General features: G+C 37.1%; 1 protein-coding gene across 1 annotated transcript; it reads left to right on the top strand.

Annotated features, from left to right (window-relative positions):
- Positions 1 to 102,365: 102,365 nt before the first annotated feature.
- Positions 102,366 to 239,380, top strand: LOC131875703 (rRNA biogenesis protein rrp36-like). Its single transcript, XM_059220324.1, has 5 exons — positions 102,366 to 102,663; positions 237,827 to 237,885; positions 237,979 to 238,318; positions 238,559 to 238,647; positions 239,018 to 239,380. Exons 1-5 carry the CDS (start codon positions 102,366 to 102,368, stop codon positions 239,378 to 239,380), a joined length of 1,149 nt encoding a protein of 382 aa, XP_059076307.1.
- Positions 239,381 to 288,358: the final 48,978 nt, after the last annotated feature.

Raw genomic sequence — 288,358 nt, 5'->3', positions numbered from 1 at the left:
CTTACTCTACTGAGTTCTTCAAGTGCATTCACAAGCTCACTTTCAAGATCAAATTATGCTTCATCTTCTTCTTCTCCTTCATTATCACTGCCAAACACTTCTTGCTAGTACAGGTGATCTGCATGATCATTCTCAGATGACTACCTCTCATCTTTTGATTCTTGAGCCATGAAGAGGTGGGTTCCTTCATCATCATTGCTGCAGCTACTAGCAGATCTGCCTTCATCATCTGCAGATACATGAGATGCATTTCTTATTTTATCTTCACAAATTGGTTCTACAGTAGTAGGCTCATTTCCATAGAGCTTCTTCAATCTATCCCATAAGCTTTTTGCAAATCTACATCTTTCCACCTGAGAGGAGACATCATCTGTTAGCCCACAGAGTATAGCCTTCATTGCTGCTTCATTGCACTAGTTTCTTCTTTCTGCATATGAATTGGTGGGAGGACTGGCATTGCTAGGACATCCATTAACAACAAACATCCTCACATCAAACCCTAGAGAGGATAGGTATTCTTCCATTCTACAACTCCAAATGGAATAGTTGGAATCATCAAAAACTAGAGTAGGGATTAACACTAAACAAACCATTGTGTCCTTAAGCCAAAATCTACCAAACCTGGAGAAATATTGTCTGACTGGGAACCTAGGCTCTGATACCAATTGCTAGATACAATGCACCACTGAGAGGGGGGTGAATCAGTGGTTCTCAATATTTTCCCTTTAACTATCCTATGTGTGTAGACTAGTTACAAGATCTGATAGGGAGGCTACCTAGTTTGCTATCAATTAAATTTCTTGATGGTTTGCTTCTATCCCTTCGTAGGTTCCAAGTCTACCCCTCTAGACTTCTAAGTGCTTCCCTACTAGTATTTTCTCACCACACTCGATACAAGCTCATAAAGAAGCTTGTTCTCCATGCTCCTAGATTCTGTCACTATGTTTGCAAAGGTGTAGGACTACCCTTGCTTACTCATAGTCTGTAAAGTCATCATCTTGTCTGATTTTGCAATCAGAATTCTACACCAGTCCTCCCCTACACTTACTCCTTTACGGTCACTAAAACCTAGCTGGACTTCTTCCAAGATCGCCTAGGCTTAGTATGCAGAAATGGCAATGACCATTTACTGGTTTCCTCTTACTGGTACTCTACTCTTACTATAAATTTTTGGCTCTTCCTAAAGAACTCCAATGGTCATGGGGATCCCATGGTGGAGGTTCAAGATAGAGCCATATTTACATTGTGAATTCAAAACAAAGAAACAAACAACAAAAGGAAGCTTTAATTAAAGAACTATAATCAAACTTAACGAAAACAAGATAGTACAACACTCAGCGATAGAAAACTAGAAAATAGACTTGTATGTATTTCTCTTATGTTTGCTATAGTATCCAGCCAATCCAACATCTTACAATTAGTCTTTTATAGCTCATCCATCCATCGTGAAAAACAAACAATTACAAACTAGAGAAAACAGTTTCATAACAGGTCATCCACGTAGCCTCAGAACCTAGCTTCCGATGTCCGTTGGTGACTTGCAAAGTTCGCACTTTTCCATCAGGTGATCGGGGTAACCAAAACACACCTTTGCCGATGGCTGATAACCATGTCCACCACTCGCACTTTTCCATCGGGTGTCGAGATAGCAATAAATCCCTTCGTCTGATGGTCGATGCTTTCCTCCACTTCTTGGGCATTTCCATCAGGTCATCGGGACCCCTCCAAACATGTTGGCCTGATGGCCAATGTCTCCAATTTCTACCTCCTTTGCTTGTGCCTTGTCATCGGGTCATCGGGGTAACATTGAAGCATTCCTTCTGATGGCCAATGACTATCACCTCGGCTAGCACTTTCATATTGGGTCCACGGGATAGCTACCAAAACATGTCTTCCATGTTTTCCATCAGGTCATCGGGAAGACTTCAAAACCTGACTTCCGATGACCGACAAAAACTTTCCATGCTCTGCACTTCTTATCGGTTCATTGGTGTAAGATTAAATAGCTCCTTCTGATACCCAATGGCTCCACTCCATGCCTATACTCTCTCATCGGGTCATTGGGGTAACTTAAAACTACTCCCGTCGATACCCGACAATAAAAATCATAGCATTGACAACTTATCGGGTCATAGGGGTAAGTGTGAACCACTCCTACCAATACCTGATACAACCACTCCATAATCTGGTGACCTCATTGGGGTAAGACTTGTTGATCAGGGCAGGTCTTGCTGATAAAGAAAATTTCAAAAACTACAATTAAACAACCATACAAATGCACTAGAGCTAGTCCTTATGTATTTACATGACCATTGGAAGGTCTCACAAGACAAAATTGGTTAAGGGCATTTCAACCCTTAGGTGTTCCTGCACCATACTCCTCCCAAAACAAAGAAGTCAAGTCACTACACTTGGTAGCAAGGAAAGATCAATTCTTGACTTAAAAAAGTCTTATTCTGGGACCCCGGTCACTTCAGAATTAGGTTTATGCATCCATTTGACCAAATGTTCCATGTAGACCTATTGTCTATTCTTCATGAGAATGTGGGAATCCAACACTTTCTCAGCCTAAGGCATGGAAGAAGAAAGTAAGGGCAGGTCGGCAAGTGGTTGTTGAACATCTGAAACTCATGCATCCTCCTTGGGAAGTTGTCCCTTGTAGACAGCCAAATCTGCGACATTGAAAATGGGAGACAAAGCAATATTAGATGGCAAATCAATCTTATAGGCATTAGAGACATACTTGGGTAAAAATTTACATGGGCCTATCTCCTCATTTGTAGCTTGCTGAGAACCCCTTTCTCAAGTCAAGCCTTGTTCAAATGTATCATCACCAAGTCTCCAACTGAAAAATTACACATCTCTACATGTGGCATCAACTTTGGCTTTTACTTTTTGTGAAGAATCCTGTAGAGCTCGTCGGACTTGGTCATGAACCTCCTTAATGGATTAAGTGACATCATCAGCTTGACCACTTTTCTGTGACATATTACCAAGATTTTGTAATTCCATAACACCTCGTGGGTGCATACCATACACTATCTCAAAAAGACTCTTCCCAGTAAACCTATTGATACTATCATTGTACGAAAACTCTGCCTAGTGAAGAACCTGATCCCAACTCTGTCCATACTCTTTTGTCAAATGCCTTAAAAGGTTTCCAAGTGTTCTATTGACCACCTCTATTTGACCATCTGTTTGGGGATGATAGGCTGAACCAAAAGACAAATTAGTTCCCAGTCTTTTCAAAAGAGTTTTCCAAAAATGTCCAAGGAATTTGACATCTCTATCTGAAACAATATTAACTGGAAAACCATGGATTCTAATAACCTCTTTGAAAAACAAGTGTGTAATGTGACTAGCATCATGAGTAGTTTTGCAAGGAACAAAATGTGCCATTTTGCTAAATCTTTCAACAACAACAAAAATGCTATCACAACCAAGCTTAGTTTTGGGTAATCCAACCACAAAATCCATACTGACACATTGCCATGGCCTTGTAGGGATAGGTAATTGCTGATATAGACCAGCATTAGTAGTTGTACCTTTAACTTTCTGACAAACCATACACTGCTCAACATACCTTCTGATATCCCTCTGCATTCTGGGCCAATAATAGAACCTTTGAACAAGTTCCAATGTCTTATGAAGGCCAAAATGACCACTCAAACATCCATTGTGCTTTTCTTGGATCAAATTTTCCCTCATCGATCCTTTGGGAACACAGTTGTCCACCTTTAAACAACAAACCATTCTGCAAAGTAAAGTCAACATATTCACTATGAAAGTGATTTTGAACTTCTTGACAAACCTTGTAAATGGCTACAAAATCTTCATCATTGGGGTACAAATCCTTGAAGTAATCAACTCCAATACTCTGAATCTGCACTTCTTGCACTGTTAGTAGCCTTCTACTCAAAGCATCTGCTACTTTATTACACTGTCCTTTCTTATGCTTAATAGAAAAAGCATATGACTGCAAATACTCAACTTATCTTATGAATTCAGAAAACTTAAAGCTTGATTATCTGTGTAAACAACAAACTCCTTAGGTAACAAGTAGTGCCTCCACTTCCTAAGAGCTTGGACAAGAGCATACAGCTCAAGATCATAGCATGAATACTTCTTCTTGGCATCATTGAGCTTCTCACTAAAGAAAGCTATAGGTCTATTCTCTTGACTCAAAACAACACCAACTGCTATATTACTTGCATCACATTCAATTGTGAACAACTTATCAAAACTAGGAAGAATGAGTACTGGTTGTGTAGCTACCTTTTGTTTCAAAATTTCAAACCCTTTGTTAGCTACATTAGTCCACTAACACTTAGTTTCAACTCCTTCTTTGATGGTATCCAGCATGGGTGCACAAATCTCACTGAACCCTTTGATAAACTCCTATAGAATTGTGCCAAACCATGAAAACTTCTTACTACACTTGTTGTCTTTGGTGTTGGCCAATTTGTGATGGCTTCCACCTTTGATGTGTTCATCTTCAAATCTCCTCCTGAAACTACAAATCCAAGATAGACAAGTTCCCACTTCATAAACTCACACTTCTCCAAGTTTATTGTTAGTTGCTCATCATACAATTTTTGCAATACAATACTAAGATGCTCTAGATATTACTCTTTAATTCAACTGAAAATCAAGATGCCATCTAAGTATACAAAAACAAATTTACCAATAAAATCTTTCAGCGCTTCATTCATGAGTCTCATGAATGTACTAGGAGCATGTCATGCCCAAAATTTTGGGCAAAACCAGAACAAATTTTTTTTTTTTTAAAGCATCCTAATAAAACTAATTAAGCTAAATTAAATATGCAATAATTAAGTCTTGTCTTAACTATGATTTAACTCTAGAAATTAAAAGAGTTGTTTACTAAATCTAATCTAATTAACTTAATCAAGCGTGCGAAAATAAAATAAATGTAGAAAATAACTCTCCAAAAGAATCATTACTATTTCATTAATTAATAAATTAATTCAAACAGTAATCCGCAACTAAATTGACAAGGGATATTAATACTCTCAAATAATCTTTTAAATGCTCCAAGAATTAATTAAATTAATTCTAGCACTTAGATTATTAAAATTTAATAATCAATTGGGCAATAAATATAATGCGCCTAAAATCTGACTAAAGGGTTAAGTAAATTCATAATATAAATTGCTTTATAAAAATTAAATTTTGAAAGCCAAAATTAAGGTGGAACTAAAATTAATCCCCTATGGCTAAATATTACATTAGACTCTCATTAATACTTATTAATAAAAATTAAACCAAAAAGATATCAACTTAAACATCTCATACATAACTGGCATCCCTTTTGCATGCTCTGCTTAAGCTGCATTGCGAAAATCATATGAAGAGACACGAGTCTCTGAATCCCAATGATTACTATGGGAGAACCATGATCATCCTCACAATTGATCTCTTTTTGGCAACAATCCATCTTGGCTCTGTGGGCGTAAAGCCAATCCATGCCAAGTATGATGCCATAAGATTTGAGTGGTGTAACTCTAAGGTCTACTAGGGTGGTGGTATTACCAATCTAGAGCTGACATCTCCTAACCTCTGATTTCACTAACACTCTAGCCCCTAAACCTAACTCCACTTCCCAACTGACACCTTTCCTAATTGCCACTAGCCCACAACGCTCCACAACTAATGGAGATATAAAGGAGTCAACAACTCTTGAATCAAACAATATGAATACACTGCTACCATTGATCATACCTGCAGCCTCAATAACTGTGGCCTAGTGCTCTACCTGGAAGTTTTCAACCACTATGAAGACTCTATGGGACTTTCCCATATCCCTAACTGTAGGCTCTAATGTTGCCATCCTTTGACTGCCTACCATCTAACCTTGCGGACACTCTCTTGCCATGTGCCCCATGGCTCTACATGTGAAATAGGCACCGCGTACCTGAAACTGTATGCCCTAAGGCCTAGAGAAAGACTGTCCACCTGTCCTACTCGAACCACTGTACCCACCCTTGGAGGACTGCTGACTCCACGGCGGAGGTGTGTAAGGAACCTAGGGTCATTGATCCCACCTCGGACCCTGTGACTGCCACTGCTTGGACTTTAAGCCCTGCTGACTTTACGGAGGCTTCTACCTCTGATTCTGCTGTGACTGCTGTGGAGGAGGGGGTTTGGAAAACCCTGATGTATGTCTACTATTACCCTTCCAATGGGGTTTCTGAAACCCATAAGTCTGGGGTATAGGGTTTCAGTTTTGGAATCGATACCTCATGTCCTGTGGCCTGACATGAATTTCCTCTGCTATCAAGGCCTTCTCTACGGCAACCTGAAGGCTTTCTGGAGCTTCCATCCCCACCAGTCCTGCTATCCCGATATTTAGTCCCCTGATAAAGCAGTTGACGAGAAGCTTCTCATCCTTCAGGTAATCCACATATGGTAAGAGCTCAAAGAACTTGTTCTCATACTAGGTCACTGAGAGACCCTTCTGCTGGAGGTCATGGAACTCATCGATCCTATGCTTCCTGTAGTGCTCTAACAAGTATCTCTCCTTGAACCTCTTTATAAAGATCTCCCATGTCATGGTGTCTGCAACGAGGCCACACTTGTATTCCTCCTATTTCCACCATGTGGAGGTCATTCCTCTCAAAAGGTGAACTGCTACTCGTGCCTTAAGATTCCTCTCATAGGAGCGCAATGCAAAGTACTTATCTAGGCTCAAAAGCCAAGCTTCAGCTTCTACCCTGTCGATAGATACCCCAAAAAATGGTGGCTGGAGGTGCAAAACCTCTCTGATTAGATCCCCTGTATCACGTTGTGATCTCTCATAATACACTGGTGTTGCTACTGGAGGTGGTCTGGGTAGGTGAATGGACTTAGGCTCATGCTCAGCCTGACACTCTAAGGAATTAGGAGGTGGACTCCTACTCCGTTCCCTAATCATTGATCTATGACTCCCTAAGTTTTGATTTTCTACCTAATGGTCAACTGCGGGGAGCCTATCCTATACTATCCCAATTAGGTTCTGAAGCACTAATAAGATGTCTCAGTTTGGGTCAATAGGTCATTCGAGAGGAGCTATTGCGTTCCTTTCTGGAACCGATTCCTCCCTGTCGACATCTTCATGTGCCATGCGTGCACGCCTAGGACCCCTACTGCGCTTGCGAGCTTGTTGCGTAGTTGGAGGTATCCTTATGAGAAAATAAAATAAAATGAAATAAATAAATAATTTTGGAGAAAATTTAATTAATTAAATAATTAAAGAGAAATTTAATGGAGAAAGGTTCCTAGTGTTGGAAACCTTGCTCTGGTACCAAAATGTCATGCCCAAACTTTTTGGGCAAAAATGGAACAACAATTTTTATTTTTTTTAAAGCATCCTAATAAAACTAATTAAGCTAAATTAAATATACAATAATTAAGTCTTGTCTTAACTATGATTTAACTCTGGAAATTAAAAGAGTTGTTTACTAAAGCTAATCTAATTAACTTAATCAATTGTGCAAAAATAAATTAAATGCGGAAAATAACTCTCCAAAAGAATCCTTACTATTTGATTAATTAATAAATTAATTCAAACAGTAATCCGCAACTAAATTGACAAGGGATATTAATACTCTCAAATAATCTTTTAAATGCTCCAAGAATTAAATTAATTAATTCTAGCACTTAGATTATTAAAATTTAATAATCAATTGGGCAATAAATATAATGCGCCTAAAATCCGACTAAAGGGTTAAGTAAATTCATAATATAAATTGCTCTATAAAAATTAAATTTCGAAAGTGAAAATTAAGGTGGAACTAAAATTAATCCGCTATGGCTAAATATTACAATAGACTCTCATTAATACTTATTAATAAAAATTAAACCAAAAAGATTTCAACACACACACACACACACACACACACACACACACACACACACACACATATATATATATGAAATCATGGAATTAATTGACTATAACCATATAAAGCCAAAAATAAAGCCAAAAATAAGAAAATGGGGATACCCTATTCAAAATTTGAATAGGGTTTTCCCCCCTTTCAACTTATCTAGCATAAAAAAATATACCCAAACCTAAACTAAAAGTTTATAAAGACAACTACCATACTCTCCTTTCTAAACTAACTCATGAATACCCTAACCCGAAATCCGGGTTAGGGTTTTGTGTTATGCAGCAGGGTAGGTCTGTTCATGGTGGAGGCATAACACATAGACGCCGCAAAGAAAGAAAACAACATGGTAAATATTTCAAATAGTTCATTTCTTCAATAAAAATAAACATCAATCTATTTAGCAAATATTGGATTTATTTTTATTTTATTTTTACTTTAAGATATACAAGGCATATAAAATTAATAGTTTTCTTTTTCATGATTAAATCTTTATTTACTAAACACATAAGGCAGATTATAATATATTAGGTTAAATGCATTTCTTTTCATTTTTATTGCCACATAGTTAACTATAGGAAACGATTAATTTTACTACCTTTATTTTCTCCAATTTTTTTTGAATAAATGACAGAAATAAATAAAATACAACAGCATTAATATAGTCTAGAAATCACTTAAAAACATTACCCTCATGTAAAATGCATTTTTATTATTCATACTAAAAGCTATTTATCTCTATTTTGCATTTGGAAATAAATAAATAGAACTACATGTTTATTTCTCTCTACTATCATTCATGCTTTACTACTTCATTTATTTTCATTATTTTTCCAATATGCTTAAAAAGATAGAAGGGACTTTTATTTCCAAAAACATAAATACAACAAATATTAATTCAAGAACTATAGAAAGCTTATTCCATATATATATTTCATTTCTTTCTTGCAATAACAAACTTAATAAAAGAATGCATTTCATTTTAAATAAACCATGGTATAAAGAATGATTTTATTTCAACATAGTAATTTTTAAAAAAGGGTGAATACCCAACTTAGCCTCTCATTCTCCTAAATGAGGGCCTCAAAAATAAATACACTCTTAATATATATAAATTCATAATATAAATTGCTCTATAAAAATTAAATTTCGAAAGCCAAAATTAAGGTAGAACTAAAATTAATCCCCTATGGCTAAATATTACAATAGACTCTCATTAATACTTATTAATAAAAATTAAACCAAAAAGATTTCAACTTAAAGATCTCATACATATATTTATATACCTATATGTTTTATATCTCACACACACACACACACACACACACACACACACACACACACATATACTTAAACTAAATCTATACTATTAATCCAAATTTATACTTACACATCTATATATATATATGAAATCATGGAATTAATTGACTATAGCCATATAAAGCCAAAAATAAGAAAATGGGGATACCCTATTCAAAATTTGAATAGGGTTTTTCCCCCTTTCAAACTATCTAGCATAAAAAAATATACCCAAACCTAAACTAAAATTTTATAAAGACAACTACCATATTCTCCTTTCTAAACTAACTCACGAATACCCTAACCCGAAATCCAGGTTAGGGTTTCATGTTATGCAGTAGGGTAGGTCTGGGGGGATGATATCAGAGGCTGATGATGATATCACAGGCGAAAGGAATTTTATCGTAGGGGGGGATGATATCACAAGATGCCACTAACGGAGACCGTAGGGTTGCGCCCCCACAACAGTGCCTTGGAAGCCACTGCAGCTTGTGCCCTGCAGTGATTTTGCGGCGTCCCTGCAGGACACGGCCCGCAGTGGTGGCCAAGGCTACCTCTGTGGGTTGCAGTCGTAGTAGCACTGCAACACCTCTATGGCCCCGAGCCACCCGAGGGCCTCTTGCTTGGACCTTGGGCTTCGCGGGACTCTCGGGGTAGGATTAACAAATTTGTTTTTTTATATGAGTTATATATAAATATTTATATATATATATACATTAAATCATATATATATATATATATATATATATAGGTGAAAAATATGCAGCATTAAAAATAATTATGAGAGTAAAATAAAACAACATGATAAATATTTCAAATAGTTCATTTCTTCAATAAAAATAAACATCAATCTATTTAGCAAATATTGGATTTATTTTAATTTTATTTTTACTTTAAGATATACAAGGCATATAAAATTAATAGTTTTCTTTTTCATGATTAAATCTTTATTTACTAAACACATAAAGGAGATTATAATATATTAGGTTAAATGTATTTCTTTTCATTTTTATTGCCACATAGTTAACTATAGGAAAAGATTAATTTTTCTACCTTTATTTTCTGCATTTTTTTTTGAATAAATGCCAAAAATAAATAAAATACAACAACACTAATATAGTCTAGAAATCACTTAAAAACATTACCCTCATGTAAAATGCATTTTTATTATTCATACTAAAAGCTATTTATCTCTATGTTTATTTCCCTCTACTATCATTCATGCTTTACTACTTCGTTTATTTCCATTATTTTTCCAATATGGTTAAAAAGATAGAAGGACTTTTATATCCAAAAACATAAATCTAACAAATATTAATTCAAGAACTATAGAAAGCTTATTCACTAAATATATTTCATTTCTTTCTTGCAATAACAAACTTAATAAAAGAATGTATTTCATTTTAAATAAACCATGGTATAAAGAATGCTTTTATTTCAACATAGTAATTTTTATAAAAGGGTGAATACCCAACTTAGCCTCTCGTTCTCCTAAATGAGGGCCTCAAAAATAAATACACTCTTATTTTTTTGCAACTAAAACATTAATAAGTGTAGCATCTCCTACCTTTTCTTTTCTTCCACTTTTACAAGCAAACCTGCAATACAAGTCTTAAGGTTGTGACCATGGAGGCTCACCTCCCAACCTAGGCTTACTAGAAGCCACCCTCGAGCTTGGAAAACCAAGACCTAGATGGGTTACACTCAAGCAATAAACAAACAAACATGGAAAACTCACAACAAACACATTCCCATCCCAAGGCTAAACATCATCACATAATGCGATTTTTACATGGGTGGAAGTGGACTAAGTACCTTGAGGAGAAACTGCAAAATAGTAGAACACAAGGCCATCACAAGGCAACCAAGAGCACATCACAAGTTCCAAACTTGTCCCAACATCCTTATGACCCCCAAGGCATACAACCATAATATCTCCCCTTATGACCCCCAAATGCATAAACAATAACTATGCAGCAAGGGTTATAAAAATCCCTTGGGACCACTCTCTTCCAAAGAGTGCCTCTCACTCTAAGGCTGTCATACAACCCTCCACCCCAAGGCCACTCTACCCTCCAAAGGGTGAGTTCGCCTTGAATACTCCCAAAACACAAATAAAATGCTTAACCAAAACAAGTGAAAGATCACATATATTTCTTCACAAATAAAACACAAAGGAAGAAAACAACTAAACTCAAGCAATCTTTCAAAGAAAAATTACAACATACAAAGAAAGAGGTTAAACCAACCTTAAATTTGCCAAGGGTTTACAAGGGATAGTTTGAAGTAGAGCTGCTCAAATCCACACTTCTTTTCTTTCAACACTTAGCCAAAATTCTTATACTATACTTTTCAAAACTTCAAGATCTAGTCTCCAAAGATGGAGAGTGGGTGATTACCATCCTAAGTCTCTAACCCTTGCCTAAGAAGGCTTCTCTCACTCTTTTCAACCTCTTGGATAGAGTGAGAGATCACATTGGTTGGTCTTCCCAACCTCTTATAGGTTACTAAAACTGGAAACTGAAAAGGTAAGAGAAAGTGGGGAAGAGAAACTGACACAAGAAAGGAAGGTTATCTAACCTAGGAGGAATTCTCCAAGTTGGATTTTCGTTCATCTTGGGAAAATAAATTTTTGAGGTGACTAAACAGTCACATGGGAGTGGTCACATACTTAAAAATGCCCCTTACCCATAGGTATACCCTATGGACCTTTGGAAAATCCCCTAAACTAACCCTAGGAGTCCCTTTGACCCCTTAGAAACCCATCTGAAGTTAACCTACGGGTCAAACCTGAGTTGACCACTCCAAAGACTCTCTAGCCAAAGCAAATTTGGGACCACACTCAAATATTTGGAAAAAGTATTTGGTTGAAATAATCTCCCTCCAAGAGACATGTCAAAATCAAAACACTATTCAGCACATGTGTCAAGTGACACAATAAAATACATTACTTAATTACACATGGAAATTGTCTCTTGTTGGATTAAACAAATAAATAAATACAATTTAACACACATGCAAACATTTACGTTTATGAATAAAATACGATACATACGAGGTGTTGTCTTTCCAAATAGATAACCCCTGGTTTTACGAACGTACAAAGGTCTAGGCTTGATTCTCCATAATGTTTCCATGGTCACATGGATAATTTTCCTGCACATCTCAATTACACATTAGTAATTCCCAAATAACCTCATATAATTTTAAACATATAAATAAGAATACAAATCAATCACTCTGCATACAATTGCCATCATACAAATCAATTTTCCCATAAATCCAATGCAATCCATAAAGCAATTTCACTTAACGACATTATCATAATCCTCATAAATTTCAACCATTCATAAGACATGCATCATATTTCTAACATCATAATAGTGTCCTGCAAATCAAATAAATGACATACACCATCTCAATGTTATCCTATCTTGGAATCATATAAAATTCTATATCCATAAAGCATAGAAATGAAGCATCAATATATCAATGTTATCCAATCTTGGGATCATATAAAGTTCTATATCCATAATGCATATAAATAAGGCATCCATAATAGTTCTAACATGAAAATAACTGATATGCTAGGACTGGTTGGGGTAGGACCTCACAACCTCCCCCTCTAGGCATGAACTTCCTCTTGGAGTTCATCAAAAAGATGGGGGTACTGTGATCTCATGTGTGTTGCATTCTCCAATGAAGTTGTAACCTCGTCATAGAAATCCCACTAGACCCTAACCTGGTCCATCTCTCGACCTTGAAGGGCCAGCATCCGGCGAGCCAAAATGCGAATGGGCTCCAAAGCTAGCTGCCCATCTGACTCCACCTGCAAGGCATCCCAATCTAAAATATGAGACTCATCATAGATATACTTCCTCAAAAATGATACATGAAACACATCGTGGATGCGTGACAGGCTAGGTGGCAATGCTAAATGATAGGCAACTGGTCCCATCCTCTCAAGGATCTCAAATGGTCCTACAAAGTGAGGTGCAATTTTAGAACCCTTTCCGTAATGGATTGGACTCTTATACGGTCACACTCTCAAGAAGACTCTCCACGCAAGTAGCTATGATCTATCCTCTTCACATCTGCATATTTCTTTTGTCTATCTTGGGCCTCTCTAAGACGCTACCTAATCAGATCCACCTACTACTCCATATCCTGAACTATCTTAGGACCAATAGCAACTCTATCCTCTATGTGGTCCCAACTCAACGGTGTTCTACAAGGCCTACCATCTAATGCCTGAAAGGGTGGCATCCCCAAAGAAGTGTGATGCCCATTGTTATAGGCAAACTCTACCAAGGGAAGGTACTCTTACCATCTGGTTTGGTGATCCATGACATGCATGTGAAGCATATCCTCTAACATTTGGTTAACCCTCTTTGTGTGTTCGTCCATTTTCGAGTGATAGGTTGTACTGAAATTGAGCTTGGTGCCCATACCTGCCTGTAATGCCTTCCAAAAGGAAGAAGTGAAGAGGGAATCCCTATCGGAAATAATCTTGCGTGGAACTCCATGAAGTCTGACAATGTCTCGCAAGAACACCTGTGCCACTGCTGGTGCTGTGAAGGTAGTTTGAACAGGTGAGAAGTGGGCCACTTTGGTCAACTTGTCAACTGTCACCAAGATAGCATCATGGCGACAGGATGACATGGGAAGACCAATGATGAAATCCATGGATATAGTATCCCACTTCCACTCTGGTATAGCATGAGACTGGAGCAACACACCTAGATGGTGGTGCTTCGCCTTGACTCTCTAGCACTCAAGACATCGGGTTACTAACTCAACAATAAGTTGCCGCATTCCTGGCCAATGATATAACTATCTCAAGTCAGCATGCATCTTCTTAACTTCGGGATGTGCTACATAAGGAGCTCTATAAGCCTCCATCACAATGAACTCTTGCAAACCCTTGGAAGAAGGTACATAGATGCGCCCTCTATGGTGTAATAGTCCATCAAACTCTAAGGAATAATCAACATACTTCCCCTCTAGGGTCTCCTAAGATCGAATCACTTAACAAACCGCTAAATACCATCCATCCTCTGGTAACTACTGCAATATACGATCTCTCAAATCTATGCCCATGATATAGAGTATACCTCATGACATCTCCTACTCAAGGCATCTGCAACTACGTTTTCTTTCCCCTTGATGTAGTGAATGTAAAAATCATATTCCCATAAGAACTCCATCCATCTCCTCTGACGAGCATTAAGATTTGGCTTATTGAATATGTATTGAAGGCTCTGATGGTTTGAATGAAGCTCAAAATGATGACCCAAAAGGAAGTGTCTTCACCTCACAAGTGCATGCACTACTACTACAAGCTCAAGGTCATGAATAGGGTAGTTAATCTCATGAGTCTTAAGTTTTGTAGATTGAAAAGCTATAGCTCTGCCATCCTGCATGAGGACTGCTCCTAAACCCTCTAGGGAGCATCTATGCAAACCATGAAGTCAGATGAGGGATCTGGCACTATAAGGATGGGTGCACTAGTAAGTGCTTTTTTGAGTTCCTGAAAGGCCCTCTCACACTTCTCTATGCACTCTAATTTCTTCCCTTTATGCTAAAGAGAAGTAATCGAATGTGCGACTCTAGAGAATCCCTCAATGAAGCTTCAGTAATAACCTGCTAAGCCCATGAAGCTCCTGACCTCTATCACACTAGTTGGCGGTGGCCAATCCATAATAGCTCTGATCTTTGATGGGTCAACTAAGATCCCATCACATAATATAACATGCCCAAGGTACTTGACCTCTGAACTAAAGAAAGCACACTTTGACAAATTACCATACAACTGATTGTCCCTCAAACACTGGAAAACCTGCCTCAAGTGCTCCTCATGCTCCTTCCCATTCTGATAATATATCAATATGTCATCGAGGAACACAATAACAAAATGGTCAAGGAATGTGCGGAATACCCCATTCATGAGGTTGATGAAAATAGCTAGAGCATTCGTAAGACTGAATGGAACCACGGTGAACTCATAATGGCCATATCTAGTGCGAAATGCGGTCTTGTGGATATCGCTCTCCACTATCCTCAACTAATGGTACCCTAACTTCATATCTATTTTGGAAAATACTTTGGTACCCTGAAGTTGGTCGAATAAATCATCAATCCTGGGCAAAGGGTATCGATTCTTGATGATTATGTTGTTCAACTCATGGTAATCCATGCATAACTGAAGAGATCCATCTTTCTTCTTCACAAAGATTACTGGTGCACCCCAAGGGGATACGCTAGGATGAATGTGACCCCTCTCTAGAAGTTGCTCAATCTGCATCTCAATTACACATTAGTAGTTCCCAAATAACCTCATATAATTATAAACATATAAATAAAAATACAAACCAATCACTCTGCATACAACTGCCATCATACAAATCAATTTTCCCATAAATCCAATGCAATCCATATAAAGCAATTTCACTTAATGATATTATCATAATCCTCATAAATTTCAACCATTCATAAGACATGTATCATATTTCTAACATCATAATAAAGTCATCCAAATCAAATAAATGGCATACACCATCTCAATGTTATCCTATCTTCGAATCATATAAAATTCTATATCCATAAAGCATAGAAATGAAGCATCAATATATCAATGTTATCCAATCCTCGGATCATATAAAGTTCTATATCCATAATGCATAGAAATAAAGCATCCATAATAGTTCTAACATGGAAATAACTGATATACTAGGATGGGTCGGGGTAGGGCCTCACAGAGCATTACTAAGACCAAATGGCATAACAAGCCACTTATAAAGTTCTTCATTGGTTTTGAAGGTTGTTTTCCATTCATCACCTTCTTTTATCCTGATCTGGTGGTATCCACTCTTGAGATCAATCTTAGTGAAGTACTTTGCACCTCCCAAGCAATCCATTAAGCCTTCAATTCTTGGGATAGGAAATCTATAGCTGATAGTGATTCTATTTATGGCTCTTGAATCTGTACATAGCCTCCATGTTCCTCCTTTCTTGGGTGCTAACATTGTAGGTATGACACAAGGACTTATGCTCTTCTTTATCAACCCTTGGTCCAATAATTCTTGGACTTGTCTAGCCACTTCCTTGTTCTGTTCAGGAGTCATCTTATAGGCTTCTTTGTTGGGTAATGATGCTCCTGGAATAAAATCAATCTAATGGCTTATGGCTCTAATGGGAGGTAGGGTTGTTGGTGCTCCATCACTTATGATCATTTTGAAGTTGTTTAGTATCTGTTGTACTTCATGAGGTATTTGAGCCTTCTTTTCTTGGTTTGCTTCCTTTGGGTTCACTATAAGAGAAAACCCCACTCCTTCTCCTTCTTTGAGAGTGTTAATGAACTTTTTTTCACCCACCAATAACACATTTGGGCTTTTAGTTTTGCTGCTCTCTCCTTCATCACTTAGGGACTGAATATGGTATGTAACTCCATCCTTTTGAAAAGAATAAGACTTCTTCTCTCCATTATGAATGGCTTTTTTGTCAAAATGCCATGGTCTACAAAGAAGTAGATGGCAAGCATCCATAGGTAGGATGTCACACAAGACTTTATCCTTATAACTACCTATGTTGAGCTCAACCCATGTTTGTTTGTTCACTACCACATGCTGCTCCTTGTTGAGCCAAGTGACCCTATATGGATTACTATGTGGGATTATAATCAACTTCAGTTTACTTATTGCTTCCTCTGAAATAATGTTGTTAGTAGATCCTAAGTCTATCACCACTCTACAAATGTCACCAAGGACCTTGCATTTGATTCCAAACAAAGCTCTTCTTTGATTGGCTCCTTAATCAAGGCTCTTCTCATCATTAAATTTTCTCCATCTTCAGGAGCTAAACTCACATCTTGTGTCTTTCTTCTTTCTGCATCTTCTTGTGCATATGTCTCTCTTCTTTCACTTCCTTGAGAAGAAGAGGATTTCTCTGGACATCTATAGGTAGGGTGACCCAACTTTTGGAAATTGTAACACTTCATGGTGGAGAAGTAGGACCCTCTTCCTAGTGCACTAGATCTACCTCTTCCTGGGTTGCTAGATGATCCCCTTCCTCTATAGCTGCTCTTTCTATGTGAATCCTCACTTTTCTCTATAAGTTTGGACTCTCCTTGTGACCTTTAATATGTTCCTCTTCCACCAAAACTGCCTCTTTGGCCTCTACCATCTTTTCCTCTGCGTCTTCCTCTATTGCTTTGTTCTTTCTTGTCTTAACTATTTTCCTGCACCTTCAGTGCCAATTGATAGAACTCAACTCCTCTTGAATATTACATCTCAAGCCATTCAAGTATCTGGCTACCTTGATGCTCTAATCCTCTACCACCTTGGATCTCAGACACAACTTTTGAAATTCCTCAATATAGCTACTTACATCCAAGTCTTTTTTCCTCAAGTTTTGTCTCCTCTTGTGCAACTGGATTTCATAATCTTTAGGGATGTAGGCCTCTTTCACCTTGGATAACATGCCCCTCCAAGTAGCTATGGGGTTCTTGCCCTCTTTTTTCCTCTCTTCTTGGATAAACTTACACCAAGTCAAAGCTACCCCTCTCAATCTAGACTTGTCCACCTTCACCTTTTGTACCTCACTGATTCCATCACATTCAAAGTGATTCTCCAATCCCTCTATCCATTCCAGGACTACCTCTGGCTCCATTTTTCCACAAAAAGTGGCACTCCTTCTAGGGATTTTCCTCCTAAGGCTTTAATTGCTTTAAGGAAAAGTTCTTCATGTAGAATAGGGTCTAGTTTAGCTATCCTATCCTCTTCTACAAATTCTTTTCCTTTCCCCTCATTGACCTTGATTGTCACTTTCTCAGTTTTGTCTTCAACTACATCTAGTTTTCTCTCCAACTGTAGAAATCTTTCTTTCAGGAGTCTATTCTCTTCCTCTTGATCTTCTACCTTCTTTGCTAACTCTGCAATAGTCACCATTCTGAGACTATTTTCTGCTACTGATTCAGTATCTATAATCAACTACTTTCTTCCCAAGTCTAAACTTGCTCTGATACCAATATGATAGGGAGGCTACCTAGTTTTCTATCAATTATATTTCTTGATGGTTTGCTTCTATCCCTTCCCAGGTTCCAAGTCTACCCCTCTAGACTTCTAGGTGCTTCCCTACTAGTATTTGCTCACCACACTCAATACAAGCTCATAAAGAAACTTGTTCTCCATGCTCCTAGATTATGTCATTATGTTTGGAGAGGTGTAAGACTACCCCTTCTTACTTGCAGTCTGCAAATTCATCATCCTATCTGATTTTGCAATCACACTTCTACACCAGTCCTCCCCTGCACTTACTCCTTTACGGTCACTGAAACCTAGCTGAACTTCTTCCAAGCTCACCTAGGCTTAGTATGCAGAAATGGCGATGGCCATTCCTTGGTTTCCTCTTACTGCTACTCTACTCTTTCTATACATTTTTGGCTCTTCCTAAAGAACTCCAATGGCCATGTGGATTCCATAGTGGAGGTTCAAGACAGAGCCATATTTACACAGTGAATTCAAACCAAAGAAAGAAATAACAGAAAACAAGCTTTAACTACAAAACTATAATGAAACTTAACAAAAAGAAGATAGTACAACACTCAGTGATAGAAAACCAGAAAATGGACTTGTATGTATTTCTCTTGTGTTTCCTATAGTAGCCAACCAATCCAACACCTTACAATTAGTCTTTTATAGCTCATCCATCCATCGTGAAACACAGATGGTTCGAAACTAGAGAAAACAATTTCATAATGGGTCATTGGCATAGCCTTAGAACTTGGCTTCTGATGCCCGTTAGTGACTTGCAAAGTTCGCACTTTTCCATCGGGTGATCGGGGTAACCAGAATACACCTTTTTCGATAGCTGATAACCATGTCCACCACTCGCACTTTTCCATCAGGCATCGGGATAGCAATAAATCCCTTCGTTTGATGGCCGATGCTTTCCTCCGCTTCCTAGGCATTTCCATCGGGTCATTAAGACCCCTCCAAACATGTTGGCCCAATGGTCGATGTTGGGGTAACACTGAAGCGTTCCTTCCGATGGCCAATGACTATCACCTTGGCTAGTACTTTCTTATCGGGTCTGCGGGATAGCTACCAAAACATGTCTTCTACGTTTTCCATCGAGTCATCGGGAAGACTTAAAAACCTAACTTCCAATGGCTAATGACAACTTTCTGCACTCTGCACTGCTTATCAGGTCATCGATGTAACATTAAATATCTCCTTCCGATACCCGATGGCTCCACTCCACGCCTATGCTTTTTCATCGGGTCGTCGGGGTAACTTGAAACTACTCCCGCTGATACCTGACAACAAATCTGAGCATTGATGGCTTATCGGGTCATCGTGGTAAGTGTGAACCACTCCTACCAATACTTGATACAACCATTCCATATTCTGGTGACCTCATCGGGGTAAGACTTGCCGATTGGGGTAGGTCTTGCCAATAAGGAAAATTTCAAAAACTGCAATTAAATAACCATACAAATGGACTAGAGCCAGTCCTTATGTATTTACATGACCATTGGAAGGTCTCACAAGCCAAAATTGGTTAAGGGCATTTCAACCCTTAGGTTCTCTTGCACCAAGATCTAACTCAATACAGACTTATCGGTTAGTGGGGAGACTTATCGATTAGTGGGGAGACTAATCACAAATGCATTCACACATAAAGGAACATCATATAACACTAGCATATATGAGGAAAACCCAAGATGGGAAAAACCTTGGTGATGAATATTGCTGGAGTCTACTACTCCAATCTAGCCTCACAATGAATCCCTAATTACAATGTTTAGGGAACCAACCCAAGGAGCACCAACCCTTGATTTAAAGAACCAAACCGAGGAGCTACAACCCATGCACCGATCTCCACCTCAGTGAATACAAAACATAATCATTTAGAAGTTAATAGCCTTGTTACAAATGGATTTTTTAACTCTTAATCAAGACTCTCTACTAGATCTTCTATCCAGTTCACTGCTTGTTCTCTATTTCTCTCACCCTCTCATTGCTACAACCTTATCTCCTACTGCAACCTTATCGGTTCAGCCTTTTCTCTTTCTCTATCGGTTCTCTCTGATGGTTGACTCTTCTCTCAACTGCTCTGTTGTTCTCCACTAGTTCTATCTTCTGTCGGTTCCTTCTTGCCTACTCTACACTCTTCTACAACTCTTCTCTACTGATTTGGTCACCACCAGTATATTTCTCTCACAGACTCACTAGTAGACTACTGGTTCCTCAACATTGTTGGTTCATCCTCTCAACCCGATTCTCACTTGCACACACTCAGTCTCTTTTCAAATACTCATTGAGTACCTGACTGATTTTCTCTCACATGCAGAAGCAACACTCTCTCCTTCAATAGCCTCATCCATCAATTTTTGCTTGCCTATTTATAAACTTGTTTCCCTGCTATAAGCCAATTCAAATGTCAGGCAGTTATGGTTTCTTCTGATCACGAGGCACATAAAATCCAATCACATCTCAATCAATCTGAGCTCCAAGACAACTATCTCCACATCACCACCATTAATGTCTCTTTCAATACATGTTTGCTAAACTTAGCAAACACAACCCTATATGTCGATCTACATCTATCAAACACCATAAATATCTCATATGTTTCCTTTGACAAGCGAGCACAAAGATCGGATCATCCTTCCTTGATCCTCTCACCAAACCGTTCCTTCAATCTGCAAGATCAATCCTTTCTGGATTTCTGCTTTTTTCTTCATCTAGAGCAAAAATCCTCTGCTTTTCTTCCTCAAACCTCATAGTAAACATTTAATGTTGACCAACCACCAGCTACCTCATCAACACGACACTTCACCAACCTCTATGAGCTTGCCACTTTAACTCCACATAGCATCCTTTGTCGGTATCCACTTCAGCAAATATCTCTTTGTTAGCTCAGACAGGATCACCAACCAAACACTCAACTGATCCTTCTTTTCTACTGGTTCAATAACCCTGTCAGTATCTCACACTTTACCAGTTACCCTTCATGTCTGCACTTTGCTGATCTGCCAATGGAACCCCTTAACTGGTCACTAGACATGTCTATCCATAGCATGCGCATTCTCATCAACTAGGAGCACATCACTTAGCCTCTTTGCTTCCTTACCGGTTCTCATGTTCACCGATAGCCATCCTAATGGCACCATGTCATCAACCTTCAACTGATTCCATCTAAGGCATCTACATACCGGTTGCATACTCTCTCTATAGCTGCTCCACTTTGCCCTCTTCATCATCAAACCAGACGCTATCTCAGCCCATTTCTCAAGTTGACAAACTCATCAATTCTTTACTCTTCCTTTTCTATCCCAGTGGCATAACATGCCTTCTATGTCGGTCCAGTGCATATCCCTGATTTAATGCACTTGAGGCATCCCTTTGATTTACCAGTAGATCCAATGTGATCCTTCAAACACCTGCCTTTACCTATTCTTCCTTATCTCACATAATTATGATGCACACTATGCATAATAGGAGATAACCTCCACTTACTAGTGGGAGTGGATCCTTGTCATCTGCATCTTGCAATGCACTCTTGTGGTTTCCTTGTTTGTATACTGGTCATATGCTTGTCACTTGGAAACCACTCACTTGGTTGATTTGTCTTCTTTATGTCAACACATCACTTACCAGTTGACATGCTTTCCTTACCAGTGACAGATTGTACCGATAACCTCCCCATCTCTTTCACACAAGTCAAACACCGACTTGTATACCTATGACTCCAAAGGTCATTCTACTGAATGACATTCACTCCCTTACCTTACCGGTGCACTGCAATAGAAGGTGATATCAAAGATATCACATCCTTTAAGCATTCATGATAGTGCTGCCAATACATCTCGTATACTAGTAGCCCTTCTATATCGGTGGACATCAATGCCAACAAAAACCACATGGGTAATTCCCATGGATATGAAGTAGATAAAGATCTACTCATTGCCTGTGCTAACCATGTATTAGGCCAATTAGTAGATGCTACTACTAAAAGGTTTGGAACCTACAAGGAGAAATTACTAAAAGTGCATTCTGAATTATACAAATCCGTGATTGCAAAGAAAATAAGAAAAGAGGTACATGCCTTTGCTGAGCAGGCCGGATTCACAAAAGAATAGATAGTTGCAGAAAGAGCCAAATATGAGGCTCAACAAGGTGGAACTTCTAGTGTACCAACCGATACCCCCACCGGTAAGACCAAAGAAGCCAAAGCAGTTGAGAAGAAGAAAGCTGAAGAAACTAAGGTGAAGCCTGTTGAATCTCAAAGAGGGAAACCCTCTAAACTACAATTCCAAAGGAAAGGTAAAACTGTTGAACCTCTTGTTGTGCTTGCCCAAACCACAAAAAGAAAGAAGGAGAAAGCTCACAAGCTAGTGACAGATATTGAGGAAACGAAATCAAAAGAAGATAAGAAAGCACTAAGGGCGAGCGCTAAGAAGTAGAAGACTACTCGAATAGGTAAAGAAGCTACAAAATTATTGATACTTAAAGATTCTTTCACTAGAATGATTAGAATCATTAAGGAGTATGGTATTTACAAAGGTTTAAACATACTGTTTACTCATTTGTCTAAAAGTCAACGAAGGGAGATTGAAGATGCAGTCATCTTCAATATGAACAAGTATAGCAAAGCACTCATTGAGCTAGAAGGGCAAATTCTAGACACTTTTTATAATATTATTGATGCAAGATGGAAAGCCACCATTAGACAGGATAAAGAATTTATTGATTAACCTGCAAGTGGAAGCTAGTGAGGAAGAAATAGAAGATGCATGAGTACATGCAAAATCTTTTCTTAGATCCAAGAAAAAATTGACTAGAATTTTGATAGGTGATACTGAATCAGTCCAAAAGGGGACTTAAATTTGGATAAAGAAATCTTTAGGTCTCATCCCTAGAGAAGAAGAAAAAGATGAAGAAGATAAGGATGATACACCTAATAAGTTAAAGGGAGAATATTTTCCTGAGGGTGTTAAGCCTACAGATTTAGACCTGGATAATAAGTACTTGTATGATGACCCTGTTGATACTAAGCCTATCGATATACGAGATGATGATGACACTGGTAATGAAGTTACTAATGACACAGATAATGGTGACAATACCAGAGATAATGTTGTGAACACTACTGACAGTGTAGATGTTTTTGAAGTTGATGTACAAATGGATGATTCCCAAGAGCACCAACAAGATGTAAATAATGAAGGTGAGAAGAAAACTAATAAGAGCTCAAGTGAGCAACCTGTGAATGCTCAATCCATAGGAACACAAACTCCACTGGTAAATGCAATTGTAGATACAAATGTAAATGATGCTATTAATGGTAGCTAGAAGGATATGGCTGAGGAAAAGAAGGCAGAGGAGGCACTAGCTACTAAACAAATTGTGAAAATGCAACCACCATCAGTAAAGCTACATCATGTTGAAAGTCAACTACCACCAATCACTACATCAACACAGAAGGAACAAATAGAGACAGGGAAAGAGAAAACAGAGGAAGAAAAGACAGAGAAAAAGGAGAAGATGGATAATAAGGATCAAGAGAAGAAGAAGAAGAAGAAGAAAAACTTGATCAATGATGATGATGATGAGGACTCCGTGAGTATTAAAGTTCCTATAGATATGGACAATCTGAGTTCTTCTGAGTTAATGGAAATTTCTACCACTATGCAATCCTGTGCACACAAGAAGAGGTTGAAAGAGTAGAAATGAGAAGCAGAGACCATTCAAACTGATGTTGAATTTTTCTCAAGTCTCCGACTGGAGACACATACAAAACATTTGGCTACCCCTATTGCCAAACTTGGACAGTTAGTTGTTGATGCCAATGAACAACTAAAATCACTTGAAGAGGCAACTCATGCTTCAGCAGAAAAAGATTACAGGAAGAGAAGGGGAGAACAATTAATTTCAGAAATTGATAAAGGTAAGGTTGCTTTAACAGTGAACAAAGATCTTTTGATAACTGGAATAGAAACTGAATGTAAAATTTTGGCCACTATATCCAGAGTATCATTATTTTATTCCGACTTAAAGAAAAAGAGAGAAGATATAGAGAAGGAAATAGAAAGGTTAAGTGAAGAATACATACTGGTACAGGGCTCCACTTTAGCTTTAGGTAAATCTATTGATGCCTTACAACACATATTAGAAATTTATGATTTTGAACAGGTGAAGCAGATAAGATCCTTGAAGGACTTGAAGAATTAGTTAATTCTAAAAGTGGAGATTCTACAGAGAGCATACAAGGAATCTGAAGCAATCTTGGCTACCCCAAAGATGAGCACTATTGATGCTATGGAAGACTTAGCTGCACAAATTTTGACACATGTTGAAATCACTAAGACACTATTAGAAATATGGGACAATGACCTTAAGAAGTTAAAGTTTCATTTCGGTGAAATTTTCTTGAGAATTGCATTGTAAAGACCTTACAACTTTTATCTCTATATATGTAGTTTTGGATGACAATTTTGATGTAATGTATGTATTTTACTTTTTTATTTGGCATTATTGTCATAGGGAGAGTAGAAATTGTTAACAGTGTAGTGAAAATTTTGTATATAATATTAAGGGGGAGTAATGATTTCATTTTTGTAATGGAATGTAATTGCTAAGGGGGGGTGTATGTCATGAAGTCACTTTTTGTGTTGCACACTTAGTTGACAAAATTTTTCCTAAGTGTTGCCATAAATGCCAAAGGGGGAGATTGTTGGAATTTGATCATTTTGTCAATCGGTAATGTAATGTAATGTTTTGATGCAACCGATACTTGTATGTAGATGAAAAGAGATTAGATTGATGTATGATGGCTATTCTACATGTTGTCATTGATGGCAACTATATTTTCTTGTCATCTATATTATATAGTGCAACAGGTAAAGGTTAACCAGTAAGTAGAGGCAATTCCATCAGAACCGGTAAAATGACTGACAAAGTCTCACACCGACAATCGGTACATGAAATCCATGAAGGATGAAGGAATGCGGTTTTGCAGCAACATTGAAGATTATCAGATGAGGATATTTTCTTGACCGCACGATCATATTTGATTAGATTAATGAGATTTGATCAACTAGGCAGAGATCAAGAAACACAATTAACTGGTAGTGATAAAAATCACTCAAATCGGTAAAACGACATAGAATTGGATTTGTTATGTTTGTGGCTGACATAACTAAAGCGTACAATGCAAGATTGTCTAGATGCATTGAACCTAGGGAATTATAATAAGGTTCTAGCCAACCTTATGATAATTTTAATTGTGTGATGAGGTATGGAAGGATATATACATGAGCTTGATAGTGTGATGTGTGATGAGTGAATTTTGTATTTCTAATTGTGCAAAGATTAGAGGGGTTGAGAGATGAAGTCTTTTTGATGTTGTAATGTTCTGAAGTGGATCTTATGAGACACGGAAGGTGTTATACTAAGATCATTTGTATTTGTTGTCTTCCTAATAGTTGTAGTAAGAAATTCCTCTTACAAGGTCACTCCTAACAGGGTGCAGTCAGATCCAGTTCTGATCATTAAATCCTCTAAACAGGTGACACATTAACTTGTGTTTGCAAATCCCAGTAACTTGGGTACCTCCTAACAAAGCTGGTCCTCACAGGTCTTTTTGTAAAGCTCTTAACTAGGTTTAGACACTTCTAACAGGGTGTGCCCCTAATTGAGTGTTGTAGACCTTAACCGGTCAGATCTCAATACTGTAGATAGTGGGTACTAACTCCCACTGTGGTTTTTCGCATTTGGGTTTTCCATGTATAAGCTCTTGTTTCATGTGGTTTATGATTTATGTGGTGATTGCATACTTGGTGTTATTTCTTCAATACCTATTGAGTTTTAAGTTGGTTAAAATGATATTCAGTTTTGTATTGTTTGTAGTATCACTGATTCACCCCCCCTCTTAGTGCCTTATAAGTTCATCAAGAGCAAACAGTTTTAGTGATTTTTTTGTTGTTCTTGCTTTGTGTGTTTGATGAGATTTCAGTGGCAAAACCGTGCAGTGGTTAGGAGATAGGTAACTGACTCAGATTGGATGACCCGGTAGTACCGACATAAAGATGACTTGGTTAAACTACTTTAGGACATTTAGATTGATCAGTCGGTTGCCCTAAGACTATGACATTGATCGATTTCAAGCCATGAGGGTTCTAAGAAGAACTAAGGTGTCACAAAAGCAACTAAAGGATATGTACAAGCTAAAGCAAAGATATAGGAAAGCAAGAAATAAAGTAGGAAATGCTAGATTTATGTGGATAGATGGAGCACTTTAGTACAAGAGGCATCTGTTTACAAGGTTTTCACCTTCTTGGCAGAGATTCTTTTTTTTTGTTTGTTTAGGACTTTTTAGCTATAGAATTTCTTCAGGTGGATTGTGGTGATTAGTTCACAGAGTTGTTCTCCTTCCAGTGTTCATAGTTGGTAAGCGCTAGAGCCAAAAACTACGGTAACAATGTAGGGACCCAACCAGATGGGTTCAAACTTCCCTTTTTGTTCCCGATACTGTTGATTTTTAGGATTCTCTCTCAAAACAAGGTCACCAACCTAAAATTCTTTGTGTCAAACTTTTTTCTTATAGCCTCTAAACATTCTCTTCTAGTAAGCTCTTAGATGATCGAACGCCACTTGCCAACATTCATCCAACAGCTTGAGTTCTTGCAATCTAGATATTTTGTGATCTTCATCAGTGATAAGACCTTGCAAAGAAACTCTCAAAGAAGGAATTTCAACCTCAATAGGAAAGACTGCTTCGGCCACATACACCAAAGAAAAAGGTGTAGCCCCAGTAGGTGTTATGATGCTTGTTCTATAAGCCCATAGCATCGGATTGAGCTGCAGGTGCCAATCCTTTCCAGATTTGTTGATTGCTCTATGCAGGATGGTCAACAGAGTTTTGTTAGATGCTTCAGCCTATCCATTACCTTAACTGTAGTATATGGAAGACCAATGTTGTTTGATTTTGAACTGCCCCCCATTGTCAATTACAATTGAGGAGGGGATTCCATACCTGTAAATGATGTAGTTAAGAATAAGCATAGCCACTTGTTGGTTGGTTGTTTTGATTAGCAGAATTGCTTCAACTTACTTAGTGAACTATTCAGTGGTAGTTATGATAAACTTTGTCCATTGGATGATGAAGGATTTATTTGGCCAATGAGGTCAAACACCCATTATTAAAAAGGCTAAGGTGTGATAAAAGGTATGAGCTCCCTTGCTAAAGCATGTATAGATTGCCATGCAGCTGGCATTTTTTACAAGTTTCAGCAAATTTTACAGCATCTTTTTCCATATTTGGCCAATAGTATCCAACCCTTAGTAGTTTCTGAGCTAGAGTTAGACCATTTGAGTGGGATCCACAAATACCTTCATGGACTTCAGATAACACACATTGAAACTCTTAAAGTTCTAGACACCTAAGTACCATCTAAACCTCACCTATATATATCATTAGCGATGATCATACCGTGAAGCATTACATATCAGGTTTCTTTTCTCATTGCAAGTAAGGTTATTAGAATATTCTGCAATATTGTTGGTACAAGGAAAGAGGATCTTGTACACCTTTGGAATTGAGTATCTCTGAGGAGTGATAAAAAGGATCCCAGCACCAGAACCTTGTTGAGTAAAAGATATGTCAAAGAACATTTTCCAAGATCACTGAGTAAGATGCATTATGGATTCATCTAGAAATTCTATGTTCAGAGGTTGATTATCTTCAAGCGAAGCACCAACAAGTTGATCCACAATGACTTGTCCTTTTATAGATTTGTGTTTTACATACTCAATGTCAAATTTTGTGAGTATTATAACCCATTTATCCAATCTCCCTATGAATGTTGCTTTGCTTAGAAGATATTTTAGAGGATCAATCTTAGCAACCAATTTGATGGAATGTGCCAACATGTAATGTCTAAATTTTTGTGAAGCGAAGACCACTACCAAACAAGCTTTCTCAATGATAGTGTAGTTCATCTCATAGGACACCAATGTCCTACTGATATAGTATATAGCTCATTCCATGTTGTTCTCATTTTATTGAGACAAAAGTGCCCCCAGTGATTTGTCAGTAGCTGATACATAGAGAATCAAAAGTTTGCCTTGAACCAGTAGCATCAAAATAGGTGGATTGGAAAGATATTCCTTGATCTGTTTAAGGTGGTGTTCACATTCTTCATCCCCATTGTATGTAACTCCTTTCCGTAATGCTTTTGTGAATGGTTGAGCCTTATTTGCTAGCTGAGAAATGAAGTGTCTTATTGATTGGAGCCACCCTTGTAGAGTTCTCATTTGACTTACATTCTTTGGAGGTGGCATTTCTATTATAGCTTTAACTTTTTCTAGATCAACTTCAATCCCTTTTGCTAAAACAATGTATCTTGGTAGTTTTCCAGATGTAACTCCGAATGCACATTTCTTAGGATTTAGTCTGAGTTTAAACTTTTCCATTCTGTCTAAGATTAGACCAAATTTTGAGAGATGTGTCAATCTTTTCATAGATTTGACTAGGGTATCATCAACATAGTATTCCATGTTTTTGTGCATCATGTCATGAAATATTGTAGTTACATCTCTTTGATAGGTAGCACCTACATTGTTTAAGCCAAAGGGCATGACATTCTAGCAGAAAGTTCCCCAAGCACATGCGAACGCTGTTTTCTCTTGATCTTCAGGTGCAATTTTGATTTGGTTGTAGCTGGAAAAGCCATCCACTAGAGAGTACATTTCATAACCAATAGTCATGTCCTATATCATGTCAATATTATGCAATGGAAAATCATCTTTTGGACATGCCTTGTTTAAGTCTCTGAAGTCTGTGTAGACATGGATTGATTTATTAGGTTTTGAAATAAGGACAATGTTGGGTATCCACTCAACATAATCAATTGCTCAGATGTATCCTTCTTTAAGTAATTTATCTAGCTCATCTTTAACAAGCAATGCAACATGAGGATGCATTTTTTGGATTTTTTGTTTAACAATTTTGACTCCAGGAGAAATAGAAAGATGATGCATTATGAGGTCAAAATCTAGACCTAACATATCAAAATATGTCCATGTGAAGTTGATCTTTTTCTCTATGAAGAAAATCAGTAAACTCTTTCAATTTTTCTGCTGATAGGGATTGAGCCACATGTATTACATGTTGAATTTCCTCTGTTCCAATGTTCACTAGTTGTTCTTGGGTTCAATCAGTATTGATGATCACTCTTGAAAGTGATTAGGCATAATATCGAACATCTCACCTCTAGGTGCCTTAGGGAGGTTTGCACCATCAGATACACCTTTTATTTTTACCTTTTTTTGGTTTTGATACCGCTACAATGTGGTTTTCGCCATCACAACACTTATTTTTCTTCTTTTGATATTTGAGACTAAGATACTTGACATCCACTTCTATCATGTTCACACTTTGTTCATTGATGGAAGAGTGCATGGGTTCAACTACATTAAGGTAACATGCTAAGGCATAGTTGTTGAAAAAAGTAGGGATATCCATGGGTTGGTCTTTTAGAGTACGGTCAATAAGCTCAAGGTATACTAGGGATAAAGATTCGACTGGTTGAAGGAAATTCACAGTATTGTCATCACAACCTTGGACCGTCAAGTTGAATTCTAGAAGACTACCTTGCATTAGCCTCTTGAGACCGGGAAGAGTCATAACATGATTATCAAAGCCTATGTTAGCGTTTAGAGAATCTAACCCAACAGACCTACCACTAGACCCTTCTCCTACTTTAGACTAGACTACATATTGTGGTTCAACAACAATAGCTTATTCAGATAGAGTTTCAATATTCATGACAAAGTAGTAATAGTTTGGTGTTGAATAGGTAATATCATAGATGGAGCTCATTTCAGGTTGATCAAAGTTAGAAGATGAAGCATCTAACTCCTCTTCAAGGGACTCAATAAAAGCATGTATGGTATCAAAATGAACATATTTTATGCTGCAAGTTCCTTCTTGTTTTGGTTTAGTGATAACCTATAGTTGACATGCCTATTCACATAGCCTTGGTGACTTTGCAAGTTTTTGTCTTCTTTCCCATTCAGCTTCTTCTAGAATGATGATCGGTCCTACTTGACTAGCCTCCAGTTCTTCAGTTGTGTTCCCATACCTGATTTGTTTTGTCTCATTAGATGGAGATATAGCAGGTGAGTGATTTTCATGTGCTTTCTCTTTTCTTAGTTTTTGCCCATAAGCTTTGTGTCTTTTTAGTCTAACTTCCTCTAGTTCTTGTTGTATCTTCATGTGTGCTATTTGTTGTGAATCATCTATAGTATCATTGGATTCTTCAAGATTTTCTTTAGTAGATGCATCTGATATAGGGTTTAGACCTCATTCATACTCATTTGAGCATGTTTCTGAATCTTCTTCTGGCATCATTCCCGTATATGTGACAGGAATGTTTAATGGTGTAAACATTTCTTTGATTCTTTCCACCTGTTTTCTAATTTCTTCTGGAATTTCTACTTCTAGTATTTTTGCTGCTAGTACCTTTGGAACTTGGTTATAAGCTTCTTCTTCTTCTCTTTTGATCACCAACTCTTCTTGTTCTTTCTCATATTCTTCCTGAGTTTGTTGTTTGTTTACTTCCTCTGGTGTTTGATGTGGCTGATAGGATTGTCTCTTTTGACTTGATGGTTTATCTAAATGGTACCCATGTCTAGTTTTGTACTATGTAGACTTGGTTTTTAGCTTGATGGGTTCAGTAATTCCTTTATGACATTTTCCCAAAGGACCTGTACCTGAATACCCCATGCATCGGATTATCTGATAGCCTTTACCATATTGTTCAGGGGAAATTTCACAACGTTGCATTTCTCTATCTTCATTTTCCCCTCTATAAAGCCATTCTAGAATAGCTACCTCTTGTTTTTCATTTGCAAAGGAAGTAGAGAATTGCACAAAAGTACCATCATAGATGACGTTTGCAGGTGAAGTTTGTGGTTTCATAGCTTCAGATGGTTTTCCAAATTGTCTAGGTGGTGGGGGAAGGGACATCAGTGAAAGTACAGGTTCTATCTTGTATCCACCCATGCTCTTTTTCAATCTTATCAAAAATGGAAGAAAGATATGATCTTATCCTTAAGTCAAACTAGAACCCCAACACTTGATATTCCTATTATTCTTCAAGATGAGGTTCTTCCCCTCATGGATAGAACTAATCTCCCTCCTAAGGAAGATCATCAACCTATACCTATGAATGTGACTTTACCTTCTCCTATGGAGAACAACAATATTCTTCCTAAGTTTAGACCTATACCTTCTACTCATGATGGACCTGGTCTCCTTCCTACACCTAATATTCCTACTTTTGATGGTACAGTTCTACCTCCTTCCTCTTATCAAGAGAAGAGGCCTGCTTCTCCTCTTGTTCAACCAAAAAGACCTCAATCTAAACCTTCCACTATCAAGGAGAGAAACATTCATACTTTTTCAAGTGTTCCTCCTCCTTCTCACCCTTCCACTAAGACTCTACAAAATTGTTATGCAAGAGAACACCGATGAAGACATCATGTTTGAGCTCATGAAGCTATCCCTCAAAATACTCAATCTCCTTAGACTCCAATAGTTGACATGATTCCCTTTTCTCCCAAGAAATATGTTCAACCTCCATCTCCAAATCATAAGTTTCACAACATGTAATGGTTTTACTCCTATTTGTGTTCTTGCTCCTCTTTCTCTAAACTTTGATGAAGAAATGGGTAAATTTTTTTTTTATAATGGCAATACAACTCCTAATGCTTTTGATAGTGAGTATGAATATGTTGATGTGGACAAGCATTTATTACATGAATTTTCACAAACCTTAATCCTAGCTCCTAGAATCGAACAAAGTTACTTACAACATGGGCATAGTCCTTGTTTGCATCTTGTGATAGCTCCATTTGTTGTGCTCAATGTCGCTCCTCTGGCATGTTGCTTGCCTTCCTAAAATAGTGATTAGCAAGATCGAGAGGCGGATGTCATGCTAGATTAGCAATATTAGCACTATAGATCTTCTTTTTTTCTCCTTTCTTTCTCTTTTGTGACCATTCTTCTATGTGTATCCATGTTCTTCTATTGTTCCCTTAATGTCTACTTGGGGATGATGCAAAGCATTGAGATCTTTTCTTGGTCTCTTTCATGTTGACTCAAAATACATCCTCTCTTCCCTTTCTTCTAAGGTAGTGTCCTTCTTTGGGGAATAACTATTATTATATGCACATATACATACATGATATATATGAGTTATCATACAACATATTGACCCCGAGGAAAGCAAAACTACCTCATGTTTTGTGTTCATTATCCTTGGGTTTATTCCTTGATAGAGGGCTAAATCCTTGCGATAACGTGCTCCCTCCCTTCTCTTTCCCTTGGATGTATCCTACCTTAAATAAATCACTCCTGATAAGGTGCATGTGATTTTTTTAATGTGGGGGCATACACTCTGCTCATATTTTCCTTTTTGATACTTAGAATTACTTAGTTAACCTTGTTTTTCTTTGTAATCTTTGGTATCCTTTCTTTCATGACTCATAGTGAAGGGAACTTTGGTACTTGCAATCATGGTTCTCCCCTTCTTGATCTTCCCTTTTACTTTGTCAATCAAAGTCATAAGATCCTAATTCCACTGGGGGCTTGGCTCATCTTGCTTCCTTGACATGGTAAAAGTCTTTCAATCTTGTTTCCTTGTACTTTACCGGCAATATTGGTGTACGCTCACACTTCTGCTAAAGTGGGGGCTAAATGTAGTGTCATAAAATTACAACCCTCAAAATGTTTTGACTACATTAGGGTCCTCACGCATGCAAGATCGAATCATCTAGCCTAATCAAAGCCTGGAGACTTCTCAACCCTCAGAATCAGCTTCTTTCTTAGCCTCTGCATCACCCTCCCCACACTCTTCCTTGGAGAAAGGGGTAGGACAGGGGCATAGTGCCTCTATCCTCCCTAGGATAGGGGTGTGGTGCCCTTTTCCACCCAAGAAAGGGGCCTGGTTCCCTTGTCCTCCCAGGATAGGGGTATGGTGCGCCTATCCCTGCCCTATTTTGGGGTAGGACCCTTCCTAGGGTTGCATTGTAGGTTGTGTAGTGAGCATGATGTTGGTATTATGCATATGTTGCATTGTTTTTGTCATTGATCTCAACACTTATCCTTCTGGAGATCTTTGGTTATGTTCACCGGTAAGTTTAGTGACTTATGCATAGTCACTAGTATTTGGTTCACTGGTAGGTTATATTGTTCACCGGCATTGAGGATGACTTGGTATCATCTAGAGATGACTTGGTTATGTCAAAGACATGGTTTGGACACTTGGTTTTGGAGATTTGGTTATTGGTCTAATCGGGTTTGACATATTTATTGTTACTAGCAAATTGGTCTAGGTTATGGACTGACACATGTTATCTATTCTAGATCACCACATCACGTTATGGAGATGTTTTAATCAAATAATATTTTTGTTGAGCCGACATGATGCATCACATCTTGACTTACTTGTAATAGATTTTATTGTATTATTCTTAGTAAGCCGACCTACACATTTAGTCTTAGGTTTTGGTATATGTGTAAGATCTCAATTGTGAGATTGAAATAGTGGTATAAAATAAGGTATTGTAAGGTTGTGATATTTGGTATATGCGAATATAAGAAGAGCTACTCACGTAGACATCATTTGAAGATTCAAGAAAGGTTTGCAGAAGACAATCAGAGCTTAACCGGTACTGAATCCAACATTGGAGATGCTACTTTGAGCAGTACATTATCATTGGATTTAATCATCCAATTGTAGTCAATATGACTCCTATTTTGTGAATGAGTAGTAAGCTCTAGGCTGTTGGTCTTTCTGCATGTGCGGACCCCATTTGTAAACACATACTATCTACAGTAGTATGATCTGATTGTGGGTAAGGTTTCCCACTGTGGTTTTTCCCCTTATAGGATTTCCACATACAAATCTCTATGTTATATGTTGTGGATATTTTTTCTCTTTCTATTTTATGAATTAAGTTTCACCAGTATTAATATTGACTATTAATTTGCTTATCGGCATCAAGTTTGGTTAAGTTGTATTTGGGTTGAAATTATTAGACAACTGATTCACCACCCCCCCCCCCCCCCTCTCAGTTGCCTATGGGTCTTGACACAGGAAAACTCTCTCGATGTTAGCCTATGCCAAAAATCAAATTCAGTAACATGAATTTAAGGGGCATTTCTCCTATAATTTGCAGAGGTTGAAGTTTGATAAGTTGGATGAGTGGGAAGTTTACATGTGATCAAGCATTCAAGAGAATTCAAGTATTCTTTTCTAGCATTGAGCATTCCTAAGTCTCCCTTCAAGGCTAGGTGTTGCATTCAAGTCAAGGATTTAACCATTGAAGAGGAGATTGATTTCAACATTCAATTCCACACAAGAAATTCTATCAACATTTCTATCACAACCTCCCTTGAGGTGATTTACAATTAAGTATTTCATTTGCAAATACTTGCAAGTACTTTCTTTTATTACTTGGTTAATTCCAAAACTGGGGTCTGACCTAAAGGAAAACCCCTAATCCCAACCCATTTTCCTCTCTTTTCTATGTGTAGGTTGTAGGTGCACAGCTGTACTTTCATATTCGAGCTCCATTTGCAGAGGCGGAAAAACCCTTTTCATTTCACAAATTTTTCGGAGGACCATGTACATTCCTACCACGGTCTAAGCAACTTTTCCTTAAATTCTTAGGGTGACTTTGTCTTGACATATTACTACCAGATATAGGTGCACAACTTCATCCCATACTCTAATCTCAAGTTATGATCAGTTCTTTGTCACTTTTGCACTACATAATTCAATTGATTCCTTTCCATTTCAAATAAGGAAGAGGGGATCAGCTTATCATTCCCATTTCATTCGGAATTCAATATTTATCCTTGAAGGTTGAATCTATTGAATTTTCCTCTCCTCTTCCAATGTAACTAGGTGAAAAGTGTTTGAAGGGAAATCCATAGTGAAACTCTCATCTCTCCTTGGAGGGAAAGAGTAGTTTCCTCTTGATCTTTCATTCACATTTCACCATATTACATTAACAAAGTAATTCAGTAACCAATAATCATAAAATAATATGATAGTAAGTAGAAATGATTCCACTACAAGAACATACACCATAACACACAGATTTATACATGGAAAACCTCAAAGAAGAAAAACCAAAGTGGGATTGGTGACCCACAATATCTATCCACTATCCAAATGAATAAATATTATAATAGGGGCCTGCACATGCAAGAAGGCCAATAGCCTAGAGTATACTGCTCATCACAAAAGGAGCCTCACTGATTACAAACACCAAATACTAGTTTACAAACAAAAATTTGAACTTAGAGAATGCATCTGCTATGATAGATGAGTTTCGATTCAAGCACTATTTGTACCGGTTTTCATTGTGTCCTCCTTTACCAATAACTTACTCTGCATCCCAAACCTTTAAACCAATAACCAAGACTGACTAAAGAATATTATATTCACATTTAGTCAATTCAATATTGCTCGCACAATATCATATTACTATATATTCCTTCTCTCTGTATATATCTCCAAAATAACCTAACCGGACTGACTTAAATACCCTTCCCAAACATAAACGTGAATGTCATATCTTGGCTTACAATGATATTACAATTTATTTACATGTCAGCCTAGACAAAAATAAATACATTAAACTTCATGACCGATGCTGCTGATTGTCACCGTGTAGACCTGTTGGATCAATCTCCTATGTTGGCCTCATATACTGGTTCCTAGTTTGTCGGTTTCCCTTGTTTGTCGAATGACTTGAATGTCGATTGTCGAATCATGAATATCGGTGAGTACTGGTTAAGTGTCCAACCCAAAATGATTTGAAAAATAATTTCTGAAGTGTTGTCCTGGTTCCTCCCAAAACTAACCATTCTCCCCCTAAGCTATACATTACTTTTTATGTCCCTTAATATTTTTCACAACAACCACTCCCCCTTTGACATCAATGACAAAGGCTGGGGAAAACGAATGAAAGAATGAAATCAAAATGTGTTTACCGGATCTAGATGTATTTGAATATATCCAGGTAAGCACCCTTCAAAAATCCTATGTAAGAATCCCAACTAGTTTTTAATGTTCCCAAAATAGACACAAACCCATTAAGAATGTATGTATGAAATTATTCTTCAGTTAGGTATGTCGGTGTACATTTATTCATTAATTCTAAACTTTCTTGCTTATGAAGTAACAAAGTATTCAACCGGGGACTTACCAATCCTCTCAATTCCCTAACTTGCCAGATTAACCTGTCCATATCTTTCTCCAAGGCTGATATCTCAAATTCTATAACCAAAATTTGACCATCAATAGCGCTGGTCAATGACTGAGTACCATCAAAATTGTTAGCCATATGTTCCAACCGGGCTTTCGTCACTTTTATTTTTACCTCCAAGTTAGCTATAAGTTTATCAGTGTTGATATAAGACCTATATATACAATTGCACTTATTAAGAGCCTCATCAATCTTTGTTAGTTGCTCTATCATCTTCACCTTGTCTGATATGATCATAGTGTCACAGATGACCTTCCTAGCTGCATTGTATCTCTCTATTAACTGTACTTTTGATATGTTTTGAGGATTTTGAAACTCTTTTGCAATGTGTTAAATCCAACTCTTAAGCTTACGAGAGGGGCTAGCTTCCAGACTAGTGTATCTTGGAACTAGCTACTGCAGAACCGGAATGGCCTGCTCAATGATTTGCTTGTCTTTTGTTCCTTCATTAACTTCTAAGCTGCAACATACATCAATTCAAAATTGCTCAATTTCTCAACATTCCTCTTGTCCAAAATAAACTTGACCAGATGAGCCAAGTGCCAACAATGAATTACTAGACTCTCGAACCTATTGACTGGCACCGGTGGCTTCACAACTTGGTGCAGTAACCTACTCAACCTTAACCTCTTCTGTATGTACACTTGTTGTCAAAGGTTCAATATCCTCAAATTGTTTATTTTATGTATCTACATCAATAACCTCTACATCTGGGATGTTCTATTCCAATGTACCCTGCTTATCATGCACAACTTCAGTGTTAACTACCGATTTCTCTACATTATGTACAGGTGATACTGTCGGAGGAATATCCTCTATTAGTTAATGTTCCAAAACCGGTGAATCCAAACCTAATATAACTTTCCCTTTACCATCAACTTAGATATCTTGAATATCAGACTTAGGAGAAATACCAATGGAGTAAAGAAATCGAGTTTATCTACAAATAATTTTACCCATGCCTCATGGGTCTCCTTAACTATTTCATTTACTCTACCTACCATTAGACTCATGTGCTGGTGTCTACTCTGAAAAATTGTTTTATTTGCATATTTCAGACACTGTTGCAACTCCTCATCAGTTATTGTACCACAAACACTCAATAAATCATGCATCTTTATATTTTTATCCTCTTGATCTGCAAACAATCTCCTAGCATCTAGCTTATTGTACAAATCTCCTAGTATTTGATTTTCAATCTCAAGTAATGCCTTCTTATATATATCTAGGTATAACAAAATTTCTTCCTCAATCTCCATTTGATCCTTATCATCCATATGTATATAGTAATGTTGGATATTACTCCAAATTCCATCTTTAGTTATTGGATCTATTAATTCAGCAACTAAGAGAGGAGGAATGACTTCAATACTCTTACCGGATTCGAGAGCCATATCTATATCTGATTTCTTCTTGTCAAGAGTAGAAGTAGACTCTTTAATCGGTTTCCTCTTCTCTGTAGGTTTCCTCTCCTTCAAAATTTTCTTTGGGGCTGTCGGAGGAGTGACCTTCACTTTTTGTTTCTTTCCTTCCTCAGGCTTCTTCCTCTATATCCTGATGTATGTCTTAGGAATATTTGAGGGCACAACATGAACATCAGAACTAGATTCAATAGGGGCAATATAAGTTTCCAGTTTCTTCCTCTTCAATACACCCTTACCAGTAGTTGCTACCGGTAGAGTCTGAACTACTGTCGAACATGACCCGTCTGCTAGTCCAATGATCTATTTGATTTTAGAGGACATTTTCTCCACAGCTTCAACAACCTTCTTGATTTTTCCTTCCCTCTTCTTCTTGCTAAAACCTATTTGAACTTTGGATTCCTTTTTTTTGTTGTCCCAAAGGTTTTCTCATATTCATCAAACAGGGCATCAATAAGACTCTTGGTGTATAAGTCCATGATTTTAGCATCAACCTTATAGCCCATCTCAGTGATCCAAATCTTTCATGGTTGCATTGCCTCCATCAATGTTTCATCCTTCTTCACCATAAAGCAAATTTATGTAGAGTACTTATCAACAATATACGTAGGCACTCTCTCTCTCTCTTCTTCATTGTCTTATGAAAAGATTTGAAATAACCCCATAAAATGAAGTCTCTCTCCTTGTCGTGCCCCAAGCCTCTTATAGAATCTTTTATTTATTTCCCTACCGACATATCAAATTCCCATTGTGTTTTACTAATTCCTGGTAACTCATCTAGAAAGAAAAGCATCAAGAAAACAACAAGGTTGCCATACCCAAAAACACCTTTCTTCTTACCCTTAATCTTCCCTAGGTTTAAAATAAGCTCTTCACACATCCATTTACAGAGATCATACCTATAGTTTTCTTTAACCATCTAATGAGCACAATAGATGCATTAACTAGAAACAAAGTTCAATCAATTTGATTGGGTTACCTTGTAACCGATGATCATAATTGCAAATTGAACAACTTTGTCTCTGATAGTTCTTATCCTCATTGATCGATTGTCAAAATTTGCACCAGTTAACTTCTCCACCTCATTGTTAGATATTTTCTTCTTTCCGGGAGTCTGACCAGTCTAGGGTAAACTAGTGATTGCATGAATAGCCTCCTTGGTGATTTTGTAAGGTCGGTCTAGCCAAATGAATTCCCCGTGGACACAGCTCAACACATACTAGATCATTTGATCTTCAAATTCCGGCATCTCCAAAATGTCTATAAAACCCTGATCCTTCAGAATTTGGAATTCCGGTTTCATCGATCCCTTCCTATCTAGCAGATTTTTCATGTACATTATTTTGATTTTAGCAGAGCCTAAATCCTCTAGAGTGCAGTGGATATATGCATGAACATCTTCAATATACAGAATTCCATCTGGAACCCTAGAAAATGCATTGACTAAATCATCAACCTTCACAATATAAGGGCATTGCTTGAAAATCAGGCATGGGCGATCCTTTATGTCAACAACAACAAGGGTATCCAAAGCTATCGGAGTGGGAGCTGATCTAGAAGCCATTGCAAATAAAAGATAGCTCAGAAACTGATAAAATACCTCACAACCTTCATCAGTGAAAGCTCTTGATAATCCTCTCTAAATGCATTGAAATTCACTTGAAAATTCTCTAGATCACCTTGAATCACCTTGAACTCACTCTTCTTCACTCTGAATATTGTGTAATTAGGAATGAAACAACATTTCCCTCTTATTCTATGAAAAACCCTAATTTCACATTGACATAAATGTATGCCAGCTTAGCATACCATATTCAAAATCCATAAGCTCGGTACCGGATAACCTTCAAACTAACTTCTCCAAGATCTAAAACAAGCTTTCAGACTACTACCAAGGGTAATGCAAGATCTATCATTAATTTCCCTCCCCTTAAAGATAATACCTTAGTTACCGGATGAGTTTCCTGCCAGTGCAGGAACATTCTTTTATGTCGGTTGAGTAACTGGGTTGTTTGTCTCTGTCGATTGATCTTCAGATCTCCTATCCCATTTCTTCTCATTCTCTTTTTGAATATCATCAACCTTTTTTTTCCTTTCTCATCATTTCTTACCAGATTGTTCTTGCTTCTGCAGAATTTAGCAATAAGTCCTATTTTGTTGCATACATAGCAAGTGAAATTATTTTTTTGAATTGCTTTATTGTATCCTTGATCATTCGTTGATCTATGTTAGTGAACAGATTTGTCCTCCTAAAAAACCTTCACAAATGACTCCTAGATGCCCAAAAGTTGGAAAACAAATTGGAACTAAGACAGTTGAGTCACTTGCAATGGAGATGTGCAAGTGCTCTCTAAATTTTGATGAGAAGGTACAGCTCCCTTCGTTTGATTTGCAAGGAATTAAATATGAGTTATGTCTTTCACCAGAAGACACAAAGGCACTTTAACATCCACCCATCACCATGGTGTGAATGCAAATTTTGGTTTTAAAACTTAAAAGAAAAGATTAAACAAACAATGCAAATCCCATTTATTCGATCTTCTAACTAAAAGATAACAAAGGGAAGATTTTAAACATAATTTTCAGGTAGATGCACGAATGAAATTCAAAGCTTTCATCATCACCATTCTCACAAATAGATTGCATAGGTCTGTATAAAAAGAGGACTGAAACAACACAAATATTGGCTCAATCAGAAGGAAAAATATCTTAAATTCAAAGCTTTACATATATTTCCTCCTTTTCTCTCAACACAAAATAAACAGATCAAAGTCCCTATTACCCCTGTACACCCAAAATAATGTCTGAAAATATTAATACTCTCTTCCTTTGCCCTGTTACAATTCAGAAAATAGAAAATTATTGCCCTTTCCTATAGCACACAGACTGCCAAAAAAAGAACCCTCTTTTTCCCTTTCTTTTACATATTTATCTTTTCTTTTTCTCTCGGTGAGACACTTTCGGTTCCAAAAACTAAATCTTGGCATATAATATGCTGATAGCTGGATATAATAATTGTCTTCACTCTTTCACCTCTTTCATATTCGATATACATTATTTAAACACTTTCTTGGATTCAATATAATATTTATCATAATGTTTTAATCTAAAAACACTATAACTTAAAATATATGTTTTATGAATTATTTATGGGCTCCATCATTGCAAATATAAGTTGTGCCTTGTTAATATTTGAAAACAAGAAACTCAGTTGACGTTGGTCACCTTGGACAGACTCGCACTCAGTCAACCATATCTTTTGAAGAACACGTAATTTGGTTAATCGCTCTAGTGGAACCATGCGCAACTTTCCTGTGCACAACATATCCAAAAATGAGAACAATCCAACAGTGGAAGGAAAATATATTCTCCCCAAGACATGATGGTTGTTCTATCACAAAAATAAAAAAATGTTCTTTGTTCTAGACTTGTATTTTTTCAAGTGTATCTTGCAGACCAGATTGAATTTCCACAATTCCTTTGGTGAGAACTTATAAAAATAGGTTTCATAAAACATATCCAAATTCTAGCATGATCCAATGATTGAAGTGAGAGAAATACCCCTTGCACAGAGACTGATTTTGCTATCTCAAAAAATTTGTATTTACAGGTTACATTGAAAATTATAAACATTCTTCGGTTCAACTCTTGCACAATCCTCTAGGAAAAATAATCAATTGCTGCCTAAATAAATGGTGAATCAAAATTCCTCTTCCAAACTTTGTTGGTTGACCAAATGTATCCACTGATTAGATCTCTTAAACATTAAAAAATTGACTTGATATTGTTTGCAGTGCAAGAGCTATGTGTGTCTTGGCAACTCCAAGATTTCATTTATCTGTACAAGCAAACTGGAAAAAAAAACTATTGGTAGATCAGCAACATAACAATATGGGCTAAATCTAAATTCATTATAATATCACCACATCCCATAGTTGAAAAATGTGACATCTATGAAGAAGAAGGCATGATAAAATGTTAAACATCTGTGTGAGCCATAGTTTTTTTCTTTCTTGATATTAAATGGGGTGGCTTTATTTGCAACTGAGTGTCTTGCTATTCATCCAAATGAAAGTCTCTTTCCTGTTCAAACTCAATTTTCCTGATAATCTTTACAACTAACGGTGCTAGTGGTATATGGTAAACCTTGTGCTTTGAACTCTTACACTTAGGGAACTGCTCGAGAACTGCTTGAACCTTTGGAACCTGTTGAACAACTCTGAACCATTTTGAACCTGATTGAACTTTTGAACTTGATTGAATTGAGTGAACCTTATTGAACTAGTTCAAGGAGGTTCAATGGTTCAGAGAGTTTTAAAGACGTTCTTTTTCACTTAACTAGAATTTAACACAGAACTTCAAAGGGCAAAAGTCAATGGAGACATGATACACAACTAGAGGGGCCTAACTTAAAACATTTCAATTGGGTGGACCGCAAGTGGGCCAAAAACTGGCTCTATCTGGGTGCTGCTTTTTTTTATACAAAATGCGGAGAACTTTCAGAATCTCTAGTTGAGAACAGTGCCTAGCACCATTAGGCAATAGAGTCAAGGAGAAACAGAGCACAAGGAGCTACTTGCAGGTAGCAGAAGGGAGCAGGCAAAACACACACCAACACCAAAACACCTAAAGCTACAACAAAACAAAAATTATTTACAAGGAATAGGGTAAACTGCCCATATCTTAAGAGAAGCATGTAGTTGCTCAAGTGAAACCATTTATCGGTTGAGAGAAGTACCCACCGGTTCGGAAAAGTGGCTGAAATGTGAAGAGCATCATTCCCATTAGATAGCTTGCAGCCACTATGATAGAAGACCTAATAATAATATATTGTGAAAGCTTTCTTAATAACACAGTAGGTCTAAGGAGACACTCTGCTTTATAAACTTCTGGCTGTAATGTGTTAGCATCACATTGAATAGGCTGATTTGTATTAAATTGTTATTTGAAACTGAATTTGAGTCCTTTGAATATTCACTCTCAAAGGATGTATTAAAAACACCATCTTCAAAGCAAAAGGATTCCATCATGGGAGGAATAACAAATACTTCATTTTTACAATCAAACTTAAATACCTCCATTTCAGTTTGAGTGTATGATGTTTGAATGGGGGAAAATAAGTTCTTCTTAGTTTGTGCTTCAATACCTTCATGAGTCTCCAATGATTTGGGCTGCAAAAATTCATCATTATCTTGCATGCGATCAAATTGAAAAGATTCAAATTATGTCTGCTCATTAAGATGAGAAATATTCCCTACTTTATCACCAATACACATTCTTGTCCATGTTGATATTTCATGTTTTCCTGATCAAGACCACTTGTAGGAATCACATTAGAAGCTTCAAATGTAAAAGAAATATCTTCCAGTAGTCTTTCATCTAATTTTTCATTACCAAACTTTTGCTTAACGGGAGATGCATTTACACATGATATTAAATTTTTTGATTTTAAATTGTGATCATTTCCACCTTCAAAAGAATCATCCTCCTCGACATGTAAATGATAGATGCCTGCAATACTATGAGAGCTATTTTCAGCCATAAGACATGCACGGAAATCTTCATCATTAAAGGCTGTTAGATTATGGTGATATGAGATGGGTGATGTTGATTTTGCTGCCTTCAATACGAGTTTCCTTTGCTAAAGCTTTTCTATGGGTTTCAAATTCTGATTATGAAAACAAATTTCTGATTGTGGCATCTCCACACCGCACTTATTAATGCACTTCATTCCACTCAAAAACATATCATCATCAACCTTAATAGCCTCTTTTTATGCATCTTCCAAGTTTTGCAATTTATTACATATCAACAAGAATTTAATCTCAGTTTGTAATGCAGCAATAAAAACACTTAGCTGATTACTTTCATTTGGTTGGCAAGCTTGAGGAATATTACCAGCACACCTATTAAACCTATCAACAAAATATTTCATTGATTCATCCTTTTTCATCTGAATTTGAAAGAAATTCAACAACAATTTGTATGTGTCAACCACAAGCAGAAATCTTCCAAGAAATTTTACCTTTAAATCATTCCAGCCAGTAATGCATCCCTCTTTCAAATTTTGAAACCATTCAGCAGTATCTTTGACAAGGCTTTCAACAAATAGCCTGACAAACACATCCTCTTCTTGTACTCCGAGAATCCCACATGCAACAATAACTGCTTTAATATGATCATCTGGGTCTTGAGTTCTATCTCCAAAAAACTTTGGAAGATATTTGCCTGATCGTTTAGGTAGGGCTGAATATTGTGGCAAAGCAAAAGGTCCAATTTGAGCCCCCCATGGTTGAGTTGCAACCAAAGCGATTATATACTGGAATTCTTTTAGTAAAGATTTTTAAATTGAAACACAGAGTCACCAATCTCTTTATACAGAGAGATATTTCAAAGTTTGGAGAAATAAAAGAACCAAATCCCCAACAAAGTCGCCAAAAAACTGTTAGTTCTAGTTTGTTTTCCAACTTTTGGGCATCTAGGAGTCATTTGTGAAGGTTTTCCAGGAGGACAAATTTGTTCACTAACAACCTACATTGATTAGCCATATGTCCAAACTTTCCACATGCATGACATTTCAAATTCATTCTACAATCTTCTGTCCTATGACCATATTTATTACAATTTGAACACTAACATGGAATCGCATTATTGTCTTGATTTGCTCTATTTTTGCAATGTCTTGCCATATGACCAAATTTATTGCAAACAAAACATCTACCATTGAATTTATGTGTATTGGGTTGCCTTACCAGTCATTTCTGGTTCCGATTGATAGGTGGGTTCTCCTTCTGATCGATTGCCTCAACTTCATTTACAGTACCAGAGCTTTCTCCATGCTCAAATCCAAGACCTCTAGTTCTCCCTTGCATCTTTGATCCTTCAATAGCTCATCAAGCTTTGCAGAACTATCCTTAAACTTATCTTTTTATTCATTTACAGTATCCAGATCTCCTCTTAGGATTGTTATCAATCTTTCCAACTCCTGCTCATTATTTTGTGTTTTCACCAACTCAATTCTCAACATATCATTCTCATGTGCCAACCTAATGCACTCCTCAAATCTTTCTTTTAGAGATTTGCCAATATTTTTTGCATTCTTCTTCTAGTTTTCACAATCCTTGGACATCCTCATAGTTAGGGCTACTATTCTCCTAACTCAGCTTCTGGCATTGTTCTTAAGGGCATTCTTTTCTTCATCATCCTGATTGTGTAAAAGTTCCTTCCTTCTAGCTTGAGAAGATGACAGCCTCTCCTTTAGGATAAAAATGAATTCCTTTGTAGAGTTCAACTCATCTTGCAAATTCAAGTTCTTCATCCTTTCAACATCATAATATTCAAGTGCTACTTCAAGTTGTTTCTCCATACTCATCTCCATGGATTCTGGATTCATGATCTTCCTTAAGCTGTTAGACTTGCTCCAAGGTGTCAGGCTCTGATACCAATTGTTGGAATCCGAGAACATTGGGGGGTGAATCAATGTTCTACTAGTGAGATTAATTTTAACCATATTAACAAAGTAATTTAGTAGCTAGTAGCCATAAAAGAATATGTCGGTAAGTAGAAATGATACCACCACAAGAAAATACACCATAACACAGAGATTTATATGTGGAAAACCTCACAGAGCTAAAACCATGGTGGGATTGGTAACCCACAATATCTATCCACTGGAAAAATGAAAAAATATTACAATAGGGGCCTACACATGTAGGAAGGCCAATAGCCTAGAGCGCATTGCTCATCACAAAAGGAGCCTCACTAACTACAAACACCAAATACTAGTTTACAAACAAAATTTTGAACTCAGAGAATGCATCTACTATACTGGATGAGCTATGGTTCAAGCATTGTTTGTATTTGTTTTCACTATGTCCTTTATCGGTAACTTACTTCACATCCCAAACCTCTAAACCAATAACCAAGACTGACCACAGAATATTATATTCCCATTTAGTCGGTCAATATTGCTCGCACAATATTATACCACTATATATTCCTTCTCTCTGTATATATATCTCCAAAATAACCTAACCAGATTGACTTAAATACCCTTCCCAAACATAAACATGAATGCCTTATGTTGGCTTACAATGATATTACAGTTTATTTACATGTCGGACTAGACAAAAATAAATAGATTAAACTTCGTGACTGATGCCACTAATTGTCGTTGTGTAGATCTGCCAGATCAATCTCCTGTGTCAGCCTCATATATCGGTTCCTAGTTTTCCAGTTTCCCTTGTCTGCTAGATGACTTGAATGTCAGTTGAAGAATCATGAATACCAATGAGTATTGGTTAAGTTTCCAACCTAGAATGATGTGTGTTGCTATCAATGACAACACAACTAAACCGGATGAGTGTCAATTGCCAGCAATAGGTTCACTGAATGTTACACCATTATCTTTCAAAGTCTTCTTCATCCATAAAATCTATGTGCAACATGAGGATGCTATAATTTATTCTACTTCAGCTATAGATAAAGAGATAGAATATTGCTTCTTACTTGACCAAGCCACTAAGTGGGAGCCTAGAAAGAATGCTCCACTACTTGTAATTTTCCTGTCATCAACATTTATAGCCCAATATGCATTAGTATAAGTTGTTAGAGTAAAATTTGAACTTCTAGGGTACCATAAACCAAATTCCTCTATTCATTTTAGGTATCTAAATTTTCTTTTCACTACCACAACATGAGACTCTTTTAGTTCTTGCTAAAATTTGGCTACCAAACAAACTGCATATATGTTATTCAGTCTTATAGTTGTCAAATACAAAAGTCCTCCAATCATTGATTTGTAATGACTTGCATCTTCTTTAGGAGACTTATCATATTTTGTCAACTTTCATTCAGTGGTCATAGGTGTACACACCAATTTGGAGTTCTCTAACCCAAACTTCTTCAACAATTCATTGATGTATTTAGACTAAGAATGAAAATTCATTTATCATTCTGATTAACTTACAAAAAAAGAAAGAAAGTTAACTCACCAATCATGGACATCCCAAATTCCTTTTACATCTCATTATCAAATCTTCTACACATTCCTTCATTGCCTCCAAAGATTATACCATCAACATACACTACAACAATTAGGATTTTACCTTGATCGGTTTTGAAATATAAATTGTTGTCAGCTAAACCCTTCTAAAAACCTTGATCAATCAAGTACTTATCTAACCTTCCATACCAAGCTCTAGGGCTTGTTTCATTCCATATAGTGTCTTCTTCAATCTGCAAACAATGTTCGGATCATCTTTCAACTTGAATCCTTCTGGTTGTTCAATATAAACTTCTTCTTTCAGTTCCCCATTCAAAAATGTTGATTTCACATCCATCTAATAAACCTTGAAATCCTTAAAAGATGCAAAAGTCAAAAACATCTTGATTGCTTCCATCTGAGAAACCAAGGCATGTGTCTCATCAAAATCAATGCCTCCAATCTGAGTATAACCTTTGCAAACCAACCTTGGTTTATTTCTCACAACCTTTCCATCTTCATCCAGCTTGTTTCAAAATACCCACTTTGTTCCAATTGCATTCTTGTCTTCCATCCTATTAACTAATTCCCATGTCTAATTCCTCTCAATCTGATCTAGTTCTTCTTTCATTTCCTTCATCCAATTCTAATCATTGTAAGCTTCTTCTACTATTTTTGGTTTAGTCTCTGAAAGAAAACATAACAGAACTTGTTCTTGAGATGCTTTGCTTCTTATGGTGATTCTTTTGTTCTTGTCTCCAATAATATGATCCACTGAGTGCTTCTTTTGAACATATCTTGGCGTCTTAGATGTTGATGTCAAAGCTTCCTGAGCTTCCTTTTCTTCTTCTCCTTCTCTGATCTTCTCTTGTCAATTTATTTCATCCAGTTCATCAGACTCATATCCTGCCAATTTTTCAGATGCTTTAGAAGTGTTTTCATCAACCTTTATATTTGCACTTTCAACAATCTTGTTTAGCCTTTTGTTGTAAAATTGATATACCTTGATCCTTGTAGAATATCCTAGAAATATGCCTTCATCGGCTCTACTGTCAAAATTTCCAAGATTATCCTCATCTCTTTGGATGTAGCACTTACTTCCAAATATCTTTGAATATTTCACTATTGGAGTTCTACCATGCCATATCTCATAGGATGTCTTCCCATGTCTTTTCTGGTATAGAATTTTGGTAAGAGTGTATACTATAGTAATAATTGCTTCTCTCCAATATGTTTCTAGGAGATCTTTTCCTTTGATTATTGTTCTGGTTGCTTCCTAAATTGTTCAGTTCTTCCTTTCTACTACACCATTATGTTGAGGTGTTCTTGGGGCAGATAACTATCTTTTAATACTATGTTTCTCATAGAAATTGTTAAACTCATCAGAAGTAAATTCTCCTCCTCTATCAGACCTCAAGCACTTAATCTTTTTATCAACTTTATTTTTAAATTTAGCCTTGAATATTTTTAATCTCTCTAAATCTTATGAATTTTCTCTCAAACATGCAATCCATGATATTGTAGAGTAATCATCAATTGAAAACATGAAATACCTCTCACCTTGTATGATCCTTATTCTAGTTGGAGCACATAGGTTTGTATGCACTAAATCCAACAATCTAGTGAACGAATGCTCCTTTTCTCTCTAAGTTTCTCTTGTTTATTTTCCAACTTGACATTCTTTGCACATGTTATCCATTTTGTTCAACTTCAGTAAATCTCTTACTGCACTAGATGAACCAATCTTCACTAGGTTGTCAAAATTGATATGACACATTCTCTGCTGCTAGAGCTAGCTATCATTGATCTGAGATAACAAAAAATGCTTTTTAGCTCCTTCTAGAAGATACATGTTTTTGTCATTCTTTTTTCCTACTACAATAATAATTTTGGATCTTTTCTGGATCTCACAACCATCATCTTAAAAGACAACATTGTAACCATTTTCGCACATTTGTCCAACACTCAAAAGATTATGATGCAAACCCTTCACATAGTAAACATTGTCAACATTATGCTTTCCATCAAAAGAAATGGAACCAATTCCCACAATTTGTGTTATTTGATCATCTCCAAACCTAACAATACCACCATCATACTTATCAAGTTTCACAAACTTACTCTTGTCACCAGTCATATGATTTGAACATCCACTATCAATCGGCCATTCATTTTTATCTCTTATAGCATGTAAAGCAATAGCAACAGTCCTAGGGATATCAATTTTAGGAACATCTCTTTCTACCAAAAATAAGCAATCACCATCTTCATAGTATGATTCATCATCTAAAATGCCATCATCATCTTTGACATAATAGGCTCTCTTATTGAATTTTCCTTTATTTTCTCTATATTTTTGTCTTGAATTATTTTTCGGACACCTAGTAGCAATATGACCAATCTTTCCACATCTCAAGCATTTACGAGGTAACATACCTTTATACTTGTCGGTGCCTTTCTTCAATTTCCTCATGAATTTCACTTCCATCTCATCTAAAATTACATCTTCTAGATCTTCCTCCAGTGCTTTAAATGCAGATTTAGTATTAGGGTTGTCTATTTCCAAACTTCCTTATCTCAAATGTTGATAGAGTTCCACACAGCTGCTCTCTAGTAAATTTATTTGGATCATAGTTTTCTTCAATAGCCAATATCTTGTCACTGTAACTTTCCAGTAGGGACATAAATATATTCTCAATTATATCCTCATTTGATAAAGTTTTGCAAAGCTCTCTGATTTCATTTATTGCACTATCAACCTTCTAAAAATTGCTAGTTATGTCCTCTCCTCCTTCCATTTTCAAATTTTTATATGTGTGCTTAGTTGTTAGCTTCTTTGATAGTTTCACTCTATCATTCCCTTCATAGATATCTCTCATTTTTTCCCAAACCTCATAAGAAGTATTCAATGAAATAACCTGTTATCACTATTTAAAAAGTGGGTATTCTTTTCCCATAATTGGCTAAGTTTATGAAAATTTTGAGTCTGGTATGGCCTTGTTACTTCTAAATTCTTTGGGTCAAAATAAGGGTTTAGGGTTTAAGTCTTAAATCGCTCCTGTGTCTGAGAAAAACCCTTATAATTCTATTTCCATGATACTTTATTCACTTAAAGGAGGGTCCGTTGGTCGTGAAAAGTGTCCCCCCCCCTTCTTTAAGTTTTTCCTAGGCGGGTTTATCAGCGCATTATCCTTCTATGTCTTTCCTAAAGTTTTAATTTCTTAATCAGGCTCCTAAAAGGTGAGTAGGTTCCTTTTGATCTAAAGGTGCACATGGTTTCATTAAGCTAATATGCCTGTTAGTTACCGATCGTGAAGTAGCGAAAGGCATAGGCAGGCCCGACCAGATGGACTGACCATCAGGTAAAAGAGTTGCATCTTGACTGTGATCCAACAGCTCACGTTAATTCGCTAGTATTAGATGCACATGATTTATGTTCTGCAAAGCAATGAAAACATGTGGCGGTTCCCAGAGACAAGCGGTCTTCCTTGGTTAAAGAGTGATCGGGTTGGAAAAGGATCAACGGCTCACGTTGATTCACTGTCGAGAGATGCACATGTTCTACCTTTCGCGAAGTAGCAAAAAGATGGCGGGTCCCGCTAGAGGTGATGCTAAAGGTGGTAGATCCAGCTGGTAATGACAGAGCAGTGACAGAGCGCTTAGTTGGCAGTCCGTAGTGGGCCCAGGCAAGGTTGCCATACAAAGAGTATACAATGAACAAGTTCCTGAGATTTGACGGCTCGCATGGATTCACGAAGGTAAGATGTTAGTAAGTTAGTCATCACAAAATGGTGAAAAGGTTGGTGGGGCCCAAAGGACAGGCAGGGCATGAAGTTAAAAGTTGATCAGGTCTATTTTGATCCAATGATCCTTGTGGTTTCGTGGCTACAAGCCAAATCAAAATTAATGTTCACGAAATGGTTAAAGACAGGTGGAAATCACACGAAGGCATGACGTGGCATGATAGCTGATGCATTTTGTAGAGCTTGATAGTGATGTGTTGAATGCCACTTGGCTTTGAAGGGTAGTTGAGGGCTCACCTAGGTGTAACCGATAGTTATGTGGGAATAGTAAAGAGAACACATGGCGGATTCAGGGTGGAACCCAAAGGCGTTTCCAGAGCTAATGGCCGACTGCCATGTGGTATTTGTTAATGGACAAATAAATAGAGTAAGTGATTTCTGAATAAAGGGCCCACTTAAAAGGTTTGAAGCTTGTTAAAAAGTATTCATCTTGTGGTCAATCCAATGGTTCTCCTTGTTTTGCGGCCCAAAGATGCTTGTAGCTTAACCTCTGCAAAATGGAGAAAACCGTTAGACATCAAGATGAGGCGCGATTAGTTAATGAGATTGACGGTCCTCGTTAGAGATAAACACCAGGTGTTTTAAAATTGATCTAATGGTTGGCACGGTTTCATGAAGGAAAAGTGCACAAGTGTTAAAGCCCGTGAAGTCATGAAAAGGAGGTAGGGTCCGACACTAACGCAGAGAGATGAAACGGAGATAAAGACAATATAAGTTCTCATAATCCAACAGCTAGTGTTGCTTCACAAAAGAAAAGAGCACAGGTTTTATGTTCTATGAAATAGCGAATGAGTGAAACAAAGGAAAGACTCAGAGAAGTTATGACTCGTTGGAGCCAGTTTTGAATTCGATTTGGTGAATTCAATTCTGAAAAGAAAGCCAAAGCATGCGGAGTTAATTTCTAAAAATTCAATGCCAACATGTCCTTTTGAGTCTGCATCAACTTGATTGTTAGTATTGTTTCATCGAAGTTTGTTGCAGAGAAAATTGGTGCGGAGCGATTCTCTTCAGGCGAATAATTAGGTTTTTTAAGCTTTTCTTGATAATTCTAGTCTGTTTCCAAATATTGCTATGTGAATTATTTCATTAGAGGTCTGTGCTAGTTTCTAGTGGTATAGTTGTTTGTTCAGAATGGCACCAAGAAGAGAGTTGACAGGAAAAGTTAGTTATCAAGATAGGAACATCTGTGATGATTTTTTAGAGAAATTAACCATGTCTACCAATGTCGGGGCTAAAGCCAAAGAGCTAGTACCAAAAAACCTTCGTCTGAAAATTGGGGATGGCCTATATGATAAAGGAAACTGGTTAAGGGACCCTGAGATAGGGATATAAGGTTTAGGATTGCTCAAAGTCAGTTTTGGGCAGAGACACTCCCTAGCTCCTTTAAATAGCATATGGGAACTGGATGTAGGAAAACTTGTGGTCCTTGGTGTATTCATGGATGTAGATCTGTTGACCCTAATTGCCTAGAATTATGACCCTGTGGCAAGATGCATCAGGAATATAAAGGGATCAATCTTGATTGAAATAAATGAAGATGAATTCAGGAAAGTGTTTAAACTCTATGAGGCCTCCAATTTGTTAGACCCTATTAACTTTGAGTCATTAGCCTAGGTTTACAATGCATAGAGGGATCATCTTAGGAGTGGCCCATTGAAAGAATTCTTTGTTAAGATAGGGAGGTTAACAGTTCTAGGCCCCAACACAATGGAACCATTCTCCCCAAATTTATTCACTCTAAGAGCTAAGGGTATGTATTGGGCATTATGTTAGATCTTTCGAGAGGATGCTGAAAAGAATATGCCAACCCACTACATGTTAATGATTGCGCAAATTCTAAACCCCTCCCTAGCAATAACATTTGATTATGCCTCATACCTTGCTGATGCAATTCATAAAGGGCTAGTAGGGATCAAAAATGGTAAGGTGGATAGGCCATTTTGATGGTACTCCATGTTAATGCACATGTTCTTTTTCAAAGGTGTTGATTACTTTGCAAAGGAAATGGACTTCATCAAGATAAAGGATAAGGAAGAGATGCATGTTCAACTTTGGAGAACTGTCTTATCCTAGGATAGAGAAGATGCTAGTTTTTTGAAGTTTGATAGATGCTTTGCATTTAAAATTAGAATTCTTTTATGCAGAGAAAACCCTAGAATTCCTAAGGCTCTATTTGGAATTCCTCAGACCTAAGGAGTTTGTAGAGGATATTAAGATTGTTCACAATTGGGGAGACATGTATTTGTACCCTGTGTCTACTATTTTCAAAGTGTATGGATTTAGAGGTACCCCCTATTTACTACACTATTAGGTCCCATTAAAGATAGGGATTGCAAAAGTATTGAGACAAATTGGAGGAGTGCAAGAGACAGAGCTAACCAATAAGGGTAAAGGGACCATTTTCCCAACTATTACCATGGCCCACCATTTTGTAATCACTAAGGGTGGATGGAAATATTTTGAAGAATTCTTTCAGCCATATAGGCTATCAACTGCAGTTTCAAGATGTGCAGACCCTGAGGACTTCTTCAATGGCATGATCAGAAAGAGAGCAGTGTGTAGAGGTAGGCCTCACCAATTTCAGTTCCCCGAAGATTTAATCAAAAATGAATTCAGCATAGAAGACCAGGAACTAAGGAAGGAGAAGTGGGTTGCATACAAGAAGGCACTTGATTTTATCCATCAAATTGATAGTACCTATGATCCTCTTTCTAGCTTCAACCCTTTTGAGGAGAAAATCAAATTCTTGATTCTCTATTTTGAAGACCTCATGCAGACCTTAAAAGAAAAAAGGGAGGCCATAATGCAAAATGATCCTAATAAGGTTTAGTTGGTCTTGGCTAAGCCTACCTTAGCTAAGGCTATCCCACCTGGTGACTATGTAATGCATAAGAAGTCAAAGTACACTATGATGATGCTAGTGACAGGCGAGCCTTCCACTTCAAAAGGGAAAAGGGAAATTTAAAATGTCATTGACATTCAGGATTTCCCTAGAAGGAAAAGAGTGGGAAAGGAAGTTGAAACTAATGAACCTCAATATTCTTCATCTCAGTCCCCTATCCACATTGGAGATGAGCAAGCAGTGGCTAAACAATTATAACAGTTAGGGAGTCTCAGTGATATTGCCTATACCTATGAAGAGACCCAAGAGGGAATCCATGAAGAGCCACCTAGTGCTGAAATGAATTTGACTAAAGGTGAGCTAAAAGGCCAAGAATTGGACCTTACTGTTAAGCAAGCTAGTGAAGAATTCTTGGCTGACAGTAACTGTGTCACAATAGGGCTTTCATGCAATTTGTATGGAAGCAAAACATGGATAAATTCAAGGTCAGATGTGAACAGAGGAAGAGTGAACAACCTTTCAGAGATACAACTCAAGTGGAGGAAGAGATAAAGCAAGAAATGATGGAAGAATTTAAAACTATCACCCCATAGAAAGGAAGAGAAATGGTAGCAAATGCTGGTGTGTTAATTCTCCCTAAATGGGAAATAGTTGATGCTCTAGTGCTTGATGCAGTAAGGAAGGAAACAAAGGCTATGGAAGGAGTGACATTCAGCAAGGATAATGATGCTCTTGTCATGTGGTCATTAAAGAAGGATGAAAACAAAAGGAGGAAAAATGCATTAGATTCTAGCCTCTTAAGAGGCATGATCGTTAAGAGAGTCCAATATACATGGGTAGTGGAAGCTACAAGCATAGTTTTGGAAACTACAAAGTTCAATGTGGCAGTAGCAAAGAAAGAGGCACAAGAAAGAGCTAATCTCCAATTGAAGTTGGAGACTATCTTAAAGGTCTACAACGAGGCTAAAGAAGGAATAGCCAATAGGGATAGGATCATTACTAGACTCTAGAGTCAGTTGGCAAGTCAACACCATCTAGGTGAATCCTCTACACTCATGATATCCTCCTCTCCAGCAATACCCCCTCCTACTAGTCCCATTGTAGAATACCATCCTTCTCCTATGCCTTCTGGTTCCCAATCACCTGAAAGTGTCCAACATGAGTTGGAAAGGTTTAAACAAGCTCAAGCCTTGTATGCAAACAAATATGAGGAGAAGGTGAAAGCTACACTCTTGAAGTTTGTTGACTTAGTCAAATCCTCCATTGTATACTTAAATATGAAAAGGATTTTGTAGGTTATGATCAAATTCAAAAAAGATGAAGCCACTTTGGAACCAATCCTAAATAAGTGGATGCCTTGAGGTAAGGAGTTGGAATTCATGTGTTCATCTCATCTAGATGCAGAGGAGAATGACACTCTAAGGTCTACCAGTGAGTCTATGAAAGAGATGAATATTCTCTTAGAGGAAAGGGAAGGTGTGAAAAGAAAAGCGCAGCTTTATAGAAAAGAATATTCGGATCATAAATTTGAATTATTTCCAGGAGTTTTTATTGGTCCAATTTAGTTGAAAGAAGAGAAGACCTGGTTGAAAGAGGTGGACCACAATTTGTCCCTAAGGATCAATCAAATTATCAAAACTGATGACACCTCCCTATTTGTGCAAACAATTGAAGAAATTTAAAAGGTGAAATCTCATTACGGTTTCATAGAAATAGAAATTGGACATTTAAGAGTCACTTAGAAAAGGCTAGAAGACATGAAACAAAAGGTTGTTAGTTTTGCTTGGCCAAGTGATGTTGTTTTTCAGGAATGGAAGGACACTTATGTGGGAAAAAAAGAAGATGCTCTGAAGTAGTTAGAAGAGGTTGCGACAAAATAAAAGGTGCAAGAAGTTGTAGATGTTGAAAAGAACATGTAACCGTTTCTTGGAGAGTAATTCGGTTTGTAACAAACTTTCTCAAAAGGGTTTGAAGCTTGTATGCATCCATGCTTTTATAAATGTATACCAGGATAATGAAAAAGGGATCACAAGAATTTGTAAAGAAACTCTACAGAAATTTAGCTACATTTTTTCTAAGTGTTTCACAGAAAATTATCTCAGTTTTGTAAGATTTTCCATATTGAATATAAATATATAGACCATTAACTTTGAGCCTAGAATTTGTGTTGTCTTCTGGTATGCTTTCGAATATTTTACTGGTTTCATTTGGGTAACTTAGGGTTATTTCAATTGAACGGGGATTGTAATGCAATCTTTATAGATATGTTTCTTAGCTTTCTTCTTCAGGAGGGGAATTAAATACGCGAGAAAGATCTTTATTAGTAGGTTATTTTTTGGGAACTTTGAATTTGATGAACACTATTTAGTATAACATGGGAGGATTCTCATACATGTCAGGCATGTATGGAGTTGATAAAAGCCAAAGTGATTGAGATGCATGGATATGTTTCATTCTAGAGTTCTTGTTTAAAATAGATGACTCTGTAGCCCGGATATAGGCACTGGTATCTGTTAATGTTTTCTTTTCTAAATCTCTTGAGGATCAACATTGAAAATGAGCCTAAGTTTTCCTATATTTTTTTCAATTTCTTGTTTAAGGCGATAAGATCCACTGGTTTTTGGACAATGGTTACTCTAGATTTTGTTTAAAAGTGTGAAAGTATTCACATAAGGTATACCCGCCTGAACTTTGGATAAGTTAGAAGTGTAGAAGGTTATTAAAACCTTGTCATATGTTGCTCTAAGGTTCTTGTTCCTTGATTTCACCATTCACATATAGAGTTATTCTTTCTCATCAAAGGGGATAGGAAGGGGATCAGAATTTGAGAACAACAAAAGTGGCGACTTGTTGGGGAGAGCCAAAGTGTGTCTGTGTTTCATATTGTTGCTTCAATGAACTATGAATGTTGTCTGGATATCTATATTTAGAAATTTTCCCGATCTTTGATTAGTGTTCCCTCTTTCTTTGAAAATCTTAGTGATTTTGGTTTGAAGATTGACAAATATTTTTTGTGTGAAGCTTGTTTTCATTTTTCCCATAGTCTTTGTGGGTGGCGACTCTGTTAGTCTTAACCAGTCCTTTTGGAGATAAGTAAGATTCTAAATATAAAACAAGCACAATGCAAGGAGGAAAGAACACCAGATCTTTCATGAAAAAGCATCCTTGTGAAAAATTGTAGGAGGGATTACCTGAATAGTCACGAAGAGGTCAGAAAAGGTCAGTACTACATGAGCCATCAAATGCTGCTTGGGTGTAGAAAAGCAACAATACTAGTAAGATATTTGAAAGACCTGTTTATGCAAAGTCAAATTCTTCTTCCCAAGAACCTGAACATGATGTTTTAGGTTTTCATTCTAGTTTATTTAAAAATATAGAAGATGTTCATGTTTTAAATCAAGATATATCTCATTATAGTTTTTTTGGGAGAGACAGAAGTAGTTCAAATGTAGTCAGAAATTTTGTACCTAGAACAGTTGATGGGAATATCAACTTAATTGATATTGACCAAGTTAACATGTCAGACTCTGAAGATATCTTCCTCGATGAAGATAAAGTATCTCGAGAAATAGAGGACCTAAATATAAGGGTTCATCATTTGATCTCCTTAAGAGCCCAAAAGGAAGCAAATAGGGAGAAAGAAGTTAAGGCAAAATTGATGGAGAGAGATAGGCTCCTGAGATAAATTGCTGATCTTGAGTTGCTTGCCCAAGAAAAGGCAAAGAGTGAGGATGAAGGTCCTCTGATTAGATAAATTTTAGTCCCTAAGACCAAATCAGCATACAAGTCAGAAGAGCAACAAAATAGAGAAATTATTAATGACCCGCAGCCTTTTAGAAAAGATGTAGACAAAGGAAAGCAAAAATGCATGGAAGGTGGGTCGGGATCTAAGACTATAGTGGAAATCTCTCATAGATTATCAGCACATGAAAGGGAGATGGAAAGGATGAGGAAAGAGAAAGAAGATCTACAAATAGAGTTAGAGAAAGCTAAGTTAGAGGCAGCTAACCAAGAAGTTAAAAGAAAAATTGGCTATCTACAAGTTCCCCCCATCATCTTTCCATCAGAAGATCTAAACAAACCTGTTCCTCAACAAGTTTCCCTCCCTCCTGTTAAAATTCAGCCAACTTTGCCTATTAATATAGTAGCAGCCAGTCAAGCCCCTGTTATTAACCAAAATAACCAGATCTCTCAAACTCAAATCTCCAATGTAAGAATGAACATGGGTAATAACCATGCTATTAACCCATTCTAGAGAAGACCTATCAACTTAGAACTATATAGGCAGCTATTTTTTCATGGAATCCCTGGGTATCCTAACCATGTTCCAATCGAGTTAAAAGATAGGTTTCATAAATTTGCTGTGAACAACGCAATCAGTGCAGAAGAGCATTTGAAGTCTTTTGGTGATTTGATTAATGATTATGAGATCATAAATGAAGATGTCATAATGAAATTATTTGTTCAGTCCCTAATAGAAGATGCAAGAGACTGGTATAGGGGTCTTCTTGTTAATAGCATTAGGTCTTGGGAGGATTTTAAAAATTTCTTTCAAGAACAGTATTGTGACAAAACAAATGTGAGCTTCATGCTCAATGAGTTCAACAATATTAAAAAATCTAATAATGAAATGGTCATAGATTTTAATGCTAGATTTCAAAAAGCAATGCATAGATTATTTCAGGTAATGATATTAGATGATAACATGTGCCTAAATACTTACTACAATGCCTTTGATTCTAAAATGGCATATATTTTGAGGGATAAAAATCCACATAGCCTACGAGATGCATTCAGAATTGCTATCAATGTAGAGAGCAACAGAAAGGGACCTAGAAAATTAGGAAGAAGAACTGATGGTAGGCTATAGCAGGAAACAAAACAACAACCAAACAAAGTTGCTAAGGAAGAAGATAAAATAGAAAATTTGGTGACAGCCATGAAGGATCTCACTGCCAAGGTGAACAAAAATGACAAACCTCATTATAATTGGCAAGATACAACACCAATTGCAAGGATGGTAAGCCTTGGAATGAGAAGCCTAAGAATTTTTAGAGCCAAGATACCCCTGATTCCTTAAAAGGAAAAAATGTTCATAACGTAGAAAATACTCCTTGATGCATAGCTTGTGATGGAACACACTCTCCTCATTAATGTGCAGTAGCTCAACCCCTTGAGGAATCCATGAGACATGAGGATGAGCCTGATATAAACATGTTTGAAACTATTATAGAAAGTGATGAGGAGTCTTTATAGAGTGAATTTAGTGAGTGTGATGTGTCAGTTAGTAAAAGGTCTTTTCAAGGATAGCTAACACTTGATTGGCATCCTACTCTGAATGTGGTAACCATTGAGGATGAAGAAGTTCATCTTAGAAGGCCTAGTGAGGAAGAAGTAAAAAATCTCACTAAGGTGGCTACAGCTAAAGCCAAGCACAATTATAATCTGAGGAGTACCAAAAGGGATAGTGATCAAGGTAAACCTGGTTCTATGTTTATAAAAGAGGTATCCCAAAAGAAAGCAACAAATAGGGCTATTTTGCCTCAAGTTGGTCAAGAGAAGAAAGATCAAGTTAAAGAAGTGCCCAAGGATATAGATAATAAAGCTAATAATGATATGCAATGAGCTACCACAACAAAGAAGGCAAGTCAACCTAAGGAAGAAAGGGCTAGAGCTAATACTGAGTTGAGTAGCAATTCCACATTTGATATGGCTCAGGCTCTTACCCAAATGAAACTTATTGTCCCATTGATAGAATTATTGAAAATAAAAAAACATAGAGAAGTTTCTTTGTCTTTATTTTCTAACATATCTGATAGTAACATAGTTTTACCTACCGGTTCAATTAAAGATGAAAAGGATCAAGAGTTCCAAACCCCAAAGGTGTATGCTGGAACAACTATTACTCAAGAACCCTCACAAGTAGATCCTTTTTATGTTACTCTGTTAGTGAATAATCGGTTCATAAAGAATTGCATGATAGATTTTGGTGTAGCTACAAATATAATGCCTCATGGTGTTATGAAGGAACTAGGATTATCAGTGAATACAGTGTATGGGAAATGCTATGCTATGGATAATAGAGAAGTGCCTCTGATAGGTACAATGAAAGATGTTGAAGTTAAAATAGCAGCCTTCCCCAAGGCAACATATAAAATGGATGTCATTGTAACCGACACAATACCCCATTATGGCATGTTGTTATCTAGGCAGTGGGCCGCAACAGTGGGTGAAAATGTTCAGTTGGATTTATCATATGCTACCATCCCCATTAATGGAAATCAAGTAAAGTTGTATAGAGAGCCACGTGCCCCTAGGGTAATTGAGAAAGTAGACCCTAGTATGCTAAATTTTATGATTGAAGTGGATCTTGATAAATTTAGACTACAACCAATTCTGCCTCCATTGAAAAATACTGACAATATTGTGACTGAATTGAAGTCTCAGTAGCATGCTTTGTGGCACATATACTTTGATGGAGCTTGTTCTAAAGAAGGATCTGGGGTAGGAGTTCTCTTTGTGTCCCCTTCAGGTATTACTTTCAAATATTCATTTTTGTTAGCTTTTCAATGTACCAACAATACTGCATAATATGAAGCCTTGTTATTGGGGCTTGAAGTGGCAAAAAGGCATGGGATACAAATGTTAAGAGTGTTGGGAGATTTAGAGCTGGTTGTTTCTCAAGTTAGGGATAAATATGCATCTAAGAATGAGAGACTAAAATTATATAAGCATGCAGTATGGGATGTAATTGAATATTTTAGTGCATTCTCTATCAATTGGATAGAAAGGTCCAAGAATATCATGGCTGACTTTTTAGCAAATGTTGCATTGAAGAATGATGATGTAACACTAATAGGTGTATCCACAATAGAGATAAAAGCTAGGCCCGCTATCCCTAACAATTTTTATAACTAGCAAGTGTTTGAGGATGATAAAGACATCCTTAGGTTTATACAATGCATAGATGATTAAAATGGACAGAAAATTGATTGCAATGCATTGGTAGAAGTGGTTGATAATAGAGAAACAGTATTTGGAAATTACTTGGTCCAACTAGAAACAAATGAGATACCTAAGGGGTTAGTAGAACTTGAAGGTATGTTTAGCTACACTGACAATCATCTGCACCAGTAGTCAACCACTAAGTTAGAAGAACTAGAAGATGTAAACTTAGGGACTGAATCATCCCCTAAGTTGGTTTATATTGGAAAGAACTTGCCTCCTCATGTTTAGTCTTATTAACTTATTAAAGAAGTACAAGAATTTTTTTGCTTGGTCTTATGAAGACCTAAAGGTGTATAGACAAGATTTGTTTCAGCATGAAGTTCCTTTGCTTCCAAATGCTAAGCCTTTCAGACAAAAGCAGAGACCTATTAATCCCCTGCTGGAAACTAAGATGCAATGAGAATTGACCGAACTGAGAGAAGGGGGGATCATTAAGCCTATAAGGCATTCTTCATGGGTCTCCAATTTGGTCTTGGTTAGAAATAAAAATGGAGACATAAGGATCTATGTCAACTTCAGAAACTTGAATATTGCTTCCCTGAAAGATAATTATTCATCTCCAAATATGGAAGCTATGTTGCAAAGGGTGACTGGTTGTGATTTATTCTCTATGATGGATGGATTCTCAAGATACAACCAGATACTAGTGAAAGAATTAGAACAATTCAAAACTGCTTTCACCACCCCTTGGGGAACTTTTGTTTATGTCAGAATGCCTTTTGGTTTAAAAAATGTAGGAGCTACCTTCTAGAGGGCAATGGATGTAGCGTTCAAAGAATTCATAAATATCATCATGGTAGTATACCAAGCTGATTTGACATGTTTCTCCAAAATGGTAGATGACCACTGTGGGAATTTAGAAAAGGTTTTCAATAAGGCTTTGGAATTTGGAGTATCTTTGAATCCTAAGAAGTGTCATTTTGTTGTTACTGAAGGGAAGTTGTTAGGGCATATTGTCTCCAAGGAAGGAGTTAGGATAGATCCTGAAAGAATTGAAGCCATAGCAAATGTATCAGAACCCACAAGTGTTAAAGGTATTCAGTCCTTCTTGGGTAAAGTGAATTTTGTAAGAAGGTTTATTGCAAATTTTGTAGAAATTGTCAAGCCTATTGTTAGAGTGCTCAAGAAGGATACAAAGTTCTACTGGGATCAAGAAGCTTCAAAGGCTTTTGATGAGATAAAAAGGGCTATTCAGGAAGCACCAGTGTTGAAATCCCCTGATTACAGTAAGCCTTTCTCTTTGTTCTCTTTCACATCATATCACACAGTGGTTGTTGTGCTTTTACAAAAGGATAACGAAGGGTATGAGCATCCCATAGCTTTCTATAGTAAATCTTTGTAGGCTGCAGAGTTAAAGTATAAAATCATTGAAAAGTAAGCATATGCTTTGGTCAAGGCTATCAAAGCTTTAGGCCATATCTGGTAAATGCACAAATAGTTGCTTATGTTCCACATGCTACAGTCAAAGACATTTTATCCCAATATGAGGTCATAGGTAAAAGGTGCAGATGGATAAACAAAATTCAAGAGTTCGATTTAGAGATAAAGATTACTAAATCAGTAAGAGGCTTAGGCCTCGCAAATCTCATGACTGAATCAAATCTTCTTAATGTGGAAGTAAATAATGTTGAAGTTGCTAACACCCTGGTATTCAAAGATAGTCCATTTCTTAAGAGATGTGACATTTTTAGAAGGGATGACCCACAATCAGAAAAGAACATTAAAACTCAAGTCACAAAAATATGTTCGCATTCAAGGTGATCTGTTTTGGAGAAATAGAGATGGAGAACTGCTAATGTGTTTGGATGAATCCCAGGCTAAGAAAGTGTTGACTAAAATGCATGATGGAGTGTGTGGAGGTCATTACTCTACTAAGACAACTGCTGGAAAGATAGTCTGGGCTGGGTACTACTGGCCTACTTTATTTAAAGATGCCCGTGAACATGTCAGGAAATGTGACCCATGTCAGAAGTTTTCATCCAAATTGAAGTATTAAGGAGCTTTACCCCTAAATCTGGTCACAGTGGAAGCCCCTTTTGTCCAATGGGGCATTGATTTTATTGGAGTTATTGTTGAGAGATCAGGAAGAGGTCACAGGTGGATCATAGTCGCGACTGATTATTTTACCAAATGGATTGAAGCTATTCCCACCAGAAGAGCTACAAGTAAAATTGTCATTGATTTCCTAATGGATAATGTTATAACTAGATTTGGAGTCCCTAAAAAATTAGTAATGGATAATGCCATGAGCTTCAGGTCAGAAGAGTTTGTTGAATTCTACACTAGTCATGGAATAATCATGTCTTACTCTTCACCTTATCATCCTCAGGGAAATGGACAAGCTGAATCTAGTAATAAAAGCCTCTTGAACATTATCAAGAAAATCTTGGAAGAAAACAAGAGGTCTTGGGATCAAAAGTTGAAATTGGCTTTGTGGGCTAACAGAGTTACTATCAAAAAGGCTATTAGAGTTTCACCATTTGAATTGGTTTATGGTACACAAGCCAAAGTGCTAGTAAATAATCTTCTTCCAGTATATAAGTTCTTGCAAGCTGAAGACATGGAGTTGTCTAAACCTATGGGGGACTGAATGATTTAGATAGTGGAAGTGGAAGAAATCAGAACTCTAGCTCACAAAGAAATTTAAAGATCCAATTGCAGTCCAAATATATTTTTGACAAAAGAACATTGCTGAGAAAAATCCAAATAGGGGATGTTGTTCTTCAATGGAATGCAAAAGGATAGAACAAGGGAAAGCATAAAAAATTTGAGTCATTGTGGATTGGCCCCTTTGTGGTTTGTGATCTGAATGGAAAGGACTCATATTTTTTGAAGAATATGAATGATGAAGTACAGGAATTTCCAGTGCATGGACAATTCCTGAAACATTATTTCTCTTGAAGTCCATGCACAGTAGGTCCTTGTTTGTATATACTAAGGTTTGTTTTAGTTTTTATTTTTGGGCTTGTTTTTGGTCTATTTCTCTAGAGTTTTCTGAATTCTTGTGTTGATCTTGCGATCAACCATCCCCAGTCAGAGCCATTGTTGTCACTGTTTAAAAAATGGGTATTCTTTTCCCATAATTGGCTAAGTTTATGAAAATTTTGAATCTCGTATGGCCTTGTTACTTCTAATTGCTTTGGGTCCAAATAAGGGTTTAGGGTTTAAGTCTTAAATCACTCCTGTGTCTTAGAAAAACCCTTATAATTCTATTTCTGTGTTACTTTATTCACTTAAAGGAGGGTCTGTTGGTCGTGAAAAGTGTCCCCCCCTTCTTTAATTTTTTCCTAGGCAGGTTTATCAGCGCATTATCCTTCTATTTCTTTCCTAAAGTTTTAATTTCTTAATCAGGCTCCTAAAAGGTGAGCAAGTTCCTTTTGATCTAAAGGTATGCGTGGTTTTGTTAAGCTAATATGCCTGTGAGTTACTGATCATGAAGTAGCGAAAGGCATAGGCGGGCCCAACCAGATGGACTAACTGTCGTGTAAAAGAGTTGCATCTTGATTGTGATCCAACGGCTCGCATTAATTCGCTAGCCAGAGATGCACATGGTTTATGTTCTGCGAAGTAGCGAAAACATGTGGTAGGTCCCAGAGACAAGCAGTCTTCCTTGGTTAAATAATGGTTGGGTTGGAAAAGGATCAACGGCTCGCATTGATTCGCGGCCGGGAGATGCGCACGTTCTACCTTTCGTGAACTAGCGAAAAGGTGGCGGGTCTCGCTAGAGGTGGCGGTAAAGGTGGCAGATCTAGCTAGTGATGACAGAGTAGTGATGGGGCGCTTAGTTGGTGGTCCGCGGTGGCCCCGGGCAAGGTTGCCATAGAAAGAGTAAACAACGAGCAATTTCTTGAGATCTGATGGCACACGTGGATTCACGAAGGTAAGATGCTAGTAAGTTAGTCATCGTGAAATGGCGAAAAGGCCAGTGGGGCCCAAAGGACAAGCAAGGCACAAAGTTAAAAGTCGATCAGGTCTATTTTGATCCAACAATCCTTGTGGTTTAGTGACTGCAAGCCAAACAAAGATTAATGTTTGTGAAATGGCGAAAGACAGGTGGAAATCACACGTAGGTATGACATGGCATGATCGCTGCTACATTTTGTAGAGCTTGATAGTGTTGTGTCGAATGCCACATGGTTCTGAAGGGTAGTTGAGGGCCTGCCTAGGTGTAACTAACAGTTATGTGGGAATAATAAAGAGAACACGTGGCAGATTCAAGGTGGAACCCAGAGGAGTTTCTAGAGCTAATGGTCGACAGCCATGTGGTATTTGTTAACCAGTGAATAAATAGAGTAAGTGATTTCCGAATAAAGGGCCCACTTAAAAGGTTTGAAGCTTGTTAAAAAGTATTCATCTTGTGGTCGATCCAACTATTCTCGTTGTTTCGTGGCCCAAAGATGCCTGCGGCTTAACCTCTGCGAAATGGCAAAAACCGTTAGCCATTAAGATGAGGTGCGGTTAGTTAGTGAGATTGACGGTCCTAATTAGAGTTAAAGACTGGGTGTTTTGAGCTTGATCTAATGCTTGGCACGGTTTCGTGAAGGAAAAGTGAATGAGTATTAAAGCCCGTGAAGTCACGAAAAGGAGGTAGGGCCCGACACTAACGTAGAGAGATCAAATGGAGATAAAGACAATGTAAGTTCTCGTAATCCAATGGCCAGCGTTGCTTCATGAAAGAAAAGAGCACAGGTTTTATGTTCTACAAAATAGTGAAAGAGAGAAATAGAGGAAAGACTCAGAGAAGTTATGACCCATTGGAGCCAGTTTTGAATTCAATTTAGTGAATTCAATTCTGAAAAAAAAGCAAAAGCATGCAGAGTTAATTTCTAAAAATTCAATGCCAACTTGTCCTTTTGAGTCTGCATCAACTTGATTGTTAGTATTGTTTCATTGAAGTTTGTTGCAAAGCAAATTGGTGTGGAGTGACTCTCTTCAAGTGAATAATCAGGTTTTTTGTGCTTTTCTTGATAATTCTGGTATGTTTCCAAATATTGTTGTGTGAATTATTTCATTAGAGGTCTGTGCTAGTTTCTAGTGGTATAATTGCTTGTTCAGAATGGCACCAAGAAGAGAGTTGATAGGAAAAGTCAATTATCAGGACAGGAACATTTGTGATGATTTTTTAGAGAAATTAACCATGTCTACCAATATCAAGGCTAAGGCCAAAGAGCTAGTACCAAAAAACCCTCGTCTGAAAATTGGGGATGGCCTATATGGTAAAGGCAATTGGTTAAGGGACCCTGAGATAGGGATATCAGGTTTAGGATTTCTCAAAGTCAGTTTTGGGCAGAGACACTCCCTAGCTCCTTTAAATAGCATATGGGAACTGGATGTAGGAAAACTTGTGGTCCCTAGTGTATTCATGGATGTAGATCTGTTGACCCTCATTGCACAAAATTATGGCCCTATGGCAAGATGCATAAGGAATATAAAGGGATCGGTCCTGATTGAAATAAATGAAGATGAATTCAGGAAAGTGTTTAAACTCAGTGAGCCCTCCAATTTGTTAGAGCCTATTAAATTTGAGTCATTAGCCCAGGTTTACAATGCACAAAGGGTTCATCTTAGGAGTGACCCATTGAAAGAATTCTTTGTTAAGATAGAGGGGTTAAGAGTTGTAGGTCCTAGCTCAATAGAACCATTCTCCCTCAATTTATTCACTCTAAGAGCTAAGGGTATGTATTGGGCATTATGTCAAATCTTTGGAGAGGATTCTCAAAAGAATATTCCAACCCACTACATGTTAATGATTGCACAAATTCTACAAACCTCCCTAGCAATAACATTTGATTATGCCTCATACCTTGCTAATGCAATTCATAAAGGGCTAGTAGGGATCAAAACAAGTAAGGTGGATAGGTTGTTTGGATGGTACTCCATTTTAATGCACATGTTCTTGTTCAAAGGTGTTGATTACTTTTCAAAGGAAATGGACATGATCAAGATAAAGGATAACGAAGAGATGCACGTTCAACTCTGGAGCACTATCTTATCCTTGGATAGAGAAGATGCTAGTTTTTTGAAGTTTGATAAATGCTTTGCATCTAAAAAAAAAATTCTTTTATGCAAAGAAAACCCTAGAAATCCTAAGGTTCTTTTGGAATTCCTCAAACCTAAGGAGTTTGCAGAGGATATTAAGATTGTTCACAATTGGGGAGACATGTATTTGTACCCTGTGTCAACTATTTTTAGAGTGTATATATTTAGAGGTACCCCCTATTTACTACCCTATCAGGTCCCATTAAAGATAGGGATTTCAGAAGTATTGAGACAAATTGGAGGAGTGTAAGAGGTAGAGCTAACCAATAGGGGTAAAGGAACCATTTTCCCAACTATTACCATGGCCCGCCATTTTGGAATCACTAAGGGTGGATGGAAATATTTTGAAGAATTCTTTAAGCCATATAGGCTATCAACTATAGTTTCAAGATGTGGAGACCCTAAGGACTTCTTCAATGGCATGTTCAGAAAGAGAGTAGTGTGTAGAGGTAGGCCTCACCAATTTCAGTTACCTGAAGATTTAATCAGAAATGAATTTAGCTTAGATGACCAAGAACTAAGGAAGGAGAAGTGGGTTGCATACAAGAAGGCACTTGATTTTATCCATCAAATTGATAGTACCTATGATCCTCTTTCTAGCTTCAACCCTTTTGAGGAGAAAATCAAATTCTTGATTCTCTATTTTGAAGACCTCATGCAGACCTTAAAAGAAAAAAGGGAGGCCATAATGTGAAATGATCCTGATAAGGTTAAGTTGGTCTTGGCTAAGCCTTCCTTTGCTAAGGCTATCCCACCTGGTGATGATGTAATGCATAAGAAGTCAAAGTACACTGTGATGGTGCCAGTGACAAGTGAGCCTTCCACTTCAAAAGGGAAAAGGAAAATTTAAGATGTCATTGACATTCAAGATTGCCCTAAAAGGCAAAGAGTGGGAAAGGAAGTTGAAACTAATGAACCTCAATATTCTCCATCTCGAGCCCCTATCCACATTGGAGATGAGCAAGTGGTGGCTGAATAATTATTACAGTTAGGGAGTCTTGATGAGATTGCCTATACCTATGAAGAGACCCAAGAGAAAATGCATGAAGAGATACCTAGTGCTGAAATGAATTTTACTGAAGGTGAGCTAAAAGGCCATGAATTGGACCTTACTATTAAGCAAGCCAGTGAAGAATTCTTGACTGATAGTAACTTTGTCACAACAAGAGCTTTCATGCAATTTGTATCAAACCAAAAGATGGAGAAATTCAAGGTCAAATGTGAACAGAGGAAGAATGAACAGCCTCTCAGAGATACAACTCAAGTGGAGGAAGAGATAAAGAAAGAAATGATGGAAGAATTTAAAACTATCACCCTTAAGAAAGGAAGAGAAATGGTAGCAAAGGCTAGTGTGTTAATTCTCCTTGAATGGGATATAGCTGATGCTCTAGTGCTTGATGTAGTAAGGAAGGAAACAAAGCCTATGGAAGGAGTGACATTCAGCAAGGATAATGTTGCTCTTTTCATGTGGTCATTAAAGAAGGATGAGAACAAAATGAGGAAAAATGCATCAGATTCTAGCCTCGTAGGAGGCATGATTGTTAAGAGAGTCCAAGATATAGGGGTAGTGGAAGCTGCAAGCATAGTTTTGGAAACTACAAAGTTCAATGTGGCAATAGTAGAGAAAGAGGCACAAGAAAGAGCTAATCTCCAATTGATGTTGGAGACTATCTTAAAGGCCTACAATGAGGCTAAAGAAGGAATAGCCAATAGGGATAGCATTATTACTAGACTCCAAAGTCAGTTGGTAGGTCAGCACCATCCAAGTGAATCCTCTGCACTCATGATAGCCTCCTCTCCAGCAAGACCCCCTCTTACTAGTCCCATTGTAGAATACCCTCCTTCTCCTGTGCCTTCTGGTTCCCAATCACCTGAAAGTGTCCAACATGAGTTGGAAAGGTTGAAACAAGCTCAAGCCTTGTGTGCAAACAAATATGAGGAGAAGGTGAAAGCTACAATCTTGAAGTTTGTTGACTCAGTCAAAACCTGCATTGTATACTTAAATATGAAAAAGATTCTGTAGCTTATGATCAAATTCAGAGAAGATGAAGCCACTTTGGAACCAATCCTAAATAAGTGGATGCCTAGAGGTAAGGAGTTGGAATTCATGTGTTCATCTCATCCAGATGCAGAGGAGAATGACAGTCTAAGCTCTACTAGTGAGTTTATAAAAGAGATGAATATTCTCTCAGAGGAAAGTGTAGGTGTGAAAAGAAAAGCGCAACTTTATAGAAAAGAATATTCGGATCATAAATTTGAATTATTTCCAGGAGGTTTTATTGGTCCAATTTAGTTGAAAGAAGAGAAGACCTGGTTGAAAGAGGTGGACCCCAATTTGTCCCTAAGGATTAATCAAATTATCAAAACTCATGACACCTCCCTATTTGTCCAAACAATTGAAGAAATTGAAAATTTGAAATATCATTACGGTTTCATAGAAATAGAAATTGGACATTTAAGAGTCACTTGGAAAAGTCTAGAAGACATAAAATAGAAGGTTGTTAGTTTTGATTGGCCAAGTGATGATGTTTTTCAGGAATGGAAGGACAATTATGTGGGACAAAAAGAAGATGCTCCGAAGCAGTTAGAAGACGTTGTGATAGAACAAAAGGCGCAAGAAGCTATAGATGTTGAAAAGAACATGTAACCATTTCTTGGAGAGTAATTTGGTTTGTAACAAACTTTCTCAAAAGGGTCTGAAGCTTGTATGCATCCATGCTTTTATAAAAGGATACTAGTACAATGAAAAAGGGATCACAAGAATTTGTATAGAAACTCTGTAGAAATTTATCTGCATTTTTTCTAAGTGTTTCATGGAAAATTATCTCAATTTTGTTAGATTTTCCAGATTGAATATAAATATACATACCATTAACTTTGAGCCTAGAATTTGTGTTGTCTTCTGGTATGCTTTCGAATATTTTACTAGTTTCATTTGGGTCACTTAGGGTTATTTCAATTGAACAGGGATTGTAATGCAATCTTTATAGATATGTTTCTTAGCTTTCTTCTTCAAGAGGGGAATTAAATACAAGAGAAATATCTTTATCAGTAGGTCATTTGTTGGGAACTCTGAATTTGATGAACACTATTTAGTATGACATGGGAGGATTCTCATACATGTCAGGCATGTATGGAGTTGATAAAAGCCAAAGTGATTGAGATGCATGGATATGTTTCATTCTGGAGTTCTTGTTTAAAATAGATGACTCTGTAGCCCGGATATAGCCACTGGTATATGTTAATGTTTTCTTTTCTAAATCTCTTAAGGATCAACACTGAAAATGAGCCTAATTTTTCCTATATTTTTTTCAATTTCTTGTTTAAGGCGATAAGATCCACTGGTTTTTGGACAATGGTTACTATGTATTTTGTTTAAAAGTGTGAAAGTATTCACATAAGGTATACCCGCCTGAACTTTGGATAAGTTTGAAGTGTAGAAGGTTATTAAAACCTTGTCATATGTTGCTCTAAGGTTCTTGTTCCTTGATTTCTCCATTCACATACAGAGTTATTCTTTCTCATCAAAGGGGATAAGAAGGGGATAAGAATTTGAGAACAATATAACCTTTGTCAATTCAGTCTTAGATAGAGCACTAAAGATAACATACCTTTCCTTTTCATTCTCTTCATAAGCTTGAATCTCATCAAGAGTGATAAGACCATTTGTCAGTTGAACATACTTAGTTTACATTGCTTTCCATGTATTGTCTCCCAGAGATATCAGATAGCCTCTCATCTTCACTTTCCAAACACTAGAGTTGGATCCCTCAAAGATAGGAATAGTCAATTTATGTGCCATTAGATTAGGATCTACCTCAAGTGGTTAATCTCTTCTCCAAGGAACCAAATCTCTAATAACAATTTTTGAATATCCAGGCAACTAAGAGAGGGGGGGTCTGAATCAGTTGATTACCTAAAATAATTACTTTTATTCTTTTCACCTTTGGATCCAAACTAATAGAATTAATTAACATAGATATAGCATGAAAACAAAAACATATCACACAATGAACACCAGATATGATGTGGAAAACCCAAGGGAAAAAACATGGAAAATGTTAGTTCTCAATAAAAACACCGATTAAGGTGACACTAGTTAAGGTGATTTTTTATAAAGGGTGGCTCACTACCAGAATTCTCACTACAGTTGGTTCACTACCCAAAAAAAAGCTCACTACCAAAGAAAGAGAGAGAGAAAGAAATAATCCACCACTAAAACACAATCTGCACAAACCGAACTGCTTCTAGTGTCTAAAAAGCAACCCACTCACTCTCATTACCGACAATCAGATATTTCCTTTCCAAAGTCACATATCTTTGAAACAATGTCACACATTTTCTATATCTAACACAATTAGACCATCCTCATATATATGCTATCTTTTGGGAAGCATAATCTTCCAAGTCAGCCAAGACAAGGATCTAAAATAGGTCAACACTAAACATTCTGGTCATGGAAAGGAATGATTAGTAGACCATACTGCAACATACATCAATGGTTAGATCAACACATTACACTCATTACAAATTCTGGACCCAAGAATCATTATACACACGCTAGACCACAAGCCATTGCACATCCTCAAATTTTGAACTTAATCCGAACCCAAACACCATTGCCCAAAGAACACTAACACCATATTCAATAAATCAAAATATTCGGATCACCAACACATCTTCCGAAGCACCAGAGATTCTGATAACACACATTTTGGATCACCAATATCATAAACAATAGAGACATTAATGCCAACCAATATATTGACATCAATGACCACTACTTAACAACACCATCTCATCCACAACAACCACATTTGCAACATCCTCTATTTGTTTCTCAATTCTTCTATTTGTTGTCCTTATTGTTGTTTGCTTGAGGACAATGCAAAGCATTGAGATCTCTTTTGGTCTCTCCCATGTTGACTCAAAAGATACATCTGCCCTTCTTCCATTGTGGTTCTACTTCCTTTGGGGGATGAGAAAAATTCAATGCAAATATAATTCATGATATACATTATTCATCATAAGAGCATACTGACCCTACAGTTAAGTAGAACCCTTATGTGTTTTATGTTTTGTGACCATTATCTTTTGATTTTTCCTTTATTGGGGGCATATCATTGTGGTAGTGTGCTTGTATTTTGGATGCATGCTACCTTAAATAAATTCCTCCCATTGTGGCGTATGCAATCACTTTAACGTGGGGGAATACACTCCACCCATGTTTCACTTTTTGCACTCTTTGCATATCTCAATACTCAAGTTACTTTGCAAACTTAACCTTTGTTGTGTAATTTTGGTATTTTTCTTTTTTACATGACTCATAGTAAGCAAGACTTACTAGACTACTAGTCATTATTCTCTCTCTTTCTTATGATGGCCCTTTTATTTTTATATTGAAGTAGTAGGATCCTAAAGTCCTCTAGGGATTTGGTGTATCTTGCCTCTTTGATGACTTGATAAAAGATTCCAATGTGAACCTTTGTACTTTACCAAGAGTATGCTTAATCACATACTCCTGCTAAAGTGGGGTCTAAATGTAGTATCCTAAATTGTAATCCCTTACAATTTTGTCCTCATTTGGGCCCTCACCTTGGCGTTCCTCTCCTGAGGCCTAATCGGAACCTTGATTCTGCTCACACCATGCAAATAATCCATTTTTTTCAGAATGTACACGTTCTTGCCCCATTTCTTTTGTCCCCGATTGGTCAAGACTAGGGCACTAGCACTTTGGCCCTCAAGAACCAGAGCGCCCAACAATCTGGTCCTCCTAATCAAGACCTATTTTAGGGCCTCTCAATATTAACATCATGTGAGCAAGAATCCTAATCCCATGTTAGCTCATGTTGGAAAATTAAATTATTTTTTGACAAGCAAGTATAAAAGGTCTACCCCTCTCATTTTAATAACCACATAAGATATTCATGCAATCAATTCAAGCAATCAAACATTCAAATTCAAGTGAGCAAGAAATCAATCTTCTTTCAAGTATTGGAGTGGAAGTAAGGTCAAGATTAAAGAATTGATGTTTTGTCATCAATGTCAACACTAGTTGCTCTGGTTGTTTACCAGTATCTGGTTGGTAAGATCATGTTGATCCAGTATACTCCAGTATGCTTTGGTTTATGAAATTGTCTTAGATCTTCTATTCATGCTACTTAGATATGTGTTCAGTTAGTTGGTATTTATTTGGTGATCAGATGCTATCTTATATGTTAGTAAGCCTAGTTTATTGATCCGGTGAGGGTTTCACAGGCAGAGCTTTGTTGAAGATCTTTTGATATTATGCATAAGTGGTGTTGGTGCAGCTTCTAGTAGGGATTTAGGATACTGATGGTGATCATTTTTGAGCCTTGATTGATTGGGATCATTGCTTTAGTGTGTGTGGACCTAAATTGGGTCCAGTGCTATCTAGGCTATGAACTGGCTTAATGTAACGTGTTGTTGGGACTTCTCAGTGTGTTTCCGGGATGACTTATGGGTTGGATGATATTTGTTTGGCCTCAGCCCAATATGTTTTATAATTATGTAATAGGTTTTATTGTCTAGGTGGTTGACTTGATTTTTTAAGGTCTAGGATTTGTATATATATGTGTATGATCTCATTGTAGATCATGGTATGCAAGCGAATAATGTGATAATCATTCATGCAGAGGATTTGGTCGATCATAGGTGATCGAGTTGGGTTTATGTAAGAGGTTTAAGTGTTAGGAATCCCACAGATACTGAGAGGGGGGGGTGAATCAGTATCTGACCAGTATATGGAATTTCTTATCTTAAAACATGCAGAACATAATATAACAGTGTACCAGTATGCAAGAAACAATGCAATAAACAAAATTAAGAACATCCACATGAAAAGCACACCATAACACAAGATTTTAATGAGGAAACCCAATGTGGGAAAAACCTCGGTGGGATTTGTGACCCACAATATTCACTCACTGGCCAATAAGAGAATATTACTTGCAATACGGGCCTGCACATGCAGGAAGGCCAACTGCCTAGAGCTCACTACTCAATGGGAAGTCTCACACACTTACAATGAGGATTATACAAATCCAATATATTGTACTACTTTACAATAGCATCTTCAATGCCAGATTCAGTACCGGTTGCTACTCTGCTACTTACATAAACCCCTTAACTTATATTTTGCATAATAGGTATGCCTAATATTTTTCCTTATTACTTACATCTCCTATATCAAATGTCTACAATGATCTCTTTTATATATAAGAGTCATTTTACAATTTGCCAAGTCGGCTTACACATTTTTACAATAATAAAAAAAATATAATATAACAAAATCTTGTCGGCCTCTATGCCAGTATACTTACTTTCTTCTGTGCCGGTGCTGGTGTCCTGAGTGTCGGTGTAGAGTGTGATATGTTGATGTCAATATAATGCCTTTGCTGGTGCCATTGGATTGCAAGGTTTCCATCAATGACAAAACCTTCAATCACATACAATGTCTCATTGGAGTGTGCATATGCCAACATTAAGTCCTTCGGTATTGAGCTTAACCAGAACTATATTCAAGTATAGAAGATGCTATTATTGCAATTCATTCTTCCTTTCGTATGTAGTCTAGATTTCTTATGTATTCAGTGTGACTCTTTTTGTAATGAGTAGTGTGCTCTAGGTTGTTGGCCTTCCTGCAAGTGTAGGCCCCTCAGTTTGTAATTACATACTTACTATAGAAGTATTATCTGACTATGGGTAGGCTTCCCACCATGGTTTTTCCCTTTACCGGGTTTTCCACATACAAATCTTGGTGTCATGTGGATGGTAACTATTCTCTAATTGCTGCTTGTGCTTAATTGGTATATCTTCTATTTCAATAATTGGTTTATGTATTCTAGTATTGATCTTATGTGTTTCGTTAATAAATTTTTAAATGCCTAAGGTTTTGATAACCTGGTGACAACTAATTCACCCCCCCCCCCTCTCTCAGTTGTCCTTTGGTTATTTGAATTGTCTAACATCCTAATTCCATGTTAGCTCATGTTGGAAAATTAAATTATTTTTGACAAGAAAGTATAAAAGGTCTACCCCTCTCATTTTAATAACCACATAAGATATTCATGCAATCAAACATTCAAATTCAAGTGAGCAAGCAATCAGTCTTCTTTCAAGCATTGGAGCGGAAGTAAGGTCAAGATTCAAGCATTGGAGTTGACATTCATGTTCTATGTTTATGATGACTTCATGAAACCCTAATTCCTTGTGGAGACAACAAAACTCCATTAAAAGGTACAACATTAGTGTTTCAAACATTATTCAGCATTTCTCTCAAAAGGAGATCATTTCCATTACCATAATTTAATTACATTTCATTTCTATTTCATGGTTAATTCCAAAAATAAGGTTTGAACTAAGGAAAACCCCTATTCCCAACCTATTTCCCATCTCTAATGTGTGTGGGAATAGGTACGGAGCTATGATCTTCAGAATTGGCTTTATTTACAAAGATGAACAGGTTCCCCTTTAAAGGGCAAAAAGTGCGGAGGACTAGAGCAACGAGAATTTTGGTCCTGACATTTTAGGATATCCATTTAGGAACAAATCCAAACACTCTTATACTACTTAGATTCAGGTTCATGGCCTGATCTAATGACTATAGCTCACTATTCATGTGCTTTCACTTCAATTCTAGCATATTTACCCTAATTTCAACATTCAATTTAAAACAGGATAAACAACCACCCCTAAGATGAATCTAATGACAATTCGTAGTCCTATCCTTTGTATTATGAGGCTATATCTATCAGCTTCACCCCTCTTTTAATGTAATAGTCCCTAAGTCTAAATGTTAGTTTTTTTCATATATCTAATTGTGTAAACCCTAATGTTTTCACCATCACACAAAGATTAGGTCAATGATAATGCAATTGAGACAAAATAATAAAACCTAAGACACAAACTAGGGTTAGGTGTGGTAGGTTCTTAGTGTCAACTCTGATCAACTACCATTGGGAAAGGAGGCATGCTCAAACCTATGGAACCAAGTAGAGTCAGTGCCTAGTACCTGCACTCCTACACAACATCAACATTAGACAAAACATGTGAACACACACACACACATATACATTAGATCAACATAGTCAAGTGAAAGAGAATTATATAGAATCACATCCTTCTCATGATGAGTGATGTGATATTATCTCTTACACACTTGCAGAAATAAAACATCATAGTCATAGATATAACATAACCAAACAATCAGCATCTATATCCAACGAGATTATTAGAATTAGGGCTAGCACAAGATACAACACCATAAGTAGTAAACATAAACTATATCACCTTAGAATTGCATTATCACAAAGTCCATCAAATAGTGAACCCTAACATAATCAAGTAGCCCTATATATAGAATCATAATAATAAATGTCATAATGTATCCACTTATATGAGGAAGTATCTCAAAATATGAAAGAGAAAAGCATGAAACCAAGAAGTATCAAGACAAGAAAACAGTCCACCAGTAACTATCATAACCATCATAGAGTATGAATCATGGAGGGGCACTAAAGAATATGACACCTAGGAATAACTAACTCCTAAGTACACTTTACATGTGAGTAGGTTCCCACTAGTATCTAGTTGGGAAATAGTGTTATTCACACTAATAGGTTGGATATTTTGAAATCAAATTGCAATATCTTTGCACAAATCCAAAACTCATGACCTTTGTGACATTCATAATTGTATCCCTTTTTCTTTCCTTTTTTGTCCCTCTCTTCCTTTGAACTTGCAAACTTTATAAAATTACAACCAAGCGACTTCCTCTCTTTGTTGCACTTTTTGTAAATAACATAATCTTACTTTGCCCCTATCCACTTCATTGGCTTCCTAGAATTAGAAACCCTTTAAGTTTTTTAACAACTTAGTAGACAAACATTGAAATTCTATTTCTTAATTTTCATATCTTAACCCACTGGAAATAACAAACAGGTACATATTACCTACAAATCGAAGTGGTCTAAAGAGGGATATTACATTTATTCAAATTTAGATTTTAAAAAGTATTCTAAATATTTTTTTCCTTCATGCACACAACTTAGAAAATATATAGAAAATAGATATTAGCATTTTTATTTTTTTAATATTAAAAACTCAAGATAACTAAAGGTAAGAAGTCATCTATCGCTTTTTTTCCAAAATAAAAAAAAATGTAATAGTTTTTTTAAAATTTTGAATGAACTTGCACATTCAATGTAATTTTAATTAAATTAATTAGAATTGTTAAATCCCTTTATTTCTTTTTCTAAATTATATTTGTCATTATCTATAATTAAATAACATACATATATACATACATGCATGTGTATGTATGTACATGTATGTATGCATGTATGTATGTATGTATGCACATACATATATGCATATCTAATATATATTTTATGTGTATGTGTATGTGTATGTGTATGTGTATGTGTATGTGTATGTGTATGTGTATGTGTATGTGTAGACACCTAAGAATGTCTCATTGATCATGTACTAATTATTCCTCTAATTTATTAAATGATTCTTTAATTGTTTAATTTAATCTTATTCTTCTAGTATTTAATTAATTGTGATTTTTAATCCCTCAATTTAAATAATCTTTATTATTTAAATAAATTCTTTTTCAATTTCTATCTCTATTCAGTTAATCAATTAATCATTAACCCTTTTCTAAATATTAATTAAATATTTATTATTTAATTAATTATGATTTTAATCCTTTAATTTAAATAATCTTTATTATTTAATTAAATTCAATTTCTAAATAATTAAATAGTTTTTTTAAATTATTTAATTAACTAATTAATTCTTCTAATTTCATCTAATTTCATTTAATTACATTAATTCTTCTAATTCAAATTCCAAGTTCAAATTCAAATCTTCTAATTTCAAATACATGTGCATGATTTCAAAAATCAAATTGAAAATCAAAGTCAAGTTCTAAATATATTCAAATAACAAATTGAATTTAAAATAAATTCAATATTTGAATTAAATCTCATGCAAAGATTAAATTGAAAATCAAAGTCAAAGTGCAAGCACATGCTAAATTAATTAATTAATTAAATTATCTTTTCAATTCCTATTTCTATCTTCTAGTTAGCTTTTCCTAAATAAAGCTCCCAATCAGCTTTCAATCAGTTAACTATTTCCTCCTCTTTATTTCCTCCAATCATTCTTTTTCATCTTTTAATCAGCTTTTTTCTTAATCAGTTAACCCATTTAATCTATTCAATCAATTGAGTTCCACCTCCAAATCAACAGCTCAACTATCAATCAACATGTGAGATCACCTGAGTTCCACCTCTTGATCAATTTGTTCCACCTTTCATTCAATCCTCTCCAATAATCTATAAATTGAGCATTCAACCTCCATTTGCAACAATCACGAACTTTGAATCTTTGTGTCATTTGTAGGTTGTCAGCGCGATATCTGAGAGCCACCATACCAGAAAGAAGAGAAGAACAATGGAAGCTACATGCAAACATGGAATAGGGAGAATTAATTGACAGATTTTACATTCATATTTCTTGTTTTGCATTATTTCATTGAGTTTTGTTTAAATTCTATTAGGATAGGGATTCATGATTTCCCTTTGATTTTTGATTGATTTCATGATGAATTTTATATACACCATTTTGGTGAACCTGACGTGAACTAACAAAAATTGAACCTTCTCTATTTTCTATGTGATTTTGCTGATCGTATGGAATTTTATTTTATTTTTTTGCAGGTTTGTATGGATTGCACAATGGATTCAGAATTATGCAATCACGTTTATACAATCACACAATTGCATAGACAAGATCACGTAATTAAGCACACAGGGTCACGCATTCATGCGGAACCCATCACGCAATCATATAGATCTTGTCACACAATCGATCAAATCCTGTTACACATTTGTTGGTTGGTTTATGCATTCTATCTTTCTTATTTTTCTCATTAGTTGCACTTTGTTCTGTCTTCATTCTATAGTAAATTTGTTAAATCTGAATATGGTTTACACTTATTACATGATTTAATTATGACATCTTATGGCACATAAGGTATGATTCAGGATTTCAGGTGCAAGGAGGATGAAGGAACAAAGAAGACAAGCCAGACACTATCAGTGAATCCTAAAGGCAGAAAAGTAGATACTAGATCTAGAGGACTAACCAACCATTGACAGATACAACAGCCTATTTCTCTTGTATAGACTAAAATATGATTTTCTTAACATAGAGTGGATGATGAGAGATCTTGCTAGGGCATCACAATCTGTTTTGTAGGTTCCAGATCAAAATTAGCTTTTTTTATTTTTATTTTTTGTTTGGTCTGTCTCTGTATCCTGCATTCACCTAGATAGGATCACACAATCATTCTGTCAATATCACACAATCAATCATACATAATCACACAATTGCTCTGTTATTATTACGCAATCGGTCATACATAATCACGTAATCACTAAAGTATCATTACGCATTCATATTTTTCATTGTTATGTTTCTATTTTCTATGGATTTTCTTGGGTTACTGGTTATCTATCTGCACCATGTGGTGAATTTACAGAGAGGACCGGATTATTACTAAATCATAAACACTCATGCTATCACACTTCAATTTTGGGCTTAAAATAAACCTGGTTAAAATGGACATGCATGTTATCACACTTCAATTTTGGACTTAAAATAAACCTAGTCAAAATTGGGATGCATGTTATCACACTTCAGTTTGGTGTTTTAAAATTGACATGCACATGCATATCTCACACCTAAATTTGGGTTTTAAAATGAGCATGAATCAGGCTTATCAATAGAATAACTCACACTTCATTTTATTTAAGGGAAATAACTTTTATCGTGTTTGGGGTGGACCTATGTTGCATCAACCACCTTTCCACTCGCCTTTGAGGTCTTGGGAGAAAGGGTGAAGGTGGTAACAACACCCAAATTTTTCATTTTAGTAGTGAGGGGTATCTTTGACTGGGGATTTCATCACCCCATAGAGGTACTTCAAATTGGGATGTGTTGGGGATATCATCTCTCCCAGCATACTCTCGAGCGGGTTTTTTGAGCTGCTATATAAATATACTGGTCAAGTGGCTAGAGTGTTGAGTGAGTTTGATGTATGTGAGGGCCTTCCCTACACTGATAAGCTCAACTAAAGTCTTAAATGGCTTTCTTTGAGAATCCATCATTGGATCGGGACCCCTCAAAATTTACAATAAGAACCAACTTAGTAGCCCAAATCCTACATTTAGTGATTTCAGGAGTGCGGATGGTACCCCATAGATACCCCTCATGTACCTTCCATTATGATATAGAAATCCCTTGGTGATAAGACCTTCAGATCTTCAAGGTAAGAGAGACTAGCATGTCCAAGAACTGTGTGCCATGGAGTGGAGCTAGTGTTGCTAGACTCTCTATCTGTTCATCTTGTTTTGGTATTTTTCTACGGGGGGCTCATTGAATGGTGTCCACTTTCTAGCCTAAGATTGTATTATCTTCTTTTATATGTATCATTGTACCAGACTAGTATTGAGTCAGTATTTGGGATATTTCAGGCCCTATCTTATGTATCTCTAAATTCTTAGAGTTGGTCAGAACATAGTTCAGTCAACTATACATGTCTTCAAACAATTGATCTTAGATTTGGAAAACAACAAACTTGTCCTACAGACAAAGTTACTGGAAACAAAGTTTATCTTGAAACATCAGACGATCCCACAAACTTAAAAAATTTACATACTTGTGACCATAGACAATCCTTGCATAGTCCTCATTTACGCCCTCATTATAGTCCTCATTTAAATCCTTAGGCTTTGAATAAGTCCTTGCATAGTCTTCATTATCATCCTCATCATAGTCCTCATTTACGTCCTTAGGATTTGCATAATTCCTTATATCGTAATCATTATCATCCTCATTATAGTACTCATATACATCCTTGGAATAAGTCCTTGCATATTCCTCATTATCATCCCCATTATTGTCCTCATAGAGTTCCCATATACGTCGTCATAATATTCACATAAGTCCTTACATTGCCTTGCATAATCCTTATTATCATCCTCATAGAGTTCCCATATACGTCGTCATTATCTTCACATAATTCCTTGCATCATCCTCATTAGCATCCTCATTATCATCCTTATTGTAGTCCCCATTTATGTCATTACTTTGCATAGTCCTCATTATCATCCTCAGCATAGTCCTCATTTACGTCCTTAGAATTTGCGTAAGTCCTTGTATAGTCCTTATAAAGTCTTCATTTACATCCCATTAGCATCGTCACAATATTTTCATAAGTCCTTGCATAGTCGTCATAATCCCAATTTCAATCCTTTCATAGTCTTCATCCTCATAAGACATAGGGTCAAATCATTATCTCCATTTTACCTTATCTTCAAAATTAGATTGTTCCTTAGTCCAAGTCCATAGGTTGCATTGTCATTCTTTAGGATTTCATTTGTCAAAAAAAATTCAAAAACATAGGTTGCATTTGTCATCCTCAGTTGCATTTGTCCATTTTCAAAATTCTCAAAATCCAAAAAAAAATAGGGTTGCATTTTCATCCCTTAGTTGCATTGCATTTCATCCCTAAAGTTCAAAAATCCAAAAATAAAATGGCACATAGTGCAAAGTTTTAAACAAGCTCTCAAACTTCCAAGAGACAACATTACCCTTATCAAACTTCCAACTTTCATGGGACCATGTCATTGCAACCAAACAATCAATCATCTCAATTCAACATATACATGTCTAAAAACATGCATCAAACTTATCAGGAACAAACAAGTGTCATAAGTATTTCTCCATCACTTGAAGAGAAACTAACTCAAGAAATAGAGATCTTGGAACAAAACATTAAAAAAGGTGAAGAGAGTAGATCCCAGATGTTCAAACTATTTCAAAAATTTGGAGATCCTATTACAAACCATGAGCCAGTTGATGTGCGAGCTCTTATTATGAAATCAGACATACCAAATATTCTCACACAAATAAATATGAGAAACCAATATCAACAATAAACACATCCAACAATGCAAGTCCAACAATGAATACAACAAACAACACAACTCTCGGCACCACAAATTGTCCAAACAAGTCAACCACTACCAAAGTCACACATAATCACATAGTCAATTCTACCTTCAATCACATCACATGTCTATGAATATCCTCCTATGTCTTCAAATACACCACCAAGGGTGTCCCAAATGAATGCAAGTGTATTTACAAACATGTCACCCTTTGGACATCAATCGAACATGGTTAGTGTGTCAACTATCATGCAACAAGGTCATCTACCCATGTCTAGCAATGTTTATTCCCATCAAGACTTTGCACCTCAAATAGTGTCAATATCTTCCACCATTTCCTCATACCCTGAAGTCACACAAGAGTATTCCACACCATCTTTATCCAATAACGTAACCTCCCACGGGCTATCCATAATACAAATCCAATCTAATCCAAGTCATGATGCTAGTCCTTTCCATGCTTCAGAAATTTATGACCCAATCACCTCATATACTCCTATTATAGAGAGTCCCATTCAAAATCCTTTCTCATCAGACCAATGTGTTGAAATCTTCCAAGAATCTTCCATGCATATCCAAAATCAAGAATCTTCCATGCATGTCCAAAATCCTTCCCCGTGTGAAGAGGATGATCCTAAATTAGAAGAAATGAGTCCTGAAACAAATAAAGATAAAAAACAAACCCTTCAATCCTACCCATTTTTTTATCAAGATCCCACCAACCAAGAATCTTATGATGATCCCACCGCTCTTTTCTATTCCATTCATAATGATACCCTTCCATCTCAATAACAAAGTGTCCTTTCCAGTCCCATCCAACATCTACCTCCTAAACAATATCAAGACATCCCTTCCATCCTTCCTAATAATCAATATCCAAGTCAAGATCAAATTATTCCTTCACCTTCATGTCCTAAGAAAGATCCCATTATTTCTCCAAATCTTGATCAAGATCCCTCCATCCCTTCATTTCCATGTCATAATCCTCCATGTTCCTCAAAAAATTCCCTCTCAAATGAAATTACCATTTCTCCTAGTCCCCCTCATGATCCCAATTTGTCTACACAAGTTTTTTCATTCACTCCTTATCAATGAAATCACCAATCCTGATCATACTGTAGAGAACAATTTATCAATGATTGTATGTGTTCTATTTCTCATGCCAATGTGATCACAAATTTGGAACTAGAATCTATTTGTCTCATACACCCACACTTGATAGATTGGGGGCAAGAGAATCTACCATAGTTGGATTACTTTGAAAATGATAAGGCTATAGCAAAAATTGTACATGGAATACACCTAGATGAGTCCTTATATCCTATTGGAAAAGACATCTTTATCTGACTCTTCAAACAAAGACCAATGAACTACCTACACAAAACTTCTTGACCCTATGAACAACATGCACCTTAAATGATACTTTATCTAAGGGCTAAATTTTTGTAGGTTTTGTTGTCCGCATTGCATCCCATTTTATTCAAATCACTGCATCACATATAGTTTCTTTTTAAAATGCATCGCATTCACAAAAAAAAACTGCATTTACATATAGCAACATCAATAAAACAAGGCAATTGTCCAATTTTATCATCCATTTGCATTCAAGAGAAACAAGGGTCATCTCCTTTCTTAGATATTCAGAAATGAAGTCTTTGAGGTCCTAAGGTCATTTATTTTCAACATTACCCTATGACAATGCTTTAGTTATGCTTGGGTAGTGATTTCACTATTTGAGACTTATTAACCCAAAAACTATCAATTTCTATATCTCAAACACATTAACAAAATCTCTAATTCGTTCAAGACACCTAGTTGATCATATGACTAGTGAAAAATCTAAAATTCTACTTCAACACCGTTGTAATTGTCACACCCAAGTAGGTTTCATTACTTACAAGTCAAGGCAAGAAAATAAAAGAAAATAAATGCTATGCCAAATATTCATCTCGAGAAAAAAGAGCAATGATATATAACTGAAATATCATGCATACAAAGTGCGACAAGAAGCTTGACTATGGGAACATGCGAGTAACTCCATCAGGGCTATGAACGCCTACTAGCAATGGAGCAATATTTGAGAAATTACAATCTATAACCTCATTGGAGCTCTAAAAGCTTGCTGGAAGCAAGGCTCTATTCAGGATGATTTTGAAGTTAGGATAATCTACGTAGCTAGTCATATAGGATGTTAAGGATCTTTAGTGAACACAAGAGCAGGAATTAACTCATTTGCACACACATGGGCAAAATAAGCTCAAAGTTTCAAGAATCAATGGGAAAGTTTTACGTGTCTCCATTTGTAAATCCTAGTCACTAAGTGTGTTAATTTGGATTTTCCATAGGACCTTAAGGATCAATTGACCACTTATCTATAAAAAAAATTGCACCTCCAATTCAATTGGTGTATTATGAAATGCTAAATAAACACACTCATCCTTGTTCAAATAGAAAATGCATATTGTATTAATATAGGTCATGTTAAAATTCATTGTCTCCACATGCATTCTACAGATCATCATGTCATACAGGTCTGCACACTGGGGGCATAACTGGAAAATATCCTAAAAATCATATACAATCTTTCAAAATTACCAAAAAAATCATAAAAATTCTTGAAAAAAACAATCAATCAAAAACATTCAAATATGATCCTGAAAAAATCAAACCAAAAATATTCAAATAAAGTCCTAAAAAATCAACCAAAAACATCCAAATACGATCCTAAAAAATCAATCAAAAACTTTCATATACGCTCCCGAGAAAATCAAACCAAAAATATTCAAATAAAGTCCTGAAAAAATCAACCAAAAACATCCAAATACGATCCTGAAAAATCAATCAAAAACATCCATATACACTCCTGAGAAAATCAAACCCAAAATATTCAAATAAAGTCCTAAAAAAATCGACCAAAAACATTCAAATATCAATCTACATAATTCAAAAACATCGAAAAAAACTCTTGGAAAAGAATAAAAAATCAATCAATCAAAAAACTTGCAATAAAAAGTCTCACAAGAAACAAATACCCTAGCAGATATCCAGCAAACACTTCGCACGAAGTTAACAAAGGATACGACAATCCAGTCAAACATCTACAATCAATTGATCAAACTGTATTATCAATCGTATCATATCCATATCAAGTGATCATTATCTTGTCTTAAATAGAAGTGGAAATCAAACAAATCAGTCTTAAACAGGGTCCGCTACTTTCTGAGATCAGATATTATCAACTATCGCATCAAGCAACTAAGAACAAAGGCACAAGATCAGTATGGCTACTGAATTTTGTCTGGGTCAAACTTTATCTTTTATCATTTGCTGACAGGTCATGTTCCTATTCTACTCAAGGATATCTACAAGTGACTAGAGGAGCCGAGATGGGCATTATCTTTTCTTTGTTTGTTGTGTGTGGTGTGAATTGTTCTGGGGTAATAGTTCCAGTGGATGTTTGTGTTGGTACGTTCATTCGGAAAATATCATATGCAAAAGTCAAGGATAGTTATCCTTGTGACTATCCCACATACCTCGACCCCTGACATTATTCCCAGAATGGAGGGTTCATTCCTTGTCTGCTAGGTGTTTGTTTCTTCAATGAGATATCTTTACATCTTGGTTCCTCATACCCTGATGTGCTAAGCTCCATTGTTCAATAATAAGGCTCAGTGATGAATATATATTGCGCAATAAATAATGACACGGGTTCGTGAATCAATCATTCTCATTTTCATCTCATCTTCTTATTGATAGTTTGCTGATTCTTTTCTCACCATCTCTTTCTAAATCATTTTCTATCATCTTCAATTGCTTCTAATTCTCATCTTTCATTCTATTTAATTCTAAGGTTCATTCTCTCATATTCTATCTCAATATCATCTTCATATAGCCTCTCTATCTCTAATCAACTAACCATTCTTCTATCTTTCATCTCACATTCATTTTTTTCGAGAGATCATTCATACCTTTAATGCATAAACAATCTCTCGAGGGGGAATTACACCCTAAGTATTACTGGGGCATACTAGGGCAGATATTTTTTGTTTTCTTTCAAACATCATTCTGACATTGTCTGAAAGAGGGGCAAACATTACACCCTAAGTATTACTAGGGCATACTGGGGTCAAAAAAAATTGTTTTCTTTGAAACAACATCATTCTGACATTGTCTCAAAGAGGGGCAAATGTAGAGACCTAAAAATGTCTCGTTGATCATGTACTAATTATCCCTCTAATTGATTAAATAATTCTTTAATTCTTTAATTAAATTAATTAATCTTATTCTTCTATTTATTCATATTTCCTCATCATCTTACTAATTATTCTATTTCAGTTTTATCTTCATTTAATCATTTAAACCATTTTCTAATATTAATTAAATATTTATTATTTAATTAATTATGATTTTTTATCCCTCAATTTAAATAATCTTTATTATTTAAATAAATTCTTTTTCAATTTCTATCTCTATTCAGTTAGTCAATTAATCATTGACCCTTTTTCTAAATATTAATTAAATATTTATTATTTAATTAATTATTAATTTAATCTTTTAATTTAAATAATCTTTATTATTTAATTAAATTTAATTTATAAATAATTAAATAGTTTCTTTAAATTATTTAATTAACTATTTAATTCTTCTAATTTCATTTAATTTCATTAATTCTTCTAATTTTATATAATTTCATTTAATTACATTAATTCTTCTAATTCAAATTCCAATTTCAAATTCAAATTCTTCTAATTTCTTCTAATTTCAAATACATGTCCATGATTTCAAAAATCAAATTGAAAATCAAAGTCAAGTTCTAAATATATTCAAATAACAAATTGAATTTAAAATAAATTCAATATTTGAATTAAATCTCATGCAAAGATTAAATTGAAAATCAAAGTCAAAGTGCAAGCACATGCTAAATTAATTAATTAATTAAATTATCTTTTCAATTCCTATTTCTATCTTCTAGTTAGCTTTTCCTAAATAAAGCTCCCAATCAGCTTTCAATCAGTTAACTATTTCCTCCTCTTTATTTCCTCCAATCATTCTTTTTCATTTTTTAATCAGCTTTTTTCTTAATCAGTTAACCCATTTAATCTATTCAATCAATTGAGCTCCACCTCCAATTCAACAGCTCAACTATCAATCAACATGTGAGATCGCCTGAGTTCCACCTCTTGATCAATTTGTTCCACCTTTCATTCAATCCTCTCCAATAATCTATAAATTGAGCATTCAACCTCCATTTGCAACAATCACAAACTTTGAATCTTTGTGTCATTTGCAGGTTGTCAGTGTGATATCTGACAGCCACCATACCACAAAGAAGAGAAGAACAATGGAAGCTACATGCAGTCATAGAATAGGGAGAATTGATTGACAGATTTTACATTCTTATTTCTTGTTTTCCATTATTTCATTGAGTTTTGTTTAAATTATATTAGGATAGGGGTTCATGATTTCCCTTTGATTTCTGGTTGATTTCATGATGAATTTTACATACGACGATATGTATGCATGCATGTTAGATTAGTACACACACATGTGTGTGTATTGCGTAGATTGTAGTATTAGGATGTAGTTCACCTTTCTTGGTACCTATACATGTCGCACAACAGAATCTCATTACATATATCTTAGTAATATTGTCAAAAATAACAATAATAATTATAAAAAAATATTAAAATAATTGTTGCAAAGAGAAAAATTTGATTTGGCAATTTGCAACTTAGGAGGAGAAATCACCAAATCAATATTTTCTTTTAGGGGAGATTTCCTTTATATTCAAAAGAGCAGGGGGAATCCACTAGATTCAATCAAAAATTAGATAGGGACTGAATACTAAGTGGATTGATTGATTATGATGTGTTTTTCCCTCTTTGTAAGTTGAAATACTGATTTAGGGCAAAGTGCTGAAATTGAAGACAAAGTTAAGAAAATATTGAGTTACGGGTTCGGGGTTTTGTCGTGCACCTAGATCTGAGTAATATAAGTTGATTTGGATATGCCCTATGAAAATTCCTTGAAAAATTAGGGACCGTGGTGCTGCCTCTTGGTCCACCGAATTTTTCATGCTTCAAAAAGGGTTTTTTCGTCTCTATGTATCTAAATCTTATTTCTAGAAGTACAGTTGCTCACCTATTTCTTGCACATAGAAAGATAGGTGAAAAAGGGGAATAGGGGTTTACCTAATTCAAACCCAGTTGAGGAATCAACCTTGAATGAAATATTGCAAATGCTTGAAATAAAATGATGAAAATGTATACCTTCATATCTGCAATGAATGATGATGATGCTTTGCTTCTTGAATGTAATCACATATGTTGTATGAAATGGCATGAACATGACAAAATAATAACACACACACATGCTTACAAATGAATGATATAATGTTGCTCCACAATGGATAGATGAAGCATATGTAGCCTTGAAGACCTCTAGAAATGCTTGATCATGAATGCTTCATTGCTTGAATGTAGTCTCTTTTCCTTATCCCTGTTATTCTTGTCCCCCCCAAAATGAGAGGGGAAGACCTCCTTATATACTTGTCTATTGTCAAACATATTAATTTTTTGACATAGGCTGACATGGAGCAATTTTTCCTGCTCAAATTTGAGATGGGGCTAAGGGTCCAAATTAGGTCCCAATTAGGGAGGACCATGGTGTGGCACTATGGTCCTACTGAGGACCAATGTGCCACGCCCTAGTCCTACCCCAAATTAGGCTAGGGTTAAGGGGGCCCAACAAGCTATAGGATTAAAGTATGATTTTTATTGCATGGTGGAGACACAAATAGGTCTTGATCAAGCATGAGCATGAGAACACTAAGGTGAGGGCCCCAAATGCGGTCAAAATTGTAAAGGGTGCAATTTTAGGATGCTACATTTAGCCCCCACTTTAGCGGGACTATGAGCTTACAAAAATACTCATGATAAAGTAGAAGGAAAAGAGAGATGAAGAAGATGAGGAATGTGGAGCAAGATCACAAAGAATATAAGATATCACTAATTTCAAGGAACCAAGCCCCCAATCTTAGGATCTTAACTCACTAAAACATAGGCAAGGGCACACAAAACAAGACAAAAACAAAAAAGACAAAAAAGTAAACAAAGTTAAAGACACAAAGACACACAAGACACAAAAGCTACAGACCAAAAACAAAACCTCAAGTCAACTAGCCGAAGAGACCTTGATATCAAAATGTCTCAACAACTAATATCATTCTTGAAAAATGTCATCTCATGAACACAAGCAATCACATAAAAGAGAAAAGCAAGAATCATCCATGAACTATCAATAGCAAACATATGAGTTCATGAGAGGAAGAATAGAGAGATAGCATGACTATATACTAGATGTATCTATCTAGGTGATCCATGAGAAGAATGATGAAAAGGAGGAGAACATAGACACCTCACCCCTAGATGTTTACATATAGGTGATCTATGTTGGGGAGGAGAGTAGGAATAGTCTAGGCCCTATTCCGCTAGTTTCACTCATCCTTGTTTGTGTGTGCAAGTGATTTCTAGTTTCAAGTGTATAGCACACCATTGAAGAGTTTGTTTCCTCTAGTTTTGAGTGTGCTTCAACCTGTTTAATACATGTAATGTAAATTCAAATGCTAAGGGGCGACTGTGTGAAAATGTGCATTGATGCCAAGGGGCAAATGTGTAAACTCAGGAACATTTCGTTTAATAATTTTTCTCTATTTTCGAGAATGTGTAACCCCGATTGAAATAGATACATGCCTAGTTTCGAGGACATCCCGTGTAAGATTTTGTCTCTAGTTTTAGTGATGTGTTTCCCTATCTAAGACATATATCAAATGCTACATCTGGTTTTGGGTGTGAAGCATCTTATATAAGATTTTTTCTCTAGTTCTGAGAATGAACACTGTGTTTAAGACATGCAAAAAATGATATACAAAAATTATAGTACAATATGATACAAAGGGAGTGATATGGGTGCTTCCCCCTTAAGATGTCAACATAGTGTTATGTTGGTGTCTTAAGGAAGCTAGAGACAAGGATACCTACCTTCAACACCAAGAAGATATCCTTTATGCAACAATATCATAAATCCAAGCTAGAGAGGGAATACTCTTCAAGAAACGATAAGATAGTTGAAAAAGAGATATCTTGCAACATGTGTAAAGGAGATCCCTGGAGGAGAAGATATATTTTCTCAAAAAACATCTACCTTCAAGAGGAGCTATCTTGAAAAAACATAACATATTCTACCAAGACAAAGGAAGGAGAACGAGAATGCATACCTTCCCCCTATTTCTAGGTGAAAGAGTGATGCAGGAGCATCCCCGGTTCTTGGCAATCTTGCATCAACCAAAACCATTTCTTTGCAGTTTGTTTTATGTTTTGCAGTTTTCGCATTCCTTTTTTTAATTTCTTGCATTATGTCACCAGATCTTGTGGAGTTGTATTTTTCTTGAGGAAATGATCATCTTCCTTATTCCTAAACCATGGAGCATTTGGATCATTTATCAATAATTTATTGCTTCCGAATTTTGAGACAGTTTTTGGCCTCAGAACCGCTTGGACCTATATTCTATTGGTGAATCTTGTAGATCATTTTTGTATCTTGCAGAGCTTCAGTTCATCGATTCCAATATTCCTTGGTGTGTGGCCAACATTTCATTTGATCCTCACGTCATTTTTTGTATTTTTAAGATGAATCTTTTTGGCGGAGGTTGACCTGGTGTTTTACACATTTGATCTTGTTCTTTTCCTCTTGGGCTTACCAGATCCCTCTAGACCATATAAATAAATGTAATTGAGCATCATAATTTAGTTAGGGAGAATATAGAAGGCATATCTTAAAATTTAGTGGTCTAGAGTTGACCAATTCTGTAATTGAGCATGTATGTGGTAGGCATTCTGCATTGCCTACATCATATCCTCATGTTTCTGTTGTGTTTACTCTCGCTACCTGTAAAGCGAAAAATCGCGATCGAACCCTAGTTGCTCTCCCCTCTTCCAACTCCGAGGAGAGAGAAGGGAGGTTCGCTAGGGTTGATGGTTTTCACTTAGGGGCGAGACTTTACATTCAAAAGAGGGGTTGAAACTCACAAGATCCAATCCCACACAATGCAAGATTGGATGCTAAATGTGTTTCAAGGGTTATGACAGCAAGGCTACCCTCTTTTGTAAAGAATGTGCATAGAAGAATTGAGCTAGGAATGCATAGAAAGTGACAAAGATTTGCTTTATACACTGAGATAGGAATACAGTATGAAGCTGCGGACCTAGAATTAGTAGTAAAATGTCGATACGGCGTTGTCCTGCAAATTTGAGCAAAAGTTGTCGGGACGATGGCGCCCGGCGCCACGGTCCTCCGAAAAATCCGCGAAACGAAGGGGGATCTGTTCGTCTCTGCACAAGGATTCCAGATCTTCAATTTCAGCCGCGTACCTACAACCAACACACAGAAAAGCAAAGACGATTGGGGGGTTAGGGATTAGGGGTTTGCCTTTAGGTCAAACCCTGGTTTTGGAATTAACCAAGAAATGAGCAAGTGTTGTAAATGTAAATGACTGTAAAACAAGTACTAATACCTTGTTCTAAGGATGTTTGTATCCTTATGTGCGAAGGTATAGATGTTGTATGTTGTATGTTGTAGCATGTAGTATGTGATCTCCTCTTCAATGGTTGAATCCTTGACTTGAATGCAACACTTAGCCTTGAATGGAGACTTCAAATGATCAATTTCTTGAAGGAATGCTTGAATGCTTGAATGCTTGAGTATAGTTTCCACGCCTTTTCCATCATATCGAATGAAAGAGGAAAATGTCATTTATATACTTGTCAATTAGGGCTCATAGACTGGTTTTCCCGACCTTAGGCCGACCAGGAAAGATAATTTTCCAATTTGCAAACATAAAGACCCGAAGTCCAAAAGAGACTGGGCCCAAAATAGGACCCAACGACCAGGGCGCTGGGCGCCATGGTCCTGGGGACCAGGGCAATGGGCGCCCTGGTCCTGAAGGACCAGGGTGCTGGGTGCTCTGGTCCCACCTCCCGGGACAGCAGGGTGCAAAGGAGGTTCAGGCCAGGGTGCAAGAAAATGCAGTTTTCAGTGTCATAATTAGGTTTCAGGGTCTCCATTCAGGTTGCGTGTTGCGTCGCCATCGTGAAGACCGAAATGCAGTCAAAATTGCAAGTGTCACAATTTTAGGACGCTACATTTAGCCCCCACTTTAGCGGGAGTATGTATGCTCATACTTCCGGTAAAGTACAAGGAAACAATATTGAAAGACTTTCACCATGTCAAGGAGGCAAGACACACCAAGCCCCCAGTGGACTAAGGATCTTACGACTTCGATTGACAAAGTAAAAGGGAAGATCATGAGGGAGAACCATGACTGTCAGTAGTAAGGTTCCCTCACTATGAGTCATGCAAGAGAGATATCAAAAATTTTCAAGGCAAAGCTAAATTTGCCAAGAAATTTTCAAGTATCTTGAAAAGATATGAACGGGATGTATGCCCCCCTACGTTAAAGCGATCGCACACGCCTCAACGGGGGTGATTGTTTTAATGTAGTGATACACATAAGAAATGAGAAGGGAAAGGAGCACATTATCACAAAGATTTAGCCCCCAAGTGTGAGATAAGCCCAAGGATAATAGACACAAAGCACGAGGTGACTTCGCTTTCCTCGGGGTCAGTATGCTGTATGATAATTCATGTATATATATCATATGTATGTATGCATAATTGTTCTTCATTCCCCAATCAAGGAAAGTCGCCTAGAAGAAGGGAACACATGTGTCTTTTGAGTCAACATAAGAGAGATCGAGAGATCTCAATGCTTTGCATCGTCCTCAAGTAGACAACACTAAGGACAACAAATAGAAGAATGAGAATAACACATAGAAGAAGTAATGAAAGAGAGGAGGAGAGAATCTTCTATGCTAATGAAACTAGTCTAGCACGTCATCTACCCCCCGATCTTGCTGATCAATGTTTCGAGAAGGCAGGGAACACGCCAGAGGAGGAACATCCAACACAGCAGATGGAGCTATCACAAGATCCAAACAAGGGCTATGTTCATGTTCCGAGCCACATTGTTCTTGTCTAGGAGCTAGGATAAGTGCTTTAGAAAATTCATTAGATAAATGGTTATCAATATCAACAAGTTCATATTCACTATCAGAAGCAAGAGAAGTAACATTTTCATCATTCATAACATTTTCATCTATATCATCATCAAGATTTATAAAAATAGGATCTATAACTCGCATAGGATCAAGACCATCATGCATCTTATGTTTAGGAGATTTAGGCTCAATGTCCGGCTGAGGAGAAAATGGAATAATGCTTGTTGAAGGTGTCTTTGGAGATTGCAAAGTTTGAGAAGCAGCTGCTTGAGCCCTAAGACAATGCTTTCGTCGGCGTTCACGTGTAGAATGATTACGTCTAGTCTTAGTAGGAAGTGGAGAAGATTGAGGAGGAGGAATGTTCTCATCCTTATCACTTGGGTGTTTAGGTTGTGGTCTCTTAGGCTGGATAATAGGAGAAGAAGAAGGTCTCTTCTCTCTATAGAAGGAAGGAGGAGGAACTGCTCCATATAAAGGAGGAATATTTGGTTTAGGAAGAAGACCAAGTCCATCATGACGAGGAGGGATAGGTCTACTTTTAGGAAGTTTATTAGGCATAGTCACATCCATAGGGACGGGTTGGGAACCTTCTTGAGGAAAGACATTAGTTTTATCTTTCAAAGGAAGAACTTCCTTCTCAAGAACGATAGGAATATCAAGTTTAGGTGTTCTAGGTTCACTTAGAGATAGGATCATATCTGTTTTCCACTTTTGATAAGATTTGAAAAGATGATCACTTCGCGGAGGAAGAGATTGGAATTGTTTAGGCCAAAAGTAATCAATAGGAACGCTAGAAGTTCTTTCAGCTGGTTTAAAGAGACTATGATTGACAGTAACAACTTCACCGTTATGGGGAAATTTCAAACACTTATGTATAGGAGAAACAATAGCTTTCATGGAAGATAGCCAAGGATATCCAAGCTTCACACGAAATTGTTCGGAAGATGGAATAATAGCAAAGTTCACATCAAGGGATTTGTTATGGACCTCAATAGGCAATGTAATAGAACCAATTGCAGGAGAAGAAAATGCATCAAATAATTTCACAATCACATCTATTTTGTCATAGATCACTTGATTCAATTGCAAAGTAAAAAGAAATTCTTCAGTAATAACATTAACCATGCACGAAGGATCAATAAGCACTCCACGGCAAGGTGTATTCTTGACTTTTGCAACTATGTATAAAGGACCATCAGGTGCCCTAATGGTTTCACTGGAATCAAATGTGATGGAAGGTTCTTTAGGGATTTCTTGCTGCTCTACAAAGTTAATCACATTCGGAGCCATAGACACAAGACCAGCAGATGAGAGAGAGGAATCATTAGCCTCAATCGCATTAGAGGTATGAGAAGGTAATGGATCAGTGAAAATCTGAAGATTTTGATTAGGAGGAGCTATAGATGTATTGCCTTTATCATTCACTCCAGAAATAGAGATAGTATTATTATCAATCAAATCTTGAATTTTACCCTTTAAAGAAAAACATTTTTCAGTATCATGCCTAGGCTGACAATGAAATTGACAAAAAGCTTTGTTATCAAAATAAGGTGAAGTAATCTTTGCAGGATCAATTTGTCTTATAGGAGGAAGAGTAAGCACATTTTGTTCCAATAACTTATTCATAATACTATGCAATGATTCATTCAAAGGAGTATACTTTCTTTCTTTCTTGAAAAATTTAGAAATAGGAGGCACACCTGATGTTGCATTCACATTGTTGTTGATGATGTTTTCATTGAATTTGATGGAATCTCTGTTGGGTTTAAACTTCCCAAATGGTTGTTGACTGCTATCACCCTTATCACTCAGAGCCATAGGATGTGATTGTTCCATTTGACTCACAGTCAGTTGATAATTGTGAAGAGTTGCACACAACTGTTGGAAAGAAGTAAACTCAGAAAACAGAAGTTTGTCTCGGATATCTTTTTGTAAATTAGAAATAAAGATTCTTTGAATATCATTGTCAAGCATTGGAAAAGAAATTTGAGCATACAAATGCTTATATCTACCAATGAAATCAGTCACTTTTTCCTTAACACCTTGTTTACAATGCATTAAATCAATCAAAGTAACTTTAGGACTTATATTGTTTTGAAATTGTTGAATGAAAGCATTTGCAAGTTGTTCGAAAGAAGTAATAGAATAGGAAGGCAACGAGCAATACCATTGTAGGGCTTTGTCTCTTAATGTTCTAGTAAACAGTTTTGCAAGCAACCTTTGGTCATAAGCAAAATCAGTACATATTGTTTGAAAAGTCTTAACATGTGTTAGAGGATCACCTTTACCATTATAAAGCTCCAAATGCGGGATTTCAACATGTTTAGGAGGGATAGCTCGAACAATGTCAAGAGAAAGTGGGCTCGCAACATCAAATGTGGGCACACTAAACTTAGATTGATTCATAGAGGCAATTTGTTGCTGTAAAGAAGAGACAGTTTGTGCAAGATTATTAATGGTCACTTCAGTCGAAGAGTTGATATTAGGTGTGTTAGATTGAGATGGAGGTGTTATGTTATTGAAAGAAGGTAAAGAGTAAGGTGGTGGGACTCTATGATAGTCAATTATAGGGGATGATTGGACAAGAGGAACACTACAAGGAGGAATGGAATGATTGAATGAATTGCCCCCTTGCGTCATGTTCATTTGTGGAGATATAATAGGGACACTCATTGAAGGAATGAATGAAGAAGTTGGATTAAATGAAGGAAGAGGGTTAATTGAAGAAGAGGGATTGCCCCCATGACTAGTGATCACAGGAGGAATGTCTTGTGTAGAAGTAGCCATTATGTTTGATGTAAAGGTAGGTATGCTAGCAATAGAAGTCATCAAAGGAATAGAATGATTGACTTGAGTAGGAGATTGTGTATAACCTAAATTTTCAGCACAACTCTTCATAGGCATCACGTTCGAATTCACAATGTGTGAAATACCACGCAAAATATCAATTCCATTCTTATTACTTTGAAGCATATGTTTTAGACCCTCAATTAAAGGAAGAGCTTGACTATCAGGATACTCATGAGACATCCATTGGTGAAAATCGTCAAATTGGTTATCCAATTTTGAAAGTTGTTCTTCAGAAACCTCATGGAGAGCTTCTTCATCATTAGGAGGATTAGAGGAATTACCCATGTCCTCGTTAAAAAGGCTATTCAAATTAGGTTCCATCTCATCAGTAGTTAAACCTCGGAAAGACTTAATTCTACGGCTTCGTCTAACGGGAATAGTGTAAGTAGGGCTTATTGTTGTAAAACTCATGCACTAGAAAGAGAGAGAAAGTTTTGAATTTAGAGGTAGCAATTTTCAGTAAAATCAGCCAATCTTCTGGATTTAAGCTGTTAAATGCAATCACGACAGAATCCCGAAATTTTGAAAAAAATGTCCGGGACCGTGGCGCTCGGAGTGCAACACGGTCCTTGCAACTTTTTTCGAAATTTGCAGGGATGAAAGGTATGATGATTTTAAAGCTAATCTGAAAAAATTGAGTGATTTTACGATCTGTAGATAGGCCAAATTAAAGTTGCAATCTCAAAATTGAATCCTACCAAGATTGTCGAAAAATGCAAAAATTTGAATTTTGAAAAAGAGAGGGAAACTAAAATTTTGAATTTTATGATTTTAGAGGGAATGTTAAGAGCAATGCAAATTTTGAAATTTAAAAATTGACTCAATTTCACGCAAAATTCAATTTTGAAAGCGGAAATTAAAGTTGTTGTAATTAAGCACTTAATTTCAAAAGTCACAAATTGCAAGAATTTGAATAAAGCACTGAAATTTCGAATGAATGCAAACACACTTTTCAGATTTAGGATGGTAAGAACACAATTTTGACACAAAATTTCAATTTCGATGATTTTTGAATGTTTAGAAGCCTTAATCCAAGCAATCACAAGACCAACTTTGACTGTAATTTTGAAAGTGTTATAATTGATAAAATCAGCCAAAATTTTGGATTTTAGCAGGAAAATACAGTAAGATCTCGCTCCCGAAATTTTGGAAAAAATGTCGGGGACGATGGCGCTCGGAGTGCACACGGTCCTCGCAACTTTTTTCCAAATTTTCAGGGATGAAAGATATTGTGATTTTATTGCGGAATCCAAAGTTACAGCTGATTTGGAGATGTTTTGATCGGTGAAATTGTCGGACAAAGGTTGAATCAAGAGGGTTTCAAAAATTAGGGTTTTGACACTTAACCACTTAATTTTCAAAATTAAAGCACAGACATGAATTGATAATTTGTAATAGAAGGGCAGATCTGAAACAAGCATTAATAATTAAGCATTTCACAAGTTTAATTACTAAAAAGAAAATTTAGGGTTTTTATGCAATCACCTCTAAAATTTCGCAAAAGATCAAACATGGAAATGTAATCAAGGAATCAAATTTTTCAGATCTAACCATGAATAATCAGAAAGGATGTTCACGTCAGGTTCACCAAAATGTAAAGCGGAAAATCGCGATCAAACCCTAGTTGCTCTCCCCTCTTCCAACTCCGAGGAGAGAGAAGGGAGGTTCGCTAGGGTTGATGGTTTTCACTTAGGGGAGAGACTTTACATTCAAAAGAGGGGTTGAAACTCACAAGATCCAATCCCACACAATGCAAGATTGGATGCTAAATGTGTTTCAAGGGTTATGACAGCAAGGCTACCCTCTTTTGTAAAGAATGTGCATAGAAGAATTGAGCTAGGAATGCATAGAAAGTGACAAAGATTCGCTTTATAAACTGAGATAGGAATACAGTATGAAGCTGCGGACCTGGAATTAGCAGTAAAATGTCGATACGGCACTGTCCTGCAAATTTGAGCAAAAGTTGTCAGGACGATGGCGCCCGGCGCCACGGTCCTCCGAAAAATCCGCGAAACGAAGGGGGATCTGTTCGTCTCTGCACAAGGATTCCAGATCTTCAATTTCAGCCGCGTACCTGCAACCTACACACAGAAAAGCGAAGATGATTGGGGGGTTAGGGATTAGGGGTTTGCCTTTAGGTCAAACCCCGGTTTTGGAATTAACCAGGAAATGAGCAAGTGCTGTAAATGTAAATGACTGTAAAACAAGTACTAATACCTTGTTCTAAGGATGTTTGTATCCTTATGTGCGAAGGTATAGATGTTGTATGTTGTATGTTGTAGCATGCAGTATGTGATCTCCTCTTCAATGGTTGAATCCTTGACTTGAATGCAACACTTAGCCTTGAATGGAGACTTGAAATGATCAATTGCTTGAAGGAATGCTTGAATGCTTGAATGCTTGAGTATAGTTTCCATGCCTTTTCCATCATATCGAATGAAAGAGGAAAATGTCATTTATATACTTGTCAATTAGGGCTGATAGACTGATTTTCCCGACCTTAGGCCGACCAGGAAAGATAATTTTCCAATTTGCAAACATAAAGACCCGAAGTCCAAAAGAGACCGGGCCCAAAATAGGACCCAGGGACCAGGGTGCTGGGTGCCATGGTCCTGGGGACAAGGGCGCTGGGCGCTCTGGTCCCACCTCCCGGGACATCAGGGTGCAAAGGAGGTTCAGGCCAGGGTGCAAGAAAATGCAGTTTTCAGTGTCATAATCAGGTTTCGGGGTCTCCATTCAGGTTGCGTGTTGCGTCACCATCGTGAAGACCGAAATGCAGTCAAAATTGCAAGTGTCGCAATTTTAGGACACTACACTACCCAATCTGAATTGATCTCTTTGAGGTCCCTTCTAACCATTGATTGCACCAAAAATATTCTTGATGAAGGATGACACACTTTTGAACTGCTATGAGGGGTAAGTTTATGATAGATGTACATTTACAAGTGAAGAATATTTTGTAGCCAAGGACTTACTCTTGTATAAGAGAGAATCCCTGAGCAAACAACAACTTCGCACAATGAATTACACCAATTCATGAGACAAAAAACATTCAACAAAGGAAAGGAGGATCCTTATGTGAGAGAGAGAGAGAGAGAGAGAGAGAGAGAGAGAGAGAGAGAGAGAGAGAGAGAGAGAGAGAGAGAGAGAGAGAGAGAGATCATTGCCCCCCAAGTGTAAGGGCAATGAGAAGAATTACACAATATTCTAAGGAGATATTTAGGTATAAGAAAATGCACAAGACATTAGTATATGTAAAATGCAACTCAAAAGAAGAGGTAATCTTCAAAAAGAGAGAGTGAGAGAGAGAAAGAAATATCACATATTCCCCTAAGGAGGATTTAATCATAAGAGACAAACCATTGCAAGAAAGGATATCAATACATGAAAAATGAAACCCCTAAAGGGAATATTGATGCATTAGATAGAAAGAGATAGATAGAAAAAGTCATCCTTGTCCCCCTAAACAAGAGAACAAGGAGAAGACCTACACCTCTTCTAAAGAGAAGTTATTCATCAGGGACATGCCTATTCAAACAAGGAATAAATCCTAAGCAAGGAACAATCATGTGCTCGCATGAAGGATAACCCTATGCAAGAAAGGACATCACGTTATGAATAATGCAACACAAAAGAAGAGGTAATATCTTCAAAAAGAAGAGCGAGAAAGAAGATGGGTCATAAAACCTCTCCAAGGAGAGATCATTCATAAAATATGTACCATTTCAAGCAAGGAATAGGTCCCAACCAAGGAACAAACATGTGCTCACATGAAGGATAATTTCATGCAAGAAAGGACATCAATTTATGAATAATGCAATCCATAAAAAGAGATGGTCAAAATATATGAGGAGAATCATGTTGCTACCCCCAGATTTTTGAAGTTGAAAAAGTGATATCTCTAATGACAAAGAGCCCTCTATTAAGTTAACTAATTATGTCATAGGGTGAGGAGAAACATCAGGGTGAAAGGAGTGCTAAGGCACTACCATTTCACCTAGAAAGAGAGCAAGATCTGTTGAAAGACATATACGAGCACAATTGTATTGTTCTTGAAACAATTCCTTAAATGCTTTTCACTTTCCAAGAGAATGAGAACCACCACGATGAAAAATTCAATATCCATTTCCTTCTTTATGTTTATTGCTAAACTTCACATAAGAAAAAACAACATTCTTGTCATACTTCAATTTCCAAAATATTCTAGTTGCTAATATTTATTTATCATCACTAGATGTAGGTTTATTCTTTTGAGATTGAGAACAGGTGCTATTATTAGAAGGAGGATTGTCATCAATTATTCTAACTTTGCCACTATCGATAAATTCTTTTATTGAATTTTGAAAATCAGGACAATCATCAGCATGGTGATCATGAGTTTGATGAAATGAACAAAAAGGTATTTTTGAAGAAGAAGCTCTTTTGTGAGAATGAATGGCTTGTTGTCTTACAAGATGATTTTTAAAGTCTTGAATCCTAAGGAGGTCATACATAGGAGATTAATTATCATTTTCTAGTCCTTCTGTGGTAATTTGTGTAGGAGGGTTTATAGGGACTCGAATTCCTTTTTGAAATTTTCCAAGTCCATGTCCTCTAAAACTTTGATTTGGTATTATGTTAAAGCCACTCCTATAAGAATATTTTAATTGAGAAGGCGGGGGAACGTTATAATAAATTTCTTTGAAATTTTTAGTGTAAGAATGTTTAGAAGGAACGAAAGGATTAGTAAATGAAGAAGGAATATCTTGTAGAGGAAGACTTTCCTTTCTTTCAGCATGCACATCCTCTTTGGTACATTGGGAAGAAAGATTATTATCATATAAGGCCTCATCTTTACTTAATGTTATGTGGGGAGAGAGATCATGAATGAAAGGCATGACATCATCTTCTCTACAAATGTTTTGATGTTTAAGATAGGCTCTAGGAGAATAAAGAGGATCTAGAGAGATGGAAACGCCAATATTTTGATCTTACCCCCCTTGCGCAAAGGTATGTGTGAGAAGAAGATGGGGCCATTTTTCTCTTCAATGCTTTATCTCCATTAGAGAGATCATTGATATGAGTATTAGCTCGTTCTTCATTCACATTAGATACCATGGGAGAGGTACAAGTATTAGGTTTGTTATTGTCATCTCTAGGATTAGGATCTACAAAATCTTTTAGTTGATCTACATATAAAATGCATTTACCTAAAAACATCACCATAACACAACATATATGATAAATGCAAGCTTTGAGATCTAATTGATGAAAAGAAAGCAACTTCAAAACCCTAAAAATGCAATATGTCCAAGTGTTATGAATGAAAAGAAGTAACATGAAGTGCAAGAAGTCATTATGAAAGCAATGTAATCATATGTGAAATAGAAAATAAGTCCAATCCATTAATTGCCATGATGGATTTCAAAATAAATTAGGATTTTATAGATAAAAGGTCTCTTAAATTATTCAAATTTGATTGATTTTTTTTAAGATTTGAATTTTGAATGAAATTTGAAAATGAGAATTTGAATGCAATTTTTTGTTTTGAAAAATTATGCAATCTCCTAGGAAAATTAAATTTATAATTAGGGCTTTTGAAAATAACCTCTTAATTTAAATTTAAAATTATGCACAAGAAGCTTTGAATTTACCCAATAAAAATTTAAATTTAAAAATTAGGGTTTTGTTGAATAACCTCTTAGTTTTAAAAATTAAATTTAAAATTTGACCCAAGATTGCCATTTTAAATTTTTATTGAAATTAACTACCAAATTTGAAGAGGGAAATTCAAAATTTAAACAACCCATAACCTCAATTTTTAAAAATTTAAAAATTAGGGTTTTTGAAATTAACCACTCAATTTTAAAATTTAATTATGAAATTTGACTTGTAGATGAAATTTTGAATTTTGAAATTGAAAAAGTGCTAAGATCTAAAATAATTAACCCAAATTAAGCAAACACAAGCTCAATTTTGAATTTTATAAATTAGGGTTTTAGTGAAACTATCCTATAAATTTTTAAAATTTGCAAGGAAATCAAATTTGTAAATGAAAATTTGAATTTTAAATTGCATACACTCAAATCTGAAAACAAAAATCAAAATTAATAGTGTAATGAGTCGGGTTCACCAAAATGTAAATGGGAAAAATTGATTTGGCAATTCGCACCTGTTGAACACAAGATGCCACTGAGAGGGGGGGTGAATCAGTGGTTTCCAAACTTTAAAATTTTAATCCTAAGTGTGTGTATACCAGTTAGCAGATCTAAAATAAAGAAAACATACTGATGAGATAGGAGGATGACACAAATGTAACCAAACACAAAAGGAACATCACATAACATCGGATGTACGAGGAAAACCCAACATGGGAAAAACCTCAGTGAGAAGTGTTGCTGGAGTCTACCACTCCAATCTAGACTCACAATGAAAACAATGGATACAACATTTAGGTCACCAATCCAAGGAGCGCCACCCCTTCTTTTGGGCACCAACCCCTGCACTGAGCTCCAACTTAGTGAATACAATGACATATTAATAGTTATGATACTTAATGTAAGTACAAATCCAATAGGAAACAAGATGAGAGAGGGGGGGATGAATCATACAAACTTATTCTTCCATAAAAACATCAGATTCAACCTCGGTAACATATACTTTAGTAATCATTACAATCATATACCATAATCAAAATCTATCACTATATCTAGAACAACATAGTCATTCCTAAGATTTGGCATGGAGGGAACAACGTTTGCAGTGGGAAATTTGAAATCAAGAAATGGAGGGAACAGCAATGCTGGTTCCTCTGGTTCTAACTCCACTACAGCTCAAGGACAAGCATCTGATGATGAGGATGGAAGGCAAGATGGGGACCCACGAACACGGGACCCTCCTCTCGATCCCAAAAACTTAAAAGATTCTCAAGATTCAAGCCCAAAGGTGGTGAAGATTGACTCAGAAAATATCAAGGAGGGGCGAATACCTAAACCTTGGAATAGTCTCTTCGCAAGACAAGCATCTGGTAAACCGACTGGTAAATCATCTTTCCCCTTTGTGAAGGATATATCAGATAATAGAATAGGTAAACTTGAGATTGAGATTCCTAATTTATTTATTGATCATAGTATCTCTTTAATGACTCTTTCTCTGGTGGGGAAATTTGTTGGACCCCGACCTAATATTGAGGATGTTAGGTCCTTTGTTAATAAAAAATGGAGAATGAAAAGATAGGTTGAAGTCTCTGCCTTGCCTAGAGGCTTTTTTGTGTTCTCTTTTTCATGTGGGGAAGATTTGGAAGTGGTGTTAAGTGGTGGCCCCTGGATGTTTGGTAAATCCTCTCTTTCTGTTAGAAAATGGTCCCCTAATATGGAACTCAATGACTCTTTCTTTGAATCTACTCCAGTGTGGGTTAGGTTGCCTAGGCTACCATTGGAATACTGGGTGGAGGATGTTTTCTCAGGAATCGCTAACTCCTTTGGGGAGCTTGTTGCGATAGACCCAATGACAATAGCTCACAAGAGATTGGTGTATGCGCGCATCTGCATCAACATATCATAGAATATGGATCTCCCAAGTACTATTGACATAAACTCCAAACTTGGGTTATGGGAACAAGCCATTGAATTTGAATCTCTCCCTTTTGTGTGCTTCTCCTGCAAAAAAGTAGGTCATTGGGCTAAGGCTTGCCCTAGCAACCCTAAAAGACCTGTGATGAAAGAAAAAACATTCAAAAACTGGTTTGGAAAGAAAAAAATAACAACAAAGACTGCAACAAGTTAGAAGAAAAAAGTGGAAACTTGGTAAACATACCAGAACACCTGAAAGTTGATACCACTGACCCTCCTAAAGACCCCCTCCTGAAGGGGAACAAAAAGAATGAAACCAAGGAGTTTGAGATCAAAATAGGCAATACCTTTGAGGCTCTACAGTCACAGGTGAAGGAGAATGAAATCAACAAAGAGACACTTGAAGATGGTGAGATTCCGAATATCACTGGCTTTCATCCTGAGGATCTTCATGAACCCATATCAAAGAAAGATGAACCCTATTTAGAGGAAGAGTTTCAAGAATAGGAAATAAAAATGGGAAGGAGTAACAAGTTTGGGTCACCGCAAGAAAACTTAAATGCCTTATTCTAGAATATAGAAGTCGATATGACCACTTCATCCCAGAAAAGAGAAGATCTATGGAGAAACATGCAAGATGAATCTAGACCAGAACAACAAGAAGAAAACACAACAGGAAATGGAAAGAAAATTAAAACCAAGAAGGTAGGAGGTCTTAATGGAGTAAAAAGAAGAACCAGATCTAAGGCTAATTTTGGGGCCTCAAGATCCCCACCGGGACGCAAAACTATGAAATGGTATAGGGACTAGGAGAGTAAGAAAAACATAGCTGATGGAAGATAGTGAACTATCAAGGAGTCCTGCCCTCAGGCTTCCAAATGAAAGTAATATCTTGGAACATCAAAGGCCTAAATGGTCTCAATAAATAGGATATATTAAGGAACCTTATTCGAGATCAAAATCCGGATATTATCCTGGTTCAAGAAACCAAAATGAGTAAAGAGAAAGTGGAGAAATTAAAGTTTTTCAAAAATGGAGGGGTCTGTGGCAGTAGCTCGAATGGAGCCTCGGGAGGGGTTGCCATATTCTGGAATAAAAGAACTACCTCTAGAGATATGATTGATGTGGATGGCAACATTTTATCCCTAAAAGCTAAAAGCATCTTTGATGGTAAGGAATTTGTTATCACTAATATCTATGCCCCTAACTCCAAATCTGCTAGAAGTAAATTCTGGAATAAAGTTTAGCATAAAAGGGAAAAATTCCCTCTACACAGCTGGGTTGTGATGGGAGATTTCAATACTCCTCTACAAGGCATAGAAAAATTTGGAGGTAGTCAAGCTCAACCAGATAGCAGATCTGACCTGATGGACTTTATTAATGACAATGCTCTCATTGATTTGGATCTCAACAGGGCTTCCTACACTTGGTCTAATCGAAGAGATGGTGAAGACCTCATCCAGGTAAGACTTGATAGATCCCTTCTCTCTAATGATTGGATTCTTTCTCATAGATGCTCCCTTTCTGTTATTAATAGAATTGGGTCAGATCATTATCCCATTTCTTTTGTTGCTGAGAACTCTAAGAATAATTAGAGATTCCCTTTAAATTTCGAAAAGATGTGGACCTCCCACCCTAATCTTGAAAAATCTATTACTGACTAGTGGAATCTTGATGTTAATGGAACTGCCATGTATAAAGTTGCCATAAAACTTAAAAACATCAAAACCAACATTAAGACCTGGAACAAGAAGGTCTTTGGTGATATCTTTGATTCAAAGAAAAAATTAAAGGAGGAATTGGACCAGATAAAAAGTTCAATCCAGAGAGAAGGCTACATAAAGTATTCCAAAGCCATGGAAGATGAGGTCCTAGTCAACATCCACAACATTATTTCTAGGGAATAAATCTATTGGAGGTAGAGATCTAGGGCTATATGGCTGAAGGCAAGGGACAAAAACACTAAATTTTTCCACATGACTTCTCTAAAACATAAGGCTACAAATAGAATCACAAGACTGACTGTTGAAAATAGCACTCTTCTTAATAAGGATGAAATTAGGGATGAAGCTGTTAGATTCTTCAAGCAGCTCCTTTCTAGTAACAAGGACATTGATCAGACCCATCAACTCAATTTGGTTAATATTATTCCTAAGATCATTAACCCTATTTAGAATAAGGCCCTTACTGCCATCCCATCTATTGGAGAAATAAAAAAAGTTGTCTTCTCATTTCAAGGGGATAAATCTCTGAGCCCTAACGGCTTCCCTATGTTCTTCTTTTAAGAATTCTGGCATATTGTGGGAGAGGACATGGTTAATGCGGTCAAAGAATTTTTTGGATCCAGAAGAATCCTTAAGGAACTTAATTCCAATTTTATAGCCTTAATCCCCAAAGTTGATGGGGTGGATTCTATGGGAAAATTTAGGCCAATTAGCCTATGCAACTCTTTCTAAAAAATTATATCCAAATTTTTGACCACTAGAATTTTGGCGGTGCTTCCTTTCATCATATCGAAGGAGCAGAAAGGCTTTGTTCCTGGTAGGCAGATCCTGGACTCAATCCTTCTTGTTAATGAGAACAGTCATTCCCTCAGTGTTGCTAAAAAAGAAGGTTTCTTGATAAAGTTGGATCTAGCAAAGGCTTATGATAGAGTTGAGTGGGATGTTCTCTTTAAAATCATGGGGGCTTTTGGTTTTGATGATAAGATTATCAAAATAATCAGAGAACTGATCACTACTCCTATGTTCTCTATTCTAGTTAATGGATCTCCAACAAATTTTTTTAAAACTTCAAGAGGGCTAAGACAAGGAGATCCCATATCTCCTATCCTTTTTACCATATTGGCTGAAAGTATGAGCAGATTGATTCATAAGTTGAAACAAAGCAAAACTATCAAAGGTCTTCAACCTTCTTCTGCTAATGTTTCTTGCACTCATCAACAGTTTGTTGATGACACTATCCTCATGGGATATTCTTTGATAAAGGAGGTTGATGCCTTCAAAATAGCTCTTAACTCCTATGCCTTGGCAACTAGTCAGCAAGTTAGTTGGGACAAATTAGCTATGTACTTCCTCAATACTCTGGTCACTAAACAACAGAAAATTGCTAACATTATTGGGTGCAAAGTGGAAATGCTCCCTTCCACCTATTTGGGCCTTCCTTTAGGATTAGCTCCCCCAAATTCCTTCTAGAATATGCTCATTGATAAAATTAATAAAAGACTTGCTAGATGGAAAGGCTCAATGTTATCTCAGGCTGGGAAAATGTAGCTCCTTCAAGCTACTCTTCAAAATCTCCCTGTTTATGCCCTCAACCTGTTTGGTATTCCGGCTAAATTTTCTGAAGCTATGGAAAGAATCCAGAAGAGATTTTTATGGTCATGAGTGGAAGAAAAAAAGAGAATACCTTTGGTTTCCTGGGACAAAGTGTGTAGACCAAAGAACAAAGGAGGGCTAGGGATTAAAGCTATAAAAACCTTTAACAAATCTCTTCTTGCTAAACAATTATGGAGAGCCTATGACACTAAGAAAGATTGGAATCAAATTTGGTTTGACAAATACATTCAAAATCAGACTATCCAAGGGATCCTTAACTCTGAAGATATCCCTGCTGGATCCTTCATCTAGAATAGTATTACCAAATCCATTAAAGTGGCAAAAGTTGGGGCTGGATGGGTCTTTGGAAAAGGTGACAGAATAAGGTTTTGGGAAGACCCCTGGATGAAGAATGAAGCCCTTTATGATCTAAACAACAGCCAAATTATTGAAGAGTGTAAAAGGAGGTTTGGGATTATGGTATGTGACTATTGGAAGGAGAATAAGTGGGTTAGACTTGATGACCTCCATTCTAGATTTTCCTCTCTCCAGAAGGAGTTGCTATACTTTTCCCCTAACAAAGGCTTTGATGATGTTTTCCTCTGGAAAATTGATCCTAAAGGTGAATTTACGGTTTCTTCTACCTATAAAAACACATTCTCTCAAACTAGCAATCCCATTTGGAGCAAAGTTTGGAACAGCATTCTGATCCCTAAAGTCAACATTTTCTTTTGGCTTGCTTCTCATAATAGCACCCTTACTCTTGACAATTTAATTTGAAGGGGTTTCAAATTCCCTAATAGATGTGAGCTTTGCCAGAAGGAGGGGGAATCAGTTGATCACCTATTTTTCCACTGCTCCTTCACCTGGGATATTTGGTGCAAAATGTGGGAAAAATGGAAAATTAACTGGGTCATGAACAAGAGCATCAAGGATATCATCTGGCAATGGAATTTTCCCACCAAATGCCAAATCATCAAGAACTTGTGGTCTTTGACCCTCCCCATGATATGCTGGGGCATTTGGAAAGAAAGGAATAATAGGATATTTAGGGAAGCTAAGTGTAATACTCAGGTGGTCTTTGAAAAAATATGCAGGGCTATAAAGGAGAACATCAACATTCCTCACAAGAATAATCAGCAATGGTCTACTATAGATATGAATGATATGGAAAAAGACATCCTTACTGAATGGAACCTAATACATAAGGTCTACAGATCAGAAAATAAGAAGAAGAGAGATAACACTGTATGGAGGTTTCCTGATTATGACTGGATAAAGGTTAATTTTGATGGGGTGGCTAAAGGGAACCCTAGAAAGGCTAGTGGAGGGGGAGTTATTAGAAATGCTCAAGGAATTTGCATTGCTATTTTTGCTTCTCCTCTTGGAACCCAAAATAACCATGTGGCTGAAGCTATGGCAATGCTAAAGAGCCTCTAGCTAGCTCAAGAATTCAAATTCAAAAAAAATTGGATTGAAGGGGACTCTTTAAACATCATACAAGCCCTTAAAGTTACTAGTTCTGTTTCCTGGAATATTGCCAATTTAATTAAAAATGCCAAAGATATTCTAAATAACTATGTTAGCATTAGTATGAGAGAGGGCAATAAGGTTGTGGATATCCTTGCCAATGAAGGGGTTAATTTGGAGAAGGATGTCAAATACATAGGAGAAACTCACATCAAACGGGAGATTAAGGAGCAATTATACTTTGATCACCTCAATGGATCAAGTTAATCCCATGATTTATTTCTGGGGAACGATTACCAATGACAGATTTTGGGGGCAGATTAACTGTCAGATGATGAGTGTTTCTCAGCATCATAACCAAGATCATATGTGTGCCAAAGATAATAGTAATAATAGTTGGGTTTGTGTGGACATGAGTAGCAATCTCAAAACTGCGAAAGAATCTTTACACAGGGAAACCAGAAATAACAAGTTTTTCGAGTTTTATCTGCGGATTGAGAATTGCAGCAGAGGGTATCTTTACCTGGAAATCAGAATGGGTGGTAACCTAAACAGGAATGAGCCTTCAGGTTGTGAGAATTGGAAGAGAAAAAGAAAGGTATGGAGAAGGCTCCATAGAAACGGCTTCACTGGTTATATGGAGAAGCTCCATGGTAGCAAAAACTCTGTGTCTTATGGTTTCACTAAAAGTTGGAGCAACAACAAGGCTACCCTGTTTGGGGAGATTTAGCAAATCGATGAAAATTTGATTGCGGAGGTCACAGGACTAAAGATGGAGGGGACTAAATTCTACAGGGATCAAAAGTATGCCGCTGAGGCTTTCAAAAATTTCTCAAAGACAGAGGACGAGAAGGGAAACCTTGTGAAGAAGGACAACATATCATACTACACCCCCCAACAAGTAAAGCCTTTCTGGCAAAAAGTTCTTAGGGCTTTAATGGAATATTTGATTGTCGATGGTAGATTTACAAAAATTTATAACTATCATTTTGCTATCCTAAACCATTTCCACCATGGGGTTAAAATATCTTTGCCCTTCTATTTAGCCTCCTCTCTAAACGAGAGCCTTGCTGACCATGCTAAAAAGCCTAGCTCCTATCCTTTAGCGCACCAGAGACTCATTCTGCTTATTTATGAACACATTAAGGATAAGGCTAGGGCAACCAAGGATGATCCTTTGATCATCAATGCTCAGATATCTAAGAAATGCAAAGACTCTGATTCGAATGGGGATCAGCCCATTACCCCTACCCATAAAAAAAGGAAAGCTGAAATAGAGCATGAAGAAAAGGACATGCATTGTGATAAAGAAGAGGGAAAGGATAAGGACATTGATACTGAAATGGAGCCTAACAAGGAGGAGAACTATGGTGAAGGGGAGGACTTGGGGGAAATTCTGAGAATCTTCACTCCAACCCTAAAGGCTCAGAAAGTGAGAATGAGGCTTTGAATCCTAAGGAGCGTGACACCCTAATGCTGAGGAGACTAAACAAAGAAAGGACTCTATGGATACCATCTTGGACATCACCTGCAACTGCACCCTTGAATTCTTCAATTTTCAGAAGTGGGTTGTTGAAAACATCACCAGCATGCAGGGTAAGCAAAGGGAGCTAGAAGATAAGATCAATAAGCTGATTAAGATGTCTGACTCTGGGAAACAGAATGAGGAGATAGAAAACAATGAAGTAGAGGAGGAAATGGAAATGGAGGACTGGCTAGAGAAAGATATGATAAAAGGTGACCTGAAACATTTGGAGGATGTTATTAAAACCATGAAAGAACAGGTGGAGGAAGACAAAGACAACGTCAACACCCAGATGGACCGTAATGAGAAAGCATTGAAAAGCCTTATGAACCACAGCCTCCAAGTCCTTAAGGTTTCTTCCCAAAATATGAATGCGCTGGTGGATCATCTGGAAAAGAAAAACTAGGAGAAGAACCTGGTAATTATAGAAGATGCTCCAACTTCTAGCCTAACCCACCAGACCCCTAGGTGCAGAACTAGGCAAACTACTGCTGAGAAGGACACGAAAATGAAAGAGAGTTAGATTGCTCAGGAAAATACCAACTTGAGGGAAGCGGCCAAGGCAATGATGCTCTTGGTGCAGAATGCAAAGGAAACCATGAAGAGTTTTTAATTTTCTTGTTATGCTGGGCTTGGGGTCAATTTCTTGCTGGCCTCTTGCTGTCCTTTTTTCTACTATTGGTTTTTCTACTAGTCTTTTGCAACTATTTTGTTTTGTTTCCTTCCTAAATATCTTTCAAATGTAATTGGGTTTTGGGTCCCTTAAAACCTATTTTTACTTAATCAAAAACATATACTTTAGTAATAACCCAAAACTATTAAACATGCAAACTCAAAAGCATATAAACATCATAAACCTCATAACACAACATTTAACGTGGAAACCCAAATAGGGAAAAACCACTGTGGGATTTCGGACCCACTAAGAAATATACTCTTGTAGAGTATGCTCAGTTAAAAGCAAATCCTGTTAAAGATTACAAGCACATTGCTAGATGTGACCCGGTGAAGGGATTTCCCTCAAATCTGTTAGGATCTTCACCTTGTTAGAAGTGACCTTGTTAAAGGATTTCAAACACTCAATCAGAATGTCACCTTCCTAGAGTGTTTTACAAATAAGACTGTTAAGTCCACTCGGTTAAGAGATTTTTTGTCACTTTCACAAAATAATTGTAATAAAAATCTATCTGCAACTTCACATCTAATATGTTAAAGTAGATTCTTATTTGTTCAATACAATCTAGACATAGAACTAATCTTGTCCATCTATTGGGCTTCTATACTCTATTATTCAAATAGGTCTTCAAGCTTCTGTGTTCGGTAATCACTATGAAGCATCCCTGTGCATACACTTTCCCGCATACATTGTTTATCAACAGTTTCCTATTTATAAACAATTAGCTAACCACTTAATCTCCTTGATCACATTTCCGATGATCAATCATAGCCATTAGATCTTCAATCTTGTCCAGGTTCAATGCATCTTTTGATCTAAAAACTTCATTAACAAACTTTCCTTTGCCATAGATTCATTAACAAACTTCATGCATGACATATCAATCATTTAATCAGTTCCAGCTCATCAGCTTCCTTCATTAAATAATGCATGTAAACATTTAATGAATTCTGTTATAGCTCAGTTACAACTCAGTTACAACTTGGTAAATACTAAACTTCACTCAGTAGACATTCTGCCTTCATTAACTGATAGCGATAACCTTAGGGTTTACCGACTAGGTTCCTTAGGTTTTACCGACTAGGTTCTTTGCTTAATAACATAGTATAGTATTAACCTTACATTTTACAACATATGTATGATGTCAAAACAATCTAAACATCATGATCCCATCATTGTCTAACTTGGTAATAGTTGCCCATTGAATACCTTATTCATCCCCTTATTCATCATATTCTTTCTGTGTCTTTTAATGACATCTTTATACTCTTTAAATCATACTTCTCAATATATGGCAACATCATACTGAGTTAGAAAATCAATTTCTTGACATCAATGACAAAATAATAATATCAAGATAGTAAACATCCTTAATCAGTTATATCCATAATCATCAACAACCTTCTCAATATCCTTATTAAAATGCCAACAATCTTTCATTGTCTGTTATAATGCTATATTTCCAACAATCTCCCCCTTTGGCATTGATGGAAAAACCAATTGATTTGACCTTAAAAGATTCAGATTGCTGTGATTCTAAAATATTGAAATGCTCTCCCCCATACATTAGACTTCTTCTGTTTTCTTCAGTCTTCTTTCCAATCTGTAGTCTTCTCAGTTTTCTCCCCCTTAAATTATTCTTCTCCCCCTTTGACAAAAATGTCAAAAAGTAAAGAACTAAAACATAATTGCTTCATGTATGAAGTGAATTCCTATTGTTTGTGTATCAACCGAGTCTCGGTCAGAGCATTTTGTCTTTAATTCCTGTTCCCTGTAATATTCCTATATTGTTTCCTATAATATTCCTGTACACCTTTAGAAAAACATCCTAAAGTGTATAAATCAGCATCAACTCCCAAAAGACATTCGATAGAGTCATCAAATTGATGCTTTCACCGAACTCGGTCAGTGAGTAGAAGATAGGGGTAGGACCCCTAACTTACTTATGAGATATTAAAAAGTGTCCCTTGGTAGTGGCTTGGTGAAGATATCTGCTATTTGTTCCTTTGTGCTAACATACTCCAACACCACTTTTTTCTCTTGAGCTTCTTCTCTAAGATAATGATATTTGATAGAGATGTGCTTTGTCTAAGAGTGCATAACAGGATTCTTTGAAATGTTAATGGCACTAGTATTGTCATAGAGTATAGTTACTGGCTCGGTAACTTTCTCATTTATACCTTCCAATAGTTGTTTGATCCATGCAATGTTGGTACAATTCAATGTTGCAGCAATGTATTCAGCTTTTGTTGTTGACTGTGAAAGACATCCTTGTTTCTTGCTAAGCCAACTCACTAGTCTTTCTCCTAAAAAGAAAGCTCCTCCACTTGTGCTTTTTCTGTCATCAATGTTGTCTGCTCAACCAGCATCAGTATAAACTTTTAAATCAAAATCATTTCCTTTCTGATATACTAATCCATATTCCTCAGTACCTTTCAAGTATCTAAAAATTCTTTTGATTGTTGTCATGTGTGTTTCCTTAGGATCTGTAGAGAATCTTGCAACTATACCTACTACATGTGCTATGTCTAGTCCGTTGTGAACAACATATTGTAGTTTTTCAATCATGGATTGGTAAAGTGTCTCATCAATAGATGCATATTCATCATTCTTTGATAATTTACAGTTGGTAGTCATAGGAGTACTTACTGGTTTTGAATCCTCCATTCCAAATTTCTTCAAGATTTCCTTTATGTACTTGGATTGAGTAATGAAAATCTCATTTTTCATTTGCAGTATCTGTAAACCTATAAAATACTTTATCTCACTGATTAATGGCATCTCAAATTCTTTGCTCATTTCATTTCCAAAGTTCTTGCATAAAGAGTCATTTCCGCAAAATATAATATCATCAACAAATATGGCTGAGATCAGTATTCCATTTTCATCATTCTTCATGTACATATTATTGTTCTCACTTGCCCTTACAAAACCAATCTTAATCAAATAAGAGTGCAATCTTTCATACCATGCTCTAGGTGCTTGCTTCAAACCATATAAAGCTTTGTTCAATTTACATACCTAATCTTTATTCTTGTCTTCAACAAATCCTTCAGGTTGTTCAATAAAAACTTCTTCTTCTAATATTCCATTCAAAAATGCAGATTTGACATCCATTTGATATACCTTGAAATTTTTGAAAGCAGCATATGCCAACAATGATCTTACTCCTTCAAGTCTACCAACAGGTGCAAAAGTTTCACCATAATCAATTCCTTCTTCTTGAGCATAACCTTTGCAAACTAGTCTTGCTTTGTTTCGAATGACCTCTCCTTTTTCATTTAGCTTTTTTCTAAAAATCCACTTTGTACCGATTACATTTTTGTCCTTTGGTCTTGGGATTAGTGTCCATGTGTCATTCTTCTTGATTTGATCAATCTCTTCTATCATAGCATTTATCCAATCTTCACTGTTAAATGCCTCTTTCACTATTCTAGGTTCAAATTCAAATATCAGACATGTGTTCTGTCTCAGTTTGTTCCTTGTCATCACTGGATCATCCTTATCTCCTATAATTTGACCTGGTGCATGATGTCTTCTGACATACTTGGCTAATACAGGCTCGGTAGGCTCTGTATCTTTTTCATCACTTGGTAACTAGATATTCTCTTCATTTTCCTCAACAGTCTTCTTGGTAAGAATTCTCGGTTGAACATAGACAAATTCATCATAGTCTTCTGGTTCCTTGGAATTTCCTTCATCATTTCTTTCTGCAAATTCATCAATTTTCACATTTGTACTTGCTACTATTTTGTTAGATGATTTGATCAGACATTTAAATGCTTTGCTTCTAGAAGAATAACCTAGAAATGTTCCTTCTTCACTCTTCTGATCAAACTTTCCATTTCTATCATCTTTGTGTACATAGCATCTACTTCCAAAGATTTTAAAATAACTTACATTAGGTTTCTTGTCATACCAGATTTCATATGGTGTCTTCAAAGTACCTTTCTTCAATTGTACTCGGTTCAGGGTGTAAAGTGTTGTGCTTATTGCTTCTCTCCAAAATGTTTGTGGCACCTTCTTTTCAATTAACAGTGTTCTAGCACAATCCGCAATAGATCTATTTCTTCTCTCAGCTATTCCATTTTGTTGTGGAGTTCTCGGTGCAGAGACTTGTCTTTTAATACCATGATCATTGCGGAATAAGTTGAATTCATCAAATGTGAACTCTCCTCCTCTATCTGATTTAAGACATTTCAGTTGTCTTCCTGTTTTATTTTCAACCATTGCCTTGTACCATTTAAACATTTGAAAAGCTTCTGATTTATCTTTTAAAAACATTACTGACATCATCCTTGAATAGTCATCCACAAATAATATGAAATATTTATCACCATAATAACTTTGAACTTTCATAGGACCACAAAGATCAGTGTGCACTAGATCTAAAATTCCCTTAGAAGTGTAAGACTTACTTGTAAAGCTTGAGTTTGTCACCTTACCCATCTAGCATCCTCGGCACATAGCATTCTCAAGTTTTTCAAGACTCAGTAGACCTCTTACTTGGTGCTTCTTCTTATTTTGATCAGATTATTAAAATTTACATGACAAAACCTTTTATGCCATAACCAGGTATCATCTATCTTTGCATACAAAAACTTGTTAAGAGTTGACTCAAGGTGAAATGTGTTACCTTTTATTTGTGTCTCGGTAGCAGCTAACTTTCCATTCTTGTCATGAACTTTGACAATTCCTTTCTGAAATTCTATTCGGTAACCTGTGTTGTTTACCTACGCTACACTCAACAAATTGTATTTCAAACCTTCAATCTAATAAACATCATTGCATCTTGCATTGTCAAGAAGTGTTATAGATCCTTTACCTTTCACCAGACATGGTGCATCATTACCAAATCTAACATAGTCTCCATCATAATCTTTTAATATAACAAACTTTTGTTTATCTCCTGTCATATGATGTGAGAATCCACTATCTGTGATCCAAGAATCATTAGTGTTCATGTGAGATATTAGGGATTTTTCTTCATACCTTTCTTCATTTGATCCATCTTTGATAGCCACATAAACTACTTCCTCTGTATTAGTTTCATCTGATTTATCATCATTGGATTCCACATCGGCTATTAAACATGTCTTTCTATCTCTTCTTCTGAAGTCTTGGTGTCCTCTGTAATGATTATCTTTCTGTCTGTCATCTCGGTAATCTCTCTTTTCAATAGAATCTTTGTCAGGACAGTTAGAAGCTATATGTCCTATCTTATCACAATTGAAATATTTCAAAGGTAGCTTTCCTTTATACTTACCTTTGCCTCTCGATAACCTTCTGGCTAATAGTGCTTCAAACTCTTCCTGCTTTCTGATTTCCTCATATAGTTTGTGTACTTCTTCCATGTTCTTACGAAATCTTTCACTTGCTCCACTGTGATCTCCTTCAGAGTATTTATACTTTCTTTCATTGTAATCATTGGATTCATCAAGATGAAAAGAACTAAATGCAAATTCAACTTTATTTACTGAAGATCCACTATTATCAAAGTTACTTAATTCAAATTCATGTAGCTTACCAATAGTAGCATCTAAATAAACTAGCATATTAGGTATAGACCTTAATTCATTGATTGCAGAGAAGCAGATTGCATAAGCCGGTAGAAGGGTTCTCAAGGACTTACTTGTTATATCCTTTTCTTCAATAGTTCCACCTGCTCCTTTGATTTGATTGAAAATCTCCTTTAGCCTTGTACTGTACTGGGTTATGTTCTCACCTTCATTCATCCTCATAGATTCAATTTGTCCTCTTAGACTATCTACTTTTTCTCTTTGAACATGTTCATCTCCTCCATATACTGATATGAGCTTATCCCACATTGCCTTTGCATCATTGCAGCCTTCTAGATCATTAAACTCTGAGTCAGTCAATGCAGATGTTATTTCAATCATTGCTTGAATATGTTCTTGCTTTGCCTTTATCTCTTCCATAGTCAATGGATAGGTGCTTGGTGTAACAAAATCATTCTCCGAATAGTATACAGCATATTCTCCATCTCCTGATAGATGCAGCTTCATCCTTTTCTACCATATAGAGAAACTTGACTTGTTCAGCTTTGGTGCATCCCTCTTATACATCTTTGGATCTTTAACTCGAGTTCCTTTAAACTTTTCTTCCAGAGTCTAGAGCTCTGCTACCAATTGATAGTTTTGATACTTAATGTAAGTACAGATTCAATAGCCAACAAGATGAGAGAGGGGGGGGTGAATCATACAAACTTATTCTTCCATAAAAACATCAGATTCAACCTAGGTAACATATACTTTAGTAATATAACCCAAAATTGTTAAACATGCAAACTCAAAAGCATATAAACATTATAAACCTCATAACACCAAATTTAACGTGGAAACCCAAATAGGGAAAATCCACTATGGGATTTTGGACCCACTAAGCAATATACTCTTGTAGAGTATGCTCAGTTAAAAGCAAATCCTGTTAAAGATTACAAGCACATTGCTAGATGTGACAATAGTTAATACCTGGTTATAAATGAATTATGTAACCTCTCACACTAAACTTACTCTACCGATTCAACTTCTTCTCAACCAGTCTTCCTCTGCTCTGTTCTTTGTTGGTTCTCTACTCACTTAGATCCTCCTCTCCTTCACTCTCTCTATTGCAACCTTATCAGTTCAACCTCTACCTCTTCTTTGTCAGTACTCTTCTCTCTGATCACTACCAGTTCTCAGCTTGCTATTTACTCCACTTGTCAGTTTAAACCCTTCTTTGATCTTCTCTACCTCTTCTCAGCAGGTTCACTCTTCTCTTATCCCTTTATCGGTTCTCCCTCTACCTCTTCTTCATAATATGATGAAATAATAAGGATCCAATCAAATACTGAGAGGGGGGGTGAATCAGTAGATAGAAAACAAACTAAACTTTCACCAAACTTAATCCCAACTCATAAACAACTTGCTAAAGTAATTGGTTTAGATACTGTAACAAAAACTGCAACTGCACTGTCAAACTTTACCAGTTGACCAAAAAATCAATGATACAATGTAACAGTCGTGAAACTCACATACCATTTAACCAAAACATAAACCACTTTACTAACATAATTAATAGCTCATTTTAGATCACTTCCGTTCATCTAAACATATCTAAGTGGATTTACCAGTTAATCATATCAACCATATCAAAATATATCCACAAAATCATTCACCACTTGTCACAATGATTTTTCACGTGGAAACCCAAATGGGAAAAACCATGGTGGGGATGAATACCCATAATTATTTTGAACTCTTCTGAAGTTCGCCCTGTTAGGAGCCAAGCCTTGTTAGAAGTGTATACAATAATGTCTTATAAAGAACAGATTTGGTTAGGGCCCACCCAGTTAAGGGATTGACTAGAATACCCTATTAAAGGCAATACCTTGTTAGGAGTAACCTCGGTAGAGGATTTGAAATCCAAGCTAATGGATCACCTGGTTAGAGGATTTAAACAACACCAAGCTTGTTAAAGCTTACCTAGTTAAGGGATTTAATTGTTGTAATGGTTAGAGAACAACGGGTTCTTTGCTAATCTGGTAATAGCACTATCTTTCTTAGTCATATCCTTTTCTGCTCCTACCTGCCTTCACAACATTCTGTAGACTCTACTTCTAGTTAGGCAACAATCACACTACCACACTTAACCAAATTGCCAACACAATTACAAACAACTCATCAACCTTAAATACAAATACAATAGGTCGGTAACACATCACAAAATCTACAAATCTCATAGATATTACAAACATATCAGTTTAATCATGATCATTGGATTACATAGCAATCAACTACACATTTTTCTAGACAATGTGAACTACTCTTGGATCACCACACATTGGATCATGTAGCTCATCATGCATTTTCCACTTCATGCTATGCATTTTCTCATTCCCAAGATAAATGGCTATCTTCACATGCCAAAATCACTTTGAAACTAATCACATGCATCATGCATATGTGGCATCTTCATCTCCAATCATCATTTGATCATAGATCATCACAACCGATTCACCAAGCTCCATCAGTTAGGGTTCTACATATCAACCTGTTAGGGTTATCAATTGATCACTCTGCTTGAAATACCAATACCAGTTTCCTTCACTACTTTACTACCGGTTGCTTTGCTACATCACTACTGGTTGCAATACAAATCCATTACCGGTTACTATTAACATCTATAACACTATACTTCATGAATGCAATCTTCATGAAATTCCAACAATCTCCCCCTTTGGCATTTATGGCAATACAAATCAATACCCTTTGATTGTGATGATTGAGAGTAATGCACATACATAGGTATAGGAATCCTGGTTTACATTTTTCCATATACTCTCCTTCAACTATATCTCCATGTCTTTAGCTGGTAACTAGCTATCAATCATATACAGCTCTTCTCCCCCTTTGACAACAATGCCAAAGTGAAGGTTAACCATTCCATGCTTCACCAATCTGGAACTAGTTTCTCCCCCTATGGAGTAGCTCCACTCTACACCACTCCTGCTTCAATATTTTCAATAAGCTCTGGGACTGATGTCTTCCACATCTTCTTAATTGACTTCATGTAGGGGTACAACCCCTAACTTACCTCTAAGATACTCAAATGTAGCCTTAGGTGGAGGTTTAGTAAAGATATCCACTAGTTGTTCCTTAGTAGATACATGCTCCAGTGACACATCTTTACTTTGCACTTTCTCTCTCAACAAATGATACTTCAGCTGAATATGATTTGTCCTAGCATGCAACATCAGGTTCTTAGAAATGTTTATTGCACTGGTGTTATCATTGAAAATATTTGCAGGTTCTGATAGCTTCAACTTGAAATCTTCCAAAATGTGTTTCATCCAGATTGCTTGGGTACAATTCATATATGTTGTGACATATTCAGCTTTTGTTGTTTATTGTGAGATACATCTTTGTTTCTTGATGCTCCAAGACACTAGTCTTCCTCCAAGAAAGAATGCTCCTTCGATTGTACTCTTTATGTCATCAACATTTCCTGCCCAGTCTGCATCTGTATAGACTTTTAAATCAAAGTCTCCTACATATGGATACCATAATACATAATCAATTGTGCCTTTCAAATATCTGAAAATTCTTTTGGTCACTACCATGTGTGACTCCTTCGGGCTTTTCTAAAATATGGCAACCAATCCTATTGCATGAGCAATGACTGGTATGTTGTGGATATCATAATGTAGTTTACCTATCATTTACCTATACTCCTTTTCATCCATTTATGTAGAATCATCATCCTTAGACAATTTACAGCTTGTAACCATTGGTGTTCCAATTGGTTTACAGTCTCCCATTCCAAAAGTATTCAATACTTCTTTCACATATTTGGACTGTATGATGAAAATACCATCCTTCATCTGTTGGATTCGTAGACCTATGAAATTTTTTATCTTACCTACTAGTGACATCTCAAACTCATTCTTCATTTCACTGGAAAAGTCATGACACATATCATCATTTATTCCAAAAAAGATATCATCAACAAATACCTCACTTATCAGTATCTTATCTCCTTCTGACTTGAGATATATGTTACTATCTTCACTGGTTCTTTGAGAACTTATCTTCACCAAGTGATAGTACAGTCTTTCATACCATGCTCTAGGTGCTTGCTTTAGTCTATATAATGCCATGTAATTTTCACACCATGTTCTTTTCTACAATTAAAGCATAACCATCTACCTATTCAATGTAGACTTCCTCTTCCAATATTCCATTTAGGAATGCTGACTTAATATCCATTTGATATACTTTGAATCCTTTGTATGCTGTAAAAGCAAGTAGAGTCTTTACTGCTTCCAATCTTGCAACTGGTGCAAATGTCTCACCATAGTCTTCACCTTCTTCTTCTGCATATCCTTTGCATACTATTTTGGCTTTATTTCTGACCACTACTCCATCTTCATTCAATTTATTTCTGAATACCCATTTTGTACCTATTACATTCTTGTTCTCCGGTCTAGGTACCAATGACCATGTATTGTTCTTTGTTGGCATTTGCATGAAGATTGCATTGATGAACTATTGTGTTGTCATTGATGTCAATTGTAACCAATAATGGATTTGTTATGAAACTAGTAGTTGAGTAAGTGAAGGAAACCGGTATTACTATTGAAGCAGTGCGATCTACCACTAACCCTACCTGTTGATGTGCCAAACCCTAACTGATGGAGCTTGGTGAATCAGTTGTGTTGATCTATGATCAAATGGAGATTGGAGATGTTGTGCCATGTATGGATGATACACGTGATGAGTTTCAAATTTGTTTTAGCGCATAGAGATAACTGATTTATCTTGGGAATGAGCAAGTGTATTGCATGGAGAGGAAACTGCATGATGAGTTATAGGATTCAATGAAGTGGTGATCAAGGAGCAGTCAAGGTTGTCTTGTACAATGTGAAATGATTACTATGTAATGAAACAGTCATGTTTGAACCGATTTGTTTGTAATCTCTATGAGATCTTAGGTTTGTGATGTGTTACCAACCTATCATTTTGCCTATAAGGTCAATGAGTTGTTTTGTTGTAATGTTGGCAATTTTGGTTAAGTGTCAATGGGATTGATTGTCAAACCAAAAGGAGTATCTGCATAATGTTTGAAGGTGGATATGAGCATGAAAAGGATCTGATCAAGTAGATTAGTACTATTTACCAGATCAGCTAAACCCTGTTGTTCTCTAGCAATTACAATAGTTAAATCCCTTAACCAGGTAAGATTTAATAGGCTTAGTTCTTTCTAAATCCTCTAACCAGATGATCCATTAGCTTGGATTTCAAACCCTCTATTGATGTTACTCCTAATAGGGTATTTCTTTGAACAGGGCATTATAGTCAATCCCTTAACCGGGTGGTCCCTAACAGGATCTGTTCCTAATAGGACATTTTTTGTAATGCTTATAACAAGGCTTGGCTCCTAACAGGGAAAACTTCAAAAGAGTTTATAATACTTGTGGGTATTCATCCCCACCATGGTTTTTCCTATTTGGGTTTCCACATCAAAAATCATTGTGTTAAGTTGTGAATGGTTTTTGTGGTTATGTTTTGATATGGTTAATTTGTTTAACTAGTAAAGCCACTTAGATATGTTATGATGACCGGTAGTAATCTGAAATGTTCTTTTACTATTGTTAGTAAAGTGGTTTGATGTTTTGGTTTAATGGTTTGAGAGCTTTAGATATGTTACATTGTTATTTTGTCATTCTAGTCAACCGGTATACTTGACAGAGTAGTTGCAGTTTGTAGTTCAGTGTTTGAGCTAGTTAGTTCAGAGATTGATTTATGAGTTGGGTTTTTAGTTTAGTTAAAGTTTAGTTTGTTTTTCTATCTACTGATTCACCCCCCCCCCTCTCAGTAGTTATTCGGATCCTTATTGATTCATCATATCATCAATTATTATTAGAGCATTTCAGGTCCTTTAGTGTCTAAGCCTAACAGCTTGAGGTAAAGATCTAGGAGAACATGCTAAAGAAAGAAGGTCTGAAGTTTAATAGGGAAAACTACAAAATATGGAGTGATAGGATGAAGATCTATATTAAAATCTTAGGAAGTTAGTATTGGGAACATGTTGTTACCAAATATACCTTGCCTAGTGAGATTATGTCTGATGACCAAAAGAAAGAGCAATAAGAGAATAATCAATCATTGGAGGTCATTATCAGTTCCTTGTCCGATTCAGAGTATGTTGATGTCCATGGTTTGGAGACTACATATGATGTGTGGAAGAAACTTGAGGATATCTATAGTGGTGATGAGCATGTGAAGATTGCCAAAGAGGAGAGTTTGAGAGGTAAACTTGATGACATGCGGATGGCTAAATGTGAGAATATTCAACAGTATGGTTAGAGGATCAAGGAGATAGTCGATGAGATAAAAAGTGTTGGTGGTAAAGTGGAGGATACCATAATGGTTAGTAAGGCGTTGACAACCCTTCTACCAGTCTATGCTATCCAAGTTGTAGCCATTTAGGAACTAAATTCTATTGATAAAACTAAGGTAACTCTTGACTCCATCATTGGTAAACTTATTGCATTTGAACTAAATAGTTTTGATGGAAGTGTTTAGAAATTGGAGTCTGCATTTTGAACTTCAGTTTATAATCCACCTGTGAGGAAAAGAAGAGAAGCTAATCATAGTTATAAGTCTAGATCCAGTAGAGAAGTTGATGATGAAGATAGTCTGATCAAGCTTGAAGCATTGTTGGCCAAGTAGTTACCCAGAGCTACTGGTAAGTACAGAGGTAAATTACCTTTGAAGTATTTTGCATGTAACCGGATTGGACATATTGCATCTAACTATCCAAATGGAGACAATGAGCATAAATGTGAGGAGTACAAGAAATACAAAGAAAAAGGTAAAAGAGATTGCCTCATTAAAGTTGATGGAGGAATCACAGATGAGGAATCTGAGATGAAAATGAAGACATTGTCTTTGTTGCCATTAAAGAGGAGACATCTGATTAGAAGGCATTAGTTTATCACATGGATAGTTCTGATGATTGCATTATAGACAGTGGTTGTTCACACCACATGACCAGTGACCGAAGTAAATTTCTTACTTTGAAGGAATTTGATGGAGGTGTTGTGAGATTTGGAAATGACTCACCTTGCATGGTAAAAGGAAAGGGAACCATTTCTCTTAATGGAAAGAGCAGTGTAGATGATAGCTAAGGATTGAAGCACAGTCTTTTGAGTGTGGCTCAACTCAATGACAGAGGTTATCCACTAGAATTCAAGAATGGAATGTGCAAAATCTATGGAAGCAAAGGTGAACTGATTGCAACCGGCAAGCAGACAAGAGGTAACTTTTTCCACCTTAATCCTAAAGTCAACAATTGTTTAATTAATAAAGTAGAAGATAGTTGGCTTTGGCATCAGAGATTTTGTCATGTAAACTTTGATAACATTGTCAAAGTCAGTAAGTCCAAGTCTGTAAGAGGTTTGCCTCAGTTGGACAAACTAGTGAATGCTTTGTGTAAGGAATGTCAGTTAGGGAAGATGGCATCCTAAACTTTTAAGAGAAAATATTTCTCAGTAGAACATTTTCTAGATTTGGTTCATACAGACCTTTGTGGACCAATAAGGATTAGAAGTATTCAAGGTAATAGATATTTTATTAGCTTCACTGATGATTGCTCAAGAATGATGTGGGTCACATTCTTGAAGGACAAAATTGTAGCCTTTAGCAAGTTCAAGGAATTCAGGGACTTAGCTGAAAAGGAAAGTGGAAAGAAGATAAAGTGATTAAGAACTGATCAAGGTGGTGAATATACTTCAAAGGAATTCACTAGAAATTTTGAAGACAATGGAATTAAGAGGTAGCTTTCTAAACCTAGGACACCACAGCAGAATGGTATTGCAGAGATCAAAAATCAGCCGGTTGTTGAAATAGCTAGAATGATGCTAATACAAGGAGGTGTAGTGAAGACTTTCTGGATAGAAGTTGTCAACACAATTGTTTACACTATAAACCAGATATTGGTTAAAAGAGGTAAGAATAAAACTCCTTATGAATACCGGTATGGTAGATCACCTAATGTTAGTTACTTTAAGTTTTTTGGTAGTAAATGTTTTATCAAGAGAGGTGACTATGTTGGTAAGTTTGATGCTAAGAGTGATGAAGGCATATTTATTGGTTACTCCACCAAGAGCAAAGCATACAAATGTTACAACAACCAGGCAAAGAAGATCATTGAAAGTGTTGATGGCTGAGTGGATGAGTGTCCTGAAGTTTCAAGAGAAACCAGTGAGGAAAAGAAGGAAGATGAACCTTACATTCTGATTTTGGAACCAGAACCGGTGAATCTAGAAGTTGGTGAAATGAATGTTACTGCAGTACCAGTTCAACCAGAATAGGTAGATTCTGCAAAAGATGAAGATAGTGAGGAAGAAGAACCTAAAGATAATGATCATGTTATTCCAAGGTATGTGAGACTTAATCATAATCTTGACTAGATTATTGGACATAAAGATGTTGGTGTGTTAACCAGAAGAAGAATCAGAGAGAATTCTTGTATGATCTCCACTATTGAGCCTAGAACAGTAAAGGAAGCCTTTGGAGATGATCACTGGATCAAGGCTATGGAAGAAGAGCTTGACCAGATTGAGAAGAACAATACATGGACCCTAGTACCCAAACCGGTGAACAAAAATGTAAAAGGTACTAAATGGGTATTCAGGAATAAACTAAATGAAGATGGAGTAGTAGTTAGAAACAAAGCTAGATTGGTATGCACAAGTTATGCACAGGAAGAAGGAGAAGAATATGGAAAGACATTCACACCAGTTGCTAGATTGGAAGGTGTTAGGAATCTACTTGAATTTGCAGCATATAGGGGATTCAAAGTATATTAGATGGATGTGAATTCAACTATTGGATTACATAGCAATCAACTACACATTGTTCTAGACAACTTGAATCGCTCCTGGATCATCGTATATTGGATCTTGTAGCTCATCATGATGCATTTTCTTATTCCCAAGATAAACGGTTATCTTCATGCACCAAAATCACTTTGAAATGCATCACATGCATCATGTATACATGGCATCTTCATCTCCAATCATCATTTGACCATAGATCATCACAACAGATTCACCAAGCTCCAACGGTTAGCGTTCTGCATATCAACTAGTTAGGGTTACTGGTTGATCACTCTGCTTGAAATACCAATACTGGTTTCCTTCACTGCTTTACTACCAATTTCTTTTCTCCATCACTACCGGTTGCAATACAACTCCATTATCGGTTACTATTGACATCAATGATAACACTATACTTCATCAATGCAATCTTCATGCAATGCCAACACTTTTCACCTTCTCTCTACTCTCCTTTTCTCACTGCAACTACCTTCTTACTGGTTCAACCATCATCGGTTCACACCAATGTTAGGCTCAATGACAGCCTTCTGGTTGTCTCACCCTTGTTGATTGAACTCTTCTAACTAGTTCTCTCTCAACCACTCAGTCACCTTTGTGATTTGTTAATGGACTCTCTCGCTGGTTAACACTCTGATTGCACTCACTTTACTAGTGTCACTCTCTCATGCAGCAACAACAGATCTGGTCTTCGATCTGTATATTTATACTATGAATTCCTACCAAAACAACATTCAAACTTTTGGCACACTAGGGTTCCTTCATCGACCTCAAGGCAAACCAAACCAATTAGATCTCCTTCCCGAGATCGACCACCTGCAAAGGATCACTCAACTCTGCCAATCATGCTACTTCCAAAACATGTTTTCTATATTTAGCAAACATGACCTCTTATTCAGTCTACACTTGTCAATCACCATGAAGTGATCACGTGGTTAGCTTCACCTACCCTGATCAACACCTAGACACACTACATCAATCATGATTCCATGAATCACATCTCTTCCATTCGGTCTACATTGAGTCATAAACCCCTACAACACAGCCGTGATTTTTGAGGTCAACCATAAATATGGACTCAGTCGGCAACTACCTCACCAACTCACACTTCACCAACCACAGCATGCATGACACCTATGTCCTACATGTCATCATTGTCTGCATCCACCTCTGCTAAGTCATCTGTGTTAGTTCAGACAAGATCATTGACCAACCACACAACCGGTGCATACCTACCAGTTCTCTAACCCTATCAGTTATACCCTAACTAGTCTTCCTTCATGATTGCACATTATCATTATGTCAGTGGAACACCTTTTCCCGGTCACTTCACTTGCCAAAACACAATAGCACATCTTCATTGGACAAGAGATCTTCACTTGTCACTTGGTCAACTTTACCGGTGGACATCTAACTCCATCTGCATTCTAGTAACATCCTTGTCTACAGCTTCTCAACCTTGCCTTCATCTTCATTAGTTCGAGCATCATCTCAACTGGTTTGTCAATATGAAAAACCCATCACTTCTTTACTCTACCTTTGGTGCCTTGATTGCACATCATGCCTATACTTGTTGATCTTATGCACATCTCTAATTTTATGCACCTATGGCATCTTTGTGATTCACTAGTTGATCTAGTGTGAGCCTTGAATCATCTACCTTTAATATCTTTGTCTTATCCCAGAAGGTTGTGATGCATCCTATGCATGTTGCAGGATAAGCTCCACTTATTGGTGGGAGTGGATCCTGCTGGAAATTTGGAGGAATTGATTATGCTGCATTGATGTTTGTCATTGATGTCAACACTAGTTGTTTTGTTATCTACCGACTTCTGGTAGAGTGGTTGGATTATCATGTTGATATGGAGATTTGTCTCTGGGTTTGGTCTGACTATTGGAATTGGTCTGGATTAGTTATTCACGTGTTCCTAATGTGTATCACATTCAGATGGTTCAAGATTTGATGATCTGGATGCTATCATATGTTCTAGTAAACCTTTTGGTTACTGGTAAGGATTCTATCGATAGCTCTTTGATGAAGATTTTTGGTGAATCTGATAAGTGGTGTTCATGCAGCTTCTAGAAGGTTATTAGGATGTTGATGGTTATCATGTTCGTGTTCTAGTTGTTTGTGGTGTTTCATTTGGCTTATGGTGACCTATTTTGGGTCTGGTGGTTATTCTACTAGGTTATGGACCGATTAATATAACGTGTTGGATGATGCTCCTGATGCATCACCAGTTGGATTTATTGTTTGGTTTATGTTGTTTTGGTCTTAGGATGACTTGGTTTATCATTGGTTTGTGGGATTATGTAACAGATATATTGTATTATCTTTTAGGTTTCCAACCTAATTATTTAGGTCCTAGGTTCGTATAAATATGATGTAAGATCTTTTTGTAGATCGTGGGATGAAGGTTATGAGATTATCTGCATGCAAATAAAGTTGTAATCATATGTAGAGGTTTTGGTAGATCATAGGTGATTGAATTGGGCTTGTGAAAGAGGTTTAAGACCTCCGTATTGAGCTTAACCAAAACTGTACTTAGGCATAGGAGATGTTATTCTTGCAGTTCATTCATCTTTCCAGATTGTAGTCTGGATTTATTTTATAGTCAGTGAGGCTCCTTTTATGATGAGAAGTGCAGTCTAGGGTATTGGCCTTCCTGCATGTGTAGGCCACTCTTATTGTAATCACATACTTGCTGCAAAAGTATTATCTGACTATGGGTAGGCTTCCTATCATGTTTTTCCCTTTATCGGGTTTTCCACGTACAAATCATGGTGTTATGTGTTATGGAAGGTTGGTAATTGTTCTATGATTTATGTTTATGCTTAATTTTTATATTTGTTATTTCAGTATTTGGTTTATGCATTCCGGTAAAAGGTTTTGTGTGCTTAAAGTTTTATAATCTATTGACAACTGATTCACCCCCCCCCCCCCCCCCTCTCAGTTGTCCACCAATTATCCTAACAATTGGTGTCAAATAAAAGGAACATAAAGTTGGAAGACTCCTAGGTATGTAAGGTTAAATCATTTAGAAGATCAGGTCATTGGAAACAAGAAAAAAGGAGTAATGACAAGAAAAAGGTCGGCAACTTATGAGGTAAGTTTAATTTCTAAAGTTGAACCAGCATCTGTTATTGAAGCTTGTAAAGATGAATGTTGGATGAAAGCTATGGAAGAGGAATTAGATCAGATTTAGAAGAACAACACATGGAATTTAGTTCCCCAGCCTAAAAATAAGAATGTTATTGGAACTAAATGGGTTTTTAGGAATAAATTGAATGAGGATGGACAAGTTGTGAGGAATAAGGCTAGATTGGTATGTAAAGGATATACTCAGAAGGAAGGAATTGATTATGATAAGAGTTTTGCTCCAGTAGCTAGGATTGAAGCTATGAGATTATTTCTTGCCTATGTTGTGCATAAGAAATACAAGTTTTATCAGATGGATGTTAAGTATGCATTTTTTAATGGAGATCTTGAAGAGGAAGTTTACATTGAGAAACCTGATGGATTTTCACTTTTAGATGACAAAAACATGGGTTGCAGGTTAAGGAAAGCTTTATATGGATTGAAACAAGCCCCTAGAGCTTGGTATGCTAGATTGGACAAATATCTTTTGAAGCTTGGTTTCACTAAAGGTAATGTTGATAGTAACTTATATTATAAGATTACTAATGATGGCATATTGATTGTTGAAGTCTTTGTTGATGATATCATATTTGGAGGTGAGGACAAGTTATGTATGGAATTCTCAGACAAATATGAAGAATGAATTTGAGATGTCTATGATTGGGTAGATGAAATTTTTCTTAGGTTTGGAAATTACTCATAATGATAAAGGTATTTTCATCTGTCAAACTAAGTATGCTAGAGAGTTGTTGAAGAAATTTGGTATGGAAAAATCCAAACCGGTTGGTACCCCTATGGTTACAGGTGAGAAATTGACAAATAATGATGCATCAGCTCCGATAAATCTTACAAGGTATAAATCTATGATTGAAGGTTTGTTATAACTGACTCAGACTAGACCGGATATAATGAATGCAGTTTGTATTGTATCTAGATATCATAGTGATCCTAGAGAGAATCATGAGAGTGTGGTGAAAAGGATTTTCAAGTATTTGCAAGGAACAACTAAGTATGATTTGTGGTATCCTAAAAATGATGACTTTACACTATGTGCATATACAGATGGTGACTGGGATGGAGATGTTGATGATCAGAAGAGCACATCTGGTGGAGATTTCTTTCTTGGAAAGAAACTTGTTTCAGCAAGAAATAGTCGTGTACTTCTTTATCTACTTTTGAAGTTGAGTATGTTGCTGCTACTAACTATAAACAATTTTTATGGATAAAGCAAATGTTGAAGGATATAAGGGTGGATTGTAATGAGCCAGTAGTTATTCACTATGATAACTCTATTGCTATTGACATATCAAAGAATCCGATATTTAATTCTAAGACTAAGCACATTTCTATCAAGTATAATTTTTTGAAGGAGAAGGTGGAAGCAAATGAAGGTCAGCTGGTTTATGTGAACACGAAAGAGTAGATTGCATATATATTCACTAAACCTTTGCCTAAGGAATCATTGGAGTACTTCAAAGATAGATTGGGAGTTTCTGCCCCTCTGGTAGAAACTTGAGTGATGTTGATTGGTAGCAGTCTGGTATGCATTTATCAATGCTATTAATCTCTTCCGGATTGATGTGGTGGTGCTACTACTTAGGGGGAGTAGTAAGATGTGTGGTTCAGAGGTTTTATGAATTTTCTTTAATGTTTAAGTTATATTTGTGGAATTGATGTCAAAGGGAGAGAGATATTTATGTGAAAAACAAGAGCTTAATAGGGATATCATTCATAGGGGGAGTTTGGTATGTTGGTTCAGAACTTCATTTTCATATCATTTTGGGGTGATTGTTGGATGTCTTCCTTTGGGGGAGACTTGTTTGGCACTTCTTGGCAATTGGATGGTTTTCACATCTAGTGTTGCCATCAATGCCAAAGGGGGAGATTGTTGGAAATTTGGAGGAATTGATAATGTGTTGCATTGATGTTTGTCATTGATGTAGACACTAGTTGTTTTGTTGTCTACAGGCTTCTGGTAGAGTGATTGGATTATCATGTTGATCTAGAGATTTGTCTCTAGGTTTGGTTTGGTTGTTGGAATTGCTTTGGATTGGTTATTCATGTGCTCTTGATATGTATCACATTCAGTTGGTTCATGATTTGATGATCTGGATGCTATCATATGTTCTAGTAAGCCTTTTGGTTACCGGTAAGGGTTCTACCGGCAGCGCTATGATGAAGATCTTTTGGTGAATCCAATAACTGGTGCTAGTGCGGCTTCTAGAAGGTTATCAGGATGCTTATGGTTATCATGATTGTGTTCCAGTTGTTCATGGTGTTTCATTTGGCTTATGGTGACCTATTTGGGGTCTGCTAGTTATTCTGCTAGGTTATGGATTGGTTTATGTAATGTGTTGGATGATGTTCCTGATGTGTCACCGGTTGGATTTATTGTTTGGTTTATGTTGTTTTGGTCTTAGGCCGACTTGGTTTATCATTGGTTTGTGAGATTATGTAATGGAACTATTGTATTATCTTATAGGTGGCCAACCTAATTATTTAGGTCCCAGGTTGGTATAGATATGATGTAAGATCTCTTTGTAGATCGTGGGATGAAGGTTATAGGATTATCTATGTGTGAATAAAGTTGTAATCATATGCAGAGGTTTTGGTCGATCATAGGTGGTCAAATTGGGTTTGTGAAAGAGGTTTAAGACCTCCAATATCGAGCTTAACCAGAACTATACTCAGGCATAGGAGATGTTATTCTTGTAGTTCATTCATCTTTCTAGATTTTAATCTGGATTTATTTTGTAGTCAGTGAGGCTTCTTTTGTGATGAGCAGTGTACTTTAAGCTATTGGCCTTCCTGCATGTGTAGACTCCTCTTATTGTAATCACATACTTGCTGCAGAAGTATTATCTGACTGTGGGTAGGCTTCTCATCATGGTTTTTCACTTTACCAGGTTTTCCATGTACAAATCAAGGTGTTATGTGTTATGGATGGTTGGTAATTGTTCTGTGATTTATGTTTATGCTTAATTGTTATATCTGCTATTCCATTATTTGGTTTATGCATTCTGATAAAAGTTTATGTGTGCTTAAAGTTTTATAATCTGTTGACAACTGATTCACCCCCCTCTCAATTGTCCACTATTTATCCTAATAAATCCTTGTCATCTCATTCTACTTCTGACATTGCACTGATATACCTTAGCTAACATTGAGCATATACATCTTCAATCAGGCACATGTGATCTGGTTGGGCACACTCACTATCAGTCTTCTCTTCATTTGGTGGAAGTCCTTTTGTTTCACATCCAAACATACAACAGCATATCGGTTGGCACTTCTTCATTAGAACCTCCTTGCTTACTTGTCGGCCATATGCTTACCGATTGTCATACCATACCGGTCTCCAATACGTATGTCTTCAACACAAGCCAATACTAACTTGTGTACCGGTAACCTGCTATACTAGATGACATCAATGGCACCATTTTTGGTTGACATCAATGACAACACTACATATCAATCTCCCATATCGATTGCCATCCTATACCAGTTGACATCAATGACAACACAATGCCAACAATCTCCCCCTTTGGAATTGATGTCAACACATGTAGTATCTGGTATACTATAGATTCTCTCTCGCCCTTTGACAACAATGGCAAAGGGCACTGACAGAGTTTCTCTCTCCCTTTTCTCTACTAGATGCTTCTCCTCCTTTGACCATCATACTCTGGATCCTCTCAATTAGTAGCACTTGATATGGAGGGCTCAAACACCAACTAAAACCAATTTCTCAGCTAGAAAATGTATAAACAAACCAGATACGAATTGCATATACAAGTCTGATACCAATTGTAGAAACATGTGTTAGTGAATACCACCTACTTGTCGATCAAACTGCATCATCTCCACTTTGATATGCAGAAGGTTATTCTAGCCCCAATTTGTTGATACCAAATGTTGAAGCTGATATTGATAGCAATTTGATCTCACTTGTGTATCCACTGATATCAAATGTATGTTCTCCTCTTGTGCAGGTAACTCTCCTAGTGGTCCAATTGTGATTTCAATAAAGTACAAATTGGATAGACATTGAAATACCTCACAACCTCAGACCGATGAGCACATCCAAAGACTCAATCATACCAGTATAGCCATAGACACTTGCACTCCCCCTGTGTCTAGCATGTCTAATAACAATCAAAAGATATGGTTGTCAACACCCCCTGAGCCATAGATCTTAGGTCTTCATTGTCTATCAAGTTCTGAACCTGAGCTCCAATTTGCACCATATACTAGTTGAGTTGTACATATGTTATCAAATGATGATCTTCCATCTCCATGACATCCATCATAGCTTATGACATCCATCTATATGAACCCAATGTCATACTTCATCACTATCATGCCAAATATCAAATTGGTTAACACAAAAAGATGCATGTATATATGATCAACTACCGGGACAACATATGTCATTTAGGTCTTTTCCAATATCACCTAAGACATAAACACCTCAATCCATGCTACCAAAGTTATTGCAATGATCCCAGACCTCATTGACTTACACAACCTACAATATCAGTCAATATCCATACGGGTCAACATGTTGTACAAACCAGTTTACTAAACCTGGCCAACATCTCCATCGGAGCACCTTCCTCTAACTCATGTCTTCCTATTTCAAGCGCCTCTAATTCCCATGGAAATTTGAACCATCCACTAACACACGCTACAGTAATCCATCTCTCATCTGTAGATGTGTAGCCAAAGCAACAACTACACACACTGCCATCTCATCTTCTTCCTTTTTACTGGCAGTAGCTTGTTCTTCCATTTGTCCTTTTCACTAAGGAGTTGAATAATATGGTCAATAAGTAACTCCCCCTAAGGTCCTATATTTATTTTAAGCCTTAGGAGATATCACTTGTGCATTGAATGCACAGTGTCGATCCATGGTTCTATTCTCCTCCTTCTTCTTCCATACTTGTTTGGTCTCATTCCTCTTCCCATTTGTAGTCTTTGGAGCAGGTCTTACCTTTTTCTATTGATTAGTCCTTGCTCTACCAAATTCTACAACATGATCGGAAGTATTGTTGTAGAAGAAGATTGTGTTCATACCAAACACATGATTGGAGGACCTTCTGTCAAACTAGTTTAGCCATCTTCTTCGGGTCATACTATTCTTGCCAGCAACCGGAACTGGTGGGCCTCTTGATCCTTTAGGGGAATTTCTCCTTTGGTTCCATGCAGGTCTTTTACACCCATATGCTCTATATCCATTTCCATGTTGAGCATAGTTTTTATACAGGTTGTCATATGTCTAAACTTTCTTGTTCTGACATCCATGACTTCTATGGCCAAAATCATTACATCTTTGACAGGCTAGATTGTTAATCCTAGGGAAAAAATCTTGTCTATTCCTAGACCTCATTCTACATTCATCTGCCCTAAGGCCATAATCTTTGAATACAAAACAATAATTGGGGAAGGAAGATTTATAACTTACAAACTTGTTATGCCATGCATGTGGACATCTTATCGGTTTAGTATCTCCATTTCTGCTTCTCTGAGGCTAGATCTTGGATTATCCACACTCTACAGTTCTTCCATCTGATCCCATCTTCTCCCACACTTGCTTTGTCTTGTGGGCAGAAGCATTTCTTTATCTTCTACCAGTAGGAGGTCTTCTAGGTTGTCTTCTTCTCAAGTTCTTGCTTCCAGTGAAGCTTCCTTCTCTCATCTTTCCTTTACCTTTGGGATCTGTATTGTTCCTCCTTCTTGCAGCACCGATCTTCTTTATCTTCATGTCCTCACCGGCTATAGTTAGATCAACCTTCTTCCAAGGATTATTTCAAATAATGAAGGTATGTCCCTTGTTATCTCCATTTGAGGAAACAAACTGAATGTCTTTGTGGGAGACATCCTTGCTGGTGGAGCACTCACCGGCATCACATCCTAAGCCTCTCATATCCTTGGAGTGTTTTTACTTCTTCAATATTTTATCCAAGGCATCATTGCTTCCATCAAAATGGATTCTTACCTTGAGCTCATCTCTCCATTTCTCAAGGTCTTTTCGGAGATTCTCCATTTTTCCTTCTAGTTGTTGATACACTTTATCATTTGCCTCTAGCTCTGATGCTAGTTCTTTACACCTGCATTCCATGGTGTCTTCTGGTGAATAATGATGAATGATTAGTACCAAACTGGTACTGAGAGGGGGGGTGAATCAGTATAGACAAAAAAACTTTCCCTGAACCAGTTTGACTGCAAAGACTGCTCATAGCTAGTAAACAGTAACACCAATCTAAATCAGAGCACTACTAGTAACAACACAGTGAGACTGTAAAACACACAAACCGATAACACCTAGATCAACTCAAGACCTAATACCTTATCACAACTTCCCCCAAAAGCTTAAGCAAGTAATACATTAGAAATTCTTATGACCATTGAATCAACTTGCATTACTACTTAACATAAAACACTAAACCATCACATGAAAAGCATCACACATGACACACTGATTTTTCACGTGGAAACCTAACTGGGAAAAACCACGATGGGGATGAATACCCACAAGCTATTCTTTGAACTCTTTTGAAGTTATCTCTGTTAGGTGATAACTCAATGATGAACGACTAGTACCAAGCCAGTACTGAGAGGGGGGGGTGAATCAGTACAAACAAAAACACATTCCTAAAACCAGTTTTGTCAGCAGACACTGTGCTTTGGCAAACAAACAGTAACACCGGTCTTAAACAGAATACAACCGGAAAAACCCAGAATAACTTAGACAAGCATAAACCGGTTGACACTTATCTTTTCATGCAATCTAATACTTCATTTCCATTTTGCCCTAGTGCATGAACAGGTAATCTATCATCAAAAATACATAAACAACTAGATCAACATGATTTACCTTCAGACACAAAACACTTAAACCATCACATGAATAACACCACACATGACACACAGATTTTTCACATGGAAACCCAATTGGGAAAAACCATGGTGGGGATGAATACCCACAAGCTATTTTTGAACTCTTTAGAAGTCTGCTCTGTAAGGAGCCTTGTCCGGTTAAAGACTAATACAATAGGTTCTGTTAGGAACCGATCCTGTTAGGGATCACCCGATTAAGGGATGGCTAGAATACCTGGTTAAGGGTTAAACCCTGTTAAAGGTTACCTTGTTAAAGGATTTCAATAACTCAATGGTTTTGAGTCACCGTGTCAAAGGATTTACAGTAATCCAGTTAAAGTTACCATGTTAAGAGATTTCCCAACTGTTGAAGTGGTTAGAGATCAACAGGTATTACAATGATCTGGTAACAGCACTCAATGCCAATGCAGATCCAATTTAGCTCCTCTTCACCTTCTACACTTACACTCTGCAGGTATTGTAGACACCTAAAATTGTCATGTCTAATTAAATAAATATTTTATTTATTTAATTACTTTAGCCTAATTCTTCTATTAATTAAATAAATCTTTATTTATTTAATTAATTCATTTATCCTCTTCTAGTCTTATTTCTTATTTAAATAAATACCTTTATTTATTTAAATTATCCTTTTTCTAAATTAAATAAATACTTTTATTTATTTAATTGATCCCACTTCCTCTATTAATTAAATAAATCTTTATTTATTTAATTAATTCATTAACCTTTTCTACCTATGACACATGTCATTCATCTCTTAATTCATACACTACCTACCCTCTTATTATTTTATTATTTTCTTTACCTACCCTCTAATCATAGCCGACCTCTTTTTACACCTCTCAATCTTATCCCTCCATTTCTTATAGTGTCTTCTATATAAGGAGATGCTTCCTTCATTATCAAACCATCATTATGCATTCAGCCCCAACTACGCTTTCAAACTTGCATATGCAATCAAGCCTACTTGCAACCACATTTCCGTTCTTTGTTGAGCTCTTGTGCACATAAAATTTGAGAGCAAATATATCAAGCAAGATCAATGGAGATAGGAAGAATGGAGATCCAAACCCTATTGGACATGTGATGGTATAATCTTTGTGATTTCATTTGATTTGCATTGTCTTAGGTAATCTTCATATGTTATGGTGGAATCTTTTTTGTTGTTAGGCTAGGGTTTTGTGGTTGAATCTATTTAGTCTTTCAACATTATTGTTATCCATTTTCACGGTATACATTTTGGCACGCCTAGTGGGATTCTTGTCCCTTTTGCATTTAACATCTTTTGTTGCAGATTTTGTGTTTTGAAGTTACAGATCTAACATTTCTGACAACATTTTAATATTTTCGCATCTGCGTACTTTCGGATTGTGTTTTTTATTTTCTGTCACATCTGCGACATCTGGAATCATGTCTACATCCTCAACAGTATTTTATTTTTCTGCAGATTCCGAAAGTTGCATCTTTGTGCCTTAGTCGCGTCTATGGAGTTTTTAGGCACGTCTACGTCCAGGAGCCACGTCTATGTTTTGGAACTGCGTCTATGTCTACTTTAGGCGCGTCTGCAAAATTTTATAGCATTTGTGTTTCTGATAACCACATTTGTGTGAATTTGTTACATTTTGGGTTTTTTCTTTGATCTGGTTTTACATCATTTAGATTTCAGATTTGGTTTATATTGATCTAACATCTTCAGATCTAGCTAACGAAATTGGTGCAGCTTGTCTTGGAAAGAAAAAACGCATTGTTGAAGGCCCCTATTTCACAAAGTCTTTTAGATCTAAAATTTACCTAACTTGTGTGCTTGCAGGAAGGGGTGATTATTTGAAACAATCCAAACTACTAATAGATCTTTGTTGTAAGACCTTGGCAAGGGTTTTTGATCTTTATTGTGTGCCTTGTTTTCATAGATTAGCAAACACTTCAATTGGTGCACTAAAATTGAACCATTGTCTTTTGTGTCTTGAGCAATAGGCTCTTTTTGTTTAATCTTTAGAGGGCCTGTCTCCCCATGTGGTCATTAGGACTACAAGTGAGAAGAGAACGACCCAAGTGGTAGCAAAAGAAAAACCATCTTCTTCCAAACCACTATAAATAATTGTATCCATGGTGAAAACTATGGATAATGTGTGTTGATTAGTTCATATCGACACTATGTCTCCCCATAAACCCATTTGATTAAATTTATTTGATTATTTGTAGGGCGTAACCCCTACCAGCTGGGAGCCTTCTGTATTTACAGAGTTGAAAGTGCCACATGTATGGCCACACGAGCTAATGCCCTTACTAGAACCTTTTTGTTTTAGAAGCCAAAATCCTTCTAGTTGTTGGGGCAGGAGGTCGAACCTCTGGTAGTGGCCCACACACATACAGTTCTTAGTAGAGATACAAGGTTCGCCACAAGGAGTTTTTGTGGGAACTGATGCTTGGCTGCCCTAAGAAGTGAGTGCTAAGGGTGGAGCCAGTGGAGTCAAGCATCTAAGTATCCGCTCTGAATAGCATAGCTTCGGGGGAAACTCCATGTGGGATCAACAACTATTGTCCTGGCCAACCATAAGAATTGTGCTTGACTTATTTTGAACTATCAAACATTCAAGACCAAACAATAAAACATTGTCTCTTTTGTGTCTTCAAGTGTATGCAAAATAATTTTACATCAAACAACACACTTTTCTTTGAGTCATTTTGAGTCTAAACACTTGCAAACATTGAGTCTTCATCAACACTGTGTCCTCTTGTCATGAAAAACAGTCAAACATTCAGATTTGGTCACAACAAAACAACTTCACAGATTGAAAAAATTGCACAAAGTTTGCAGAAACGCGTCTGTGTCTGACTGAACCATGTCTGTGTCATATAAACGCATCTATGAAAGGCAGAAATGCATCTGTGTCTTTTGAGAAACATTGCATTTGCAGCATCTCAGAAACGCGTCTGTGTCTGGCAGAACCACGACTGTGTCATTTAAGCATGTCTATGTCTAGCAAAAACATGTCTGTGTCATTTAAGTGCATCTGTGAAGTATACAGGCGTGTCTGTGTTCAGGATTGAAAACTTTCATAATTCAGCAAACAAGAATAGTCGGTTTCAGACTTATTGAGCTTCCTAAGCTATCTCTTTAGGTTTTCATCTAGCATTCAACCTATCTTTGGGTCTCACAAAGTCCATCATTTCTTTACACCTTACATTACATTCACATTTAGCTAAACTTGAGTCAAAAGGTCACTTGCTTGTCCTCATCATACTTTGTCAACATACTACATACAACAACATTTTGCTAAGTGGTCCCTCATCAAGGTCTATCACCTTTGGGTCTCATTTGGTCTTACTTAGAGTAAAGGTCAACTTACCTCATCAAGAGAAACTATCATCTCTTTGGAAGTCACACCTACTCTTTTACATACATACTTGGTCTTACACTTTGGACATTGCAAGTACACCTCAAATTCATTTACATTCCATCCAACTCTTGGTCTTCCATACTCTTTCCATATTCATCTAGTCTCACACATCTTGGTCAATACCTAGTTCATAGTTGAAACCCATTCCCAAAAATCTAGGAGAAAAGATAAAGAGGCTCAAGAGTCCGCAAACATGAGTTCCTATGAGTATGACAATGATATCTTTTTCAATTTTGATCATACTACATTACCTAACATGGATGCTTATAGAAACATTCCAAAAGTTGAGAACATGGACACTACAAATAACAATGATACACACAATGACAATATGGACAACATTTCAATACATTCAGTAGAAGTGGAAGACTCCATTATGGATCCCTGTTTCAATAGATTGGTCAAGGAAATAATGAGGAGAGATAGACAGTATTTCTTACAAATGATGGCACAAAGTGGAGCCAAGATCACTCATGATTTTGACATGTCTCAAATAATGGAAAATCAACCTTTACAACCTGAATTGACATTAAAAAAGGAACACTTGGAGGGACTTGGTTTCGTGACTTCCAAGGTCCACACTCAAAGGACAGAAGAAGCATTACAAATCAAAGCTGCCAAAATTCAACAAGAGAATCGCTATTCCACAGACTCCAATGAATGGGAATGGGGTTCAAACAAATCCGCCAGTGACTATGAGCTCACCGAGACATTCAGAGAACCAGATGAACCCACAGAAGAAGAGGAATTTTATAGAAAACTCAAAGTTGCTCAAGAAACAACCCTGGAGGATCCCATACAGTCCTTGCCTCTAGGTCCTAGGTTGAAATCACATAGAATGAGAACACCTATCCTAGAATGCGCTACTAGTGATGATAATTTGGATTCATTCATGATCGAGACTGATGAGGAGAGTGCCAACAATGACCTTGATAACTACCTTGCCATACCTGAATATAACTACATCTTCACTCTTAGCCCCGCTAACTTCAAAGACTTCAAAGGCCTTCCCCTTGTTCATCACCAACTTATTGACTGGGACCATGAAGGACCTACATAGTTTGACACATTCCAAAATGATGAAGCTTTTATTGACTATCTTGGCATACGAGATGATCTTCCCCCTGGGGACCATAAAGTGAGATACACTATAGAACTCAATAGCATGGCATATTTTGGTGAGGGTGTTGGGCCTTCCAGTCACAAAAATATAAAAATAAAAACAAACCAAGGGTCTTATGGCGAAAACCACATTGTGGCACTGTCTGACCCCAAAAAAGTAAAAAGAAAGGACGTATCTAAGGGTGAAAACCTCTCTGAGGCACCCGAAGATGGAAGGCTCGACATTCTCCTAGCATAATATGAGGAAAAATCATCCATGTTGGTAGAGGAGACTATCAAAACAAACATTGGCACAGAAGAAGTTCCACACAACATATTCCTGGCTCAATCTTTGATAGAGTCAGAAAGGTCAAAATTCATAAGTTTCTTCATAGAACGACAAATCAACTTTGCATGGTCATATGCTGATATGCCTGGATTAGATCCGGATTTGGTAATGCATCATTTGACAGTTAAACCGGGAGCAAAACCAGTGAAACAAGAATTAAGAAAGATGCATCCACAAGTGGCATTATTAGTCAAAGCAAAGCTTGAGAAATTATTGGATGTTGGATTCATACACCCAATTGATTATCCCAAATGGATCTCCAACTTAGTGCCTATCAACAAACTAGATCATAGTATCAGAATATGTACAGATTTCAAAGACATCAACAAAGCTTGTCCTAAGGATGATTTTCCATTACCAAATATTGACTTGTCGATCTCACAACAGGTCATGCGATGTTATCTTTGATGGATGGATTCTCTGGTTACAATCAAATAAAAATTACATCCAAGGACCAGCACAAAATAGCATTCACTTGTCCTTGGGGAACTTTCTGTTGGAATGTCATGCCCTTTGGGCTAAAAAATGCAGGCGCTACATATCAAAGAGCCATGACTACTATCTTTCATGATCTCATGCACGTGACTGTGGAAGATTATGTTGACAACCTCTTGGGTAAATCAATAGACAGAGATGCACTTTTGGACATACTTTCAGTCATCTTTGATCGGTTGGAAAAGTATAAAGTAAGATTAAACCCCAAGAAATGTGTCTTTCGAGTAACCTCTAGGAAGCTCTTGGGATTCATTGTATCAAAGAGAGGAATCAAAGGTGATCCAGCAAAATTCAAGGCCATCCTAGAGATGCAACCACCAAGAAATATCTGTCAACTTCAATCTTTGCAAGGGAGACTCCAGTCCATATGAAGATTAATAGCACAACTGGCAGATAAGTGTAATCCTTTTCAGCACTTGCTACATAAAAAACATCAAATTCAAATGGGATGATAATTGTCAACGAGCTTTCCAGACACTCAAAGATTATCTTCTGAATCCACCAGTTTTGATGCCACCAATTCCAGACCAACCTCTATTACTATGTATATCAGCTACTTCAACAACACTGGGGGCACTCTTAGCACAATAAGTTGGTAAGGGCAAAGAAAAAGCAGTCTACTACATCAGTCGCACATTGGTGGGATATGAGCTAAACTACACAACAATTGAGTGTGCATGTCTCACTATGGTCTTTGATTCATATAAATTATGACATTACATGCTAACTCATAAGACTAAGTTGGTTGCAAGGATCGATCCATTGAAATACCTTCTCAATAAAGCAACACTTACGAACCAACTAGCCAAATGGGTGATGCTCCTGAGTGAATTTGACATCGAGTATGTGGACAGAAAAGCAATAAAAGGACAAGCTATCATAGATCAGTTAGCAGACACTCCCATGTTAGATGATGTTCCTCTAATTTCAAAATTTCTAGATGAATCCATTTTAACAATGTCACATGCAAAGCCTTGGCAACTATACTTTGACAGCTCATACACACAGCTTGGGGCAGGAGCTGGCATCCTCTTCATAACTCCTCAAGGGGATTATTTACCAAAATCATATCGATTATCATTTCCCTACACTAATAACATAGTGGAATACAAGGCATTAACAACTGGATTATGGATTGCAGTTCAATGGAAGATCCAGGAACTTCATGTTTTTGGGGACTCTCAACTTGTAATTTGTCAAGAAACTAATGACTACCAAAAAAAGGATGAGAAATTAATGCCCTATAAAAGAATGGTGGATGACTTGAAACAATAGTTCACGAAGATAGACTTTGAGTAGATACCCAGAGAGTAAAATCGAGCTGCGGATGCCATGGCTACAATTGCTTCACTAATTGATCTACCATCGAATGAGACCCGCTATGAGTTCTTGGTGGATAACCTTTTGGTTCCCTCATATGAAATCACTCCTACTGAGATGATATGTGTTGTTGGTTCTAAGTCCCAGTTATACAGTTCCATTTTCACATACCTTCATGACAATACCCTTCCTCCTGACCAATCCAATAACCAATGTTGCACTTTCATTCACCAATCTTCTTGATATGTCATTTTAGCTGATATCCTATACCGTCGAGGTCTAGATGGCACTCTTCTTAAATGTTTAGAAAGTGACAAAGCTCAGATTGTGTTATGTGAAGTACATGAAGGGATATGTGGTCCTACCTTAGCTAAGAAACTCATCAGGACTAGATATTATTGGCCCGATATGGAAAAAGATTCATATCAATTTGTCAAGAAATGTAAGCAGTGTCAACTTCATGGAGACCTCATCCATGCGTCAGCGCAAGAACTTCAACCAATTGTGACTCCTTGGCCCTTTTGTCAGTGGGGACTCAATCTCATAGGCAAGATTCACCCTCCATCTTCCAATGGTCATAAATTCATCATCACTGCCACAGAGTATTTCACAAAATCAATCAAAGTCATGCCTCTCACACAAGTTACTAGAAAACAAATTGCTACATTCATTCTCAACTATATCATTTGTCGATACGGTATTCCTGTTTCCATCATCACTGATAATGGACATCCCTTCAAAAATCATGATGTTCGTGAACTCTGTGACCACTTCCATATTACCCATCTTTTTTCTACACCATATTACCCCCAAGGTAATAGTCAAGCTGAGGCATCTAATAAAACAATCCTTAAAATCTTAAAAAAGACAGGTGACGACACTGGCCATAATTGGCATATCCAATTTAATCCCGCACTTTGGGCCTACCGCACAAGCATCTGCATGCCTACAGGAGCTACACCCTATTCACTTGTCTATGGAACTAGAGCTATCTTTCCTATTGAGGTTGAGTTACCCTCTTTATGAGTCTCTTTGAAAAACATTATCAGTGATGAAGACTATAGGGTCTCTTGCTTACAAGAACTTGAACTATTGGATGAATGAAGACAAACTGCTTTTAATCATCTCAAGGCTTATCAACAATGAATGACTCATAGCTACAATCATAAATTCAAGCCTCACACATTTGAGGTAGGCGATTTGGTTCTTAGAGAAAATCCTAAAAATCAGCAAGACAGAGAGAAGAAGGGCAAGTTCGAACCAAACTAGCTTGGTTTTTACATCATCACAACAGCATATGGATCTAGTGCATATCAACTCTCAACTATAGAGGGTGAACCTTTGGAGGATCCTATCAATAGCATGCACCTTCATAATTTTTACACATAGCTCTTTAGAGTATCCCTTGATTCAAAAATACAAACAAAAAAATTGAAAAAATTGAAAAAATAAAAACAAAAAAAAACATTTCGTCCAATGGTGAAAACCACTTCGGTGGCGCCCTGGGCAAGTACCATGGTGAAAAATGGGTCACCAGTGCCATGCATAAAGACATTTCTCCTCCCTCCTTTAGGATTCCATTTCATCCTTTCACTTTGCACACACTCACAACCTATTCATTCATAATAAACTTACTTGTTCCCATCATGGTTTATTATTGATCTACCGAAGATTGGTTAGCCATTCATAATAATCCCTCCTTTTCAACCTTTCCATCCATAATAAATCAGATCCTATCTATGGCTAAGGCAAATCCTATGTCTAGTGATGGGTGTGGAATTGAGAGCATCACATGTTTTTGAGGAATACAATTTCTTCCAATTTTCTTCAATCTATCCATGCACAATCCACAATAAAGCAACACCTGCATCACCAATCCGCAATAAAGTTTTGTCTTCTCTGCAATAAAGTATCAGTTTCATGGATTTAGTCAATTTCAGATGAGACACAATAGTAACAATGGGCTTCAACAAATCAAATCTTTCAATAGACTCAAACAACATTATGGTTTAGTGCTATCTATCCTTTTTGTGAAAGTAAACATTGTGACCACAATCAAATAAGACTTATACAAGTGACAAGAGACACTAAACTTGAGGACTACAGTGGATGTTGGTGTCAAGTCTTGGTTTTCTTTTGATTTTATCTTTTTGGTGACATGTCTTTTAGCTTTTCCAAGATGTCTCTAACTAGAGATTCTATCTCCAGGATGTCTTTGACTAGAAAGGCGAGGATGGGGTATCATCACCTATTTTTCTTTGTTGTCTGTGGATTGTCTCTTAGTAATGCTATGACTTGTCTAAGGATATGAGGATACTGTGAGTCTAGTGTGAACTGGGGCATTCCTTGTTTGAGATTGTCTTATCTCCATGCAAACAGGTATAATGACTTTCTGGGTCGAACATATGCCTCGATTTTCATAACCTACTTGCCATAATAAAGCTCAATGATGATAATGCACAAGAAGCTCTTTTCACTTCCATATCTTCTATCTGTCATCCCTCTTTCTTGATTGAATTCCATCATCCTTCTTGAGTTCGTGTAGCCTGCTATCACATGACTGAGTATAATGACATGCCAAAAAACATTTGCATTTCATGTAGTTGCACCTGCATTACCACATATAAGCATTTCATACATACATATAGATATCTCAATTGCATCACATCCTGCACACAACACATGTTAGCACATCTTACATTTTTATCATGTAAATAGTCATTTGCATTATCATATTCATTTGCATTTCATACATTCACATTTCCATCATACATAACATATTAAAAACATAAAAGATCAAAAATATTGCATTTCATCATGTACATATTTGCATCCATATCATAATCATCACATAGAAACATACATCATAAAACATCTCATCACATAGGTACACATGCATATAGCTTCCGCAAGAATGAATCATCTCATATATATATATAATCAAAAGTGTCATGATACAATCATGTCAAAATCATATGGCTACAATCACCCGAAGGTGTCTACATCATAATATAAAATGGTACAAAACTGATACACAGGGAGCCCTCTATGGCTATGATGAACTCCCTCCCTCGAAGCCGCCTGGCCTCGATGGAGTCTAAGCCCTAGAAGGACCCACCCTAGGATAATCTCTCCTGTCCCCTCTATCTAGTGGTGGTGGAAGACCCACAACCCCACCATTGGACGCCTGTCTCCTCTGACTCCCTCCCGTGGTCGTCGTTGTCCATGATAGTCTGCGAAAGCTCCTAGCCCGCTGCTCTGGTGGCACTACCCCATAGTATAGGTCTCACCAATAGCCTATCTCCTCCCCTTCCTGTAGAACATAGGCGTATCCAGCCCTTGTGTCCTTTGTCACCTACCTCCCAGCCCTCAGTGCTATCTCAGCCTCAGTGTAGAGCTGAATGGCCTGATCTCGCTCCCGCTCAATATCCCTTAGCTGTCTCTTGAGCCTAGCTATCTCCCTCTCTAGATCCTGGATCTCATCTACCTATCCCTGACAGATCTCCCTCAGCTCAAATAGCTCATCCTCCTCCTCCTCGACCCCCTGTGCTTGTGCCTGTGGCTCCCCCTCTATTGGTGGTTATGCATGTGCCTGTGCCTCTGTCTATACCTATACCTGCCTTTGTCCCTATCCCTACACCTGTCTAGGACCCTGTGCTACTGGCACCTATAATGGCAATCCACTGTGACCCCTCACCACCTGAGCCTATCTCTCCTCCCCACCCTCTCTCCATGGAGCCACTCACCTCTCTCCAACTGCACCCCGCCTCCTCTGTCGGCCTCTACCTCCACCATCCCCATCATCATCCCTATCCCCTTCGCCATCTCCATCTATCTGCTCACCTGGGTCTGTCAGGAGTGGAAATGGATGCTCTGTCCAATATGTAGTGTACTCTGCATCCATACCTGCATCCTCAATCTCAGGCCACATATCCCATGGCATGAGCACCATCTCTACCAACTGCATCATGGCCTGATCATATGATAACAGTGGCCCAAAGTGTGCCTAGTCTCGTACTGTCCATGCATACATACCAAAACCCCATGGCATCCACTGGATCCTACCAAACTGCCTGCATACCTTGTCCACTAACTGCCTCTCCAGTACATAGGGCATCTGCCCAATCAAATATCTTCTCCTGAAGGTATAGGGTAGCTCCACTGCATCATCCTCCCACTGCTCGCACTTGCGGTACGGCATCTATATCATAGTGTCAATCTCATCAATCACTCGATGTTAGTGCTCCAACCTGCCAATTCGTGGCTGTGAGGTAATCATATCATATAAATGAACAAAACTACGTCCATGACCCTTGCCTCTAAAATATATCGGTTGTGTCACTCGCAGATGCTCATATGCCCACACCTCCAATAATGTCATTCTGCAACCCAATCCTACGGATCCATGATAAACAAACTAATGAAGCTCATAGTACAAGTGTGCCAGCACGCACGGTCCCTAGGCATATCTGGTATGCTATGTAACTAGTGTCTCCAAGATGCTCCCCCAACCCACAACCAACCCTTGTGTCACCCTATCTGGACACAGGAACCCACTGATCACTCCTCCTAGCACTGTTGGTAGTGCTAGTCCTGTCATTGTCATCATGTCCCATGCCATGTGTCCAACCCTCATCTCCAGTCACGGATCCTGGAACACTCGTCTCAATGCCTCCCTGTCTCCATCTTGATCATAAGGAATCAACTCCCCATCGATCGGTATCTGCAGTATCCTGTACATATCCTCTAAGGTGACTGTCATCTCACCCATAGGCAAATGAAAAGTGCATGTCTCTGAATGCCACCTCTCAGCTAGCACAGTTAGCAAACCCATGTTTGCCCAAAACTCAGGCACATACAGAATATATCTCAGACCCATAACCTCAATGGTAGCCCTATCCTCGAATGTCAACTCTGGTCGTAACCTCTAAGTCGATGGGAATCTCTCCCATGACTCCAGCATAGGTAAGTACTCCTGAAGTCAAGCAAATCAATCATGTCAGTCAAAGTGACACTCATTGTTCATCACAAAGTGTTTCTATCTATTGTAGTGACACTCACTGTTCATCACAAAGTGTTGCTATCTATCCTAGTGACACTCACTGTTCATCACAAAGTGTTGCTATTTATCCTAGTGGTACTCACTGTTCATCACAAAGTACTACGTGTGTTGCACTCCTTGTTCATCACAAAGTGTTGCTTATATTTGCACTCCCTGTTCATCACAAAGTGTTGCTCCTATTGGTACTCCATGTTCATCACAAAGTACTATGTCTTGGTACTCCTTGTTCATCACAAAGTGCCTCGATCTATCTGATCCTAGGGCCTCTGCTTGAGTGTATCCTCTTGAGTAGTTTCATAATTGGCAATGTATGTTCTATCACAGAATTGTCAATCCTAGCCCTATCTGCTATCCTAGTCTTCTCTAGAGGACCTGCTTGAATGTATTCTCTCAGCAGCTTATCCAATCGACAGTGTATGTTCATCACAAAATTGCTGATTCGACCTTGAAGACATAAACGCACCTTCATGACATAAACGTGCTTACAGACTGCACAAACATGCCCGCTTTGCATAGACACGCCTGAAATACACAAATGTGCCTCTGCTCTGCACAGACGTGCATGTCCTGCACAGACGTGCCCACATTTCCTACACTACGCAGATGCGCTCGCATCTGGTATAGATGTTTTTCCTAGCATAGACGTGCCTGGCACAAATATAGACGTGCCTAGCCAACATAGACGCGTCTGGCACCAACATAGACGCACCTACATATTTTTGACATTTTTTGACATTATCCTAAAGCACATTTATTGCACTACCTAAGATGCATTAATGACAATATTTATTGCAACAAAGTACAAGGAGGTTTTGTGGTACTTACCGGCTCTACTACATCGGCTGGCCTCTGAAATCGGCGAACGTGATTGAATCTATGAACCAATACCATTGCTACTAACTTTTGCTGCTCTGTTTTCTCTCTGCACACTGATCTCTTGAATATGTGGATGAGAATGAGGATGTATTCCCTCGTGGTCTATTTTATAGACTGCCCTAGCCCTAGCCCACATTTCCCATGTCAGTCTTCATTATCCTGTGACTCTGTCACTCTACTCTATCCGATCAATCATTTCTAGCCATTCTTTCTTATCAAGAGATTGTCTGCGATCTTTTCAGACATTTTCATCCAATCTCTCGAGGGGGCATATCATTCCCATCTTGGTGCAACTTTGTATCAGTTCATCTTATCTTCTTTGAAACAACATGACAAAGCTACATTGTCTCAAAGAGGGGCAAAATGTAGACACCTAAAATTGTCATGTCTAATTAAATAAATATTTTATTTATTTAATTACTTTAGCCTAATTCTTCTATTAATTAAATAAATCTTTATTTATTTAATTAATTCATTTATCCTCTTCTAGCCTTATTTCTTATTTAAATAAATACCTTTATTTATTTAAATTATCCTTTTTCTAAATTAAATAAATACTTTTATTTATTTAATTGATCCCACTTCCTCTATTAATTAAATAAATCTTTATTTATTTAATTAATTCATTAACCTTTTCTACCTATGACACATGTCATTCATCTCTTAATTCATACACTACCTACCCTCTTATTATTTTATTATTTTCTTTACCCACCCTCTAATTATAGCTGACCTCTTTTTACACCTCTCAATCTTATCCCTCCATTTCTTATAGTGTTTTTTATATAAGGAGATGCTTCCTTCATTATCAAACCCTCATTATGCATTCAGCCTCGACTACACTTTCAAACTTGCATATGCAATCAAGCTTACTTGCAACCACATTTCCGTTCTTTGTTGAGCTCTTGTGCACATAAAATCTGAGAGCAAATCTATCAAGCAAGATCAATGGAGATAGGAAGAATGGAGATCCAAACCCTATTGGACATGTGATGGTATAATCTTTGTGATTTCATTTGATTTGCATTGTCTTAGGTAATCTTCATATGTTATGGTGGATCTTTGTTGTTGTTAGGATAGGGTTTTGTGGTTGAATCTATTTAGTCTTTCAACATTGTTGTTATCCATTTTCACCGTATACAGGTATCACTTCTCTCCTCTGGTCTGGAAAGAATCACGTTTCTCTTCACTTGGATACACACTCACAACTTTTGCCAACAACCTCATAAAGAAAGACAACATCGACCTTATAGGAAATAGATAGGTCGGTAGCATAAAACCTAAACCCTAAACTTGTTAGGTTAAACAATTCAAATGGTTCAATCCTAACCATTGAGCACATTGCATTAAATGCAACAGTCTTGAACCGATCTCAAGACGTTCTCCATCGTTTTTTTTCCACCGCTTTCATGGCAGCTGATAACCCATCGCACATTTTCACTATTTATAGACTTCGCACATTGCTGAGGTAGATAGGAACAATCTCCTTCATGCAAGATCCTTCTCATGCACAAGGCTGACATGGCAACACGATCTATTCTTCGTTACAATGCTAACTCATCACACAAAGTCACCGGTTGAGTCACACAGGATTGAAGCACTTCAACTGGAAACCCTAAAGTTGAGACTACCAACCGATAGTCATACAAAGCTTCCATGTACCAGTTCCCATATCAACATGTTGGTTCACCTTGAACAAACAAACGGCTTCACTTTGGCACATATACCGGTTCATAATGTTATACCGGTTCTCACATAGACCAGTTCTTGGTAACATATCGGTTCTCACATATACCAGTTCTCTCTTCTTCAGCATATTGACATCAATGACAACATACAATGTCATCATGTCCTCATACCAGTTCACATAATGCCAACAATCTCCCCCTTTGGCATTGATGGCGATATACAAAGATATCTCTCTGCTTCACATCTTCTCCCCCAATTTCTGCAGATATCTTCTTTGCTTCACTTTTTCTCCCCCTTTGACAACAATGTCAAAGTGGAGGCACAAGCTTCCATAGTCCATTATGTTGCTCCCCTGAGGAGTAGCATCCTTCAACACATCAATCCTGAAAAAATATTTGACTATTCAATACCTGATTGATGTGGAGCATATACCTTTAGTTCACCTCTTGAAGGGGCAACACCCCTAATTTGTTGGCATTTTTTATGATTATGTTGTGATTGTCATTGATGGACACACACTTCCATTGAAATCACTTTTATATGTATGATTTATGTGCAACCGACAATTGTTCCCAACCGGTATGATGCATTATAGTCCTTAGACTATTCGTGTTTTGTAGAAAGTTTACTGATCTAAAGTGGTATGCTGACCCCAAGCGGTTTGAGGATCTCAAGTGGTACAAAGGATCAAAGTGGCAGAACACATATTTCCCAGTCTTCATTTTGTCAAACTGACAACCGGTATTTTGCTCAAACCGGTATTTTGTATTAACCAGTAATACTCTGTGATGAGTTACCAACCAGCATTTTGTGATGAGTTACCATCCACCGATTGTTTGACGGTGTCGACACTTCAACGGTGTTTTTTGTGTCATGTTACCAAATATATCTAGATGCATTGAACCTAGGAAATTGTATTGTAATCCTATTGGACCGACATGAAATCGGATTCCTTTATAAGGACATCATGTCTAGGGTTTTAGGTTGTTGCTAGGGTTTAAGGTGGTTAATGAGTTATAGAGAGTGTGAATGTGTTGAAGACTAAAGTAATGCTAGAATGCATTAGGAATGAGCTATCAAGGATCTAACCAAGCAATCTGTGCTATTTGTTAGATCACTCACTTGTTGATTACTTACATCTTTGACAAGTCTGAAGCCCTTAACCGGGTAGGCCCAAAAGCCTTTTGTAAATCCTCTAACAAGGTGGTTCACATCTGTGGATCTAAAATCCTCTAGCAAGGTAGTCTTTAATCGGACTTATCTCCTAATAGAGATTGAGATTCCTAACAGGATCTGTTTTGGTAAAGAACATTGTATGACCTTAACCAGTCTGGTTCCTATTCTGCAAATAGTTACTTGTGAGTTCCATCTCACCATGGTTTTTCCCATTTGGGTTTCCACGTCAAAATCTCTTGTGTTATGGTGTTTGTGCTTCTATGGGTGAATGCATTATTTTCTATTTGGTTTGCATGTGTGCTAACCGGTTTGTCTGCTAAATTGTTTTACCAGTTTACTGTTAGTCTAGCAAAGTGTTTAAGTACATTGATTTTTGGCATACTAATTCACCCCCCTCCCCCTCTTAGTATTCATCAATTAGTATCAGAGCCTACCTTTCTATAAGTTTAACCACTTGGAAAGAGATATGGGGGAATACACATTGAGGGAACTTACTCATCGGCTCACTCAGTCTGAGCAAGCCTATGATGATCTTATGGTCAAATATAAGGCCTCTCATGCAAAAAGGAGAGAACGTGCTGAAAAGTTGATGGAGCTATCTGAAAAAAGTTCTTTTGATGAAGCAGACATGAAAGCCCTAATCCAAGAAGTAGAAAAGCTGAATGAATCCAATTCCAATTTGAGAAAGGGGTTGGAAGGACTGACTATCTGAATGTGCCAAGAGCTTAAGAATTGGAGGAAAGCTGAAGATCTGATAAAAGACAAAGATCATGAAATCTCCACGCTGAAGCAAGAGATCAGTGCCCTAACTGCTCAACTCCATGCGAGCAAAGTGAAAAAGGAAGACATGCAAAGAGAACTGAACATGACCATCTCTGAGAATGCAAATCTGATAGAAACAAATGTTTCTATTTCAAAAGAACTCTTTGAGTCAAAGGAAATACTTGCTAAGTTCAACAAGAGTTCTGTTAAGCTAGAGCAAAAGCTTGAATCTGCCAAACCTATCAAGAATATTGATGGACTTGGTTATTCTGGTCATGAGGAAGGTGAGACCTCTGGTACAAATGTTGGAGCATTGAAGAAACAACAGACATCAAAGGATAAAGGTAAGCAAAAGTTTAAACCCGTTTGCTTTAACTGTCTTAAAGAAGGACAGACTACCAATGTGTGTAGGAGTAAGGCTTACAATAATTTTCCTTATTTTCTAAATGATAAGCCTAGATCCTATAGATTCAATGGTAACTATTATGCATGCAATAAGTTTGGGCATAGAGCATCTGAATGCAGGTCTTTTATGAACAACACTGGAAGATATCCTCAGAGGACTCAAGGAGTTGGTCCAGAACCTTTTGTGAACCAGAATCACAACCGGTTTAATACCTTTAATCATCAGTCAAGAAGCGGTGGCTATCAAGCGGCAACTAGATGGAGAGAAAATTGTATGATCTATCATGGTCATGGTCACACTGCTACAACATGCAGGAGGAAGAACGGTAACATGAATAATGGACCTTGGAGAGCACCTAGAATGGTCTGCTATCATTGCAACAAACCAGGTCACATTGCGAGATTCTGCAGAAGTAGAAGGAGTATATCTGATATTATACTGGTCACTCTAGAAGGAAAGATTGATATTGACATTGTTCAAGTGGCTATGAACAAAACCTGGAAGAAGAAACCAGCAATGTTGCAAGAAGAACTGGTTTTTACACCTAGTGTTGAAATAACGAAACCAACAAACTAAGCATCAAAAAAGCTTAGGGGGAGAAAACGGCGAAATGTTTCGAACCCCCAGTTTACACCGGTAAAAGACCTTAACCGGTATGCAATACCTATCATTTGGCGGAAGACCGGAAATGGTAAAAGGAAAATTAGGGATTACGCCCTAATGGTGGAGCATTAATTATAGTTGGTGAGGAAAATGCTTTAAAGGAATTTTCAAATCATTTCTCACTATCATTTTTCGAGCGAAGAAGGTTTTCAAGTGCAGAGCGATGAAAAGGTGATTTGTGCTGTGATTCAGAGAAATTTAGAAACCTTGAAGGAGATTTAGAAGCAAATTACAAATGGTCAAGAGAAGAATGCAAAGTAGTGATTCTGCAACCAACGAAGTGTGAGGTGAAGTAGAATCTAAAAGCCCTAAATTCTCGATTTCCAAAAGGTATTTCTCGAGTTTTCTATTTTTATCATGGCTTCCACATCTCATACTAGCTCTAGTGCATCTGTCAATTCAGTAAGCTTCATTCAACGCAAGTCCAAATACAATGCCCTATCACAAGTTCCTGCTAGAGTAATAGTGGAAGAAGGAAAATCTGATTATATAGACTGTAAAATTAAAGACCTAGGGTCTCTAGCAATCCACTCGCAGCTAGGTCTATTTTGTGAGAAAGATAAAAAGATCAAACCAGAGTATAGCATTTTGGAGAAGAAGAAACTTCACAATGTGGTTTACTTCCTAGAGGATTTCATAGACGACCACATTAGAATCATTATGAGAAGAGTTCATGGTGACAAGATGTACCTGGAGAGAATGCATAATATCACACCACAAGTTGTTCATGCCATCACTAGTTTCTGCAACGTCGATGAAGTGCCAGCCTTGAGGAAGATCATCAAGACTGAAATGACCAAGCTCACCGGTTTAGTGAGCGACTCACGAGGAATGACTGTTAATTCCATCAAGGATGACCTCATGAAATATGTGTGCATGGTGATTGGATACCAGACGTTCCATGTCAGCAGAATTAACTCTGTATATGCTACAGTGGTAAATGTTGCTTACCAGATAATCAAGGAAGATGCATCATTTGACCTCTGCACTAGTATGCAGAGGCAACTCCTATTGAATCTTAAATCAATCAAACAAGATAATGCATTAAAATTCAAGTTTGGAAAACTACTAGTAGGACTATTTTTCTACTTCCAAGGTTACTTCACCGGAGTGGGAGATATTCAGTGGTCTGCTGACCAACCGATTACCAAGCAAATCAAAGAAAGCCTGCAAGCAGTTGGAACCAACTACCCTGAAGTTGTGAACAAGTACTTTGATGAGTTCAAAAGCAAGATGAGTCTGAAGATGAGGATATCTAGTGACATTGTCAAGAAATATGAAGATGATATTTGCTTTATCATCAATGTGGATGAATGCATAATGGAGGTTGTTGAGCCCAGACAAGAAGAAGTAGGGTCTATGGGCTATGAGGTGATGTATGATATGTTGGATGGGTATGCTTCTACCCTAATCACCTCACCTCTTGATCCTAAGGCAAAGAGAACCGGCACCTATTTGGAAAGGGTTGCACTAGTTGTAGAACCTCCTGAAAAGAAAGGAAAGGTAGTGCCTTCGGCATCGGCACCAGTTACTACAGCTAGTCCCAAAGTGACCAAGCAATCACCTGCAAAGAAGAAACTGGAAGCGGCACCTGCCAAACTCTTCGAGAGGAAGAGGAAGACAAGGAATAATTCACCAGACTCAAAAGAAACTATGTCTGAAGAAAAACCCAATAAGACAAAACAAGCAAGGAAAAAGACAAAGAATGAACCAGCATCATCGACACCGGTAAATATTGACATTTCTTCCTACAAACCTTTGACACATTGTCAAAGAACCATCCAAAATATTATGAGAAAAGTGTTGAATGATTTGATTGATTGTTTTGATGATTTCAATGATGATGAAAAGGAAGTAGTTGAACAAGAAATCATTAAGTATTTATGTGTTAATGATCGGTCGCCTTAAAAAACTAGATCTGAGACACCAGATTCTTTGTATAAATCCTTAGACAATAAATGGCGCATTTCCATAGAAAAGGAACAGGAAGTGAGAGAGAAATTGTTTGCTCAACATTTTCCTAATGTATCAAATTTAGAACTTTTTGAAGTTATGAATAAATACAAAGGCCTCTTCTTCATGAGAAGAAGAGGACTCCTATTACTAGAAGGAAAGAGTAAAGAAGTGATCAAGAATACACACACTCTTTCTCTAGAAGCTCTTAAGATGCATCAAGTGGCTGAAGCCAACATGAAGGCTGAGCAAGAACCAGCAATAACTAAACCCGATGAAGTGTTTGATATTGAAGGAAACCCGGTTGTTGAACCTACATGCACTATTGATGTCGATGCTCTAGATGTAGAAGATGTTGTGCAAGACACACCATCTAAAGCAACAGGACATGAGAAGTAGGTTGAACAGGTTGAAAAGCAAGCAGAGGACAAACAGGAAGAGGTAGCAAAGAAACAAGCGGAGAAGAAGAAAATGGAAGAAGATGAGGAGAAATGGAAATAGGAGGAAAAGAGAAAAGAGGATGAAAAGAAAAGAAGAGAAGAGGATGAAGAGAAAAAGAAACAAGAATATGCAAAGAAGAAGAAAGAAGAAAAGGATAAGGAAGAGAAGAAGAAAAAGGAAGAAGATGAGGAGAAATGGAAACAGGAAGAAAAGAGAAAAGAGGATGAGAAGAAGAGAAAGGAAGAGGAGAAGAGAAAGGAAGTAGAAAAGAAGAAGGAAGAGGAAGAAAAGGAAGAGGAGAAGAGGAAGGAAGCAGAGAAGAAGAAGGCAGAGGAGGATAAGGAAGAGGAAAAGAGAAAAGAAGCAGAAAAGAAGAAGGCAAAGGAGGACAAGGAAGTAGAAGTGACAAAGAGCATGCAGATGGAAACTCCAAAGGCAACCAGTAGTCAAGCCAAACCGGCTCATCTCACTAGTCCTTTTGACCTCTAGTCTGCAAATGAAATGGAGCTGCTACAGAGCATTAAGGTTGCTCAAGAATGCCTTGAAGTGTTAAGGAGGAAGATGGAGGAAGATGTGATCCAAGCTACGGTGGACACTCTTACCGGTTTGTTACCCGGCACAAACCTCCCCAATGTTGATTCATCATTGGTACAATTGAAGCTCCTATGCACAGTAGTGGATGACAGGTGTAGAGCTTAGAAGAGGTAGCAAAGGAAAATGCCAAGAAAGAGAATCAAAAGGCTCTCAACATTTCCCTAGTGAAGAAGCTTAATGAGCTCCGATCTGAACTGCAAAAAGCACAAAAAGACATTAGGAATGCTCTGGATGAGGGGAATCTACTACTGAGTAAGATTTTCCAACCCTATCTCTTCTATGATGATGTGCTTATGCAGAAGCAAAAGCTACAAACTGACTTGTAGTTATACATGAGTACCTTCAAGAAATCATATGACTCTTTTACAGCTTATGGGCAAACCATTCACCGGTTTCATATCTAGTCTGCCAAAATAGAGTTGGATATAAGCAACCGGACTTGAGATTTGTAGGAACTCCAACTAGTTCTACTCCCATGCCTGCAGATCCTTCAAAAATGTTATCTCAATCTAGATGCTTTAACGGTGACTCAAGAGATGAGCACAATAGATGCCATGGAAGAGCAGGTCTCCTAGATGCAGACAGAGAAAGAAGTGGCTACCTCCCTACTTGAGTCCTGGTCCTTATCTATGAAACAATTTTTACAGGACTTCAAATCAGTTTTTGATAAGTTTTATTCTTTCCTATCATAAACACTTATTATTTTAATGAAACAGGGGTTAGTTTGTAATATTTTGTTGTCATTGTTGGCAAAGGGGGAGAAGTATAAATTTTGAATGTTTTGATGTATACTTTCATGTTATTTCTGTTAAGAAGTAGTATACATTGTATTTTTCTGGAAAAGGGATAGTGTATATGCTTAGGGGGAGTAATTTTGATTATGGCATATATTTGTTGTAAAACACTTAAATGTCAAAGTTTCCTAAGTGTTGCCATCAATGCCAAAGGGGGAGATTGTTGGCATTTTCAATGATTATGTTGTGACTGTCATTGATGGACACACACTTGCATTGAGATCACTTTTATATGTATGAGTTATGCTCAACCAGCAATTGTTCCCAAATGGTATGATGCATTATAGTCCTTAGACTATTGGTGTTTTGTAGAAAGTGTTTACCAATCTGAAGTGGTATGCTAACCCCAAGCAGTTTGAGGATCTCAAGTAGTACGAAGGATCAAAGTGGCAGAACACATATTTCCCAGTCTTCATTTTGTCAAACCAGCAACCAATATTTTGCTCAAACTGGTATTTTGTATGAACCGATAATACTTTGTGATGGGTTACCAACCGGCATTTTGTGATGAGTTACCATCCACCAATTGTTTGACGGTGCCGACACTTCAACGGTGCTTTTTGTGTTGTGTTACCAAATATGTCTAGATGCATTGAACCTAGGAAATTGTATTGTAATCCTATTGGACCGACATGAAATCAAATTCCTTTATAAGGACATCATGTATAGGGTTTTAGGTTGTTGCTAGGGTTTAAGGTGGTTAATGAGTTAGAAAGAGTGTGAATGTGTTGAAGAATGAAGTAATGCTGGAATGCATTAGGAATGAGCTATCAAGGATCTAACCAAGCAATATGTGCTATTTGCTAGATCACTCACTTGTTGATTACTCACATCTTCGACAAGTCTGAAGCCCTTAACTGGGTAGGCCCAAAATCCTTTTGTAAATCCTCTAACAAGGTGGTTCACATCTGTGGATCTAAAATCCTCTAGCAAGGTAGTCTTTAATCGGACTTATCTCCTAACAGAGATTGAGATTCCTAACAGGATCTGTTCTGGTAAAGAACATTGTATGACCTTAACCGGTCTGGTTCCTATTCTGTAGATAGTTACTTGTGAGATCCATCTCACTATGGTTTTTCCCATTTGGGTTTCCACATCAAAATCTCTTGTGTTATGGTGTTTGTGCTTCTATGGGTGAATGAATTATTTTCTATTTGGTTTGCATGTGTGCTAACCAGTTTGTCTGCTAAACTATTTTACCGGTTTACTGTTAGTCTAGGAAAGTGTTTAAGTACATTGATTTTTGGCATACTAATTCACCCCCCCCTCTTAGTATTCATCATAATTCACCTCTTAAGTACATAAATGTAGCCTTTGGGAGAGGCTTGGTGAATATGTCTACTAACTGCTCCTTACTGGAAACATGTTACAGTGCAATCTCTTTGTTCTGAACCTTTTCCCTCAAGAAATGATACTTAAGCTCAAAGTGCTTGGTTCTAGAATGTAAAACCGGATTCTTGGAGATATTAATTGTACTAGTATTGTCACAAAATATACTTACCAGTTCATATACAGGAACTTTGAAGCCATTTAATACATGCTTCATCCAAATTGTCTAAGTGCAGTTCATGAAAGCTGCAACATACTCTGCTTCCACTATAGACTGAGAGATACAACTCTGCTTCTTACTCATCCATGAGACCAGTCTACAACTAAGAAAGAATGCACCATCGGTTGTGCTCTTCCAGTCGTCCACATTACCTACCCAATCAGCATCTATGAATACTTTCAAGTGGAAATCCTTGCTATATGGATACCACAATCCATAATCAATAGTTCCCTTCAGATACCTAAGAATCCGCTTGACTGTAACCAAGTGGGATTCTCTTGGACTTTTCTAGAACCTTGCAGTAATACCAACTGCATGTGCAATATCTCATCTGCTATGCACTACATAATGCAACTTACCAATCATTGATCGGTATTCCTTCTCATTAACCAATGTTGAGTCATCCTCTTTGGATAGTTTACAACCGGTCACCATTGGTGTACCAACTGGTTTTCTCTCTTCCATGCCAAAGGTCTTCAACACCTCTTTGACATACTTGGACTGAGTGATAGATATTCCATCTTTCATCTGCTGAATCTGCAGTTCAATGAAGGACTTAATCTCCCCTATGAGTGACATCTCAAACTCTTTCTTCATCTTATCTATAAACTCATGACTCATCTTGTCATCTCCACCAAAGATAATATCATCAACAAATACTTCATAGATTAGGATCTAATCTCCTTCAGATTTCAAGTAGATATTGCTATCTTCGCTTGTTCTCTCAAATCCAATCTTCACAAGATGGGAGTGTAGGCATTCATACCATGCTCTAGGTGCCTTCTTTAGACCATATAAGGCTTTATGTAGCCTACACACCATGTCACTGTCTTCAAATAGGGAAAACCCATCTAGTTGCTCTATATACACCTCCTCTTCAAGTACACCATTTAGGAATGCATATTTTACATCCATTTGATATACTTTGAATCTTTTAAAAGCTGCATATGCAAGAAGCATACGAACTCCTTCCAATCTGGATACAGGAGAAAAGGTTTCTCCATAGTCTTCTCCTTCTTCTTGGGCATATCCTTTACACACCAGTTTGGCTTTATTTCTAATCATTGTGCCATCCTCATTCAGCTTATTTCTGAAAACCCATTTGGTACCGATGACATTTTTATGCTCCGATCTGGGTACCAAAGACTATGTACCATTTTTCTCTATCTAGTCAAGTTCCTCTCCCATTGCCTTGATCCAGTCTTTATCTTTATGTGCCTCTTTGAATGATTTAGGCTCAAATTCAGAGATCATACATGATTTTTCTCTGACCTTTCTTCTTGTAAGGATTCCTACATCCTTATCTCTTATGATCTGCTTAGGATCATGATTCAACTTGACATACTGAGGAATGGTCTTAACAGATTCCTCTTGCTTTTCTTCTTCATCCTCATCTCCATTAGTATCAGCATCTACATCTACCGGTGTAGGAACACTGTTACTAGTACTTGGTTGACTGGCAACCAGTTCATTTACCACTTGTTTACTATCGGTTTTCTCAGTTTTCTCAAAGGTTTCATCAACTCTCACATTAATGCTTTCCATAATTCTCTGAGTCCTATTATTGAAACATTGAGAGCTTTTCTCTTGGTGGAATACCCTAGGAATATTCCCTCATCACATTTTGCATCAAATTTGCACTAGTGTTCACTCCTCTTGATGTAACATTTGCTACCAAACACTCTAAAGTAGATAACCATAGGTGTCTTACCAGTCCAGTACTCATAAGGAGTTTTATCCTTACCTTTCTTGATGAGTACCCGGTTCATTGTGTAGACTGCAGTGCTCACTGCTTCTCTCCAAAAGGTGTGAGCAACCTTTCCTTGAATCAGCATTGTTCTTGTTTCTTCAACCACAGTCTGGTTATTCCTCTCTGCTAGGCCATTCTACTATGGAGTCTGGGGGGCAGACAGTTGCCTCTTGATGCCATGTTCTTCACAGTACTTGTTGAATTCGTTTGAAGTGAATTCCCCTCCTTGATCAGTTCTAAGGCACTTGATCCTTTTATCGCTTTCCTTTTCTACTAATGCTCTGAAAGCTTTGAACTTTCCAAAAGCTTCAGACTTATCCTTCAAGAATGTGACCCACATCATTCTTGAGCAATCATCAGTGAGAATCATGAAATATCTATCACCCTACACACTCCTAGTTTTCATAGGACCACACAAATCAGTATGCACAAGATCAAGTAAATTGTCAGCAGTGAAAGGTTTACCTTTAAAGGTTGAGGAAGACATTTTCCCTAGTTGACACTCTCTACACAAGGTATTTTCCTATTTGCTCAGTACCGGCAATCCTCTAACTACCTTGATCTTACTAGCCTTCACAATGTTATCAAAGTTTACATGGAAGAGTCTCTTATGCAATATCTAGTTGTCATCGAACTTGGCCATAAGACAAGTACTGATATTTACATTCAGCTGAAATAGGTTACCTTTGGTCTGCATGTCAGTGACCACCAATTCACCATTCTTTCCTTTGATTCTGCACACTCCATTCTTGAATTCCAGAGTGAGACCACTATCATTCAGCTAGGCAACACTCAAAAGGTTGTGTCTGAGACCATCAACCCAATACACATTGTCAACACTACTCTTTCCATTCAAAGAGATGGACCCTCTGCCTTTGACCATTCATGGTGCATCATTACCAAAGCGAACCACACCACCATCATACTCCTCCAAGGATAGAAACTTGCTCCAGTCACCAGTCATATGGTGAGAACAGCCACTATCAATAATCCACTCATTGGAATTATCAAAGCAGGAGACAAGAGCCTTCTTGTCTGACACATCTTCCTTGATAGCAACAAACACAATATCTTCATTTTCTTCATCTTTTGATACCTCATCTGTGACACCTTCATCAACTACCACAAAACAGTTTCTCTAATTTCCTCCTTTGAATTTCTTGAACCTTTCTGCTTTGTCCTTGTTGTCACCATTAGGACAGTTTACAGCAATATGTCCTATTCAGTTACAAGAAAAGCATTTCAAAGGGATCTTACCTCTGTATTTACCAGTTCCTTTAGGAAGTTTCCTGGGAAGAAGAGCTTCAAATTCCATCAGAATCTCCTCATCATCCATTTCTCTGCTCTGTCTTGGTTCACCACTAGTACTTGCTTCTTTTCCTTTTCTGGATGGTACAGCAAAAGCTTTAAAAGTTGATTCAGTCTTTTAAACACTGTCATCAAAACTATTTAGCTCATAGCCTATTAACTTTGCAATGATGGAGTCTAGGGATACCTTAGTCTTGTCTATTGATCTCAACTCCTGAATAGCAGCAACCCTTATTGCATAGACCGGTAATAAGGATCTTAGAACTTTGCTTACCACAGTGGAATCTTCCATTTTACCACCTACACTCTTGATATCTCCAACAATAATTTTGATTCTTATTCCATACTGTTGAATGGTCTCACCTTCAACCATCTGCATGTCTTCAAACTTCCCTCTAAGGCTTTCTTCCTTAGCTTGTTTTACATGCTCATCACCGCCATAGATATTTTCCAGAGTATCCCATACTTCTTTGGGATTTACTTTATCTTGGACATCAATAAACTCAATGTCAGATAAACTACTAATTAGGGCTTCCATGACTTGTCCATTCTCCTGCATCTCTCTTTTGGCCATCAGTGAAAGTACCGGTAGGGGCAACATAAGCATTCTCAACATAGCTCCAGTGTTGAGCACCCATGCTTCTAATGTATATCTCCATTCTGTCTTTCCATATATTGAAATTATCTCTGTTGAACTTTGCACCTTCCCTCTTCATCATTAAACTAGGATCTTTTCCTCAAGCGGTTAAGCTTATAACACAGAGGACCTGGAGGATGCTCTAATACCAATTGATAACTCAATGATGAATGAATAATACGAAACCGGTACTAAGAAGGGGGGTGAATTAGAAAAGACAAAAACACATTCCTAAAACCAGTTTGTCAGCAGACACTGTGCTTTGGCAGACAAACAGTAACACCGATCTTAAACGGAGTACAACTGGCAAAACCCAGAATAACTAAGACAAGCATAAACCGGTTGACACTTATCTTTCATACAATCTAATACTTCATTTCCATTTCACCCTAGTGCATGAATAGGTAATCTATCATCAAAAATACATAAATAGCTAGATCAACATGATTTACCTTCAGACACAAATCACTCAAACCATCACATGAATAACACCACACATGACACACAGATTTTTCACGTGGAAACCCAATTGGGAAAAACCACAGTGGGGATGAATACCCACAAGCTATTTTTGAACTCTTTAGAAGTCTGCTCTGTTAGGAGCCTTGTCCGGTTAAAGACTAATACAATAGGTTCTGTTAGGACCCAATCCTATTAGGGATCACCTGGTTAAGGGATGGCTAGAATACCCGGTTAAGGGTTAAACCCTGTTAAAGGTTACCTTGTTAGAGGATTTCAAGAACTCTATGGTTTTAAGTCACCCTGTCAATGGATTTACAGTAAGTCGGTTAAAGCTACCCTATTAATGGATTTCCCAACTGTTGAAGTGGTTAGAGATCAATAGGTATTACAATGATTTGGTAACAGCACTCAATACCAATGCAGATCCGCTTTAGCTCCTCTTCACCTTCTGCACTTACACTCTGTAGGTATCACTTCTCTCCTCTGGTCTGGCAAGAATCATGTATCTCTTCACTTGGATACACACACACAACTTTTGCCAACAACCTCAGAAAGAAACACAACATCGACCTTATAGAAAACAGATAGGTCGGTAGCATAAACCCTAAACCTGTTAGGTTAAGTAATTCAAATGGTTCAATCCTGACCGTTAAGCATATTGCATTAAATGCAACAGTCTTGAACCGATCTCAAGACGTTCTCCATCGTTAGTTTTCCACCGCTTTCATGGCAGTTGATAACCCATCACGCGTTTTCACCATTTATAGACTTCGCACATTCCCAAGGTAGATAGGAACAATCTCCTTCATGCAAGACCCTTCATGCGCACAAGGCTAACGTGGCAACACAATCTATTCTTCATTACAATGCTAACTCATCACACAAAGTCACCGGTTAAGTCACACAGGCTTGAAGCACTTCAACCGGAAACCCTAAAGTTGAGACTACCAACTGGTAGTCATACAAAGCTTCCATGTATCGTTCCCATATCAACATGCTAGTTCACCTTGAACAAACACACCACTTCATTTTGGCACATATATCGGTTCACAATATTATATCAGTTGTCACATATACTAATTCTCTCTTCTTCAGCATATTGACATCAATGACAACATACAATGTCATCATGTCCTCATAGCGGTTCACATAATGCCAACACTAGGAGCCTAGTCTGATTAAAGACTTTAACAATAGGTTCTGCTAGGAACCGATCCTGCTAAGGATCACCTGGTTAAGGGATGGCTAAATTCCCGGTTAAGGGTTAGAACCCTGTTAAAGGTTACCTCGCAAGAGGATTTGAAGAACTCATTGAATTGAGTCACCCTGTTAAAGGATTTACACAAAATCTTGTTAAAGCTACCCAGTTAAAGGATTTTCCAATTGCTAAAATGGTTAGAAGTCAACAGGAAATACACTGATCTGATAACAGCACACAATGCCAAGGCAGATCCACTTTAGCTCCTTCACTTCTACAATCACACTCTGCAGGTATCAACACACTTCTCTGGTCTGGCAAGAATCAAGTATCTCTTCAGTTGGATACACACAAAAAATTTGCCAACAACTTCAAAATGAAAAATATCATCAACCTTATAGGAAATAGATAGGTTGGTAGTATAAACCCTAAACATTTAGGTTTAACAATTCAATCGATTCAGTCTTGACCATTAATCATACTACATTGAATACAATAGTCTTGAACAAATATCAAGACATTCTCCAATGTTCATTCTTTGTCACTTCAGGAAGTTGATAACCCATCACGTGCTCTCCACCATTTACAGAGACTTCGCACATTCTTGAGGCAGATAGGATCAATCTCCATGCAAGATCCTCAAGGAAATCCTTCACGCACACAAGGCTGACGTGGCAACACGGTCTGATCTTCATTACAATGATAACTCATCACAAGATGTCATTGGTTGAATAACACAGGCTTTGAATGCATCAACCAGAAACCTTGAAGCTGAGACTACCAACCGATAGTCATGCCAAATGAAACCCCGATACAAAACTTCCCATATATCGGTTCTCATTCCAACATACTGCTTCACTTTATCACATATACCAGTTCACAATATCATACCGGTTCTCACATATATCGGTTCACAATATCATACCGGTTCTCTTGCCAGTTTGCTTACTTTGATATACTGGTTCATACTTTAGCATATTGACATCAATGACAACATACAATATCATCATGTCATCAAGCTCTGCACATATGCCAACAATCTCCCCCTTTGGCATTGATGGAAATATACAAAGATATCTCCCTACTTCACATCTTCTCCCTAATACTGCAGATATCTTCTCCGCTTCACATCTTCTCCCCCTTTGACAACAATGCCAAAGTGGAGGTACAAACATCTATGTTCCACTATGATGCTCCCCCTAAGGAGTAGCATCCTACAACACACCAATCCTGAAAAAGATTTATCAATCCAATACCTGATTGATTTGGAGCACACACCTTTAGTTCACCTTTGAAGGGGCAGCACCCCTAATTCACCTCTTAAAGAGGTAAATGTAGCCTTCGGTAGAGGTTTGGTGAATATGTCTGCTAACTGCTCCTTACTGGTAACATGTTCCAATACAACTTCTTTATTCTGAACCTTCTCCCTCAAGAAATGATACTTGAGCTCGAAGTGCTTGGTTCTAGCATGTAAAACAGGATTCTTGGAAATATTAATTGCACTTGTGTTGTCACAAAATATACTTGCCGGTTCAGATACAAGAACTTTGAAGCCACTTAATACATGCTTCATCCAAATTATCTGGGTGCAGTTCATAAATGCTGCAACATATTCCACTTCTACTGTAGACTGAGAGATACAACTTTGCTTCTTACTCATCCATGAGACTAGTATATCACCAAGAAAGAATGCACCACCAGTTGTGCTCTTCCAATTGTCCACATTACCAACCCAATCAACATCTGTAAACACTTGGAGGTTGAAATCATTACTGTATGGATACCATAATCCATAGTCAATAGTTCCCTTCAGATATCTAAAAATCTACTTGACTGCTACCAAGTGGGATTCTCTTGGACTTTTCTAGAACCGTGCAGTAATGCCCACTGCATGTGCAATGTCCGGTCTACTATGTACTACATAGTGCAACTTACCAATCATTGATCGGTATTCCTTCTCATTCACCAACATTGAGTCATCCTCTTTTGACAATTTACAACCGGTCACCATCGGTGTACCAACCGGTTTGCTATCTTCCATGCCAAAGGTCTTCAACACCTCTTTGACATACTTGGACTAAGTGATAAAGATACCATATTTCATTTGTTGAATCTATAGTCCAATGAAGAACTTAATCTCTCCTATAAGTGACACCTCAAATTCCTTCTTCATCTCATCTACAAAATCATGGCTCATCTTGTCATCTCCACCAAAAATTATGTCATCAACAAATACTTCACAAATCAGAATCTGATCTCCTTCTGACTTCAAATAGATATTGCTATCTTCACTTGTTCTTTCAAATCCAATCTTCACAAGATGGGAGTGTAAGTGTTCATACCATGCTCTAGGTGCCTACTTCAATCCATACAAGGCTTTATGTAGCCTACACACTATGTCACTATCTTCTGATAGGGCAAACCCATCTGGTTGCTCTATATACACCTCTTCTTCAAGTATTCCATTCAGAAATGTAGACTTTACATCCATTTGATATACTTTGAATCCCTTGAAGGTTATATATGGAAGAAGCATTCGAACTCCTTCCAATATAGCTACTGGAGAAAAGGTTTCTCCATAGTCTTCTCCTTCTTCATGATCATATCCCTTACACACCAGTTTGGCTTTGTTTCTTACCATTGTGCCATCTTCATTCATCTTATTTCTAAAAACCCATTTGGTGCCAATGACATTTTTATGCTCAAGTTTGGGTACAAAAGACCATGTGCCATTTTTTTCTATCTGGTCAAGTTCCTCTTCCATTGCCTTGATCCAATATTCATCTTTATGTGCCTCTTTAAAAAATTTAGGCTTAAATTCAGAGATCATGCAAGAATTTTCTCTGACCTTTCTTCTTGTAAGAATTCCTGCATCCTTATTTCCTATGATCTGTTTTGGATCATGATTCATCTTTACATACCTAGTAATGATCTTAGTTTTTTCCTCTTGCTTTTTTTCTTCATCCTCACCTTCATCAGCATCAGCGTCTACTGGTGTAGAAGCACTGTTACTAGTACTAGGTTGTTTTGCAACCGGTTCCCAGAAGGTTACAACCGGTTCATCTACCACTTGCTCACTATCAGTTTCCTTACATTTCTCAGAAGTATCATCAACTCTAACATTGATACTTTCAACAATTCTCTGAGTCCTATTGTTGAAACATTTGAGAGCTTTTCTCTTGGTGGAATACCCTAGGAATATTCCCTCATCACATTTTGCATCAAACTTGCTCTGGTGTTCACTCCTCTTGATATAACATTTGCTACCAAACACTCTAAAGTAGCTTACCACTAGTGTCTTACCAGTCCAATACTCATAAGGAGTTTTATCCTTACCTTTCTTGATGAGTACCCAGTTCATAGTGTAGACTACAGTGCTCACCACTTCTCTCCAGAAGGTGTGAGCAACCTTCCCTTGAATCAACATCGTTTTGGCTGCTTCAACTATAGTCTGGTTGTTCCTCTCTGCTAGGGCATTCTATTGTGGACTCCGAGGGGAAGATAGTTGCCTCTTGATACCGTTCTCTTCATAGTACTTGTTGAATTCACTGGAAGTGAATTCTCCTCCTTGATCAGTTCTTAGGCACTTAATCCTCTTATCGCTTTCCTTTTCGACTACTGCTCTGAAAGCTTTGAACTTTCCAAAAGCTTCAGACTTATCTTTCAAGAATGTGACCCACATCATTCTTGAGTAGTCATCAGTGAGTATCATAAAGTACCTATCTCCTTGCACACTCATAGTTTTCATAGGACCACACAAATCAGTATGCACAAGATCAAGTAAATTGTTTGCAGTGAAAGATTTGCCTTTAAAGGTTGAGGACATTTTCCCCAGTTGACATTCTCTGCACATAGGCAATCCTCTAACTACCTTGATCTTACTAGCATATTATCAAAGTTTACATGGTAGAGTCTCCTATGCCATATCCAACTATCATCAAAATTAGCCATTAGACATGTACTGATATTTGCATTCAGCTAAAATAAGTTACCTTTGGTCTGCATACCGGTGGCCATTAGTTCACCACTCTTTCCTTTTATTTTGCATACTCCATCTTTGAATTCTAGAGTGAGTCCATTATCATTCAACTAGGAAACACTCAAAAGGTTGTGCCTAAGACCTTCTACCCAATACACATTATCAGCACTGCTTTTTCCATTTAGAGAGATGGACCCTCTGCCTTTTACCATACATGGTGCATCATTACCAAATCGGACCACACCACCATCATACTCTTCTAGAGATAGAAACTTATTCCGGTCACCAATCATGTGGTGAGAACAACCACTATCAATAATCCACTCATTGGAATTCTCAAAGCGGGAGACAAGAGCCTTCTTGTCTCACACATCTTCCTTAACTGCTACAAACACAATGTCTTCAATTTCTTCATCTTTTGATTCCCCATATGTGACACCTTCATCAACTTCTACAAAACAGTTTATCCTGTTTCCTCCTTTGAACTTCTTGAACTTCTCTAGTTTGTCCTTATTATCACCATTAGGAAAGTTTACAACAATGTGTCCTATCCTATAGCAAGAAAAGCATTTCAAAGGGAGCTTACCTTTGTATTTACCAGTTCCCTTAGGAAGTCTCTTGGCAAGAAGAGATTCAAATTCCATCAGGATATCCTCATCATCCATTTCTCTGCTTTGTTTTGGTTCACAACTGGTACTAGCTTCTTTTCCCTTTCTAGATGGTGTAGCAGATTCTCTAAAGGTCGATTCAATCTTCTGAATACTGCCATCATAATTGTTTAGCTCATATGCAGTCAACTTAGCAACGATGGAGTCTAGGGATACCTTTGTCTTTTCTATAGACCTCAACTCCTGAATAGCAACAACCCTTATTGCATAGACCGACAATAAGGATCTCAAGACTTTGCTAACAATAGTGGAATCAACTATTTTACCTCCTGCACTCTTGATGTCTCCAACAACAGTTTTCATTCTTATTCCATATTGTTTAATGGTCTCTCCTTCAACCATCTGCATGTCTTCAAACTTTCCCCTAAGGCTCCCTTCCTTAGCTTATTTCACATGCTCATCACCGCCATAGATATTCTCTAGAGCATCCCATACTTCTTTGGGATTATCTTTTTCCTGAACATCAATAAACTCAATGTCAAATAGACTGCTGATTAGGGCTTCCATGACTTGCCCATTCTCCTGAATCTCTCTTTTTTGATCATTGGTAAGAGTACCAGTAGGGATAACATAAGCATTCTCAACATAGCTCTAGTGCTGAGCACCCATGCTTCTAATGTAGATCTTCATTCTATCCTTCCATATCTTAAAGTTATCTTTGTTAAACTTTGGACCCTCCCTCTTCATCATTAGAGTAGGATCTTTTCCTCAAGCGGTTAAGCTTACAAGACAGAGGACCTAGAGGATGCTCTGATACCAATTGATGAATAATTATGAATAGTTAGTACCAAACTAGTATTGAGAGGGGGGGTGAATCAGTATAGACAAAAAAACTTTCCCTGAACCAGTTTGACTACAAAGACTGCTCTTAGCTGGTAACAGTAACACCGGTCTAAATCAGGGCACTACCGGTAACAACACAATGAGACTGTGAAACACACAAACTGGTAACACCTAGATCAATTCAAGATCTAATACCTTATCACAACTTCACCCAAAAGCTTAAGCAAGTAATACATCAGAAATTGTTATGACCATTGAATCAACTTGCATTACTACTTAACATAAAACACTAAACCATCACATGAAAAGCATCACACATGACACACTGATTTTTCATGTGGAAACCCAATTGAGAAAAACCACGATGGGGATGAATACCCACAAGCTATTCTTTGAACTCTTCTGAAGTCTACTCTATTCGGAGCCTAGCTCAGTTAAAAACTTTTACAATAGGTTCTACTAGGAACCGATCCTGCTATGGATCACCCGGTTAAGGGATGGCTAAATACCCGGTTAAGGGTTAGAACCCTGTTAAAGGTTACCTCGCAAGAGGATTTGAAGAAATCATTGAATTGAGTCACCCTGTTAAAGGATTTACACAAAATCATGTTAAAGCTACTCGGTTAAGAGATTTTCCAACTGCTGAAATGGTTAGAAGTCAACAGGTAATACACTAATCTGATAACAGCACACAATGCCAAGGCAGATCCACTTTAGCTCCTTCACTTCTACAATCACACTCTGCAAATATCAACACACTTCTCTGTTCTAGAAAGAATTAAGTATCTCTTCACTTGGATACACACAAAAAATTTGCCAACAACTTCAAAATGAAAAACATCATCGACCTTATAGGAAACAGATAGGTCGGTAGTATAAACCCTAAACCCTAAACATTTAGGTTTAACAATTCAATCGGTTCAATCCTAACCATTAAATCGATTCAATCCTAATCGTTAATCATACTACATTGAATACAATAGTCTTGAACAGATCTCAAGACGTTCTCCAATGTTCATTCTTTGCCACTTCAGGAAGTTGATAACCCATCACGCGCTCTCCACCGTTTACAGAGACTTCGCACATTCCCGAGGTAGATAGGATCAATCTCCATGCAAGATCCTCAAGGAAATCCTTCATGCACACAAGGCTAGCATGGAAACACAATCTGATCTTCATTACAAGGCTAACTCATCACAAGATGTCATCAGTTGAATCACACAGACTTTGAATGCATCAACCGGAAACCCTGAAGCTGAGACTACCAACTAGTAGTCATGCCAAATGAAACCCCGATACAAAACTTCTCATATACCTATTCTCATTCCAACATATCGCTTCACTTTTTCACATATATCAGTTCACAATATCATACCGGTTCTCACATATACTGGTTCACCATATCATACCGGTTCTCTTGCCAGTTTACTTACTTCAATATACTGGTTCATACTTCAGCATATTGACATCAATGACAACATACAATATCATCATGTCTCAAGGTCTTTTCGGAGATTCTCCATTTCTCCTTCTAGTTGTTGATACACTTTATCATTTGCCTCTAGCTCTAATGCTAGTTCTTTACACCTACATTCAATGGTGTCTTCTTGTTGAGTCTTCAACTCTGAGATACATTTCTCAGATTCTTCAAGGCATTTGATTAACCGGTCTTGTTCCACAATGATAACATTCTTGAACAACTTGTGCTCATTTCTCACTCTTCTAATTTCATCGAGTGCACTTACAAGCTCTCCTTCAAGATCAAATTCATCTCCATCTTCATCTTCATCTTCACTATCACTTCCAAACACATCTTGCAAGTAGGAATGATCTGCATGATCACTCTCAGATGTGTGCCTCTCATCATCTATCTCTTGAGCCATGAAGAGGTGAGTTTTCTCTTCATCATTTTTGTTGCTGCTGATAGATCTACCTTCATCATCTACACATGTTCTTTATCTATCATTTTTCTTGCTCTCACAAGCCGATTCTGTAGTGGTAGGCTCATTTCCATAGAGCTTCTTCAATCTATCCCTTAAACTCTTTGTTGATCTGCATATATCCACTTGTGAGGAGACATCACTAGATATCACTAAGTATGGCCTTCATAGCTTCATCATTACATTCATGTCTTATTTCTGCTTCAGGACTAGTGGGAGGACTGATTGGTCTAGAGAGACAATTTACAACCAACATCCACACATCGTACCCTAGAGAGGACAAGTAGACTCCATCCTACAACTCCAAACAAAAAAGTTTGAACCATCAAACACCAAATTAGGAGTTGACACTAAACAGACCATTGTGTTCTTATAAAAATAGAATCTTCCCAAGCTAGAGAAAGCTTATCAATTGGGAACCTAGGCTCTGATACCAATTGTTGAACACAAGATGCCACTGAGAGGGGGGTGAATCAGTGGTTTCTAAACTTTAACTTTTAATCCTAAGTATGTGTATATCAATTAGCAAGTCTAACATAAAGCAAACATATCAGTGAGATAGGAGGATAACACAAATGTAACCACACACAAAAGGAACATCACATAACATCATATGTATGAGGAAAACCTAACATGGGAAAAACCTCGGTGAGAAATGCTGCTGGAGTCTACCGCTCCAATTCAGCCTCACAATGAAAACAATGGTTACAACATTTAGGGCACCGACCCAAGGAGCACCACCCCTACTTTAGGACACCAACCCAAGGAGCACCAACCCTTGATTTTAGGGAACCAACACAAGGAGCACCAACCCCTGCACCAAGCTCCAACTTAGTGAATATAATGACATATATCAATACAATAGTTAATACTCGATAACCTCTCACACTCGACTTACTCTGTCGGTTCAACTTCTTCTCAACCGGTCTTCCTCTGCTCTGTTCTCTATCGGTTCTCTACTCACTTAGATCCTCCTCTCCTTCACTCTCTCTACTACAACCTTAGCGGTTCAGCCTCTACCCCTTCTCTGTCGGTACTTTGGTCTCTGATCACTACCAGTTCCCATCTTGCCAATTACTCCACTTGCCAGTTTAAACCCTACTCTGATCTTCTCTACCTCTTCTCTATAGGTTCACTCTTCTCTTATCCCTTTACCATTTCTCCCTCTACCTCTTCTCACCTTCTCTTTGCTCTCCTTTTCTCACTCCAACTACCTTCTTACCGGTTCACACCACTGTCAAGCTCAATGACAGTCTACCAGTTGTCTCATCCTTGTCAGTTGAACTCTTCTAACTGATTCTCTCTCAACCACTCAGTCACCTCTATGATTTGTTGATGGACTCTATGACTGGTTAACACTCTAATTTCACTCACTTCACTGGTGTCACTCTCTCGTGCAGCAGCAATAGATCTGGTCTTGGATCTGCATATTTATACTATGCATTCCCTCCAAAATGACATTCAAACTTTTGGCGTGCTAGTGTTCCTTCATTGACCTTGAGGCAAACCAAATCCAACCAAATCTCCTTCCAAATATTAGCCACCTGCAAAGGATCACTCAACTTCACCAATCATGCTGCTTCCAAAACATGTTTTCTATATTTAGCAAACATGACCTCTTATTTAGTCTGCACTTGTCAATCATCATGAAGTGATCACATGGTTAGCTTCACCTACCCTGATCAGCATCTAGACACACTGCATCAACCATGATGCCACAAATTAAATCTTTACCATTCAGTCTGCATCGAGCCGCAAACCCCTGCAACACACCCATGATTTTTAGGGTCGACCATAAATACAAACTCAGCTGGAAACTACCTCACCGACTCACACTTCACCAACCACAGCATGCATGACACCTATGTCCTACATGTCATCATTGTCGACATCCACCTCTGCTAAGTCATCTATGTTGGTTCAGACAAGATCACTGACCAACCACACAACCGGTGCATACCTACCAGCTCTCTAACCCTATCGGTTATACCCTAACCTGTCTGCCTTCAAGCTTGCACATTGTTGTTCTGTCAGTGGAACACCTTTTCCCGGCCACTTCACTTGCCAAAACACAGTAGTACATCTTCATCAGACAAGAGCTCTTCACTATCACTTGGTTAGCTTTACCGATGGACATCTAACTCCATCTGCATTCTAGTAACATCCTTGTCTGCAGCTACTCAACCTTGCCTTTATCTTCATCAGCCTGGACATCATCTCAACCAGTTTGTCAATATGACAAACCCATCACTTTTTTACTCTACCTTCTTTGTTCCAATGGTGCATCATGCCTATACTTGTTGATCTGGTGCACATCTTTGATTTCATGCACCTAAGGCATCTTTGTGATTCATTGGTTGATTCGGTGTGAGCCTTCAATCATCTGCCTCTAATATATTTGTCTTATCCTAGAAGGTTGTGATGCATTCCATGCATGTTGGGGGATAAGCTCCACTTACTGGTGGGAGTGGATCCTTGTCATCTCATTCTGCTTTTGGCATTGCACTGATATGCCTTAGCTGACATTGAGCATATACATCTTCAATCAGGCACATGTGATCCGGTTGGGCACACTCACTGTCAGTCTTCTCTTCATCTGGTGGGAGTCTCGTTGTTTCACATCCAAACATCCAATAGCATACCGGTTGGCACTTCTTCATTGGATCCTCCTTGCATACTTGTCTACCACATGCTTACCAGTTGTCATACCATACCAGTCTCCAATACCTATGTCTTCAACACAAGCCAACACTAACTTGTGTACAGGTAACCTGCTATACTAGATTACATCAATGGCACCATTTCTAGTTAACGTCAATGACAACAATACATATTAATCTCCCATACCAGTTTCCATCCTATACCGGTTGACATCAATGACAACACAATGCTAACAGCAACTTAGGAGGAGAAATCACCAAATCAATTTTTAATTTTAGGTGATATTTCCTTTACATTCAAGAGAGGAGGGGTGTTGGAAACAATGCAACAAATTGAGAGGGGGGTGAATTGGTTTTCTCTCAAACTCAGCACAACTTAAACTTAAATTTAGATCTGATTATTAGCAATGAAAATATAAACCATCACCGCATCAGTAACACACATAACACTAATATTTTTTATGTGGAAAACATGGTTAAGGCTAAAACCACGGTGGGAACCTACCCACAATGATATAATACCATGTTAGCAGTAAATGTAAATATTGCAATGGGGAATACACATGCATTCAGGAACACTGTCTAGAGATCATTGCTCAAATACAAGAAGGGCTACAACCCTAAGGAAGGCTCATTGTCTTACAAAGATTGGACAATAATTCAGATTACATGAATTGTGAAAATAGCTTCTCCCAATGCTTGGTTACAGTTTCAGTTAATCACAGATACTCAAACTTTTCTCTTTCCACTTCTTCACACCCTTTTGCACTGTTTCGCACTTCACATCTTCTATTGAAAGATCAATTCAATGTTCACACATATAGATGCATCTCTCACAAATGAATATTACACATATTTATACAAATCATCAACCTATATTTCAAGGTCGGCTAAACCCTCAACACAAATTACAAAATAATAACCTCACACTCTACAACCATACATGAGGACCAAAACAATTATGGCTAAGACATAGTCTCAACCTAAATCAATACTGCAAACATGCAATACCTCCAACAATTAAGCCTCAAGCATCTGTAATATGCTACAATCATCAAGAATGTCACATAATGCAAAGAACACCACCGGATCAAGAAAATGATCAATGCAGACCATCAAAACAGATAGGACCCGATCTAGAAACATCCACAAAGCAATGTCAATCAAACCAAAAACAACCACAACATCACCACTTACTAGAATTTCCATTATCAATATACGGAACCTCAAGAACACACGTTGAACTGACTGTCAAACTAAAAGATTCACTTGCGGACTTCTAAATTATGAACCATCTGAACTTAAGACACATATGAACATCCCAAATACTCTTCCATATTCACAAACCAAGATATAGATTTTTTGGAGAAATGCGAAGCACAAACCAAAATACCGAATAACATGAACAATTGAAGAACAAAACATACTACTGGATCACACAACTCGATCAAATCATCATGGGGATCACTAAAACTTCTGATGGATCAATTAAACATACATATCTCAAAACCCATTAAACCGCAAAAGCTCAGCTGCAACATACTAGCTAAACCAGCTCATTTAATCTGACTGCAACACTAGAATACACAAAAGAATATGTTGACATCAATGATAGCACATCATTCCAGCAAATTTCTCAATAATATCTTGTTGGCATTGGATTGTCATTGATGTCAACCAATATGAGAGATGTATGTGCAACACTGTCAAGGAGGAATACAGGTTAAGCTATCTTTGATATCACCTTGTGTTGCATCACCGGTAAGGAAAGGATGTCAACTGGTAAGTGATGTGTTGACATGGGGAAGTCAAATCAACCAAGTGAGTGGTTGTCAGCCTACAAAGGTCATGATCAGTGTACAAGTAGGATGAGCAAGGTGTTTGGATGTTTTTTGTGATGAAGAGGCAGAATGTTACCTAAATCACATCAACACTGGAGGAAAAGAATGAACAGATCATAGGTATGTTGTAAGGTTGCAGGACAACAGGACTCCCACCTGATGAAGATGCAGTCATCATGAGAAGCAATGACTAACGGTGAATGTACCCACACCGGATCACATGTGCTTGTTTGAAGATATGTTGCACAAATAGGGAAATCACATGAGTACACTACAGGATGTAGAAGACAAGGTGTCACTCCACTGGTAAGTGGAACTTATCTCCTATCATGCATTGTGTGCATCATAGTTTTGTGAGATAAGAGAGAAGAGGTAAAGGCAAGTACTTAAAGGCTCACGCTAGATCCACCTGTGAAATAAAAGGAATTCATCAAATGCATGAGAAAAGGGTTATGCACTAGACTGAGAGTGAAGGCATGTTGAGATGATGGTATAGATGAAGAGTGATGAGTTTGTCAACATGATAAATCGATTGAGATTTGGTCCGAGCTGATCAGGAGAAGGCAAGGCTGAGCAGATGCAGTCAAAGGAGAATGGTCGGATTTAAGATGGATTCTGGTGAAGGTTGCTGACATGGTGTCATCAAGAGTGTTTACCGGTATGTAAGTCCACCGGTACTATGAGAAAGGTAGATGTAGAAGACTTCCTAGTTTGTGGGAATGTGCATGTTTTGGATAGACATGTCTGATGACCGGTTTAGGTGTTCCACCGGTAGTTTAGTAGAGAGAAGACATGATGCATTAACTGGTAGAGTGAGAGATACTAGTAGGGTTAGTAAACCGACAGAGAAGAGAAACCGGTAGAGTGTTTGGTTGGTGATCTTGTTTGGACTAACATGAAGAGTCAAGCTGGCAGTTGGTCGAAATGGATGCCACTTGGAGTCAAGGTGGAAATCTTACATAGAGTGGTGAAGTGTCATGTAGAGACAGGTATTTATAAAGGTGTGCATTCAATATGGATCCCATGATTTATGGATTAGATCAGAGAAGTGTGGCTTGAGGAAGGATGAACGATAGAGAAAAATTAGGGAGTTGTTGGTTCTTGGATCAAAGCAAGAAGATCAGACTGTGAGAAGACCTCGAGGATGAAACAATAGAAACATTAATGGTGTTTTGATAGAGGCAGGTCAAGATACATGACCGTGTTTTCTATGTTTGGAAAACGTGTATTGGAAGGCATCTTTATTGATGGGGTTGTATAGTTGGATGTCTGGGAGATCAGATCGGGGAAGATCTGATTAGATTTGGTTTGCCTAGAGGGTGATGAGGAAACCCTAACCTCCTGGATTTTGAATTGGCTTTTGGTGGGAAAACCAGACTATAAATATGCAGGCCAGGGACTTAGTTTAGTGTTGCTAAAGAGAAGAGGATAGTGATACTATGAAGTGATTGAGTGTTACTTCTGCATGTAAGAGAAAATCAGCCAAGTTCTCGACGAGTATCTGAGAAAAGAGGGAGAGTGAAGAGAAGAACCGGTAGTGGTTATACCAGCAGAGCAGAAGTGAAGAGAGTTGCAAATAAGGAAGACAATGGACTGGTAGAGTATAGCACCGGTAAAGTGCATAGCACTAAGGAGGAGATCCAACAGAGAAGAAAAAGAGGAGAGATGTACCGGTAGGGTTTGCCGACAGTAGAGCAGTAGGTGAGAGCAGCAGAAGTCTGAGTCAGTGTAGCAGAGAAGGTATCTCACCGGCAGAGTAAGGTATATGAAACGGTTACAAGATTCACTTGTAACAAGATAGCTACTTTTGTATTTGATGTGTTTATTGTGAACACTAAGTTGTAGCTTGGTGCAGGGGTTGTAGCTCCTTTGGGTTGGTGCCCTAAATTAGGGGTTGGTTCTCCTTGGGTTGGTGCCCTAAACATTGTAACAGATTTTTCATTGTGAGGCTGGATTGGAGCAGTAGACTCTAGCAGCATTGCTCACTGAGATTTTTCCCATCTTGGGTTTTCCTCGTATATATTGGTGTTATGTGATGTCCCTTATGTGATTGCATTTGTGTTGGTCTCCCTACTAACCAGTAAGTCTGCATTGAGTTAGATCTATTGACCGGTATGCTCACATAGGATAGCTAAAGGGAAAAATTTGAGAACCACCGATTCACCCCCCTCTTATTGGTGCATTGTGTCTAACAATTGGTATCAGAGCGTAGGTTCCCAGCTAGACAAGTTTTCTCCAACTTGGGTAGATTTTGACTTAAGGACACAATGGTTTGTTTATTGTCAATCCTTGTTCCTATGTTTGATGGTTCAAACTATTCTATTTGGAATTGTAGAATGGAATTCTTTCTATCCTCTCTAGGTTTTGATGTATGGATGTCAATTATCAATGGTCCCCCCAAGAATGTTAGTCCTCCCACCGGATCTAAAGAAGAAATAAGTTACATGTGCAACGAAGAATCCATGAAGGCTATATTTAGTGGGCTCGCCGGTGATGTCTCCTCACAGGTGGATAAGTGTAAATCAGCAAAGAGTCTATGGGATAGACTAAGGAATCTTTATGAAAATGAACCCTACACCACTGGATCTGTAGGTCCCACCAACAAGATGTGTTTGGAAGTGATGATGAGGAAGGAGACAAGATAGATAGATCTAGCCATCAAGATCTATTTGATAGTGAAGGAGAAGAAGAAGAAGATGGGGAAATAGATCTTGAGTGTGAACTGGTAAGTGCTTTAGAAGAGCTTAAAAATGTTAGAAATGATTTTAAAATCTACAAAAGATCAGTTCATGAGGATTGCAGTCAGTTGAGAACCTGCCTTGATGTGTCAAACCAAAAGGTTGGCCTATTGACCTCTCAACTAGAAGAGACAAAAAGATTGACTGATGATTTGAAATCAATCTTGGACTCCAAGGAAAGAGAAAGGGAGAACTTGAGAAATGAATACAAGCTATTCAAGAATGTTTCTATAGTACAGAAGAATCGGCTAACAAAATGAGGAATATGAGAAATGCATCTTAGAGTTGAAGTCTTAGGCAAAGAACACTAAGGTGTGTCGGTGTGAAGATCTAGCATCCAGGCTATAAATTAAAGATAAAGAATATCAAAAGCTGCTTGGAAAAATGGAGACTCTCTAAAATGACCTTGAGAAATGTCAGGATGAGCTCAAGGTAAGAATACGATTTGATGGCAGTAGTAAAGTCTTGGACAAAATTCTGAAAAAGAAAAAGCATGCCAAGGACACTGAGGGATTAGGAAGTGGTGTCAGTGAATGCTCCACCAACAAGAATGTTCCCCACGATGACATTCTATTTTTCTCCTCCAATGGAGAAAACAAAGGCCAAACCTTCACAGTGAGAAATGCTCCCCGGAAGAAGGTTGATCTAAGAACAACTGCTGAAGATTTGCAGACAAGAATGAAGACCGGTGTTACAAGGAGGAACAATGTAGATCCCAAAGGTAAAGGGAAGATAAGAGAAGACAACTTCACTGGAAGCAAGAAAATGAGAAGTCAGCAAAGAAGACCTCCTACCGCCAGAGGACAAAGAAATGCTACCACCCACAGGGCAAAGAAAGTGTGGGAGAAGAAGAGACCAGATGGAAGAGCTGCACAAAATGGACAACCAATTATCCATTCTCAAAGAAAAAGAAATGGAGAGGCTAAACTAGTAAGATCTCCTCATGCATGGTAAAATAAATTTGTAAATCATATGCCATCCTTTACCGATTACTACTTTGAATGTAATAGCTATGGCCATAGGGTAGAGGAATGTAGAAAGAGATCTAGAAAGAATAATATAGGATCTCATGGACATCAAGCATATGAGAAAAATGTATCCAGGAGTAGATACATGCATGTCCCTTCTCCTGGTTATGCAAATGTTGCTTGTCATAACTGCAATGGTTTTGGCCATAGAGAGTTTGAGTGCACAAAGAGGAACCTGCAGTCGCATGGAGGTCGGTATAACAACTATGCTCTGTAGAAAAGTGGATATAGAGCATATGGAAGTCAAAGACCTGCATGAAACCAAAGGAGAAATGTCCCTGCAGGAGCAAGAGGTCCACTGGTTTTGGTTGCTAGTCACAACAACATGACGAGAAGAAGATGGTCAAACCGGTATGTTAAGAGATTCCCCAATCATGAAGTTGGGATGGATGTTGTGTGCTACTATAGCAGTACTTCTGGCTATGATGGAGGATCAGGAAATGGAAGGACCCATCAGCAGAAGAAGGAAAGACCTGCTCCCAAGCCTGAAAATGGGAAGAAGAATGAGACCAAGCAAGTATGAAGGAAGAAGACCATGGATCGGCATTATGCATCCAATGCACAGGTGATATCTCCTAAGGCCTAAAGGAGATGTAGGATCTTAGGGGGAGTAATATACTAAATTTATCATTCACCCCTTTAGTGATGAAGGCAACATGGAAGAACATGTTGTTGTCGGTATGAAAGATTGGATCACCACAGTTGTATCAATGTATGACAATATAACAATTGGAATCAAATACAATGTGACACAGAATGTCAGGAGTCATGGGAAGGTGCTCTAGTAGTGATAGTGGATCGATACAGGGAACCGACATGTGCAGGATGTTATTAGCATAAATACTATAGGTACTTGCAGGTTATGTAAGACAATGAAGTTGGAAATCATTGCATTAGCCCTGGTAGCATGGAATATGGAGTTCATATCTCATGTGGTATTGGAAAAGACCTGAATGACATAAGTTGGCTCGGTGGTTGATCATGTAGGCATGCATGTTTTTGGGCTAACCGATTAGATTTATGACTTGATGATGACATTGTATGGCATTGTGTTCATCCAAGATCATGTCATAGGTTGTGGTGGATATAATGGAACTGAAAGATCATCAGATGATCACAGTTACATAGCTCAATCAGTATGGAGAAATCAGAGCCCTGGTATTAAAAACCTCACCAGAGTCGAGGACCTGAGATGTATGACTCAAGGGGAGTTCAAGTGGCTATGATGCAAAGTCAAGATTCTTGAACTTGGAAGAGTAAGTGTATTGATTGCCCAAAACTGTAGATGATGAAAAGTCATAGTAGGAATACCCAGGAGAATTTCATTGCAAGGGGTATCTACCTATCATGTGGTTGGTTGTATTCATAGTAAAATCACATTTGATTCCTACTTGTCAGTTGGCTGGTTGTATTTGTAGTGCAATCACATTTGATTCCTAAAGAATTTTGGGATCAAACAGGAGGTGATGCAGGTTGACCGGCAGGTGAGTAGTGTTCACTGGCACATCCCTCTGCAATTGAGTATTTTAACAAATGGTATAGAATTTGCATGCTCAATTGGTGTCAGTTGATGGTTGAATTCCTCCATCTCAAGTGTCATGACTTGAGAAAATGTAACAAAATGCAGCAATTGGTATCAAAGAAGGAGAGACATCCGGTAAAGACAAAGCAGGAGAAATAATTTTGTCAGTGCCTGGTAAATAGAAGGAGGAATGATACCCTGACAGTGCCCTTTGCCATTGTTGTCAAAGGGGGAGAAAGATTATGTAGTATACTGCATACTACATGTGCTGAGAATCCATAGATAGGTGAAAAGGAGAGAAGGATTATGTAGTATGCTGGATACTACATGAGTTGACATCAATGCCAAAGGGGGAGATTGTTGGCATTGGGTTGTCATTAATGTCAACCAGTATGAGAGATGTATGTGCAACATGTTAGGCCCAATATGGAAAGCTAATGTACTGAGAGGGGAGGGGTGAATCAGTACTCCAAAACTTTTCTTGAATAATAACTTTACTGTTATGCATAAACAGAATAGTGCAATAACATAAAATAAAGTTAAAACAAATAGATAACAATCATACATGATTCACTCCATAACACATATATTTTGGTTATGCAAAAACTCTTGGTTAGAGAGAAAAACTACGGTGGGGATGGCACCCACAACTTCACTACTGCAATAATAAAGAATGCTCGGTTAGAGCTACATTTAGCTATTTCTGATAGCATACCCTATTAGGAGTAACAAGATCTATTAGATTTACCTTGCTAAAGGACTTTACAACATTTATTCTGAATGTTGCACCTGGTTAGAGGCTTTACAATTTATAGACTTGGTTAGAGTCTTTTACCCTATTAAAGGTTTCTCTTTCAATCTTCACAATATTACAATAAAATCATTACAAATATCTGCAACTTTACATCTGAAATGTTATAGCAGATTCTATGTGCTCAGAATAGATTACCTTGCTTATAGCATACCTCGGTAACCCATATAGTAACTCAGTAAACCCTTCTGTTTACTCTGTTCTTTGACTGTTCTTTGAAAACCTTCTCAGTGACCTTTGTGTCTCTGTAACAGTCTTCCTTCATGCATACATACACTTCACTAATGTTGTATAAATAGATCTCTTAAAACGGTGATCCAATTCATTGCTTTGATCTTACAAACAAGATTCTTTGAATGAATAACTATACAAAATATTTCATTGGTTAGATTGTCCTTGTAATCATACACAATCTTCTAGTGCAATTTCCAATGTAATAACGGTTAGATGTGCCTCGATCTTGTAACACGTTTTCATATGCATGTCTAGGTTCAATGTATCTGGTAACACGTTTCACTCGGTGAATGTCAACTTGGTGTGTTATCTTTGCTGGTCAGTAGTCTCAAAAAGATACTCGGTAGATAGCTCAGTGTATACTACGTTCTGTGACTGCTTTCCTCTATAACCGACTAGACTGTGGATACTGACTTGACTATGTGTACCGACTGCATGATTTGGTAGTGTTAACCGACTAGAATATATAGTATGACTTTGAATACAAAAACTAATGGCAATTTGATAAGTAGTAACACAACACTATCAAGGAGGAATACAGGTTGAGATATCTTTGATATCACCTTCTGTTGCATCACCGGTAAGGAAAGGATGTCAACTAGTAAGTGGTGTGTGGACATGGGGAAATCGAATCAACCAAGTGAGTGGTTGTCAACCTGCAAAGGTCATAACCAATGTACAAGCAGGATGAGCAAGGTGCTTGGATGTTGTTTGTGATGAAGAGGCATAATGTTACCTAAATCACATCAACACTGGAGGAAAAGAATGAACAGATCATAGGTATGTTGTAAGGTTGCAGGACAGCAGGACTTCCACTTGATGAAGATGCAGTCATCATGAGAAGCAATGACTGACAGTGAATGTGCCCACACCGGATCACATGTGCCTATTTGAAGATATGTTGCACAAACAGGGAAGTCACATGAGTACACTACAAGATGCAGAAGACAAGGTGTCACTCCACCGATAAGTGGAACTTATTTCCTATCATGCATTATGTGCATCATAGTTTTGTGAGATAAGAGAGAAGAGTTAAAGGCAAGTACTTAAAGGCTCACACTGGATCCACTGATGAAACAAAAGGAATGCCTCAAGTGTATGAGAAAAGGGTTATGCACTGGACCGACAGTGAAGGCATGTTGAGATGACAATATAGATAAAGAGTGATGAGTTTGTCAGCATGACAAACCGTTTGAGATTTGGTCCAAGCTGATCAGGAGAAGGCGAGGCTGAGCAGATGCAGTCAGAGGAGAATGGTCGAATTGAAGATGGAGTCTGGTGAAGGTTGATGACATGGTGTCATCAAGAGTGTTTATCGATATGTAAGTCCACCAATACTATGAGCAAGGTACAGATGCAGAAGACTTCCCAGTTTGTGGGAATGTGCATGTTTTGGATAGACATGTCTGATGACCGATTTATGTGTTCCACCGACAGTTCAGTAGAGAGCAGACATGATGAGTTAACTGGTAGAATGAGAGATACCGGCAGGGTTAGTAAACCGGCAGAGAAGAGAAACTGGTAGAGTGTTTGGTTGGTGATCCTGTCTAGACCGACATGAAGAGTCAAGTTGGCAACTGGTCGACATGGAAGCCACTTAGAGTCAAGGTGGCAAACTTGCATAGATTGGTGAAGTGTCATGTAGAGACAAGTATTTCTACAGTTGTGCATTGAATATGGATTCTATGATTTATGGATCAAATCAGAGAAGTGTGGCTCGAGGAAGGATGAACGATAGAGAAGAATTAGGGAGTTGTTGGCACCTGGATTGAAGCAAGAAGATTAGACTATGAGAAGACCTCGAGGAGGAAACAACAGAAACATTAATGGCATTTTGATAGAGGCAGGTCAAGATACATGACCGTGTTTGCTATATTTGGAAAATTTGTATTGGAAGGCGCATTATTGATGGGGTTGTACAATTGGTTGTTTGGGAGATTAGATCGAGGAAGATCTGATTGGATTTTGTTTGCCTCAAGGGTGATGAGGAAACCCTAACCTCCTGGATACTGAATTGGATTTTGGTAGGAAAACCAGACTATAAACATGCAGGCCAAGGACTTAGTTTAGTGTTGCTAAAGAGAAGAGGATAGTGCTACTGCGAAGTGATTGAGTGTTACTTCTACATGTGAGAGAAAATCAGTCAAATGCTCGATGAGTATCTGAGAAAAGAGGGAGAGTGAAGAGCATAACTGGTAGTGGTTATACCGGCAAAGTAGAAGTGAAGAGAGCTGCAAATGAGGCAAACAGTGGACCGGTAAAGTGTAGAGCAGTGAGGAGGAGATCCAGCAGAGAAGAAGAAGAGGATAGGTGTACCGGTAGGGTTTGCTAACAGTAGAGCAATAGGTGAGAGCAACAGAAGTCTGAGTCGGTGTAGCAGAGAAGGTATCTCACCAGCAAAGTAAGGTATATGAAACGGTTACAAGATTCACTTGTAACAAGACAAATACTTTTGTAATTGATGTGTTTATTGTGAACATTGAGTTGTAGCTCAATGCAGGGGTTGTATCTCCTTTGAGTTGGTGCCCTAAATCAGGGGTTGGTGCTCCTTGGGTTGGTGCCCTAAACATTGTAACAGAGTTTTCATTGTGAGGCTGGATTGGAGCAGTAGACTCCAGCAGCATTGCTCACCAAGGTTTTTCCCATCTTGGGTTTACCTCATATATATTGATGTTATGTGATGTCCCTTATGTGATTGCATTTATGTTGGTCTCCCTACTAACTGGTAAGTCTACATTGAGTTAGATCTATTGACTGGTATGCTCACATAGGATAGCTAAAGGGAAAAGTTTGAGAACCACTGATTCACCCTCCTCTCAGTGGTGCATTGTGTCTAACATATCTAATAGAGGGAACCCACTATATTCAATCACAAATCAAATAGGAACTGAATACTAAGTGGATTGATTGATTATGACGTGTTTTTCCCTCTTTTGTAAGTTGAAATGCTAATTTAGGGTAAAGTGTTGAAATTGAAGACAAAACTGATAAAATAATGAGTTATAGGTTTGGGGTTTTTTCGTGCACTTGGATCTGAGTAATATAAGTTGATTTGGATTTTCCCTGCGAAAATGCCCAGAAAAAGCAGGGACAGTGGTGCTGCCTCTTGGTCCTCTGAATTTTGCGCATCGAAAAGGGTTTTTTTCATCTCTATGTCTGAAGCATACTTCTAGAAGTACAGTTACGCACCTGTTTCCTGCACACAAAAAGAAAGGGGAAAAGGTTGGGAATAGGGTTTGCTTAAGTCAAACCCCGGTTGAGGAATCAACCTTGAATGAAATATTACAAATACTTGAAATAAAATTATGGAAATGTATACCTCCAGATCTGCAATGAATGATGATGATGCTTTGCTTCTTGAATGTAATCACATATGTTGTATGAAATGGCATGAACATGACAAAACCCTAACACACACACACACACACATGCTTGCAAATGAATGATGTAATGTTGCTCCACAATGGATAGATGAAGAATATGCAGCCTTGAAGACCTCTAAAAATGCTTGATGATGAATGCTTCAATGCTTTCATTTGCTTGAATGTAGTCTCCCTGCCTTATCCCTGATATTCTTGTCCCCCCAAAATGAGAGGGGAAGACCTCCTTATATACTTGCTTGTCATCAAACATATTAATTTTTCGACATAGGCCGACATGGAGCAATTTTTCCCGATAAAATTTGAGATGGGGCTAAGGGTCCAAATTAGGCCCCAATCAGGGAGGACCATGGAGTGGTGCCATGGTCCAAGTGAGGACAAAGGTGCCACACCCTAGTCCTACCCCAAATTGGGCTAGGGTTAAGGGGCCCAGCAAGCTACAGGATGAAAGTATGGTGTTTATTGCATGGCGGAGGCACAAATAGGCCCCAATCAAGCATGAGCATGAGAACACTAAGGTGAGGGCTCCAAATGCAGTCAAAATTGCAAAGGGTGCAATTTTAGTATGCTACAGTTGCATTATGACAATCATATTACAAAAATGTGAACTAATCAAGTAATCACACTCATTGTATAAATAATAATAATCTACATCCAAATTACCACATAATGAAATAACATAAAATCTCAATCATCTATAAAAATTTCACAAATGAAATATATGGTTTCTACCGCCCTTCCTTCATTTTAAGAATATTGTACTCTTTTCTTTAAATTAATGCAAAGTTAAATATAATATATTCATACTAGAAAAAACAAACAATTATATATCTAGCATAGATATCTTAAATTTATCTATCTAAATTAAAAATATATCAATTCAAATTTATATTGAAAATAACATGTTTATTATAAAACATTACTATTTAATGTATGAATCATTGTCAAATTCAAGATAAAAACTCATCGGTTTTTTGTTACACGCTCACACTATTGAATGAAAGTCTTTCAAATTAAACTGAGATTTTTAATTGACATTTCAAAATTCAAAGTTATATCGAAAATAACATGTGAATCGTTGTCAAATTCAAAATAAAAACTGAAGAGTTGTTTGTTACACACTCACACCATTAGATACAGTCTTTTAGATTAAACTTTTGATAATTTTTTAATCAACATTTTGAATCACACCGAATGATTTATCATGCATCAAGATAAAAGAAAACAACCCACCACCCACATTAAACGTTGATCCAATTTTTAATTTTTGTTTGATTTATAATAGCTTGTAATTAGTTAGGAGAGCAAACAAGGGAAACACATTAGAAGAGAAAATTTGGGAAGAAAGAGAAAGAATTTTGTGCATTGATTTTAGGGCTGCATGTCAATTTGCGTGGTCGTCATGTGACGATGACGTAATTTGCCGGCCGTCAACGACGTTTCTGTTTGTGGGCGGTCAGTGTCGTCACGGTTTAAAATTTTTTGGATTGATAGCCCCTGTCGCAAAGCCTGTAAAGGCCGTATACATATCTACAGTGCTCCCAATGGATGAACGCCACGTGGAGAGAAGCAAAATGAACCTTATCTAGATAAAAAGGAAAATGACGAGAAGATGGAGTAATGAGGTCCCCCATGGGGGATGGGGGGGCAAAGATGATAAGTATTACCTAGGGGCATTAACATCTCGTGAGCCTCACCATGTGCATACCACTTTCTTAAGTAGGTTTTCCCATGGACCAAGTCTGTGACCCTTCTACCACCATTTTTTTTCTTCCTTTTGGATAAACATTGCCCTCTATGGGTTTTAAAGGTAGTTCACTGACTCCAGAGTCATCTCACTCATCTTTTGTCACGTGTGGAATTAGCATGGAAGAAGGATTTAGTCATAACTCCGTATCTGGGGAGTTGGTGGTTGGGTTTTGATTGTGAATATTTTATTGGTATTGTTACATTATAGTTAATGTTGGTATCACTAAGCAATCTCATAAGTTTGGGCAACAGTTGAGGTTTTTGAGGTTTTTATATCTGAAAATGTATTCTTAAGATTAATCAATTGAAATATATTATATGATCATAAATTAATCTATATTAGTATTTGTATTGGAATAAGGTGTATATAGTAACATGGTAGAGAGTATAACTTAAATATTACATTAGAAGATGCATTATTTTATTTTTTATGTTTAGAGTATTATTTTTTAAGTTTTTATAAAAAAATTATCATTAGTGAAGTGGGAGCACATCATTTAATTTACACTTTGAAATACATGATTTGCAATATGTTCATATACATATTTGTTTATAATTTTTGAAGCATCTATTTGTAACAACCTTAATTTTGTTTGAAATGTGATTTCTAATTTCTTTTTCTTTTGTTTGAAATACCAATGGGTTTTGATTGTGAATGTTTTATTGGTATTATACCTAGTTAATGTTGGCATCCCTCATATATGTCTTGGCAAGAATTGAGGTTTATATCTGAAAATATATTGCTAAGGTTAATCAAATGAAGTATATTTTGTAATCATAAATTAATCTATATTAGTATTTGTATTGGAATCATGTGTATAAAGTAATATGGTAGAGAGTATAATTTAATGAATACATTAGAAGATGCATCATTTTATCAATTGATTTTTTATGTTTAGGGTATTATTTTTAAGAAATTATCATTAGTAGAAGTGGGAACATATTATTTAATTTACACTTTGAAATACATGATTTGCAATATGCTCATATTACATATTTGTTTATAATTTTTTATGGATCTTTTTGTAACAACCTTAATTTTGTTTGAAATGTGATTCATAATTTCTTTTTCTTTTGTTTGAAATACCAATGTGCTCATATTATATATTTCTTTATACTCTTTTGAAGGGAATTTTTTTTTGTAACAACTTTAATTTTGTTTGCAATGTAATTCTTAATTTATTTTCCTTTTGTTAAATGATCTATTATAAGTTGTAGTTCCACTTCTTATTTTTGTTGCTACGGATTGGGAAGTTAGTTTATCTTAATTAATGTAGAAAAAGAAAAGAAAATATGATATTGGTAATAAGGACAGATCTCTTGCATGAGAAGATACATTATTTTATTAATCGATTTTTGGGTTAAAATAATTTTTAAAATCATTTCATTTTTTGTGTTCAAAGTATTGTGTTTGTAAGCTTTTATTAAAAAAAATAACCACAATTAGAAGTAGGAGCATATCATTTAATTTATACCTTGAAGTACATGATTTACAATATACTCATATTACATGTTTGTTCAAAATCATTTAAAAGATTCTTTTGTAACAATTTTAATTTTGTTTGCAATATGACCCTAATTTTCTTTCCTTTTGTTAAATGACCAATAATGAGTTGTTGCATATTTTAGTTCCTATACATTAGATAAAAATATCATTCAATTTAAATCATAAATAATTATTTATTGTTATTCTAAAGCTATATTTCATAAACAATGGGAAGTTAATTTTCTTAAAGAAAGGAAAGAAAAATTAATGTTGGTAGCAAGATAAATCTCTTGATGTGTTTGTTTATGATTACCAAGAAAATACCACAAATTTCTAATTGAATTCGTTAAGAGACTTGTTTCTAATAGTAGTATTTTTCCACCATTAGCTAGTGATATAGGTATGATAGATGTAGATTTTGGGTCATTTTGGTTCCATGTTGGACCATAATAGTTGTCAATTGTTACTATGACACACATACGCAAATCTAGTGATTTAGAGATAAATGTATAAATAATATTTATGATCTATTTAAGAGACCTATTTACATAGCCTACTTGAATCTATAAGTCTATTGTTAGCATGATCCACTAGCCTTTGCTTGGTAAGATTTCTTGGGAAATTTGGACATTATCACTCTTAATGTTTGATTTTATGTTTTTTCAATGTAATATTAAGTGCAATTAGGAAATTAATAATTTTTATCTTTTTTGTGATCATTTATAGTCAATAGGTGAAAAAGTTGGTCAAATTCTTCTTTCTTTTCACAATTATTTGTTTGTGTGGCTCACTAATAGTTCTTAATCATATTGTGTTGATTTTGTGCTATGCATGTTTTGTGATGTTTGACAAAAGTAAGTTTGAGTTTGAGCTGGAATGTCACCTTTTTTAATCGAAATATTATCTGAAGGAACACAATGGACCATTGAGAGGGGGGTGAATTAGTGGTGATCAACAAAAAACTTTAACTCCTAAAAGATCTAAGCTTTAATAACCATAATCATAAAGCAATGAGCACACACACATAAGAGGCAACCCATAACACAAGTGCATACGAGGAAAACCCATGGTGGGGAAAAACCTCGGTGAGAAATGTTGCTAGAGTCTATTGCTCCAATCTAGCCTCACAGGTAAATCACTAAATACAATATTTAGGGCACCAACCCAAGGAGAACCAAACCTTGAAGTTTATGGGCACTAACCCCTACAATCTATGAGCACCTACTCAAAGGAGCACCAACCCCTGGCTTTAGGGCACCAACCCCTAGCTCTAAGCGCCCACTCAGAGATTACAATGAGTATAGATTACAAATACATGTTATATACCTTGTTGTAAATGAATTTTTACAATACCTTATTGATTTGCTCTCTTTCTGATCTCTTCTTCTTTGTTCTTTGCTCTTTGTCTTCTTCCTCTCCATTCTTAGATCTCCGCTCTCTTCTCTATGTTTATCGCTGCTCTATTCCGGTCACTTGCTTATGTTGCACTCTATCTCTCACTCACTGATCTACACACACTTCTGCCCCTTACTCTTTTCTCTACTTTGTTTTGTCCTTTACATTTTCACTCTCTATGACCACACTCACATAACTGTCTGTTGCTATTTACTTCTCTTTATCTCACACAACCACACTTAATGTGCACTTCACTTTCCTGGTCACAGATCACTATTCTTCTATACTCTCTATCCCTTAACATCCACACATCTATATCTTATTATAGGCTCAACTACATGTTCACATCATTCTCTCACTGCGAGCCAACTACCTCAGTCAGATCACATTCACTACCCTGATCTACTCACATTATCATGCATCTGATCTACACACGTTCCTATGCAGCATACAAATCGTCCATTCAGTCAGTTTGCATTCTCCTAGTTGGCAATTCAAGTTCCAAGACCCGTCAATCTATATTCTTCATAGACTTTGAACTTGAGCCATTGATTTGATGGATCCAACTAGGAAGCCTTGATCTCAGCCATCATTGTGGTGGCTCCACGTGCCACATCATCATACACCTAAGCCAAAATGTTAGACCACTCTCTATCAATTCTGCCACTTGTCCTCACAACTCTGCCAACTCAGATGCCTCATCTACTCCTGTCAAATCACATCAAATTTCCTCTACCTTCAGTCAACTCGGTATCAACAAGATTTCATTCTCTGTCTTGAGTATGATCTCGGACTAGCTGCTCACATTAAATATGTTTTATCTATCTTCAAATTGTTTTGTACATAGATTACTAAACTTAGTAATCTCAATTTGCCCAGCAACTCTGATCCAACCTCTATTGATCACCTCAAGCCCATCAACATTAATTTTAGTAGCTTCCTTCTTCAGTTCAAACACTGGGTTTAGATTACTATCTTTAGTAATCTTCACCTGCTTCTAGCCTGGACATCTCGTCGACTGAAGATATTATGATGTTCTCGATCTGCTCACATGATCTTCTATAGGTTCACCATTAATGCATTCTTTGTCCTTTGTTGACTTACCCAAACAAGATCGACAACAACCTCCATCGTCACTGACTTCTGCATATCTGATTTGTTTTGTCCATCAAGGAGCCTCATGTCTTCATATTCTTCTTCCAGATCAAATGGTCAAGGTCGGTCAGCCACCATGTAGATCATTTTGCCTATCAGCATGCAAACATCTTCTTATTCATCATTCAAGTCACTTGGTCAATCCTGGTCAATTGTGCATGTGGACAATCAGGCTACATGGTAGCATGCTCTGCAAACACATCAGATTGACAACAGGCTATCATGTCGATCCACTTTGTTTCCATGTTGTACATATCAGGTTGACTCATCCCGATACAATTCCTCAAAGCTCTATCGGTATAGCTTTAACTATCGAGCTGACATCTCACATCTACTCCGCCTTCACAACTTATCCTGATGACCTTGTGATGCATTTAGTCCCTTTCATCGGCATGAGTTACTATGATGAAATCCTCACCTTTGATTTCACTTATCACCATAAGCTATCCCAAATGAAGAACCTCCAAGCCAAATGACCACATATCGAAATAACCATAACTATCGGCATAGGAAAAACATGCTAGAACGACAGTATAAGTCATTTCGATGATATACTGTCAACCTTCCTTTATCAGCATAGGTATTTTGAAATGCATACCCATCGGAACAACCAACACTATCGAATTAACTTTTGGATATTATACCGTCTATACAAACTTGTTCCAGTGACCCAACCTGAACATGCATCGACATAATTGTTATGAAATGACAACTCCAAAATCCTTCTACATATCGGCATATGTTATTCTGATGATCTTACCAAGAGGTCTTCTCTACATTTTCCTCTGTCAGAATAATTGTCCTGATCTTGTACATATGATCCTGATGGTGTCTTTGTCAGCATAAGATATTCTGATAAGCAAATGTTGGAATAGTTTGTTCTATTGGCATAGTGGGAATTTGTCATTCTACCTTCAATAGCTACCCCAATACACATCCTCAGTCTCCTAGTCAACATAGCTATTCTGTTACAATGATGTCGGAGTAGTTTGTTCCATTGGTATTACACAATATTGTTACTCCACCTTTGTCAGCTATCCCAATAAGTGGCTCTTACTTTGTATTCGGCATTGCTATCCCGATATGACAAAACATGACATAAACTACACCTGACCCGACATCGGCCTCACTTACGTTGATCGCACATATTGATGCCTAGCCTCTTCATTGGCTGAGTTATCCTGATACGACTTCAAGCAGAATTATGAAGAGAAACTTTGAGATCGGCCAGAGTTATACCATCAACAACACTATCTTCTTCAACAATTTGATCCATCAACCTGAACACTATGATTTATGCAAGTCTCTCTAAATTATGACATCAATCAACCTGATCTTAGCAACTCTTCTACTTAATCTGCAGCCTGCAAGCTCAACAACTCTTCTACTTAATCTGGAGCTTGCAAGTTGACCTGCCTAGTTGACATCAATGGCATCAATGACAATCTTTTGCAACTTCATCAAATCATCCTTGCACACACACATGTTGATATCAATGACAACTTCAATGCCAACACTATCTATAATACATACTAATTGTAGTAAATGTTCACCATAGGATTTTGACATTTCAATATAATAGATAGACAAGTTTATCCATAACAAGTGGTAGTTGAGCTAGGTCACTTGTAAGAATTATAGATATGGAACCAAAGCATAGGTGTTATTGGTGGTCAAATTCCTAACATTCAATCTACAATTTATCTTTAAAAATAACTTTGGTCCTATGAAACTCATCTCATCAATAAGAAGGTACTTTACTTGTTTTATGTTTTCTTGAAATATTATTAGTGATTGTATTTTTTTTGTTAGAATCTTGAGGGATGAATGTATAGTTGAGGCTTATATGTTATATGCATTTTTTTGGAGGACAAACAACAATTAGTGGGTTTTGTTTGCGTGATACTAAACTTTGAGTTACATGCCTTGCACAATAAATTAGGTAGGATTTTTTTGTGCTTGTATTTTCATGAATGATCATATGTAAAAGTTTTTTTAAAGAAGAATATTATAGTTAATATAATTATGATAAGTGTTAGTTGTTGTTTTGGTGATTGTACATAGTTTATACCATTCAACTTAAGTAGGGAGGGGTCATCTTGTTAGGACATCTTATTTGTGTTTATGAATTGAAGTGCAGTATCATAAACATGTAGGGTATATAAGTATGTTCATGTCATTCATTGATGTTGTCAAAATCATTTTTTCGAAGAATATCAAATTATTTTATATCGACATAGCATCAAAGCTCATTTGTGATAGTACCTTCCACTCATTTATTTCTAATGTATTTCTTTTGTATATCTTATTATCCATGTCTTCATCTTCTTACACAAATTCATAAAGATATTCATAGACATTCTTACACAAATTCAAATGCCACGAAATCGTGACAAACGACTTCCAACAAATATTATTATCTCTTGATATTTGCCCTAATATTGGATCATTGTGTTTGATTTGAAACACTAACGACAAAAAATCTACATGGTCTAATCTAGAAGAAAACACGTTGATCATTATAGACTACGAAAACTTCATAAATATGAGTCCAACAAATAAACCAAACATAAATAAATATTATTTTAATCAATTGCAAAGATATTTCTCTTACATGAAAAACAATTGATTTTTTATGTTTTTCAATGTAACTCTAAGTGCAATTAGAAAAAAAGTAGTTTTAGCATGTTTTTTGTGATCATTTATAGTGAATGGGTGCAAAAAATGGTAATTTGTTTTTTAATTTTTCACAATAATTTGTTTGTGTGTCTCGTTAATAGTTCCTAATCATATCGTGTTGATTTTGCATTAGGTGTGTTTTGTGATGTTTGATAAAAGTGAGTTTGAGTTGAAGTGTCTCCTATTTGACTTGAAATATTATCTATAGTACATATCATTTGTAATAAGTGTTTACCATAGGATTTTTGCATTTGAGTATAATGGATAGGTAGGTTTATCCATAACATATGGCAGTTGTGTTGGCAGTGGGCCAGTGTCCCTTGCGAGGATTCACAACATGGTTTAACATCCTCCTATGGATTCTATGAGTCTAGTGGTTGTATCGGGCATTGAAAGGTCAATCTTTTGGTGCAACGACAACCCTAGCTTGTAACAAGTGGTATCAAAGCTTGGTCACAGGTTCGAATTATGTAGGTCGCGGTGAGTGACGCTGGGAGGGGGATTGTTGGTAGTGGGTCAATGTCCCTCGCGAGGATTCACGACATGGTTTAATAGCCTCATGTGGATTCTGCAAGTCTATCGGTTGTATCGGGCATTGAAAGGTCGATCTTTTGGTCCAATGACAACCCTAGCTTGTAACAAGTTGAACTAGGTCCCTATAAATATTATAGATGCAACCAAAGCATAGGTGTTTTTTGTGGGGAAATGCCTCACATTTAATGTACTATTTATCTTTAATAATAGCTTTGGTCCTATGAATCCCATCTCATCAATAAGAAGGTATTTTACTTGTTTCATATTTTCTTGAAATATTATTAGTGATTGTATTTTTTTGGTTGGAATCTTGAGGATTGAATGTATAGTTGAGGCTTATATATGCTAAATGCAATTTTTTGTAGGACCAACACCAATTAATGGGTTTTGTTTGTGTGATACTAAACTTTGAATCACATGCCTTACATAATAAATTAGGTAGGATTTGTTTGTGTTTGTAATTTCATGAATTATCATGTGTAAAAGTTTTTTTAAGGAATGATATTATAGTTAATATAATTATGATAAGTGTTAGTTGTTGTTTTGGTGATAGTACATAGTTTGTACCTTTCAACTTAAATGGTGAGTGGTCATCTTGTTGGGACATCTCGTTTGTGTTTATGAATTGAAGTGCAGTGTCATAAATATGTAGGGTATAGTATGGGTTGAAGCTATTCTAGCTCCAAAACAGACCTTTCGTACAACGTGTTTGCGACTGGTTAGTCAATCACAGCCGTTTATTGCAAAATCGATGGTGTAAAACGCGTGACTAACACACGTGTTAATCAATCTGTACTATTGTTTTGGAGCCAGAATAGACGCGTCCTATAGTATGTTCATGTCGTTCATTGATGTTGTCAAAATCATTTTTTCCAAGACATCAAATTATTTTATATTGGCATAACATCAAATCTCATTTGTGATAGTAACTTCCACTCATTTATTTCTAATGCATTTATTGTGTCTATCACACTATCAATGTCTTCATCTATTTCATGGTTAGCCTCTGTATGCCTATAGCCTCTATTTTAATTATGTGGTCAATATGCCATACATGGTATTTATTTATATTCATTTCCTTCTTATTCGTGATTATTTAATCTTTGTCAATATCTAAGCCCATGTCATAAAAATTCTTGTAAAGATACAACTCATTCCAACAAAATATTCAAATTGTTAATTCGTGTGATTGATTGTTTATAATCATGGTGCAAGCTCATATAAGGGTTATGCAAGGACTAGTCATAAAGCATTCAAACAACATTGATACATGTTTATTTGTCATCTTTGAATCTTCGCTCATAATCATAACACTAACTCAACAAAAAGTCAAACTAAAAAAGACTCAACATAATCATAAAGATATTCATAGACATTCTTACACAAATTCAAATGCCACGAAATCATGATGAACAACTTCCAACAAATAACCAAACCACAAATAATACTATTTTAATCAATTGTCAAGATATTTCTCTCTTACACAAATAAACAATTGATTTCTATAAATTTACTTCCTTAGCACCAAAATACAACCTTCTCTAAATCTTTTTTTTAACTTGTGTTTTACCTTCCAATGAGAATAATAATAATAAATAATGGGGTCCATTCATTCATTTGGGTTATAAGAGAGGAGCAGAGTGGAGCAATAAATAAGTAAATTAAGTAATAAATAATGTGAGTAGGCCTAGCTCTCCAAATGATGATGTACATCGTGCGTAGCAACACTTAGAAGTCACTATCGAAACAAAATCTAGAAAACCAAATAAAAAATTAAAAAAATAAATACTTGTTGATGAGGGAGACAAATCTTTTAATGACTGTCAAAGTGTTGGAGAAGGCGAAGCTTTGTCTCTTACCTAACTAATAACCTTTTTCACCTTTTATTTCTATACATTGTATTCTCCCCATTTCATGTGTTTCGTACTAATTAAATTTTATATTATAATCTTTTCATTTTAGAAATAGACACCGAGTAGTAAACTATGACTTAATTATGATTGAATTTTCATCTTATATTAATTTTTAATTTTTTTAAAGATATGTGAAGTATTTCATCATTTCAATATATTTATTATAAACCTCCAAGGGAATATAACATCTTTTATATAAATATCTTGAAATAAATATATATTTTCTAATGATTTTTGTATGATTAAAATATTGATTATTTTTGCAATTTGATATAATAATATGTTTAAATTGGTATCTTTTTAATTGAGGATTTGAATCTTGATGGATAGCTTACAATCGCCCTCACCAAATTTTCTCAACCAATTGAATTGCAACTCTATTTGATATAATAAAAATTTAAGTTAAGAATTATGACAAAAATAATTGATTTAGAACTAAATTTACAAATTTTAAATAAATTAAATGTGATACATATTGAGTGTAGTGAATTTAGAATGCAATAGACCTTTAAAAAGAATATTAAAAAAATTTATGCTAAAAGCATCACAAACCTTAGATCAAGATTCATACAAATTTGCTTGTGCTTTGATGAAGGATTATGATTGCTCAACCATTGTACAAGATTTTGACAACATGTTGATGTTTTGATTCAAATATTAAAAAATGGATGAAACATTTTATAGATAGGTCCTAAATTTCTTAAAGAATGGTGGATTTATAAATTTTTAGGTGAAAATATGAATGTCAAAGATTGATATTATCAATTTGGAGATCTAAAGCTTTGATTTCAAGTTAACTAGTTTGATGGACTAATTAACTCAATTGCTTGATTAATCAACTAATATGACTAATCAATTGTTCAGTCAAGTAATTTGATTGTTCAATCAGTTAATTTGATTGTTCAATCAATTAATTAGATTGTTCATTCAACTAATTTGATTGAAAGTTAACTTGATCAACTAGTTAGTTAACTATTTTGATTGATGACTAAAAGATGGAATTGACTAAATTGACATGAGCAAAATTTGGGATTGACTTATTAGTTAACTAAATTTTATTGATGAGTGAAATGTGGGAGACAATGATTAGAATCATTTAAATTTATAAATTATTTGGATATATGTGTATGGATTAATTAAGAGGTGATATAATAATTAATAATGATTAGTCAGTTAATTAAACATGGGGTGATAATGGAGAATGGAACTAATTAGTATATATATTGTAGTTGAATAATCAACAAGGCAAAGTAACATAACAAAATTGATAAGTTGATAAGATGATTAGTTGATGGAGTGATAATCTAATGACTGGAATAGGATGATTATGATAGAATTAAGGTGGAAAAGCTTGCGTGTCTACATTTTCCCTTTTTTGAAAGGGCATTAAATTTTAAGAAATAGTAGATTTTCAAGTAAAGTAGAAGTGAAAGAACGTATATTAGAGGATGCCCCAAATGACAGGATGGTTAGAGAGATGTCCCCTCAAGAGTGCACATGAGAATGAAATAAAAATTTGATTCTCTAGTGTGCCTAAAAATAAATTGTTCAAATGACTAACTTAAGATCACCAAATTTATGGTACTTCATTTTGGTTCAAATAAGCACCTACACAATTGAACATCATGCCTAAAAAATGATTTGACACAATTAATTAAACATGACTTACAGATATGAACTAGCAAATAATGGATAATTGTAACAAATACACCTTAAATGATTGTATGTGTGTCTATAGTGCAATGGTGCTCAAAGACATTGTGTGGGAACTTGTTAGGAAAGTGATTTATTCTCATTTGATTAAGACCATAAGAGGAATAATTTAAAAACAAAGAAACTAAAATCAAAGACAATAAGCAAGAATTAACTATGTCTAAGATGATGATGAAACTACTAATATAATGTGGATTCTCTATGGTCTTATTATGATACTCATATGAATACTCCTTGATGATATTATATGACAATAATGACTTAGAGAATGTTCCCTCACTATACCAATCTAGAATACAATTTAAAATAGTTTACACTTTATTTGGTTCATAATAGATGATAAGGGAGGGAGATATGGGCCCAATCTAAGAAACTTAAATTAAAAATTTTAGAGTTTAGATTCATGCATGAAAGTGATATGGGTCGATTCTACACCCATAAATGTAACTAAGGTGGTAAATGGGGATTTGGTATGAAAATATGGATTTTTGGGATGTGCAGAGATGGAATGAAGCTAAGGTAAGGTTATTTGTCAACTTCCACACAAAAATAGACCACCTTGCACACTAGTAATACATAATAAGCAACCTTATTGAACTATACTCCAAAAAAAGGTGATCAGGGCATGAGTATGTGCTAGTGTAATTAATTATTACAACATATAAAATTTATTTAGGTAATTTATTTTTTATTACCCAGGTAGGATATGATAATGAGTACATGGAATTCCCTTGTTTTTAAATTTTTTATTTATTTATCCTTATCCCCTTTAGATTTAAAAATTTAGAGACTATACATTTTTGTTTGATGAATAATGATGAATAGAAAGTACTCAATAGATACTGAGAGTGGGGGGGGGGGGGGGGGGGGTGAATCAGTATAGACAAAAACTTCCTTAAACCACTTTAACTGCAAAAACTGAACTAACTGGTAAACAACATCACCGATCTAAAACAGGGTACTATCAGTAAAACACAGAATGACTATGAAAGACATAAACCGGTAACACTTAGATCTTCACCACACCTAATATCTCCTTTCCACTTCACCCATATGCATAAACAAGTAATACATTAGAAATATAAAGACCACTAGATCAGCATGCATTTAACAGAGAATACTAATCATCACATGAAAAGGCATCACACATGACACACTAATTTTTCACGTGGAAACCCAACTGGGAAAAAACCGCAGTGGGGATGAATACCCACAAGTTGTTCTTTGAACTCTTCTGAAGTCCGCTCTGTTAGGATCCTAATCTAGTTAAGGACTTTACAATAGGTTCTGCTAGGAACCGATCCTGCTAGGTATCACCCGGTTAAGGGATGGCTAAATACTTGGTTAAAGGTTAGAACCCTGTTAAAGGTTACCTCGCAAGAGGATTTGAAGAACTCATTGAATTGAGTCACCCTATTAAAGGATTTACACAAAGCCTATTAAAGCTACCTGGTTAAGGGATTTTCCAACTACTGAAATGGTTAGAAGTCAACAGGTAATACACTGATCTGATAACAGCACTCAATGCCAAGGCAGATCCACTTTAGCTCCTTTACTTCTGCAATCACACTCTGTAGGTATCAACACACTTCTCCGGTCTGGCAAGATTCAAGTATCTCTTCACTTGGATACACACATAACATTTTCCAACAACTTCACAATGCAAATCATCATCGACCTTATAGGAAATAGATAGGTCAGTAGCATAAACCCTAAACCCTAAACATTTAGGGTATCAATACAGTCGGTCCAATCACGCAGACTTAAAATGCATCAACCAGAAACCCCAATACAAACTTTCCATATACCGGTTCACATATCGGTTCACTTTCTGCATATACCGGTTCATTCCATCATACTAGTTCACACTTCATCATAGCTCTTCACTTGTACCATCATACCGGTTTACTTGTATCATCATACCAGTTCACTTGCCAAGTTGCTTACTTCAATATAGCGGTTTACTTTCAGCATATTGACATCAATGACAACATAGAATATCATCATGTCATCACACTTCTACACATATGCCAACATTGTTGGGATAAGGTGTTGTACACCTTTCACAAGGTTTGTAATGTTTACCTTATTATTATGTGGTTGGTGTATCAAGGAGGTCCTAGAAGTGTGTGCATTAATAGGAGTTAAAATTCTTGGGGCTACTTTATGTGATGTATGTAACATTGGGATATATCTTGAATGTAAGTTGTAAAAAAGTATTTAATTTAATATTGAGGAAATATTTAATAAAGTGAAAAATTAGTAGCCAATATTAGATGAGGAGTCAATGTTATTGTGTATACATGGTTTTGTGGTGCATGGTTTTACTTTACCTCTTGGTTGTATTTGTGTGAGTTGGAGTCTATATAAGCAAGAACATGTTTAGTGTTTAAGGTTGGCTAAGTGAGTCAGCTATCATTATTGAGTCTTTATGAGGAGTGCATATGTGAAGCATGACATGGGATCTTTGATTCATGCTTGGACACATGGAGGATGCATGGGAGAGGCTTGATGTTTTCAAAGTATTGATTGTAACTTTGTAAGTCCATGTATTGTTTATTTGTTGAATAATAGGCTGAGTATGGATGATTTTGGAGGCTAGGTTTTTCCCTCATGAGGGCTTTCCTATGGTATATCTTGTGTTATATTCTGGCTTGTTTAATTGATCTATGCATAATGGTTATTTTGGAAGCTTGTATGCATGATTTTCTCTCATGGGTTATGCAGGAAATGGATTAGATGAATTAGGTATTGATGCATCATTTTCTAACAATTTTAACTCTTTTCTTCATTTACACATGTTCAATAAAAATATTAAAATCATATTGTTTTTGTTATTTACATTTGAGTTTGTATCATATTGTTGTTTATTTTATTTTATGGGTATTTAGTATTATAAGTTCTTTATTGAACCTAATATGATAGCAAAGCAAGTAAATTTAGTTGATTTTATTTGATTTGGGATATATCCTTGGCTTTCTTTCACCTAGGACCTTTGTAGTGTTATAAGTTGAGCATTTTTTAAATCTCAATGTTGGAGGTCTCCATAAAAGAAATAGATTATTCTATTACATTCTAAATGGTAAAATTAGTAAGGTTTGACTTATATTTTATTTAAATTGGAGGCTGTAAAGTCAAGAAACTATCATTTTTCCCTAATATCAATTTATTTAGAGAAATTAAAAATTATAGTTCAATTATCCATTTATTAAATTTTAAGAAGTTTGACTATGTAGTGTATGAAATTTGATTTGACAAAGATTAAACTAGTTATCTTCATTAAATGATCTCACTTAACACTACACAATAGGTCAACTAGCTATTTTTTAAAAAGAATCTAATTCACTATGGATCCAATAAATAAAACAAGATTATTCTTGTTGATTTTAATAGGTTTTTACCCTTGAGAGGTTATATTTTTCTAACAAGTTAACACACTATGAGAAAGGAAATAACTGTTGGCCATTTGGTGGAATTGATTATGTGTTGCATTGATGTTTTGTCATTGATGCCAACACTAGTTGTTTGGATGCTTTACCAGCACCCTTCTGGTCCTAGTAGGTTGAGTGGTTTCTAGTTGGTTTGGATCCGGCGTGATCTGGTAGGCTCTGGTATGATTTGGTTATGGAATTGTCTTGTTCATGATACTCATATTCATATTCAGTAAGTTGGTTTTGGTTTGGTGATCGAATACTATCTTGTTTGCTTAGAAGCCTAGTTTTTGGTTCCAGCGAGGGTTTCATCGACAGAGCTTTTGATGAAGATATTTGATGAATTGCATAAGTGGTGTTGGTGCAGCTTTTGGTGGAGTTTCAGGATGCTTTTGGTGATCATGTTCGAGACTTGGCAGATGGAGATCATTGTTGTAGCGTATGGACCTATATTGGGTCCCGGTTGGTCTAGGTTATGGACTAGTTTAATGAAGTGTGTGGATTGGACTTCTCAATAGGTTTCTGGGATGTCTTATGTGTTGGAGATTATTTGTTTGGTCTAAGGCCGACATGTTTTGTAATTATGTAATTGATTTATTGTCTGGTGGCTGACCTGATTGTTTATGGTCGAGGGTTTGTATATATAATGTAAGACCTCATTGTAGATCAAAATGGGAATGGTATGGTTGATGGTATGATGAAAGAATAATTATCCGATAGAATACTGAGAGGGGGGGGGGGGGTGAATCAGTATATTGAAAAACTGATACAAAATTCCCAAATCAAACTCAATCAAACAAAGTAAACATATCTCAGTCAAGATCAATATTCATAAGAATACTTGACATCAACTAGTTTAACTGTTATGATAGATTAATAGTAAACAACTTCAATCTTGTAAACATCAACAATGCTTAATCATAACTCAACATATTCATCTCTCAATGCTTCTACTTAACATGCCTTTATCAGAAGTTAACCAAATCAACAAATAAGATCATAACCACAAAAGCATTCACCATTTGACACAAATGTTTATATGTGGAAAACCCAAATAGGTAAAAACCACAGTGAGATGAGACTCACAAGGATAGCTATCTGAACTCTTCTGAAGTTCACCCTATTAGGAGCCAAGCCTGTTAAAGCTTTACAATAAGTCATGTTAAGAACTAATTCCAGTTAGGAATCACCCGGTTAAGGGATTTACAAATATGCCTCAATGAAAAGCACAATACCCTGTTAGGAGTAACCTCACTGGAGGATTTAAGAATCCAAGCTAGAGATTAAGTGTGATATCTAAACTCATAGGATTGTGCCAAGTGTCACAATCAGAGGAGTTGAGAGGGGAGATGGTACTTTGGAGTACAAGAGGATATTTTCCATTTAGAATTTTACTATATATTATAGATTCATTTTATGATAGTTTTTGGTATTTTATGTTGACATTCATTTGTTGAAGTATCTTGGATATTGCATTCATTTTACTACTACTCTAATAAAAATATATCATCAATTGGTGGCACATTATCCTTACATATACCAAGTAAAAGTTATAAGATATATTTATTTTGTTCTTCATCCAAGCATGCATTTCTATACCATTTGTTTATGAAATAGAAGGTGTAGAAGAATTTACTCCATAATAACTCATATCTGCATCATAAGGAAGCACAAAGTTATTTTTAAATAAGCCTCTCTATGAATATGTCAAGATTTTATAATATTCATTATGCATAAAAAAACCATTGGATCTACTATATACCACTAGAAGGGGAGAAATGATAACCATAAGTAACACGCACTCTAAAGGAAAAAGTGAAGTAATAAATAAAATCATATGGTACATCATAGAATAATGTACAATAGGTACGGTATGAATTAGAGCATCATTTAGCTCTATACTAAAGTAAAACTAAACATGTATGTATAAAAGATGCACCCTAATCTATAAATGCATAATATGAGGACAATAAGGATTTAATATGTAAATTTACATATTCATTACCACTAAATGACTCTATCGTAGGTCTATTAAAAGAATATGCATCATAAACTAGATCATCATAAAAATGAGTCATCAATCTAAAATACTATATTATGATGATTACTAAAAATATCATTAATAGATCTTGACCCATAAGATATAGAAGTTAAGAAAGCATTGTGGAGGCAAAAACAATTGTACATACATTACTTAGGTCCTCAAGGAAATATTAAGAAAGGCAAAAGAAGGAGAACCCATAAGTGTACAAGGACAAATAGCATGAGATTTGTAAAGGGTATGCTCACTAGGTATATCTTGATCACATGAAGGAATATATCCCAATTTAACATGAGGGATTATGGCTAAAGTATCATTTTAACATGAACCAAAGAATGAGAAGGAAGGGTTTGCACTAGTAAAGCATTACTATTACTAGCCATAAGAAAAGTAGATGTAACATATGAAGGTCATGAAAAAGTGACGTAAGTGTATGTAAGAGGAAAGGAAAAGTAATAACCAACTCTATGGAGGAAAAACCACATACATGATGGAACAAAAATTACATATAAATGACATCTCATCCATATGATAAGAACACACAAGAACATCGAGAATGATAGTATTAAATGCTACAAAGCACAAATTCATATCCAAAATTATAAGATAGGTGTTAATATCGGCTAATGACAATGACATATGAAATTGCATGAGAAAAGAGGTAGCAATAATAGACAAACAAGGATGGGTGAGTATGGATGAAAGAGAGATCATCTAATGAAGGCCTAAAACTTAATATAGATAAAACATGATACAAAAGCAAAGGATAGATCCAAACCCTAATCAAAATTTGAGAATAAGGATTATTATAACTAATATTTTATACCCTAATATATAGGAAATAATCTCCATGGATGAAACCACATGAAGTGTAGGAATGTTAGGTTCACTATTTTAATGCAAGGAAAAATAGCATCTCTTATAGTTATCTTCATGAAAATAATTACACACTAATAAACCCTTAGGATAAAGAGTTAAGATTGGAGTAATAAATGAAAATTCAATATATTAAATTTAAAAAAATCAAATGTAATATTTAACTTGAATATGGATGGAGGAATTTCTTGTGAAGATAATTGTCACAACCCTCCTTTATCACCTTTTTTATTTAAATACAAAACTCTATTATATTCCTTGGATAAATTATTGAATGAATATTGTAAGGGAATAAAAATAATAAACCACACACATGGAAAATACATATATATTTTTAATTTGTTATTTAATTTTCCTCACCCAAATTAAGGCACATGTTGTAGGAAGAATAAGAAGCTTCTAGAGGCTTCTCCACCTCCTTGCATGTAACTCCTCCCACTAAGCCTAATCAATTTGCATGGAGGCCAAATTGGGAGAGAATCTCTTTTTTTCAATTAATAATTAGGTAGTGGGAAATTGAAAATTCTTTTATAAAAGAGGTACAAGTTTCAAAATAAGTGTTGGCTATTTCCATAAGAAATTCTGCAAGTTAAAGTCTCCTTTGTAGTCCATTTTCATTGGCAGCTAAGATTTTTGTTGGGAGGATTTCTCTTCAATTTGGAGGATCAAGGAAGACTCTACACCATTTTCAAGCACCCAGGTTCCTTCAACTTAGTTTATGCATCTTATTCTTGTGGTAGATTAGATTTGATTAAATTATTTATGAGAATGAAATTCATTTGTGTTTTGTTAAGAATTAGTTTTAGATTTTGTAGAGAATGAGATTCATTGTTTAAATTTTTGATGAGAAATTAGTTTCAGATTTTGTAGAGAATGAGATTCATTGTTTAATTTCTTGATAAGAAATTAGTTTTAGATTTTGTAGAGAATGAGATTCATTGTTTAAATTTTTGATAAGAAATTAGTTTCAGATTTTGTAGAGAATGAGATTCATTGTTTAAATTCTTGATAAGAAGTTAGTTTCAGATTTTGTAGAGAATGAGATTCATTGTTTAAATTCTTGATAAGAAAATTAGTTTCAGATTCATTGTTTAAATTCTTGATAAGAAAATTAGTTTCAGATTCATTGTTTAAATTCTTGATAAGAAATTAGTTTCAGAAGTAGATTAAATGATTTAGGGAAATTAGATTCATTGTCTTCAGTTTATTTTTGATAAAAATTGGACCTCCCTGTGTGTATAAACAATTTTCTCTTTTCTCTGTGAACAAACCTCCTTGTGTGTATAAATAAATCGTCTCCCTTCTCTGTGAATAGACCTCCCTGAGTAAAGAACAAAAGAGATAAAAAAATAAAAGAGAGAAGAAAAACCCTCTCTGGTTATTGCTTCATTATATTTTATCCCTGGAAATCAATCTGCAACATTGATATTGCCTGTTATATACCCTGCTCTGGGTGATTTTCAATAAATTAAAATACAATACTCCTGTGTAAAAAAATAATAATAACAATATTATAAGTAAGAACATATATATATATATATATATATATATATATAAATAACCAAACAAAGGAGAAAGCATTTCGAACTGCAAAATCTCCCCTCGAGCTCCGTAACGCACGGCGTTTTACGTCGGCAGCATGCAGCGGTTACAATGTAACCGTCGCAGTAGTACGGGGGGGGACCCGCGGGTCCCCTCATCTCTGCGGACCTGCGCATGCAGGGCCGCAGGGGTGATGGGACCCGTGGTCCCCACCCCGCACCCTATATTATACCAAAAACAGTGCGTTAATTAAAGTTTTTTTTTCTTCCCTCTAATTTGTAAATTGAAATTTTACTTGGGGTTTTATTTTGTAAATAGATTAATACTTTATGTTAATTGCAAGGTTATTTAATTTTTAGTTGATAGTAATGACATTCAGGAATTAATACTTATGTCAGTTACTAGGGTATTTAGTTAAATTTTTAGTTGATAGTAATGGCATTTAGGAAATAATGTTTTTTTTTGTTGTTATTTTGGTAAACTTTAAGATATCGTATTTCGACTTAGAAATTTTTTTTGGGCTAATATGTAGCAAGATCATATTTAAATTGCCCTTAGTAAGTATTAAAATTGTAGATTATACCCTCTTAAAATTTAATTACTCAACCCATTAAGGACCATAGGGACACTTGATTGGTCTTTAGAGATTAACTTACATTAATACAAACGCTTAATTTAATCGTTAATTGGACTCGTTAAGTCTTCTTACATCATGCAAGTTTCTCATAGATTAATTGCTTTCATTGATGGTTCTTATTTATGGAATAATTACATCTTTTATGCAATTACTATCATGCAAGTTTCGTGATGGTCATTATTATGCAATTTACACTTCAAGTAGTTACTTCAATTATTTACGCTTTCATTTTTGTTATTCGTAGTTAGAAAACTAAATAAAGGAAGTTGGAAAACCAAAACTAGCAGCGTTCGGTATATATGGTGCCTCTGGGTCACGCTTACGGGTAATGCCGTCGTGTTGAACTACTGCACTTAACGCCTAATAAAGTTGCATTAACGACGTCTGTGGCATCATCCCTATAAATCGTCGGGGAGTAATAAGGGACATTTGGAAGTTAAAAATCCAAGGGGCGGGTAATCCCTCTTGGATCGATAATTTAATAAGATAACTTTAAAATGAATTTCACATCCGTTGAGATAAACCATAGTAAACCCCTCTTAGGGATGGTCAAGTTAAAAGCTCTCATGAAATTTACTTGCTTTATTTATTTATTCATCTCGAAGGGATATTGGTGATTTGCAATTGGGTGACGCTCATGATAAGTATTAGGATCTAGTTATTTTGTTTAGGCCACAAGCAATAGGCCATCTTGAGCCTTCGCTTAAGAGCTACCATCGTGGGTAGCAACCGCAGAGAAACTGTCTGGGACACTGACCCTAGAAAGGGTTGCATACCCACAAATCAGTTTACATCAAACCATAGATTAGAAAATAGAACTACATACTTTACGCCTTGATCCCGTGCCGAAGCGAGTATGTAGGCAGTCTTGGGACGGAGTTGTCCGTCGTACTCAGGCGTTCGTGGGTGGGGTCTAGGCTTGGTTGAGTAAGAATCCTAATTGAAAGATAAGATAATCAAATTTAATTCAATGCATACTCGGAAGGAATCCCGTATGGATTCGCTTGACTTCCCGAGGCTTTAAGCAAAATTCCGAGGCAGAATTCAAGCTTGTATTATTTTTAATTACTCCTAAGGACGGCGACCTCGGTGCATTCTTGTTAGAAGAGTGTAGTACTTAGTGAGTGGCTCAGGACCCGAATGGTCCCGATGAGTCTAAGTCTCTGGCCAGAGCATCTCCTATCTCGTTTGGATGGATGCCTACCCCGTATGGGTAGATGCCTATCCCGTATTGGATAGATGGAATTTACGTCCCGTATGGACAATTGCCTAACCCGTATGGTTAGAAGCTCATCCTGAAAGGATGAATGCCTAATCCTAATTGGATGGATGCCCAGAGTATGCAATTGAATAAAACATAATAAAGGAAAAAAAAAAATTTACTCAATTTTTTGTTGGATCAATTTTGGTGGGTTATTACATGTGGTATCAGAGCAAAGGTTCAAATCTAGGCCTTGTGCTCACTTCAATTTATTCAACTAAGGGAATGTTTTACAATAATAGAAATTAAATTTTATTCCACAAAAAAAAAAAAAAACTAACTACATAATTTAACTTTCAGGTAAAACCTAGAATGGCAAGAGGAAGAGGAAGAGGAAGAGGAAGAGGAAGAGGAAGAGGAAGAGGAAGAGGAAGGGGTAATGGAAGACGTACTAGGAGTCAAAGGGAGGAAAGCCATGAGGAAAACCATGAAGAAAACCATGAAGGAAACCATGAGGAAGATCATGAAGAGGATCGACACAACCCAGGGAATAACGGAGATGGGGTCCAAGCTATAATCGACCTTCTAACTGAACAAAGAGATAAAATCAACTTCTTGGAACAATCGCTGCAGGACCTTAGGGAAAGGCAGAATGGCTATGAGAACAGAAGTGGTACTGAGAATGGAAACCCTGGTAGCAATCAAGGAAATGTGATGGGTAATGGGAAGGAAAATAACATATTGGAACTCTCCAAGGATTTGAAGAAAATCACCCCTCCTAAGTTCGATGGGAGGCAGATTGGTGAAGGGGCTGAGAATTGGCTAAATGAAATGGAAAAATATTTTGAGCTAAGAGATTTTAGCGAAACAACCAAGGCTTTATGGGGCTCCTATCAACTCACAGGGGAGGCGGCTAGTTGGTGGACCAACACCAAGGAACAAAATGGGTATAACAGGGATACGATCACATGGGATCAATTTGTTCACCATTTTCGAGATAGGTGGCTCCCTCAATTGTTCTTTGATGAGAAAGTGACAAAATTCCATAATCTACGTCAAGGGTCCCTATCCGTTCAACAATATTGGGATAAGTTTGCCAAGTTGCTTAAATATGTGCCTATGTACCAAAGGGATGAAGAAGGCCAAGCAAGGAAATTCATTTTGGGGCTGAATACCAACATAGGGGCAGAGGTTGATATGCATGGACCCAGAAATATGAATGAAGTACTTGAGAAGTCCCTAAGGCAAGAGAGGAAGATTCAAACACTAGCAGGACGGAACTATAATGGGAACCACTCATTTAAAAGGAAGCAAGAATTCAATGGAAACACTAATTTCAACAAGGGTCAAAGGAATAACTCTTCCGAAAGGAGACCACCGCCTAATCAATATCAGAGGAATGGAAATGATAATACCAGGGGCAATAATAACAGGGGCAATAATAACAGGGGCAATGATAACAGGGGCAACTATAACAGGAATGACCAGCAGAACAGGACAACTTATCCACCCAGGGGAAACGAAACAAGGAATGATCCCCCTAGAAATCAAGGTAGGAGAGGTCCTCCAGGCGGATGCTTTATGTGCGGGGAAAATCATTTTGCTAGAGATTGCCCCGGGATGCAAGGACAAATTAGAGCCAATCAACCCCAACAAGGGCCCCAACAGAGGATTCATGCAGCAGTTAGGAACCAAAGAAGAAGATACCAGAATGTTCCCGTGGAAACTACAGGTACACTATTTGAACAACCAATATCAATTCTAATTGACACTGGATCATCTGAATGTTTCATCTCACCTGAATTAGTGAACAAATATGCATTAAAAGTTAATCAAACGGAGTCATCATGGACGGTTCAATATGGGGATAAGGCAACTAGAGAAGTAACCAAGTGTTTACCGAGGGCAAGGGTACAATTCCCTGAGTTCGAAACAAGGGTAGATCTCTATGTGGCACCCTTAGGATTATATGATGTGATTATGGGAATGAGTTGGTTAGCAGACCATCAAGCTAATGTAGATTGTTATAGCAAAATTGTTGAATGTTTGGATGATGGGGGGAAAAGGGTCAAAATCCAAGGAAAGTTTAAACCCATTAATATAGAAACTATCTCAGCAATGCAATTAAAGAAGGAAAGGAGAAGAGGGGGACAAATCTTTATGGTTGAAATTGATGAAGGAAAGGAGGAAAATACACCAACATTTGAAAATACCTCTTTCTTAAAGGAGTTTAAGGATGTTTTTCCAGAAGAACTACCCGGTTTACCCCCTAAGAGGAAGTTTGACTTTTCTATTGAAGTACTCCCAGGAGCTGAACCAGTATCAAAGGCACCTTACCGGATGAACACAACCGAATTACAAGAGCTCAAAATGCAATTAGAGGAACTCTTAGCTAAGGGATTAATAAGGCCAAGTGTATCACCATGGGGAGCGCCAGTTTTATTTGTTAAGAAGAAGGATGGAACCTTAAGGCTATGCATCGACTATAGGATGTTGAACAAAGTCACCATAAAGAATAGGTACCCCTTACCTCGCATAGAGGACCTTTTTGACCAAATGAAAGGAGCGGCAGTTTTCTCAAAGATAGATCTTCGGTCAGGGTATCATCAACTCAGAATTAAGGAAGAAGACATTCCGAAGACAGCTTTCAGGACGAGATATGGACATTATGAATTCACAGTAGTTCCTTTTGGAGTAACTAACGCCCCAGCTGCATTCATGAACTTGATGAATAGTGTATTCCATGACTACTTGGATAAGTTTGTTTTGGTATTTTTGGATGACATATTGATTTATTCTAGAAATGAAGAGGAACATTTAGCGCACCTACAAATTGTTTTGCAAAGATTGAGAGAACATAAGTTATATGGAAAATTGTCCAAATGTGCCTTCTTCGAGGAAAAGATTCACTATCTTGGGCATATAATATCAAAGGAAGGAATAGCAGTCGACCCAGATAAAATAAAGGCGATAGTAGAATGGCCAATCCCTAAGAATGTTTCAGAGGTAAGAAGCTTTATGGGGCTAGCAGGCTACTATAGGAGGTTTGTGGAAGGATTCTCTAAGATAACAAACCCCATCACCTCGTTGCAAAGGAAGGGCAAAAGGTTTGTATGGACCGAGCAAAGTGATAAGGCATTTCAAATCTTGAAGGGAAAACTAACTTCAGCACCCATTCTAAAGGTACCAGACCCAAATGGACACTTCACAGTTATAACAGATGCTTCTATTGAAGGGTTAGGAGGAGTACTTGTCCAAGATGAAGGGGTAGTGGCTTATGAATCTAGGAAGCTAAAGACTCATGAAGTCAATTATGCACCCCACGACTTAGAGTTGGCAGCAATTGTGCATGCCCTGCAAAAGTGGAGACACTTCTTACTAGGGAAGCCCTTTGAGCTTAAGTCGGACAACCAAGGACTAAAATACATCTTTACCCAACCTCACTTAAATGCCAGACAAAGAAGGTGGTTAGAGTTTCTAAGTGAATATGACTTTGAGATTGAATATATTAAGGGAAAAGAAAATAGGGTGGCAGATGCCTTAAGTAGGAGGAGACACTTGATGACTATAGCAACCTTCAAAACCTCTTTCAAAAGGCAAGTAATGGATGAACAAGGACATGACCCATGGTATGAGCAAGTCAAATTAACTATAAGACACAACCCGACCGATCCTAAGGTCGAAGGGTATACATTAGATGAAGATGGGTTGCTCAGATACAATAATAGAATCTATATTCCTAATTCAGGGAATTTAAGGGAAGTAGTCTTATCGAAGGCTCACAATGCCCCTTATTCAGGCCACCCAGGAGTTAACAAACTTTATGCAGATCTAAAGAAGCTATACTTTTGGCAAGGGTTGAAAAGCGATATTGTCAAGTATGTAGCTAAATGTTTGGAGTGTCAAAGAGTAAAGGCAGAACATAGACACCCAGCTGGATTGTTACAATTGCACGATGTACCTCAACACAAGTGGCAAGTTATTAGCATGGATTTTGTACAAGGGTTACCCATGTCACCTTCTAGGCATGATGCCATAATGGTGGTAATTGACAAACTCACTAAGGTGGCACACTTTATACCAGGAAATCTGACGGATGATGCACCCACCTTGGCTAGACGCTTCGTTAAGGAGATAGTTAGGTTGCATGGAATACCAGAGAAAATCATATCAGACAGAGATGCAAGATTCACTTCCAGGTTTTGGACCACTCTTCAATCAGCTCTAGGAACTCAACTAAATTTTAGCACCGCATACCATCCGGAAACCGACGGTCAGACAGAAAGGACAAATCAGATTATGGAAGACCTGCTTCGCATGTACTGCATGGACCAACAGAGAAAATGGGAAGAGTATCTACCTTTAGTAGAGTTTGCCTACAATAATACATATCAAACATCTTTGGGAATGGCACCTTTTGAAGCTTTGTATGGTAGACCATGTCGAACACCTTTGAGTTGGGACAGTCTTGAAGATAGAGTGATTATTGGGCCAGATATGTTGAAAGAAATGGAAAGGAAAACTAAGGAAATTAGGCAAAGGTTGAAGGAAGCCTCGGATAGGCAGAAAAGTTATGCAGATAAAAACAGAACACCAAGGGAGTTTGAAGTAGGAGAGAAAGTCTTCCTAAGGGTTAGGCCACACAAGAGTTCCATAAGATTTGGGAAAAAGACTAAGCTTGCACCTCGTTATGTCGGACCCTTTGAAATATTGGGAAGAATTAATCCAGTTGCTTATCGGTTGGCCTTACCTCCCCAATTGAGCCGAATCCATGATGTCTTCCATGTATCTCTTCTTAAGAAGTATGTACCTGATGAGAAACACATTTTGAATTGGGATGCTTTGCAGGTCCAAGAAATGGGGGGAATAATGATAGAGCCATTCAGAATCTTGGAGAGGCGCCAGTGCCAGTTGCACAACAGAGAGGTTGATCAGTGCAAAGTGCAATGGGACCAGTATGACGAAAAGAATGCCACGTGGGAGGATACTAAGGAGATGCAACAGCTGTTTCCTTTTTTGTTTTGAACATGAACTATAAACTCTTTTGAATGCATTTAATAAGTGCATCGGGACGATGCACAAATTAACGGGGGGAGGATGTCACAACCCTCCTTTATCACCTTTTTGATTTAAATACAAAACTCTATTATATTCCTTGGATAAATTATTGAATGAATATTGTAAGGGAATAAAAATAATAAACCACACACATGGAAAATACATATATATTTTTAATTTGTTATTTAATTTTCCTCACCCAAATTAAGGCACATGTTGTAGGAAGAATAAGAAGCTTCTAGAGGCTTCTCCACCTCCTTGCATGTAACTCCTCCCACTAAGCCTAATCAATTTGCATGGAGGCCAAATTGGGAGAGAATCTCTTTTTTTCAATTAATAATTAGGTAGTGGGAAATTGAAAATTCTTTTATAAAAGAGGTACAAGTTTCAAAATAAGTGTTGGCTATTTCCATAAGAAATTCTGCAAGTTAAAGTCTCCTTTGTAGTCCATTTTCATTGGCAGCTAAGATTTTTGTTGGGAGGATTTCTCTTCAATTTGGAGGATCAAGGAAGACTCTACACCATTTTCAAGCACCCAGGTTCCTTCAACTTAGTTTATGCATCTTATTCTTGTGGTAGATTAGATTTGATTAAATTATTTATGAGAATGAAATTCATTTGTGTTTTGTTAAGAATTAGTTTTAGATTTTGTAGAGAATGAGATTCATTGTTTAAATTTTTGATGAGAAATTAGTTTCAGATTTTGTAGAGAATGAGATTCATTGTTTAATTTCTTGATAAGAAATTAGTTTCAGATTTTGTAGAGAATGAGATTCATTGTTTAAATTCTTGATAAGAAGTTAGTTTCAGATTTTGTAGAGAATGAGATTCATTGTTTAAATTCTTGATAAGAAAATTAGTTTCAGATTCATTGTTTAAATTCTTGATAAGAAAATTAGTTTCAGATTCATTGTTTAAATTCTTGATAAGAAATTAGTTTCAGAAGTAGATTAAATGATTTAGGGAAATTAGATTCATTGTCTTCAGTTTATTTTTGATAAAAATTGGACCTCCCTGTGTGTATAAACAATTTTCTCTTTTCTCTGTGAACAAACCTCCCTGTGTGTATAAATAAATCGTCTCCCTTCTCTGTGAATAGACCTCCCTGAGTAAAGAACAAAAGAGATAAAAAAATAAAAGAGAGAAGAAAAACCCTCTCTGGTTATTGCTTCATTATATTTTATCCCTGGAAATCAATCTCCAACATTGATATTGCCTGTTATATACCCTGCTCTGGGTGATTTTCAATAAATTAAAATACAATACTCCTGTGTAAAAAAATAATAATAACAATATTATAAGTAAGAACATATATATATATATATATATATAACCAAACAAAGGAGAAAGCATTTCGAACTGCAAAATCTCCCCTCGAGCTCCGTAACGCACGGCGTTTTACGTCGGCAGCATGCAGCAGTTACAATGTAACCATCGCAGTAGTACGGGGGGGGACCCGCGGGTCCCCTCATCTATGCGGACCTGCGCATGCAGGGCCGCAGGGGTGATGGGACCCGTGGTCCCCACCCCGCACCCTATATTATACCAAAAACAGTGCGTTAATTAAAGTTTTTTTTTCTTCCCTCTAATTTGTAAATTGAAATTTTACTTGGGGTTTTATTTTGTAAATAGATTAATACTTTATGTTAATTGCAAGGTTATTTAATTTTTAGTTGATAGTAATGACATTCAGGAATTAATACTTATGTCAGTTACTAGGGTATTTAGTTAAATTTTTAGTTGATAGTAATGGCATTTAGGAAATAATGTTTTTTTTTGTTGTTATTTTGGTAAACTTTAAGATATCGTATTTCGACTTAGAAAAAAAATTTAGGCTAATATGTAGCAAGATCATATTTAAATTGCCCTTAGTAAGTATTAAAATTGTAGATTATACCCTCTTAAAATTTAATTACTCAACCCATTAAGGACCATAGGGACACTTGATTGGTCTTTAGAGATTAACTTACATTAATACAAACGCTTAATTTAATCGTTAATTGGACTCGTTAAGTCTTCTTACATCATGCAAGTTTCTCATAGATTAATTGCTTTCATTGATGGTTCTTATTTATGGAATAATTACATCTTTTATGCAATTACTATCATGCAAGTTTTGTGACGGTCATTATTATGCAATTTACACTTCAAGTAGTTACTTCAATTATTTACGGTTTCATTTTTGTTATTCGTAGTTAGAAAACTAAATAAAGGAAGTTGGAAAACCAAAACTAGCAGCGTTCGGTATATATGGTGCCTCTGGGTCACGCTTACGGGTAATGCCGTCGTGTTGAACTACTGCACTTAACGCCTAATAAAGCTGCATTAACGACGTCTGTGGCATCGTCCCTATAAATCGTCGGGGAGTAATAAGGGACATTTGGAAGTTAAAAATCCAAGGGGCGGGTAATCCCTCTTGGATCGATAATTTAATAAGATAACTTTTAAATGAATTTCACATCCGTTGAGATAAACCATAGTAAACCCCTCTTAGGGATGGTCAAGTTAAAAGCTCTCATGAAATTTACTTGCTTTATTTATTTATTCATCTCGAAGGGATATTGGTGATTTGCAATTGGGTGACGCTCATGATAAGTATTAGGATCTAGTTATTTTGTTTAGGCCACAAGCAATAGGCCATCTTGAGCCTTCACTTAAGAGCTACCATCGTGGGTAGCAACCGTAGAGAAACTGTCTGGGACACTGACCCTAGAAAGGGTTGCGTACCCACAAATCAGTTTACATCAAACCATAGATTAGAAAATAGAACTACATACTTTACGCCTTGATCCCGTGCCGAAGCGGGTATGTAGGCAGTCTTGGGACGGAGTTGTCCGTCGTACTCAGGCGTTCGTGGGTGGGGTCTAGGCTTGGTTGAGTAAGAATCCTAATTGAAAGATAAGATAATCAAATTTAATTCAATGCATACTCGGAAGGAATCCCGTATGGATTCGCTTGACTTCCCGAGGCTTTAAGCAAAATTCCGAGGCGGAATTCAAGCTTGTATTATTTTTAATTACTCCTAAGGACGGCGACCTCGGTGCATTCTTGTTAGAAGAGTGTAGTACTTAGTGAGTGGCTCAGGACCCGAATGGTCCCGATGAGTCTAAGTCTCTGGCTAGAGCATCTCCTATCCTGTTTGGATGGATGCCTACCCCGTATGGGTAGATGCCTATCCCGTATTGGATAGATGGAATTTACGTCCCGTATGGACAATTGCCTAACCCGTATGGTTAGAAGCTCATCCCGAAAGGATGAATGCCTAATCCTAATTGGATGGATGCCCAGAGTATGCAATTGAATAAAACATAATAAAGGAAAAAAAAAAATTACTCAATTTTTTGTTGGATCAATTTTGGTGGGTTATTACAATAATGGGAATTGATTTGTCAATATGGAGAAAATTAGGGCCTTACTTGAATAATTTCTAAAAATATATAAATCAATTATATTTTCACTCTAGTTTAGCTATATATCTAGTGCATATATATTCACACTTGTGGAATTGATCTAGTATATGGAATTAAACCTAAGCAATGCAAACAGACCAACAAATAATTGATGTGGGTAAAAGATGTGCTTCATATCACTTTGTTGTGTATGAAGTGGGTAGTTTCTAGAAATATGGGAACTTGTTATGCAAGGATTTATTCTCCTTTGGTGAAGGTCTTCGGTGGATAAATTTAACTATTTAAATAATATCAAAGATAATAGACGTACATGTAATATACCTAGAATGATGATGAGAGATGATAATTAATACCATCATAGTGTAATGTGATGCTTTCATATGAATTCTCTTTGGTGATCATTAATAATGAACTATGACATGTACTTAAATACATCATCCATGAAGACAATTATAAATAATTCATCCTTAATTGGCCACTAACAAAGGATGGAAAACAAGCTACATAACATCTCAAGGTTTGCTTTGAACGTTATGCATTGCTCGGCGACCACTTTGTGTCTTTTGCATGAAAGTACTATTAAAGGAAAAGGCAAGGAGGACGATGACTACAGGGCCCTCTTCAAATTCCTCACCAAGGAATGGGCTAGGAAGCTCCTCCCTAAGAGGAGGCATGGGAAAAAGAATTAGTCCGCACCTATGTCTTGGACCTCTGGTTTTTTGTTCGGCTCTAGTAGCCTCTGGGCTTATAGTTTTAATTTTTGTTTATGTTTGAACTTATCTACCTATTGCCCCACGTGGCAAATGTTTAAAATGTTTATTAAGACTTTTATATATTTGATGAACATGCGTAGAATGATTATTGTTTTTGATAGAGGAAAGTTGAGGGGGCTGTAATTTTGCTGCTGCTTCGCTGACAGTTGGCTTGCCACTGTTTCTTGTTCTGTACCTGGGTCAACCCCTTTGTTTTGACTGCTTTTAATATAAAAAACAAAGGATAGAAACATAAGCCCAATTCAAAAAATTCAAATTTTAAACTTCAAAATTTAGATCTACACAAATGATAGCGACTTGTATTAATTTTGTATTTACAAATATAAAATAAATAAAAAAATAACGAATTTAACAAGTGGTCCAAACTCTTAAGTTATATTAAAATGAAATAGAACTAAAATAAAATTATTTCCTAACTTATACATAAAAATATATCAACTTACACCTAAAAAATATTTTATCACAATAAACCAAAAAACACGCATAGTTTTCACCATTACAAAATTATAAAAACAAAAAATATTCCAAAACATAAAGTTTATTCAAATTTGTTCTCCTCACATAAAGACAAATAAGCTTATCTCTTTATAAATGATGATAACTCCTCTCAAAATCATGAAAGACTAATCTCAGTCTTGGCCAACTAAATGACGAAAAGTGCATAATCAGCACTATAATCATTTTCTTTCACGTTTGTTTTAGCATTAAATTTATCTAATAAATCTTCGTCTCAACACTAATAAAAAGATCTCCCCTTTGAAAGATTCCACCTAAACCATGGTTAATTACAAGTGATGTCATGCTTGGGCTAAACTTGACGGTTGGTAACTACTTTTTCTACAACAATTGTCCATTCCAGCTTACATTTGACGGTTGACATTACATGTCGAGAACAATCATCTATTGATAGTTGCACACAAAAACGAAACTTCTAATTTAACTAATTTGTTCTCTTTCATATAATATTTGGATAGACATTTTAAATATATTTATTTAAAAGGAATTAGAGATATTAATATAATATATTTGTCGTCATCAAATTTATATATTTATTTCAATTTTCTATAATATGATGTTTATTTTGAGAAAGTAGATTGATATATTTATATTGACAAAGTGTGTAATTTTGTATAAAATTGAATCCTTTTTCTTATGTTTTTTAATTTATTTTCTCACATGCCTCCTACAACATGTATTTCTTACCTTCACATGCGCATGTGCCACACACACACGCGTGCGCGCGCGCTAATACATTTACCTAGATCGTGCTTAAATCATGTGCCTATTCATGTACCTATTCCTATGCATTTTGTTATCCACTTGACTATTCTCATGTCCTAGGTCTACCTTGCACCCACAGATTTAACCCCCAAAATTTCAAATTTCAAATTCAACTTTTGACCAAGGCTCACCCATTCCTTTCCTATTAAGGTTCAACTAAGCATGTTTTTGTGGTTGATTTCTACACACTTATATTTATAGGCATTCAATTGCACTTCTATTTATCATTGAATAAACATTTGCATTTACAAAAGTACAAACAAAGATCCTAGTTCTGCATCACACCACTCTAGAACACTTGCACAACTAAAGTCTGATGTCTCCAATCTTCCTCCTAATTTTTTCTATGGTTGACCTATCTTTTAAATGCTACTAGAGTCTTCAAAGAAAATAAAGGTGAGCTAGATGAGCCAAAAGAGAAAAACTACACTTTAGTGGGGTAATATTTGCACAACAAAGGATGAATCTACAAGTGTAAAAAAGACCTAAACCTATAGACTCAACTTGAGAAAAACATATATATTGCAAAAAATATCAGAAGTTTCATAGATACGATTGTAACATTTTTTAAATCATATATGGTTCAATTTCTCTAGTCTACATCAAAGTCATTCCTCTTTATTCATAGAGATAAGTACCTCTATCTAACTTGCAATTACTTTTCATAATTTAGCATTTAATTTTTGAAATATAATGGCTCACAACTCATCATTAACCAATCTAGGTTAATTCTTATCATGTTTATAATTTTGGACATATTGCAAGACATTGTAGAAGTAATTTTGTGAAGAATTCTAAATCAAATGGAAAGGAAAACACCTCTAGTGATAAAAAAGACTAAATTTGAGAACGCGTGGAAAAGGAAGAAAGAGGAACAAAATCCTAAAACATCAATAATCCCTCATACTACATTCCATGATCAATTTGAGATGCGTGATGGATCCAAAGATAAAGGGTCTATTGTTGCATCCAATATGGAAGAATGTGAAACCATATAAGAAAGTTCCAATGAGCCCATTGTGGATAGTTGCAGCATAGAAGGTATGGATTTAATTTGAGACTAAAGAAATAAAATTCCTCCTGAGAAATGAGATGAAAGTTGGCCTCGGTATAAAAAGGAAGAATCTGACAATACATTTGAGTTCTTTAGAAAAACAATGAAAGAGAGAGAGAGCTCTTTTCTATTATATGTTCTGAAAGGAGCATAAGATCAAGAGAAGTACAAGAGAAAATATCAAAGGAAGTGGCCCTTTGCCATTGATGTGAAAGTGGGAGAAAGAAATCCAAAATGATTAGATGACAAAACTTGTCTAAGGAGTGTTATTCTTAGGGGGGGCATTTTGTTTGTTGGTTTCCCATTAATGAAAAAAGGGGAGATTGTTGTGAAAAGCTTGTTGTTTATGTCAAAGGTGTCGGTGAGTTTTGTCATTGATGTCAGAGGTATATGGAAGTGAAATTATTGTCATGTCTGTGTCTAAGCATTTGAGCTCTAAAAGGATCTAGATAAATAGTTACAATTGTGTAGATATGATCCGTTGTTGTATGTTTTTAATATCATATTACATCCATTATTGTTGTTTAAAAGTGGTTTGGAAAGGTTTGTGGTATATTTCTGAGGTCTGTTGCTCAAAAATAGTATGAGTGCTTAGTTGTACCATCATGATGTTATGATTTGCATTCAACTATAGTTGAGAATTATGTCCCACGATTTGGAACCAAAGTAAATTTGCTCATGATGTATCCGATTCTAGATTTTCAGGAGCTAAGGTTCTGTAGGAAGAAAGTTTGAAGCGACATAGTGCTCACTATTCTTTTTTGTCGACTGGGTTGTTGTTCCAAATTGATGTGCTAAAGGATTTTAACGTATTCTCATGAAAGATAGTGTGTGGATGATTGTTGGGACCGAATAAGTCTACACTGAGTGATGTATAGTGTGATCTTTCTTCTAGATCAAGGTGTGGGATTTTGGACATGTCCTATTACATATTTGGTGATGATTTATGCTTGTGGCCAATTTGTGGATACATTAATCTTATTCTAGAATGACAAGTGAATATAGTTACCACTATAATTTATATATATATAGATGATCTAGGTTCATTCCTAGAGCGTGTGTCAATTATATAATTATTTGGTATGTGTTATAACTGATGTGTGATTATGTGTGTGATGAAATGTGAGTAGCATCCTAATCATTGTGTAATTTCATCAAAAGATCATATGTGACATGGAGAGTGTTATGAAGGTTGATTAGATCAAATTTAAGTTGTGTATTTAGTATGAAGGTCCACAATTCATATCTTTTGTATTCCATTGGGATTGGTATCTCAATTATTGAGTTGGTGCTCAGATATTGAAGTAGGGGATTGGTTTCTCCTATAGGTTGGTTCTTACGATTGGTGTCTCTGGTTAGTTGGTTCCTACTTCATATAACCAAGTAGCTATTCTCATCATGGTTTTTCCCTTTTAGGTTTCCACATACATATGGTGTTCTTATGTGTTGATGTGTGATTGCATTTAATACTTGCTTAATTGCACTAATGATAAAGTAAGATTTGGTAACTATTCTAATGATTTAGATTTGATTTTGGTTGTGATGCTTGGAAAGTTAATCATGATAATTGAATGAGATTGAAACTGGCATATACCGATTCACCTCATCTCTCAGTATATAAAAAAAATACCTAACAAATTTTCATTTTATTAAATACAACATTAATATTTCCTTAATGTGAAAACACAATATAGTATCTATTAATAAATGTATTAACACAAATATTGAACATGTGTGAAAGAGATGTGTAGGTATCATATTTATATCTATAAAGGGTGACATACATTTTGATGAGGCACTACACACACTAGAATAAGGCTAAACTCAAGTATGAAGCACAAAACAAATCATTCATTCATTCATTTGACTTGATGAAGAGATGAAGTAGATATAATAATATGGAAGATAGGAATCATTTTCTATTCTTTATAATAAACATAAAGTGCAATAACTACCTCTTCACCATTATAGTTTTCCATCAATATATTATCTTATAACTATACAAGTGATACCATCACAAGATATTCTAAGATAAAATAATTGTATAATCTATATTTCCTTTGTATTTCATGTTCATTTTAGCTTTTAGTCATTTTGTGCCTTTATCCCTTGTTTTGACCCTAGTTGTTGTCTTCTTAAGCCTAGTACTAGTTCCCCATTTTTCATCCTAAGCTCTTTCCTTTTCCTTTTATCTTTATTTTAACATTATCCCCTCCAGTCAAACTTACCCTAGATGTTTTGCCCCGTTCCATATTCTCCTTACCCCTTTCTTACAACTACCAATTTAACCTTTTATCAAGCTAACTATAAATATTCTCTATCTTATCTTGTACACAAAATCATCTCTTTTTGAATTTTGAAATATATATCTTGAAGTTAATCTCAACTAGTGACTACTACCTTTATATGGACCTATTAACCCTCAATTTTTTCTTGAGCTCATGGACCAATCCTTAATGGTAGGTTATTACAAGTTACCCAATATTTTTTTTTACAATCAAGATCAATTTTTTAATATGATGCATATTAATTAGGGTAGCTTAAGGTGAGTTAGTTTCTCTCCTTAGGTTACCTCCAATTTGATAAAATGCCTGTCATGCTTGATTTTTACAAAGGAAATATTAAGTTTGTATTAGGGAGCCTTGGTTTAGGTTTTTTTGAAAAGAGTTATGCTATGTTAATGTTCGCTATATTTTTACAATGAATTAGATTTCATATATAGGTTTACAATAATTTTTAAGAGATCTACTTCAAAATTTATAAGATATATCCTTATTTTGGTATACTATTTTCATTATTTTTGCCTTATATTGGAATGGTTTTTAATTTTATTTTAGTAAAAAATACCTCCATCCTACATATAATCTAATTGCACAATTTTTACATCTCTCCTAGTCAATATCAATCTATTTACCATCACTTCCCTTTCTATTTTTATTTTATAATTTTTATTGTCTCCTTGTCACCCTCAAGCCATAGAGCATTTGTTGGCAACAACAATGAAAGTGAATCAATTTTCACTGGATCAATAAACTTAACCACAAAACAAATCTGATAAACTACAACAACAACAAAGCAGATAAATATCACAACACACAACACCAAGATTTTGACGTGGAAAACCCGGTTAAGGGAAAAACCACGGTGGGAACCTACCCACAATAAGATGATACTTTGCAGTAGTATGTGAAAATATTATAATGGGGAATGCACATGCATTCAGGCACACTGCCTAGAGCTCACTGCTCAAAAGATATTGACCAGGAAGGCTACAACCCTCAAGGAAGTCTGACTGACTTACAACAAGATTCAAAATACAATCTGGAAGAAATGAACTGAAAGAATAGCATCTCCAAATGCCTGATTATAGTTTCGATTAAGCACAACTGCCTGCTCTACAACACCAATCTCTTCTCAATAAAACACATTGAAAGATGAATCCTTATTAGCACATATACCACTCTTTGATAATGCAGACACAACCTCTATTCCTAAATTACATGACAATATTACCTATTTATACAATTCATCAACCTTGACAACAAGGTCGGCTAAACCCTCAACTCACAATTACAAAATTACAACACACGATACAAAGGTCGACCACCGGACCAATATAATGATTCACATGACATAACATGGACCTAATTCAAATTTCCAAATGCTCAACACCACTGGTAATCACACCAAGATCAACCGCAACATGCTACACCACCAGGAAAACCACATAACATGGAGAATATCACCGATTCAGTAAAATCACCAAAAAATTGCACAATGCAAATAGGACATACTTAGGAAACACCAACAAGCATGTTAGAAACATCAGTAATAGCTGCACCAACACCACTTAACAAATCTTCATCGATCAACATCAGAACCTCAAGAATACTCAAACAACAACAACTGTTATGAAGACAAGATAATTTGCAAAGCACCAAATCATGAACCATCTGAAATGAAGATACACAAGACCATCCCAAACAATCTCCCAAAATATCAAATCAAGATCTAATCACTGAACACTGCAAAGCACTGATCAGATAAACAAACTGCAAAACCGGATCATCTGATATGATCAATTAAGCTTCTTGGATCACCAAAACCAATATAAAATAATATAACGATACAAGAAATACTCCATACACTAAACCATAATCCTAATGAACCAATGTGCAATGACTGGAGTAGGAATATGTTGACATCAATGACAACAACACATGGATGCAAGAGCATCCCCGATTCATAGCAATCTTGCATCAACCAAAAACATTTTCTTTCTGTTTGCAGTTTCAACTTTTCTTTCTATGTGTACTAGTTTTGGCTCACCGGATCCTATGGAGTTGGATTCTACTTGAAGACTTGATCATCTTTCTTATTTACGAACCACATCGCATTTGGATCATTTTCCGATAAGTTATCGCTATCAGCTTCCTTGACAGTTTCATGTTAGCGGTTGACAGTTTCTTGTTATCCGTTGCTTGGACCTATTTTTGTGATCTACCAGACCCCCTTCCGAAGCTTGCGGAGCCTTGGGCATTGATTTCGATGTTCCTTGGAATGTGGTCGACCTTTTCCCATGATCTACACTTCATCCTTTGGATTTTGCAGAGGAATCTCTTGGCGGAGGCCGACCTTGTTGGTTTTACACATTAGGTCCCGTTCTTCGGGTTTTGATCCCTTTTTGGGCCAACTGGATCCCCTTGGATTGTATATATAATTGTAATTGCGCATTAGAATGTAACAATCAAATAATCAAGTAGCTAGACTGAGTGTAGAAGATAGATCTTAAGATTGAAGGTCTCGATTGTGACCTATTCTGTACTTTGACCTTGTCTGCCTGTGAGCCGGTTTCTATAACCCGGTTGTTACCGGTTGGTTGTAATCAGTTTTCATGAAATAAAACAACCTGTTATGCATTGCCTCCATCATATCTTTGTGTTTCTGTTGTATTTACTATTGCTAACTGGTCTGGATTGATCTCTTTGAAGTCCCTCCTAACCGGTGACTGCTTCAAGTGGTATGAGAACAAGTTTTCATTTCGGATGTTGCGTGTCTTGAGATTTTTGATGTAGGGTGGCAAACTATGGATCCAACTTGCAGCTGCAGAGGACTGGCATAAATGATGGTGCGAAGAGGAACTAGAAATGGTGGAGCACGTGGGAATGCAGACCCTGGCGTGATGGAAATGTTGTGAGGGATAGCAGCTTGATTGGAAGTCGTGGAGACAGCCCAAAGAAGAGGCCGACATATTGAAGATGTAAGTGAAGATGAAGGAGAAGAAGCCTCGATAGAACAAGTAAAGCCACCGGTGGTTGATCCAAATGAGGAAAGTTTTTTGAGGGTTTTGAGTAGGGTGAATACTAAACCTTATTTTACCCCACCAGAATATGATGGGAAGTTGGATTCGAATGAATTGATGGATTGGATCTCAGAGATAGAGAAATACTTCGATTTTGAAAACACTATAGAAGAAAGGAAGGTGAAATATGCATGTACCTAGTTGAAAGGTCATGCATCTCTTTGGTAGGAAAATTTGCAAGTTGATAGACAGAGAATATTAAGACATGGGATCAGATGATTGCTAAGTTGAAGTCAAAATTTATGCCAGCTGATTATCAAGTGAATCTGTTTCGGAAGCAAAATTTGAGACAGAAAGAATATAGTGTGAAGGAATACACCGAAGAATTTTACAAGTTGAACATCAGATCCAAACATGTTGATGATGAAGTTGAGCAAGTTGCAAGATATTTGAATGGATTGTGGGTGTCTATACAAGATGAACATAGTTTGATCAAATTAGAGAGTGTTGAAGAGGCTTACTATTGGAAATGTGCCTCGAATTAACTTGATTTGTGTTCAGGCTGATTGGAATAACCTACCCCGATGGAAGAGCTGGAGAACATGATGTATCCTTCTTTATCAGGTTTCAGAGAAGCAATGCTCATGTTAAGCCGATGGTCTGATGGAACCTCCTTCTTGTTGATGGCTATCAGGTGAGTTTGGTTAGTGTTACACCGATGACCCAATGAAGTCACCTTTGGCGATTGGGATGTGATCGGCTATCGGGCGAGCAAGTCCAAGATGATCCAATGACTCTTGCTATACCGCTTGATGGAGATGCATGAAGGTTATCGCTCGTGACTTGGTGACCAAGGTGGGACCCAGCGACAAAGAAGAGTTTCATTCCGGGCGGTTAGTGAGGTTGTTCTAAGGTGGCAGGATAGGGATCCCGGAGCCAATCAGGGGGTGCCACATGGTGGAGTGCAGAAAGAGAGATCGAGCATATCAAGGAAGATCGGGTGATCGGGATGTCATCAGCTATCGGGTGAGCTTGGTTAGCGTTACATTGATGACCCAATGAAGTTGCCTTCAGTGATCGAGATGCCATTGGCTATCTGAGGATTTTGCTAAATGTTATGCCGATTACCCGATGGATCCATTTTGGTCGACTTTGGTGTTATCGGGGATCGGGGTAGCTAGTTCAGGTGTGTTTTTGATGACCCGATGAAATCGACTAAGTGCCATTGGTGATCGGGATGACATGGTTAGTTGCTACACCGATACGCAATGAGTCCACCTTCATTGGTATCAGGGATCGGGGTAGCCAGTTTGGTGTCTTGCCGATGACTCGATGGAGTCGCTTTCGGCAATCGAGGTATCATCGAAGATCGAGAGAACTTGTTGGGTGCTACGCCAATGGACCAATGGACCCATATTATTGGTCATCGAAGATTGTGGTAACTTGGAAGCAGTCTCGCCGATGATCTGATGCTATGCCGATGAGTTGGGTGGGCCATGGGCTCAAACTGATTAGAGGTAAAAGAGTAACCGCGTGGACACTTGAAGATTGTGCGCTCGTGTATTTGAAGGCCAACTGATTTCTATGCTGGACGAATGTGGGATAATGGACGTCATGAATACATGACAATTGATGGTTAGACTTCCTGGTGGTTGGAGCGACTAATTGTTGTGTGAACTGCATTCAACAGATGTAATCAAAGTAGCCAAAGGAAACCAAAATGCAATGCTAGTTAGGTGGATGGATGTTGCTAAATGACAGATAGTTGGACTCCATAATGGTTATGCTTAACCGATACATTATAATCGATGGCTGATATATATGTTGCCAGAGATGTAACTGATGCAAGAGCAGAAGAGTGAGAGAGGTTGTCATGTGACGTATGGTGTGGAGTCATGTATGTTGGAAGCTTGATCTATATCATAGATTCTGAGAGAAAAATCCTAGGAAGAGGATCTGTAACTTTATTGTAACCTTCTGTTAACTGTGAATAAAGTGATCTCTCTTTGGCAGTGGGTTTTTTACCTATAAGGGTTTTCCCACGTGAATCTGGTGTTTACTCTCTGTTGTGTTTTCTATATGATTAGTTTTTCATTAGTTTGTGTATATCTTAATGTTCTGCAAAAGAATTTAAAGACATACTTGTTGGGTTCCCTTTATAATTGGTGTTAGGAGAGGTTTTTCTGCACTGTGCTTTCCTTACACTTACTAGTATGCCCTAAAGGAAGAAGAGAAGCTAAACAAAAGACATGAGAAGAGGAAAAGAGGTAGAGGTGGAAGGTTTATCGGAGGAAGATTTCAAGGACGAAGAGGATATACCGGAGGTAGAGGAACTTGTACAGATCGGGAATAAGGACAAGGGAGCAATCAAAGAAGGTAATTCATATTAGAAAGATGATATAAATTTCTACTGGAGGAGAGAACCAGATGGCTACCGAAATGAGAATTTTGGAAGAAAAGACGAGAAAATTTAGAGGAACTTTCTATAAGTGTGGAGGAGAAGGACATCATGCTTTCGAGTATAATAAGACAGAGAATACTGGAAGAGCAACAGTGGTGGAAGAAAACCCCACCAGATCAAACAATAAATTGGAAGATGCAGAACTGTTGATGATGAGGAGAGCTCTGTGTCATACCGGGAGAGATGAAGAGCCCTTGTAGAGGAATAATTTGTTCAAGACCAAATGTAAGGTATCTGGTAAGTGTTGTAAAGTTGTTATTGATAGTGGTAGTTCAGATAATCTTGTTTCAGAAGAGATGGTGAATAAGTTTAATTTGGAGAGATTGAAACACCCTAAGCCTTATCAAATATCATGGATTCAGGATGAACATAAGTTGTTAGTAAGAGAGCAATGTTTGGTGAAATTGAAAATTGGGAATTATCATGATGAAGTCTTGTGTGATATTATGCCTATGGATATTTGTTATCTTTTGTTGAGTAGACCTTGGAAGTTTGATAGACATGTAGTACATGATGGGAGGAAGAATACATACACTATTGTGGCCAATGGAATGAAGCAAACCTTGTTGCCCTTGGAGGAACCTTTGAAGAGTGAAGTCTGTATGAATGCTATAATCTAACTGGTAGATGGAAGGAAATTCCTGGATGGATTGAGACATGAGAATGTGTGTTTTGCCTTAATTCCTAAGAAGTGAGAATACAGAGCATGAAGAGGAACAACAGTAAGAGATAAAAGATTTGTTGACATAATATGAAGACATCATTTTAGATAATGTACCTGATGGATTGCCACTTGTGAGAAGTATCAGTCATTGCATGGACCTGGTTCCCGGAGCTAGTTTGCCTAAGAAAGCTGCACACCAGATGACATCGACAGAGAATGAAGAACTAAATAGACAAGTGCAAGAGTTGTTGAAGAAATGTTTTCTCAAGGAAAGTTTAAGCCCTTGTGCAGTACCAATAGTATTAGCACCTAAGAAGAATGGATAATGGAGAATGTGTACTGATTTCAGAGCAATAAACAAGATCACAGTGAAATACCGATTTCCTTTACCTAGGATGGATGACATAATAGACTATTTGAGTGGAGCCAAATACTTTACAAAGATAGATTTGAAGAGTGGATATCATCATATCAGGATCAGTGAAGGAGATGAGTGGAAGAAAACATTCAAGACAAATGAAGGACTGTATGAATGGTTGGTGATGCCTTTTGGGTTAACTAATGCACCGAGTACTTTCATGAGGCTGATGAATGAGGTATTGAAGAAATTCTTGGGTAAGTTTGTTATTGTGTATTTGGATGACATTTTGATTTTCAGTAAGACAAAAGAGGAACATTTGTTACATTTGAGACAAGTTTTGCAGAGGTTGAGAGAAGAAAAGTTATTGATAAATATTAAGAAGTGTACTTTCATGAACGAATAGTTAGTCTATTTGGGATTTGTGATATCTGAGGATGGTTTGAAGATGGACCCTGAGAAGGTAAAAATAATTGTCAAGTGGCCTACACTAGAGAGCATTGGAGATGTAAGATCATTTCATGGATTGGCTAGTTTCTACCAGAAGTTCATCAGAAATTTTAGTTCAGTTTGTAACCCTATGACTGAGACCATGAGGGGAGATCAGAAGGAAATCAAGTGGACCACCAGAGCAAACACAAGTTTTGAACTATTGAAGCAGGAAGTAACTGATCAGCCTGTGTTAGCTTTATCGGATTTCAATAAAGTATTTCAAGTGGATTGTGATACAAGTGGAACAATAATAGGAGCAGTCTTGAGTCAGGAAGGGAGAGCAGTAGCTTATTTTCGTGAGAAATTAAATGATGCCCAGAGGAGATATTCAATGTATGATCAAGAGTTTTATGGCATAGTTCAAGCCTTGAAGAAGTGTAGGCATTACCTATTGCCTAAGGAGTTTGTGTTGTATACGAATCATCAAGCTTTGTATTATTTGAACAACCAAAGTAAGTTGAATCAGAGACATTTGAGATGGGTAGAATTTTTGTAGAGTTAAACCTTTGTGTTGAAGCATAGAAGTGGGAAATCTAACAAAGTTATTGATGCATTGAGTAGGAGAAGGAATTTTTTGATAGAGATGAGAGTGACATTATTAGGATTTGAGGAATTGAAGACCTTGTATGATGATGACCTCGATTTTGTAGAACCTTGGAGAGCATGTAGAGAACTAGTTATGGTAGATAGAAGCAAGTGGTTGGATTACTTCATTCAAGATGGGATGTCATTCAGAGGAGTTCAGTTGTGCATACCTAAGAGTTCTATGGGGGTGAACCTGATAAAGGAGAAACATAGTAGAGGATTAGCTGGACATTTTGGTATTGACAAAACAATAGCATTGGTGAGTGAGTAGTACTTCTGGCCCCAGATTCATAAGGATATTAAGAAATATGTGCAAAGTTATAGAGTTTGTCAAGTTGCAAAGGGTAGTAGTCAAAATGTGGGATTGTATAAACCTTTGACAGTACCGGTAAGACCTTGGGAGGATATAAGCATGGATTTTGTATTTGGATTGCCTAAAACACTGAGAGGGAATGATTCTATATTTGTGGTAGTGGATAGATTCTCAAATATGGCTCATTTAATACCTTGTAAGAAAACATCAGATGCATTACATGTAGCAGACCTATTTTTCAAGGAAGTAGTGAGATTGCATGGACTACCTAAGAGCATAGTTTTAGATAGAGACACTAAGTTTGTTGGCTAATATTGGAGAACACTTTGGAAGAAGATGAAGACAGATTTGAAGTTCAGTTCTACTTTTCATCCACAGACTGATGGACAAACAAAAGTAGTTAACTGGAGCTTGGGAAATTTGTTGAGATGTTTAATTGGAGATAAAACTGGAAGTTGGGATCTGATTCTTGCACAAGTAGAGTTTGCCTACAACAATTCAGTAAATAGGAGTACCAGAAGAACACCTTTTGATATTGTTACCAGAGTGCATCCTAGAGGTATATCAGGAATTAAGAGATCTTAGCCATGAAGACTAGAGAAGTTTAGAAGTAGAATAATTTGCAGATCACATGGCAGCCTTGCATATTCAGGTTAAGAAACACTTGGAGGACATGAACAACAAGTATAAGGAGAAGGAAGATGAGATGAGGAGACATAAGGAATTTGAAGTTGGCGATGAAGTGATGGTATATCTAAGAAAAGAAAGATTCCTCGGTTGGAACTTATAACAAATTGCAAATGAAAATTTCTAGACCTTGCAGGATTTTGAGGAAGTTTAGTTCCGGGAATGCATATGAAGTGGAGTTACCACATAGTCTGATTATTTCACCTTTGTTTAACATTGCAGATCTTCATAAGTATCATGAACCAAAATTTAGTGAGGACAGTATTGCAGACTTGGAGAAATAATTTCCCCGAAAGGAACCAGATCAAATTGAAGAAATTTTGGATAGCAGGATTAGGCGTAGTACCCAGAGCAGTCACTATAAGGAGTATCTTGTGAAGTGGAAGGATAGACCAATTTAAGATTCATCTTGGATTTCTTAGGTAGAGGTAGACTGCCTTGGTTTCCCTCTGACCCCAACAAAGTGAGAGATTCATATTTTCAATAACCCCGAATGTTTGATGCAAGAGCATCCCCGGTTCACAGCAATCTTACATCAACCAAAAACATTTTCTTTCTGTTTGCAATTTCAAATTTTCTTTCTGTGTGTACTGGTTTTGGCTCACTGGATCATGTGGAGTTGGATTCTACTTGAAGACTTGATCATCTTTCTTATTTCCAAACCGCATCGCATTTGGATCATTTTCCGACAAGTTGTCGCTATCGATTTCCTTGACAATTTCTTGTTATCGATTGACAGTTTCTTGTTACTGGTTGCCTAGACCTATTTTTGTGGTCTACCAGACCCCCTTTCAAATCTTGTGGAGCTTGGGCATTTATTCCAATGTTTCTTGGCGTGTGGATGACCTTTTACCATGATCTACACTTCATCCTTTGGATTTTTTGGAGGAATCTCTTAGCGGAGGCTGACCTTGTTGGTTTTACATGTTAGGTCTTGTTCTTCGGATTCTGATACATTTTTGGACCGACCGGATCCCCTTGGATTGTATATATAATTGTCATTGAGCATTAGAATGTAACAATCAAAGAATCAAGTAGCTAGACTGAGCGTAGAAGATAGATATTTGTTGGCATTATTGGATGAATTGATTATGTGTTGCATTGATGTTTTATCATTGATGTCAACACTAGCTATTATAGTTGGTTACCAATATACATGTTTTGGTTACCGGTAGAAGATCTAGTGTTATCGGCAGAAGAGACTACCTGTTGGACACTTCCAACATTTTTGGATCTATGGAATGTGATTGGTTACATGTGTTAGGATTCCCAAAGATACTGAGAGGGGGGGGTGAATCAGTATCTAATCGGTTATAAGATTTTCTTAACTTAAAACATGTAAAGCATATCAATATTATATACTGATAAACAAGAAATAATGCAATAAACAGAGATAACAACAACCACATGAAAAACACACCATAACACAGTAGTTTAACGAGGAAACCCGGTGTGGGAAAAAACTCGGTGGGATTTGTGACCCACAATATTCACTTACGGGCCAATAAGAGAATATTACTGCTACAAGAGGGGCCTGCACATGCAGGAAGGCCAAGTGCCTAGAGCTCACTACTCAATTACAAAATGGGAAATCTCACTGACTTACAAAATGGATTATATAAATCCAATGTCTTGTACTGCTTCAAAATAGCATATACTATGCCAGATCCAGTACCGGTTTATAGCACTGCTTCATACATAAACCCTTAACCTATAATTCACATAATAGATCTGCCTTATTTCACCTATCTTCTTCCTTTCATTCATCACTAAAATGTTCTACAATGATCTCTTATATATATGAGTCATTTTACAACTTGCCAAGTTGGCTTACAATGATTTTACAATAATTTACAAAATATATTATAAACAAAATTCCTATCGGCTTCTGTGTCAGTATACTTCCTTTCACTACCGGTGGTATGTGTGCTGGTGTAGAGTCTGACCTTGCTGGTGTCGTAAATTGTCTTGCCAGTGTCATAGGATTGTAAGGTTGCCATCAATGACAAAACCTTCAATCACTTACAATATCTCATTGGAGTGTGCATTTGCCAACAATCTCCCCCTTTGGCAATGATGGCAACACTCATGAGAAAAATCCAAAAAGTGTCATAAAAAAGAATCTACCAGAATTGTCTTGCCAAAAATTGTGTACCAGAAGAATATGTGCTCCCCCTGAGCTGATGAGTCATTTGCTGGTTATTTTTCTCATTCCACTACTCCCCCTTTGGCATCATTGACAAAGGTTGTCAAAGTGTCAATTGAGTGTGGTTTCCTGTTTCATCCTTGTAACCGGTTGGTTACAATCTGAAAAAGATCTACCAGTACTAAATTCAGGCTCTTAATGAATCGTTTACTATCATTTAATGCACCCTCTATCCTCTGAATTGTACCAGTGAGGTGTTGCATTTGCTCTTCCGATGTTTTCTGTCCTTGAATTAAAGCATCAGATATTTCTTTTCTTAAGGAGGCGAGGTAGTCCAATTTTGGATTGTCTCCATTTTAGGTCTTTTGCTTTTCCTTTTATTCTCTCCTTTTCTTTTTCCAACTTTAGAAGTTCCTCCTCAAAACCTGTTATTTTCTGCTCAAAAACTGATAATGGTTCAGATGAATTAATGAAGTTATCAGCTAGTTGATTTATTTCTTCTTGTATCTTGCTGATCTTCTGGTCTATATCTATTGTCAAAAAGTTAGTTTTACATGTATCTCTATACAAGGTTTTTTATTCCTTCAATGTACTACATAGTTCTAGTAAAAGAGTGTCAAATTATCTCATACACTTCTTTATTTCCTCTTCAAAGAATTTGTGTTTTTCCTTCTCTAGTTTCTCCTTGAATGCTTCCTCTTTTATTTGTTCAACTGTCATAGTGTTGTCAGTAATATACTTAGACAATGTGTCAAGTTGATGCAAAGAATCTTTATTATCTACATTGCACTTAGGTGCTATCATTTTCAAAATTGGAATTGTATCATCAATTGCTTTGTATGCTTGTGAACTACACTCTATTATCTTCTTGATAGAATCCAAAAGAACTTCTGCCACATTTGTCGGTTTGAATTCTGCATTTGAAGAGTCAACAATCTGTATTCCGCCAATGGGAGCAATTTCTTTGCTTGTGGTGACCTCTGGTAGGTCATTTTGTGTTTGCATCTCTTTAAACAAAGGTTTGGATTGCTCAGCTATTGCCGGTTGCACTGTCTCTGCATGAACCTATTGCTGTGAGGGAGCCTGCTGCTCTGCCTGTTTCTCGGTGTTGTCACCTACCGGTTTACTTTTTGTGCTATCTGTTTTCCCTGTTGAATCCTTATCTACCACAATATGGACTTTCTAAGTGTCAATGTTCATTGTATATAACACCTTAGCATCTGGATTTGTGTCCTCGTGTGATACATCCATACTCTCACTAGCCGGTTGATTGCCAGTGGTAACTACTGGTGGAGTATCTAGAGGTGATGGGGATAAGTTATCTATTATTTTTATGCTGGGTGGACCACCAACCTTACCTTTTCCCTTATCCTTATCTTTTTGGTATACTTTGATGGGTTTAGGATTTCGATATTCTTCTCGCTTTTCCTTCTCTACAAGGAATATGTCCCATGCATTACCTGTTTCCTCTGCAACCTCATTCACTCTACCAACCATAACTGCTACATGCCGACGTGCAGTTGAAAATACTGACCGGTTAGCCTCAAAGATCAGATCATCTATCTCTTTTGGTGAGTTGACTAGATATACAACAAGTAGTTTTTCAATTTTTATTTTCTTATCAAGCTCTACAATAGCTGGCCTTCTAGCTTCAAGTCTTTTGAACAGTTTTGTCGATAATTCATCCACAACTTGCATCAAAAATTTCTTGTAAATATCCAAGTGTAGGATTACACTATTTTCAACTTTTTCCTTGTCATCAGTTGATAATGAGTCATATAATTTGTTGATGTTTTTTAGCTTTCCATCCTCTGTTATTTCATTGAGAAGTTTGTCAATTGGAACAATGGTTTGTTGAGACTTTTTCTTGGGGGTTAACTTCTTCTTTGGAGTTAATTTCCTAGTTGTGGGCCTTACTACCTGTTGTTTTGTCTGGTTCTTCTAAGAGAACGTGTAGATACCGGTGTAGGTTTCCTTTTTCTCACAACTCTTTTGAATGCAGCTGGTATATCAATTTCCAAAGAATTTCCAACTGGTGAAAGGTGAGTTTCCAGTTGAAGTGTTTCTAACTCATCTTCAGTAATACCAGTTTATTTGAGTATATCATCCTTAATAGCTTTTTCTTTCTTGGATCCTCTTCTAACTATTGCTTCAACCTTCTTAACCCTTTTCTTTGATTGAATTTGGTTTTCAATAGTCTCAGCATTGCCAAATACCTCTTCTTTAGGTTCCTTTGGAGCTTCTAGGAGGGATTTTGCATATGTTTCTATTATGTGGTCATAAGTTTCATACCCCATTTCAGTAACCCAAATGGTTCTTGGGATAACTGCCTCCATCCAGATTTCATCCTTCTTTATAACAAAACAAATTTCATCCTTATACTTGTTTACAATTTCTTGTGACAATCTGACTCTGGTCTTCATCCGAGCCTTCGATGCCTGAAAATACTCATCTATGTTCTTTTCTCTGTTCTCTCCCAAGTTGTTTAGTAAATCTGACAACTGTTTGCCTACCTGTATGTCAAAACCAATATTTCTGTTACTGATATCAAGTACTTGTTTGGTTATGTGTAGCATTAGACAGACAAGTAGATTTCCAAATCTGAATGTCCCCTTTTTGTCTTTTTTAATCTTTCCCAAATTGTCATTTAGCTCATCTTTAAGCCATTCACACACATCTATTTTTGCATTATCATTAATCATGTCATAGGTACTCTTTATGCATAGGCTAGAGACTAAGTTTAACCTATTTGCATGTGTTGTTTTGTAGCCTAAGATCATACTGATGAATCTGACATTGATAGCTGTTACATCATTTACTCTTAAGGATCTTTTATCAGATGTTGTGCCAGTTAGGTTAATCACTAGGTCATTTGAGACCTTCTTTGTTTTATCAGGCCTGCTACCGGTGGAGGGTAACCTTATCATAGCTTTTACTACTTCTTTAGTGATTTTGTGAACTGAGTCCAACCAGAAGAATGCACCGTGTACCCTTCTTAGTACTATGCTTATAACATCCTTAGAAAAATCTGGAATACTGAGAATTTCAGTGAAACCTAGGGTTTCTACTATCTTGTGTTCAGGTTTAACATTACCAGATTCGTCACAACTTACAGACTTATACATATTCTTGATTTCCTCATCACCTAATTCTTCTATGTGACAATGAGTGTACATTCTGGGGTCTTCAACAAAAACTACTCCTTTAGGGATTTGAGAAAAAGCACCAACATTATCATCTTTCTTGGCAATTTTAGGAACTAACTGAAATACGGGTCTAGGGCATTTAATCACTTCGACTACAGTAGGGTTTTCTATGAATTCAGGAACAGGTGAAGAAGCCATGATTATAAATACCTTTATCTGCCTTAGGAATGATTTCTTGATGAGTTGCTTCACTTCTTTTCTCGGAATGCCTTTGCTCTGGAATTTTCGTGCTCTTGAAGGTTTGAATTCTTGGTGAAATGAAAATGGAGCCAAAACATTGTTTTATAATGTTATTTTTGCCAACCACCACATTTAATGCTTGTCGATTAAGTAATGACTTAACTTATTTGCTGATATAGAAGTAATTTCAACTTCTCACCATCAACCGAGGGAATAATAGCATGTTTCACATTTGATTGCCAAACCCTCAAAGGAATTTTCTTCAGTTGGATGAAGAGTCTCCTGCTAGTGGAGGAGTATTCCTATCACCATTTAGTTCTTATTTCCTGATCCATTGTTTTGAGAATTCCTGCTTTACCTCTTCAACTTTTTCTTTACCTTTCAAACTAGGACCTTTGTTATTTACCGGTGAGGAATTGCTTCTACAAATTTTAGCAATATGTCCAATCTTGTTACAGGCATAACAAGTCACATTATTTTTCTGAATAGCTTTTCCATAGCTTATGCTGGTTTGTGTTCTACATTGATTAGATAAGTGTCCAAATCTTCCACAAACATAACATCTTACATTCATTCTGCAATTTTTTGAATTATGACCAACTTTGTTGAATTTTGAACATTGACCGGTGGGTGTATTGGTATTCTGATAATTTTTAGATTTACATTGATTTTCTCTATGACCATACTTGTTACAGTTAAAGTATTTTCCATTAAATTTATAAGCAGTAGGTTGTCTTACCAGTTTTCCTTGATCTCGTGTGTTTGCAGTACCAGAGCTTTCACTAGTTTCAAAGCCAAGGCCATTAGTGTCACCATTAGGTTTCTGATTCTTCAACAAGTCACCAAGTTCTTCTGAGTTTTTCTTGAATTTTTCTTTCTGCTGATTTGCAGTATCTAGTTCTCTTTCCAAGATACCTTTCTATCTCATGAGTTCATCTGAGTTATTTTGTGCATGCGTCAGATCTGTTTTCAATATATCATTTTCATAGCTAAGTCTTGTGTTCTCATTTGCAGCATCACTTAGTCTTCTAGTCAAATCTTCTTCATTCTTCTTCCTATCGTCAATTTCCTTACAAAATCTCATAGTCATATCTTGCATCTCATTCTTTGTTTTCATGTTTTCTTGTTTCAACTTATTCATCAGATCACTAAGAGTTTCCTTTTCATCATTCTCATTTTGCATCTTTTCACAGAGTTCTCCTCTTGTTCCTTGCAATGGTAAGATTTTCTTGAAGTGCTTGAATAATATCCTGTGCAACCTTTAGATCATCTTCAAGTTTGATATTTTTCAACTTTTTTGTATCATAGTCTGAGAGAGCTGCTTCTAATTGCTTCATCAAGTTTTCCATCTCTACCAGTGTCAAGATCTTCCTCAAGTTGTTAGGCTTTTGAAAATAGAGGACCAAGCTCTGATACCAATTGTTAGGATTCCCAAAGATACTGAGAGGGGGGTGAATCAGTATCTAACCGGTTATAATATTTTCTTAACTTAAAACATGTAAAGCATATCAATATTGTATACCGGTAAACAAGAAATAATGCAATAAATAAAGATAACAACAACCACATGAAAAACACACCATAACACAGTAGTTTAACGAGGAAAACCGGTGTGGGAAAAACCTCAGTGGGATTTATGACCCACAATATTCACTTACTAGCCAATAAGAGAATATTACTGCTACAAGAGGGGCCTGCACATGCAGGAAGGCCTAGTGCCTAGAGCTCACTGCTCAATTACAAAATGGGAAGTCTCACTGACTTACAAAATGGATTATATAAATCCAATGTCTTGTACTGCTTCAAAATAACATCTGCTATGCCAGATCCAGTACCGGTTTATAGGTCTACTTCATACATAAACCTTTAACCTATAATTCACATAATAGATCTGCCTTATTTCACCTATCTTCTTCCTTTAATCCATCACTAAAATGTTCTACAATGATCTCTTATATATATGAGTCATTTTACAACTTGCCAAGTCGGCTTACAATGTTTTTACAATAATTTACAAAATATATTATAAACAAAATTCTTGTCGGCTTCTGTGTCGGTATACTTCCTTTCACTGCCGGTGTAGAGTCTGACCTTGTTGGTGCTGGTAAATTGTCTTGCCGGTGTCATAGGATTGTAAGGTTGCCATCAATGATAAAACCTTCAATCACTTACAATATCTCATTGGAGTGTGCATTTGCCAACAATCTCCCCCTTTGGCATTGATGGCAACACTCATGAGAAAAATTCAAAAAGTGTCATAAAAAAGAATCTACCAGAATTGTCTTGCCAAAAATTGTGTACCAAAAGAATATGTGCTCCCCCTGAGCTGATGAGTCATTTGCTGGTTATTTTTTTCATTCCACTACTCCCCCTTTGGCATCAATGACAAAGGTTGTCAAAGTGTCAATTGAGTGTGGTTTCCTGTTTCATCCTTGTAATTGGTTGGTTACAATATGAAAAAGATCTGCCAGTACTAGATTCAGGCTCTTAATGAATCATTTGCTATCTTTTAATGTGGCCTCTGTCCTTTGAATTGTATTGGTGAGGTGTTGCATTTGCTCTGTCGATGTTTTCTATCCTTGAATTAAAGCATAAGATATTTCTTTTCTTAAGGAGGCGAGGTAGTCCAATTTTAGACTAAGTCTCCATTTTAGGTCTTTTGCTTTTCCTTTTATTCTCTCCTTTTATCTTTCCAACTTTAGAAGTTCCTCCTCAAAACCTGTTATTTTCTGCTCAAAAACTGATAAATGATCGTGCTGTTAAATTTGCATCTATGGTGATTGGCTATAGAATTTTCTATTCAAGCAGAATGAACAACATACCGACAACACCTATTCAAATTGCCTACTAGATGATTAAGGAGGATGTTGATTATGATCTCTGTCAAGCAATGAGAAGCCAATTAGTGACAAATTTAGAAGTTGTGAAGAAAGAGAAGAAGCTGAGATTCAAGTTTGGACAACTTATCATGGGATAATTCTTTTATTTCCAAAACTTTTTCCCTGGTATAGGTGATATTCAATGGATATCCGGTACTTCAGCACTGATGCAAATAAAGAACAGTATTTGGATGATCAAAGACAAGTTTGATGATATCATTTGGGGATGTTTCAAGAAATTTCAAAAGAAAATGCATGCAAGAGAGAGAATTCTAACTAAAGTTGTAAACAAATATGAGGATTCCATCTATTTCAAGGTTGACACAAATACATGCTTGATGCAAGCTATGATTCCAAGAACCACATGGGTAATGCCCATGGGATATGAAGTAGATAAAGATCTACTCATTTCCTATGTTGACCATTTATTAGGACAACCGGTAGATGCTATTGCTGAAAGGTTTGGAACCTACAAGGAGAAATTACTGAAAGTGCATTCTAAATTACAAAAACCGGTGATTGCGAAGAAAATAAGAAAAGAGGTACAAGCCTTTGCTGAGTAGGCCGGATTCACAAAAGAACAGATAGTTGCAGCAAAAGCCAAATATGAGGCTCAACAAGGTGGAACTTCCAGTGTACCAACCGATACCCCCACCGGTAAGACCAAAGAAGCCAAAGCAGTTGAGAAGAAGAAAGCTGAAGAAACTAAGGTGAAGCCTGCTGAATCTCAAAGAGGGAAACCCTCTAAACTACAATTCCAAAGGAAAGGTAAAACTATTGAACCTCCTATTGTGCTTGCCCAAACCGGAAAAAGAAAGAAGGAGAAAGCTCACAAGCTAGTGATAGATATTGAGGAAACAAATTCAGAAGAAGATAAGAAAACACTAAGGGAAAGTGCTAAGAAGAAAAAGACTACTCAAAAAGGTAAAGTAGCTACAAAAATATTGACACTTGAAGATTCTTTCACTAGAATGATTAGAATCATTAAGGAGTATGGTATTTACAAAGGTTTAAACATACTGTTTACTCATTTGTCTGAAAGTCAACGAACGGAGATTGAAGATGCAGTCATCTTCAGTATGAAAAAGTTTAGTAGAGCCCTCATTGAGCCACAAGGGCAAATTCCAGATACTTTGTATAATATTATTGATGCAAGATGGTAAGCCGCCATTAGACAGGATAAAGAAGTTATTGATTACACTCTTGAACACCTACAACTGGAAGCCAGTGAGGAAGAAATAAAAGATGTACAAGTAAATGCAAAATCATTTCTTAGATCCATGAAAATAGTAACTAGTATATCGATAGGTGATACTGAATCAATCAAAAGGAGACTGAAATTTTGATAAAGAAATCTTTAGGCCTCATCCTTGAAGAAGAAGAAAAATATGAAGAAGATGAGGATGATACACATGTTAAGTTAAAGGGAGAAAATTTTCCTGAGAATCTTAAGCCTATAGATTTAGAGCTGGATAATAAGTACTTGGACGATGATCCTATTGATAATGAACTGATAGATATAACAGAGATGATACTAGTGATGCTGATAATGTTACTAACACTGCTGATAGTGTAGATGTTTATAAAGTTAGTGTACAGATGTTGGATACTCAACAGGAATAGGTTGAGAACAAAGGAGAAGAGAAAGAAGCTGACAAAAGCTCAACTGAGCAACTGGTGAATGCTCAATCCGCAGTAACACAAACTCCACTGGTAAATGCAACCATAGATAAAAATGTAAATGATGCTATCAATGACAGCCAGAAGGATATGGTTGAGGAAAAGAAGGCAAAGGAGGCACCGACTACTAAACAAAGTGTGGAAATGCAACCACCACCGGTAAAGAAACATCATGTTGAAAGTCAACTTCCACCGGTCACTACAACAACACAGAAGGAACAAATAGAGACAAGGAAAGAGAAAACAGAGGAAGAAAAGACAAAGAAAAAGGAGAAGACAGATAATAAGGATCAAGAGAAGAAGTAGAGAACCTTGATCGATGATGATGATGATGATGATGATGATGAGGACTCCGTGAGTACTAAAGGTCCTATAGATATGGACAATTTGAGTTCTTCTGAGTTAATGGAGATTTCTATTGCTATGCAATCCCGTGCACAAAAGAAGAGGTTGAAAGAGAAAAAAATAGAAGCAAAGACTATAAGGATTGTTGTTGATATTTTGTCAAGTCTCCTACCAGAGACTGATACAGAACATTTGGCTACCCCTATTGCAAAGCTTGGATAGTTAGTAGTTGATGCTAGGGAACAACTAAAATCACTTGAAGAGGTAGCTCATGCTTTAGCAGAAAAAGATTACAAGAAGAGAAGGGGAGAACAATTGATTTTAGAAATTGACAAAGGTAAGGTTGCTTTAACAGTGAAAAAAGATCTTTTGATAACCGGAATAGAAACTAGAGGTAAAATTTTGGCCACTATATCTAAAGTATCCTTATTCTATACTGACTTAAAGAAAAAGAGAGAAGATACAGAGAAGGAACTAGAAAGGATAAGTGAAGCATACATATCGGTACAGGACTTCGCTTTGTTTTTTTGGTAAATCAGTTGATGCCTTACAACACATATTAGAAATTTATGATTTTGAACAGGTGAGGTGGATAAGATCCTTTAAGGAGCTAAAGAATCAGTTAATTTCGATAGTTGAAATTCTACAGAGAGCATACAAGGAGTCTGAAGCAATTTTGGCTACCCTAGAGATGAGCACTGTTGATGCTATGGAAGAATTTGCTGCACAGATTTTGACACATGTTGAAATCACTGAGACACTATTAGAAACATGTGACAATGACCTTTAGCAGTTAAAGTTTCATTTCAATGATATTTTCTTGAGAATTGCATTGTAAAGACTTCAAAACTCTTCTATTTGTCTATATATGCAGTTTTTTATGACAATTTTGATGTAAAGTATGTATTTTACTTTTCTGCTTGGCATTGTTGTCAAAGGAGGAGTAGAAATAGTAAGAGTCAAAATTTTGTATTTACTGTTAAGGGGGAGTAATGATTTCATTTTTCGGCAGCAATTACTAAGGGGGGGTATGTGTTGGTATGAGTCCATGTATTTTGTATATAGTCACTTTTTGTGCTGCACACTTAGTTGACAAAATATTTCCTAAGTGTTGCCATCAATGCCAAAGGGGGAGATTGTTGGAATTTGATCATTTGGTCAATCGGTAATGTAATGTAATGTTTTGATGCAACTGGTATATGTCTCTTGCGCATAGAGATTAGATTTATATATGATGACTATTTTGTATGTTGTCATTGATGGCAACTATGTTTCTTTGAGTCATCTAAGTCCTATAGTTCAACCAACTAGACTTAATCAGTAAAGCAGAGACAGCTCCATTAGAACCGGTAAATAAGTTCTCAAACAGTAAAATGACTGACAGAGTCTCACACTGACAACTGGTACTTGAAATCCATGAAGGATGGAGGAATGCAGTTTTGTAGCAACATTGATGACTATCCGATGAAGATAACTTCATGACTACACGAGCATATATGATCACATGAATGAGATTTGATCAACAAGGCAGAGATCAAGAAACATAGATAACTGGTAGTGATGAAAATCACTCAAATCGATAAAACGATACAAAATTGGATTTGTTATGTTGGTGGCTGACATAACTAAAGCGTATAATGCAAGATTGTCTAGATGCATTGAACCTAAAGAATTGTAATAAGGTTCTAGCCGACCTTATGATAATTTTAATTGTGTGATGAGGTATGAAAGGGTATATATAATTGAGCTTGATAATGTGATACATTATGAGCGAATTTTGTATTTATGATAGTGCAAAGATCATAGGAGTTGAGAGATGATATATTTGTGATGTTGTAATATTCTAAAGTGGATCTTATCTGACACAGAAGGTGTTATACTGAGATCATTTGTATTTGTTGTCTTCCTAGTAGTTGAAACAAGATAATCCTCTTACAAGGTCACTCCTAACAGGGTGCAGTAAGATCCTAACAGTTCTAATCATTAAATCCTCTAACTAGGTGACACATTAACTTGTGTTTGCAAATTCCAGTTACTTGGGTAGCTCCTAACAGGGCTGGTCCTCACAGGCTTTTTTGTAAAGCTCTTAACCAAGCTTAGACACTTCTAATAGGGTGTGCCCCTAACCAAGTGTTGTAGACCTTAACCGGTCAGATCTCTATACTGCAGATAGTGGATCTTGTGGTTACTAACTCCCACCGTGGTTTTTCCCATTTGGATTTTCCTTGTATAAACTCTTGTGTCATGTGGTTTATGCTCTGTGTGGTGATTGTATACTTGGTGCTATTTCTTACATGTTTATTGAGTTTTAAGTTGGTAAAATTGATATTCAGATTTGTATTGTTTTTACTATCACTGATTCACCCCCACCTCTCAATGCCTTATAAGTTCATCATCGCCACCCACAATTTGTGAGATATTATGAAATAATCCTAAAATATGTACCAATCTTGACAGAACTTACATTTAAAGATGAATTATAGCAGATTCTCAAGCAACATTTATGAGAATTGACTCAAGCGACAAAGGATATGGAACCTTATAAGCTCATGACTTATTTTTGTTGGTGGATTAGATGGGGTAATCTCAACCAATATGATGATTCCAATCTATTTCTAACTAGATATTTTAAACATTCTTCCCCAGCAGAGTCGTCATTTTTGTTGGTGCCCCAGATTGCACACGGTGGGGTTTTACACTGTTGTAGGGGGAGGAACCAAGTCGGGCACTCGAATCATGCATGGAGAGGCCAAATCCAAATTAACTATTTTTGGGATACTCGGGAACTTGGACCAATATATGACAAGGACTATTCTAACCCTTCTTCACTTCGGGCTCTGGAAAACCCAGGAGGGTGATCCCTTAATGCTCCTGTAATCTACGCACCACACTTGCAGATGATATTAAAATAAAGTAGACGATCTCACTCCTAAAAGGACATAAAAAAAGAGGGAGAATGCTACATAGTGGCTAGCTCTCAGTGATCCTTGACCTACTTTGGAGCGTGAGACAACTTTTGACAAGTAGTGACATGTATATAAATGAAAAGATATTATGATATTATCGATTTGTAGCGAGCTATCGATGAAATATGAGTAGAGAACTGTTACTGGAAATGACTAAAGCCTTGAACAATGCCTTATCCATTAGGCAACTGAAATTGTAAAACATAAGATGAAATATATCAAAACAGAACATTAATCAAATTGGGTATTTATTTGATTAATTAAACAATATTTGTTTAATTCTTTAAGTTCCCTATTATCTTTTTACACTTAAGCTAACATTAGGTGTATAATAATTAATTCTTTTATTAATTATTATGTGCGAGCCTAGGTTTTCCCTTTTAGGTTTTCTTGACCAATTAGAGGTTATTTTTTCTTTTCTTTGTATTATTATGACACTACACTTTTTTGGTGAATATTGAACTCTCCTCTTTTGAGCATATTTTTCCTGTGTATTGTTCTTTAGATTGCTTTGCTTCATTGCTTCTCCTTGTAACAGATTGTTTTAGCTTGCAGAAGATATTTAGGCTCTTGTGGCATTGTGTTTCTCAACTCCAACATGGTATCAGAGCTCAGATCTGCAGCTATTTGTTCCTGTTTTTGAGAATTTTTGCATTGGAAGCAGATCTGGGGTTTCAGGCAATATTTTTGTGTGCTTAGGTATAGGATTTTTTCTGAGCACTTTGGGCCTAAACGGACCTCACCATCGTGCTCAAAAGGTCCCAAAACCCCTATAGTCATATAAAATTTATCTATTTTTGACTCTTGAGCATTTGGGTGAATTTTTCCTCCAAAACCAGGTTGTACGACTCTGGCATGCAAATCGAGAAAAAAAGTCAAAAAATTGTGCCTTTTTATGACATTCAGGCCGGATTTTTGATTTTTTTTTAAAAAATCACAAAAAAAAAAATAAAAAATCCAAAGGAGGGCACAAAAAAGTTTTTTTTGGCATCTTGGGAAAGAGGTTTCGCATAGTACTGGACCTGACAGTCCGACCATCGTACGGCCTACCGGACCTGTCAGTCTAGCCCTTGCGGCCCCCGGTGACCACTTTGGCCCCTGCCGCCGGCCCCTCCGGAACCCACTGCCAGCAACCCTCTCTGGTTCTCGCCACCGGCTACCACCTGCGACCCTCACCGGCCCCTCCGACCCCCGTCGTTGGCTACCGTCGGCCCTCCGGCCCCGCCAACAAACTCCGGTCACTGCTGCCGACAAACTCTGCCACCTCCACTCGACCCGAAATCGCCACGTCTGCCTGGCCCGAAATCGCCACCTCCACTCGGCCCGGCCGCCACCATCCTGCCACCTCCTCCTGGCTCCTCAACCAGACCACCACCCTCTAGCCTTTTGAGGGGGGGGTTCATTTTTTGGCTCTATCTTGAGCATACGGAGTTGGTTTTTGGCAAACGAATAGGCATTGGAAAGCTGGTTTTGAGTTGGATGTTGTGGAGTTGGATTTGTTTTCTGAATCTGCTATTTGACTATAATTTTTTCCAGTCAAAGTCGGGCTTCTTTTCTGCACTTCCGAGGCCGTAGAATGGGCAAATAGACTCTATTTTTCAAAAACGAATAGGCGTTGGAAATATCTCAGCAATCTCTATTCAGATTTGTGATATTTTTTCTCAGAATTTTCATCAGGTACATGAGATATCAGTTTGAAGTTTTTTTCTTATGCACTACTTCCTTCTCATCAGTATGTACTAGGGTTTGGGTTTATCTATTATGGGGGGGTGTTTTTTCTTGCTTTTTGTCATTTATATCAGAAATCCAGAACACCAAAACTCTCAAAACAAACAAACCCTTTTGCATCTTCTGTCTATTCTGAAAGATCACATAATAAAAAAACCAACAAGCAGGTGCAGGTGCAGGTACAAATTTTTGTTCTCATGCCAGATCCTTTAGTTGAGTTGTTGACTTCACACAACTATCACACCTAGAAGCCCTGTATCACGAGGATTCTCAGGGCACGAGGGTTGTGGTCTTGTTTGGATGAGGTTCAACCTGTATTGCAGCGTCCTTATGAGCTTCTTCAACACAGGAACAAAATGGATGAGGCCATGGCGTTGCTCTCCTTGCATGTCTCAGACAGTCTTTTATTTCACCTTGATGAGTTGCTCACTCCTTGAGCTATGTGGTTGAAGTGTTATTCTCTCTTTGGGAGGGTCAATGAGATTCAGGCATTGTAGATTGAGGCAGAGTTGGTTTCTTGTCATGTGATTCCTTTCCCACCATTGAGGATTTCTTGAACAAGTTCAAGGCTACCAGATCTGTTCTTCAGGGATGTGGCAAGATCAAGATGGACACAGAGTGCATTCATTTGATTCTTTCGAAGCTTCAGGGTCATTTTTTAGTTTTTTTCCTCTACTTTCTACTCCACCATGGATGGCTTGGGTTCTCGTTTCACCATGCCTACCTTTAATGTCTTTTGTGAGCGTTTGTCTCATGAGCAGTCTCATCTTTCTCAGCTGGATATGCTCTCCAAGAACAAAGCATTGGTTGCTTAGTCCTCTAAGGAGAAACCAAAGCAGAAACCGAAGCCGAAGAAGCCTTCTACAAGTAGTGAGAATCCCTCCAAGCCTGCTCATAAGTTTGAATCTAAACCACCATTTCCTCCCAAGCATGGGAAATCTTCATAGTCTGGTGAGTCTTCCTCCAAGACTAACAAGAAATTAGGAGATACTTGTAGTCTTTGTGGCAAGGAAGGACATCTCGTTTCCAGGTGTTGGAAACATTTAGAGGCTTTAGAGGAAGCCATGCTGTAACATCACATCTCCTCACCTTAGGCATCTTCTCCTTCCATAGGGAAAGGTCATGCTCTCACTGCTCGAGCTTCGACCTATGGGTCCACATGGATACTTGATTCTAGTGCTTCTCACCATATGACTCACACTCAGCAGTTGGTTACTTCTCTTGCCTCTTGTGGTACTTCATAGATTGCAATGGGTGACTCAGTTCAACTTTCAGTCTTGGGTTCAGGTTCTGTCTCATTAGATGGGGATACTCTGCAGGATGTTCTAGTTGTTCCTGACATCTCGATGGACCTCCTGTCCATTTATCAGATTTTTCACTTTGGCTTTGGTAAGACAGTTGAGTTCTCACCACATGATGTGGTTATTCGAGACCTCCATGACTCTGATTTGGTTGTGGCTACTGGGAGTGTGGATACTACATCTCATCTGTATAGATTTGATGGATTTGAGCCCTCTATGGGTGCTAGTTCATCTCTTATAGCACATGCAAATTCAGTGAGTAAGCTTTGGCATGAGTGCTTGGGCCATGTCAATTACAGATATCTTCAGCAGATGAGTACACAGGCACTTATTCTTGGGCTCCCACAGATTTCCTGCATTGATGGTGTTTGTCATGGTGTGCTTGGCAAGCATCACAGAGATCCCTTTCCAAAGGGAAGTGCCCCTCGTGCTTTGGCACCCTTGGAGTTGATTCACAGTGATCTCATGTCATTTCCCACTCCTTCTTTTTCTGGGGCCAAGTATGTGCTCACTTTTATTGATGACTTCTCTAGACGCACATGGGTGTACTTTCTTAAGTAGAAGTCTGATGTCTTTGATTCATTTTGAATCTTCAAGACATTTGTTGAGAAGCAGTCAGGTTGTTCTATTCAGCGGATACGTACAGATAATGGTGGGGAGTATGTGAATCAGGCTTTCAGAGATTTTTGCATTGAGCATGGTTTGCAGCATCAATTTACTATTCCCTACACCCCTCAGTAGAATGGTGTCGCTGAGTGCAAGAACATAACTTTACGGGAGATGGTGAATTGTATGATTTAGTCCAGGTCCATGGATTCATCTTTTTGGGCTGAGGCAGTCAATTGTGCCAACTATATTTAGAATTGGATACCTCACAAGGCTATTTGACACATGACTCCTGAGGAGGCTTGGTCTCATAACAAGCCTGATGTTTCTTTTTTCCAAGTGTTTGGCAATGAGGCATAGGCTTTTATTCCTAATTCTCAGAGGAAAGCCATGGAGTGGAAGAGATGACCTCTCATTTTTGTTGGCTACTGTGAGGATGTTAAGATGTACAGGTTGTTTGATCCTGATTTCAGAGAGGTCTTATTTCGATGGGATGTTCAGTTTGATGAGCGCCTTCCCACAGTGGATACCCAGACTCCAGTGTCTACTCCTTTGCCTACTCCTTCCACTGCATCTCTTCAGGCTCTTTTTGAGGATGATTCTGATGATGGTGTTGATGATCCACCATCCCCACCTCCACCTGCTCCACCTCAGATGCCCAAGTGGGCTCACTTTACTGTTGAGGCGACAGGTCCTCTAGTCGGTGATCCTTCAGATACGTGTTAGACTCGTTCTCATACTGTGGGTTCTAGTCTTTTGAGTAATGCTATTTCAGATGACCCTCAGAATTTTTTAGAGGCTACCGGTCCTGAGTGGGATTGTGCTATGGAGGAGTATTCTTCTTTGATGAGGAATCATACTTGGGATCTTTGTCCTCTTCCTAGGGGAAGAAAGATGGTTAGGTGCCGCTGGTTGTATTGCACTAAGTATGATGTTGATGGTTCCATTGATAAGTACAAAGCACATCTTGTTGTGAAGGGTTTCTCACAGGTTGAGGGTATTGATTACTCCGAGACCTTTGCCCCTATCACCACGATGAACTCCATTCGCTTTGTACTATCTCTTGCAGCTTCTCAGGGTTGGCTGGTTTTTTAGATGGATGTGAAGAGTTCCTTCTTACATGGGGATCTACAAGAGAAAATCTTCATGGATCAGCCTCAGGGATTTGTGCAAGACAGTTCTTTGGTTTGTAGACTTTGGTGTTCATTATATGGTCTCAAACAGGCCCCTCGGGCTTGGTATGAGAAGATGGATTCCTTCTTGCTCTCCATTGGGTTCACCCATAGTCATTTTGATCACACAATGTATATTTAGCTTCTTGAGGGTGAGATCCTATTTCTTGTGGTATATGTTGATGATCTCCTCATCACCGATAGCTTATCCTCTATGATTCAGCATACTTAGTGAGCCTTGATGGATTAGTTTGAGATGATAGATCTTGGTCTTCTGCACTATTTCCTTGGTCTTTAGGTGATTTAGTCTTTTGATGGGATCTTCATTTACCACCAGAAGTATGCTCTTGACATGCTTTGGCGCTTCGGTATGCTTGATTGCAAGCCTTCTCCCACTCCATTTCAGTCAGGGGTTGTTTTGACCACCACTTGCCCCACTCCTTCAATAGATTCTACACTTTACATGCAGTTGGTTGGTAGTTTGTTGTACCTAACTCACACCCATCCTGATATTTCCTTTGCAGTTGGCCTTGTCTTGTGATTCTCCCATGATCCTCATGAGAGTCATTGGCAAGCAACCAAATGTATTTTGTGGTACATCCAGGGCTCTAGTTCTCATGGTATTCACTATACATCAGGGGACCCTCACATTGTTGGCTACATTGACTCAGATTGGGCTGGTGATGTCACTGATCGGAAGTCTACTTCTGGCTTTGTTTTCTGTCTTGGCTCTGGTCTTATCACATGGTCTTGCAAGAACGAGATTGGTCATGCATTATCATCTACAAAGGCTGAGTACCGAGCTGCTATGCTCGCCAGTCAAGAGATCTTATGGCTTTGACAGTTGATGACTGAGTTTGGTTTTCCTCCTAATAGTCCCACTATTCTTTGGTGTGACAATCAGAGTGCTATTCATATTTCCCGCAACCCGGTAGAGAATCAGTGGATGAAGCACATTGAGATTCACATGCATTTCATCCGCCAGTTGATTCAAGATGGTGTTCTCATTCTAGAGTACATTCCTACTGCCGACCAGGTTGCAGACATCTTCACGAAACCTTTTGCATCGCCGCGCTATCTTCAGTTGTGCTCTATGCTTGGGGTGAAGGAAGTTGTCCTTGGGGGGTATTTATGAGGCCTTCCTTCCTTCTTCTTCTTTCAACATGTTCTTTTATCTCTTTTTGGAGAGGAGTATTTTCCCACTGGGTTTTCTCTTATGTCTCTGTTTCATAGAGATTTCATTGTATTTGGGTACCTAATCAGGCCTTGTTGCCGGGACCCATCTTTCCTGCTTTTATTAGTTGTTTTAGGCTTTAGCTTCTCCCTAAGTCTAGCTTAAGGGGGGTGTTAGAGTAATTGGGTATTTACTTGATTAATTAAACAATATTTGTTTAATTCTTTAAGTTCGTTATTATCTTTTTACACTTAAGCTAACATTAGGTGTATAATAATTAATTATTTTATTAATTATTATGTGCAAGCCTAGGTTTTCCCTTTTAGGGTTTCTTGACCTATTAGAGGTTATTTTTTCTTTTCTTTGTATTATTATGACACTACACTTTTTTGGTGAATATTGATCTCTCCTCTTTTGAGCATATTTTTCCTGTGTATTGTTCTTCAGATTGCTTTGCTTCATTGCTTCTCCTTGTAACAGATTGTTTTAGCTTGCAGAAGATCTTTAGGCTCCCATGGTGTTGTGTTTCTCAACTCCAACACCTGTAATCTACATAGTGGCTAGCTCTCAGTGATCCTTGACCTACTTTGGAGCGTGAGACAACTTTTGACAAGCAGTGACATGTATATAAATGAAAAGATATTATGATATTATCGATTTGTAGCAAGCTATTGATGAAATATGAGTAGAGAACTGTTACTGGAAATGACTAAAGCCACGAACAATGCCTTATCCATTGGGCAACTGAAATTGTAAAACATAAGATGAAATATAACAAAACAGAACATTAATCTAATAGTTGGAGATCTTAAGATAACACTGCCTTACAATGCATCTCATCTATCTGTCCCAACCCAAAATACTTATCAGAATCCATGTATAAGCTCCATCAGTCTATGGATCCTATCCTAGAAACTTAACCAACCCCTTAGATCAGAGCATAAGTTAGAAAACACCTACATCACAATAATGCAACGAATGAGAAAAACCCTTGATCTTACTCATTCAAAACATAACAGAGATACACACTAGAGAAAATGAATTTGAACTATGCTTACATTCATTTAATAAGCTATTTTCTATTACAAATTATCTTACATATAACTCCTTCAAGAACCCGAAACAAAACAAGACACAAGAACCATTTCATTTTCTCTACAAATTCCTATTACAACCTACTTATTTCACCTAGACTCACTATACATGACCAAGGGTTTGGATCCAAACTTGTGGACCAATCTTCTGAATCCCAAGACTTGTAACCTAAATTTCTCGACCCTTGTCTCATGGCCTTGAATTCCCTTTTATAGAAACAAGGGAGAAAACAGACTTCAAGCCAGAGGAGTCACATGTCACAAGCTCATAAGACTGCTTGTAACTTTGTTACATAAATATTCCTCACAATCTCCCAAAATATTGTCCATGCTAGCGTTCATGATGAAGTAGAACCAAAATTCTTAACTATATTTTGGTAGAAACAAAATTTCTTGAGCCATACCATTATCACCCCTAATGCTTCTAGATGGACCATCAGATGCACATTGATTCTCAACAAAGTATTTCCCTTCTCAAAGAGGGTTTAGATCCCAACAAGAAGTAAAATCACCTCTCCACTAAAAAAAGAGTTCAAGCCTTTATGCCCAGAATCAGAGAAAGTGGAAAGAGGAGCTGTAGAGGAACATAAAGTGAAGGGAAGGTGTTGCAGCTTCCAAGCGTCCTTCCTAGAACCCTTTGTCAATGAGTGACAAAGGAGAGGAAGAGGATGCATCATGCAGGGCTTGTTTTGATAAGAAATGGATTTGAAGCCTCCATTGACTATCCTCCCCACTTTGGAGACTTTATCGACTATAAGCATACTCACCCCAAAGGAATTCCATCTGTTATCACAAAGCTCAATGTAACTTCTAGCACGATACTGCTCAAAAATCATTTTCACCATTTCAAAACCTTCTGAGAAGATTATGAAATTTCTTGTTCTTTCTACCAATTGAAGACATCACCCAACTATATTTATAATGAAAATACCTTTCTTGACGGTGTTCATGCATGGGAAAAAATAATCATTCCAATGCTTTTCTACTCATCCTGCTAGCAAATAGATTCAAAAAATCATATCCATCGAATCAAAACATCGTCAAACTCAAACTGCCAATTCCTTGCCCTTCTGACCAAGTTCACCTTACGTGAATGATTTTGTTCCTGATTTTTTGATTTCTTGACTACAAAATTCCTGCGTTAGAATCTCCCTTTTTTGGATACTGAGTCCTTATCTTTTGAAATTTTCTCGGCAACAATTTTCTTTATTTTCTGCCTTACTATGAGAATATCTGACAATACGCATCGTATGATTTTATTGACAAGTCCTTGATCACTTCATTTCCTTCTCATAAATCATCCTTATCCCCTTGATCCTTCTGAAGATCTCAATTTCTTTCCGTGGTGGCAATGAAAACTTGTTGATAATGCCACCTGTAGTATTGCCATCTTTGTCCACTAATATGACTCGACCCAACAAAACACCTCCTAAATTGGCCTTTTGAGAATCAATCGACATCCATGTGCCTCGACACATCTCTATTTTTTTGTTTTTTATGTCAACAAGCTTATCTTCTTCTGCCTTCAATTTTCTTGCGTGAATAACAATGAAACAGTCCAAATCACCCCCTTTGAAAAACTCTCTATTTCCACCGTAGATCTATCTAGCATGGCACATCGTGTAATCACCATCAGTCAACATTGATATTGACCTTCCAACATAGCAAGATGGATCCACAAAAATATGACCGGGCATCGTCCAACCATCTTCCAGCTCAATTATATTAGCAGCCCCACCTTCGCACTTTCTTGATCTGCCTGGGACACGTGGCATCATCTCACGATGTTTCAGTCCTTAACTTCGCTGCATCTTCCTTTGTGGGACTACGAGGGTCATCCAATCTGCTTGTTCATTGTGTGCAACTTTACAAAGTCTGCCCAAAATTTGTCACTATCCTTCAAGCATCTTCCCACTTGAGTTAAAACACTGCCGTCCATTTGATGTACATGCAAAATCATGGAACCTATAGTTGCTTGGTATTTAAACATGGAGATATAAGTCGAAACATTAAGGTCGAACTTAGGGAAAATAAATGCCCGCAGAAATATTTAAAAGGGGTCCGACCATAGTGAAAAAGACGTAAGGTCTAGGAAAAATTAAAAGGTTGGCAAAAGAAATAATGCCTAGTGTAAAGCGGAAAATCGGTCGAACCCTAGTTGCTCTCCCCTCTTCCAACTCCAAGGAGAGAGAAGGGAGGTTGCTAGGGTTGATGGTTTTCACTTGGGAGACTTTACATTCAAAAGAGGGGTTGAAACCCACAAGATCCAATCCCACGCAATGCAAGATTGGATGCTAAATGAGTTTCAAGGGTTAAGACAGCAAGGCTACCCTCTTTTGTAAAGAATGTGCATAGAAGAATTAAGCTAGGAATGCATAGAAAGTGAGAAAGATTCACTTATAAATTGAGTTAGGGATATAGGATGAAGCTGCGGACCTGGAATTAGCAGTAAAATGTCGATACGGCGCTGTCCTACAAATTTGAGTAAAAGTTGCCAGGACGATGGCGCCCGAGCGCCACGGTCCTCCGAAAAATCCGCGAAACGAAGGGGGATCTGTTCGTCTCTGCACAAGGATTCTAGATCTTCAATTTCAGCCACGTACCTGCAACCTACACACAGAAAAGCGAAGACAATTGGGGGGTTAGGGATTAGGGGTTTGCCTTTAGGTCAAACCCCGGTTTTGGAATTAACCAAGAAATGAGCAATGCTGTAAATGTAAATGTCTGTAATGTAAAACAAGTACTAATACCTTGTTGTAAGGATGTTTGTATCCTTATGTGCGAAGGTATAGATGTTGTATGTTGTAGTAGTATGTAGTAAGTGATCTCCTCTTCAATGGTTGAATCCTTGTCTTGAATGCAACACTTAGCCTTGAATGGAGACTTAGAATGATCAATTGCTTGAAAGAATGCTTGAATGCTTGAATGCTTGAATGTTGTTTCCACCTTTTTCCCATTCATACCCAAAATGAGAGAGAAAATGTAGTTTATATACTTGCCAATTAGGGCTAAAAGACTGATTTTTCCGACCTTAGGCCGACCAGGAAAGATAATTTCCAATTTGCAAACAAAAAGACCCGAAGTCCCATAGGAGACCGGGCCCAAAATAGGGCCAGGGACCAAGGCGCTGGGCGCCATGGTCCTGGGGGACCAGGGCACTGGGCGCTCTGGTCCCACCTCCCGGGACAGCAGGGTGCAAAGGAGGTTCAGGCCAGGGTGCTTGAAAATGCAGTTTTTGGTGTCGTGGACAAGTTTCGGGGTCTCCATTTAGGTTCCGTGTTGCGTCGCCATCGTGAAGACCGAAATGCAGTCGAAATTGCAAGTGTCGCAATTTTAGGACGCTACATTTAGCCCCCACTTTAGCAGGAGTATGTATGCTCATACTTCCGGTAAAGTACAAGGAAACAATATTGAAAAACTTTCACTACGTCAAGGAGGCAAGACACACCAAGCCCCCAGTGGACTAAGGATCTTACGACTTCGATTGACAAAGTAAAAGGGAAGATCACGAGGGAGAACCATGACTGTCAGTAGTAAGGTTCTCTCACTATGAGTCATGCAAGAGAAATACCAAAAATTTTCAAGGCAAAGCTAAGTTCGCCAAGAAATTTTCAAGTATCTTGAAGGGATAAACAAGGTGTATGCCCCCCTACGTTAAAGCGATCGCACACGCCTCAATGGGGGTGATTGTTTTAACGTAGTGATACACATAAGAAATGAGAAAGGAAAGGAGCACGTTATCGCAAGGATTTAGCCCCCAAGTGTGAGATAAACCTAAGGATAATAGACACAAACACAAAGCACGAGGTGACTTCGCTTTCCTCGGGGTCAGTATGCTGTATGATAATTCATGTATATATCATATGTATGTATGCATAATTGTTCTTCATTCCCCAATCAAGGAAGGTCACCTAGAAGAAGGGAACACATGTGTCTTTTGAGTCAACATGAGAGAGACCAAAAGAGATCTCAATGCTTTGCATCGTCCTCAAGTAGACAACACTAAGGACAACAAATAGAAGAATGAGAATAACATATAGAAGAAGTAACACAAGAGAGGAGGAGAGAATCTGCTATGCTAATGTAACTAGTCTAGCACGTCATCTACCCCCCGATCTTGCTGATCAATGTTTTGGGAAGGCAGGGAACACGCTAGAGGAGGAACCTTCAACACAACAGATGGAGCTATCACAAGATCCAAACAAGGGCTATGTTCATGTTCCAAGCCACGTTGTTCTTGTCTAGGAGCTAGGATAAGTGCTTCAGAAAATTCATTAGATAAATGGTTATCAATATCAACAAGTTCATATTCACTATCAAAAACAAGAGGAGTAACATTTTCATCATGAATAACATTTTCATCTATAGCATCATCAAGATTTATAAAAATAGGTTCTTTACTTCGCACAGGATCAAGACCATCATGCATCTTATGTTTAGGAGATTTTGGAGAAAATGGAATAATGCTTGTTGAAGGTGTTTTTGGAGATTGTAAAGTTTGAGAAGCAGCGGCTTGAGCTCTAAGATGACGCTTTCGTCGACGTTCGCGTGCAGAACGATTTCGTCTAGTCTTAGTAGGAAGTGGAGAAGATTGAGGAGGAGGAATGTTCTCATCCTTATCACTTGGGTGTTTAGGTTGTGGTCTCTTAGGTTGAATAATAGGAGAAGAGGAAGGTCTCTTCTCTCCATAAGAGGAAGGAGGAGGAACTGCTCCATATAAAGGAGGAATTTTTGGTTTAGGAAGGAGACCAAGTCCATCATGAGGAGGAGGGATAGGTCTACTTTTAGGAAGTTTATTAATCATAGGCATAGTCACATCCATAGGGATGGGTTGGGAATCTTCTTGAGGAAAGACATTAGTTTTATCTTTCAAAGGAAGAACTTCCTTCTCAAGAATGATAGGGATATCAAGTTTAGGTGTTCTAGGTTCACTTAGAGATAGGATCATATCTGTTTTCCACTTTTGATAAGATTTGAAAAGATGATCACTTCGCGGAGGAAGAGATTGGAATTGTTTAGGCCAAAAGTAATCAATAGGAACGCTAGAAGTTCTTTCAGCTGGTTTAAAGAGACTATGATTGATAGTAACAACTTCACCATTATGGGGAAATTTCAAACACTTGTGAATAGAAGAAGCAATAGCTTTCATGGAAGACAACCAAGGATAGCCAAGCTTCACACGAAATTGTTCGGAAGATGGAATAATAGCAAAGTTGACATCAAGGGATTTGTTATGGACCTCCATAGGCAATGTAATAGAACCAATTGCAGGAGAAGAAAATGCATCAAATAGTTTCACAATCACATCTGTTTTGTCATATATCACTTGATTCAATTGCAAAGTAAAAAGAAATTCTTCAGTAATAACATTAACCATGCACGAAGGATCAATAAGCACTCCACGGCAAGGTGTATTCTTGACTTTTGCAACTATGTATAAAGGACCATCAGGTGCCCTAATGGTTTCACTGGAATCAAATGTGATGGAAGGTTCTTTAGGGATTTTCTGCTGCTCAACAAAGTTAATGACATTCGGAGTCATAGACACGAGTTCATCAGATGAGAGAGAGGAATCATTAGCCTCAATTGCATTAGAGGTATGAGAAGGTAATGGATCAGTGAAAATTTGAAGATTTTGATTAGGAAGAGCTACAGATGTATTGCCTTTATCATTCACTCCAGAAATAGAAATAGTATTATTATCAATCAAATCTTGAATTTTACCCTTTAAAGAAAAACATTTTTCAGTATCATGCCCAGGCTGACGATGAAATTGACAAAAAGCTTTGTTATCAAAATAAGGTGAAGTAATCTTTGCAGGATCAATTTGCCTTATAGGAGGAAGAGTAAGCACATTTTGTTCCAATAACTTATTCATAATACTATGCAATGATTCATTCAAAGGAGTATACTTTCTTTCTTTCTTGAAAAATTTAGAAATAGGAGGCACACCTGATGCTGCATTCACATTGTTGTTGATGATTTTTTCATTGAATTTGATGGAATCTCTGTTCGGTTTAAACTTCCCAAATGGTTGTTGACTGCTATCACCCTTATCACTCGGAGCCATAGGATGTGATTGTTCCATTTGACTCACAGTCAGTTGATAATTGTGAAGAGTTGCACACAACTGGTGGAAAGAAGTAAACTCAGAAAACAGAAGTTTGTCTCGAATATCTTTTTGTAAATTAGAAATGAAGATTCTTTGAATATCATTGTCAGGCACTGGAAAAGAAATTTGAGCATACAAATGCTTATATCTACCAATGAAATCAGTCACTTTTTCTTTAACACCTTGTATACAATGCATTAAATCAATCAAAGTAACCTTAGGACTTATATTGTTTTGAAATTGTTGAATGAAAGCAAGTTGTTCGAAAGAAGTAATAGAATAAGAAGGCAACGAGCAATACCATTGTAGGGATTTGTCTCTTAATGTTCTAGTAAACAGTTTTGCAAGCAACCTTTGGTCATAAGCAAAATCAGTACATATTGTTTGAAAGGTCTTAACATGTGTTAGAGGATCACCCTTACCATTATAAAGCTCCAAATGCGGAATTTCAACATGTTTAGGGGGAATAGCTCGGACAATGTCAAGAGAAAGTGGGCTCGCAACATCAAATGTGGGCACACTAAACTTAGATTGACTCATAGAGGCAATTTGTTGCTGTAAAGAAGAGACAGTTTGTGTAAGATTGTTAATGGTCGCTTCAGTCGAAGAGTTCATATTAGACGTGTTAGATTGAGATGGAGGTGTTATGTTATTGAAAGAAGGTAAAGAGTAAGGTGGTGGGACCCTATGATAATTAGTCATAGGAGATGATTGGACAGGAGGAACACTACAAGGAGGAATGGAATGATTGAATGAATTGCCCCCTTGCGTCATGTTCATTTGTGGAGATATAATAGGGACACTCATTGAAGGAATGAATGAAGAAATTGGATTGAATGAAGGAAGAGGGTTGATTGAAGAAGAAGGATTGCCCCCATGACTGGTGATCACAGGAGGAATGTCTTGTGTAGAAGTAGCCATTATGTTTGATGTAAAGGTAGGTACGCTAGCAATAGAAGTCATCAAAGGAATAGAATGATTGACTTGAGTAGGAGGTTGTGTATAACCCAAATTTTCAGCACAACTCTTCATAGGCATCACATTCGAATCCACAATGTGTGCAATACCACGCAAAATATCAATTCCATTCTTATCACTTTGAAGCATACGTTTTAGACCCTCAATTAAAGGAAGAGCTTGACTATTAGGGTATTCTTGAGACATCCATTGTCGAAAATCGTCAAATTGGTTATCCAATTTCGAAATTTGTTCTTCAAAAACCTCATGGAGAGCTTCTTCATCATTAGGAGGATTAGAGGAATTACCCATGTCCTCGTTAAAAAGGCTATTCAAATTAGGTTCCATCTCCTCGGTAATTAAACCTCGGAAAGACTTAATTCTACGGCTTCGTCTAACGGGAATAGTGTAAGTAGGGCTTATTGTTGTAAAACTCATGCACTAGAGAGGGAGAGAAAATTTTGAATTTAGAGGTAGCAATTTTCAGTAAAATCAGCCAATCTTCCAGATTTAAGCTGTTAAATACAATTAGGACAATCTCCCGAAATTTCAGAAAAAATGTCAGGGACCGTGGCGCTTCGGAGTGCACACGGTCCCGACAACTTTTTTCGAAATTTGCAGGGATGAAAGTTATGATGATTTTGGAGCTAATCTGAAAAAATTGAGTGGTTTTACGATCTGTAGATAGGCCAAATTAAAGTTGCAATCTCGAAATTGAACCCTACCAAGATTGTCGAAAAATGCAAAATTTGAATTTTGAAAAAGAGAGGGAAACTGAAATTTTGAATTTTATGATTTTAGAGGGAATGTCAAGAGCAATGCAAATTTTGAAATTCAAAAGTTGACTCAATTTCACGCAAAATTCAATTTTGAAAGCGGAAATCAAAGTTGTTGTAATTAAGCACTTAATTTCAAAAGTCACAAATTGCAAGAATTTGAATAAAGCACTGAAATTTCGAATGAATGCAAACACACTTTTCAGATTTAGGACTGTAAGAAACACAATTTTGACACAAATTTCAATTTCAACAATTTTTGAATGATTAGAAGCCTCAATCAAAGCAATCGCTAGACCAACTTTGACTGTAATTTTGAAGGTGTTAAAATTGATAAAATCAGTCAAAATTCTGGATTTTAGCAGGAAAATACAGTAAGATCTAGCTCCCGAAATTTCGGAAAAAATGTCGAGGACGATGGCACTCGGAGTGCACATGGTCCTCGCAACTTTTTTCCAAATTTTCAGGGATGAAAGATATTGTGATTTTATTGCGGAATCCAAAGTTACAGCCGATTTGGAGATGTTTTGATCAGTGAAATTGTCGGACAAAGGTTGAATCAAGAGGGTTTCAAAAATTAGGGTTTTGACACTTAACCACTTAATTTTCAAAATTAAGTCACAAATATGAATTGATAATTTGTAATAGAAGGGCAGATCTGAAACAAGCATTTAACAATTAAACATTTCACAAGTTTAATTACTTAAAAGGAAAATTTAGGGTTTTTATGCAATTAACCTCTAAAATTTTGCAAAAGATCAAACATGGAAATGTAATCAAGGAATCCAATTTTCAGATCTAACTATGGATAATCAGAAAGGATGTTCACGTCAGGTTCACCAAAATGTAAAGCGGAAAATCGGTCGAACCCTAGTTGCTCTCCCCTCTTCCAACTCCAAGGAGAGAGAAGGGAGGTTGCTAGGGTTGATGGTTTTCACTTGGGAGACTTTACATTCAAAAGAGGGGTTGAAACCCACAAGATCCAATCCCACGCAATGCAAGATTGGATGCTAAATGAGTTTCAAGGGTTAAGACAGCAAGGCTACCCTCTTTTGTAAAGAATGTGCATAGAAGAATTAAGCTAGGAATGCATAGAAAGTGAGAAAGATTCGCTTATAAACTGAGTTAGGGATATAGGATGAAGCTGCGGACCTAGAATTAGCAGTAAAATGTCGATACGGCGCTGTCCTGCAAATTTGAGTAAAAGTTGCCGGGACGATGGCGCCCGAGCGCCACGGTCCTCTGAAAAATCCGCGAAACGAAGGGGGATCTGTTCGTCTCTGCACAAGGATTCCAGATCTTCAATTTCAGTCGCGTACCTGCAACCTACACACAGAAAAGCGAAGATGATTGGGGGGTTAGGGATTAGGGGTTTGCCTTTAGGTCAAACCCCGGTTTTGGAATTAACCAAGAAATGAGCAATGCTGTAAGTGTAAATGTCTGTAATGTAAAACAAGTACTAATACCTTGTTGTAAGGATGTTTGTATCCTTATGTGCGAAGGTATAGATGTTGTATGTTGTAGTAGTATGCAGTAAGTGATCTCCTCTTCAATGGTTGAATCCTTGTCTTGAATGCAACACTTAGCCTTGAATGGAGACTTAGAATGATCAATTGCTTGAAAGAATGCTTGAATGCTTGAATGCTTGAATGTTGTTTCCACCTTTTTCCCATTCATCCTCTACCCAAAATGAGAGAGAAAATGTAGTTTATATACTTGCCAATTAGGGTTAAAAGACTGATTTTTCCGACCTTAGGCCGACCAGGAAAGATAATTTCCAATTTGCAAACAAAAAGACCCGAAGTCCCATAGGAGACCGGGCCCAAAATAGGGCCAGGGACCAGGGCGCTGGGCGCCCTGGTCCTGAAGGACCAGGGCACTGGGCGCTCTGGTCCCACCTCCCGGGACAACAGGGTGCAAAGGAGGTTCAGGCCAGGGTGCTTGAAAATGCAGTTTTTGGTGTCGTGGACAAGTTTCGGAGTCTCCATTCAGGTTCCGTGTTGCGTCGCCATCGTGAAGACCGAAATGCAGTCGAAATTGCAAGTGTCGCAATTTTAGGACGCTACACCTAGGGAAAGGAACACGGTCCCTTCAACGATGGAAAATACCCTCAAGTTTAAGTAAAAAGGTAATGAAGAAACATAACAGGCTTTCGTTTTAAAACAAAAGGCTCACCCGAGAACACATAAACCTAGAAACCATAAACCTTGAGGGTAAAAATAGAGAGCAACATTAATTCAAAATGACAACACATTGTCAAGGACATCAAATTTTGCATAGTCATTTTCAGGACTATCACAATGAACTCTAGGTAGTGTGCCTGAATGCATGTGCATTCACCATTGTAATATTTCACATACTACTACAAAGTATCATCTTATTGTGGGTAGGTTCCCACCATGGTTTTTCCCTTAATCGAGTTTTCCATGTCAAAAATCTTGGTGTTGTGTGTTGTGATTTCAATTTGCTTATTTGTCTTATTGCTGCATTTTATTAGATCTTTGTTTTGTAATTGAATTTGTAAATCTAGTGAAAATTGATTCACCCCCCCTCTCAGTTTTCCTCCTCTTTGCTGCTAACAATGAGTTATATTAGGCAATTAGGATGTTTACATGAGTTTATTGATTCACCCTTCCATTATTTTATTAGGAGAAATTCTATGTAAGGAAGGTGAATATTATTGTAAGGATATATGAAGATTATGATATATGATTGAGATCTCTTGGAGATATAGCATATAATGACTTCTTCAATAAAAAGTATTGCATATATCTTTGTGGAATACTCCCTTCTACATTCTACCTTGCACATGATATATATGAGTGTAACAATGAAGAAGAATGTGAGTTTTTTTTTCTATAATTTTTACTTGGTACATACATCTTTCACACCCTCTACCACTATAACATGTTGTATGATGCATACCATAAAAAATATGGGGCACATTGAGAAAGATATTTTACTTCATGTGAACTATTTCATCACTAGAATTAAAAATCTAGAATGGTATATTGATTCATGTATAAATAGTTCAACCACAAGATGATGCTACCAAAACATTCAATAATCCTTTACCATAAGAAATCTTGATTTATCTTTCACCAAAGATATTTTTTCATACCTTGTTTTAAAAACTATGATGGTAGAGGTGTTCCATTATGAAATTTACAAACTTTCAAGTCATGTGCCTCCCTTATTTTCATGGGGAAGAGTTACTTAAGTTATTCCCATCAAGCTTGAGCCACCATGCACTTACATGGTTTTATTCATTGCCTCAAATTTATATCTCTTCCTTTAATGATTTGGCTAGTGTTTTCATGGAAAATTTTAATTATAATATTTAGACGAAAGCATTTATCACTAAACTCATGCAATCTAGATAAATGAAAAAAAAAGTAATTAAAAATAGACCATAAACTCTTGCACACAATTTAATAAGTTGAGAGATATAAAGACACCATTTTCAAATTAAAAGTAGCTAAAATTCTAAAATCTACGTAAAATTCATACATCTGTAATCATCAAATTACATACCCCTCTATACTTCATACCCATTTTTCATGCTTCAACATTTAATTTCAAAATTATGATAACTCACAACTCACTAATCTAAATTAATTATTGCTTTCATTCTTTATACATTGAAGGAATTATAACCCAATAAAATAATCATGGAATTATAACGCAAGAAATAATCATGTCAAGAAAATTTGGTTAAATAGGGAAGGTAGTGCTTAGCATGTATGCAAAAATTGAAGTTGTGAAATCCTAAACGACCATGTATTCAAATGCAACTTGTGCACTAAACGACAATGAAAATCAGCACAATAAGTAATAAAAACTATATAAGAATTGTATTGAAGGCACACTTCTCCAAACATTAGAGGGCCAAAATGATGATCATATTTATTCCTTGCAAATTGAATTGCCCATTAACGACTAGAGACGTTGAACATAAGGACTCAATGCTAAAGAATAAAAACCGTACTATTGAAAAATAAAATTATTTTGCCTAGATGTTAAATAATTTAATCTACAATACCAAGTATAAAAGAGGAAAATGTTCCATCACACAATATCTTCTTTAGGGTTACACGTGGACTATATGATTGAAAGGAACAATCTCTATCTATTTGTCAATGCATTTTGTTTTCAAATTTTATAATGATGCTCTCATTAATAATTGCACTTACCATCTTCTATCTACTTATTACTTTTTGACCTTTGAGAGAGATTGCCTCTCTCTTTATTACTCCTTGGGTCATTTAAAATTGACCTTTCACTAAAAGATAAAACATTTCAAGACCCCCTTATTTAAATATTGAGAGATATTAGTACCTCAAATAGGGTTTTTTTAATTATTGTATTGATTACACATTGCAAATTGCATTCACAAGGCTATGAATAGGGTTTGCTATTGACACAATATATACTTCAAATTATTATATTTTATTTATTTTGATGTATATATATATATATATATATATATATATATATATATATATATATATATATATATATATATATAGTTGTGAAATTAGTATATTTATTTTATTTTTAATTTAATTTTATATCTATTTTGATGGAATGTTTTAATATAATAATAATTTCAATAAATGATACATTCTTGTGTTTGTTTTAATTCTTGTTTTACTTTATGTTTATTATCACTTTATTCATGTTTGTATCATTTTTTATACATCTGTCTTTATCCATTTTTATTTCATTTGATTTATAGTTATATACACCCTTAAACTATAAGTTGTCACTTTATCCCTATGGTTCATTTCTATTTCACTTATTATGGCCTTGTTAAATCTTGAGGTGCATGAGAATGGCTTAAATTTTTTAAATAATCAAACTAAAATTTATCTCTAGGAGACCGCCATTTGCATGTGCAAGACTCCTCCTCACATCACTCTTTTGTGTTTGATAGCCCAACCATAGTGATGTTAATTGTCACATGTTTTAAGTGACATGTTGGTATGTTATGGTATTAAAATACATTCAATCTTCAATTAATGCATAAGAGGAGAATTAATAATCATTGCATGTTAACTAGAGTTATAATATTTATTTCTAAAGAAAAATAAAATAAATTATATCTACATCATGATGATATAGGCTATCTACATGTTTGCATATGTTGACTTTAATATCAATGATCACAAATAATATTTTTGGTGTAATGTTTTTTTGTTTTAGCCACTTCTGTATTCTAAGTGTGATATCGTACCAATTTAATAATTTTACTAAGGATATTAGAAATAATTATTTGTCATTATCTATTTAGCTAATAATGATATGGTACACCTTGACTTGAGGTACACAAGTGCTACCACTACCTTATTCATTCTTGATAGATGGTAGTTAGTTGTCACCTATATTTAGCAAAGGTTGTCTCTATCTAGGTCAAATTGAGTCAACTCACCTCTTGATTGAGATGAAATCATGCCTCTTGGATATGACATCTCCTTGATTCATGCATCAAAGAGGCATGCACATTGTTGGTTACTCAATAATATTGCTCCATAATTTATATTATAGATACATTACTTATTAATTTTCTTGGTTTTTTATTAACTCACAAGAATTAGGTCTTAGGTAGATTTCTATCCAGTTAGAAAACACTACAATTGTTGGAGTAAATAGGTTAATCACCTAATTAATCAAGCATCATTAATTAGGTCCTCTTTTACTTTATTCACTTAAGCCAAATTAGGTGTGCTTTTCCTATTTATGATATCTATATCTAAGTCATGTTGTCTCATCTCATAAGATGAGGACACTTGTCATGATCTAACTTAATCCTCACCTAAGGTTTCAACTAGGTTTTGCTTTTATAAGAATTCATTTTTTGACAAAGAGGAGTATTTCAGGTGGTCATAGAATTTCATGCTAAGGTTAGCATGATTCCAGTATTGTACTACCTCCTTTGCCCCCTCCTAGCCTCCATTTGGCTTGGAGGAGCTACTTTTTTAATTTTCACCATAAATTAAGTATACACTGTCAAAATTAGGTAAATAAGTTATCATTGAAAATCTAGTATCAAGGACTTTTCGATGGTGCATGTCTCATTATAAAAAAATCTACTACTATAATTTATTACATGTTGTTAGATCACTAGTTTTGGCTTTTGAGCTCGCAAAAGTTTTCTTGTATCTCCATTTTTTGTGATTCTTACATCGTTAGAAAGATATTTCAAAGCACTTTAAACCTATCCATTCATTTTTCCAAAATCTTATCTAAGTGTAGTCACATAAATCTGTCCACTTAATTAAATGAATACTTAGTATTTATTTGATTATTTAACCATCAATTAATAATTAATTAAATTAATATTTAATTAATTCATCTTAACCCTCTTCTCCTATTAATTAAATAAATTATTCAATTTATTTGATTTAATTCACTTAACCAAATTCAGACCATTAATTAAATAAATAAATCATATTTGTTTAATTAAATCTTCTCTCACATTTAAATAAATTAATATTTATTTAAATCCCCCAAAATCCCACCTCTCACATTTAAATAAATTAACATTTATTTAAATCACCTTTATCCTCTACCCACTTGTATTTTCCTACAAAAGCAAGTTGCACAATTATTTTAAATAAATAATTTATTTAAATCACCTTTATCCTCCACCCACTTGTATTTTCCTACAAAAGCAAGTTGCACAACTATTTTAAATAAATAATTTATTTAAAATCCTATTTATCCTCACCCACTTGAAACCTTTAATGGTTTCCCTTAAAGTATTCAAACTTGATGGCTTTAAAGTCTTCAAACTTGATGGCTTCCTTCTATAGTCTTCTTAAGACTTTAATGGTTTTCCTTAAAGTCTTCAAGCCTTTAATGGTTTCCCGCAAAGTCTTCAAGCATTTTAATGCTTTATCTTCATTTTTCTCATTTAAATAAATTAATATTTATTTGAATATTTATCCAAATGCAAATTACACCATTTAATTGAAATAAATGATTTTATTTTAATTGAAAATACCAAAATTTCTCCCACTTGCATTTTCCTACAAAATCCACTTGCATGCCTAAACCCCTTCTAGAATTTTCTAATCACTTCTAAATAACCTAACCCCTTCTCTAAACTTTGTCACATTCCTAAGCAAAAGGGAAGTCACTTCTCAAACCCTCAAAGTCTTTGATAACCATTAAAGGCTTTCAACCTTCAACCACTAAATGGCTCAAAGTCTTTGATAACCATTGAAGGCTTTCAACCTTCAACCACTTAATCCCCAAAGTCTCCAATAACCATTAATGGTTACCTCAAACCCTCCCACATGGTTAAAACATTTGTTTTGACTCAACCTCTACCCAACCCAAAGGTCTCATCAGGCCATTAATGCTTTGACCATGATTATCTTTTAAACATTTGCACAAAGGTTTATCCTTGGATTAACTCTTAATCCAGTGGGTAATCTTAATTTGGACTTGACCCTTAGCCTCTAGATAACAATGAAGTCTTCTCAGGCCTTTAATGCCTCCAACCTCTTCTCTCAACCCAATCCTATGTTGACACTTGTCACCATTTTATTGGTGCCAATTGTGCACACGGATCCCCAACTTTCGAACTTGGCCCTTGATTAAACCATTCAATCTTAACCCTTCATTTCCCCATTTCTTCTATAAATAGAACCCTTCTCCTCAAGCAAAAAAGAGAAGCATTAGAGTATTGTTGTTATACTGGCATTAGCATAGAGCTTTCTCATAGCATCACTATCTACACTTGCATAGCATTTGCTTATCATATTCAACTATCTTGAATCTCCATATGGCATCCATGGCTAGTGCTAAAAGCTGAGAGCTACACTCATTTGGGACTTGGAGAGGAGAGGAACAAGGGAGGAGCAACTATGAGCATCTTGATTAGCTATTTTATTCTATGTTTATATGCTTTCTATTTCATGCTTAATATCTCTCTTGATATGCCTATTTAGGATCATCTTTTGTTGCTAACACTAACGTTTGTTTCTTGTGCTCTTGTGTGTGTTGCCATCAAACAGATTTTCTAATCCTTTTTGCAGAGCATCACTAAGTATATTTTATTTAGCACTTTGTGATTTCACATTCTAGTCAATTAATTGGACATTCTAACACTTGGAGAGGATCTATTTCTTTGAGATTATTTTATTTTATTTTATTTATATCCATTGGTTTATTTTTTCTACTAGTCGATAGTTTAATATTGTCTAAATGTATGATACTTCTTATTCTAGAGAAGGTTAGGTCAATGACCATCAAACAAAGAACTGATTTTAAGAACTATACTCTCTCTACATTTTAGGCTCTACATAACCAAGGTAGGTTTCCCTTATTTACATCATTTTAAATATTTAGGGTGCAAAATGATATAAGACCAAATGATAATTTCACACAGTATACTGAGGGTTTTTAGAAAATGCTTAATTTATTAATAACGTCATATATATTTAAGATTCAGATGTGAAACACGAGAACTAAACTACTAAATAAAATTGGAAGATCATATTTTTGGTATTTTTTGGATCTTTCCTAGGGTTGAATGAACACTTAGTCTAATAAGTGCCTCATCTATTTACAGAGTCAACAATATTGCAACTCCTCATGGTAATTTTAGACGATCCATGGTATCCCTACTAAATGAATCCCTCTGGTTATTTTAGATCGGTCTTCCTTTATGCCAAGTTGTATTATATGGTTGATCGGACAACATAGGCAATCTTTCTTGCCTTTGATAGTTTGGTCTATCATGAGATAGACCTTTCTCATATTTGGAAATATTATAGCTTAAAATCATCAATGCACTCATGATCTTGTCCAACTTATCCTCTGATGGAGATGCCTTTCTTTGTCGTCCCTTAAGATTTTACAATATTTTGACATCATCTTTCTTATTAAACTTATTCAATGCCTTTGCATTATTTTCAATATGCGTAGCAATATTACATGCATTTCTTAAGGATTGGGGATCATTATCCCTTAATTCATAGCCTATCTTTGTTAGGATATAGGTGTCATCTGTTGGACATTGGTGTTGTTACGATATGTTGTTGTCATTGATGTCAACATATTCCTGCTCTGGTGATTGTAGATTGGTTTATTGGGATCATGGTTTGACGTATGGAGTATTTCTAGTATCATTATATTCTTATGTATTTGGTTGTAGTGATTCGGGAAGCTTAACTGATCATATCAAATGATTCGGTTATGGAGTTTGTTTATCTGATTAGTGCTTTGCATAGTTTAGTATTTCCTCTAGTATATTCTGATGTGATCAGATATTTTGGAAGATTGTTTGGAATGATCTTGTGTATCTTCTGTACGTTAGGAAATAGGAAATCATCACAAAAACAAGATAAAAACTAATAATCAATCACAAATGCATTCATTGCAATGAATCTATCCTAAACACATCTCAATAGAGACATGAAACAAAAACATTCAAAAGCAAAGATTATGCAAACCAAAGATGTGATTTGAAAGCACTCCAAAACACAGTTAAAGGGTTAGATGGTTAGTGTTCACGTTGGGTTCACCAATTAATGTACGTTAGGAAATAGGAAATCATCACAAACATTATAAAACTAATAATCAATCACAAATGCATTCATTGCAATGAATCTATCCTAAGACACATTCAATAGAGACATGAAAACAAAGCATACAAAACTAAATATTATGCAAACTGGATGACGATTTGAATGCTCCTTCCATGCGGCTCCATTGTTCTTCTTTCCTCTTCAAAGGGTTGTGGATCTCACCTACAAGTGCACATACATAATTGAAAGCAAGATTGACATTGATTATTGATCAAGAGTACTAGAAGTATAAATTCGATAGCCTGATTACCAATTATTAGCTTTGATTGATGAAGATCATCCAATTTATAGAAGAATTGGAGAGATGACAAGATTAGCATGATAGTGATTCGAATGGAAATTCAAATCAAGAATAGCAAAATTATGACATGTATATGACAAATTGCTATGCAAAGTTTTATGACAATTTATGACAAATTTCTATGCAAGGATTTATGACAATTTATGACAAATTTCTATGCAAGGATTGATTGATTGTCAATTATGACAAATTATGACAAATTTCTATGTCATTTCCATGAATTTAGGAGAGAAATAGGAGGAAATTGAAATTAGGAAATTAGAAAATTAAGAAATTAGAAAATAAGGAATTTAGGAATTAAGAAATTGATGGAAATTAGAAATTAGGTAAATTAATTAATAATTTGTCATTTATTAATTAATTCATAAAGAGGAATAATTAGCCAATTAAATGAACATTTAATTGCAATGAGAAGACTTAGGATAAATAAACAATTTATTAATCCTAAAGGAAGAAATGACACACACAAGGTTAAATGATTAAATCACGAAACCCTAGAAGATGAATTAGGTCTTGATGAAAGATAATTGACTCAATTCGATTTGATTTTGGATTGATAAATGACCAATGTGATAAATGATTTGATTAAGAAAATGCGCCAATTGACGAGGAACAATGACAAATTGATCCAAATTGACATATTTGAGACAGACAACGATCGATGACAAATCGATCGCAAAATGACAAGATCAAACAAGATGACAAGAGTTGATGACAAAATAGATTGCAAAACGAAAATATTGAAAATGACCACGATCAATGACAAATCGATCGCAAAATGACAAGATCGAACATGACAACGACCGATGACAAATCGATCGTTAAACGACAAGATTGAAGGATTGATGATAAATCGATAAGATTGATAAGAGGACAATGATTGATGACAAATCGATCGCAAGATTGATAGGAAAAAACCCTAATTAGGATTTGATGATGTCAAAAATGATGACAAATAAGCACACACATTGATGCAATAGGATAAGATCGATTAAAATCATGACTGGATAGTGTTGTCGACAAGACCAAATTTGCGAGTGAGATAAATGAAGAATGTAGAAGAATGACTCGATGTTCACAAATGATAAAAACCAAGTACGAATCATAGGAGAAATGTTAATGCGATGCAAAAACCTAAAATGAGGCAATGCGCAAATGTTAAAGCATGACTCCACAAGCGTTGACCATTTTTAGGTGTCTACATTTTGCCCCTCTTTGAGACAATGCGATTTTAAGCGTTGTTTCAAAGAACAGTAATGAAAATGCCCCAGACAATAACAATGACATATGCATGCCCCCTCGAGGAATTGGCTGGAAATGTCTAGAAAAGAGGCCAATTGATCGATAAAAAGGAGAGGATCGAACAGACTGACAATCGGAGATCGGATGCATGAAGGACAAGCACTTGAAGATGCAAAAGACCGCGACCAACATAAGATGGAGAGGGTGCACGTCCATCTATGCACTGACAAAGATCTATAAATGAGACCAAGAGAGGGAAAATTGCTCATTTGCACTAGCCAAGGAGGAGAATTTGTTGCTCTAGACAAGAACACTTGCAGATAGATGGCGAACATTCCAATGGCGGATCACCTCAGGGAATGCGTACGCACATTCAGACGACTGGACGACGTAGGAGTAGCAGTATGGATCTTAAATACCCATGTTTTCAATTTCATGAATTTTGATTGCTTGCGGGACATTGCGGGGCCCACAGGGGATGCAAAAACTGACTTCTGCGCTTGTGTAGGGCGAATCCTGTGCTTGTGTAGGGTCTTCTACGCTTGTGTAGGGAGACACAGGCACAGGTTACCTGACACAGGCATAGGTTCCTGGACACAGGCGCAAGTGTGCATTAGAAACCCTAATTTTGGTCAAAACGACATGCAAATGCTCCGGAAAGGGGGGACAAGGATAGGATAGGTCAAATGAGATGAAAAACACCCTGATTAGACATGAAAATGAGGAAATGCAACCCGTAGGAGCAAACCCTAAAACTGACAAAATTTGCCCCAATTGTGATGCAGAGTTGACAGTATCCGTTGATCACACGAGAGAACCGACCAGATTGCTTCATGCTACGACATAGAATTAGGAGCATAGAGAGAGATACCTTAGCAGGACTTGGGATATACTATGTCACATTCATGCCCAAGATTAGGGCAAACACAGGACTGCTTACCGCATTGGCAGAGCGATGGCATTCATAGACTTCCTCCTTCCATCTGGCGACTGGAGAGGTGACGGTGACACTAGAGGATGTATGGCATATCCTTCGCATTCTGATTCACAGAGAGATGATAGAGTATGACCCAGTGACAGGGAGAGACGCATTGTGCAGATTGTTTGAGTGCGACGCAGATGAGTTGGATATCGTCGAGAGGGAGATTGGCTGGGAGACTATGGCATCAGAGTATGATCAACGATACGTGGTGATAGCAGTGGTGATAGCATGTCTACTGGCAGGAGACAGACAAGGACATGGATTCCCTATTGGATGGGGAAGAGTGCTAGAGCAGATGGCGACAGAGGGGACAGTGTACGCATGGGGACCATGTGTACTAGCTATGCTCTATTTTCAGCTGCATCAGATAGCATATCAGGGAGTGCAGACATTGAGCTGTGGAGTCGCATTGCTATAGGTATGGGCATTTGAGCACATAGCCATATGTCAACCAATCACAGATAGACAGGTAGTACCACACCAACCATATGTGTATTGCTATGGGGGAGCATTGAGACAGGGTCCTTTTGGATATATATTATATTGGTGACATGAGCTAGATCGACTGAGAGAGTTCATATGGAGGCCATATTGTGATTGCCCAGGATGGTCAGATGACAGTGAGGAGTTACCATATTGTAGATAGGAGAGGTACCTGATTGGGCGACCAGTGAATCGCCAGAGAGTGATTGAGTTGTACCTACCAGAGAGAGTCAGACAACAGTTTGGAGAGAGGCAGGAGATACCTAGGAGGACTGCACACTTTGCCCGATCTCACAGAGAGATGAGTCAGTGGGGGAGTATGATTCAGCCACACACAGCATATGTAGACTTCTCACAGCTACAACAGAGATAGTGGGATTGGAGATCAGATGTAGCAGACACCGGGACGACAGATGAGTATGATAGATGGTTTGCACGACGACGACCAGTGCCATTGACAGATACGGATATTCCAGTACCGAGGCGACAGGAGGACTTCCCACTCACAGGAGAGGAGGAGGGAGATGATGAGGATGATGAGGATGAGGACAGGGATGAGGATGAGGACAGAGATGAGGATGGTGGGGAGCAGGAGGCATTACAGGACATACCCATAGAGCCAGAGACAGCTAGGACAGAGGAGATGGAGATATTCAGGGCGACCATAGCGAGTCAGCAGGATCACATTGAGACTTTAGAGAGAGAACATGATCAGTTCAGAGCGGAGATAGCTAGAATCACAGCGGCTTGAGATGCAGCGATGGCTCAGGCACATCGAGAGGAACGGAGAGTCACTGAGTATATTGAGTCGATTCGGGATGCCAGTGTACGGGAGCTAGGACAAATGCTGGTAGAGACCGGAGAGGAGATACACCATTGGAGGTCACTATATGAGAGTGCAGTTCCACCAGAGCAGAGAGCACCTTCATATCGGGCACGATCGAGGACAGAGAGAAGGGCACGCTCTCGGAGGTCATTGAGCAGCATGGGGGTGAGTGGACCGATGAGACCACCACAGCCAGGACCAGGAGGGACATCATCCACAAGACATTGCAAGGATGAGGAGGACCGAGGGAGCACCCGGTGACAGAGGCACGTGCTCCTTAGACAGACAGTGGACATTATGTATTTTGACATTTTGTAGTTAGCCTGCGGGCCATACTTAGGACAGACAGTCCAATTTTGTACTCTGATATTATTGTGACATATGATATGATATGCATCGATATGATGGGATGCAATATGTTATGACTGATGTTATTTTTCATGGATGGATGACTTATACACTGTTTATGGACCTTTGTGGAATATGTATGGATATATATATATTTTTGCTTATGCGTTTTTGATGCATTTATAATATGAAATGGATAAGATGCTTGATATGGTGCAAATGTAATGCAAATGTACTAACCAAATGGATGCAGGATGCAGCATATGTGTGCGGGGAAATTGGAGCACTAAACCGAACTGACTAGCCGAACTGACGGAAGATATGTTAGTAAGAAGAAAATGAAATAGAAGACAGTTAAAGATGAAGAAAACTTGCTTTCAATAATGCACTTTGTAGGTGAGAACCTTTATTTTTATGTAGCAAAATGGATGCGTAGCATCATGGCATTGAAGGCCAGAGCTGAAATGCAATCCTTTTTGCAAAAGACAGACACATCATAGACAAGAAACACTCACAATCAAGAAAAGAAAAGGATCATGAACCATCCTGGTCACTCTAAATCACTCAGTGACATCATCGAGCAACATAGGAGCCTGATTGAAGATAAAATAAATCAATAAAAAGATAAGATGCACAAATTCAAATCAAACAAACATCTTGATCTTCATTGTCAAAAGTTGAAAGTGCGGATAGGACGACCATGCTGTCTGGTTTCAGGGAATGTGGTACCCCGTCTAAGACAGGACACAGTCTTGTTTCGAGTATACCACACCCTGTATAAGACCCATGATAGTATGCCAAGGACAAATGATTTTGAGGTTGATTGATTGATATGACAATTTTTGATCAGTGTGAATGTTTGGTTTGATGGAAAGAGTTCATCTGTTAATGCATGATTTCAATAAAGCACAATGTTGGATTGCGAGTCGTTGGATGTATACTGAGTGATCTGTTTATGCACAAAGGGATCATTTATTGCAAAATGCGTGATGCCAAAGAAAATTTTTTTTGGATTTTGAGTTTTTACAATTTTTTTTGTGTTCATTTTTTCAGGACTTTATTTGACTTTTTAGGGATTATTTCAGGACATTATTTGATTTTTTTGGATTTTTTTCAGGACATTTTTTGGATTTTTATGATTGAAGATTTTTTCAGGACTTTTTAAAATGTTTTTGAGATTTTTTTCAAGACATTTTTCAATTTTTTATGAATTATTTCAGGACATTTTTCAATTTTTTTTTATGATTTTGCTCCCAGTGTCTAGCAAGGCAAGGAATATGACAGGTGAATAAATAGGCTTGCTGAAATGATGGTGGATAGAGGGAAGGAAAAGGCCCTTCATCATGGAGACAATACGGATGCAATTTTCAAGGGCTATGGCGTGATGGGACAAGAGACTGGATATGACAATGTAAAGCAGTGACATGGCATGAGGGACATGTCAAGAGGTTTTTGAAACCATGTTTAAATTTTGCATCCTTATGTCAAATCAAGATCAAGGAATGAAAAAGAGTGTATGGATAGTGATAAGATATGGATAGGATAAGCAAGACCAAAAATGGATAAGGGACATGGACTGAAGGTTGGGATAGGATACGGGATGGTGGCAGAAAGTCGCAATAAGCTAGGGAATATGGATGAAAGGTTATAATAAGCAAATGGATAAATGACCAAAAGCTATGATGGACTAAAAGCTGCAAACAAGATACATGATGCTCATGAAGATCCTCAGCCTTGTCAAGATCAAAGGTGGAAAGAGGAAATTGGACATGAGGGACAATAGGATATGAAGGGTAATGATAGGGGTTTGATAGCATAAAACTTGCCCCCAAGTGTGGTGTGCAAGAAGTTCATAAATTACGCATGACGACTGTTTGCCAGGTTTTCATCATGGTACTTGCCCAAGGCGCCTGTTTGCCAGGTTTTCACCAGTGAACGAATTATTTTTCTTTACTTTTTTCTTTCTTTTTCCTTTTGTCTTTTTATTTTCACTTTTTTTATTTTTTTTGTATTTTTGAGCTTTTTCAATAGAAGATGGACACATGATAGGGGATGGAAGAAGGACTCAAGCATCTTTTTTTTTTTGGATAGTAGCCTTGAAAAAAATGGACCATGACCTTTAAAAGTATGCTCAAAGACGTTGGTAGGATAAGGACATGGAAAAAGAGATGAAACTAAGGCAAGGATTTATGCAAAGGATTGGACCAAAGGGATCGAAGGATGGAAAATATGCATTGGATAATGAATAGGGTATTGGAAGAACTGTGCTTGAGTGGATAGCAATGTTGGTAAGATTGACATTGGCACACACCTTGAGGAGTGATGGACTGATGGAGGAAAAATGGATCTCAGATTGCGAGATTTGGATGGAGGAAAGGAAATGGATTTTGGGACATAAGGGCCCAAAATGGATGAAGAAGGTGATGGAGGAATAGACTTGGAAGATTTGGATGGAGGAATAGCAACTTTGGATGCCAAGTTGGATGTTTCTTTTTGTGCTTCAAGGAGCTTCTTAGGGATCCACATGGTTTTTGATTTTTCATGCTTTTGTGGTTCCTTGGAGTGCATTGCTTGCACAAGGGATTTAGGAACCCATATATATTTTGACTTTGCTTTATTTTTCTCAGTGGGCCTTTGTGGCCTTTTGGATATTTCTTTTTCTTTATAGATCATATTTTTCTTTGTTTTGACATGTCGATTATATTGGACATGTTGATCCTTGAATACATGTGGATTTCTAGACTTGTGACTTTTATGCTTGGCATCCAAATTGCTTGGAGGGGAAAAGGAATGTATGGATGGATATGAATGAAATGGAGTTCTTTTGGATTGAGGAAATTTAATCAAGGATGTGTGCCTTTGCTGATGTTGCATAGGAGATGGAGGGATATAGGGACCTAGAATGGATGGAAGCGATGATGGGGAAGGTGGACATTTGGATTTTGACTTTGAAGGGATACCAGCGTCTTGAGAGTGAGTTGTGTAGACATGACCCTTAAGATATTCTTTGATATGGAGGGGTTCTTGCTCATGAAGGTCTACTCCTTTGCCTTTATGAATATCTTGACTTGTAGGATACTCTTTTCTTTGGGAAGAAGACGCAAGTCCATTATGAGGTGGATATGATATGAGAGAAATAATGAGATCTTGAAGTGGATCGGATTTCACCAAAGTGGAAGAACCCATTATGCATGTCGAGGGTTCATGAACATCTTGCATTGACATGTTAGAATCATGAAGGGGATTAGGATCATGAGGGCGATTAGGATCATGTAGTGGACATAGTTCAATGATAGGCTCTTCAAGAGATGGAATGGGAGAAATAATGGGATCATCAAAAGAAATACGATCTTGGAGTGTATATGGAGTATTAAGACAAGGAGATGGAGGAACAAGTGGATCTTGTGGAGGATCTGAAGGAATAATTTGATCTTGACAAGGAGGAAGATCATTGGAATCCTCTTTAAAGGTGTTTTTCTCTTGACTTTCAATGGGATCATCGGAAAGGATGGAAAGGATATCTTGATCTTTCTCAGGAAGTGGAATGTCAATGGGATTTGAAAGGACATTTTTTTCATGAAATGGAAGGGGATCGTTTGGGATTGGATGGACTGGGATATCTTGATCTTGCTCAAGGAATGGAGTGTCAATAGGACTTTGGATAGGATGGACAAGAATAGGGGAATCATTGTGAGTGTCTAGGAAGATGGGGTCCTGGTCAACAATTGGATGGGATGATAAGTTTTCAGGATCTTGATCTTGATTTTCTTTAGGACTCATTTCTTCATACTCTAAATTATCCTCTTGACATGAGGTTGGACTTTGGATATGCATGGGGGATTCGGACAAGGAATCAATGTTTTGGCATGAAGGAAATGCACTTTGAACATTTATGATGGATTCTAGCAAGGAATCAATGCTTGAACATGAGGAAGAAGGACTTCGAATGGGGTCCTCTAAAACAGGTAATGGCAATAAAATGCATGGTGGCATTGGGTCTTGTATTTCTGAAACATGACAAGGATGTGCATCATGAATTGGATTATCATGGCAATCAATTATGGATAGCCCTTGGGTAATTGCATCCTTGGCTGTATTATTTGAGGAGAACAATATGGAAGGTTCTTGTGAAACTTCTAGAGGTGTAGGGATAGATGCCACTGGAGAGTCAATTTGTTTGCGGGGGGATGAGGCATTGCTAGACATAAGTGTATTATCTTGATCTTCCTCAATAAACTCACTTGGTAATTTCCTTAAGAGCATTGCAATAAAGCCACCTTTCTTTTGAGGTTTTGACATAGTTGTATTTGGAATTTGAACTTGTTTAGAAAGAATTTGGTTCTGATTTGATATCATGTTTTGATGTTGAACTAGATGTTGATCAAATTGGTTTGACATGTTCAAAATTTGGCTTGGTGCATGTTGCAAGTTTTGTTTTTGAATTTGTGATTGTGGTTGTTGACATTGATATGTTGATTGAACTTGTTGATATTCCACCATTGGTTGAACTATTTGTTGACATTGTATAGTTGGTTGGACATATTGTTGAAATTGGACCATTGGTTGTATTGGTTGTATATGTTGAACAATTGGTTGTACCATTGGTTGTATTGGTTGAAAATTTGATTGATAGTAAACACCTTCTTGTTCTTGTTGTGGAGGCACATAATGTTGAAATTGATGTTGTCTCTTTTCTTGAAATTGTTTCATCATCTCTATTTGTGAGAGGAGAGCTGGTATGTCTGATCGTTCAAGAAGAGATCTTACATCAATTGGCTCGATATTTGGATTTCGACCTGGAAATTTTCGAAACATTTTGGACACTTGTGATCTATTCTTCGCAATGTTTTTCACTTTTTGTTCCAATATCTCATTTTCTTGAGCTAGTTTCTCCTCTAGTTTTTGTATTTGGACATTTGTTTCATCATAAAGAGTTTGATCGATATTGCCTTGTTGTTGGGTTGAATAGAATTGTGATTGCCTTGGATTAAAATTTGATTGCATTTTCGATTGATATGTCAAACTTTGTTGCATCATTGGTGCTTGGAACCTTGTTTCAATAGACATGTCACTATGCAAATGCAATATTTTTGGAATTTTTCAAGGATAATGTATGATATGCAACTAAATGCAAACTAAATAGATGAAAATGCAATCTATGACAAGAATGCAACCTATGTTTTTGGTTGTTTTTGAAGAGTTTGACAAACTCATGAATGCAAATCTAAAAATGAGACCCTTAGGAAATTGGAATGATGTCTAGACCTCAAAGGACAAAAGGACCAAGTGACAAAGGACAAGATGACAATGTCTCACCTATATGCTTGGATACTAAGCTAGGTTTGACGAAATGACATTGATGACAAAAGGACAAAAGGTTTGATAAAGTCTAGACTTCTTAACAATGACTTAGGGTTTATCAAAGATTAGGATTACTCAAGTATGACAAAACCTAGTTTTGACACTATATGCTAAGGGACAATTAGTATGCAAGTGACCCTAATATGATATGATAATGACTTAAGCTTAATGAAGAGACCTAGGGTATGAAAATATGAATGGATGGCAATGGTATGACTTTAATGCAAGAGGACATATGCAAATGGATGACTCCTATTGATATGCAAAGGAGTATGACCTAGGTGGAACCTTAACCTTGGTACTTGAGAATGAATTTTGCAAAAAGAAACCTAGGATGAACCTAAACGTAAGGGACATGAATGTTGAGACAAGACTTTGAACAATGTTTGACAACCATGTTTGAAGGTGTTTTGAACCTTGTTGGATGAAATGTTCTTGTGTTTAACCTTTTTTTGAATCAATTTGCCTTGTTCTTAAAATGAGATACAATTCAACTTTTGACAAGCAAAGAATACAAGATATTTCAACATAGACTCAAGACAATCATGCTCATTCCCACATTTCTTATGGTAGGCAAGGACATTAGGTACTTGAGAGGTAGACTTGTTATGGGATTCAAGGAGAATACATAGATGCTTGACCCCACGGGTTCCCCTCCACAACACTCACTTCTCAGGGCAGCCAAGCATCAGTCCCCATGGAAATCTCCCCATGGCGAACTTAGTATCTCTTCCAAGTATTTGAATTTGTCCTTCTCAAGAAACTAGAAGGGTTTTTGGCCTCTAAAACAAGGTGTTTAGTAAGGATTTATGTTAAGCATTACTCCTTGATGTCACGCAAGCGTGATTGAGACATTAAGCCCATCAAGATACCAAAAAAATGTAGTCACGCAAGCACGATTTAGACCAAGAGGCCCTACTTAGATGTTGATATGAGAAAGAGTCCAAGGGTCATCACTTCCCAAGTAACTGCAATTCCCACGTAATACTTCCTTCAAAGCTTTCACTCATCGGGTATTTTTTTATAGTGAGTTAGAATGCCAAGGAATTCTAGCCATACTCACTTTGGGTCGTTCCCTTCTCACGATTATCACTTGCTTGCAAAAGAAAATGATCGGGAAGGCAGGCCCTCTAAAGGAGACAAACAATCAAAGAAATGAGCATGGTATCGAAGATCTGGATTTCTGATCACCCTAAGAAGGATGAGAGCATACTCTCCTACTCCAATGTCACACTCAACAATCAAAGCACAAACACGTTCATTCCAACCTATTTAAAAAATCACTAAGTGCCTAATTAAAAATCACAAACACAAAGTTTGGTTGTTTCTCCAAGGCAAACTGCAAAAACCCAAGTTAGAAGTTTGATATGCTTATTCTTTGACTTTCGAATCTGCACAAAGCGTGTTAGTAGTTTGATTTATTGTCTTTGCCATGCATATGCCAAGATTCTGCACAGATAATTAGTACCAAAATCCAAAGCACAGAAAACAGAATGCAAAAACTAAACAAATTTCAAATAAAACATTGCATTTTTACCCCTGTTCTGGACTTTACACAGGCGCAGAACCCATGACACAGGCGCAGGATGTAGGAAACAAGTGCAGAATGTCTTCTACACAGGCGCAGAATGCTCAACACAGGCGCAAAAGTCTCCAGAAAACCCTGCACGACCCTGTTTTTGGGTTTTTTGGCCTGCAAATCAACTTGAAAGCACTCAAAACACCATAAAGAGGTTAGAAGGTTAGTGTTCACGTCAGGTTCACCAATTAATGTACGTTAGGAAATAGGAAATCATCACAAAAACAAGATAAAAACTAATAATCAATCACAAATGCATTCATTGCAATGAATCTATCCTAAACACATCTCAATAGAGACATGAAACAGAAACATTCAAAAGCAAAGATTATGCAAACCAAAGATGTGATTTGAAAGCACTCCAAAACACAGTTAAAGGGTTAGATGGTTAGTGTTCATGTTGGGTTCACCAATTAATGTACGTTAGGAAATAGGAAATCATCACAAACATTATAAAACTAATAATCAATCACAAATGCATTCATTGCAATGAATCTATCCTAAGACACATTCAATAGAGACATGAAAACAAAGCATACAAAACTAAATATTATGCAAATTGGATGACGATTTGAATGCTCCTTCCATGCGGCTCCATTGTTCTTCTTTCCTCTTCAAAGGGTTGTGGATCTCACCTACAAGTGCACATACATAATTGAAAGCAAGATTGACATTCATTATTGATCAAGAGTACTAGAAGTATAAATTCGATAGCCTGATTACCAATTATTAGCTTTGATTGATGAAGATCATCCAATTTATAGAAGAATTGGAGAGATGACAAGATTAGCATGATAGTGATTCAAATGGAAATTCAAATCAAGAATAGCAAAATTATGACATGTATATGACAAATTGCTATGCAAAGTTTTATGACAAATTGCTATGCAAAGTTTTATGACAAATTGCTATGCAAAGTTTTATGACAATTTATGACAAATTTCTATGCAAGGATTTATGACAATTTATGACAAATTTCTATGCAAGGATTGATTGATTGTCAATTATGACAAATTATGACAAATTTCTATGTCATTTCCATGAATTTAGGAGAGAAATAGGAGGAAATTGAAATTAGGAAATTAGAAAATTAAGAAATTAGAAAATGAGGAATTTAGGAATTAAGAAATTGATGGAAATTAGAAATTAGGTAAATTAATTAATAATTTGTCATTTATTAATTAATTCACAAAGAGGAATAATTAGCCAATTAAATGAACATTTAATTGCAATGAGAAGACTTAGGATAAATAAACAATTTATTAATCCTAAAGGAAGAAATGACACACACAAGGTTAAATGATTAAATCACGAAACCCTAGAAGATGAATTAGGTCTTGATGAAAGATAATTGACTCAATTTGATTTGATTTTGGATTGATAAATGACCAATGTGATAAATGATTTGATTAAGAAAATGCACCAATTGACGAGGAACAATGACAAATTGATCCAAATTGACATATTTGAGACAGACAACGATCGATGACAAATCGATCGCAAAATGACAAGATCGAACAAGATGACAAGAGTTGATGACAAAATAGATTGCAAAACGACAATATTGAAAATGACCACGATCAATGACAAATCGATCGCAAAATGACAAGATCAAACATGACAACGACCGATGATAAATCGATCGTTAAACGACAGATGACAAATCGATCGTTAAACGACAAGATTGAAGGATTGATGATAAATTGACAAGATTGATAAGAGGACAATGATTGATGACAAATCGATCGCAAGATTGATAGGACAAAACCCTAATTAGGATTTGACGATGTCAAAAATGATGACAAATAAGAATGCACATTGATGCAATAGGATAAGATCGATTAAAATCATGACTGGATAGTGTTGTCGACAAGACCAAATTTGCGAGCGAGATAAATGAAGAATGTAGAAGAATGACTCGATGTTCGCAAATGATAAAAACCAAGTACGAATCATAGGAGAAATGTTAATGCGACTGTGTAGGGGAAAAAAAGCGAGACTAGGTTAATCATGCCCTAATCCTACCTTTCGACACACATTACGGAATACGAAAGAGCCTAGAGATATCGCACAATTGGCTACTTCTTTTGGTGAAAGAGAGAGCCATGGGATATCTATTAGGATTTCTATTCCCTTGTTGAAATTGTAAGATCAAGTAATGCAAGTTCAAACCCTAATCTCAAAATGCAAGTATGAACTAATAACAAGATTGCAGAATTGAGATTAAACAATGAACAGCTGTAAGTGTAAGGATAAAATAAGAATGCAGATATGTACCCAGAGTCAAAATCGGACTGAAAATGTTCGGGACGGGGGCGTGGGCGCCACTGTCCTGAAAACTGCATCGGAAACCACTGTTCTGCACCCTGAAACACTGTCGGAAAGTCGTCGGAAAGCTGTCTGTCCGGAGGACCAGGGCGCCCAGCGCCTCTGTCCCAGGGACCAGGGTGCCCAGCGCCCCTGTCCTGGTCTTCTGAGCTACAATTTCACACAGGGTTCTGCCTCAGCCTTCTCTCTCCGGATCTGTGTCCCGCGGCGTCGTCCGAATCCCGAAACCTGCAATAATATCTGAAAAGGGGGAGGGGCGGCTATATAGGGTTTTGCCTTAGTCAAACCCCCGCTTCGGTGATTTCCACCTCCATGAATAGCCAAGTTGTTTTGTAAAATGTATTGTGTGTGTAGACCTAGTGTGTGTGCAAGGTCCAAAATGCAAGAAAGCAAACTAGAGCAACCTAGAAAGTAAACCCTAATTGCTTGTAAATGATAATGTAAATGCTCTAAATCAAGATGCAATGTGATCTAAAGCATGAATAAATGATGTATCAAAGCTTATGCAAAGACATGAAAACAATACGAAATCATACCCAACCCTCGAGGGAGGAGTACGAGCCAATCTTCAGTCGGTAATCTCTTATTGTTCTTCAATGTCTTCCAAGCCCTAAGTGGATGAATGAATTTGATAGATGCTTGATAAAATGATGTTGAGTGTTGTTGAAGTCCTCAAAGATCTGCTCTTTCGCTGCATATGAAGTTCCTGAAAACAAAAATCCGATCCCTTCCAATGAGGAAAGAGAGCTTTTATGTATGAAACCCTAGGTCGTAAATTCGTATTTTGGCTGACCTAGAGATTGAATATCCCACCAATTTCTTGGGGTTAAGCTTTATTTTATGATTGGATCGTGCTCCCAAAATTTCGGGAAAAATGTCCGGGACCATGTTGCATGGGCGCCATGGTCCCGACAACTTTTCACCAAATTTTCAGGGCCGTCGGATATGATGTTTTTAGAGAGAATCCCGAAGTTACAGGTGATTTCGAGATGTTTAGACCTCGAAACCAAGCCCCCAAGTTCGAAATAGGACTTAATTAGGGTTTTTGATTAAGTGATGTATTGGAGGAATAAAATGCGAAGGGCGCGCTTTAGTGAAAGGGCCCTACTTTATGATGTAGAGAATGATGAAATAAGACTTTAGACCTAATTAATTTGATTAATTAAGTGCTTAAGGAGAAATGCAATGCAGAATGCAAAATGCGCTAAGGCGGGTGCTAAACTAGGTGTGAAATTGTACCACCCTAGCGAGTGCGTACAATTTACGACGCTACATTTAGCCCCCACTTTAGCGGTCATATGAGTGCTACGTGCATATGCAAGCTAAAGTACAGAAAAGTAAACATTATTTGAAAAAGGATATATCCATAAGTCGTCGGACGAAGCCCCCAGCGGTATCTGCAGTACACAGTTAGGAACCGCACCCTACAAAACAAACGTTAGATCACAAAATCACCTAATGCTTACTAGGGAAAGTGATGAAATCTGCGAGTAGCTATATGCCCCCCCCTGTTTTGACTTGCTTATTTAGGGAGGTGAAACAGGGTAACATGTTTACTTGCGACAAATTGTGTAATAGAGTGTTGATGAGGGGTGTTCACTAAATAGGCTTCATCAGAGCACTTTTTGGAACATCCCGAGAGTAGGAGAAGGAAAATACGATTCCAACGCAACAAACGGCTCGAAAATCGCATCTCCCAAACCCAAGTTATGATAAAATGAATGATAGGGGAAAAATTAGGGTTTTAAGAAGTAAGAATAAACAAACGAGAGTATATACTTCGAAAGTGACACTTGTATTCGTCACTTTGTTGATTTCAGGATACTATTCAGTGCAGCGGAGCCCACCTAGCCATCACCATGCCTTCACGATGACCGGAGCGTCCCACGAGGATTGAGATCCTACGCTAGGCCGTGATCGACGACGAGCCACTGGACGAGGTGAGTTGACTGAACGTTTGACTTTTGATTTTTCGCATGTTTGACTTTTTCGTGATCAAATGTGGACCTTGAATGCCGACCGAGGCCCACCTAGGGCGCCATGGTCCCTGAGGGGCGCCCTGGTCCCCCCAGGGCGTCATGGTCCCTGACAGGGGCGCCATGGTCCCTGCAGGGCGCCATGGTCCCCTCAGGGCGCCATGGTCCCTGACAGGGCGCCATGGTCCCCAATCAGGGCCTGGCGAGGGGTTAAAAGGTGAGCATACAATGTATGACAGTTTGCATTTGTGATTTTGATGATTGAGTACTGATTATGGTCATGTTTTCGTTTTGCAGGGTCTCCCGTACATGAGAGAGCATACAGCGGGACACATTCTTTGCACTTTGCGAGATCAGATTCCACGGCTGACTCAGTCAGAGAGAGACACCCTATCGATAGTAGGATTGTGGTACGTGATTCTTATGCCGGCCATTCGATTTCATCCTGCGATGCTGATGGCACTGATGGAGAGATGGGATCCTGACACCTCTACCTTTCACCTTCCGGTAGGAGAGCTGACGGTCACACTCGAGGATGTGTACCGTATACTGCGTCTTCCTATCAGAGGAGCGACAGTCACATATGCGACTGATCGGGTAGCAGAGGATCATCAGAGGGAGCAGATGTACTACATAGGGAGAGTCATGCCGAGCGAGACGAGAGGTCGTATCATGGTCAGCTGGCTCTTACATCCTACAGGAGAGATACCACTTCTGAGACGCCTCATGATAGCCATCATAGCACTAGCCGTCTGCCCTAATGGGCGAGGGACACACATGCATGGGGGCCTCACATGGTGTATCAGAGGGATGGAGAGACATAGGAGAGTTTATGCATGGGGTCGGAGTATGCTTGCACATCTCTATCACGACCTTGAGGAGTATGTATTCAGATAGGGTTGTAGTTTGATGACATGCACACTTCTGCAGGTGTGGATCTTAGAGCACTTCACATGCACCAGGCCCGTCGGCTATCCACTGAGTATAGCGAGCGAGCGACCTAGGGTGTTCTCTTATCCACTGACCAGCGAGTGGAGATTTGGGGATTTGTTGTATTGGAGAGTGACTATTGACAGACTGACATCCGAGGTGATAGTGTGGAGACCTTACCTACTGATGCACAGATGGGATGGTATGGAGAGACAGTTAGCATGTTTACAGAGGAACCGCCTACTGCGAGGATGATATGCACACATCATAGTCCCTTTCTACTTCGATCGAGTACGGAGGCAGTTCGGACTAGAGCAGTGTGTTCCAGCCGATGTGCCCATCTATACTCGACACTCACGGGTCCTTCCCAGACCTAGAGCAGTAGCGAGACCGATGGTGGATGATATCGAGATGACAGACTTGGAGGGATCAGATCAGGATGTAGTCACTGACTATTCTACAGAGCCTGGAGCACAGCGTAGATATGTTTCATGGTTCATGAGATCATATCCAGGTCCTATCTTTCCACCAGATCATCCGACAGGCTATCCAGGCCCATGGAGACATGGAGACCGAGACGAGGACGAGGGATCCAGGTCAGAGGAGCCAGATGAGGGAGAGGGTCATGAGGAGACGGGAGATCCTGATCCACCTACAGGCGATCAGCCCAGTGACGAGGAGGAGGAGGATGCAGATAGAGAGGAGGACGAGGAGGATGCAGGTGATGATGCGGATGAGGATGAGGATGATGAGGAGGACGAGGAGGAGGATGATAGAGTATTCAAGCGAGGGGAGCCTAGCGGTTCCCAGTCACAGATGCTACCATATCATGATCCCTACTGGCGCGAGGGAGATCCAGGTATAGTAGGTTTATATTGATTGATTAATGCTTTGATGATATAGAATGGTACTAACAAAGATCTATTCTACTGCCACAGCTAATGTGCAGGACTGGCGTTCCTTGATTCAGCAGGCAATGACAGACATCTCCATGATAGCACAGATTCCTAGTTCCTCACAGATTACCTACAGGCCTCAGGGGAACGTGGGTCGGCATGAGGATTTGTTTTTCCCATTCTGATTACAGGTAGATATATGGAGGGAGAGAGAGAGAATCCTATCAGAGGATCTCCGTCAGGCGCGGCAGAGAGAGGGAGTCCTATCGGAGGATCTCCATCAGGCGCGGCAGAGAGAGAGAGTCCTATCAGAGGATCTCCATCAGGCGGAGCAGAGAGAGAGAGTCTTATCAGAGGACCTCCAGTAGGTGCGACGAGATCTAGTAGCGGCCCAGACCGAGGCTACCACCTATCGTGCGATCCTCATGGATAGGGATTGTAGGAGTTCCTCTCGGAGTCAATCACGATCTGTATCGCGCTACACACCCATGGGTCCACCTCCACGGCCAGATCAGGAGGGAGCATCCAGTCGACACTCTCCAACCACTAGCCCTAGGGATAGGAGATGATTGTATGATGTAAGAGAGAGATCACATTTTGGATATACAGTGACCTATGCTTGTACACGATCCACACATATATATGTATATATACATGCTTCTCGTTCTGTCTCAAATGTGTTATCTTTAATGCCTAAAACAATGTATATTTTGTTTTGATTAAATCTAATACATTTGGTAAATGTACATGTATGTTTAGAATTTAATTTCTATGTGATTGATTTCTCAATGCTCCATGATTAAATTGATACATGTGTGACTTAATTAAAATATTTACTCAAGTACGACATTGATGATAAGGAAGAAAAATGCATTAAGCCTAAGAATCATATAACTAATGTGATTTAATTTTGAACTTAAACACAACATGATACGATTCTACTTAACACATAAAGACATTGTATAATATGCTAGCATAATGAGAAAAAATGTAAATCTTTTACAATTTACATAAATGAATTCAAGACAAACTATAAAGTAAGAAGACATGCTTGTTAGGAACGAAGCAATATAGATTAACATAACTTTTAATTCTATTTTGCTTTAATTAAGAAATACTAACATATTATCCAATGTTGAAGAATTGAACAAGAAGATAGATGAAAAATGAAGAATTAAACATAATATCTACGCAAGTGCATAGCATTTATAGGTTCTTTAAGAGTCGTACCATCTACATCCGCTATTTTGTAAGCACCTGATCCATAATCCTCAATAACGATGTATGGTCCAAGCCAATTAGGACTGAATTTTCCCTTTTCTGCAGGCAAGGCATTCACATTGCGCTGATTCTCATAAAGGACTAAGTCACCTACTGAGAAGGAACGTTGAATAACCTTGTCATTATAGCTTCGTTGTAGAGTTTTGTGATACGCTTGAATATGCTCAAGAGCGTTTATACGCTGTTCATCAAGCATCTCAAGCTGTTGAAGTCGTTGTTCTCTATAGGAGTCATCATCTACTATACCTTTAAGAGAAACCCTAAGTGATGGAATTTCTAACTCTAAGGGCATAATAGCGTCAGCACCATAAACAAGATTATAAGGAGTAGTTCCCGTAGCAATTCGTACACTCGTTCGGTAGGCCCAAAGAGCGTAGATTAGCTGGTTACTCCAATCCTTACCATGCTTATTTACGGTTTTACGAAGAATTTGCTCAATTATCTTATTGGATGATTCGGCTTGACCATTTGACTGAGGGTAATACGGTGTAGAAAATCGATGTTTGATATGATACTTCTCAAGGAATTTCTTCACGTCCTTGTTCTTAAACGATGTTCCATTATCTGAGATAATAGTGGAAGGTATCCCAAATCGAGAAATAATGTTTTCTAGAAGAAATTGACAAATCACTTCAGCAGTAGTAGAGCGAAGGGGAATAGCCTCTACCCACTTCGTAAAGTAATCTGTTGCGGTTATAATGAAGGTGTGTCCTTGAGACGAAGGAGGAGAAATTTTTCCAATAAGATCCAAACCCCATGCGGAAAAAGGCCAAGAAGCTACTTGAGAACGAAGTTCTTGGGCGGGAGCATGAATCAGATTATTGTGTTGTTGACATTGGTGACATTTCTTAACAAATGAGAAGGAATCCTTCTGCATAGTTTGCCAATAGTATCCCATACAAAGCAACCTATGAACCAGGGATTTGCCCCCAAAATGCCCCCCACAGGCACCTGAATGTGCCTCTTCAAGAGCAACAGGGATTTCCGACTTGTTAAGACAACGAAGAAGAAGACCATCATAACCCCTTCGATAAAGGACATTAGAAAGGATGATATACCTAGCAGACAGCTTGCGGATTCTAGCCCTAGTGTTCCTATTAGCAGAATCAGGGAAGGTACCATCGGTCAAATATCTTACAATATGCGAGAACCATTCATCTGAGTCTACAAAGTCACAACATGTTACCAAGCTAGAATCATCTTCAATAGCTGGAGAAATAAGATTGTGAATAACGAAGTTAAGATCGACCATAGGGTCCTCTAAAGATACTAACGAAGCCACACATGCCATCGCATCCGCATGTCGATTATCTTTTCGAGGAACAGGTTCCATGGTATAAGAATCGAAATTTTGTAATAAAGAGATAGCTAGGTCTTTATATTGTGATAATTTGTCCTGTTTTGCTTGATATATTCCTGTTACTTGTCTTATAATCAATTGCGAATCTCCATAGATATGTATGTGTTTTATATTAAGAGCTAAGGTTGCTTTTATTCCTGCTATAAGAGCCTCATACTCAGCAATGTTATTGGTACACAGGAAATTTAGACGATATGACAAGGGAATAGGTTTCTTTGTAGGAGAAACCAGAACAACACCTGCCCCCGATCCCGTACGACACTTAGAGCCATCAAAGTATAACTCCCAAGTTTCATCTTTCTCTATAGAAAGAATGAAGTCATCAGGAAAGGATTCAGGGTTAGGGAATGAAAAAGGTGAAGGGGCCTCAACTAAGTGATCGGTCAACGCTTGTCCTTTAATTGCTCTTTGTGAAACAAATTTAAGGTCAAATTCAGTTAACATCATAACCCACTTAGCGAGACGTCCTGATAAATCAGTTTTAGAGAAAAGATGCTTCAACAGATCAAACTTAACCATGACGTGGACTTCTGAATTTAAAAGATAATGTTTCAATTTCTGAGTCGCAAACACCACGGCCAAGCATTGTCTTTCTATCGCAGAATATCGGGTCTCATAATCGAGTAAAGTACGACTTATGTAATACACCGGACACTCCTTACCATCTTTATCATGTTGTGCTAACAATGCTGCGAGAGCATGAGAAGAAGCAGCTGTATACAGGATAAAGGGTTTAGAAGGTTCAGCAGGTTGAAGAATAGGAGGACTAGCCAAATACACTTTTAAATCTTCAAATGCTTGCTGACAATCCTCATTCCACTGAAAAGTGATATCCTTTTTAAGAAGTTGAGTAAAAGGAAAGGTACGATCCGCAAGCTGAGACACAAACCTACGAATAGCTTGAATCTTTCCTTGTAAGCTTTTAAGTTGAGATACATTTCGAGGAGGTGGCATGTTAACAATAGCATCTATTTTCTTAGTATCCACCTCAATCCCATGATGCGAAACTATAAATCCTAATAGTTTTCCACTATCCACACCAAAAACACATTTTCGGGGATTCAAGCGCATGTGATATTTACGAATTCTTTCAAAAATTTGTCGAAGAATTTTAACATGATCCATGCGAAGAAAAGATTTGGCCAGAATATCATCAACATAATCCTCTAAAATCTTATGCATATAATCATGAAAGATAAGGGTCATCGCTCGCTGATAAGTTGCACCGACGTTTTTAAGTCCAAAAGGCATCATTATCGAACAAAACGTACCCCAAGGAGTGGTAAAAGCGGTTTTGAATTGATCTTGAGGGTTAATGAAAATTTGATTCTAGCCTGAAAAACCATCCATGAAGGATAAGAGGGCATGTCCTGCCGTAGAATCAATTATCATGTCAATGTTTGGAAGAGGGAAATCATCTTTTAAAGAAGCCTTATTTAGATCCCAAAAGTCGGTACACATTCTTATTTTGTTATCTGGTTTAGCCACAGCGACAATGTTTGAAATCCATGGGGAATAGTCAATAGGGCGGATAAATCCAGCCTCCAATAATTTTTCAATC

This window comes from Cryptomeria japonica, chromosome 5, assembly GCF_030272615.1.
Source record: "Cryptomeria japonica chromosome 5, Sugi_1.0, whole genome shotgun sequence".
NCBI lineage: Eukaryota > Viridiplantae > Streptophyta > Pinopsida > Cupressales > Cupressaceae > Cryptomeria > Cryptomeria japonica.
The sequence above is the reverse complement of the archived record's forward strand: the minus strand, read 5'-3'. Positions and strand labels throughout refer to the sequence as shown.

Excerpts from the sequence above, each read along its gene's own strand:
- LOC131875703 (XM_059220324.1), top strand. The coding sequence starts at position 102,366 with ATGGAGGGAACAACGTTTGCAGTGGGAAATTTGAAATCAAGAAATGGA. Across the intron at positions 237,886-237,978 it reads ACAAGGAGAAATTACTGAAA|ATAGTTGCAGCAAAAGCCAA; the intron begins GTGCATTCTAAA and ends ACAAAAGAACAG. Across the intron at positions 238,648-239,017 it reads AAGAAATAAAAGATGTACAA|GTTGAGAACAAAGGAGAAGA; the intron begins GTAAATGCAAAA and ends CAACAGGAATAG.